The sequence below is a fragment of the Colletes latitarsis genome, chromosome 4 (genome assembly GCF_051014445.1).
Source record: "Colletes latitarsis isolate SP2378_abdomen chromosome 4, iyColLati1, whole genome shotgun sequence".
Taxonomy (NCBI): Eukaryota; Metazoa; Arthropoda; class Insecta; order Hymenoptera; family Colletidae; genus Colletes; species Colletes latitarsis.
This window is the reverse complement of record NC_135137.1, coordinates 29,633,825-29,922,182: the sequence shown is the minus strand read 5'-3', so window position 1 is coordinate 29,922,182 and position 288,358 is coordinate 29,633,825. Positions and strand designations below refer to the sequence as shown.

The window sequence follows — 288,358 nt, the reverse complement described above, 5'->3', positions numbered from 1 at the left end:
ATTAATTCAGTGTAAATGTATAACGCTTATCCGGAGTGGGTTAAAAGGTGTTAATGTTATCGGAGGAATGACAGAACTTCGTGGAACGTTCTAGCTTGAAGTTAATGGAGCGAAGACTCGATCAAACGGATAACAGGAACGATACAATGCGTCATGACGCACGGGTTACCGGAATGTGATCAAAATTCACGAGTGAATACGCGGCCCTGTACGTGCGATCGAAACTCGCATTGTGACGGTAGATTTCACGACGATGTAGTCATACGTGTGTCGCGTGAAAACTGTCCCACACAATGTCTACGCGAATCGACTGAATCGTTTGTCCGTGTGTGACTTTAACGGATCACCGGAAGTCAGAACTATTGGGATTCGCGAGCAAATTTCGCAACAGTGCACGTGATCGCAAAACGATTGTATTTCAAATTACATTTCAAACTGGAAGGGCAATTACCAGAGGTTGATGTGAAATAATACGGTATAAAATTAGAGCGAGTGTATTTCAAACTCTCGTGGAAAATATTTTTATTTTACGTTGCCAATTGTAATAATTCTAACAGTCCTGCAGGCTGGTAAAAGAAATATAATTTAATATTCATAATAATCAGAAGTGACTTAAATCCCATTCGAACAATAACAATGACTTTTGATATTTATTTGTGGGATCATCTCAGTATTGAAACACTTAGAAACCAGACCCATGTTTATACAATTTTATTTCGTCCTTAAAAGTAGAAAACGTTACAAAAGTGGAATCATTTGTTTTAGTGGCACCCTGTTTATTAAATTCATACTGTGAGGTACAAGTAATAATATGTTTATCGCTGTTAAGTTATGCGGATATTTATCCACGAGCAAAAGAGTATTTCCCTCTTCATCAACAAACAGCAGCTTTAAGCGACTCTGAAGGAATGTAGCATTAATATTCATGAGAAGCGTGTCTGGTATGAATCGCTCGAATAATTATGAGCAGTACTGTATGTTCCATCGACTCCATCAATGTATGAAATTTCATCTTCGCAGGACTTTCGTCGAATGAATTTTCAATGAAATTTATTCGAATATAATTCCCAGATATGATTCATCGCTGAGTTATGGAATTATTTGGATTTTTATTGGACTCTGTACAGTAATTTATCAGCTTAACGTAATCTAATATTTACTGTAGAATTATTTAACGATGTTTTACTGAATTTCATTTAAATTTATTTTCCAGACACTTTTCATTGCAAAATTATGAAGCGATTTGGACTGCTGCTAATTCCTATTAACTTAATATACTTTGTTTCATTCAAAGTTTAGTGCAAAGTTATGAGAATAACTTAAATTTTCGGTGACTACCGTTTGGTAATCGTCGACTGGATGTGATTTGATCATAAGTGGATCGATTGGATCAATCTTCAGTGAATTTTTTCACGATTTTCATTTCAAATAGAGCCGATCGAAGAGTAACGAAAGCGGTTTGGATTTTTGACGATTATCACATACCGTAAGCTTCAGCCCCCGTGTGGCCGACACCAATTAGTGTACAATCAAAAGGGAAAGAGACGAATACCGATAGATCTCTACAATTAGCCGCGTCGGCCAATCACCGTCCCTTGTGCTCGCCTCCGAGGACACAAAAGAAAGCGGGACGAAAGAGGTCGGGAGGGGTGAGCACGGCTTGGGTGCCTTTTAAAAAATCTTGGCAACACGGCCGCCTTTCATTAGTTCTGCCGGTACGGCCAGTGTCTCTTGAGAAGCTTAAGAAGAGGGTTGGGCTGCCGTCACTCCCCCGCTTGGGTCAGTGACGGCATTAAGAGTTAGAAAACCCCTGTACTCTGGGAAGATAACCTCCCCAGCAAGAACAAGGAAGCTGCATTTTCCTATACAGAATGAGTATAATTATTGAATATAATTTTTATCGAACAAAGGCTTCGAAAACAATTAATCCTGTGGATAGAATCTGACGTGGTTATCGTTGCAATATTTCTATCGAACGTCTGACGCGTATAATACACTTATGAGCAAAATTAAGGGATGAAAAAATTCTTAAAATTTAAACTGCTGTAACTTTGTAACAAAATATCGTACGGCGATCAGGTTGGGCTCATTTTAAAGCTTGAAGTCTCTACTTTCACATGCGTGGATAGCTATTTACCAAAAATGTTTTTATATCAAAAAATATAGCGAAATACTAAAGTTCAATAAGCTTAAACGATCCTACGGGTCTTAATTAATTTTTTCTGTAATTCATTTTACAGTGTGGTTGTAAAGAGAGATCTTCCCCTTACAATGACTCTCTTGAAGTCGACGTACTATTTGTTGTTACCGTTTTATCGCAGTTTGAATAAAAAATATATTTATAAAGTAGTAATTTTCTAACAATTCGGACGGTGTGATAATTATTTCTGAATCCGTACAATGGACTTTGGCGCTGTTCACGCGATTGTTTCTAAAGAAACGATTTATGTCTGGCATTAATTCATCGCTTCGAACAAGAGAATATTTCGATACATTGGGTTAATAATATAATAAAAACAAAATGGCTATACGACTTCGAATTTTTTACGCAAGCAAAGTGTTTGCAATAACGTTTTCTTCCTATTTTTAAAATAACTTTTAAATCGGTACATTTTTCAACTCTATGATTATATCGATTACCTGAAATGTTAAAAAATCCCTGATTTACTTGGCCGTTATTCGTTTATATTTAAAGAATCAGATAGATTGCAGAATCAAAATGTAAGCTTTAATCCCGCAATATCCGATCCACCTGAATATTCATCCCGTAGCAGGCATCTAATTAAAGTAAAATCGATTCGGTTTCCGTTTCTGTTTCCAATTATCAATCGCCCACACGATTCTTCATTGTGAATAATTAAAACGCGCAATTACCTCGATACTAGCCAGTTTTAACCTCGTCTGTATAAAAAATTGGAATTACCCTTTGCAACAACAATTTCAACCTAAATTTGTCCATTGTACGTTGTAGCTCTATTACGTTATTCGCTCTCTATTAACTTATATCCCTCATCGATTGCCGTACAAAAGGAGCATAATTATCCTTTTAAAGCCCAACAAAACCACGTCGATGAAAAGCAAATTCTAAAAGCGAATTAAACCCGAACCCGTTGTCACAGATTCAATAACTATGATGTAATATCTATTTGTATGAATTTCAAAGTCTAGTAAACTTCAAAACAGTCTTATTAAGCATCGGTAATTTTGTCGTTGCTTACTTTCTAATGTTTATTCTTCGAATAGAACGAGTTTGCGTGTTTTCGCGAAATTCAATGCTTCGATTTCGTTTAGGCAAATTAAATGAAATTAACCACCTGACAACGAACGAAAGAGGGTGTTGCACCATCGCATTGCTACCGTGCTGCGCCCCTGACGTCACACCGGCAACGTCAGCGAAGACGCAGGAACAGAGAAGGAGGAAAAAGGGTAGACGGACCCCGAGAATTCGCTTGTTTCGAACACGTCACTCGTTCGTTCTCCACCCCTTACTCCAAAGGTTTAGCTCTTCCTTCTTTTTTTTTTCTTCCTCGCGGAGTAATCAGCAAATCGCCGAAGCAACCTGGCAAGCGATCACGACGAGCGAAAGCGGGGGCGGGACAAGAGGAAAGACGTCTTCGAGCGTCTTGGTGCACGCGAGAGGCACGTCGCGACAAGAGTGGCGAAGAGAGACGCCTGATAAGACGTCGAATAACTCGATTACTCGCCGAGGGAGTGTCACTTTGCCAGGCCGTGCATCCAAGTGCGAGAGAAATTTCGTTAAGGCGCTTCTCGCGAACTCACGCCATCCTTCGCTTGTCTCTCGCCGCTTATCCGTCTCTTTCTCCGCAGTCCGGAGAGATTCGAAGAATTTTCGATGGAGCGAAGGAACCGTAACTGCCGAGGTTTACCTGCCGTCACATCGTTCCTCGAATCGTACGCTCGATCTCCATTACGAACGAAACAGCGACAGAATTCCCGTATTCGTTCTGTTAAAATTAAACACTTCGAAACAGGGGTTGAAAAATATTTCTTGGGCTTTGCAGGCTAAGTTATACGCACATTTGTACGCAAAGCAGAAAAATAAAATATGTAGCGAGGATATCAGACCACAATTTTTATTTTGAATTCCCAATTAGCCGCAAGTAAATAAATTTCTAGTGTCTATACTTACGAATAAAATTATATAGAATATTGTTTTGTCAAATGACCGACATTTCGGAGGGTAATTTCGTTCTTTAAACTCGAGGTGCAGCGGTTAAGAAGGGTTTAATCAAAGTCTGGAGAACTACGCGTGTGCGGTCGACGATACAATTCTTCGAAGATCGTAATTTTCCATTAAAACAAGTAGTATCGGACCTGTTCCCTCGTCTCTCCAATTTTTTCGCCTCATTCTATCGTTCCCACAATTGAAAGTTGCGCCGCGGAAATTACAACCGCATCCAACGGTAGAATAATATCTCGTGCATACGGGGAACGTTTAATTCGCGGATTTTTCCGATGAAAGAATACAGTCAACGAACCGTACTGTGGACCGACGGATAAACGCTACCAACTTATCGTAAAAGAAACGGATTGCTGGCGGAGAACCGGCGGCAGCATCCCGAACCTGCAAGTTGTAACCTCGTTTTTGGAACGAGAAACAGCAGAAGCAGCAATTTCTCGAGGTAATCGCGGGAATCTGACGAAGAAGCGCAAGAAGAGCGGGAAACGGGGGGAGGGTGACGCAATTCGCGAAAACGGAGAGGTTGAAAACGGGTTGAAACAGCTGCGGGGACCGTCTGGTTCGTTGCATGACAGATTATAACGGGTGACCCAATTAAAAGCCGACGTTCACTCGACGTCCAACATCGGTGCCATTCGTAATTCCATAGAACTGTTTATTCTCTGCCTACGATACCGTCGCGGCAAACTGCAGTTTTTGTTTCAATTACAAGGTATGAATTTAACGAGAAATCATGAAATTTATGATAATACCTCGGATTCCTACCTCAAAACTATAGGATACGCGTCGTACGTTGTTCCAATATAGCTTATATCTAATAAGCTAGCATGAAACACATGATTCAAGCTTCGATACCACCCTAATTTTCTCAAAACCTCTATAAGTGTTGATGTTAGTATTTTAAAAGTATCAGAACCGATAAATTTCATTTGTCTCCTTCCGAATTACAATTTCTAAAAACGTATGACACGAATTTATGGAATGACCTAATATACATATTCTGTTCAAACTATTACAAGATCATCAATCATCTGAAAAGATTATCCTTTTAGTATTTTGAACATTTTTCAATTGTTTTTCTTTAATTCTCTGTACCAATATTCACCGATGAGATCGACTTATTAATATTACATTTAAATTCAAAGATTTATAACAAATCAATGTATGAAGAACATAAGAAGTATAATATGCATCGAGACGAAGTGCAATTGAGGTACAGTTTTTAAATCTAACCCCAAAAATGTGTCTATTTCCAGACTATTTGCTTTTAGAGAAGAATTCGAACGCGCAAAGTTATTTCGATTATCCCAGGAAATACTCCCATGTACATTATACCTATTTGCCTCCCGTATTTCTCGTAACACATTGCTGAAAATCTAAATCTGGCGTGCACTTGCGCAAGAGCGCGTATAGATCGCGGTATTAAACGGATTTCAATGCGGTCGTTTCAGAAATAAAACACACCGTTTGTAGATTGTTGCCTAAATATCAAATCAAATTATCAAATACACAAACGACGTGTTTCTTGACAATTTAATGTAACTTTTAATTTGCCATTCGTTTTCAGCGTTAACGTGTAACGAAATTCTAATGCAACTCCGTAGAGCATAAGATAAATAAACTGGATGTCTAAACTTCTTTACAATCTGTATAAAAAAAATGTACATTCAACGGATAACAAAGCAGAGGAAGTATACAGCAGTTGATTTTCGATGTTGCAATAAAACGAAGATTAATCGTAATCGTCGGAAAGTATATGCGTAATAACTGTATAAAAGTATTGGGTAATTTATTGATGGAGAAATTATACGAGTAGAGTCGAGAAATCCTTTGCAGCCAACATATCGGTTTCCGTAAAAGATTAAATTTCAGCCGTACATTCGACCAAGCGCGTAGAGCACGACCTTTTGCATTAGGTTTCCAGGTAATCGAGAATTTTTTTTACTTCCGCGGGTATCCCGCACTGATCTTAGATGAAAATTGCCTTTCGCGAAAGCTACAACTGAAAACTGAACGATGCACGCCTCGTCAACGGGACGGAGAAGAGTAGAGCGCGGCAGGGAAAACAGCGGGTCTTGATCAGACAATTGGGTTAAGTAAGTCAAATAGCTGCAAACACTCGGTTCGCGGCGCTGTTACGTACAGTTAGCAACAACTTCTCGTATCTCTCACTTGATTTCGAAACTACCTGCAGAAACGTGTATAGTGCTCGATCGGCGCGTTAAAAAACATCGTTGCATATAATTGTATGGAATATTAATGATAATATTATAACATCGCAAAGCTTTATCTATTACAAGAAGGATAATTGTCTGTTACACTGAAGAATCAGTGTATCCTATTGCTAATTTTTATTTACAATCCCTGGAGATTTAAATATAAAAAAAAATAAAAAATTATGTAATATGATCAAAACTATGACTTTGTCGCGGTCAGACACGCGTTTTAAAACACTGTGCGACTGCTAGCCTGGTGTTATCTGCATTTGACGCCCCGTAAATTCATGAGGTACCCATTGATCAAATTTTGCTGTCTTCTCCATTGCAAGTAGGTGGCTCCAAAAGGTATTAAATCAAGCATCAAGATTTGGCTCTTGAGTTAAATCTGCGTGAATATCTCTAACATTAGCTTCCACTAGTTTTTCCCCATAATTTCCAAATTAAAAGTAAAGCGAGAAAAACCGTAATAAAATAGAACTCTTTTCTTTATACAAGCGTCACGAGTAAATGTAATTATTTATTCTATATTTATTGTGAATCACTTATTTCCGATTCAAGTTGTTTTAACTGACTATGAATCAATACTCTGGCATAACAATTATTTGATAAAATATTGAGAAAACAACTCCCCCTCTCAATATTCCAATGCGATGTATATTTTGGACGAATGTTTCGCGGTCCTCCATACCTTGGCTAAAAGCTGAATTCCAACTTCGTAAACGACATTCGTTGGTTTATGTCGTATCCACGATCCCGAAAATATTCGTTGAAACTGCAGATCGAACCCACCCCGGGTTACTCCAATCTGATACCACCTAACTTAGCTGGCATCAGAGACCAATAACATTTACCAAATTGCAGCTGGAGTCGATTGAAGTTTGTCTCGATGTACACGTATACCAATTGATATATCATAAAACGAGGCTTGGAATTTATCATATATCGCAAACAAAATATTTATTTTATGGAATACAAAATTAAAAACATTCTTTGAACGTCTAACGTGTCTTCACTGAACCTTATCTAAACGTTTGTTGCGATCTATGTTAGATGTCATCCCTTAACAAAAAGAATGCTATAACGATAAACTAAAAACGATCATAGATCGTAACTATATTTTTTTTTATTGTTACATCACTGGTTAATCATCATTTATCCTTATCTTTCCGGATTTCACGATTTCAAAAATGTATTTTCTATACGATGTTCTTTCGAAACTCGCGAAAGATCAAGCTTTCCCCATCTGACGAACGAGCTCTGAAACTCTGAATCCCGTTTAACTGTTAACCCGATAATACAGGTCCCTGCTGCACACGAAAGCAAGGAACTCGTACCGCGAGGGTGGAGGCGCGTAAAGGTAAACAACTGTTTCGATGGCAAAAAGACTTACGATCGCGACGGCAGAATGGCACAACGAAAGAGCATTGTATTTTCAACGAGCCGCGCAATACTAATGCATTTCACGGAGAATTGCTTCTCCAGATATCTCGCGGGATTTCGAGCTCCCTTCGCTTTGCTCTTTGCCGTGCAATCGCTCCAGCCAAAGCTCGTTGGAACCGCGCCACGTAGCTTCGTTTACCAACGAAATGCAGCAATATGAAATGCATTATGGTTACCGCGTTAAAAAAACGTTCGATCTATGAAACTGTATTCAGGCAGCGCGTTCGAGTCTCAAACGCGTAAGCAGTTAACGGTGACTTACGAAATTGATTGCGCGACAACGTTGTTTCAAGTTTTCTTGGAGTACGGCTATTTAGAACGATCGAAACTCCAATAAAATTAAATACTTCTTCGTTCTTTCGAATTTTTCCTCGATCTGTACTTCGGATATACGAAGTGCCATGAAGTTTCCAGAATGATTTAGTAAAAACTTTCATTTTGAAAACCGACACGTTCAACGCTGCGAACCGACCGTGTCAAATAATACTTTACAATTCATATAATATTAAAAAATATGCTATGAAATGAATTTAGTAGATCTTGGTGACTACGTAGTATACTAGCAAGATTTAAGAAAAGAACCGCAATAAGTACTTTTCTCGTTGAAACTTCAATGGTGGAAGTGTTATCGTGTGGAGTACTCTCATTTTATATGCAAACTTGAGGTTTACGATGAATAAAATCAAAAGCACCGAATATCAAGGAATATTATCCTAACGTCTAATTCCATTCTGGTTAAAATTTCGTCGCTTGAGTTCAGTGTTCCGACAGGGTAATGCGAATGTCCATCGTAGTGCAAGTATCAGTAAACGGTTCCAGCAAAATCATGTCACAGTAATGGATTGGGCGGTATGTTCACCTGATCTCAACCCCTCCGAGGAATGATCACTTTGGGGAATCATGGTCCGCCATGTTCACCGCAACAATCGCCAGTATTCTACAACGTAGGAACTGCCAATCAGAAACTCAAAACTATTTACTACTATACTGTATGGCAAGAAACTTTTTCAAAAGTTCTCAGTAACGTTGTCAATAGCCTGTCAAAAGCATTTTGCTAGGAGTTTGTAAGTTTAAAAAAAAAATTGGTGAAATCTAATTCAAAACAATCTATCATATATATTATTGCTAAAATAGTATCAATTAATTTGTAACCACATATATTCACTATCAAATTTTAATAACTACAGGAATATATTCTTTTTGTATCATTTTAAATCTATAACCGATCTTGGGGGCAAAAATATTCTTTTTTCATTAAAAGATCATCTTCCAAATAATTCGGAAATCGTCGTTCTATTTTCCTTTCCCAGAATATCAGTAAAAGCGTTGGTACCAGTAATCCATATTTAAGATATAAATAAGTAATGCATGTTTGACTGTTGAACGGCAATTTCCGTGATATGTACTTAATACGTATGTTCGGTTTACCGCCCTCGATTGTCTACATTTTGCCGACTGTTTGCGGCTGATTCTCTATAAACATTAGTTCACATTGACAGTGATTTTCTACTACATAATTTTCAATGACGTAGAAACTATACTACGAATACTGTTACATTTGGTAAATTCCACCAAATTCTTCTGGACACCCTCTTCGTCAAAAAGTGTAAAACATTTCTTTACTTTACGACGAAAAAGAATCGATTAGATTTTACGTCGAGTAATTTGTAACGCTTCGGAGGAAACTCTATCTATGTTTTATTCATAGGAAAAGGTTCGTTTTGATTGGACGTATAATATCGTTACAAAGAAGTTCTTAAAGACACTCGCTGTTGCGTCGCCGTGGAGGCGGTAGAAATCCTTAAAGCGATTCGATTCGACGGCGGACGTAGCGCCTTTGTACGGCACTTTCGACTGGCCGTGAAATAGGAGAACGAGACGACGCGTAAAAAGACGCGTAGTCGATAAAACGCGATAATTAAAATTTAATTCGGCCGGCTGATCGCGCGCCATCAAACGCTCGACGCCGAGCAGACGTAATTGAGGCATTACTTTTCGATTAAACGCAAGGGAATAGGAAGGAATGCCGACAGGTAAACGGCTAAGGGCGCAAGGGGGATGAGAACGCGAGCCGGAGGGAGGTGGCTGTCGACGCTGGAAAGCGATGGTGGCCATGTGATGGGATTTAAATTAGCGGCGTGGCCCCATGCGACAGATGTCGCAGACTTCCATTAAATGTCGCTCGCTCCACGACTCCGATCCCAAAAGGAAAAGCTGTGAGTGGCGCGGGGGTGTCCCGAAGGATCAAGAGAGAGAGAGAGAGAGAGAAACAGAGAGAGGTACCCCAAGACGGAAGAAGGAGAAACATCGCGAACGATGGAAATTAGTAGTACTCGATAAGAAGTCCTTTGCCGGGGCTAATCTATCGCGTTCGCCGTTCCATGGCCGCTCAATGGAAACGACATTAGGAATTAATGATACAGGCTGCTGGATGGCGAATCGAGCGATGAACTTTCCGTTCCGCCGAACGGCCGGTTGGAAGCAATGAAATATACACTTCCCGCGAAACTGAGACGCCCACTTGTCTTCTTGTTTCGCGATGAAACTTCCGGTTTTAATAATTTTCTTGTTATAACCAGTTTCTGTCTCAGAGTGGATGGAATATTATACGAGTTAAGCCTTCTCCATTGTAGCCATGTGGATGTACAAGGTGCCCCATAGCAAGTGCTGTTTGACCTTATTTTCGAGCTACGAGTTCTATGTTGGAATAATTCTTTCGAAAAATGGAAATAATCGAATTAATTCCGCCTATTTGCAAACAGAACCCAGTGTCTGACATTGAGTCTTGATTACTAACAGATTACTAACCCTTTGCAATTTATTATTATATTCCATATTTATTGTATCCAATGAATGATACGTAGCTTGCCAGATTATTGACTGACAAAATTAATAATAATCCAACGCGGATCATCGAAGTCAAACCAAAAAATCGATCAGTCGACTGGTCAGCGTTATCGAGACCCGAGCTACCGACTCGTCGAGAAAATTGAAGTCCAGTATCGATTGCGTTTATACGTGGAAAGAAAACTATTATTAAATTGGATACGACGATTGAGGCACGAGACCCGCTGACGACGCGCCCTTTGTGTTCAAGAAATTGCGCCGTGAAGAACGTAACCGAGCAACAGAAACGTATTTCTCAAACGAGAGCAGCTTGGTTCATTCGTTCCTCTCACACGGCTCTTTATAACATCTATCTTGCGAAGTAATCGCGGATGTCGCTAGCCTGTTTCTCTCGGTTCAAAAGATTTTGGAGGAGCCACCGTTCCGCGAGGAATGAAAAATTGATGCACGAGTCATAAATATTTGGACACTTGGCCGAAACTCTAAAAAAATAAGTCGTCCAATAATTTTCCTGCGGTTATTTTAATTATTTTGAGAAGCTAGTTTTTCTGTAAAAAATGTTTCAAACTCAAAATAAAACATTTTGTATTCGTCTAAAACTACCACAACATTGAAAATTGAAATTTCTTCTTTTACAGTGATTTCTTAAAAAATTGGTACGCAATTTTGTTTCGTTATTGTCTTCCACTTTGAATATGGGGCATGACGTCAACATTGCAATACTTTGTTAACTATTGTGATCGTTTCTCTCTTTAGCTAGACTCGATGAAAGAAAATAGAACTGACCCTACGAGTCCTATCCCTACAAGAGTTGTATTAGACGCGAGCAGTAAAAATGACCCAAGAGGAAACTTCCTTGCGCCGACTAGAATCTGGCAGGCCTCCAGAAACAGTCCCTTTGTGACTCGGATAACGATGAGAGGGCTAAGCTTTAGTTATTCCAAGTAATACTCCCCCACCTTAGCAGAGCTCATGTTGGTGATCTTTGGATCAAGGCGGTATAAGAAAACTTCTAAGCCATACTCAATGACTCTAAATAATTTAATTCCTTCCATCTCCTTAACTTAATAATCCAGATTGCAAAAATGATACGTGTGAAACAAAGGATGGATTTACTCAGAAAAAATGTTTCTCCTATCGCAAAATGTACCTCATCAAACATTGGTATCATATAGCATTGTATTTCTTTTGACATCAGCAATATTATAATATAATCCACTAACAGTAGAATAATTTAAGTTGATCACGTTCCATAGTCCACTCTGTATTCTAATTTTAAAAGGCCTTTGGTTGCGTATCAACGTATTCCCGAGTGAAAATTGTTCTGGCTAGCGCGTGAATCACCATATCCTATACCTCGTCGATGGTTTGCCATTCTAGCCACCGCGTCAGACGAGTCAGAAGTGGTCCACCATTTTATTTTGCCACATGAATGTTTATCGTACGCGTACCGGCGAGTACGGCCGAAACGCGCGTAAAATACGTACGTGCGATTGACAAATTCATTTCGCAGCCGTTTCCCGCGTCAACTCATTCGAATCGTTAAAATTATTCGCTCGACTTGGCACCCTCAAAAGCGCTCGGCATACCACTGGCCGGGCAAGATGACGATTTAAATGTTAAAATGCGTTTGGATTTCGTTACGGACCAGCGGCTCCGGCTCGCTGGCCGTAGAATGCGTGTTATTAATGTCGTTCCGAATATTCGACATACTCCTCCTCGCCGCAGTTTCATTTTTGAATTAAACGCGACGACTTGTTCTGTTTGCCCGCCGGAAAGAAGACAATCCTTTCAGCGAAAAAACACTCACTTTCTCTTTATCAGCTTATTACATTGCAGTGTCGTTATTCAAACATAACTTATCTACAATATATTTTGTAACTCGAAAATAAAATTAAACAGAGCACGAACACAGGCTCACGAAAGTATTCGAACGATTACATATTCCCAATTGAAATTGACACAAACCGTACAGTATAGGAAATATTTTGAAATTGTCGTATACAGGGTGTTCGGCCACTCCTGGGAAAAATTTAAATGGGAGATTCCAGAGGACAAAATAAGACGAAAATCAAGAATATTAATTTGTTGATTAAAGCTTCGTTAAAAAGTTATCGAAATATTTCCGCCCACACAGTATATTTTTGGTAAAGAATTTTTTTCTCGAAAGTACGTAGGATTTTAGGGGTATGTCTATTGACCAAAAATGATTATAATTGACCCCCGCAATCGAAAATAATTTTTTTAGAACGATTTGAAAAAATTGTTTTTTGCCGCAAAATTTAGGCACCTACCCCCCGTCGATTTTTCTTAAAAATTCGTTTTTGATTTTTAGTAATTTTGTTTGATGCCCTACAGAAAAATTGTCTAATACTTTTTTGTAGGTACACATGAGCACTACTTCAAAAAAAAGTTTCATTGAAATATATTCACTATTATAGGAGTTATGGCTGTTTGAAAATTGGACCATTTTTATGGGGTTTTTCTCATTTTGCGGGGTCTAGGACCAACTTTTCGAATATTTTTGCAATTTGTACATATTCTACATCAAAATACGCGTAGTTTGCTTTTTTAAACATTAAAATCGTCCAATCCGTTCAGAAGTTATGGTGTTTTAAAGATTCACATGAAATTTACGGGAAGCATTTCTGGCCAGAAATTATATTTTCGGTAAGGAATTTTTTTCTCGAAAATGGTTAGGATTTCGGGGGTATGTTTATTCACAAAAAATGATTGTAATTAACCTCTGCAATTGAAAATAATTTTTTCAGAATGATTTGAAAGTCTTTTTTTCCCATAACTTTCAGCACTTACTCGAATTTTTTTCTCGAAAGTGGGTAGGATTTCGTGGGTATATGTATTGACCAAAAATGATTATAATTGACCCCCACAACCGAAAATAATTTTTCCAAAACGATTTGAAGTTTTTAAATTTAATTTTTTAATAATTTTTTAACGAAGCGTCAATTAAGAAATTAATATTCTTGATTTTCGTCTTATTTTGGCCTCTAGAATCTCCCGTTAAAATTTTTTCCATGGATGGCCGAACCCCCTGTATAGCGCGTATGGGAAATATGAGAAAATAATATGTAACAATTTCATTGAAATTAAATAACACATATCCGAGTTAGAAAGACTTTATTAGATTTAAATCTAATATAACCTATTATAAATTAACTTGTTGTATATTTATTATACACTTGTTACTTCGTCGATTCTTTAGCATGACAAAAAGTAACAGAATTTTTGGTAAAGACCACCGTAGTGCCTAATCGAGCACTCGATAAAATCAATTCCCATAGCGTTTCCTCAAGAAATTTCTTACAGCGATATTTAATAGCCTTACAATTTCCAGCCACTCGTCGTATTGGAACGGAACACAGCGTTTCGATCTGTTTCTTCGACCGTGTTTCGAAGATTTAGGAACCTCGCGTATCCGCGGAGCCGTTAAATTTCATTTAATTTTTCTTTCTGTGCTCCGGAGAGATTTCTCTGGAAATGATAAATCTTCGCCGTAAAAAGTTTGCTGTGTGTGTCTCGCCGCGGACGAGATGCATCGAGGAAAATAAAAATTACGCGAAGTTTGAGGGACAGTTTCATCCCCTCGGAGTGAACTTTTGCAAGGAAAAAAATAAGTGTTTCTTCGTGCCTCAACGAGCTTTACGTATTTTCCGCAAGATTTATCAAAAGCAGAATCTTTGAAGTGAAACGGTCTTCTTGTCAACGGTAAGGTTCAACCGTGATATCGGCTTTAAGATCTTATAACGCGTGGTTTATTAATTTGTACTTCAATTGCTTTTAATAGATCGCAGAGAAGAGGAAACGGTTCCGACTCGAAGTCGTTAATTTATCACATTGTTTCGTTTCTTCTATTATTCATTTTGCTGAGAATTAAATTGTCAGAGGAGGGTAAAATTCGTATTGAATTTAAAATTTAAATTCCACCGGTGTTCGTTTGCGGAATTGATTGATCTCGGTGCTTCGGATGCAGCCAGTTTGTTATTATTTCGAGTGCACGTTCGTGCGTTTATCGCCTTTAGAAAAATGTCTACCGACGAAGAAAAGAATGGATACGCGTCGAGGGACGCGCGCAGAATGCCGAAGAGAACGGAGAGCAGACCGTAGAAGGAGGAAAGACGAATATTCCAACGCCGGCCAAGAATGCGCAACTTTTCTTATCGCGTGGATATGTGCTCTGAAAAATATTGCAACGCGCATTCGTTAGGAAGAAACTTAATGTTCCGTGCACGCGCCGATATCGCGAGTCGGACGACGCCAGTCGGGCAAAGGAAAGGAAAAACCTGGCTCGATGCTACTTTTGATCCTCGAGATGGAATTCGTTGCAACCCGGGTACGCTTTTGTGTCCCCCTTCCTGAATCAAGAATTAGTTATCCGCGTCTCGGACGCCGTGGAAAAAAAAAAGAAACGCCGCCAACGGAAATCGTTAATCCTTGCGCTCTGATCATCCACGCTTCGACCGTGATCCTTTCGCGAGGGAAACGAGGAACATTGAAACGGAAGTCGATAGGAGGAAACCAACCAAACTGGTTGTTTGCACTGATTGAAAGTGGGCCTAGGCTTCCATCTCTGTTTCGGGATCGATCGGAAAAATATTTGCTACGTGGAAAGGGGATTTTGCGAATCTGTGTAAGAAAATTGTTTCGTGTACAGGCTGTTCCATAGTACGTGGTACTTAGAGGGCACCTAAACTATGAAACAAGCTCGCGTGAATGCATATATTCCTAATTGAAATTGACACAAATCGTACACATATCTGAGTTAGAAAGACTTTGTTAGATTTAAATCACATTTATTACCAAATATCTACTACTGCTATCACTTTGAAATTTTTTACGCATCATTTACTCGTTAAATGTAATAGTTTAAGGGGGAAAGCTGGAATAAAACATGAAAAAAAAAATTTTGTCTTCTATAGGTACCACCCTATTGAGCACAGTGTGCGATAGAGGGTTAAGGTAAGGTCCAGTTCAACGTGGTTCGAGGAAATTTTCATAAAAATCGGAAAACCGAGAAGAAAAGGCAAACGAGACGAGACGGACTCCGTATTCCGGAAGATCGTGATTCTAATGCATCCCCGCGGCCTTTCCATCCGATTCTTCTCGCGGTGTATCGCAAATTTGTTTAAAACCTGCGTCACCGCGCGACGAGGAATAATAGAGACAGAAGGAAAAAAGTTTCCGCGGCGCGATCTCCATAACGAACGTACGACCGCTACATATTTCATGCGATAAGAAAAGTCTCGCGCAGTTGGCCGACGCTGCGAGGCTCCTTTCTCGTTCTTCTCTGTCTCTCCCTCTGTTTACCCTCTGCCGCCTTCCGTCTCCGGTTCTCCTTATTACCCCCCTAGATTCGCATCGGTCCAGTAAGCCGAAAACTCGCCCTCGTATCTCCATTCCAGTTCTTTCGTCTCGGTTCCTCGCCACCCCCACCCTCCGAGCGTCGTCCTCTCGCGCCTCTTTCCACCCAAACGATCGCGACGCGCCGCCTCTTGCTTTTCAACCCCTTTCTATCCTACGTGATCCTTTTTCTACCCCGCTTCTTTTTTCTCCGCTTCTGGATTTCTCGTTATTTGTTATTGCAGTGAAACCGGCCACGTAATGAAATATACACGAAACAGCCGCGTCGAACGTAGGCGAGCGCGAGCCGAGCATCGCCCCGCGCGTCGACAGTGATTCATAACGCGATCCTATCCCGCCTAGGAAATATTGCAATTCCGCGCCACCGCCTTAACAACGCAGCCACGGTCGTCTCTTTTCCAATTCCACCACCACCGGGTTCCTCCACCCTCTCATCCCTCTTACTCTATCTCTACGTCTCCTCGCGGAGCCGTCCGACCGCCCCTGAATCGGATCTCAGCATCGTGTTTACGTGCTTTTTGCGACGCTCCGACTCGGTCTCCAGTCGATGGTTTTTCGAGCTTTCGGGAACAAAGTGAATCCGTACTTCTTCGACCGGGCCAACCACGCCGTCAATCAATGAATCCGCCTTTTTTCCTACATTTTTTGGAAGCCTGTATCGCCGCATTTAGGGTCCCCAAATTATCTTTACGGGATGATGAGGCGGTGGAGAAAAAGGGTGATAATAATATAAATAAGTAAAGTGGACTTAATACTTGTTGGCAGACTAGTAGTGGCTAGTTACCAATGGTCAACTGTAATGTAAGAAAATATTTCTGTTATGGCAACAGCAGTCAGGCAGTTCGTTAAAGCGATATTGGAATCAGATGATAAAGTAAAAGTAGAGAGAGGAATTTTAAACAATTCTCACCGTTCTCCATCACGGTCCGGAACTGGTCAGTGGTCAGCAATGATCTGCAATAGTCAACAGTGGTCAGTAGTGGTCAGTCCTGTCACCAGTGGGCAGCCCGGTTCACTAATGGCTAGAGGTAGGAGCCAGAATTTGTTAGACCCGATCCATTTGAAAGTCCCAGTGGTACTAAACGAGTATGTTATCAGTGACTCTCCATATACCTCTTCCTAAGATAAAAGAGTAGGGAGATGCAAAGACAAAGTTGACAGTCAAAGACAGTCTGGTCTACGGAAGAACTATTTCGGTTGGTCCTACCTCTTGGCCATTCCTGAACCTTTGATCCTGATGTCAGCCTTACTGTTGACCATCGATGACCATTACCTAACCATTGTTGACCAGCGAATAACTAACGACCCATTAAAACCGCCACGACGTGGAAGATTAAAGCCATCTTACAAGGATCCCCTTACAATTTGATGCACGATCTTTTTAACATTTTGTTCCACTTTGAAGGAGTGCATCTCAAGACTAGGAAATGAATTACCTGTTGGTAATGTTGCGTTTGACACAAAAATGGTAATGGAGCGAAAAAATACATTGGATGTAAGGTCTACTCATATACCTCGTCTGTGATATCACCTCCGAATGTTCAGGTTGGTATGATAGTCAAATTGGGCCACGAAAGTCCATAAAGTGTAAGGTCTACTCGTATACTTCGTCTGTGCTGATATTGCACAAGGGCACAGACAAATTTTCAATTTTTGTGAAAGGGTACTTCCCTATTAATCAATAGGAGAATTCTGAGAATGGATTCTTCCTAATACGGTCTTCAATGGCATCGTGCCAAGTGTTTCATCAAGAATGATTCTCAGGTATCTCATTTGATCTATAAAATACAGGTATCGTCTATTTTTAGCGACTACAATAGTCCCTCGCTAATATTAGCCACTCTTTCCCTCAAACATTAAGCGAGGGATTACTGTGTAGGTGATCACGAAACGTAGGATAAAGTTGCCTTATCTAAACTATCATCTAAATTCTATTGCGTTTACTGTTATTAACAATTAATAAAAAAAGAAAATACAAACATCGAGCTAGAAAAACACAAGCAGCGATAGGAGAAACTCCATTGCAAGTATTCGTAACGCAGATCTCGATGCAAGAAGCTATAGGAGTTAATAGTGGATCGAGAAACTCGCGGAACGGGAATAGATTGGTTGGCCGCGTGACGTCGAATGCGAGAGTTACGGCGATAAATCCCTCGATGAGAAAATTCCGATGAGAAAATTATGAATTGAAAGGGTCGCGGGGAGAGTTGGTCAGGCGCGTAACGGGACGAACGGGAGGAATACACCGGAAAACGATAGAGGAAATAGTTGGTGGTCGAGAGGAAGATCGGGGCCAGGTCTGGTCCGAAGACTCGAACGGATCGGCGCGCGGTCGTAAATCAGCGAGAACACAATTTCACGGGAGGCTGCGACGGCGACGTGGTCCGTCGCACGCTCGATCGACCGGTGTCTAATTAATGGAGACGTCGATTCCTCGAACCACGGAAGAATGTTTGCCGTCCGAACTGTTCGCCCGCGCAACCTGTTTCTATCTAGACGTCGATGAGACCGAGATACACGCCGGGGATTTATGAATTACGACCGCCAAAGGTGAACTCCCCGCTTTGGGCTTCCGCTTTGAAACGGTGCACAGCGAAACGAAGAAGATGGAAGGGATCGTGGAATATTAGGTGTCGTCCATTTAACCACCGATTTTGTCGTCGACGTTTCTTTTATCGTTGGTGTTCTCCAAACTGTATCCAGGATCGTGTAGTTAGAATCTTAATTTTACAGGCAGATCAATATAAGCTGAAACAAATACTTGAGAGTTGGATTATTTGAAGATGACCACGTTCGAGTAGGCAGTCGTTTCTTGATTATCTTGTTTTCCGTGACAAGATAAAGCGTGTCCCCTCACTCTTTGGGTAGATTTTTGGGCAGCTCTGTGTGATATTGCAGTTGAGTTTTAAAAGACCCATGGATTTTATATGATTGTGATGCTACTTTTTCTTTCGTCTTGTACGATCACCTTGGGTTCTAACGTCAGTTTCAAGTAGATATGTGGCGTGTTGTGGACTCATCGGTAAGGCTTTCTGATACAGTATACAGTTCTGTTCGTATACAGGATGTTTTCGGCCAGCCCTGGGAAAAATTTTAATGGGAAATTCTAGGGGCCAAAATAAGACGAAAATCGAGAATACCAATTTATTGATTGAGACTTTGTTAGAAAAGTTATTAACGTTTAAAGTTCCATACCGACCGGAAAATTAAAAAATTTCAAATCATTCTGAAAGCCCCAGAAAAATGGATGGAAAAAATAGATTGGGTGTAAGGTCTACTCGTATACCTCGTCTGCGATGATATACTCGACGATATGTATCTGGCGACGTAACCCTAGGGTACTGTGTGGCCGGTATATGTGTTAAAGCTAGAAATGATCAGATACGAGGAGCCGATATCGGAGATCGTGGAAGGCGCAGCCTTTCCAAGAGCCGTGGATCTCGAAGGAAACAAAAAGAAAGAGAGAAAGGGAAGCCGGGATATAACACGGCGGGATAAAGTGAAAGAAAGTCGAGCAAAGGAGATGAAAAGGGTAGAGGACAGGGCGAGGAACGGTGCGGATAAAAAAGGTAGAACGGTTAAAAAGATAAAAAGGTACGTCAGAAGATGCAGTGGATGCTGACTGCTAGGATCCCCGCAGCGGCGTTTCTCGAAGAGCACTCGGGGGACAATCGAATAAAATCGAAGCAAGGTGGAAAGCAAAGAGGGGCCAGATTGCCAGATATTGACAGCAAAAGAATCCGAGGGAAGACCGCGCGATGTTTGCGGATCGAGGTAACCTTTTATCGCAATTTTGCAAAATTATCCGGACTGCTGTTAAGCGACGCCTTTTTATTCGACTCGTCGAACGCGTTGGAGACGGATAACAAATATTTAAATATTAAAGACGCGATACACTTCAAGTCAAAGACGTGCTATTTTTAATTTCTCAATGGTGTACAAGGTGTTGGGATACCATTTGTTAATACTTGAGGAAGTGATTCTATGGGCTAAAATAAGAGGAAAATCAAGAATGATAAAATATTTCGATAGAGGCTTTGTTTAAAAATTATTTTTAAACTTTATTATAAGATAGCACTGTCATCTGCGGCAAAACAATCAAGTTTGTCGAGAAATAGTTCCTTATTGAAGACACTAGATGGCGGGGAAATCATATTCTATGGGGCACCATACAAAAGACTGCCGTGCCACCTGTGGCAGAACGTCCAAGTTTGTCGAGAAATCGTTCGTTATCTAAGACGCTAGATGGCGGGGCAATCATATTCTATGGTGCCCCATATCTCGCCATCTAGCAACGAGGAAAACGAACTATTTCTCGACAAACTTGGACGTTCTGCCATAGATAGCGGAGTAGTCTTCTGTATGGTGCCCCGTAGCATATAATTGTCACGCCATCCAACGTCATGGACAACAAACCATCATATAACGGTGCATCCTTTTTTATTTCAAAAATAAATTTGGAACTAAGTTTATTAAATAGGCCGACGTATATATTCAAAGACCAAAAACCAAAAAAAATTTGCGAAACATTACTTCAAACTCTTGTTACTATTTCGATGTCACATCGAATTATTGATTCAGAATGAAATTAAACTATAATACTATCAACTGTAGGAATTAAAAGAGAGTCACGATCCAAGTACTGATTGCTTCGAATCCGACAAAGAAATTGTCTATACTAAACTATACGAGGAGGATCGCAGCTATTAGCTCATATTATTTACTACGTAATTAATTATTAAATAATTACATTATACAGTTAGGAGTGATAGAATTAATTACGTACTAAATAATAATGATTACCAGGTCTCACCACTTTGAGGTTGCTGCGAATAGAGATCCGTCCCTAACTGATAAAGCTGTTAGAAAGTCGTAGAAAAATCTATTTCAAACTCTTTAATGTTTACAAATTAAACAGTACCGTATTAGCACTTTAAACAATGTCATCATTCCGCAAATAGTTGAAGAAACGCCAACGCGTGAACGATGTCAAACTAATGAAAGACGTTCTCGAAAAAATACACAAGATTCTCTGTACCAAATTTTCCAACACGCCCACACATCCGGAAACTTTCACTTTCATCATGATCGTCAGAATTAGTAACTTTCTCTTCAAGTAACGAATATTCGATGTATCAATATAGGCGGTTCACATCACGTAAATATTACAACTAAATTCATCTGTCTGAGATAGATAACTAAAAAATATGTCGTATTTTACAACAAATATATAATTTTATTATATAGCAAGTAAACGTGTCTTTATCTTGTGCAGTCATCCAGCATTTATAACATTGATATATTCCCAATACCATTGAGGAAGATCCTTCTATATTCATAATTATTGCCCAATTTATATTCTGAATTATTGAAGGGGTGACGTGAACCATTACAATGTTCGTAAATTTTGCATCAGAAGTTTCTCCTCTCTTATATCACTGTTAACTGTTCATAAATCACTCTATCTGATCTAGACATAATATTTATGCGCCTTAGGAAGATTTTAGATATTTTTTTATTCGTGCAAAAGTGACGAAAAATCGTCCTTTTTAAACCTCCAATTGTTTTCTAATTATTTCTGTATCCGAGATATTTTTTAAACAGTTTATACGCGATGATAGTGCTTCTTGGTTTATGAAAAAAGCATTACTAGAACCGTGCTTAATGATGCATACAAACTACTGGTAGTCCCTGGCCTATTCGTTCGATCGTACTATATTTTCACTTGCGATCGTACAGGATTCTCCTGCAACATTGTCCAAACTCGTATTTTACTAATAACGGAGACAAGTTCTTCGTTTATTTAATATTTCATCCCCCCAAATGTATTCCTTATCGCAGACATTTAAAATTTTATATCAACACTCATGAAAACATATTTCGACTCTCAATTCGGACACTTCAAAATTATCCTGCATTGCTTGAATTCAATAGGCAAATACGAATAATCAAAATTAAATACAAGAGAACGATAAAAATTACATTTAACGTTCTATTACTGGCAAATTTTATTATCTAACTAAATTTTATTATCTGCTAGCTATACCTACGATAGTATTTCTTTTTCTGGAACTTTAAAATATTTTAACTTGGAACATATATTTTTAAGGTCTCTTCCTTTATCGATACGATTGGAAAATACGCTGACAAAATTTGGACAATCGCTTTAGGAACACCCTATACACTAAGCAAAAGGATATACGCAATAATTTTTTGTGCAGCGTAAAAAGTCGTAACTGGAATGTGATTTAAAAACGAAGGTACACTTTTCTTGAAACGTTACACATATAACAGATGAAATTTATCCTGAAACAGTAGGAATTTCTTACTGGTACGAGGAACTATTTTAGAAATATACGAAAGCGAAAGCATAGTACGAGAAATTTATATTTTATTGTACCATATCTTTCATCAGTGGGAAGATCAAGTTTCTAAAAAAGTAACGCAAAAATAGATCAAGGATACGTACGTAGCTGCAGAGAGATGACAGAAATTAAAAATTCGACCAAACTAATTTGTTATCGATCTTTTATTTTCCACGCTTTCTGCCGTTGTCCTACTTTACATACCAATGATTCACAAGCAGACCTGCTTTCTAATTTACTCTCAAAATTGAAATCGTTATCTATACTCGAAATACTCCACAGGAAAATAGAATTCACCCTCGAGTTCATCCCTTTGCTATTATAACGAATATCGATGCAAATAAATAATGTCGACAATATAAAGGATAGCATAATAAAATATAAACAAGAAAGTTATACCACCAATTTCAATGCAAACTGCAGTGCCAAATTTTCACTCATTCGAGTTTCTAAAGGCGTCCTGATGCACTTTCGCAACTTTCCCATGGAACTCACTCATTCCTTATTCCAATGACCTTTAAATTAAGTGTACCAAATTTCGACCATGACCTAGTAACCGACACTTTCAATCTTTTTCATTGATATTACTATCAACAGTCTGGTAAAAAACTTTTGTTGCGAACCATGTACTTTAAATTTATAAATATTAACCACCGTCATTATTATAGTCACGACAATGCAATAAAATTACAAATAAATAATGTTTGCTATCGCGACAGAAATTCAAGCAATTTTATTAGAATTTTGATAAGAGTTTAAATTGAAACAAATATTATTCCACGTATAAATCAAGTTTGACTATTTTCACTTTATTTCGTATAAAATCTAAATTTTGTCAATTGAAAAAAATACGAAACTACTGAATTATCTATTTTAAAGAGACGCTCGGTGAACCAACAATTAAGAGAAAATTAAATAAACATTCCCTTCGTTTGTCACAGCAGTTTAAAAACGTTTATTAAACCTGAAACCACTTACCTAGCATCAACATATTTTTTTCCAAACTGGAATTTAATTTTGTTACTCGAGACCGATCCCCCGAAAGAATATTAATTAGAAAAATAAAGTCGAAAACGTTCGGGATCCGTTGCGACAAGTTTCCGTATTTGTTCGAAGGAACAAGCTTTTTATTTCTCGATTTAAAATTCGCGTCCTCGAACACATACATTTCCCCCGACAAATTACCATAATCGATCAAGATGACGCAAATATTTTGCATCGAAAGTGATAATTCTAAGGCGAGGTGGATAATCGACGACCTTGACACTTCGATTTCGCATTTGTCGCGATTCCACGTGGTGTCGACGGCCGTAGGCGAAACGCCTGCCCCTCCCCTCGCGCCCTTCGATCCCCAAATCTTCTAACAGTCATCGACAGGTGAAAAAAGTGGGAGACGAAGGACAAAGCGGCGTACGAAGAATCGGCGTGCACACGATCAGTTGTCGTATCGCGCGGGTCGACAAACGTCTCGTGTCGCGAGATGGTTTCGTCAGTCTCGATGTCCTGGTTGCTCCTGGCGACGTTGCTCCTCGCGATCGAGTCCTCGGCGAAGAAACCGCTCGGACCGATCCAGGAAGCCATCCAAAACGGGCTCGCTGGCCAATACGACTACGAAAAGTGCGTATGGAGACGAGGAAACGATCGTGATTCCTGCCCTGATCCCGAAGTGCGTGTCTACCTTTACGCGAACAATCGTCCAAGACGAGAACTCGACTCTAGGGAGTCCGATTGGCTAAGACAGGATTACGATCCGACCAAGGAAAACGTCCTTCTTATACACGGATACGCAGGTGCATTTAAACAATACATGTTTACTAAAGTTTGACCACTCGATCGATGGAATACAAAAACACTTGGTTCTGTTCTTTAAATTATCCTTTCAATTTTTCTCTCGATTATTCGTTAATATCTTCTAATGAGACTAAGATCGAAGGGACATCTTATTCACCACCTTTTTGTTTGCAAAATTGCAATAATTTACTTTGGTATTCTCTTCGTTAGATTTCTACGATAATAAGATATTTGGTCCCAGTGTTCTAGAATTCTATATTTTTTCTCTAAATAATCCTTCAATTTCAATTTTTCTTTCGATTATTCGTTAATATGTAATCTCAAGAGACTACCATCGAAGAGATATTATTTATTTTCAGAACCTTTTTGCTTGCAAAGCTGCACTAATTTGCTTGGACATACTTTTTATTAAGCTTCTACAATAATAAAATATTTAGTCCCACTGATCTAGAATTCTATATTTTTTCTCTAAATAATCCTCCAATTTCAATTTTTCTTTCGATTATTCGTTAATATGTAATCTAATGAGACTACCATCGAAGAGATATTATTTATTTTCAGAACCTTTTTGCTTGCAAAGCTGCACTAATTTGCTTGGACATACTTTAATAAAAAATATTAGAAGTTTAATAAAAACTTCTACAATAATAAGATATTTGGCCCCACTGTTCTAGAATCCTAATGTATTATAGGATCTTGCATTCTTCTTTTGCGCAAACTCCATAGATATAGGGTTGAAGTTGAAAATGTATGCAAGCTAATCCAAAATACAAAATTTATTAGTACTAATAAGGGGCCTCACAGTCGTGGGCATTGCTTTCGAAACGATAGCAGGTGTAAATTATAGTATATGAGTTTGAAACACCGTCGAGTTACTTTTTTTCTTTTATTATTTTGAAATGGAAAAATATATTTTATTTATTATATATATATGTCGTAAATATTAAAACAAAAAATCCTTCAATTTTTAATACAAAAAATAGTAGTAAACGATTTATTCCTATTTAGCAATTGTTTTGATATTTCTTGACAAATTCTGAAGAAAGTATAACCCTTAAATGCATGATTTTTTAATTTTGATCGAAGAAAAATCTATTATATGTAGATTATTATACGTGTTTATACAAAAATATTCATTCAGAATATAATAAGATCAAGTAAAAAAATAGTTCAATACCAACTGTATTTTAGCAAAAAAACTCTTATCAGCATAAAATACAGTTACCCACCTATAAAATATATTTTTAGCAAGAATAAATCTCCGATCTTTTCATACCTCGTTTAAATGGGCCAATATGATGGCATACAGCCAAAAGTAAAACTTTCACTGCGGTCGATACTTTAATTAGAAGTTAAAGACATTGTTTCATTTTCGAGACACTGTGCATTTAAGGGTTGACATTCTTCTTCGACAACGTTGAAATACTTTTAAAATCATCCTCGACTTATTAACCAAAATTCGCGTTTCCAGGGGGCGACGACACCCTCCCTATCGCTGTCCTCCGCGACGCTTACCTGAGAAACGGCAGTTACAACGTGTTCCTGGTCGACTGGGGTGGTTTGTGCGCGGCACCGTGTTACCCAGCTGCGGTGGCGAATCTTCGTCCCGTGGCCCGTTGCCTGGCCGGCACTTTAACGACCTTGCGAAATCTGGGCCTGCCGATCTCGAGGACAACCTGCGTGGGACACTCGTTGGGCGCCCACGTTTGTGGAATCATGGCGAACTTTCTGCTATTTAGGATGCATCGAATAATCGGTTTGGACCCGGCCAGGCCTCTGCTGCGTCCCGGTTACGTGAATCGACTGGACAGCGGCGACGCAGACTTCGTCGAGGTGATTCACACGAACGCCGGATATTACGGGGAGAGCGGACGCATGGGCCACGTGGATTTCTGCGTGAACGGCGGCAAGGTGCAGCCGTTCTGCGAGAACAAACCGAACGATCAGCTGTGCAGTCACGTCTGGGTCGTTTGTTACATGGCACAGAGCATCGACAACGGCGGCCTCGAATCCATGGCGGAACCGTGCTCCAGAAGGTGTCCTTCCGGGCCCAGGATCGCTGTCAGGGCCGGGGAATACGTGCCCATGGGCCAGCACACGCCGATCGGGACCAGGGGGTCCTTCTGTTTCACTGGAAAGCACCCACCGTATTGTCCCAAGTACGGGAACGGACACGGCGACCCTAGGTGCTGCCTGCCGGACAAGAAACCCGTTTCTTGGTAACCGAGAGGGTGAGTTTCACGGTTGCGGCACGATATGACATTCGTCGCGATGGACTGAATTCTGTACAATGTGCACGAGACGATCTGTGAACCTATGCACAGCTCTGAGCGATGGTAAATTAATCGCGTCGGAGAATTCCGAAATTACTACGGCGGGCTGCGAAGAAGCTTCGCTCGTAAAATGCGGTTTCATGATAGCGACGCTATGTTAGTCAGTTTTGGGCGATACGAGATCCCAAAAAATGGTACGATAACATTTTAATAAAATACTGATTGCTGATTTTTTCCAGCTTTCTATTTTCATTGCGCAGTGAACGAAATTTCTATGAGAAGACTATTTCGTATGAAAATGGTTAGAATTTTGATAGTATTGTTGAAGAAATAATTAAGAAACAATAGAATATATAACATTTTTAAGAACTGTGTTTTAAGTCTTCTAGCGTGAAGCGCGTTTTTTCAGGCTTTCTTGTGGAATTTTTTGTGAACAAACTATAGGACCTTTCGTAGTCTTTACAAGGTTTATTTATACGCATTTCAGTGATATTTTAAAATTTTTTAGACGATAGAAAGTTAAAATTGGTATCACTGTATAATCTCAAACAGTCGTTTTTAAAAAAGGTCGTCTCACAGTATCCATGATTCCAGCCATTCTATTTGTTTGAAATAAAAGAACGTGAAAGATTCTTAATTAGTACGAGTTTAGCTATAGCCAAATTTCGATCACTGTAACATCTAGAAATAATGTATGATCGAGCAACCATTTCAATGCTACGATAATGAAGTATCTACTTGGAGAGAAGGAAAAAGATGAATATGATAGAAGAGATGATTTTACGGAATCTGTTCTCGCGGTAGAAGAGTCAATGACTGTACATGAGTATGTTTCGCAACCAGAACTTTCAGAAACCGAAAACCATTATACATTTAAGGAAGAGACTGTTAATCTTGACTAGTTTCTCTATTAAATCAGCCACAGAACGACACTTTTTCGAACAGAAGTATTTAATTTCCAGGCCTTTTTCCTTTTCTTGGGACAGTTAAATATAGAAAATATTCCGAATTTCGAACTGATTGTTGTTGAATCAATAATTAAAGGATTTACATATGTAACATTGTTATTTTTTCAAATTTACTTACGATATTTTCAAGATAATACAAAAGAAATTGATTTCTTTATTTGAAATTATATTAATTCCACGTAAAAAGATTACAAACAGCTCGCGATAATTATAAAATCAACTATTAAAATTAGTAGGTAACTTTGTCACTCACCTATAGAAGTCAACAAAATATTAAAAAGGCTCTTCCATAGCTCTACAGTACACAGTGTGTCCCATTTAAATTCATTTCCTCTCCAAGCACCATATATGACGCACAAACGTTTCCCAGTGACACACTTCCGTGCGTCACATATGATGCACGAATATATACTTGTATATTTCAGGACAGCTTCCTAAAAGAAACATATAATAAATTAATATATATATTAACTTATTGTAATATTAAACTTATAACATTAACTTACAATATTAATAATTATAACACAGTATTAAACTTCAAATATTGATATTATAATATGAATTGTTAATTGCTACGTTGTTCCAAAAGAAACAAACATTTCCGTTTATCAATTTTACACTGAGCCAACCTAAATTTATACTTACATATATTTTCATTGAAAAAACAGTCGTTAATCGTAAACATTGAATCAGACGTGTGTCAGAAACTGTCGGCGATATCGGTGAATATTTCAGAAGAAAGTTGTGGGATCTCGAAGGGAATAATAGTCCCGATTATTTTCATAGCTGTAACCATTATACTAGTTATGGCACGGTGTTTACTCGAAATTGATTTGGCTGAACTAATCGATGAGCACAGGTGTTCGCGGACAAGTGGACCTTCGTACGGTACCACGAACCGTACAGTTCAAACTCGGAATGCGATTGCGTATTCGGACACGGTACGTGTCGTCCGGAAAAATCTCGTATCCGTGATCTACCGTCCGATCGATCCCGTTACCCGCTCCACTGAGCCACCATAAATGTATTCCAGACAATGTCCATTGACCGGACAACTGTTTTTCAATCCATCTTTGCGAGCGTCATTGTGTAATCGATCAATTGTGATGACACGCGCGTTCAAAGTATAATAAACGACTTCACACACTGAACGAACCGCATACTTGAAATATTTAACAACTTTATTATGCAATTATTTCTAGATTAACTATGTTTCCATGAGAGAAAATAGTGAACGCAATAACCAGAGAAATATTTTTTTAACGCCTAAACAATATTAATACAGAGTATTACTACTAAATAAATATTTTTTGTACGATGTACAAGGTAATTATTGCGAGTAATCTTCTTTCCATTCGTCGCTATCGCGAACAATCTTTTTGTAAACGGATAGCATAAGAAAAGACTTAAATTATAATGTTCGTTTGCGAGTAGCTGTAAAGCCTTTTCAAATTAATTGGAATTTCTATCAACGAAAATTATGTATAGGAACTTGGTACAAAAGAAATAGTAATTAGACGTTGTTATAGTATTGCTTCAAAAGCAGATAAAATAACTCATACTGTATGATATGTAATCTATTATGTACAATAACTAAATATACTATGTTGTATTATTACTTGAGAATGTTTACATTTCTCAGGGAAGCATGCCTCTCCACAAAACTTTCCCAACTTTCTACTTATTTCAAATATATGTTAAATCTTTGTTATTTTAAGAGAATAAAAATAAGCGTTAAAATAACTCAATTTATATTGTATTTATTGCTCTGTTGTTTTTGGACTATTATAATAAATATTGCAGGGCATACGTCGGAAACAAAACTACTGAACGTGGTGCTTGGGGCACATAGAACTCACACAGCCTGAAGGGAAAGTATATAGCCAAAAATCGGTTCGACGCAAAACGTGTTAAGGCTTTCGAGGTTCTCACGAGGCCGGCGGTTCTATAAAAACTAGCTGGAAACATTACTATGAGCAATTTCGCTGAAAGACTTGAAAGGGAACGTATTGAGAGAGCCTATCGTTATACGGAAGCTCGTTGATGGATCCAGACGTCGTTGAGTAGCCGACGAACCGGCGCCCCCGCTGATTCAAAAGTGTTTCGGGAGACATCGATACTGAAAGTTGGAGGGATCCTCGAAAGGGCGACGTATAGACGCGACACGATTCTTAACTACAAAAACTCGTGTCTGCAGATTCTTACCCCCTCTTGAGAACCGTGGTTTCCGAAATTTGCCTAACAACGATACTTTCCTTCCAGGAACATTCTTCTCTTACGAAGGATATCGATGTATCGTCTAAAATATCAATAATATATTAGATCAGTGCTTTTTGAAATCTATCTAGGGGTCGCATCCCCTATTTGTAAATAATATTTATTCACTTGTGTAAGAATTTTGTGAACACTTAATTTAGCCAGAGGCTTCCTTTAAATTATTCTGAATATTCAATGAGTAGTTAATTTAGTCAATGAACACAACTTAATCGTAAATTAATTTAAATCAATCTAAGAAAAATGATTTATTTATGAATCTTAGTCGCAGAGACTGCCTCCTAAAGCGTAGGAAGCTACTTGGCTAGAAGAATTTATTTTAACATCCTTAATTTAATTTTGTAATTGATTAATGAATGATTCCATCATCTTTGGAGTGTGAAAAAAATAAAGAAAGTATGATAGGTTAATATCTTTGTTCGACAATTCAAATTCGAAAATTCAGCGTCACCTTACCTTGTTTAATATTGTTTTATTTCCTAAATAGAAATCGTTTTTAAGTGATTTAAGGTTTCTAAATGCTTCGGAAAAAATTTAAATTACAACGCGAAGCATTCGTATAAAACGTAATTTATTACAACGATAACGCACAGTAAAAAAAAAACACCGATTTCCTTAGACTATGTATTAAAAGTAACGATAATGTACATAAAAATATTTTGACCTTTCAAAAATTCGAATACAAATTTATCGATAAAAATACACATATACATGGTATGCATAAATGCACATGTATACCTATTCACAGAAAAAATAATACAGCGTGTATAATACTGGCAGACTGTATTCTTTTGCATGCTCTGCTCGTTCGAAGCATGTCAAGGAACCTAGCGTACAGCTAATAACAATAATAATTACATTAGTAATAATTACTTATACGTTCAAACATTCGTCCCTTTGGTAAAGGCACTATTATTTGTACTTATTTACATTCGCGCGGAGTAAATCCATAATATAAGGCACTGATTCTCTTTTAATTATTGCTTTCCATTACGTAACTCTTTGATATCTTACTTGCTCATTTTGAAAAATGAGCAAAGCCAATACTAGGTTTCTTCGTTAACTATACAAACTCAGGTAAAATACAATACATCTATTGGAGCATCCGGAGCGAGGAATCCTTCCAAACAGTCGAGAAGTCATTGGAAATATCTTTGGTCGTTTTCCAGCAATCGATACAAGGATAAAAGGTAAAAGTTCGAAAATATTCTATCTCGTACGCTTGCTTAAGGCACAATATTTTTTCGAAACCCCAGAAATGCATTCTTTCAGAAGCAAATTCCTTCAATATGCGAAATATACAAGTTCAGATATTTTCAGGTATTCCGCTTTACAGCCTTAAAGCACCATATCGTGACGGTGTACATCGAACTGATTCTCACTAATACAACAATTCATACACTTAGACAACTTCGTTTTTAACAACTTTCTCCTTCGAATATCTGTCTAATTATACATTTTTATCGACAATAATCGATGATAGGACCGAATCAGAAAAGATCGAGATTAATCTTCCATCGCTGCTAAATATAGGAAATCTTTGGTTCATCGTCCGATGGAATTTATCCCATCTCTTTATTCCTACTAACAGACTTAATCCTAAAACTATTCTACCATGAAATCTTTCAACTTTGTTGCCATGGGTACCCCGAGGACCCTGGCTATCGAATAAGCGTATAAATATATTTAAAATTCTTGTACTTAAAAATTATCTTTCACTTTAAAAACGCAAATTAACGTAGAATTGTCTAGATAGTGATCCAGATCGATTTGGCAACATATTAACAAGATCAAAATTTTTTTAATAAAATATGGGAATGGGTAACCGATTATTGGCACCAAAATGGCAAATATTTAATAATACCTCGAGAACTGTGGCAACGGTTGATACTGCAACCTTATCAAATTAGGTTGCATGGTGACAGAAGGATGTTGCAACAGACGCAGGTAATTCACAGGAAAATTTAAAAGATCGTATCCGGGCGATAGTCTCGAAGATACGGTAGCAGACGAAAACTTTGGCGACGAATCGACCCACGGCCTGTGCAATCGTGGCTGCGTGTCGCGATCGATTTCTCTCGACGGTGAATTCCTGTGTATCGAGGGTAAGGGTGGACTGACACCCCCGCAGCTACTGACACCGCTGTCATCGAGACTTCCGGTTTCGCTGGACGCAGTCTTTGGCCTCTGAGCGACGATGTCCAAGTGACTCGATGCTCTGTTCGATTCAAATTCCGAAGACACGTTGCCCTCCTCGTCGTCGATGCGACTCGATCTCTCCACTTCCGTTTGTTGAAATTTCCTCTTGCACCGCGACTGACCCGTCTCCCGGAAACCTTTCGCGAACGGATTGTAGTTGATTTTTAATTTCGTAATATTCTCGTTCTGAAAAAGAAGAAGACATGTTTAAAACGATACTTAACAATCAGTCGAGTGAACAAATGTCATTTTTTACTTTTAAAGTATCGCTGTTTCGGAGCTTTTAACTTCGAATTGAGTTATTATCGTAGAATAAATAGCAATTAAACGCATCGAGCGTACTGTAAAAATTACTTCATGCGGTGTATGTATTTTATTCGAATTTTAGTAACGGCTTGAACGTATAGAGAAAATCAAGTTTTGTTGATTTATAACGACAGATAAAAATATATTATCGAGTATATCCAGATATCCGTCCGCAAAGTGTTAGGAAACATCATGTATGTACGTAGATATTTACCTGATAAGCGGTCACGGCAATGAACTCCGTTTCACTGAATCTGAACGACGAGGCTGGATGGGAGTATAGATCGCTCAGTCTTGTCGCGTCGTCGCAACGAATGATCCAGATTCGCGGATTATACTTGTGCATGGACGTCAGGACCACCTGCAAAAAATAGCATGCCTTTTTAATGGTATCTTAACAACAAACACACCGATGGAAATAAAATTGTAACGTTTGATTTTAACCTAGACGTATAGTTTATAGAATTTTTACACATTTAACAAATTTTTTTTCTGTTCGTTTGTCTGTCTGCTCCGAGTTAACTTAGTCTACTAAACCGATTTCGATTAAGCCACTTCTATTCTCGTCCATACAAATCAGGAAACAGACAATGTGTTGTTGCTTACAAATTATAAATGCAACGGAAAAACGACTGAAAGGATCGCAATAAAATTTAAAACGTATTTCGAAAGTCGGTCAAATTAAAGTATCAACTATATAACATTGCAAAATTCCTGTTGACGACTGATAATAACCGTAATAATAATTACCGATCGACGTCAGAACGATCGAGAAACGCGAGATTAATTCTTGGTCGGGTATTGGTGGATGCGCCGCGGCCCCAAATCGTAATGAACATCTTCCGTTTTTTACCGGTCGCGAAGAAGAGATTCCCTTCACTCTGGCCGACAGACGCGAGGGAGAATTTTATTAAATTCGTAATTAGTTTGAAGAATCGGGTAAAGGGATGCCGCTTCGTCAAGATAAGTTGGCGCCTCGCTAAAGATGCCGACGACGACGGGGACAGACGCGATTCTCGAAAACCAGACTGGCCCTTCAACCTTCTCGGAATCACACGCTCTCGGGCTAATTCAAAATCTTGACTAAACTGCATGACATACGGCGATGCAGCCTCGATCCAATCGCCAGGGTGCGAAACGAAACGAAGAAACTTCAATAGAGCAGTCTAACGATCGAAATTTTCAGATTTCAGAAAGGTTTTATTGGCTCTATTACACCATATATCAGGTTTCCACATTGTAATATTTGAAATAAATAGCAGAGGTTCGATTCTTTAGGAGGTTTTCGAATTTTTCAGGCGAAGGAGTTGGGGTAAAGAGAATCGGAATTCTTTCGTTTTAATAATTGCTTGCGGAAGCGTGCGCGCTCTTCAGGATGCTCGAGACGGAGCAGATCCGCAGAAGTAATTCCCGAAGTATGAATTCCTGAAAACTGAAAGAACTGGCAAGGGGCGCCGTTGAAGACAGCTGCCAGGACTTGTCCTGCCGAGGCGTAAACAAACCCACTCGCCGAGAGAAAAGGGAGGTATATCGATTACAGGGTGTCGTGGAGCGTGTTAATCTCTGTTCTTCACGGACAACGCCCGAAACCGACGTACCCGGCACCATTTTGAGTAGCTTAAGTCCTCCTGAAGGTACGGAGAGTATATACGCGCAGCGTCGACCTTTTCCCTTTTCCAGATTTTAATCCAGTCCCCGGCTCCCGTGCACGGAAACGCCGAGTTTGGTCACCTCGGCCATTTAACAGGCCCTCCTGTTAGCGGACCCATTAAGGCAGTGGTTCTTAACTCCCCCCCCCCCCCCCCATCGACCTCTTTTGGCAATCTAATGCGACTAATGAACCCTGTCTATGCAATATTACTCAGAATAATATTTTTTAATATATGTTAATTCAATCAGTGTTACAAGTCCTGACTTATATAATACACCAAACAAGATGAGGATATTGAAAACTTTACGTCGCATCGACAACGATGTCATTAGCGATATAGATTAGTATTTTTCGGTGATTAAATAGATTCGTCGAGTGATTCGTTGCTATGGATTAATTTGACGATATTATTTGCATTTTCACTAAAAGAAGCTTTTAATAATCTTCAAATTCATCCATAACGACAAATCACACACATCTATGTCGCTAATGACCTCGTTGCCAATATGACGTTAAGCTTTCAATTAAAAAGAAGAGACGAGGATAAGCTTACAAAGGAACATCAGAATCATCCAAGACTTTTTTTAGTATCAATTCTATCAAATTTATGGTTTTAACATCAACGAGTTTATCCCTGGTTAATTGTAAGGCTGCATTTTCGATTTTATATTAAACAAAAAAGGATTGTGGATCCACGTTCAATTTTATCGTCATCTATAATTGTTAAAGGAATTCTGCAGTGTTTTCGGATGTTTAGAAAATCTGTTCCTCAAAAAGATGTTGGTGGCATTTCTTTTTAAAGTTTTGAATCCAAAGAATTAACTACGAGTGGAAAGTTGAAGTTAATTGGCGCAAAGTGAGGTATCGTTTGAAAGCAGCAGGCGTGTTTTTTTTTAAGTAGGTCCCAATCGGAAGTGAAACGAGTAGCTGAGAGGGTGGATCCGTGTGTGGCGACCTCCCGCATACGGCTCGGGCGAAGAGAAACCAGTAAGTCGAAACCAGAGACACGCAAAGAAAGAGAGAGAAGAAGCATTTAAGGACAAGCTGGCCTGTCTAAACATGGGACATCTAGATAAATGGAACGCCGCTACTGCTCCTAGTGAATCGCCAGCTTCCTTTTCCGTACTTCTCTATACGCTTTTAAGCCTTTTCCCCGAGATATATTTTCTTTTTTTGAATTCTTTTTCTTGTAGCAAACATGCACAAATTCTAATTTCCTTTGCAATCTATTGAAATACACAAAAAAATGTTCAAATCTTTAGAAGCATTGAATAAAAATACTTATAAAAGGTTTTCTAACACCATCTTCATGTTCTCACTGAATTCCTAGTATAAAAGAATCTTTTAATAAATTCAACTTAGAGGTGTGAGAATAGAGGACCTTTAAAACGACCAGAAGAAGATTGTTATACTTCTTTTTACAAAGTTGAAATAGTATAAATATTGATTACGTTTCGCCTTGCACTAAATAAATTAGTTACAGCAAATAGGGAGTACTCACGTTAGTTTTGGGATCAACGGCGTTGTTGGTCAGCTTGAGCTTATTGAAACTGATAGAATGTTGCATCCAGTGGGAACCTGGCGCCGGACTATCCGGATGCAGGTAAATTCTCCGATCGATTCGAGGCTGAGGCTCAGCTGGACCAGCCGACGTCCATCCTCTTGCGTTCCTAGGGCCATCGTCGACGCTTGCACCGCCGCCAACATACTTGTGTCGACGATCGGACGCCGGTTCCACTTCGAGAAGAACGTAGTAGCTAGCACGACACTCCAATCCAGTGACAGACAGCTGAATCGATGGAAACATTCGTCTGGAACAAAACATATTACCTACTTGTTACATAAAATAAAATTGTTAATCTAAAACCGTAAGTGATCTAAACCTCTTTCATCGATACTCATACCCATGCAATAAATCGACAAGCTTCTCGTAATAATAAACATTCTGTTTTTTTAAACGTGTCGTGAAAGTTTATAGATTTGAAGAAAAAAAATAATCTGAATGTTTTTTCGTTCTCTGCATAGATTTGAGAATGAAACGTAACACAGCTCTTAATCGTGATTACTCGTCATTTGTTTCGAGCAGTGGTGCATATTTTTGCAGAAACGATTCAACGTTCACAGAAGTCATCGTGCTTAAAATTATTTTTTGTCGTAATTACGACTCGATAATATGAAGTTTCGAAACACGTAATATTTTCTGGAGTTGTTCGAAATATAGAAACGATCGCGAGATTAAAAGTTTCGACGAATTTGGAAATACCGATGGAATCACGTAAATCGATCGTTTGGATTTTCCGTTGTTAAAATTGTGTTCGAAACAATGCGAACGGAGTTTCAGAGAAGATTACGATTTCAGAAGGTGATTAGCGTACATATTATGCATTAGCGTGGACGTATATGCGTCACTTTACGAAAGTACGACTCCAAGAGCCTAATTCGTGGATACAGGTTGGACTTCCCGCTGCTAATTGCGTCCATTTTTCGAGATGCATATCTTTCGCGGGCTTAACTTTTAAATCCCTAAAAGTCAGGTACCGCTGTGATCAAGCTTAGATATAATTCATTTTACTTCCAGCACGGTTATATACATATAACACAGCACGAATTGCGAAAGAACAAAGAAAGATTCCCCGTTAATTTTCATCGTGTCGTCCGATTAACTCCCATGGGAGCGGATAAAAAGCGGTACAAAGCGACGGTGGAAAATCCGCAATTAGGTATGCAAACGGGCCCGAGCCACCGCAGATTGACTTTTGGAGGTTTACTTATGGGATTGTCCGCAAGTTTGAAATGTTTACACGAGGGGGAGAAGTTGCTGTCGGGATCGAAAGATAGCAGGGCCCGTGATGCTCTCAAAGAGTCGCCGGAAGTAACTGGAGTTCGAGTCGTTCCTTCGGCGACGCCCACTCGCCGCCGGGACGTTAATGACAGGGAATTTTCTGTCCCTTCGTTCTCGTTCAGTTTGCTTATGCTACCTGTGGAAAGCAGTGTGCTTTTAGCCTTGTCTAAGATGACGGCCAAGGTACGATAGTTATGCTACTCTGGTTCACTTGCAACGACGGTGAAACCATTTTCACCAAAAATATTATTATATCCACTTTCGGGCAATTTGTTTATTTCATCAAATATAAGCTACAAGCTAGGCTTCGTATAGAAAAAAATATTTTATTGCATCGATCACATTCGTTCCTAACGCATCAATGTCGAAAATATTCAACTCGTTCGACTCGATCGAAAATGGACAATAGAAACGTGAAAGAATATATGACTTCATTGAAAAAAAGAAAAGAAAACATTATGTCCTTGAAATCATCTTGACACCTGGCATGCGAGAAAATAAATTTATTTGACAAGCATGTGCCTTAAAATACTTGATCTCTGTCTGATAACAATTTTTGGTATCAGTATTTATGGAGACATGATTGTCACTGTTTGTACTTTCTTCCTTGTCACGAGTAGACGTACTAAGCTTGCATTAGATCGTTAGGTAGATCGATTAGATGCACAATTTAATTTCGTGAGGTATATTAAAAATAGTTTATTTAGGCAGAATTCAACATCGCACTTTCGAAACTAGAATAATATAGAAATTTTGTTCTTTTCTGTAGCTACGATTGCTAAAATAAAATAAGTAGGAGTTATATGCATTACGATTTTTTGAAACGACAAATCGTTACGTCCGTGAACCGTTTAAGTCTTCGAATCGAATCGTGGCTTCGTTTGTATATAAACTAAATTCTTCTGCGAACTACGTCGGCGTAAAGCAATGAATGGTTTCGAGAAAAGATTTAGAGGTAACAGATTTACACATGACACCTTTAGGCGATAGCGTTTCGTTTATAAACACGAGTATTAAATAAAGATATACATACTGATAAAGATGTGGACAGAGAGAATGTATCTGGATGGAGTTCAGATTTAGTGATCGGAACGTTTGAGAAAAGTTATTTCATTATTCATTAATGAGTTTGTACCACACAAACCAGTTACTCATTTTATTTTTAACGTATTGAAGTCGTTCTCCGCCTTTGCTTTTAATATTAATAAAATCTTGCTGTTAAAAAATGATATAGAATGTTTCCTCATTTCCACGTGTAAAATTAAACGTTTCTGTTGCAAAACCATATTTATATAGCAAAAAGACTATTCTAGATGCAAATTTTACACTGCCAAGCATATTTGACAGAAGTAACTCAGTATGCAAGGAAGAAATGAAAATATCCTTACATTAATAAACTAACGTTTTAGACAAAATTAAAGGTTGTTGCTACACCTAAATAATTATGAGCTGTTCGTGTCACAATATTATAATAAAATAGATATGATAGGAGTCAGAAACTTCTATGTCGAACTGAATTCGACGTAAGACTTGACTAGAACCTTGACATAGGACCTCAAAGGGTTGAGCTTTGAGCAACCACGAATCGATCAAGTTCGCAACGTTTAACTTACGATTTATTCGACGTTGAGGAAAAAAATTCTCAGGAGACTCGTTCGAGAATGATAGAGAGGATCAACGACCATGCCCTCGTTGTTGGATCCACTAAAAGTGGCGCCCTTATAAGTGGAGGATTACGCCGTCGCGACGGCTGCTGGAAGGCCCGTGCGCCGATGATCCGAGCGTCTGGTCCTTTTAAAAAGCCTCTCGAGATTATCGAATAACCAGATAATGTCGTAATAACGTGATACAACGCGTGCATCGGCAGCACGCGCCCCGCTTCTCTTTCATCTCGCAGATTAGATGAATCAAAAGTCACGTGGCTCGGCGGAACAGTGTAAAAAGGCCTTAGATCCGCGCAACTACGCAGGATTCAATTATAAATACAGTTTTCTATACGTCGTGATTTCACTTTAAAATCGTGGTTATCGAACGCTTTGCTTTAACTCCAATTTGCAATATGAAATATGTACAACTATTGGATAAAAAATTGACAGAAGTCTTAGGTATTTAATTTTGGTGAACTAATATTCAAACTGGAGAAACAATCATCACAATTATACAGGGTGTTCGGTTACCCTTGAGAAAAATTTTAATGGGAGATTCTAGAGGCCAAAATAAGACGAAAATCAAGAATATCAATTTCTTGACTGAAGCTTTATTAAAAAGTTATTACAAAATTAAATTAAAAAATTTCAAATCATTCTGAAAAAATTATTTTTGATTGCGGGAAACAATTACAATCATTTTTGGTGAATATACATACCCCCGAAATTCTACCCACTTTCTGGAAAAAAATTCGGGTAGGTGCTGAAATTTTTCAGGAAGAAAAAGTTTTTCAAATCGCTTTAAAAAAATTATTTTCAGTTGCAGGGGTCAATTACAATCATTTTTGGTGAATAGACATACCCCCGAAATCCTACGCATTTTCGAGAAAAAAATTAATTACTGAAAATATAATTCGAGGCCAGAAATGTTGCCTTGAAATTTCGTGGAAATCTTTAAAACGTCATAACTTCTGAACGGATTGGACGATTTTAATGTTTAAAAAAGCAAACTACGCGTATTTTGCTAGAGAATATGTAGAAATTGCAAAAATATTCGAAAAGTTGATCCTTGACACCGTAAACTGAGAAAAACCCAATAAAAATGGTCCAATTTTCAAACAGCCATAACTCCTATAATAGTGAATATATTTCAATGAAACTTTTTTCTGAAGTAGAGCCCATAGGTACCTACAAAAAAGTATTAAACAACTTTTCTGTAGGGTGTCAAACAAAATTACTACAAATGAAAAAGGAATTTTTAAGAAAAATCGACAGGGGGTAGGTGCTTAAATTTTTCGACGAAAAAAAAAACGTCCAAATCATTCTGAAAAAATTATTTTCGGTTGCGGGGGTCAATTACAATCATTTTTGGTGAATAGACATACCCCCGAAATCCTGCGTATTTTCGAGAAAAAAATTCAGTACGGTCGGAATTTTAAACGTTAATAACTTTTTAATGAAGCCTCCATCAACAAATTGGTATTCTTGATTTTCATCCTATTTTGGCCTCTAGAATCTAATTTTTCCCCGGGGTGGCCGAACACCCTGTATATGAGTAATCTAACAATATGTAAGCATCAAAGATCCTCTTAAAGCTAAGAGATATACTTTACAAGCTTTACAAACTAACAAACTTTTTTAGGGAACTTTCTCCAACTCTAAATGACAACCGTAAACCGAAGTTCGTAATCGGTGACGGACGAATCGCGACGAAACGTGAAATTAATTATCTCTGCTTAGGAACAGGACGTTACAAGGAAAAGGAAGCAGGTATGGTGGGAAAGAGAAAACGAATGCCGAAGAGTTCTGGAATTGCGCTTCTGGGGCGCACGTTTTTCCTATCCACGCCATCGGCGATGGTGCAAGGCCGCCAGGAGCGCGAACGTGGGGGGTAAACGGGGACAGAAGGTGATAAAGGGAACAAAGTGCATGCACCGAAAAAGCGAGACTTTGTCGGTCAGAGAAACACGAATGAGTCGATCGTGTCACGGAATACTGATTGGTATACGCAAGGCCTGGAACAGGGTACACGTGGTTGACACGTGGTGCTTTCGGAAAAACAGAATCCTCGCTGGCCCGGAAGGTCACGGATACACGGATGGACGTACACCTTCGTTGCTATTGTGAAGTTTGGACCGCCCATGAATTTCACCAGTGTTCATCTACTGTCTCTTAAAACCTATTTATTTTCAGTATCCTGCTTCGATCTGCCAGGAGTAACAAGACAAACGTAATCGTAAATCTCACCTCTATCGATAAAACGGAGTAATCGACTGTCACCTGCTGGATCAGTCTATAATGTAACACGCTTTGTACAGTTAATAGTAAACATGTATAATTAAATAAATACATTGTTTAGTGAAACGTCAACACTATCTAGCAGAATTTGTCAAAATAAGAGAAACTGAAAGATGATTAGAAGATTTTCTAACTGTGAACTCGACGAACCCTCCTCCCTTCTTAGTCTTTGGTCGACGTGTTAATAGCGTCTTCGCGTTAATGATAGAAAAGTGTCCACCGGGTTAAATCGCTTCGAATGGACAGATCTTATCGAACATTTTAAGGGGTCTGTTTTTGTCACATCGGAGTTACCCTCTGCCCTTTTGTTCCCCGCGTTCGAAACGTAACCATCTAGCTAATATCAACACGTTATCTAGCGCGTAGGTTACGCGAAATTCTTCGTAATCGTTATCTTAGATAGGTACGTCTCTGTATCTGAAAAGGAGTGACCAGTAGCTCGATCGTTTCCGGTAAAGAATGGCCGGAAGTCGTGATTCATCTACATCCGTCCGGTCGTACGACTTTTCCCGCAAATCTACCTTCGTAAAATGATACCGAGATCGGTGACGTCGATAAATGCAGTCACGTCGTCACGACCTTACTTTTACGACCTTTCTTAACCACCTTCCGTGAAACTAATCGCCCTGTCGTCGCGAGAAGGCATTTCTCGTTAAAGGCGTCCATTTTCCTCCCCAAACTGATACGTAGGTACGTTGTACGAAAACTTTGCGTTAGTGGAACCTGACTCATCTACGATGACGTATATAACATACCAGGTGTTCTACTTTTATAGTAAATAATTTATTGTGCTAGTCAAATTTGAAAGTATTGAAACGCTAAAGATTGAATTGGACAAATGTTTATAGAAGCAATATACATATAACTGCATTTCATGAAACATTGTATATATGAAAGTTAAGAACAATACAGAGAGAATTTTTCAGGTAAAGACACTACGGGTTTTCGACAGCGACAATGGGTGTGGTCGTATGGCGCCTGTCGGACTATGCAACCCTCGATGGAATTTAAGGAAAAAAATTTCTGCAACGGGCTCATCGAAAAAATATGTCCCTCGTAACTCGCAGACGCCGCACAAAACTTCGATAATTAAGCAAAAGTATTACTCAATAGTACGAACAAGTACCAGACGTACGTATTACAATACTCTTTTTACCTTTACTTCGATTGAACAATATTTTCATAGCCTAAAAGTAAACTTTCCCGCGTAACAGAGGTTTGTAAGAGACAAATTCTCGACGATAAATAAATTTTTTTAAAAATTACTACTCATGCACTCACCGACCCGTCTTCGTAATTATCATTTCCGTCGTTTCGGAGTGGAATTGCTGCCAGAGATCCCGATTTTGTAGTTCAACCTTCACCTCGGGAAGAAGCGGTCCTCTTCCAGGAGCAGGTATTCTCCATGTGTTCGAGTTCGGTAGATCTTCTGAAAATTATTAAAACAACGTTACAGTAAATTTACGTGTCAACTAATTTTCCACAACCCAAGGATGCCTCCATCGTTTCTTCAAATTGTAATGCAAGAGTTTTCATTTCATTTCGACTCGAAGTTCTCCGTTATTCCCAATGGCCATAATGTCATTTACAAATATACTATCAGCGTTTATTCTTTGTAAACGTTTAAAAAAAAAAAAATGCAAATTCGAAACGTCATCTATGACTACCACATGCGAGACTCCGTTCAATTTCCCTGTAATCTCTACTATTGGAACGAACTTTCGTGAATTTCTACGAATTTGCAGAATAGTAGTAGGTACGGCTCTACCAAAAACAAAGGTATTTTTAGCAAGAAGAAACGCAAGAGGAAGCACCGTTGGTAGGAAGACGACTCTGTCTGATCCCGATCGTTATCCTTTGCACTGTATCTACCTAGAGATTGGCCGGACAAGCTAAGGGAGGGCAAGAAATTGCGCGGATGAGGTAACTCGAATGCCAGGAGGAACACCTTTTGCAAGTGAATCTATGGAGCGTCGTCGCTTGCCCGCATGAGCGATTCGCTCTGCACTTGTCTCGCGGTTCTGCGGTCGGGGCATTATGTCCTGGCTAGGATAATTGCGGGCATCGGCTCATCTTCTTTCTCTTCCTGCCGAGAGGACGCCGGTACCGAGCCGTTGTATAGGTCAGATAACGATTGTCCGCTCGACCGAAAGTCGGCACCTTTCATCTTAACCGAGAGAAGCTCGCGTGGATCTATGTCGCTTACGCGGGAACTTGTCGCGTTTTAGACGCACCCTCTTCTACCCAGGCTACCTTTCCTCGTGGGAAACCAGAAAAATAGGACACGTACGCGTTATATGCACATACAAATGTACATAGTGTTGGTCGAGATCTATTCGCGACTGTATTCGTACGATTTCGATATACAGCATTCAAAATTATAGAATGTTATATTTTATATTTTTTTAATATAACGAAATGTACAGGATCTCGTGCAACTGAGAAAAGCTATACGTATCTCTAAAGTAGTCAAGCAAAATTAAATTCATTTTTGTGCATTTTTTTAAATGGATCTTTATAACTTTGATTTGAATATTCGATGCAGTTTTTTAATCTCTACGAGAAAGCATTACGTACTTTATGCCAAAAACTTAATAATTCAGGAGTTATGACACTTTGAAGTTTACTAAACTATTGTAATGTATTTTACGTTTCTTTCAAATGGTCTTCAATCGTAGTCTAAACATTTTTCATTCTTTCCCTTATGTTATTTGAAAAATCGAAATTTTTTTTTATCTCTTTTTAATGTTTGGGGAGTTAAGAATGCCCCCTAAATATATTAAAGTAAAATTTGCAAAAATGACATAGTTACAGAAGATTTTGTAGATGAAGAGCATGTAATATGCGTAACGCTTGAGACTAACTACTCTTTACTTCGGGGCATTCATTTGAAACTTATTATTTCTGCTGTGGTAAAGGTTTCATATGAATGGGAAGTGTTTTGGTCGAGATAACTATGTAAATCAAGATTATTTAGTCTAGAGTGATAAGTGATGTGAATAAAATGTACCGATACACAACTAAAGTGGTCCAACTGGCAGCTTATTTAGCCGTAATCCAATTTAACGATGGCTATTCAGGATTATTACAAATAATGGAGGTCGATATCGATACAAACAAGCCACGCTTCGCCTTTCCGCTGCTGAGCACAAAACACAAAACAGCGACGCATGACGTTCAATTAAAGGAAAAAGGAGATATAAATGAAGAAGATGACGATAATCTTTTTACAGAGAATACGTTCTGGGTCCTGAAGTGTTTAATCCTTTAGAGTTTAAAAATTCCAACGTTATTTCATAGATAATTTAGTGCAAAACTTTAAACGCGTTTTTCTGGAAACCACATGTTTCAAACAGGGCAGCTCGATAACTGAGTCAATTTTCATCCGATTTACTTAAAATTTTGTATGGTGGTTCCTAATACTATCCTTTTCAGTCGCACGTACGGAATTTTCGATCGAATAATTAGTTTCGACATGGTGTTAAAAGAAATGTCGATTTTGTGACAATTTTTTGAGATTTTTCCTTTAAAATTCCACCATTTAATAATAAATAATTACTTTTGAAAATTCATACGTACAATTGAAGCTACCATCTTACAGTTTAAGAAAATTGCATGATTTCTTGTTTCACAACTTGCAGTGAAAAATTATACTATTATTGTTAGATTAAAACTATTCGAAATAAATACTTCTACGCAATAATAAATAGAACGTCAAAAAATGTATCGGTTAACTCATCCTTAGAAAATTAATCCCCCCATTGAATAACGTATTTCCAACCCTCTGTTAAAATTTGTTTTCTTGCGAAGATGTCTAATAGTCCTACAAGTTTGGTCACTTATTGTCTAGTTCAAAATTAATTAATTCACGAACGTACAAATATTCAATAAACAATATAAAACATAATTCATGAACCAGAGGGCTAAGAGAACAATACTTAAAATAAATATTAAACACCAACCTGGTCTGTGCCTACGAAGTGTGATTTGCTGTTCGCGGAAGAGCATCTGTTGATGCAATTGCAGTTGCATTTCCATGGGCATGATCGAATTCATCTTCCGAACGATGCACCGTTCAGATATTGTTTCTGTCACTTTGTCACGAGATTTCACCGCGAACGTAAATAGAAAAGTTCAGGAAACAGCCGTGTCATCCGACGTCTACCGCGTTACAGTCCAGTAACGACTGACGATGCGTTTCGGAGTTGCAAGTAGAAGCGGCTCCGTTTCTGTGATCCATCACTGTAACTCGGAGACCGCTTCCGCTATTGGCTGCCGCTTTCTCCCCATCGCGCTACCGCCGCGCCCACGCCGACCCGATTGGTCGATGCAATTCCACGTTGCCTGACAAGAGTTGCCACGAAATGCACCTCAAGATACGTACGATAGCGATCGGGAGAGAAAAAATGAGTAAAGCGAAAAAAGATTAAGCGACCTTAAGCTCTTCTTTCCATAAGACATAATTACTCGTCGTTCGAATTCCAAAGTTGGTATTTTCCATCATTTAAAACGATTTCAAACGTCATTTCGTAGAAACAAGTAATACTTGTTAGAATAATCAATAATACAGCTAACTATATTCCAATTACATACGTAATTTGATACGTCCGCATAGCGAGCCACTGTCTAGTCCCGAAACCGGAGCTTCACATGTTAAATCGTAGTTCCAATTTTTCTGTATTAATACAGATATAAGTAAATATAAAAGTGATCCACGTAAATACATTTAACGATAGCACGTCAAGAAACGTCTTCGTCGCGTATGCATTGGTAGATACGTATTACTATACGAACAATAAAAATTATTTAAAAAATGTTAATCGAATAGAAATTATTATCCAGAAGGAAAGTGACGTTTCAAAGCGTTTCCAAGATAAAGCTATTTGAAAGCTTCCGGACGTATCGCGAATCTGACTTCGTCGGTCGTTTGAGGCTGACCTAATCCTGTCCGCAGAAAAGAAAGCTCCTTTCGAAACGTTCGTTGAACGTTCTCGCGAAGACGTAATCGCGTGTCGGCATCCTACGCTAATCGCAGTCTGCTCGGATTTATTCGTCGGCGTATTTGACGCATGTCTCGGCCACACGATCGCATTAAGAAACGAAGCGCGTAGCGTTAGGTACAAGAGTGGAGAATCGTCACCATAAATTACAAAATCCGGCGAGCAGACGGCCGTTAATAGTTTGTTCTCGAGTCGAGACGAGACGAGGCGAGAAGATAAAATCAAGAATCCTCGTCCGCGGTGCGTCGGCGGTCAAAGAGGAACGACGGACCGGAGCGGAATGGAGCTGAACGGATCGCCGCGAGATACAAATCTACGCTTTTCTCGCTCCCTTATTCCCTTTTTCTCGTACACCACCGCTCCTGTCGTCGCCTCCTCGTCTTCCTCTTCGACCTCTTCTTTTTTCCAACGTAGAAACCGTCCTCCCCGCCCGCCTGCCAACGCCGGTCATCGCACCATTGTAGTCGGTTTCGGATTGCGGATTAACTGTAAGCGATACCCATAACAAAAGGGCGCGCGCTTTACCCGACAGTTCGGGCTACCTGTATTTTTCTGCTTTATGGCGGCATTCTAATGCCTCTCGATCGTGTTATCGTAACTGCTCCTCGACATCATCGGTTGAATTTTTTAACGAACGGGCCATCTTATCGATCGATCGCGGTTTCATCGATGCGTACCCGATAAAACGCATTTTGTCGAATGATTTCCCCTGTTTCCCACATGTGATTTATGCGTTTGTCGCCGCGCGAACACGATGTATAATAGCGCTGCGTAGAAGTTTCCGGGCCAGACGGTTTTCTTCCAAAAGAAAAATCTAAAAAAATTTGCGTTGCTATTATATATTAGGTGCACAAATAAGTAATCCAATTTTTATTAAACTGCTCGTACTTCGTTCCGTATATATTGCATATTCTTCACGGTAGGATAAAAACGCTTGACACCTAATTAGACACTTAGGATTAGAAAGGAAACAAAGAATAGCCTTAATAGTCTGTCTAATCGCCGACGGTCAATGGTCGAATGGCACGGGAGGAAAAATTCTTTGAGACCCTCCACGATGAAATTTGTAACCGATCTGCCAGCAGTCCTAAAGGATTATTATTCAAAAGGAATTATAGTATTTTTCACGATAATAAATACCATCGTTATACCTACCTAATTCCTTGGGAGCTGAGTATTGGTTAAGATCGAATTAATTTTACGAGACCCCTATTCATCGTATATAATAACAATAAAATTATCCTTGTAATGCAGACCATAGCTTATATCATTAATGTTAATTTTCAAGTGTCAATATAAAAACAAAAATGTGGAAAATAAAGTTCATTCATCAGAAATGATATTATAGTTTAATCTCATTAATGGTTCTTTCTTTGTTGCCCTAAAAAGAAGACAACTTCTCTATATCATTATTTCTATATTTTAATTGAAGAAATGGGAAATTCAGGGGCTACAAAAGAATAATTGTCTTATGTAACCCCTAAATTTATTTTCTTTAACCGCGTACTTCACAGTGATGCGATACTCTTCGAGGAAAAAAATTAAGTTTTTGCGTTTATCTTTCCAACGGAAAGGAAATGGAAAAACTTGTGTGCGTTGCTTGGTTTACGAGAAAACACTTCGTCAGTAGGTAAACTGTAGATTTTACCAGATTGAGACTCTGTCCCTTTTTGAAAACAGCTGTGTCTCTTTACGAAAGTGTTCTCTGGCTTTCTTTATTAAGAATCTTTACCATTTAGTACAAATGTACTAAACGTTTCAACGATACATCCTAGAAATTATATTTCATACATTCATTTATTCAATTATATTTATTAATTAGAATGAATTTTAAAACGAATAATTTATACGTGGATCTGTTAGAGATACCACTTACTACATTTTATAAAATAATTCCGTTGCTAAATCTTAGCAGAATAAAAATTCTCTTTTCTTAGGGTTGCGTTTTCTAAAAAATTTGCAAACACTGGTTTAATATCTGCAAATGCTTTTATCAGTAAAAATCATTGTTGGCCGTTTAAAAAAAAGATTTTTAATGCTAAACGACGAAAAACGTGCGTAATCCTTTAGCGGTTTAAACTGGAAGCTTTCGACGAAGGAAAGTGGCACGATTATGGGGGAAACTGGATAAGGAGAAGCCGACAAATAGATTTTACGGCTCGCTTCCTGTCCGTCTCTCGCGACAGTTATGCGTCTCATAATAAAGCAATGGTTACTTTCCAAGGCTGCTTGAATTACGAAATACATAAGTAAAATTATGATTCACATTCACCCCTGACGGCATGGCATTTATTTCTGTGTGTACAATTAATTTTCACTGTTGACAGCGATCCAGAACATTTGTCACGTTAGACTGCTTTTAAAAATACTTGAAAAATTTAAGGTATTTTTACGAAAGAGAATTCACACGAGTCGAAACGTTGAAAAAAGAAAATATAGATGCTCACGTAACCCTCCCTTCTATAACATTGAATTTTACAAGGATCTGAATCGTAATTTTATTAATTGTTGCATTAGAACGAAACGTGAATAACAAAACTGGAATAAAAGGAATCCCAAGCTTTCCGAGAATATCCTACTTTTCTGCATCGAAATAATTGTGATTATTTTCTTAAACGACAGACTTTAGAAGAACTTCTTAACATCGCGTTGAAGTGTCTTCTGTGTAAGATTTCCTACTGCAGAAGCCTTTAGAAGAAGGGATAAACAGAAGGAAGGATAAGTAGACTTTCTCTCTTGCGGTGCTAAAGGACGAAAACGAAGACGTTTACGTTCCAAGTGGCCACTTTACAGCAAATGTTTGTACATTCAAACGGAAGTTCTGTTCGATCATTCAATGACTACTTATTTATTTGTTGGGACCAGAAGTGTAACAAAAAAGATTTGGCTCAATACTACGCGTTTTTACAAACTTCTAAATTTTGGTCGCATTATGTCAATATACCACAACTTTATCTCGAAAGAATCGTAGTCCCGCGAACATGTGTTTCGCAAGAACCTTGAATCACCGAATCTGAAATCGCTACACATTAAATAAACCGTCAGATAAGTTGTGACTGTCAGCACAAGTGGTTAGAGGGTATTGTTATTTCAGGACAGATGAGAATAAACATGTTCGAGACACGAATTTTCTGTTTCTAGACACACGGCGAGATAACATGTCACCCTGCAAACGTTCCACGCGTACGCAACGAAACATCTGTAGTTCTGTCCAAATTGCAATCGACAGTCCTATATCACGATTTTCATACATAAAATTTACCTTCTAAACTTCTACAATATGACTTCTGATGTTGAAACATATTTTAGTGGGCTACGAAAATCGTTGATTGCTACTTTGCTTTTATTTTATTTGTTTACATACATGTATCTCTCAAAGGACGAAAACGAACTGAGGCCAGGATCGCTCGTAACCGTTAAATATACATACAGCGCATAAGTTATAATTTGGTAAATTTTAACAACTTACAACAGATGTTGCGATTACTATCTTCGCAGGTTCCTACATCTTACATAGTGTGACCCTATTTCTTAAAAATGATCCTATTGAAATAATCTTGAAACAGACACTACATAATACGTTACTTGAATGTTGACGTATGTATTTTGTGACTTTGACCATAATATCGAAATCAAATACACGAAGAACACAATTTTATAACCTTATATAAGATTATAAAGTTCTCATATCGTTTGATCATTTTTTACTATTTTTCCAGTGAAATCACATTTAGTACATTGCAAGAAATTTAGAATAACATAAGTTTTATGTATAGTACTTATTTATTTTCTGAGGCCCCATTACCATTTCCGTGTCACTCGCAACGTTACCAACAGATTTAGAAATAAACACAAGAGAAAGTGAGACAGAAAATGAAATTACAGAAATTTTAGTATTTTTTAACGGAATGAAAGCTGTATGATCCAGAAGTGAGCATCAATCGATTAATTTCATTGGAGTAACCAATCGATTAAGATTATTTAAAGATTTCAAGATTATTAAAATACGTAAAGATGTACTTCATTGATAAGTACACCGCAAATCTTCTATTTTTTATTTTAAGTTCTCATACATCATTTATTTAAAAAATAACTCGATATGGCAATCAGATTGGATCATCAAAGTCCATAAGATGAAAGGTCTATTTGTATACCTTGTGTGTGTTTCGCATAGCATCAAAAGAAAAACGGTAGTGATGTTCGCGATGCAAGAGAAATCTATCTTTTTGCCCGTAGAACGCAATTTCGCGATGGTAATGCTATTAATCATTGATTCGAGCGATACGAAATCTTGACAAATGTTGAAATAATTTCTTACGAGAGTACCAATCGCTGCATGTGAACTCCATACAGAGTACTTACTCGACGATGGTGTGAATTAAACAATTATAAATAAAACTTAGCATTATTTAATATTCCAACGCAATAGTTTAAACAATTCGTAACAATATGTGGTATATGAATAATGAAAGGGCCCATCAGTATGCGTAAATAATAATTTTTCGTGAAATAATTTGTCCACCGGACGTGTTAAGATGGCTGGTACACGCTGTGCTCTCCCCACTCCTCCGTCACTACATTAAAGGCTCATGTGGAGACTTGTATGTCTCACTCTCGCGGGGGAGTCCGAGGGTGGCGGACCTCCTGGCTTGGTGGGTATTCCGAGATCATCCTAGGCTGACCAGTGCTGACCACTACTGACCAGCTGACCAATGGTGAGCATACGATGACCAATAGTGACCAGTTGTTGACCAGTGGTGAGTCTTGCTTAAATATCCCCTCTCTCTCTTATTTTTCTGATTTGAAGCTTGTTCGTTCATTTTTCAATACCGTTTGATGAAAAATTGGGTTTGCTGAATTTATCGGTTTTCGTTTCGTTACTGTGAATGTTTCCACCATTTTGACATACAAGGAGATATTCTATTAACTGGTTCTTCTATTATTTCGGCAATTGTTGCGTTACGTTGACCATATAAGACTCTGAAAGAAAATGATTCTCTATGGGGTATTTCCTTCGATGGTTTATTGTTTCTGTTTCCAATTCTTTCCTGAACTCGTATCTGTCTTTGTCGATTAATCTGAATTTTTATCTCGATTTTGTTTGCAAAATTGCTTTGTCGATTTCACTACATGTGGTATTAGTTGAATCTGACTTCGTAAGATATTCCTCATTTCGTAGAATATTTTTACTGGTCAGCTAAGTTCACCACCATCGTCTATCAATTAATCTGAATTTTTATCTCGATTTTGTGTGCGAAATTGCTTTATCGATTTCACTACATGTGGTATTAGTTGAATCTGACTTCATAAGATATTCCTCATTTCGTAGAATATTTTTACTGGTCAGCCAAGTTCACCAGCATCGTCTATCAATTAATCTGAATTTTTATTTTGACTTTATTTGTGAAATTGTTCTGTCGTTTGGACTGAGGGTATTTAATATATTTTGATTGACATTGTTTAATTTATTAATATTTTCACTTCCTTATCACGTGTAAATTTTGTATATTTCTTTAGGTAGATCTACCCATCGAGAAACATTTATTCTGTGTAGGAATATTTCAGGATTTCTTAGCTTGTTCGATACATCAGCTGAACAAATTATTTCTCCACTTGTCGAATCACAGATGGATTGGTTAGGGTTTATTAAATATTCCTTAATATGATACTAATACAAGTATTAGTTTTTGTTTCAGCTCAGATCTATTGCAGATCGATTCCAAGGACATCGAGGAAGGATGCCACAATCGCCGAGGGATTCATCCGCCGAGGAATTCATTCGCTGAGGGAGTCATCCACCGAGGGGCATATAATTCCAAGTACATTAGACTTAAGCTTCGTCGCGAACTTTAAAATTAACGTCGAAGATTTCTTTATTATACGTATCACCGCGCTCTACCAAGCAATTATTAAACAAGTAGCTTCTTCTCTCGTTATCTCGTTTCTTGCTTCGGTCACCACTGCTTCATCGATTGAAACATGTGATCGGCCGTGTGGCTGGTTCGAAAGATTTAATCGCCTTCCTTTGGTAACTCGATCGAGGGAAAATGGTACTTCGCTGGAAGGTGTGGAGTTTCCGTATTCTGCGGAAACGCATAACTTCCAGTGGGAGTCGACCTTGTCTCAGGTACTCTCTCTATGTCAGACAGCCTAAGTCGGGTCCCTCGGGCTCCCGGCGGGTTGCGTTGGGGAAATGGAGACCTCGATTCAGGGTTGCAGCATCCGTTTTCCTATAGAGATCTAGTTAGCAAGAGCAGTAGGTTCGATCCCAAGATCAGCTGCACGGTTCAGCATCGCGTCGCGTCGCGTTTCCCACAATTTAGCTTCATCCCTCTTCTAAACGAAATAATTGCTTGATATAACTGAACTAGAAGATCGCAGGAACTTTGCTTCCTTCTATCTCTCTAGTTTACTAAGAATACAAAAGGGAGATAGATGGAACTTGGATTCCATCCATCTCTCTTCGGGTCTCCACTCGCAGCAACCTCCACGTGGTGAGACCTGGGTAATATTATTTAGCGTTTAATTAATAATCGTATCACTCTTAGCTGGGTAATGTAATTATTAATTAAAAACTAAATAATATTAGCAAATTGGCTGCGATCCGCCTTGCATAGGTCATCATAAATATAGAGCTTCTTCACTAGGTTAATTTCGATTCTCATTGATTCATCAAAGGTTCTAGAGTATTATTACAGACAAGGTATACGAGTAGATCTTTTACCCAATATATTTTTTTAGACCATTTTTATGGGGTCTCGAAATCCCATTACCATTTTCATATCACTCGCAACGTTACCAACAGATTCAGAAATGAATTTTAATCCCCTCCATATACGCAGCACTACAGCTGTTTGCCTATCAATCCTAATTTAATGAATAGTTTCTCAACTGACCGTCATCCAGGAGAAGAAGACGCTAAAGTCACCTCCGAATTTTCAGATCGGTATGGCAGTCAGATTGGGCCACGAAAGTCCATTAGGTGAAAGGTCAACTTGTATACCTCGTCTGTGCTTCCATTTCTTTACAAGATATCTGTGTATGTTACACGAGCAGTCAACGTTTCATTTTATGGAAGCTGGTTTCTTTAAAACTGAAATACCGACCTAGTAAAATCACAGACGAGTTATACAAGTGACATTATATCTACTGTATTATTTAGAACCATTTCTGAGGCTCCAGATTCTAAAATCTAGCCTCTAAAATCTTATACTCTAAAATCTTATACTCTAAATCACATTATCATTTCGATGTCGCACAAAACATTACCAACAGGCTGTAGAAAACGATCATAGCGCTTAATATGGTAGGAAATGAAATTACAGGAATTCTACTATTTACGAATGATACACTTAATTACATAGTAAATAATAATGATTACCAAGTCAAAGTGGTTGGAATTAACTACCTCATAATTGATAGACAATGTTTTAAAAATTTTGTTTTGCATTCATTCAATTATTTCTTTTCGTCTTTGTATACATATAAAACAAAACCATTTGTAAAAATGAACAATTTATAAATTATCTTTTATATATTATTTATATAAAATATACCAATGTAAATGTTCTTAGTTATTCATAGTGGAATAATTATATTTTACTGCATGGAAATTTCAATTATTTTCATACAATTCCACGTTAATATCAAATCTAAAAATATAAAGCATCGAATTGCAGCTTTGTACCCTTTTATTGCAAACTTTTTACTTATTAAATTATAAAGAATAATTTCGAGCAAACTTTAATAATTACAAAGAATTTAAAATATTTATAAGAATAGACACTATTTATTTGCAACAAATTTCTTGCAAAACAAGCACGATTGAAAAAACTAGTACATCCCGTAACAATTTTAATAATAAATAGCCACTTTATAATAATCCCAATATTTAATTGTATTTATCATTATCATTGTCATCGCCATTAACATAACAGTAATGTTTAAATCCATCAAATATACTACAAAATTGTATAATTTATAAAAATTGCATGATTTAACCTCAACATAATGAAAAATAGAACATATCTTTTTCCAGATACGAAACGTTATATAAAATGCATATTTTTATTTCTCGAAATATTTTCAAAATAGTCCTTAAATGCAGAGTATACGAGTATACCTCGTCTGTTACATGAGAATTAATTTCCTACATTTGATAATTTTACCGATTTCGAGGATTATGTTTGATATGGTTCTCTAAATTTCCTTTGATAAATATAGATTGCGCTACAATAGCATTAATTTTTTATTGGCTGGTCGGTATTTCAGTTCTCGTAATACCAAAATCTATAGGATTTATCTATGCCTATATGGATAACTATTATGATGAATAGATAAATCATTAAATATTTTCTTAAATTCAAGGATGACGTGCTTTCGTGTTTTATATTGCATATTATTATACAAAATTATATAATTTTATTACAATATTAATTCTTATACATATAACATAAATGTATTAGTTAATTCTAACTTTTTATATTACTTTTCGTTTCGCAATAACGTATTATTATTATATTTCATGACATTATAAGTAACTTACTTAAACTGAAACAAAATAATATCCATAAAACGCAAATAAAAGGACAAACATAATAATAGAAATTATAGTATTGTTATTGCAATTCTTACAGTAAAAATCATTAAAATATGCTGTTCAAAATTTGTTTAAGTACAATGTCTTCGTTAAAATATATTACAATTCAATGACAAAGAAAATTCAAATATGTTAGTAACGCTCTACTGAAAGCCATATTGTTGAATAAATTTTCAGTAAGATTTTGACAACTTTCATCTTGATCAGTATCATCGATAGTTTGCGTTGTTGTCGATATCTGCGCAGTTGTTGTTTGTGTTTGCGTAGCGATGGACCTCCTTCTACGCGATGTCGCACGTTTGTTCCTCGAATTAGATTTTTTCTCTTTATTCCTTCTACATAAAGAACCGCAGTTATGTTTCTCCGTTAGCATAATTCCACATTTGGAACAGTACTTTCCGTCGTCGTTAATATCGCCAGTTGATTTAGTATTTCTATTGTACTTTGACATTTCTACCACTAAAATAATACAAAAACCATTTCACACTATGTGAAAAAATATACTATGTTTTTTAAAAATTCCAGTATTTTAACTAATTATGCTATCATCCCCCCCCCCCCCTCCCTAAGTTTAATAACGGCAATGCAACAAATGCATGCTGTTTCAATTATGAATGTTATAGTCGTTATAAATTATTTATTATATTAATTATGAATACAATTTAATCGAATTACGAATTACGAATTACACTCTGTAATTTTTAATTGCCACAATTTATAATTGTAATTGATAGTCTATATTTTGCCAAATTCTGATCTAAATATAACATCTGAGAAAGCTACTATCTACATTTCGCAATTTATGCCAATATTTTTCGTAACAAATTAACCTATCACAAATGCCAATTTAGTCACATATTTAGTTGGATAAAGTGCATGTTTCATATCTTTTTGATCAGGAATAAAGAGACTCTACATATCAGTTGTGATGTAAACAAACTAGTACGAGATCCGAACCTACAAGGTGTCTGAAAGAAGCAACTTAGTTATTAAAAAGACACCAAAAAGAAAACAGAGATAACCTTCATATCGAATATATCAATACACATATGAGATAATATTCTCAAAATGTCATACATCTCCTGACGTAATATATTTTACAGTAACCGTCTGTAAAGACGGCTATGTCGCAGTCACGTGACTTTATTTACGCATTTCACATCGAACGGAGAGTAGGAAAAGTTTGGTAACCTTAGTTTAAACTCATAACAGACGTTGCTATGAATGTAAACGATATGCGGATAAAACTTGCAAAAATATTCATACTCGCTTTACCTTTGGTGCACTGAATTGCACTGAACTGTGTCCTGAACCTGAACTCGATTAAAAAATAACAGCATCAAAATGCACCTGGTCTTGAATACACGTCGTGTTAATTAAAATGGCCACATTGCTTGAGATGATATATAGTGAGATTTGCTACAATGCACACCATCTATAATGCAAAAAGTGTACGATCTACTTGCAAGTCTCGGTAGATAAATTGGAATCGTCGCAAAAATTTCCTGTTGAGCAATTTGTTGTAAAAGTCAATTTTCGTTTATAGGTAATTTATATATTGCAGCTTATTTTCTATAAAAGTGCACTCAAACATCATCTGACAAAGAAAAGAAATGGTTAGAACTGGAGGATCACGATAGTTATAAAATGTGTATATCGTCATAGACGAGGTACAAGTAGACCTTACATTTAAAAATTCAGATGTGATTTTAATGTCCTTTTATCATGGTTGGCGGTCAGTTGAAAAACTATTCAATAGATTAGTGTGCAGGCACACAAACTGTAGTTGTGTATAAATATACAAAGTTGAAAATATCAAATCTGTATCTTGACTTTAGAACCATACGACCGTACAATGCGTAATTAATTTTTTATCAATACTTTTATCGATATCGCATGAGAAGTAACATTCGTGAATTTGTTAACGTTACCGACATCGATGAACGGGCTAAAAATGATTCTCAGAGTCATTGTCTTTAAGCACAGAGTGCGCTGTAATGCTATTGATTTTGTACGCGATCAGTGTTTCGATTCGTTAAAACACAACCTCAAATTGAATCGGTGGTGTAAACAACACCTAATTAGTCATTAAACTATTGTTTCTAATAGATCTATTTATTCCAAAACGTGTGATTTAGATACGGTGAGTGCTACGAAACGGGAAGTGTCGATAGATTCTCAATATTCTAACGTTACAATCGATTATCGATTGTAAACAACGAATAAATTTTAATAAAATACGAATTATACTTTGACAATTATTAAATACTCTGCCGGAAGAAGGATCAATTTTAGATCAGATTCTAAATTAAACTGCCCTTGGCAATCATTTTATTTACCCAGAAAGTGAAAGAATAAAATTTATTCGTTTTGTTACAAGAACAGAAATTCTTCGATTGATAATCGAACGGAAATCGAATAGTTTGTCGTGTCACGCACGCACTCTATACGTAAAAAATGCAACTTTGTGAATCGTAATTACGTATAATCGTCAAAGTGAATAATGTGAACGAATTCAAGAATTTTTTCATCCATCAATATGGTTCTACAGTCAAGGTATTTACGTTGTTCTAGTACATAGGCTTATCCTCGTTTTTTTCTTTCCGCGAATAAACGAAGTTTCGAAAACGAGTTTAGCCTTTCTTCTCGAAATTCAAGCGTCGTGAGATGTCGGGCTCCCCTCATCCCCTCCACCTATTTCCCGAGCGTTACCGAGCACAGCGAGAGTTCGTCATTCGTAATCTGAAAATTAGCGTAGCAAGACGTGTCGAGACGTGTCGGCGTCTCGCGGTCGTGGTGTGTATTTCTAACCTGCTATTTCCTCATTATTACTACTCGCGTTTATTTTCTAACGATTCTTTCGTTTAAAATTAATATCTCTACTATAAATTGAGTCGGAATTCTAACAAAATTGAATCGTATTTCACACGTTTTCTTTGATATCCAACCGTCGTCGGTTCTTTATATTTCTCCAAACGAAATTACGAATATTATACATATTATTTCAAGTTCAATTATTCTTTAATTATGTTTCCTGCAATGCATTTGACTTTAATTTGTATTTTATTTCTGTTACAGTCTCTGAAATTCGAAGTCAAGAAATTTCTTTTCAAAATGGAAGTTTCAAGAGACATCGGAGGGTACCGCCACCCACCACATAATTCGCGAGCGCTGCTGGGTAGAACGAGGGGTCGCCATTACTATTGCAAAAATTGACGTGATAAAACGTGTCGAGACCTGCCGGTGTTTCGCTACTAACGAGGTACATATTTCTATTGATATTTCTTCATTATTAATACTCGCGTTTACTTTCTAACGGAGCTTTGGTGTAACATTAATACGTTTTTACTATAAATTGAGTCGGAATTGTGGCAAAAACTGAATCGAGCTTCGCGCGTTTTCTTCAATATCTAACCGGTGTCGATTTATTACATCTCCCTAATCGAAATTACGTATCTTGTACATCAATTATTGTTTAATTATGATTAGACATGTTTCCTACAATGCATTTGACTTTAATTTATATTTTATTTCTGTGGCAGTCTCTGATTGGAATACGACGCCATGGAATATTGGCGCGTAAACGACACCATAGATGGCAGACAACTCGACTTTCGAAGAGAATCTTGGTAATATTTAACCTATTATTGGCGCGCAAACGACACCATGATAGATGGCAGACCACTCGACTTTCGAAGGGAGTATCGGTAACGCTTAACCTATTACAAGAAAAAGTAATATATTAATATTTATGTATTTTTATCTATTTACTAAATTATTCGTTGATATATAATTCTATAATCAGTCCGTGTTAAGATGAATCATGAAAATGATTAATGAACTTTTCACTTTTTTCGATATGTATCAAAGTACTTTCGATAGTGTGTGTCGATATTAAGAGTAAATTGGAATGGTTTATATTTAACTGTATTCTGGCCGCGAGTATTATTTATTAAATTGATTGTTTATAAATCTCTCTTTATGAATTGTTGTAATTGTAATTTGCATACATTTTCGATGCAAGTGTAAGAACATATAGAAACTACGTAGTTGGAATATGCTATTAAAGTATAAATAATTAACTAACTTTAATTTTTGCAAATTTTGGAATATTTATAAAAATTACGTTATATTCAAACATTCGATAAAATAAATATAATCATTCCTACGACTCTAACTGTGAAAGTTGGCGATATAATATTTATAAATTGAATAATTACTGTAAACCAATTATTTTCGTGAATAATATTTTATCGTTGAAAATCATATCGTTTGAGAGTACTTCGCCTTCGAGGCATTAACCTTTTAAGGTTAGTCGTAACAACTTACATAGCTATTCTAAATAAAGCAGTATTTCTGTCGACGAACATTGAAGAAAAAAGAAAACAAGTAGGAGAAGCACAGGTGTGCTCGTTGTATTTCTTATCTCCTGTCCCTTTCTTTTCAACCTTCTTTTTCCAGGAAATTTGTTGGCCGCGCGCAATGCGGCCGGTAGCTTCGGTGATTTGTGCGTAGCAAAAGTTCGTTTTTCTGGGCAAAGTGACCCTGAGTCGTTTACGGTGTTAGGCAAACGCGATGGTAGAATCAGTATTTGCTTACGCAGTTTAAAATTATTTCCAGAGCATCGTGGCTCTCCTTGGTTTCTGAATCGCGAGAATAGAGTCATTTGTTCGCCGATTTGAATCTTCGGTCGCGGCAATCTAATTTAATATCTAATAAATTTGATTATTTTTTCAATTTGAAATTAAAACTTTTCGTTACCGGGGTTAGAGTCAGTGCATCACTGAAGAGGATTATTGGGCGGTGCTCTACGAGCGAACAATGTAAGTATAAATTTATACTTTCAAATTTTTAATTGAAAATCTCTACAATTTTAACAATAAATTCTAATTGCTTTTTTACAGTTTTCTTACAGTATCTGAACCTGAACCTAGAATCCAGCAGCAGTACCCGGGGGTATCGGGCGGTGGACCACAAGCGAACAACGTAAGTATAAATTTATATTTTTAAATTTGTTAATTACAAATCTCTATAATTTTAACAGTAGATTATAATCGTTTTCTTGCAATCTTCTTACAGTTTCTGGGCCTGATACCTACATCATGGACACAAGCAGGACTATGCTGACTAATGGATGATTTCTTTGATGACTTCCAATGAGCAGCACCGTCGTCATGCAGTTATCAAAGAGGTACTACTTCATCATTCGTGAGTCGCATGGTATTTATGTTCCTCTGGTCCCCAACCATGTTGTAGGATGAAAGATCCGAATCAACACGGGTGACCAGTTGTATACTTAATATTTTTGACGAGTCAAGTGACCGCGGGTATGTAAAATACCCGTGAGCAGAAACATCAATTGTTATATTTCTTTAGTGCAGGCTAGGGTCTTCTTGCACTCGCGTTTTTTAAATGTTATCAATAAATATTACACAATATGATTATTACACAAGTTTGATAAAATATATGAAATATTTTTATTAACTTTATATGAATTATATAATTGAGTAGAATATGAATTAATATAATGTGAAAACATTATGATTGAATAAAATGTCTTACAACATTAATATAATTATTAAATATTCGTTTTATTAATTAATTTTTTCACGTGCAAGAAGGCGTTTCGCGACTGGTCGATTTTCAACTCAAAGGAACATGAATATTAATTTCGTCATTTAAAAAATTTACTTTGATGACAGAATCGACCAAGGTTAATTGAATATTTTGAATAATAATTTAATAAATTAATTTCAATTTGCAAAGCAATGTAAGTCTTCCATTTTAAACAATTAGTCAGTCACAAATTTTTCTTGAATAATAATATTTTTCAATATTAACGTACTCTGTTGTTGATATATTACATATAACAAGTCGAGTCATTTTAACTGAGAATAGATACCGTTTAGTTAATTACTAATAACCAGTTTTTCTAGCCAGGATTTTCAGGATACTTTTCTGTGTTCGTTGCCTAAGTTCGTGCACATGCCCAAGTGTTATTTGCATGAGCGAAGGCAACGGGGCACGATGACTTAGTTCGTAACATTTATAATAATAATTTATCTGTGCGACTGACAATGCTAGTGGATCGTGCACGATGTACTGTCCACATGTGTGTGTTTGTGGTTAGGTTGTGGAAGTGCATCGTTTCAAAAGTTTATTACAATTTAGATACAGAATTTTTTAACATTAGATTCATCACAATCATAATAGTATTATTAAACTTATAGTTATTATTCACTTAGCAATTGTTCGTATTGCATACACGTCAATAATATTGTAAAATGCATAATGAATTAGCTTTTCAATCTTATATAATCATATATAGAGTATATTTCAATAAAGACTATATTAGATATATGAAAATGTTTTACATAAATAATAGAAGTACGCAATGGACACTAACTTTGTCAGTCCACTGCAAAAACTGGTACGTACACAATTAGAGTGTGATTGAAGTCAGTTATGTCCGGGTGTCGGGGGAACCCCGGGGAGTCCCCTCTAGTTTAGGTCGCGCCCGGACATTGAGAATGAGAACCGTGGAGTGTTTGTTTGAGAGACTGAGTTTTGCAATTTTTTAAATATAGGGTTAGGTAGGTAGGTAACTTTCTCTCTGGTGTATGTGTGCTTAATCTAAGTAGGTAGGGTCAGGGCAGGACTGTCCACATTAGTCATTCGGGTAGGCACGTGTTTCGCGTGGCAGTCTTGCACCTGTAGTTACGATTTCGAGAGTAGAAATCTTACTGATTCAAACGGTGTATGCTGTTTGTTTCGGCTTTATTTTCGACTCCTCCAAATCGCGCGACTCTTAAAGTCGCTCTCTCGCGCTCGCGGTCGTGATTAGGTCCCTTTCGAAACTCTCGTCCCCCTCGAGATTCACCACGTATGCTCGACCAACAATTCGTATATTGTTGGAAGACTACGTATTGCACAAAATCTCGAGCCCAGTCTTAAGTAAGTTTCAGGCTTTGGCAGGACCGCCGAAGAAAGAAAAGGCTCTATATGAGCTGAAGAGGTCCTAACAAATTGTTTCAAGAGTGGGCTACAACAAATGGCTTTTCATCTTCATCTTTGGATGAGGATGGAAAGTCATTCCTGATACTACTTTGTCACTTAACTCGTCTGTAGTTGTAGTTAGTTTATTTTTCTGGCTGGCTCACGTATGCATGTACTTCTTTGTACATGATTGCACCATACATGCCAGTCATCCCTCCCTTTTTCCTGTTGGCTGGCTCACGTATGCATGTACCTGGTACATGATTGCACCATACATGCCAGTCATCAGGGCAACTCGCGGTTATGATATACATAGAGTTGCGAATATCCAATAATCGCGTTTGCTTTTAGAGTTGCGAACTGTTATTTTTCGCGTTGCCTTTTCAGGGTAGAGTTGCGAATAATTACCATTCGCGATTGTTTTCATGCAAACCTAGGTACCGGGAGTTTGCTTTAAAAGTAGCGTTGCGAATTATTGATAAACGCGATTGCTCGTAGAGTTGCGAATTACCATTTTTCGCGTTTGCTTTTCAGGGTAGCGTAGCGAATTATTACCACTCGCGATTGCTTTTTTACTCTTGTATATATATAATGGACATCAACCGCGTTTGCAATTTTCATATCATAAATTAGCGTTGCGATCTTGATTCATCGTGCGATTTTTTTATTAGCGTTGCGACACTTTAAATGCCAAAATTCGACCCCAATTGTAGTATTAGAAGTAGTTAGTTTGTGGCCAGTACATGTGTATGTACATGTACAATTAGCCCCTAATTAAAGTTAGAGTTGCGAATAATACAATGCTCGCGTTTGCTCGTAGAGTTGCGAGTAAATATTTATCGCGTTGATATATTAGTGTTGCGAATAAATACGATTCGCGATTGTTTTCATGCAAACCTAGGAACCGGGAGTTTGCTTTAAAAGTAGCGTTGCGAATTATTGATAAACGCGATTGTTCGTAGAGTTGCGAATTACCATTTTTCGCGTTTGCTTTTCAGGGTAGTGTTGCGAATAATCACCATTCGCGGTTGCTTTTATTGTTATAAATCGCGTTTGGAATTTTTTTATTATAAGTTAGCGTTGCGATTGTTGATTTATCGCGTTGTTTGCCCCGTAGTGTTGCGATATATAAAATATCTAACTTCATCCCAACATGTGCCATTCTAGTTAATAGTAGTTTGCAGTAGTTAGTTTATTTCTTGCATGTTTATTTGTATCTACAACGGAAGACGCCATCTCCAGCTCCAGCATTTTTGGGCAAAACGCGATTTGCATTAGCGTTGCGAAACATAAATATATTTTCATTAAAGATAGAGTTACGTAATATGCAATAATCGCGTTTGTTTGTAGAGTTGCGAATTTACTATTTTTCGCGTTTCCTTTTCAGGGTAGTGTTGCGAATTTTATACGCGATTGCTTTTATTGTCATTTAAAAATAGCGTTGCGAATGCACTGATCGGTTTTTCTTAGCGTTGCGAATTACTATTTTTCGTGTTTACTTTTCAGGGTAGTGTTGCGAACAATCACCATTCGCGGTTGCTTTTATTGTTATGAATCGCGTTTGTAATTTTTATATTATAAACTAGCGTTGCGTTATTGATTTATCGCGGTTTTTATTAATTAGTGTTGCGATTGAATGCCCAAAATATGACGCTGGCCACTGCTCCAATATCATCACGACGCAGCTGTACTTCGACTAAGCCTCGAATGGCTCAACTTTCTTATTAAAATTAGTGTTGCGTATTATTCAATATGGGTGCACGCAATTTAATTAATAAAGCAATCCTGTGTGGTTAATTTTTCGAATAATAGGCACCCCTCGCGACTTTTGTATTTTGTAAATTAGCGTTGCGACAGAAAGAATGGTCCACTCACGGGTTGTTATTTGAATTTACAAGTGGACAATTTATTCTATGTCAAATATCTCTTTTTTATATATTCGTTGATAGAAATACTGCTTGAAAGTACTGTTGTATGTGTATAGATCAAATGTTTCATCCTTCATAACGTGTAAAAATTTGTAATTTTTATGAACTCATAATTTTCCTGTATTTATACATTTTTATCACAGATTTGTGATGTATTTAAAAATGTTATATTTTTCATTAAACTGATCGTAGATTGAATTCGTGATTTCAATGTGCAATGTATGTCACTAATTATTCATTGTTAGAGTTGTTAATTTTTACGGGATATGGAGACTTTTCCGACTGCAATATTTCTTTATAAATAGTGGATTTTTTTATAAATATTCGGAACTCTTTGCAAAAGTCAACGTTCGTCCGCGATCATTGTTTCAATCCATGAAAAATAAAATACTTGCATCTAAAGGGTATGCAAAATTGCAATTTAATATTTCATATTGACAGTTAATTTCCGCGTAAAATCGATATCTGTGTTCGTTATTGCTTTTTTTGTACAAATCTAACTTAGTATTCGATACAGTAAAGTATCATTATTGCAATTTATAAGTTTTGCAATTTTTTTCAAGTTTCTTCAACATTGTTTTCTTCGTCGTGTAATATTTAAAGTATATATTTTTATAAATATATATTACTATATACCTAGAATGAAATTTAATTCATGTATATAAAAAAAAGAAAATTCTTTGATTGCTCAATTTTGCAATCATTAATTTTATTTGGGAAACAAAACGATAAATAAAGTCTACGGGAACGAATAAATAAAATTTTCAATCAATTCAGTATTCATCTTAACACTGAAACGAATTTAATTTTTCATTCAACTTCGATCACGTAATATTTATGTTTCTAAATTTTATAATATCAATTTTGCAATGATCGATGAACATGAGTCTTGACAGTACATAATTGTTCTTTTTTGTGTCCACTAATACATTTTCATTCCAGCAACTAATCCTTTGAACAAGTTCTTTTTACAGAGTATATAAACATAGAAGAAGGGAATTGAAAAGGGTAAATGAAGAGACTCCATATATTAACATCTACTACAAGATACAAGATTCGAATTTCATTGTTTTTAGGGAAGTACCCATCTCATACAATTTTACTTATTGTCTGAATTTTTGTTTCAGAAAAACATCGTGGAATTAATGAAAATAGCAAGAAGAAAATATCCTCTCATGTTTCTTTGTTTTATGTGAATTATATTTATTGTATATGAGTGTATGTTTTAGGAAAACATCGTGGGATTAATGGAAATAACAAGAAGAAAATATCCCCTCATGTTTCTTTGTTTTTTGTGTGAATTATATTTATTGTATATGAGTGTATGTTTCAGGAAAACATTATAGGATTAAGAAAAACACCAAGAAGAAAATATCACATTTCGTCATGTTTCTACAAATTGCGTTAGAATTAAGTGTAAATGTATATAGATTATAAGATAAATAAGAGAATGCGGTGCGTTAGTAGTAAGTACTATCAAAATCCCCAAGTGCACATTTAAATAAGAATGATTAATATTAAGATACATATAAATATTCCACAAGACAAGGTTCATACGTGCAATTGCACATTACTTCGTTCTACAGTGTCTTATTAGACACTATCAAAATACAACGTCGATTTAAGTGGGAACAATTGATATTAAATCATCATAATACACACATACACATAAAATCACATTTTGGTATTCTAATACCAAGTGGTAGTCGGAGTTCGTGCGTGCAGTTGCACATTCTTCTTTCGTTTTTGGAAAACATGTCATCTCACATGTATCCACATTTTGTTAGATTGTTGGTCTCTTTATCAGAATTTTCTTCTGAGAACTACTAGTTTGTTATTAGTTTCTATCAACGGTCGAATTTCGATCGCTTTTCTCTTAGGAGAAAATTTCCGAAGGTGTTAGGATTCTTCGCCAAAGGAGGGTGGTTGGGGCGAGGCTAGGGTGGGTCTCCATTCGCAGCAACCTCCACGTGGTGAGACCTGGTCAATCATTATTATTTAGTGTGCAATTACTAATTGCATTACTCATATCAGTGTAATGCAACTATTAATTGCATAGCAAATAATATGAGCAAATGGCTGCGTTCTTCTTCCTATAGTTTCACATACGTTCCTCAGAAACTATTCCATTTGTCGTAACAATCGACAAAAATATTTCATTGTATCCTAAATTCCCACAAAAATTTAGATACACTCGTAGAGTACAAATCGATTCAGAATTGGATCACTTTCAAAAAAGTAACTTTCGACATACTTAGTTTTATTTCTCACCGTGAACGGCGTTGAATTATTGTTCCATACTAAATCAATAACATTGAAATGGTAAGGAGGTTCCCTATAGTCCCCAGAGTCTTTGAATAAAAAGTTCTATCGAATATATCCAGTCTGCACTATGCTTCGTTCGCAGTTTTATTAATATTAGTAATATTAATTCTTGCACAGAAGTCTCTAATAATGGGCATGAACGATCTACGAATCATTTTACGGTCGGTAACATGGATCTGTCGCTTTTGCTAAAAATTAGATGTTCTTGTCTAAATTACATTTATCAAATAGTAAATAATTATGTACACACAAAGTGCACGTAATAGTGACTAATACTCATTAAAATGTGATTCTTAAAATCCGATCTAGACTAGATATATCATGTTGCACTGCAATATCAATATGGCGACTTCCATGATGTAATAAATAAAAGTGAACGCTTTTTTTATGAAGATTAAGTTTCACAATCACCCAAAAGTGTAAGCGTCAGATATTTTCATCATTATGCGATAATAGTTAATGACATTTTACGCAAAATGAAATTCTCATCATTACAGTTCGTTTTTTTTTAAGCTTTTGTGTACATTCAATAAAGAACATCTTCTGGTTCTTCTCACGATAGATCCAATCGCGATCATCGTTTCTCGCAAAAATTCTCCATAAACGGAAGGTGGTTAGTATTCGATTAGGGCGGGTCTCTAGTCGCAGCAACCTCCAAGTGGTGAGACCTGGTAATCATTATTATTTAGTATGTAATTAATTGTATCACTCGTAACTGTATAATATAATTATTTAATAATTAATTACATAGCAAATAATATGAGCTAATAGCTGCGATTCTTCTCGTATAGTTTAGTATAGGTAGCTTCTTCATGAGATCCAAAGAGATCAATACTTCGATCGTTCATCAAATCGTAACTCTCATCAGATTTAAAGAAAATAATTCCTGTAGTTGTTTAGGAATACGTGACGTGTGTTATATTTTCTTTCTTTTAAGGTTTCTGACGATGAAAGGAGGACGCGTATAAAATAGAAAAATGCTTCCTTCGGAAACTTTATTCCAAGGATAGCGAGTATAACAGTTTCTCTATGCATTCAAGTTGGATATGCGCAAGGTTCTTTCGTGCTGTATAATGCTTTTCCGTATAAACTCAATTTTCGAGGTTGTTCTTTTCTTCCGTTTGCAATCTGGATTCTTCCGGTTGTGGTTAAGTTTATTTATTTTTGTATTATACATACACTACTGTCTCAAAGTTGAATCGCTGTGGAGAATAAATGAAAGGATAAATGTTAGTAAACTCGACCCTCTTATAACACAGCATTCTGGAAACACGATTTCGATATGGAAAATATTTAAGTTTTTCATATATTAATTATTTTTGTAGATAAAAAATGCAATTTTAATAAGGGCCCACAAAAATAGTTAAAACACTGAAAATGAAAAACGATATTATCTATAGGTACTTATAAAACAACTTTTCGATTGATCCTTTCATTTTTTATTGTAAAATTTTACTGAAGAAATAGAAAAATTGAGCAGAGTGGACAGTAATGTTTCTTAAATCGTTTGATTCAAGTAAACACAATTCAAGAGTTATATCTTTAAAAAATATATTTATTAGTTGTTTGTTATTAAAATGTTCGTTCAATGTTTCTGAGTATACATTTGTATAAATAAATAACACTTGTATAATACAAAAATTAATAATTAAATTAGTGGGTGTTTGTCAAAGGTGATAAGAAATATCTATTCTCTATAAAAAAGAGCTATTTTTTATTTGATGAAACTTTTCATCGAGTTCTAGGAATTACGTGTTGGTTATCCGTGTTATATTGTAAGATAAAATTACATCTATAGGAATTTTATTCGTTAAATGTTTGCAATAAATTTATCAAAATTTCGTTATTATTTTCACCACTATTCGCATTTAGAGTCGTTATTAAAAATTCTTTTGATACTTAGACAAGGAATCGGAAATTCTTCTTCAACCCAAAGGCAAATTAGAAACTGCGGTTCCTTGTGCCTTTGAGTCCACGTTCACTTTTGTATCCAGCGAAACCTTGCAATATAAAATTACCCTTTTTAGTAGGAGTCTATTCTTTGAACTTCGATTATTGAAGTTCTTTGATTATTGAAATTCATTTAAAATATTATAATGACGATCATCGAGGCATTTTGTTACGTTAATTTGTAACATTTTACTGATATAACTAGGTTCCGATTACAATTTCTGTTTCGTATTTGTGTCTCTATAAATTGCAGACGAGTGGACTGCAACAGATTATAGACTTCCTCGAAAGATAAAGAACTTTCAATAAAATGCTAATATCAATGTTGGAAACAGATGGTGACATTGACGTCGTATCAGATTATCGATAAATGCGTAAATTTCACCATCTTTCAATAGCAGACGTCCGTTTTCACTTCTTTCTAGCGTTTTAGCTGCTCCTGTCACATTTATATTTCCGAGACATTTATGTTTTGCTAGTATTAATTATTTAATTTCCGGTACATAGATTACGTTTCATTAGCATTTTTGTGCAATTTAGGTTAGTAACAAATTTGATGTTCCGAAATTTTTGGTATCCTGTATCGTGGCATTTCGGTTTTCTTCAATTCTTCTTTCTGGAAAGTGACCTCACAGTTTGATCAGTTCGACGCGAATAAAAGTAAATAATTTATTCTGATCATTTAACCAAATAAACTTGAATGAGTATGAATACTCTAAGGGGAAAATGGTAGAAGGAAATGAAATTGCTTCAAATGGATCCGTGTTTCGAGAATTCTGGAGACGAGGAAGGATCGTCTTCTTCAATTAATTCCACGCTTCCTTTGGCAATAATTACGAATAATAATAGTAATTTCTCAGTAGTAGTTATTATTATTTTAATTAAAGGATTATTTGATAAAATGACTTTATTATTTACTGAAGTATTCAATACTTTAAAACTTTAACAATTTATAGAAATTTAATATTCAATAAACACTAAAATTTCAATGAATAAGTCTTGTAGTAAATTCAAATATGATCGTTGTAATCGTAACGAGGGACTTTTTAAACTTATTAGGGAATTTAAAATCGAGCAATTTCTGATAAGCCTCTGTCTTTCTCATATTTATTAATATGATATTTTATGTCTGTAATATATAGGGTGTTCGGCCACCCTTGGGAAAAATTTTAATGGGAGATTCTGTAGGCCAAAATAAAACGAAAATCAAGAATATCAATTTGTTGATTGAGGCTTCGTTAAAAAGTTATTAAAAAATTAAATTAAAAAATTTCAATTCATTTAAAAAAAATTATTTTTAGTTTCTGGGGTAAATTACAATCATTTCTGGTGAAAAAACATACCTCCGAAATCCTGCGCACTTTCTAGAAAAAAATTCTTTATCGAAAATATAATTTCTGGTCAGAAATGCTTCCTCGAAATTTCATGCAAATGTTTAAAATATAAAAACTTCTGAACTTTCATCAACGCGTATTTTAGTGAAGAATATGTAGAAATTCTAAAAATATTGGAAAAGTTGCTCCTTGACCCCGTAAAATGCGAAAAACCCCATAAAAGTGGTCCAATTTTCAAATGACCATAACTCCTACAATAGTAAATATATTTCAAAGAAATTTATTTCTCAAATACAGCTCATGGATACCTACAAAAAAGTATTAAACAATATTTCCGTACAATGTCCAACAAATTTATTAAAAATCAAAAACGAATTTTTAAGAAAAATCGACAGGGGTGCCTAAATGTTTCGACGAAAAAAAAAATTTTTAATTAATTCTGAAAAAATTATTTTCGGTTGCGGGGGTCAATTACAATCATTTTTGGTGAATAGACATACCCCCGAAATCCTAACCATTTTCGAGAAAAAAATTCCTTACTGAAAATCTAATGTGAGGCCAAAAATGTCTGCCCGAATTTTCATGCAAATCTTTAAAACATCATAACTTTTGAACTGATTGGACGATTTTAATGTTTAAAAAAGCAAACTACACGTATTTTGGTGGAGAATATGTAGAAATTGCAAAAATATTCGAAAAGTTGGTCCTTGACCTCGCAAAATGAGAAAAACCCCATAAAAATGGTCCAATTTTCAAACAGCCATAACTCCTACAATTGTGAATATATTTCAATGAAACTTTTTTCTGAAGTAGAGCTCATGGGTACCTACAAAAAAGTATTAGACAACTTTTCTGTAGGGCGTCAAACAAAATTTTTAAACATGAAAAACGAGTTTTTAGTACAAATCGACAGGGTAGGTGCCTAAATTTTTTAACGAAAAACAAAAATTTCAAATCGTTCTGAAAAAATTATTTTCGGTTGCGGGAGTCAATTACAATCAATTTTGGTAATTAGACATACCCTCGAAATCCCACCCACTTTCAAGAAAAAATTCGAGAAAGTGGACAAATTTTTCAACGAAATTAAAAAATTTCAAATCATTTGGGCAAAATTATTTTTCGTTGAGGGGGTTAATTACAATCATTTTTGGTTAATAGACACACTCCCAAAATCCTACGTATTCTCGAGAAAAAAATTCTTTATCGATAATATACTGTGTGGTTGGAAATGTTTCTGTAACCTTTTAGCGAAGCCTGAATCATCATATTAGTGTCCTTGATTTTCGTCTTATTTTGATCTCTAAAATCTCCCAATAAATTTTTCCCAGGGGTGGCCGAACATGCTGTATTTGACTGTTACCAGTAAACAGTACTATTAATACTACTTGTATTCGCTTCGACACGCTTGTAAAAAAAACATGCTCGTAGTATTATCGTTTACGATGTATTAAACGACGAACGATCGAGACGTTCTAATATTGCCTACTATTCACGATCGGTTAACAGCGATAATGCCATCCAGAGAGGTGTCAGAGAGAAGGAGTGAACTCTCGATAAAACAGAAACATCAAAATTTTATGCGAAAAATAACCATAATAGTATGGTCATACTAGGCGAACGAATTTCCTGCAGGAATTTTCTGCACGAATATTGTAGATAACAAAATATTTAGAAAATTGCTCGGAAAGTTGTATCTATCGGAGATTTTATAGTAATTATTGCAATAAATAGTGCATTGACATACGTGCGGATTATGGATATTGCAGATATCAGAATCGGTAGGAATTGTGTTTCATACTGGAAGAAAAAGGAATGCATGACTTCGCATAACAGAGGTTCATACGCATAAGGCAACGCGCAAAGAAAGAATACCTCACAGAAAACGAAATACACAATTCTGCGAGGTTTCTTTTGCTGCTGAAGATGCCTTTTACAGTCTCTGAATGGACACTAAAAAGTATAACAAAAAATACCGCATTCAGGTAGAAGAAAACTATATATGTATAAATTTGAACGCCATTTATTTAAAATACGAATTGACATATTGCACATACGAGGTATTTATTAATATTGATTCGATAAAATTCAACGATAATATATCTAAAAGCTGTTTCTTTCAGAGGACAAAATTTCGTATCATCAGCATTTACACCTTTTTTAAAAGCAATTCTTGACTTTGTGTTTTATAGGCTTCTAGGTAGATTAGATGTCTCGATGATCAGACAATCACAATTTTTAGTCAAATTGAACGATTTTGATAAAAAATTTTAATATTTTTAACAGGTTCAGCAACTTGTATCTCTCCATGATTACTTGTAAACCATTACTGAATACAAGTGTCAAAATAAATATGCAATTCTAAAAAGAAATAAATTCTCAATAATAATTTTTAAATTGGCCATAAATCATTCTACTGTTTAAAGCATATACTTTTTGTAAGTTATTCATAAAATTTAACGATCTTCAATAAATTTTACATTAGCAAGACGTTTGAAGGGGGTTTCCTTTTTTATCTTTTTCATAAAGAATTAAAAGTTCTATTATATTAGACTTTTAGGGAGACGGGAAAAGACTCTTAAACTATACGATAAGATTTTTTTAGTCCATTTTTTATTATCATTTATCAAATAGTAATTAATCTGTCGAACGAAAACGCTCAAATAAATCGCCACTTTCACGATAATCGGCACGATTTTCGTTTTTCGAGTGAAAAAGTTCTCACTCTATCGCGAAGGTACGAAGTTCAATCGGCTCGGGACGATAGGGACCAGATAGATAAGCTTTCGCTGATAAAGGTTAAACATCGAACGGGTATCGAGGTCACCTAACGTTCGAATGTCCCTTTCTACGATCCGCGTTCTTTCTTTCGACGCAAACCGCGCGACCCCTACTCTGACCCCGTGTTGTTCCTTTCGCCCTTCAGCACGCAACCCCACTCAACCCCCTAGGAGCGACCTATCGCGAGCCAGCGACGACGAAAGCCGTCCAGTTGTAAGCGCGCCACGACGCGAGCAACCACCACCGTTCGAACGCTCGATAAATTTCTCGCGAATCGAATTATAGAAGCAATTCCTTCGCCGTAAAAATGAAAGCATTCCAACCAAAAGTAAACGTGGTCTGGTGATTTCCGTCATCACACATTGTCGAATCGACTTCGTGAAAAAAGTCTACTTATAGTTTTGTTCGTTCGGGTTTTTTCTTGTGAAAGACTGTGAAAATGTCTCGTCGGTAAGATTGTATAACTGTTAGAGTTTTCGTTTTTCTTCCGTCGAAAGTTTCAGCGGGCGTCGAGCGCCTGAAAACATCCCTCGAGTAGTGAGAGTCGACGCTGGCAGCTGCTTGAGGAAACTCAACTTGTTGGTTGTCCTACATCGCGTGACTCGATGACTGCCCTTTGATTTATCGGCAAACTACGATAATGTGAGTGTTGCTTTTGTTCAATTTTGATTTTTTTATGCCGTCTTTGCTTGAAATAATTAGAGGACTTAAATGAAGCGTCTCAATCAGGAGCACGTATATAGAAAATTTTTATTTATTTGTATTCTGGCAAAATTGCTCATTTTTATAATTACCGAACCTATTACTGTACAAATTTTAGAAAATTAGAGAAGTGTTAAAGTAAAATTGTCTAAATTAGTAACTGGTATAGCTTTTAAATACAAGAAAATAATATTGAATGCAATTTATTTATTTATAATTGAAAAATATAATGTGATTGTATAACTGCAGTTGCATTAACAGGAATAATATAGCGAGCAACGAATGCAACGAGGCAATGTCAATCTCCTAGTGCTTGATATAATCGTGTTCGACCGTATTTTGAGAGTCGGTTCGATATTGTGTAGGAAGTGAGAATTATGTTACGATTTAATAATTTAAAATTTATCTGTAGTTATGTAAACTCATTATATTCTCTGTAAGCTTGATACTTAAATATAACAACGTTTCTAACCATGGTTTTGGACCTCTGCAACAAATTAATAATTAAATGTAATACGTTGTAAGAGGAATGCAAACTCGACGTAAATTCTCTTCGATTTAAATACATGTATAATTTTATTTACTTGTCGGACAAATAAAATAAAAAATTTTATTGCTCAACCATAGTATAAATTATATGTATATGACATGAAATCTTAAACTAAATTGTCATTAGTAGACATAGCTATTAAATATAAAAAAAATAGACATGTATATACGTGTACAGAAAAAGGTATTATATTTAATATACAATATATCAATCTTATAAAGACTGTAACGATTTTCCATAATTTTTTACAAGTACGCATTTACTGGAATTACTATATATTCCATTTATTATAGTATTTATTCCTTCATTTTTGATATCCTATAATTATTTTAAGCAATGTATATGCTTCTAAGATACAGTATTAACAAAACACTGTCTAGAAATGAGTATATCTATAGATAAGTATTTATCGGACCATACAGAGCAGCTTAATTTCAGCTTTTTAATTGTCGTTTAATGGCCAAATAAATATTCATCCTTTGGTTATTAGCGATACTTAAAACGTATTATAAATTTTAAAGTTAATGAAGCTACTAATAACAGTTAATATTGATTGCGTTTTAATTAAAAACGATTATGATATGTTCATTCCATGGACATACTTAAATGAATATGTATTTCCTTTATTTTCAATATTCTTCGTGGAAGAAATATTCCATTTTGAAAACGCTTCGTAATTATCGAATGTTGAATTTACACTCGTTGAACGTGCTTCGTTTATTAGATTGCATAAAACTCTGTCAGAATAAAAATGGTTCATAACGCTGGTAGCCAATTTACGACAGCTCTAAATATACGTGGAATTTTTGTAACTTATATAATAATCCCCAACAGTTTTTTACACAGTATTATGATAGGATAAAAAATTTTGCTTGTTATTCAGGTACGAATTATTCTGAAGTTCCTTAAAGCTGTCTGAAATATGTTTATTCAAAATTAAAGATATTTAAAATAACAGAATGTCGGAATTTCTATCGTGTTTTAATTTGTCGTGTATAATTATAATGCAAAAGAGTCGAATATTTTCTGTATCGTGCACCTTGAAATCTGTTCATTAATGTGTCATCACGTTCGATCATTCCGTTGTCATGGCACGGTAATACTTTGAAATAATGGTATCTAGTATTGGTTCGACGAAAGGGGTTATCCAATTCATGAGGGACAATATTCTGATAACGAATCAATATCACTTATCGAACGTACTATATATGTGCAGTTTCTCGTAGGATAAATTCTGATGTACTTTGCAAAAAGTTGTGAATCTTAGAAACTCGCTTTTCAAATCTGTTCAATTTATTCCGAACAATCTTGATTCTTGCAACTTGCTTGACTTTCAAAGAACTCAACAAAATTTTATCGTAAAGATTAATATTTTTAATCGTGGTTATTAGAATTTTATTTTTGGACGAAACCATTTATGATGAGAAAAAGATGAATTAAGTTTAGATTGTTTTACTAGAAAGAAATTTCGCGTTATTATCAGCATCCTCCTTGCAATTTTATATATGTAATACAGTATACAGAAAAGTATTTCGAAACAACTTGTATAATATACTAGAAGAAGTAATAAAATGAGTACGTTATTACTATAATATGCAAACTATTTCATATAACTTCTAGATGTGGGTGTTTTACTGATATTTCAAGTGAAATATAGTTATTGAGTTCTCAGTAAATAGTTCCTTTGAGCACCAGAATATATATTCATGACTTTTCATTAACCAGTGGATTTATGTAGGCGACGATTTACATGTGAATTTATTACTCGAATGTAACGTGTATCCTCTTTATTTTTGTACTCTGAATTATGTGTTAAGGGTAAACTGAAGAGTTCTTCCGTTATTACTAATAATTGTTTAAAATGCAGAATTAAATTTTATACAAATTTATCAAAAAACAGTTTTGTCTGAATGAAACCAAGGTAACTAGGTTTACTTTCTTCGATGCCCAACTTTGAAAGAAAGATTCGAAATCTCTCGAGGTTGAATTCTATGTATAGACTTCCTTTTCAATTGAAAATCACGTCTTTACCTTATTCTAGCCTTGGAAGTTTGTGAAATTTGGAAAAAGGAGTTTAAGTTCCCGAGATTATTAAGATTTCTTCCACCTTGGATTGTAACTTTAGTAATAAACAAGTTTTATTTCGCTCTTAAAGGTACAAGATGGAAGTACGTACGTAAAAAACTTCGTGAATATTTCCACCGATAATTGTCACAATTACAAATGGTGTCATTTTATGGGCACTGTACTACTTTTCGTGGTTTTAAATTTTACGTTGACTCCTTTCGTGTAAAAATTGGAAAACTTTTCTTGAATATTTTATATAAGTTTTGTGGTTTTAAGAATTCTAGGATGAATAATGTGTAGACTCGGTTATTAATTGTAATATATATTCAAATCTCGTTTAAAATGAAAAAGGAAACGAGACTGGAATCGATGATGCATCAACGATAGTGAGTTTACCAAGTTTTTATTCGTCCATTTCTACGTTTTTATTCGTCTAGTTATAGAATAAATAATGGGAGGTCCAGAATCTTTAAGAGTATGAGTGTTTTCCCAATTTACATTTTAAATTCAAGTTTACAGAGCTGAAAGAAATTGGAATTACTCGCGTTTGTACTTCTTGTGTCGTAGCAAACCATTGTGCAAAACTAACAATAAGTAATATTTGTACAACTCTAATGTTTTATTTCCACTAATTAAGGGTTTCTGATGTTACAATTTTACTTTCGATTATTTTTAACGTAGAAGTGAATTTCAGAATGTCCATTGTTCTTTTTTACTTTTAGCAGATATTGTATATTCAGTAAAACATTAGAGGAAGGAATTCTGTTGTATACTAAGTTCAATCTGATTAGTTTGGTGATTGCTTTTATAGCGACCCTTTATGGCTCGTACTTTATTTTATTAAACGGTTAATCGAAACACCTTCGTGTTTCTGCGGAGAATAATGTTAACATGGAAATCTTCTTATGTAAACTGAATTTTCTAGTATACCAAAATATAACAATATTATCTCTTAATGTGGCAATGAAATTCGCATTAAAGTGAACACTTAATAAAACGTTTTAAGTTCCTTCTTCGGAAAAAGAGTTAGTCTCGTTTAATACGAAACCATTCGTTTTCACATATGTGCATACAAACAAGCTGAAAAACAATAAAATTAACTGCGAAACGACACAGAGATTTTATACAAAATTCTATAAAAATTCATTGAAATACTTTCAGATACGTAGCTTAAGAGTATCATATTCAAATGTTTAAAAATAGTCAAAGAATCATTTTACTTGAAATTGTCGTGCCGTGCAATAAACAAAATCAGTGTCTTAAAAGCAAAATTTTATTTACTATATTTTGGGAAACAATGCCACTTTTAAACAAATTGCTAATAAATTTATTGAGAAAATGAATATCATCAATTTTTATAAAGATATAATAAGAACGGCTCGTATAGAACAGATTCCCTATAAAAGTATGATTTTCCACTTTTTATTTATTTATATAGAAAATTTTGCTAGCCACGAGAAACTCCAGTGTGCTATTTCAGGTTTGACACAAATTAAAAACTAATTTATGTTTTACACTTTATTTTCATCAGTGTTTATTCTATAAAATTAGTTTAGTGTTGATTAGAAATACAACTTTTTTTGCGTTGCAATATACGTTAAAGTAAGAAATGGAACGAATTAACAATAGGAAATATTGCCGTCTTAATAATGTTGGAAATATGAAACTGTCTGTCTGTAGATCTTCACTTTTTTTGAACGTGAGATCGAATTATTTTGTTTGAAGGGAATATTATGAGTGGTTGTTTTATAGCTTGTTATTGCAGCTTTTCCGCAAAATGTGTTCTGTTTGAGAGTATAATAATGAAAATACGATTCTTATCGCTCAAAGCGTAACTCGTAAAGCGTTTCTTTGTATGTAGAGATTTGTCACCGACGATAATCATTTATCGTCGTCACTCTCACACAAATGCGAAGCAATAGTACATGAATGATTTGAGGAAAGGCAATTTCAAAGATTTTAACACGCTTACCAAAATACCATTTTATCGTTGAACATTTTCTTTTGTTGGATAACGTTAAACGAAGAAATATAGAAAAATATATAGCGAGTTACGATAAATATTTGTAAATATTACAAACACTTCTAAACGCGTCTTTCGAATAGTTGGATATATTTTTTTTTAAATAAAAGAACCATGGACAAAAAATATTTTTAATGGACCACTAGTAACAGAAGAAATTAAGCCGATCAAGTTACGTGGTTCACCATGTATATCTGAGCTTGGCTTCCAATTACAGTGTAAATAAAGGATACAATTTCTTTCAGCAAATATAAATAAATCGTGGTTATTATTCTCAAGTAAAGATATTAGCTTCTGCAGATACTTTAGACTTTTAATGTCAATATTAGAACAGATTATTCCTGTGTCATATTTCGCATAAAAACGAAAGCACGATCTTTCGCAGGAAATGAGAGGAAGAGCGGAGGGAAAGAATGCTAATTCCATGGACATCATATTACCCGTGGAAACGATAATGAATATTAATTTCTGCGAAGTTAATAACGTCATTAGCGAAATGAACGAAATTATATCCTCGTGATTTCCATCTTTAAAAGAAATTATTCGTTGAATGTCATGTTATGAATTAATGTTAGGACATTTCATAAGTCTTCGTACTTTCAACAATGCAAATTTTTTATTTCAAGTATTCAACGTTAAGTATACATAATTATAGCCATCGTTCACATTTTACGACGACTATTATTATTTACCATTCAGTTTTTTACCAGTCGTTAAAATAAGTTTTAACAAGATGATTAAGGTAATTATGGTAGAATGTATTTTAAAGCTTAGATGTAGTATATTAAGGTAAATGTATTTTTATTGTGTACATATTTTCCTTACATACAATTTACTTAAGGAATTTAGCCACCTCTGTGGCGAATAAAACAAACCATCACACCTTTTTTTTTATATAAAATAATAAATTGAAACATCAAAATCAATATAGTTCGAAAAAATACTATTAACGAGAAAAATATAACGCGTAAAATAATCTGTGTGCAAGTATTGCATTTTTTTAAAATGAATGTTTTTTATGCTAGCGTTCTGAATAACTAAAATACCATCAATCCGATCTTAATGAAATTTCCTACTAATATTCTTAATTGCATTGTCTATCGCGGTGATTTATAATTTTTTTGCAATTAGTTTTTAATATAATAACGAAAAAATGATTAGTGAAAGCAGTCTATCTTCTTTTAAATGTCATAATTTCTACAATTTTTAAAATTTCCTACAACGATACAATAACGAGTACTTTAAAGATTAATATCAGTATAAAAAATATTTTATGTAAAGTTATTATACGTTTTATTCATTCAAATAAAATTCATTTCAATTAAGTGTATAATACTATTATAGAAAATTCATGCATACACTTCGCATTTTAAACAAAAATGTGCAAAGATTTATGAAACGACTCGAACGCGCAGAATACTAGTTGAATAGGTTAATTTTCGCTCGTTAATGTAAAAGAGAACGTAATTGAATTGGATAATTATCAATTGAAAATCTACAGGTTTGTTTCGTAATAGAACGCGCGAGTTGAAAACGGTATTAACTAATTGCCTTGTCTATCGACTCTGACAATATTCCGAGTTTTTTCGGTCGCTCTTGCATGAGCAGTGATCATTTTATTCAATGCACGTCACACGCATTCCAAATCGGGGGTGAAATTAAAATCGACACGAAATATAGCGAACGGTATGGAAAATTTTCCTTTGTTTCTTTATTTTGTGAATCGCCTTTTGTTTCTGTTTTCGTGCGTAAATTGCCGTAGAAAAACCGATCCACGATTACGTGGCTTTCTGCTGATTGGGTACGTTTGCTGGATTATTGAGAGACAACTATGCGGGTCTACTCGATCTGTTAATACGAACGAATCACACAAGTTGATTAAACACGGATCATTGACAGAAAAAACTACGTTTGTTCGCTATTTATCTTTTCGGATCAATCGCGTTTGCTTTGAATAGCGACTCGCTATTGCAAAAAGGGGAGGAATTGATACAAACTTGAGAATCCCACTCCTAAAATTTGTAAATAAAAATAAAAGTATTAAGTATCTGGTAGCGATTAAAATTGAAATAATAAATATTTTTAGTAAATATTGGGAGGTGTAAACTCCTGTGTAGTCCCCCACTGAAAATTTTGCCCTATTTCATGTTTCTTTATAACAAATGGTCAAGAAAAAAAATCTATTCTTCATTGTTGATTTATTTTTATACAAAAAAATACCTTTATTGCTGATTGTATTATGATTTGTGGGACATCCTTTGCTTAACGAATTGTAACGTTGCTTTAGGGACAGAAGTTCTACCATTTCCACTCCTGTAATTTTATCTGGTGTAAAGGATTCTTCTATTGTAACCTAAACCCGTAGTCATCGGCTAGATCGATGCTGCTGAAAGCTCGAATCGCACGGTATGAGCTTTCTCTTCGCGAATCTTGGCATTTCAGTTAACCTCAGTTCAATTCTCCTGGGAAAAATGGAAAAGCATCTGTGTCTGATTTAGAGCGCGCAAAGAGTAATTTTTAGGATCGAAATGCTCGGTGATTTCCCTTTTTTCTCATCTTTTTTTAAAGAAACTCCATCAACGAAAGTTTTGATATTCCATCGAGGAACAGATCAATTTCAAATGGTTTTAATAAGAACCACTTCAGAGCAGTCGATATTGGATAAATCAGGACAGGCCTACCCTGCGAGGATGTAATATATAAAGGATATAAATCACCTAAAAATCTATTCAGTACTTTGCATTATTACTATTTTATTTTTTCTTTCGCGATTAAAAAAATGAAATAAATAAAAAAAGTCTAGTTTATCGTCTTGATAGGAACACTTGATATTTCTGTAACTCGTTGTGTGGTAGATGTGATAATGAATATGTATTCAAACTAGGAAATGACATGTGTTTAACATACGTATATGACGAATGTAACACCGTCGAAGTAAGACATTTAAAAATATTGTCAGATTGTGGTATACCAGTCAAAATTAGAATTGCTAATCACGAAATAAAGATCCTGAACCACATTGAAGCAAACATAGCATTAGTGTCCGAAAAATAGCAGCAATAGAAAATGCCAGATGCACGACAACGTGGAGCGCTTTGCAAAGTTAGCTTTTATACTTGATTCCTATAGAAATGCAGTGGGTCACAGAAGTTTTCGAATGCTCGCAGATAAACCATTAAAGAATACAAATATATACGTATAAATAGGTATAAGACTAAATAATAGAAATGAATAACAAAACGTTGTTAAAACAAAAGGTTATAGAAATAACGGATACTATGGTCGAGGATATCATACAACAATAAATACAATATAGAACATCGTTCAAACTCCGATGGGGAACCGTTTCTGGCCACAGATTATATTTTCGGTAAAGAATTTATTTCTCGAAAGTATATAGGATTTCGGGGGTATGTCTTTCCACAAAAAATATTTGTAATTGATCCCTGCAACCAGAAATAATTTTTTCAGAATGATTTGAAATTTTGCAATTTCGTCGAAAAAGTCCACCTACCCCTGTCGATTTTTCTTATAAATTCCTTCTTGATTTTTAATAAATTTGTTTGACGCTCTACAGAAATGTTGTTTAATACTTTTTTGTAGGTATTCATGAACTATACTTCATAAATAAATTTCAATGAATTACATTCATTATAGTAAGAGATATGGTCGTTTGAAAATTGCACCGTTTTTATGGGGTTTTTCTCATTTTGCAGGGTTAAGGATCAACTTTTCGAATATTTTTGCAATTTGTACATATTCTTCACCTAAATACGCATTGTTTGCATTTTGAAACATTAAAATCCGTCAAGCCGTTCAGAAGTTACGATGTTTTAAACATTTGCATGAAATTTCAGTGGAACATATCAATGTATGGTCAGACATTTCGATAAAGAATTTTTTTCTCGAAAGTGCGTAGGATTTCAGGGGTATGTCTATTCACCAAAAATGATTGTAATTTACCCCCTCAACCAAAAATAATTTTTTTAGAACGATTTCAAATTTTTTTTTGTCGCCAAAAAATTTCAGTCATTCTAATTTCATACAAATACCAATAATTGGTCTCATTTCATTTGTTGAATAGTGAAGTATTATTTTTATGGCTGGTTTTTAATTTACCATCGAATTTCCATAGTGACGTATTTCCAGTCATTTATTCTATTCCTTACAATTTTGCAATTATTTCATAGGTCATTTATTTTTTAACGTATAATATCTTTCAGAATCGTCTCTTAATTAAACGTAAAGTTGCTAAATGTAACACTTTCGTTATTATTACTGTCGAAATATTTAAATTCGAGCGTTATATTCACAACGAATTTCAGCTACAATTTAACGGAACGTGTCACTATTTAAACACCTATATTTCGTTTGACGTGCAAATTAACTTACGTTTGTACTTGTAACTAGGATCAGCTCTCGCGATCATCGTCTAGGGATTATACGATGGTAACTGAAACATTAAAGACACGCAGAGATACAAAGCAAGTTCTAAAACACTGTTTCTCGGTAATTACGACCATCGTAATCGAGTCTGCGAAGCAAAGTGGAAAAACACGCGCGCGTGTTATGCGTCCGTATTTCGCGGACTTTAATGGAAATTTTGTTGAATCCATTTAACTTGACGTCCAACGATTTGTTAATTTAAATTCAATAAACCGATCGAACGGGTTTGAACAAGAAGAATTTAAAAGTGAATTTTCCGTTCCAAAATTGTCGAACGCGGTTCCCGATGGCTGCGATCCTTTATGAAATTAAACTGCGCGATTTAAATTGAAAAAATTTCCGTATACGATTTAAATTGAAATTATTAGTTTCTTTCTTCGCTTAATATTCGTTTAAAATCGATTCGTTATCTATGTAAAGGTGGATGAACAGAAAATGGTCATATTTCGAATAGTTTTGACACTTAAAATTTTCACAAAAAAACGAAACAATAATTTTTTGCCTTCAATACATAACTTTTTGTTTATTTCGAGCAATTTTAATCTTTCTATATTAGTTTTTTCATTTGTAAGTATATTTCTTCGAATACGTGTATCGTAATCTATTATGTTAATTTATTGATTCCTCTTCATAAAATACTCTCCATATTATTCATGTAATACTCTTCATATAGATCACTAATACGCAAATGCATACCTACATTAATATCCCTAAACTCAGTCAGAACCTTGGATATCAATCGCTGGAGCGAATGCGTATACATTTCCGATGCATTTGCATTTCGTAGTATTCGGCAATGCTAAAAACTGTGAACAGATTATAGATCTATTGGAGTATCCCAGAGAATGTTTTGCAATTTTAGTTTCCTTTTTTTATTTCTAGATTTATCTATTAGATAGATTTTTATAGCAAAAATCAATTTTAGTTTGTATTACTCTTTTAAAAAAATATCGAAAAATTATCAAAATAAACCCAGTGATGGTACTAAACTATTTATTATATACTTATAAAGCATTTTATTTTTTGCCCCTCATTATTTTGTACAATATGATTTCCTCGTAAACTATCAATTCTAATATCAAGAACAGTAAAAAATATCTAAAATAATAATAAAATTGAAACTTAAAGCTATCGTTAGAGGATTTAAGTATTCAATTTAAAATGAGATTATGCATACATTGTGCAGACGAATTTGTTAATAATTCATTGATCTTGCACGTTAATACAGTTCCTATTAACAGTTTAACATCTTTTAAGGCTGCTGTGAAACTCTATTTTCTACAATTGAGAATACACAGATTCAAAAAAGAGTGGTTTCTCGCGCAAGATTAAGTCAAAAGCGTGGAATAAATTCTTACGTCGAAGTGTTATGAGATTATGGAATAAGATAAAAAGTTTCATAATTAGTTCGGTTTTTTGCTCTAGGAAGTATCAAGTAAGCAATTCAGGTGTTATCGATGCACAAGTTATTTACATATTTCCGAGAAATTTCGTGACTCGCATATACATGAGCCCTGAAGTCGCAATTTGTTTTGATAGAGCGCATCTAAAGCAATACCGCGCCATTCGTCGCTGGAATCCGTTCGAATAGCAAATGCTATTGGCGTTTGAAACACACATCGCAGCGGGTGTTATCATTAGCTTGGCAGCTCAAAAGCTTTCGCGTCCTTTGAAATATTTTCGCTGCGCAATTTCTTTCCACTCTACTTCGACTCGTGTATTTCTCAGACAAATGTAAAATATTTTCTACATTATTTTCAACGTTCACAAATATTTTATTCATTACGTACAATTCATTTGGCAGAACTTACTCTCGAAATACCAGATTTCATCGCAGTATTGCGTTTTGTTTTACTAAACGGAATTACCGCAATCGATGCGCGAATAACAACATTTAAAATTGATACGAAGCGAATCGGATAATATTAATCGACAATATTAATTTTCGTTTAAATTGTGTACATTCATCGAAATAATTTCGTAGAATTAATCTTGCTTTACATTTCAGTGATTTATTTAACACGTCGATATACATATTTTCAAATGTTACAGTCATTCTTTGAACCCGAATATATGGTTTAGATACTCTATATAGTAATTATCCGTAAATTTGACGTTTATATTAATTTTTGAAAGTTTTGATGAGGATCAAAATAATAAAATTGACACGTTGGATAGTTAATATTAGTGTAATCTTACTCTGTAAATTTGACATTAAATAAGTATGCATTTCTTTAATTTAATCGATTATTTGTTTCATCTTTTCTTGTTTTATCTATAGGACACTTTTACGACACGGTGACCATAAACGTTTTTTGTATTAATACGAGGTGGGAATGAGTGGTAGAAGACGCTTTCTTATTTTGGGAGTAATCCTCCTAGTTTTTATGGTATCCTTTATTTTTTTTGGCGAGAGACAATCGGGAATCCAATCCAATTTCTCGAAACTTTCCCTCGGGAGAAGTGTGCGGGTCTTATAACTAGTATTGTATCTATTTATTGCTATTTCTATATATACTGTTATATATTGTATTTTCTTGCATTCGCAGTGTCCCGTGACGGTGTCAGGAAATTTAAAAAATTTGTTTCGTGCGTCGACAAAGTATTTTTGTTAATAAGACATCGGATATTTGTTGGAAATAATTATATTAATTATAGAAATGCATAAAGTAATTTTCTCAATGCGCGGAAAAAAGTTGATGTCACTCTTATGTAGAGAAATAAAATTTATTCATTTCTTTACAGTGAAAAGACAATAAATTTACAAGTAAGATTTATTAAAACATCGACTAATTGTATTAAATCTTAAAACAAGTATTGAGAAAGTAAACACATCTTTAAAAGTATATTAAAATGAAATATTGCTTATGGATAACAGTAATATTAATTATTCAGTCGATTCAAGCAATTTCTTTGTTTCAAATATACTAGTTTAAAACGTTTCTTGCTGCCTTTTTCGTGGCTGTAATTAATATTGAAGAAAAGCATTGCACGCTTTAAAATATTCAAATTTATTTTCATTTTCGAACAATCAAATTTCATGTCACTTTTTGTAGTTTCAAAATGATCGCAAAATTAATTTGCAAATGAGTAGCTCTTAGTAGTTGGAAATTTTTGCAAATAATCTTCCATAAATTAATAAACTTTATTGGTTAAGAAATCGTTCTCTTTTATTTTGTGATGTTACAAGTTAGACATTAGTAGTTCTTTTAGATATTTCGTTATTTCAAATTACCAAATGGATTCCAAATATGTTGCAATTTTCCCACTACTCGTATTTTTACAAAAACCCTGAATCGAATCATCCCTTTGATTTCGGGTTATCGCGAACGATACGTATCAAAAATTCTCTACTCGTATACGTATCGATTAATTAGAGATTGCAATGGTTAATTTTGTCCGTACGCTGGAATATCGTAGTGGAAAGTGCATTGGTGGTTTTCTGCACGAGCAATGACATTCTCTGTCGGTTTTCTGTTTTCCCTGGCTGATAGATTTTATCGAGCGCCAGCAGTTGTCATACTCGAGTTTCCGAACGCTACGTTATCACTGTTTTCTTTACAACAGTGTTGATTAATCGGCGGACTTCACAGTTGATTAAAGAAAACTCGCGTACCGTAATTACGGGAGAAATGGTTGAAAAAGTTTGATATTTCGTCGTATTGTAACTTTCTATTGTAAAAGATAGATTTTCGTTCAAAATGTTATTTTTACAACGCGCATCATTGCGAAATGCGTTGTCAAAGAGCTTTAAAGAAATTAAGTACAGCGAAATCGAATATCAGAGGAAACATACAAACTACTCCGTGGAAAGAATTTTATGAACAAATTTCATAGAATCGTGCGTGTTCGAGGATGTATAGATATACAATGCGTGTTCGTGTTTCTGTGCAAACACTCGTTCAAAGATATTGCTTGTAAATCTCAGACTATTTATTGTTAAAGTGAAAAAGAAATGTTTTACAAGAATTTTATAATTTGCGCGTTTCGAGTGTTTTCTTATCAAATTCTTTTCCAAATGGTATTGTTTTCAACTCTATAATGATCTGCAACGCAGATATTTTCATTTGGAATAACGTAAGAATTCATGTATGTATATGTATAATATAACGTGAAAATATACAATAAAAAGTGTAGTATCAAATCAAATGCTTTTTATAAAGAAACGCTGCAATTGCGTGAATAAATCGTAAATCTATAAACACGTATATTTTAATATAAAGATAGAAATCAGCTAAAGTTCTTTCTCCGACGTTTAGCAAGCTTGACAGCGTGGGTCAGACGCGACCCAGCTCCGCAATTCGACCGTTAATATACTATAAACTTGTAAATGTGTCTTTGTACCGTGATAAAATGTTATTCAGAGCGATCAGTAAATGTTTACCTCAAGGAATTAATTCGTTGCAAAATAGGACGTGACTCAGGTTTGATTTCCACGGTCTGAGAATCATGTTCTCTGTATTCGAATTTCTTTACCAAGTCAGTGATCGTTTACTCAGAAGCTCCTTATTGCTATTCAAGAATCGTAGTTTCCTACCTCCCAAGGTTCACCTCGTCGTGGCTGTTGTAGCGTTCTAGCAAATCCATGGAAATGGATGAAGGGAAAGGGCGTTCTTAACGAATACTGTCGTGAATATTAGCATCACTTATTTCATGCTAGGGAACAAAGATTCCGCCATTGCGTGACACTAATTTCACAATTAGTTAGTTACGTTTTTGGAAATCGAATGTATTATAAGATAGACACGAGAATTTCAATTCGATTTTGTTTTTTTTCTTTCACGCGCATGGAGAAGAGATAACAAGTCTATTTCTTTTTTTATTACCACTCATTTTAATATTTAACATTACCCGCTCCTTTTAAAAAATGCAAGTCTATTAAAACACGGAACAATTTTATGCAATATACATAAAAGTGAATGTGAAATATCTCGAATATTAGACGTTTGTATAATCTATATACATTAGAAAAAGAAAAAATAAAGTTCTCAAATTAGTTAGCAATAATGAAACTTTCAAATATCCAAACAAAGGAAAATATTCATAATAAATTTATATTTATAGAAGAAGAGAGGCGTAGTATATTTTAAACATTACAAGAGTCCAGGTGCAATATCTTCGAAATATATTCGTGCAATAATTAACGAAATATCGACCAGAAAAATAGATCTAAAATTTCTTTTGTAATTTCACTAGTGATCGTATTAGTTTAATTACATATATAGGGTGTTCGGCCACCCCTGAGAAAAATTTTAATGGGAGATTCTAGAGGCCAAAATAAGACGAAAATCAAGGATAGTAATTTGTTGATTGAGCCTTCGTTGAAAAGTTATTAAAAAATTAAATAAAAAATTTAAAATCATTCTGGAAAAATTATTTTCTGTTACGGGGGTCAATTACAATCATTTTTGGTGAATATACATACTCTCGAAATCCTACGTAGTTTCGAGAAAAAAATTCGAGTAAGTGCTGAAAGTTTTGGGTGAAAAACAAGATTTTCGAATCGTCTTGGAAAAATTATTTTTAGTTGCAAGAGTCAATTGCAATCATTTTTGGTCAACAGACATACCTCCGAAATCCTACTCAGTTTCGAGAAAAAAATTCCTTACCGAAAATATAATTTCTGGCCAGAAATGTCTGCCCGAATTTTCATGCGAATCTTTAAAACGTCATAACTTCTGAACGGATTGAATGATTTTAATGTTTAAAAAAGCAAACTACGCGTATTTTGCTAGAGAATATGTAAAAATTGCAAAAATATTCGAAAAGTTCGTCCTTGACTCCGCAAAATGAGAAAAACCCCATAAAAATGATCCAATCTTCAAACAGCCATAACTTCTACAATTGTGAATATATTTCAATGAAACTTTTTTCTGAAGTAGAGCTCATGGGTACCTACAAAAAAGTATTAGACAACTTTTCTGTAAGGCGTCAAACAAAATTACTAAAAATGAAAAAGAAATTTTTAAGAGAAATCGACAGGTAGGTGCCTAAATTTTTCGACGAAAAAAAAAATTTTTTATTAATTCTGAAAAAATTATTTTCGGTTACGGGGGTCAATTACAATCATTTTTGGTGGATAGACATACCCCCGAAATCCTACCCACTTTTGAGAAAAAAATTCGAGAATGTGTGAAATTTTTCGACAAAATTAAAAAATTTCAAATCGTTTTGGAAAAATTATTTTCGGATGCAGGGGTCAATTACAATTATTTTTGGTGAATAGACATACCTCCGAAATCTTGCGTATTTTCGAGAAAAAAATTCAGGACGGTCGGAACTTTAAACATTTATAACTGTTTAACAAAGCCTTCATCAACAAATTGGTATTCTTGATTTTCGTCTTATTTTGGCCTCTAGAATCCTCCATTAAAATTTTTCCCAAGGGTGGTCGAACATCCTGTATATATTTAGTTCTAGAAGAAGATAAATCGCCGAAAGGAATTTTGTTATGCCAATAGCCTCCGGTCTAACAAATATTGATCAGCGGGAACAGTTATTGATTGGAAATTTCCAGGTGCCAAGAAGTTAGCGAAGCAACTAGCTTACAACTTTAATTAGTCGATAATAGACCGATCTGCCTGTGATCGATATCTTGTTTCGTACCACTTGGAGGTTTATTCGGTGAATTAGTCGACAAGACAGAAATAACTCGAACCACCCGGGGATGACCGTTGCGTGGCTGTGGTGTGGTAATTGTTCTGTATTGATTGTATTTCCTTTTGGAAGCAACAACGATGGATCACATGCGCTAATAGCGAAGTAATTATGCTAACTGTGGAACAGAGTGAGTTATTGTCATGCGGTAAAGAAACAATTTGTCGAAGATGGTCTTTTAATTGACTTATTCGATCACACATCTGAATTATGGGTGTGGTTGTTTTGAAGGTTGGGTATTATGGTTATGGGGGAAATCAAGATTAATTCTATATGCGGAGAGTCATGTTTCAATCCACTAGTGGACGTGTCTCGAAGAACGTATGAAAGTGAAAACATTGAACGGAGGGTTGAACGACGATAAAGGAATCGTTACATTCTTTATATCCTGAACAGTAATGTTTTGAAACTGGACAGTTCAAGAGTAGAAATTCTAGTTCTCATACTCGAATAATCTATACGTCTTTAACAGATTTAAGCTTCAAAAACAATCTATATTTATCTATGTATGTATCATCATAAGTTTTCTTCGATTATAATTCTGCATATAAAACAATTTTTGTATAACATGCACTTTAGAATTTTATGTGATTCACCATATATATGGTACAAGTTTATTTTAAACGAACCATTCGGTAACCTAATTTACGAATGGTTCGTTTAGTGGTTCGAAATTAATCATTTACGCCTAATTCTCTTATAATCAATAATGTGCTGATAAAATTCAGTGATGTTGTGACTCATAATAACTGTGCAAATTACACATCAGAGTATGTCAAAACTTGTTTACAAGATCAGTATAGATATAGTATTGTACAGTAAAAAGTTCGAAAAATATTTCAATCCATCAAAACTGACAAATGAATCCTATGACCCTATTGTAGAAATGTATCGATTTACAGATTTCATTGCTTTGGAAATACTCGTCATATGATAACAGTACTGGCAAAGCCTCTACATTCTAGGGAAATGTAGTATTATGTCTTGCATGCGCCATTATTCACAGCACGCACGAAGCTGCAATTATTTTGTACATATGTACATATAGTACATGTATTCAATATCAAGTATTAATGAGAATTAAACGCTGCAACGCGATTGTACTCTCGTTTTAATTGATTCCCAGTAAAACGGACACAGATTTTCAATAATTATCCAATATAGTTTATCAAAGCTCTGCAATTTTATATAAATGAGATTATACGTTTGTGCAGCTCATGCAGAGTCGTTAGTATTAAAAATAATACGTACGTTTATGTCTTTATTACTGACGCGTTTTTGTCAGATTAAAAGTGTATTTCAATGAAACTTGCTAATTCGGGAATTATACAATTTAATAAAAAACAAAGAAAATAAAAAGAAAAAAAAAAAGTACTCTATGTTATGGTTCTTTGACTTTTTTTTGAGGAAACAAGAGAAATATATAATACGATTTCTTGCTTTCGTTTAACCTCTTCCATGTATCATACAACTCTTTGTCGTTTCATATTCTTTAGATTATATTTCACTGAGCCAATGTATTCCCATGACATCTGGGCGTCATTATTTAACATCTTGAAGTATTCGATTAAATTGTCCAGTAAAGGACAACACTTTCGTAAAAGTCAAATTAAATTAAAATCATTAAAAAATATTTTTAAAGTTTTAACTTTATATAGTATTAATTAATTCATTCTGTTAAGAAAATCTTAAGTCTTTATATACAATATTAATATAATTTTTAGAAAGCGAGTACATAAACTTCAAAGTAATTTTAGACATTTTTAAATAAATTCTATTATTGTATAAAAGTTATACAATAAAAAGTTATTAACTATTTGACTAACAATAACGTGTTCAAAATTTTTTTAAGTGAAATGAATAGTAGATATGATTTTGGTTTAAGTCTTCTTTTTCGGGGAAATAACGTATGAGTGATAACAGTATTGACCTCAGTTTTGTAATTTTCTGAGAAACGACGACGTTACGTTTTACGTAAATTTTTTGTTGGTATTAAATCCTCTGAAGACAAATTGTAGAGATTGAAGTCTTAAAACTTACCCTATTAAAATGCTTCAACCTCCGGTGAAAATCGTTTCGAAAGCGGTTCGCTAATTTTAAAGTTTTTATCGTACAAATATAATAGATAGGCGAAGTTCTCCTTTATATGTACACACGGTATCTCATTTAATGTGACTATCTATGCAAAGAAATATTAAACGAAATGAATAGTTGACTTCAAGGGACAAACACGAACTTTGCTCGACAAATATTTGAGCCACTGAAATATTTTGATATTCGATAAATAAATAATTCGAGAAGAAATCTCAGTCCTATTTTATTTAAATGATTAACGATCGATTTAAAGTATACAAACAAGAGAAAGAGTTTGTAGAAAAATATGCCCTATTTAATCTTGTTTCCGAGTTATAGTTATTTCTATACCAGACAATTAAATGAGCCAGTATAATTGATTCTATTAAACAGCTTTTATGTAGCGTTCGTTAATTCGTAGCTTCCCTTGATAGCAAAAATTAAGTAATCAATGGCATAAATTATTGAAAGAAGTTCCTCTAGATTTAAATTCGCTAAATTTTTATTTTTGGCACTGCATTAAAAACATTTGTTTACTCAATGTTTGTGATGAAACGTATTCGAGATGATTGTTAATTCTAGAATATCTGAAACATTGACAGGACATATTTGAGTTTCTATTCGAAACAAAGATGACCATTTTAAGCTTTTGTTATAAAGATAACCCAACTGCATATTGTCGAAGTATAAAATTGAATATAACTTGGAAACGTTAAATTTGGCAGATGTTAATACAAACTTCTTTCTTTCTTCTACATCTGATATCGTCGATGCAACGATTAATTATTTTCTCTGTTTGTCCTGGAATTATTTATATCCGAACCGCTTTCATTTCGTCCCTTTTCAAAAATGTAATTACTCGACACGCGTCAATTGCAGGCGCACGAATTTTCGTTATTTCGAATTGAAATGCACCGTGCACACTGACGTCTAATTACGCATCCGTGTGTCTAGCTTTCCCGTGAATCATTTCAGCTTCGTTCGCGTCATACAGTAGCCCGATTAATTGTATTTTGAAAAACGCTCGTGTTCGAGGCACCGTTGTGCGTCAAGTGCACTCGCGTGATACGCGGAAAAAACAATAGATTAAATTTACAGTGTCAAAGAGCGTAAACGGACATCTTTTTTCCATGAGATTTTGAAGTTTCGATTGAAAAGAATTTTCTCTGCATTCTCGTCGCCTTCATTTTATACGTTTTCGTGGAAATGCAATTTCGCTTCGAAACTGTCGCCACTTCGATGCTAATAACATTAAACGACGGGTACAACTTGTAATTCTATCTGTTGGCCAATTACGATCGCAGGATTGACCACCGTTGGTGTTTTCAAAGTACTCCATTATTTGATTACGTATTTTAATATGTTATTCGAGCTCTTCTAACTCTAAAGCGTGTTGCAGATTTTAATTGAATACAACAAACAACAATAAAAAACAAATTATTTGAACGAAGAACAGTGAATTTAATAATGAAACATATACACTGAACATACACTGATTTGTTGTGAATTCTTGTATTCGCATGTGCTGTAAATTTTACAAACGAAGAAAACTAATGGAAAATTTTTAAACACATTGAATCTTTCTTTGTTTATAATAGCACCTGTAATACAAGGAAAACACAATATTTTGAAGATCATTTTTATGATTCAAAGGTCATTAGTATTGCCTGTCTGATTTTATGCATTTAAAAATAAAATGTTAATATTATTGTATTTATTTATGAAATATTTATGTACACACGATTTTCATGTTTGTGTATTCCCTAAAGGCATAAAATCCGCAACCTAGTCGTTAGTATTTTTTTTTTGCAAGTCGAGATTTACCAGCATCGAGCTTTACGATTTGAGATCCGTCAATATCAAATTTCACGTTTCGATCGCCATCTTTACCAAGTTTCGTGATACGAGAACCATCAGTGCTACGACCCAAAGTTGTTAGTATCGAGTTTCACCACTCGAATGTTGTTATTGTTGCATTCCACAAATCTGAGGTCACCGTATTCCGTTCGAATAGTCAGAGGCTATCGGTGTTGAATTTATGAAAGTTCTATTCTACAAATTTTGTCGAACAATAAAATACGCTCGAAGTTTCTTCAGAAGCGATTCACATATTTAGTTCGTAACAAACAAAAATTTAAACCGATGTTGATGAGATATATCATTGATAAATTTAATTGCAAATATTTATTCGTAACTGTAGCGGTTGTTCTTATGTTACGATATTTAAAATAATTTAAAAACTAAATGCATTTTCAATTAAACTCTAACCCCAGCGATTTGTGCATTGACACTAATGGAAATTAGGCCTAACTTTAATTAGTAAAAGTAATCTCTAAGAAGTTATACTCTTCGAATAATAAAGTATATTCCATGGTATTAGAAATAAATCTAATCTTCGTTTATTGTTGGTTGCTTCCACATTTTTCGTGTTGGGGAATGTTGGAATGTGATAATCGATCAATGTAGACTGCGTTGTATTATTGTTTGTGGGTCTCTCGAAAGCAGATTAAACGCACGGTTTAGTGAGTAAACAAATTTAACATGGACCGATGAGCAGACTGAGGTGTGTTTGCAGGACTGCGATGATTATGTACCTTTCATACTAACACTATTTCGGGAGAAATCAGGATGCGTATCCGTTTTGGTCCAATACGGTGATTTGGACAAAATTTGATCCGCTCATGTATCCATTATCATATTAGAATTAAATATTTGTAAACGATTAAAAGTAATTAACTCCTTAGGTGTGCAATAAAATTTAAGAAATCGCCCAAAACATGCGTAATTTTTGTTTTATAAATCAGTCGAGTAGCTCTATGGCAAAAGAAGTAATAGTGATTATTAAAGAATAATCGTTTATTTAAAAATATGACAAGATTGTGTTTGGAACAGAGTTGGGCAAATTTTAATCGTGAACAGCGAATATTAATTTTAGATACATTAATAAATTATTAAGGATATCGCAGATAGGATTTTGTTGCCTTTGAGAAAATTTATGTAACAGAATATTTGTTAAATACTGATTAAAAAATAAATTTTAGTTTGCAAATATTTTATTATGTAACTGACAATTGAGTTTGCATTTTTCATAATATGTAATTATTAAAAAAACTAACATCACAGAACTAAAGAATTACACTATGTGTAACAGGCAATTAACTTACCAAAAATCAAATAAATAAACATCACAATCAAACTCGAACAATAGTGCATAGAAATTTAGAATTTTAAACTTCTACGTAGAAGTAAATTTTCCCTACTGGCGAGAAATTAATCCCGAATTAATTTACGCAAAATTACAACGAGAACCAGCAGCTTTAAATTTTTCTTACTTGCTTAAGTTTGATGCACTTCTCCTGCGGTCGAACACGAAAGGACATTTATTTATTATAAGTTAATCAGCTATACCACAGTATAGTACAGTAGTAAATGTCGTTAAAATGTTATCGGTAGAAGCATCAAAATACTAAATGAACTTCCACACTTTGACAATAAAGTTACGATCGGACACCAGCGGATAACCACTCTCAAGTATGGGTGAATTTTCGAATAGTGAAACTAATTTCAGTACTTTCGTTTAAATTAGATACTAGATATTAGATTTTTTTTCACTACTTACGATTGTTTCGTTCATGTTCTAATTATTGGTATTTAGAAAGAAAATCGTGCCCTCCCTCGCGAAATACAATGCGATTTAATGGCAACGATTAAACGCGCGATAATAGGGCAAAAACGTCGAATTAGCTCTCCTGTTTATTGACTATTCAACCGATTTCGTCGAATTTCGGTGACAAGGCTGTGAGGTATTACGTTGCGGCGTAAAGGTTAAATCAATTAATGCACTTCAGCAACAGACGTGTCAAGTTGTGTAAGCGGTTGTTTGCCCAGGTGTTGTCGATGAAGTTCCAAGAGGAACGACTATGTGAATGGGTACTCGTTCCGGGTAGCCTGATACTTGTGGTTGAAGATAAATCATAGTTCGGGAAATATTAATCTGAGAAACGAGTCTTGTTTCGCGAAAACGGGACGCGACGTTTAGAAAATATTTCTGACAGATGTTGACGATTAAACGATAGATTCTCAATTAGCGAGAGAAATTTAGTTAAAATCACTGGTGCTTTTAAGGATTAAGGCTTTAGGGGGTTATAGTATTCAGCGAGAAGAGTGCAAAATGCTTAATCAATAGAAAGTGTTTAAGAGAAACTGCATAGAAAGTATTTTCTGAATTTTCTGTGGCATCAAATTATTGAGAAGCATGTGGGAAAAATAACTGCGTATTATCGTTTATTCCTGTCTGCTGGATAAGGATCGTAACTGGAACGGATATAAAATTTTATGTGTACAATAAAAGTATCGTAAAATATTTTACTGAATTTTTAAAGATTTTCTAGAAATCCACTGAGGGTCGAAGCGCTTAATCTCTCTACAGTTAGGTTGCTCTTACTTCAGTAAGACAGTATATGTTTTAACTTGTGATTTAACTGAATGTGTATGTTTTTTCCTAAAAACAGTTTATACTATTTACGATTACTAAATAGAATTTTAAAGATTTAAGACTTCTGAATTTTAATCTTTTTTCACTATAACACATTCACTGTTTAATTAAACTAATACAGCATTAAGGCTGCTGTTATATGCGCGTAGCAATAGATTAAACAATAGGATATCGAAAACTGTTTTGATGTTTTAACTTCTTAAATTTAATTCGGTCTTAATTTGGTTGTCGACAGTGAAAGGGTTAATAAATCGTTACGGTTACTCTGTCTTTCTCTCGCCATTTCCACTGTTCGAAAGATAAGAAAGATCTCTTAGTTAGAATTACATCACTGCCCAGTTACGTAATCTTTTTTATTATTACCGCTCCATAGAGATCGACTCAATAACGCCTGTTTTATTTATTTCAATCGATATCCTTTCCAGTGAATGCTTCCGTGATCTCGGTCCATCGAGGATTACAGGCAACTTCAAAGCATCTAGGAATCGCCTGAAGCACTTTTATTCCGTCGATTCGACCGAGGGCCCTGTTCGTTTTATACGCATTTTTCCACCCAAACGGTAATCGATAAGATGTGGCCGCTGGAATCGTTTGTAAAATTTCAAGCTCTCCGAGAAAGATACAAAGTTTACCCGTGACTTTTTTCTTCGAAACTTCGCTCGCAGGTTGTGTAGATATGTCCCACCGCTATCCTGCAGGGAATAGAGCTCACGAAAGAATTGTTCCTCGGTGTGGAGAAAAACTTTTCGTTTTTACCGATTTATCACGGTACAAGGTAGATTAAAGAATTTTTCAACGAATTCTCTACCACGTGCAGACGATTACGGTGTCAGTAGTACGAGCATGAGAAATAAACCTCTGTTTGTGTGATATTGAAAAATATAAAGTGTAATTTAAAGAAAAGAACTGATGAATTTTGAATTAGAATATAATTATCGAAAAGTAACCAGTTTACGGAAGATTGGATTTTGTTGAAATAATATACAGTTTCCCTTTGTTTTCTTTCCTCTTTGGCCTATTCATTGAATGTTGTATTAACTTGGAAACCATTAGCAATCATTAAGAGTTGTATTTTAACGTTCAGTATAAATCTTATACAATTCTTTATTTTGAAATGGATTTGTATTATCGAAATTAGTATGCTACTATTTGCTTTTAGTTATATTTTGTCGAGTATTTTCATCCCCTTATAAAAATAAAATCAATATTAAAGTGCAGGTTGATATATTAAACCGGTTGTATAATCAATAGAAAATTTTTAAACTTCTTTAAGTATATATAGCGTCAAAGTAAATAACAAAATAAATATAGAAGACAGCATAAATATTAATAGTTGATATATTCATCGGGTAGAGGATAGAGAGACCTTTAAAATAAAACTTGTGTCAAGTGGATCGCGTGGTTACTTCCGGAGATATAAGGGTTCGAAGCGTTTGTTTACTCTCCATTGTTTACGTCGTGAGGTCATTGATCGCACGTGCTTGTAGTAAATAGTACATTGACTAGCTTTAACATTGTGTATACAGCTTTATATACGATTGAATAACTTTAAAATATTTGTGATGAATTAGTGGAATGTAAGATAATAAATTCATTAAAATTTTATACTTTTCTTTTGTCAGTTGCCTAGAAGTAGTAAATAATGGAAACAACACTCCTCTTCAAAACCCATTGAAGTTTTACAAAATATTTTATATGGAGTATTTTTTATGGATATAAATATTGAATATCTAGGCTTCACACGCTAACAATAAGTTTATCATAATTTTCAAAAGCGTTATACTAATACGAAATATATCATAATAAATTGTACCTTACGGAAGAATTGTTTTTGCTCGATAAGAAAATTGACGCGATAGAAAAGATGAAACCTTATTAGAAAAAAAAAATCTTCAATAATCGCTTCCCGTTATCTTTCAATCAATCAAACAAGACGTAAAACTCGATCCAATTGCTCGACTCATCTTTTACATTCCATAATTTAAATATTCAGAGTATTAACATTCTGTCGACGTTCCGCGACAGAATTTAATTTCGAAAGTGATGTTGCTACGCATGGCGCAACTTCGCACTCGAGAACTACTTAATAAGAAAGATCGATTCCTTGCATATTCGCGACGTGACTGAATATCAGAATGTGGGATAAGAAAATTCTCAAGAAAGGGATAAAGATCGGAAGATACGAAGATAAAAGGATTTCTTAAGGTGGATGATATTATCTCTGTCGGGAGGAACTCGCTGGCCCGTGGAACTTTAAGACAGTAAAGTCTCATCTCTTCGCACGGAGATGGATAATATTTAATCGGTCACAATCTCGCGGACTTTTCGTGTCTGTTTTTCGTATTGAACTTTTATCTGGTCTAATGATCTTCAGATACCTCGGATTGCATACTAACCTAATTAAAATCAGATTTTACAACAGTAATTAATACTGAACCTTGTTTCTTCGTCAGTATCTGAACAGAATTTTATTCACTTCATGGAACGATTTCTGCAATTTCGAAACGTTCGTGTCAATTCATACAACCGTGCTTTGATAAATTGTATCAAAGAAGATATTTTAACGGAAATTTCGACTCGTATTATTCAAGCTCTTTGTCTATAATGTGTTTTACAATTTCTCGGTCTCTTTTACTTACGTTACATTAGGTTGCTGAAAATTGGAGCACGATTAATCGTTTCGACGAGACGACGTGTTAGAGTTTAGAAGACTCGTTTATAAAGGACTTGGCAAAGGACGATTTTATCCCGATCGCTAATTCGACGATCGATGATGGCTCGAATTGTTTCGGAAATGTGTCCTGGAAACGAACGGAGGGGAATGAGAATTACAGGTGCAAGGGGCGCGATGTTGAACGTTCTCAATTTATCAAAAGTCACATAAATTCCCACTGGACCGTATAATACTATTCGAAGTCACAGACACCCGGAGCAATGAGACACGTTTACGTAACGAGATAAATTTAATTTCCACGCTGGCACCTGTATCTCAATCTCGATAAAACGAAAACGCAGCGAAGGAGATCATCTTCCCTGCGAGCAAAGTCTTGCGCTTCGAGCAAAAATACGTACTCTTTACTTTTAATTGCGATTAATTAAGATTCCCACGGTAGATTTTAAGTGAAATAGTTATAAAAAGATCTTATTCCTAACGTACGTAATAAGGTCAGAAAGTGCTTGGTCTGACTTACAAGATATTTCTTTGTTTAATGAACTCGCTGTTAATTTGTTTGAAAAAAATATTAAGTAAATTGTTTTATCAACCTTCTTGCAATATTCTCTTCGAACAGGTAATTTCGGTGTTTTCGAAATTAAAGATGTGCTCATTTTTTTTGAATATTCATTGTCACGTTTAATTCATATTCTTTTTGTTTGTACTATATTCTGTCATTGTTTTGTCGGTACACAGTTTATGTATCAAATCTATTAAATAATTCAACAAGTTTGATAGAGTTACATGGATTCTTATCGAAATCATACTTTCTTTTGTATTGCATGTGATATCTTCTTTTAATATACTTCTTAATACATTCTTGTGGGCATTCGTTACCATATAGTACATCTTTTATTGATTGGAAGTATTTTAGATGGAAATTTTTATCGGGTAATATGCAATTTAAATATCTTTCAATCCACGTTATCTGTTTATGAAATTCACTTTTGTTAATTTTTAAAGTGCACTTGAAGACCGTATAATGTTGAAAATGTTAATATACCTACGATGCTATTGTTATAAAATAAGTAAAACCAAAAATTTACTAATTTAATTTGATACTAATTTTTGTTGAGTAACGGTCAATAAATACTTATCTTCCTCATGTACTAACATCCTAATACGTACATAAATAGTCAATATCGACTCGAGTCCATCAATTTTCCTTTCGAGCAATTTTTAATTCCTCGAGATGTTTAATCTCGATGTCGGGTCGCGGTAAATGGAAATGGACGAGCCTTTGGAATTGATTACTGAGGATCAAGGGATCGCGCCCAACGGGAGAAGTAATTAACAACGATAGATCAATATATCTTACTTTGCACGCTTGAAGCATCGCCTGGTCAAAAGACTGCGTTGAGAATCTTGAAACGTAATCATTTTGCGCCGATAATTAAATATCCGCCGCAGGTACAACCGGAACGAGGAAACTCACAAATATTTCTACTTCTCTGTGTTAATTTCGGTCAACTCGTTCTATAGGTCTGATGGTTTTCTCGCGAAATCTAATTAGATGAACAGAAACACGAAGTTATAAAAATTTCAATGTTTTCAGTGAAACATTATTTCATATATTTCATAGATAGAAAAATATATCCGGAATGTAATTGCTTAGACTATTAGTCACGTCTCGTTTAATTTCAGCTGAATTTATATCGGAAGGAAACTTAATATTTAAAATTGCAACAATTAAATATTTTCATGCTTCGTATTATCGAAATAATTGGTTACGAACGTATATAACCTTCCACATGATCTGATTCAAAAGTATAATATTTTCACTGATATTATTATTGAAAATACCAGGAATTATAATAAACAAATAGCACATGATAAACGAAGTGTAGAAATGCTAATAATCGAAAGAATAATTTTTAAAAACAGTATAAGAAAATAGAATAGATACAAATTAATCATTTTTGGACATAGCTAAGTTTTGTATTTGTTTTTAAATGACTGTTTGAATGGCTTCTGTTTTTTAGTTTTTGTCCATTTTAATATACTGTTCAACTTTTAGCTTCGCGGTATAGTAATTCATCCATTTTTTCACAATCTTTGTCGACAACTTTGTATCCTGGTTATCTTTGTCTTTTTCAAACCATGACCGAACGATGATGATGTTAATATGTTAGTAATTCGATAAAGCAATTAAAAGTAAAATGTATCATATCTCTCTACTGAGTAAATTATGGATAAACATATCCGATAAACGACGTTCTAGCGAACTTTCAATTATTTCTGTCGCGTTTCTAATTTGCTTACCTACCAATTAATCTTCGTTGGCAATATATAAATTTGCTTATCGTATTATTATCAGGCGTGCCTTTATTTATCTGTTCATTTATTTTTTACGAAGCATCAACGTGTTTGCTCGAAGTTTTAATTAGTTATTTTGTTATACGTAAAACGCAAGTTCGGTTAACCATCGTACCCATAAAAGTAACTTTATAGTTTTACCGTGTAAATACCATGATAGATTGACTTTGACTACTGTCGCGATAAAATTGACTTTGTATTTAAACTTGGTCAACGTAATTTAAAATGACGAAAATAATTCGTCGTCATCCTTGAATGTATTCGAGTACACGTTTAGAGCAATTAATAAACTAATTTTCGAGATGATCGGTGACGACTTTACAGTGAAATACATAGATCGATTCGATTTCAGGCTAATCGATCGCGTAAATGGTAGTTTCCCTTGACGATTCGATTTCCAGGAGAAACGTACTTAACAATAACCAAAACCCGCTTTCTTCTGGGGAAAGATTTGATTTTCAAACTTCAAGAACAATCACAATAGATATCAAGAAATATTTGTTATTTATGCTTAACTGGATTTAATAGAGTTGATATGCTTTAAAGATTTAAATTTCATCGTGACGCAGTATTAAACAAATACACACAACTAAGTTTTATTTATGTTCTTATAATACTTATTTCTGTTGAGTAAAGGTACGATAATAAATAGCTTATTCTGTTTCCCAATATAACACGGAATAGAATAGTCGTGATTCTTTCAGAATCATTTGAATTTTAACAAAAATCACGTAATTCCTTTATGCCAACTGGTTGCATTATGCAGTCACGTAGACAGCGTAGGTCGAACAATGTTGGCTTGCTGTGTGCAATGGAGTTAACTCCCACGCTGGACACAGTCACAAAATACTATAATCTAGGGACTGCAGATGGTGCACCTAGGAAATAAAATACTTCCTGGGTCAAGAATTGAAATTCGATGTATAACCAAACGAGATGCAAAGACACAAAGAACATACAATTTGTTGTCTTGTAACAATAGCCTATTACATACTTTAAATTTTTATATTTTAGTTCTCTTTTAAATATCACAATAAAAATTAACAAAAGCACGATCATTTTATATTTTCTATAGGGAATTGTTTACCTGGCCTAGATTTACCGAATAAAAATATTTTTATTGCGATAACGATGGAAGTTTAAACTTCAAGGCATCAACTACCAAAATATTGGTTTACTTTAATGTTTATTTAAATATCATGTAATTTTTAAAATGTGATTTTGAGAGAAGAATAAAACGCACTATTTTATCGTAACATATTTTATATGTTATTATCTCGTTTATTATAATGTTTTCTCGATTATAGTATATATTTTCCTTTCCTATAGGTAAAAAAATAATTATATTTAGGTATAATTTTCTTTGGTAAAACCAATTTTATATTACATTATGAATTTGCACTAAAAAATATTCTTTCACTCTGATGATTGGTCTATTTATGTCACGTCATACTTTAAATTGAAAAACATCTAATTTAAAAAAGTAATAACTTGATACTTGAAGGGTTATTAGGTATAAATTATTAAACATCGGTTCTTTAAAAGTAACTGGTCCAAGTTTTTGCATATTAATTTTAAAATGTTAAAGTTTATATGACTTAGAGGTACTTTAGAAAGATTAACAACTTTACCATCGTATTCAGTATAGCATCAGGTCCAAACACAATCTTCCCTCATTTCACATTTTAAATATAAAAAGTTCTGTTTTACATTTTATACTCTTCTCATTATGCGACTGTTTATTATCCAATTTGCTAAACGTGGTTTCGCTTGCTCGACAGTTCGTCGAGGCATTCAAAGTAATACCATTTTAAATCACATTCGGTTTAGCTGGCGTAGATTCCGGAGCTTTAATTTATTTAAATATCTTTCGCAGCAACGAAGCTATTCCAGCGAATCTTCCGATTCCTTTAATCGTTATAATTCTTAAATTCCTTCCTAACTGACAAAGGTTTTTCGAGTGAAAAAATGCGTTTGAAAATCTTGTTGGAACGAACAGTTCAGTTTTAAAGGTCGTAAGTTGAAATAGGTGGGCGAGTTTGTTTTTATAATTTTCAACATAATTGTTTTCAATATACGAACCTTGCTGTGCCCTCTGTTCTTTCTATTCAAGTTTTTGCATGTAATATTCGCGGATATTGCATCGTAAACCTCCAACGAGGCCTCGAGCATTTTATTAAGACGAGATGTTGTCGACGTTTCTCGTTTCAACCGGCTGCTTTGACTCGCACTGCTGGAGGTTTATGCTCTTTTCTCCATGAACGTTTACGTGATAGAGCCACGCGTCAAACTTTTACGAAACCTGCCCGATAACAACACGATGATTATTTGCATGACTAAAGTTTGAAGTATGCGAAAGCATGTACAGAGAAGATTTCGTGTCCAGGCACAGCGATCGATAGAATATGAACATGAAACAAACGACTGTTTGTATGCATTATTCAACGTGTTCCGAAACGAGCGACGGAAAAGTTTACCGGAATTTTCATTTTAGACTTGTGAAACAAGATCAAGTAAAGTTAAAAATATTATAAAAGTATTCGAGATAGGTATTCTTCATAAAGATTTATAATCAAATTATCATACGATGCTTCGTATCCAAGATATTTTATATTAAAAATTCTTCGAGTGGGCGAGAAATTCAGTACAACTTAAATGTCTGACTATCACTGACTATTTCTACTTGCAATAGTATTAGTAATCCTTATCGTTGATACTAGCTACTGAAAATGACTAATTAATTGAGAAATAGTCAAATCAATGGGAAGCAGATAATATCGTATGACAACCAATATCGACAAATAACAATATAAGTAGAAATAATGTGAATAGTCAAACAGGCTTTCGAGGCTCTGAACATGCTTTCGACAAATTTTCAAAATTACTTATTTCGTAAGTAAAGCCTTGTAGGACAACATATTTTTTGTTTTATATTGTAGTGAATTTTGGAATGTTAATAGCATTGCATTGTATAATATTTAATCACTCGTTTCTGATTCATTGAGAATGGTTCGTTATATTTATAAAATCGTCATATTTTCCTTGTTTTAAAACACATATTATGCTGACCATAACTATACTCGTGCAAACTACGTTACTTTTTGTTTTGAGTAAACAAAATTTAAAATCAAAGTGGAGTAACGCTTTCAGTATTTTCTAGAAAGACGTATAAATAAGCAGAATTTAGATAAGCTGAATAATAAACTCACAAAGTCAAATCTTTTTTAAATATTCTAAAATAGAAAACCTTTGCAATTTCTACTATCAGCAACGATTTATTATTGAAAAATACTCGTCCCACGTGTGGTTTTCTGCATCGCGTCGTTTCGATTTAAACGCGTTTCAAGGTAGAAAATTCCGAAGCAAAGTATCGATGAAAATTTTTCGAATTGTTGAGTCAACAGAAAGGATGGAAACGTTCTCGATTGCCTGATTCGTGGATGATGTATCGTTTAATCTGCGGGAAAACAACGAAGGATGACGTCGTTATTTCTCCGTACGCGTCGTTTGAAAATTTACGCGTTCGTATTTGTCAATGCCACCGGAGATGAAATTTCTAAATGGGTTGGCCACGCTCTATTTGCCTGCCAAACCAATCATCGAAAATAAATAATTTCTTCCAAGGTGAAGTTCACTTTTCAATGGGTTTCTGTGCAGCGATGTTAATTGAAACGACGAGGTTGAAAACATTTTTAGCAAAAAATAACGCGAACAAAATTGAATTTCTTTTCGTTTTTCGAATCGTGGCTTTCGGTTTAAGGTGATTACACTTTTCGAAAACATCTCGTACAACGCTTATCGAGTCTTGAGAATATTCATCCGAGAAACAGACTCGTTTTCGTTTTTATCGTCGCGCTCATTGCTCCGTGCGGTACTAAAATTGCTTATCGCCATAACAACTGAATAGATTAATCCGTGGTGAACGCGCGATGACGCGAATTACGATGACGCGAATCACGATGTCAGCTTCAGAGTTCAACGAGGTTCCCTGCACCTGCAGCAAGATGCATTTATGCTGAGAGAACCGAGTCTATTCGACGGGGAAATTGCATGATGCGCGTCGAAATTTAATAGGAGGCTAGACGCGCAAACAGCCCCTCGAAATTTAAAGGATAACGAGGACATCGCCTTTTTGTGATCATTATTGGTCACCGACCTGCGCAGGAATTAAATTCGTGCAGCAATTACAAAGCTCTCACGTGCAGAAATTACATTCGCGAGGCGGACAATCGATTCCAAGGAGACGCGAAGCTAACGAAGGCATAATGGGGAAATACTTTTGAAATTATGTAAATTTAATTGACAATGCGGAGAATCAATTTAACCAATACTATTGATTCTTTTTGAATTTTAAATTGACTCTGATCTTTAATTAGCGTTCATTCTTTCCTTTTATATTGGATGGTTCGCTAGCTTTCATTTATTCAATCAATATAAATTTTTATTTTGATCGTTTTTACTTTTAGGAAAGATACATATGTTTTTTTAGGGTAATAAACAAAGCTGTACTTAAAGAATCTTAAATTAAGAAAACATATTCTTTATTTTATTATTGATGTTAGTTTGTATATCCTGTAGCAATCCCATGAATTTACTTTTTCAACATTTGTCTTCAGATGTACAAGTTGTTTCTAATCTTTAACTAGTATTCCTTCTTTTGAGCTATTGTCACTTTATGTTCTGACTTTTAGATTTATCCATGTTATATTATATTTTAGCGACTTACACTATGCAACCTATAGCCTGAAATTATTGAATACCTAGCTTCGTAAATTAATTTTTATTACATTATATTTTAAACTTTTATCCCATTAATAGTACCTAATCCAGAACAGTTTAAAAACTTTATTTAGTTAAGAAAACAGAATGTATCAAGTATCGCAATCTTTCAAACATTTGTTCGAGAATAGTAATCTAAAGTAGTTCAGTAGCTTAATTTAATGAAGGAAAGAAATTATAAATTAATTTTGTCAACTACTCTGGATTATTAATGGAAAAGATGGAAAATAATGCATGTTTAAAATAATGCACTTTTAGATCGTTACTTTCTGTGTAATTACGTATAAAGTACACTTTCCTTTGCACCTGCCCTTGGTTATTTTAAAATTTATTTTTAACTAAAAATGCTCGCATCCATGAAATATGTGCAGGGATATTTATATTAGCCAGAATACATAAAAAGTTCTTAAACTATACGTTACAGTGTTCTTTTCCAATTGTTATAAAAGGCTATTTTATTCTACTAAATTAAAAAATGTCTTCCCGATATGGTAAGACAATCGTTAAAATTTAAAAAAACTTTTTTTCACTTAAAGTACCTAGTTATATTATACTTTTTAATCAAATAAAAAATAAAAGTTGAAAGATACCAATGTCGTTAAAATTAAAAATAATGATAGAGTTTTAAATGGAATACCATCACGAACAATCATAAAACGTGAATGAATTTAAAAGTTGAAACGTAATCAAAGATTTTATCGTTTGTCTTTAAATCGATGTATGTTATACACGGGTACTTGACGTTGTTTTTCTGAATTTTATATTTGTTTGCTTTCTTGGTTGTGTAACGAGTCGAGAATGTCGCAAAACTCGCGTGGCTCGTAAGTTTCACATCGTAGTTGTTGCTCGGTGTCTGAAAGTGCTCGTTCCTTTTCTCGCATTCGTGTTAAGTGGTCCTCCGCGTTCTGGAAACTCGTAAACGCGATCGTAACGCAACAACATCCCTGTGATACATATGGCAGCGATCGTATTAAACCTTCTTCATCGTATTTTTACTTCTCTGTTCTTCGGGGTTGTTGGGCACTAAAGTTTGACCTTTAAGATTGGGTCAGTTTCATCAATTTCACCCAGATACCAGTTTCTTCTCGTGCAACTTCATTAAAATGGTTAACCAGTATTTATAACCAGTATACCGGTGGGAGGGTTAAAGTATGCGTTGGATTTCAGCATTTTGAACAAAATTTCATATTATAAAATTTCTAGAATAGTGGTTTTCTGTTTGGGAAAAAAATTTACGCCTATTTTAATTCATTTATAATTGAGTTTTTTTAATTGATATTTATTGATTACATTTTGTAACTCATTAAATATACAAAATTATTTGAAGGAAGTTCTTAAACAAATTACGTACTTACAAAACTCTTACACCAGTGACGAAATAATGTTTACTGTTCTATATATTACAAATAACGTGATATAAAAGAAAAGATAGTAAAAATCCAAGTAATATGTTTCTTGAATTTCCTTCGTTTAAAATTGAGTAGTTTGGGAATTTATTAAATAAGACTGAACTGCAATTATATATTTTGTTACGCCCTTAAGTTTAATAAATAAATTTAGTTCGGGTTTAAAACATCAGCCTAAAAAGTGTTTTGTACTTTTTCATAGTACGACAGATGAGTGATTTCTCTTTAAAAAATAAAAATTTGTTTGCACGAGACTCCGTTCTCAGGATAATAAATTCTAAAAATAGAGGGAGCACATACTTAATTGACAAAGTTTAAATTTTTACGTCACGTTCGAACAATCTTTCTTCTAATTATAAAATGTTTTCAATATTTAGGTTAGTTTGTATATACAGTACTAAGTTTATACGTCATATACAAACGTGACAAACATCTATAATAAGATTCATCGAACACGTTTTATTTAGATCGACACGTGCGGCACATATTTTGAAAACCGATTGTCTCGAAAAGGGAGCCTCTTATGCAAAAATTTCACTTCATATTTTTGTTTCATTTTTGAATGAGGAATTACCCTATATTCCGATATTCACAGTATGTATCACACTAGTTATTTCGTATATATCTTTAATCACTTATATCATTATATCATATAGTAATAAGAACCTTATCTTCATAATTTAAATTAATTTTAAATCGTTTGATAATGTCCCTCACGCATAAATGAAGGAAATAACGAAAAAGTTAGTCAAAAGTAGGCATAAAAATACGAGAAGAAACGGAAAACACATTTTTTAAAGTAGATAAATGAGCAGGAAAAGAAACATGTAAATGTAAAATGAATATTAGATTCAAACATAAATTTCTTACGATATGAAAATTGGGAATTAACATATTAACTAGAATAATTAAACTAATTTAATGCAATAAATTAAGTTTTTGCAATTCTCCTAGTCTTTTTTTCTGGTTTCGTATTTATTCTTTATTATGTTTATTAAAGAACACCTAAACAATAAAATGTCGAAATGTGTAATATATACATTTTATATAAATTGACGCTTGTTTCAGTTTAACTTTCTTGCTGTATTGAATTTATACTCAAAAACTAATTCATTGCTAAATTGTTGATTGTATAAATGTCCTTGCAATAAAACGTGTCGAGTTCTTAAACTTTTAATCTTTGAAGTTCGAATGATTGCATTTCTCAGCCAGCAGAGCCAAGGAAAGGAAATTTTCTACTCATCAATTATGTAAACTAGTAAACTAAATAACAATCTTGTTATCTCAATGGGCAAAGCGTGAATTGGTAAACGAAAATTTCAATATGGCACAGCTCTCGGTATTTTGCATGAAAATCTGTACATTGCATTCAGAGAAATAAAATTTAAACCATTCGCGTGGGTAGGTAATATTCGATTTATTAGGAAATCTTGTATATTATATTATTGGTAATAAAAGCAACAACAATGCGGTGAATAACACAATTTTGATTAAATGTTTACATTTTAGGTTTGACGTATCGATTATATGTATTTATTTTTAAAATTGATGTCGTGAACATTTAATACACATTCTATTGTCCGTGATATCGCTCGTTAGTTTTCATACCAACAATATTAAACACAAGCTTCACTAACAAATCAAATATCGTATATTCTATAAAAGTAACAAGAGAGCAAACAAAAAAAACTATTTTTAAAAATACCAAAGTATAATGGCGTATCTGAATACATCATACTAGAAAAAACGAATTGACATTTTGAAACGACGTTAACTGCGAAATAAATATATTTATTAATTCTTTGCATTGCATAGTAAATGTAAATCATATTGTACTTTAAGAATTTGATTAAAAATTAACGAAAATTTTGAAATTTCAACGTATACGTCTTGTTTGAAAATGATCATGGCATTCTGTGTTTCAATTCTTTCATATTTTTAGTTTCGTACTTTTAAGGGAGATTTCTTACTTCAAAGTGAATATATAAATTGAATAACCTGTGATATAGTGGCAATGGCTAACGCGGCAAATATGGCTTCACTTTTTTTAAAGAAATATTTCTTTTTTGCGATGTGGAGCAAACGTCTTAATGCTGACCTGGAAAATATCAAGAAAAATACGAGGACATTAGTCTTCGAAGGTGCAACTTGAAACTCCACAGAAAATTAAATATCCGATCTTGAGAAAACTTGTGTCAAAAGAAAAGTTTGATTCCATTGGCCACACAAAGAAAGCAAAAGCTAAGTATTTTTGTGTCAAATGTAAAGTGGATTTATGCTTACTCAAAAACGCATAATAGGTTTTTAAAAATTCTTTTAATCAATCGCAATCAGTGTTTAATATTATAATAGAAATATTAACAGAAGGATAGCCGGGTCGAATCATTCCTGACCCATGCTTACAAATACCAATTTTATATTGAAATTATCAAGTGACTATGTTTATATTTTTACAAATTTTTGGATCTCGTTCTGATTATCAATGCATAAATTTTTCAGATTTTTCGGAACAGTGGAACATAGTTAAAAAAATTAAGATCCGATATTAGATTATTGTCTCAAATATTCGGTTCTTAAATTGTCTTAAATTTCTATAAATTTTTTTAAAAGGTACAGGGTGTCCGGCCACCCCTGGGGAAAATTTTAATGGGGGATTTTAGAGGCCAAAATAAGACGAAAATCAAGAATACCAATTTGTTGATGAAGGCTTCGTTAAACAGTTATTAACGTTTGAAGTTCCCACTGTACTGAATTTTTTTCTCCAAAATGCGCAAGATTTCGGGGGTATGTGTATTCACCAAAAATGATTGTAATTGACCCCCGCAACCGAAAATAATTTTTTTAGAATTAATAAAAAATTTTTTTTTTCGTCGAAAAATTTAGGCACCTACCCCCTGTCGATTTTTCTTAAAAATTCCTTTTTCATTTTTAGTAATCTTGTTTGACGCCCCACTGAAAAGTTGTCTAATACTTTTTTGTAGGTACCCATGAGTTCTACTTTAGAAAAAAGTTTCATGGAGATATATTCACAATTGTAGAAGTTATGGCTTTTTGAAAATTGGACCATTTTTATGAGGTTTTTCTCATTTTGCGGGGTCAAGGACCAACTTTTCGAATATTTTTGCGATTTATACATATTGTCCACCAAAATATGCGTGGTTTGCTTTTTTAAACATTAAAATCGTCCAATCCGTTCAGAAGTTATGACGTTTTAAAGATTCGTATGAAATTTCAGTGAAATATATCAACGCTATGGTCAGAAATGAAATTTTCGGTAATGAATTTTTTTCTCGAAACTGAGTAGGATTTCGGGGGTATGTCTCTTGACCAAAAATGCTTGCAATTGACTTCTGCAACTAAAAATAATTTTTCCAAGACGATTCGAAAGTCTTTTTTTTCACCCAAAACTTTCAACACTTACTTGAATTTTTTTCTCGTAAGTGGGTAGGATTTCGGAAGTATGTGTATTCACCAAAAATGATTGTAATTGACCTCCGCAACCGAAAATAATTTTTCCAGAACGATATGAAATTTTTGAATTTAATTGTTAATAACTTTTTAACGAAGCCTCCGTCGACAAATTGGTATTCTTGATTTTCGTCTTATTTTGGCCTCTAGAATACTCTATTAAAATTTTTCTCAGGGGTGGCCGAACACCCTGTATATCATAGTCAAAAAGATTAAAAAACGATATTTTTTATCTATGATCGATATACTTTGTTCGTCAAATGGGTATTATAGAATTTCAAATACTTTGGCAACAAGGAAAAGAGCAACTAAACAGCGGAGTATGACCTAATCTAGATTCCATTCGGTGGATTCTTTTCTCTCCTAACGAAGGTGACCTTTTCCAGATTTGGTGGCGGAGGGCAGAGCTAACTCATCCTGACAATTTGGGAAAGGAAAAAAGGAGAAGCAGAGACGTAGGAAAGAGGACGGGGGATGATTTCCTCGGCGATTTTCGGGGCAGCTGCCGGCACGGGGTTGGCCCTGGTCGTCGCGATGACGATAGTGGTTTATCGATATTACGCAGTGAAACGCAAGGGAAAGTACTGGAGCAACCTAGATCGTTGGCCAGATCCACCTACTACGAGGAAACCGGAGCCGCGTCCCGAGGATCGTCTTCAGCATTACGAAGACACCGCGTCCTCGCACGTGCTCAATTGTTGGCGTAAACAACAAAAGAACTACTATACTGTGCAGACAGGGGTAAGTAGAACGTTCATTCCTTTTGTACTTTGCACGATTACTTCGAATCCACGATTGTTCATTGACATTCTTGTAATTCCTCATGGATAGCCTTAATCGATATTTTAGGGCATTTGTTACTTGGTTAAATTTACCATGTTCTAGAAAATATTATGCTATTTATCTTACTTTGTTTACTATTCTTATTAATCTAAACCAGCGACTTTGGGTGAAATACGACGTTTGAGTAACTGTAGAATTTGCAAGTTTTTGTAGTAATGAAATTTTATTATTTATATACATTTTTGAAAAAGTCGTAAGTATATTTTCGATGAAATGCCAAGTTCGAGTAACTGCAGGGTTTTCAAGTAAATTTATGCAATAATGGGATTTTACTATTTATGTACATTTTTGAAAAAGTCATAAGTACATTTGTGTAAAATACCGAGTTCGAATAACTGCAGGGTTTGCAAGTAAATTTATGCAGTAATGGGATTTTATTATTTATATACATTTTTGAAAAAGTCGTAAATATATTTGTGTGAAATACCAAGTTTGAGAAACTGCAGGTTTTGCAAGTAAATTCACGTAGAAATGGGATTTTATTTCTTATTTATAACATTTTTGGAAAAAGTCATAAATATATTTAATTTAAATGACTTTTTTCTCTATTACAAAAGTACAACGTTTATTATTAATATTTTATATACGAGAATGTTCGTGATTTTGTAAGAGAAGAAATACAGAATATTTGAGAAACTTCTTAGAAGTAAATTTAAAGGAGAACAAATAAAATTATAATAAGTAACGTCTGGAGAAGTATATCAGTGAATATATTAATGCATTTTTTACTGAATATTCCATGAGAATGTTAGAGAATTTAATTTTATTTGTAATCATATACTAGGGTTGTATATTGTCTTGACGTAATTTTTCCGAACATCCCCTTCGAGGAATTTTAATTTATTGCGATTACGTGTTGCGAACAGCGTCGAAGAATTATCATTACGCAGAAACGTCGACTCTGCACGTTGCATAAGTTTGATATAATCTGGTACCTCCTCGTACTACGCTAAAATAACTTTCATCGAACTTGCCATTAACAGTTCTAATTGCTTTCGATAGTTTAATAGGTGCTGAAGTATGTTTAGGAAGGAGCACTTTGCTGCATGATAAATCTTATCGTAGTAATTACAGGGTACACGGTTCCTTAGTTCTTATGAATAATATACATATACTTACATATCGTACATTCTATATTACTTATTTTATATAAAAACGATTTAAATATTTAAATATGGAGGACTTATTTTTATAAAAATGGTATTAATGTTAATAATGTTAATTAATAAAGGGATAGTTCACACAGATCACAGATATACAGTTTATGTAACGAAATTTATGCGTGTATTTACGTTAATACTAGATTACCTTGCATTGGAATTGAAAACTATAAAGTCTGTGTAATAGATGTACAATAAACAGTTAATTCTTTAAGTAGAGGATTGTCGTAATAGTCAGACATATTACAATATATGAAAAATATACAACATTTTAACATTATTTTGTATGAAGTACATAAATATTACATATAAATGGACATTAATTTTTCATTTTATAACTTTATCAATGGACCATCAAATACCATTAATGTGAGACAAAATTTTAATTGTAAATCTATAACTTATAACAGTGTTATGAAACATTAATCAGAACGCGAACACATAATTAAAAAAGTAAACTAAAATAAATTAATTTTATATATTTGTCGCGTACATCACTTTCGTATAAATATTATTTTTAATATTATTCTCTTCGGTAATTAATTGACGCGGGTTGGTAATTAAATGCATCGAGGAACACTTTACTTTGCATGAACTAAATATATCCTCATAACGGTCACGAAAAAATAACAATCTAGTGTGATTTATTTTTTCTCTTAAAAAAGCAATTATTATATACATACTTCCTTTGTGCAGAACGCAGTTTTAATTTTCAATTGATTTAATAATTTGCATATTTTTATTTCTTTTTTAAAAATAAAGCGAATTGAGGCATTAGTTATATATTTTTCAATTTCAACGCCAAATTGTTACAAAAATGCAAATGTTGTCGTAACAAGCAAATTTTGTATTCCATCGCGAAACTCTTTTTCCTTTTCAATAGGTATTCACCAATTAATCACAGATGAGAATTGTATTAAAATAATAGAAGGCGAATACAATTAAACGCATACCGATTTATTCGATTAAATAATTGCTCTTTTGTTCGTTCAACGTGAAATATAATATTATTCTATAATTTAAATTTAAATTTTTGTTCAACAGGTAACGAACAAAAAGATGTTTATCCTTTATTTGTTTCTTGATGTTTTTTTTATCAATTGCATCCACTTCTGATATCAACCTGCTGATTGATTAACAAATAACCTTTAGCGTGACCGAGCTTGCTCACCCTTAACTAATTCTGATCGTACGTCGGATAAAAGAACAACCGTCAATTAGTGACACACTCGCTGTTAATGTGTCACTGTCAACATACTTGGAACGTTCCAAACCGTCGTGTTATTATCGTGATATTTGTATTAGGCTTAATAGCATCCGTCGACCCTTTCGCTCCGTTAATTGCCACGATTCTTTACCAGGAACATACTGACGTTTGTATATATCATACCATACCATTGTGTAATTCTAACGTGTTGATTCAACACAAGGAACAACACTCTTATAACACGATTCTTTCGTTTCGCGTTGTATCGAAACCGTAGTAAGCAAAGATTAAAAACAATACAATTTGAGGAGTACGTTTCGTGTTATACTGAAATCGTAATATAAGATATAAAGAAATACAAAAGTGAAGATATCATTTAATAATATAAATTTAAATAAATAAGGAAAATTCATTCGAAGTATTTTTAATGATTTCAGGAATCCATAGGTCAAATTTCAAATAACCAACGTTTTAGTGAAGTAACTAAATTTCCACTAATTTTCAAAGGGCTACTGTATTATAATACATAAATGTCAATGCTACCTAAAGGGTAACCTTATTTTTTCTATTTTATTATCGATAAAAAGAAAAAGTTTAAAAATGTTTAAAAACCTTACTGGATTGTATATTATAATAAATGTAGGTTATAGTTCACATTTTTTTCAGCAGCATGCTCTAACAATGTGTATTATTAAAAATTTACTTTCTAATATATTTCCTAAAGCTGTTTATTTTTATATTTAAGTATATACAGGGTGTTCGGCCAACCCTGAGAAAAATTTTAATAGGAGATTCCAGAGGCCAAAATAAGACGAAAATCAAGAATACTAATTTGTTGATTGAGGCTTCGTTAAAAAGTTATAAAAACATTTCCGGCCACACAGTATATTTTCGGTAAAGAATTTTTTTCTCGAAAGTACGTAGGATTTCGGGGGTATGTGCATTCACCAAAAATGATTGTAATTTACCCCTGCAACCAAGAATAATTTTTTTGAACGATTTGAAATTTTTTAATTTTGTCGAAAAATTTAGGCACCTACCCTCTTCGATTTTTCTTAAAAATACGTTTTTCTTTTTTGATAAATTTGGTTGGCGCTGTATGGAAAAGTTGTTTAGTACTTTTTTGTAGGTATCCGTGAGCTCTATTTCAGAAAAAAATTTCAGTGAGATACGTTCACTATTGTAGGAGTTATGGCTGTTTGAAAATTGGACCACTTTTATGGGGTTTTTTTAACTTTACGGGGTCAAGGAGCAACTTTTTCAATATTTTTAGCATTTCTGTATATTCTTCACTAAAATACGCGTTGATTGCTTTTTGAAACATTAAAATCCTCCAATCCGTTCAGAAGTTATGACGTTTTAAAGATACGCACGAAATTTCAGGGAAACATATCAATGTTTGGTCAGACATCATATTTTCGGTAAGGAATTTTTTTCTCGAAAATGCGTAGGATTTCGAGGGTATGTCTATTCACCAAAAATAATTGTAATTGACCCCCTCAACCGAAAATAATTTTCCCAGAACAATTTAAAGTTTTTTAATTTAATTTTTAAATAACTTTTTAACGAAGCCTCAGTCAACAAAATTGATAATGCCTCATAATCACATATTCTTGATTTTCGTCTTAATTTGGCCCCTAGAATCTCTCATTAAAATTTTCCCCAGTGGTGGCCGAACACAATAATGCTATATGGGAATTGCATTATTAGAATATGGTATTATAGGACTGTTGCAATTATTGTGTGTTCTATTTCAACCATTTCTCGAAAATAGGTAATCGTCGGCGATCTATATTTATATCTGCTTTGATAACATTCGAAATCCTATTAGTGTCTGTTATTAATTAAACGACGCATTCAGCTAATCATTTAAAGGCAGTGAATAGTTAATTAGATACAAATGAATTTCTCAAGTAGTTTATAATATTAATACCTTCCCACTATGTAGTCTTTATTTCAGAGAAAACTGTAAATAATTCTTTGCAGTACTATTTCTGATTAACAAACTAAATCGATTTTAAGGAAAGTATATCAGATATCTAATTTGATAATTTTATTTGTATTGCAGATAAGTAATTTTTGGAATTTTCTATGTTTGAAATAAGACTTGAAGACTTCTCTGTCTTCTTGTTTGAAAATAACTATTGCATTAGTACACCTGTTGCGATCAATATTTATTAGATCAATAATTGACGCACTGCAGATTCTCGTGTTTGTCGTAATCGATAGTAGCTAAGTCGATGCGTCGTGGTTGGTTGAAGCCATATAATCGAACTCAGTTTAATGAGAAATTTCATCTAGCAATGCATTTATAATAGACTTCATCGACATAGCGTCGCTAAAGGTACAGCATAAATAGAATCCGCTTTAATAAAGCAGAAGGAACAACAATTACAATTATTTGCAGTCACTGTTTTCCTCTTAATTTGCAGTTCTTCTCCTAGATACAAACATAATTGAAACCGCGCGCTCTGTGTAGAAGACGATCCGTCGTAAATGGTTGCATCTTGGAAAGCTTGTTTAATTGAAATAGCAAGATAGATTATATCAATTCAAAAACTGTATCCTGTATACAAATTTGCAATCTGTGGAAAGGATTTACGTCAAAACGTATGCAAGAGAAAATACATTCCATGAAACGTGATTTTACGTTTAGTACATTCAACCTTCTCATAACACGATATTTTAAGAAGACTTAAAAGAGTTAATAAACGAGAACACTCATTTAGAACGAATTTTGCTATTACACTATTTTGGTTAAAATACAGAGAATAAATATTATATTAGTGTCTTGGAAATTGGCTGAAGTTCGAGATCATTTTACTAAAATGTTGAGTTTTTAAAATTAGTAAAAATACTTGGAATAAAATTTATTTTCTTTTTCTAGATATGTAAATTTATACATATATTTCACTTTTATATTTCTTTGTATTTTATAAAAGAGTTGATTGTATTACTATTCCCCAACTCTGCATTAGGTGCTACAGGATAATGAAAAAGATTATTTAATAATTCGAGGTGCGTTGTATAAATATCGCTTCTTCTTCCAAAGTCCACGAGAAACAGATTTTTACTGCGGATAATACGCCGTGAAACAGATCTGTTGATAATTATTTCTGAATCCATCAGGGTCTAGCATGTGTAGGGAGTACGGTGCTGCAAACACGTCGATTCTCTACATGTCAGCTTGTTAATAAGCAACCTGACTGCGAGTGAATTCCACGTACAGATTAGCTGCAGTCTGTCTATCGATATTCGATGCACGTTCGCTCGATACATCCAAAAGACTTCGAGATTGAACTGTACAAAAAGTGGACATGCGTGATTAGATTTCTAGAATTTTTCGATTTCTTACTAGCGTTTTACGTTGATTCCATGTGATAATTACTTAATTTTTTTATTTTAAATATATTTCTTTATTTTCATTCATCTTCTTTTGGATATTATTAATGTTTGCTGCAACTTTCAATGTATGCTGTTTTTTTTAAAATGAATTTTTAATTTAGAAAACTTGTTTCTACACTACATCTGATGGTTCTATCAACTTTATTCCCCCAAACTACATTCCAATAATAAGTTCCGCCCATTCTCATAGTTTTATATTATAATAGACAAGAACTGGACAATTTCAGCCGAAGAGTAAATGGAACTTGGAATATTTTAGCAAGATGAGGTATACGGAACTAAGAACATTTTCTAAGTTACCACTACTCAGTCACGTTATTAAAATTTTCTAAATCTCATTTACTCTCAAACTTTACTTTATAATATCTTATATGCATACTGGTAGAAGAATAATGAAACAACACTTAAAAGTTTATTACAATCTTCTTTGACTAAGAATTTATATTCAGTAAAGAGAAGGCAGCAAGACAGAACGAAATAAAACAGTTCGTGTTATTGGAAATAACTTAATTTAAATATTTTAGAGTTGCATACATATTCTGGCATCTCGTTAAAATTTTTGAAATTTCGTGCAATAATTCTTAACAAAAACAGAATTTTTAAACGCTAAATAATATTACCCAGGTCTTACCACGTGGAGGTTGCTGCGAATGAAGACCCGCACTAACCGATTCCCAACCACCCTCCATTAATAAAGATCTTCTGTGGCCAACGATCGTTGGTCGAAGAAGAAACAAACGAAAGTGCAACCTTTATAAGATGCACAACCAACGAAGAGAGTTGAAAGGATTTTCAAAAGAATTTGTCTTCAAATAAAAATAATGTACCTAACACAATGGTTAGCCAAACACCTGCCTAACTATAAATCTAAATTCGTTTATTATATCAAGAAACAATTCTAAATTCGCAGCCATTAGCTCGGTGTCACCCACGAAGAATAACTTTTCTATCGTGGGTGACACCGATTACCAGGTCTCACCACGAGGAGGTTGCTACGAGTGGAGACCCGAAGGGAGATAGATGGAATCGAAGTTCCATCGATCTCCCTTTTACATTCTTACAAGCTAGGTTACTAAACTAGAGAGATAGAAAGAAGCAATATTCCTTCGATCTTCTAGTTTAGTTGTACCAAGTAATTACTTCGTTTAAAAAGGGATGAAGCTAAATTGTGGAGACGCGACGCGACGCGATGCTGAACCATGCAGCGGATCTTCGGATCGAATCGACACTGCCCTTGGTAGATTGATTTCTATTTCTAGAAATCGATCTATCATTAGCAGGCGACTAGATCTTTCGGACAAACTGGACGGCCGATCACATGTTTCGTTCGACGAAACAGTGGTGACCGAAGCAAGAAACGAGATAACGAGTCGAGAGAAGCTACTTGTTAAATAATTACTTGGCAACATTGGGAGACGCATACAATAAGGACTTAAAATTAACGTCGAAGCTCAAGTCTAGTCAAGTTGAAGCTAAAATTCGGACGATAGAAGGAAACAAAGTTCCTTGGATGTTAGTTGTACCAAGCAATTATGTGGTTAAAAAGAGGGATGAAGCTAAATCGTGGGATACGCGACGCGACGCGATGCTGTACCGTGCAGCGGATCCGAGGATCGAACCTACTGCCCTTGCTAACTCGATCTCAACAAGAAAACAGAGAACTGCAACCCCGAATCGAGGTCTCCATTTCTCCAACGCAACCCGCCGGGAGCCCGAAGGACCCGACTTAGGCTGTCTGACAAAGAGAGAGTACCTGAGACAGAGTCGACTTCCGCTGGAAGGTATGCGTTTCCGCAGAATACGGAAACTCCACACCTTCCAGCGAAGTGCCGTTTTCCCTCAATCAAGCTTACCAAGGGAAGGCGATTAGATCTTTCGGACCAGATACACGGCCGATCACATGTTTCAATCTATGAAACAGTGGTGACCGAAGCTAGGAACGAGGGAACGAGCGAGAGAGAAGCTACTTATTGAATAATTGCTTGGTAGGACGCGGAGATACATATAATAAAGAAATCTTCGACGTTAATTTTAAGATTCGCGACGAAGCTTAAGACTAATCAACTTGGAATTTGAAGTCCCCCGGCGGTTGTGGCGTACTCCCTCGATGTCCTTGCGATTAATCTAAATTTAAACTGAAATCAAAACTAATATTTATATTAGTGAGATATGGAAGGAAATTTAGCAAAATATTACAAGAATTTAAGCTGAAACATAAAAATAAAAATCTTATATTAATCAGTGTCATCGAAACAAATATGGTATATGCATCGACACAAAGTTATAGATATCAAAACGAACATTCGTAATAATGGAAGAAACTTGGATTGAAACACCAGATTGAATCAACACCAAACAATCAAACGAAATGGAAGAATCAAAGTACCTCCGCAGATTATTACGAGAATTCGAGAACAGAAACAAAGATGGAGCAGAATTGAAAATCCAACGATGAAATCGAAGAGTGAAAATACCCAAGAATTAAACAAAAGATTTTAGCGAAATAGAACAGGAATAAAAATTTTATTCTAATTATTGACATCAAAATTCATAAAATAGTATGCAAACAAAAATTATACATGGGTTAACAAAATTCATACAATAATATGCAAACAAAAATGGTATATAATTCAACACAATCATGCCAATTCAAAAAATAAGGCATCAGAAGAAATAGAGGAGAAAAACATAATAATCAGATAAAACCGGACAGTCAAACAACATTGAATTATGACAAAACAAACAAAATAAACTGGTCAATTTTGTGATAATAATATGAATAAGTAAAGTGGGCTTACTACTTGTTGAGCATTAATTACCATTACCAAGGAAGCACCAAAGGTCCAGCTGAAACATAAGAAACGATTCGTAATTTAGCAAAAGCGATGGATAGTTCCATAACGTTCAATTGGTATCAAACAACAAAATAGAAGTGGGGAGAGCAATTTTAAATAATTCTTACCAGTGGTCATCACGGTCCGGCACTGGTCAGTAGTGGTCAGTAGTGGTCAGTAGTCGGATCTGCACTGGTCAGCACTGGTCAGTAGTGGTCAGTTCTGGTCAGTCCGGGTCAGTCCTGGTCACTCCTGGTCCCCAGTAGTCGGCGCTCCACGAATGGCCTAGCTTCAGCCCGCGAGACCCGGTTCCCCTGGATGCTCCAGGGGTACTGAAGAATTTGTCCAGCGGTAGTCTTCGAGTGGGGAAGTCGAAGAGTGGGGAGACAGTGTCAACGTAAAGAGTTAAGAACCGCTTGGTCTAGAGAACACTATTTCGATTGGTCCCACTTCTTGACCATTTCTGGATCTTCTCTGGACCACTGACCTTGATGTCAACCTCATTGTTGACCATCAGTGACCATAAGTTAGTCATTGTTGATCATCGACCCATTAAAACTATTACGAAGATTAAAGCCTTCTTACGAGGATCCCCTTACAATTTAATGCATGGTCTTTTTAACATTTTGTTCCACTTTGGAAGAGTGTATCTCATGTTGTAAGACACTCGTGGTACAGCGATAGCGTTCATCCCACTAGTGATAGGTCTATTCTTTACCTCGTTTATGTGTAATAGGTATGCGTGGGTTGGAAAATAAAAATGCCTGGGCAGTTGAGACCCAAAATCGTATGCAGGTTGACACAAATCGGATTTCAGCTGTTTCGAAAGCAAGAAAGAAAGACTCACATTCGCCTTTTTTCTCGAATTCCCGAAGCTGTCCAAAGCACCTAAGCTCAAGTATATTTTTAGATTTATGAAGACACACATGTATAACTTCCGCATCTGTAGTATTACTCATTTTCTATTCGTTAATTTTTGTCAATACGTGTCTTTTTGTACATCAGTTCGAACAATTGCCATACCGAGCGAAAAATTCGGAGGCGATTTTAGCGTCCTCGTCAGTTGAGAAACTATTCACTGAATTAGTATTGATGGGCAGACAGTTGTAACGTATGCGTAAATACATGCAAGCTGATTATGGGGAAGGGATTGAAATTTATTTCTAAATCTGTTGGTAATGTTGCGAATAAAACGGAAATAGTAATGGGGTTCTAGAGCCCCAGAGAAACGAGCCGAAAAAATACATTAGGTGAAAGGTCTACTCATATACCTTGTCTGTGATTTTATCTCTTCAGCTGTGATTCTACCGACAGTGAAATGTCGGTAAAACATTTTAAATAATCGATAAACTAGTATGGAGGGAACCTTGTTGCCCGGATGCAGGTAAAGCAGAAATGCACTTCCCTGTTGCTGATAATGCAAGTCCCTCTATGACCTTTTGTTGATAAGAAAGTTCGATAGCAGTCTGATTAATACTTATCGGGCATTGATATTCAACATACCTCTCGTTGTGTTGCATCAAATTTCGATAACAGATAATTTAAGGGGCATATTTCCTACAGTAGATACCTTAGATCACATAAAGTAACTTTGAATATCCTTGATTTGTGCGTCAAATTTGTAATAATCGCTATATTGATTAAAAGTACTTAACATATTTGGAGAAAACTGAAGTGATATCAAGTAGTAAATTATTGTGATTATATCGGTTATTGTTAAAAGCATTGTTAGTGCACGCTGTCAATTTAGAGCTAAATATTGACCTATAACATAAATAAGTTTCATTGAAAATATAAACATGTTCTAATTCTAAGAACTCTGTTCGGTTGGTATTAATCAGTTACTTTTAAAATCGAAGACCGATAAACTCTATAGTTTGTTAATAAATAGAAAACAGTATTGAATATAATCAATCTTATTTATGTTATAACCCCAATATATAGAGACTGAATTACCAATTTACTTTTATAGAGTATACTGTGATTCAACTATTGCACTATTCCTTTATTAATATACTCATACAATTGGATAAAACTTACATTTCAATTGAAATAAAATTAATTACAAATTTGTAAGAAGAAATCTAGCTTCTACAATTAATACTCGTCATTCTAATCGTTAATTTTAAGCAGCGATTATTGACTCTAATCTAGAAACAATTATTACATTTATTCCCTGACTGAAAATTAATATTCTCTTACAAACAATCGAGGAAAAAAGAAATCACTGACGCTTGGATGTCGCCAACAAAGAAATTGATTTTCCAAAGGCTGCGAAAATGGAACAATTCGTCGCGCGTGTCGGTCAATTTACATTAGAACTTCTCGAACATTTATTACATCCCGGCGTTGCGTTTAATCCGTGGAAATTTCGCACAATAAATTGATTAAGACTTTCCTCTCGCGCGACTTATGACCTTCCATTGCGCGCTCTTCGCTTCGACGAAGTCCATTCAACGGCCGGCCGCGTAAAAACGTAAAAATAAAACGACTCTCGCGAAAGAGGTGAAAAGGAAGCAAAGGCACGTATAGTCTATTTTTTTTTTATTTCTCGCGGATTTAAACCTCGCATCGTTCGATGAACGATTTCACGAAATTCGTTATCTCCCTTATCGCCGTTACCTGTACGCGTGTTGATATAGAAGCTCTGCGTTCCGACCGGGGAATATAAAATTTGGAATTTGGATCGATACAGCGCTTCGCTACGCCTGATAGATATCGCGCCTTGAAACGCACCGTGCACAGCGTGAATCCCGAAAAGTCACCTTCGACGTGGAACGAACCGATTTGGACATTTTTTTTCTCTGCGCTATCTTTCGCTCGCACACCCACGCGCAATAGATTTTCCCCCCTAAAATTGTTTGACATTATAAAGAAATTTTAAACGTATAGTTGCGCTCACGGAATTTTAAAACCATAGGCGCGTATAAACTCAATTCATGCACCCAAAGAGTGAAAAAATATTTGTTTAAATTCAGCTTCGGTAACAGCGTATTCGAAGAGCTGAGTTTTTCCTACCCAATTATGTATTTCAATTTCAGTGAAGTTTATATATAACGTATAGTCCAAACAAAATGGATTTTATTGACAAAATCAATGACGTGATAAAATAAATGAAGATATCAGTGAAGTTTATATATAACGTATAGTCCAAACAAAATGGATTTTATTGACAAAATCAATGACGTGATAAAATAAATGAAGATATCCGCTTCATTTTTTTTTTTAATTAAATGGTCCAAAATATTATTCCATGCACAACAATATTTTTGGAACGATCGTTAAGTAGAGAAAATGCTCTAGGTTTTCTAAAATGGAAGGCTGTATTAATTGTTTATTATTTTAACAAACTTGTTTTTTAGTTTGTATAGAGTTCTGACGTAGAATTTGTTGCGAAGGGTTATTATATTAAGTGTATTTTGTTTACCCGCCCCCCAATATTATTTATTTCGAAAATAAAAATAAAGGCTATATCTTCATTGGTATCTGAGAAAAAATAAACAAAAACTTATATATTGTTCTCCTGAAAATTCTTTTTGAAAAATTCATTGAATATACGTACGATCGAGTACAATTTAACTCACGTGTCTGATCATTCCTTGGTATTTCTACCTGAAATTCAGGTCAGACAATTGGGATCTGTATTAGGTTTTTTTGCAAGTCCAACAAATGAAAAATTTTAACGTATTTATACTAAATATGTTTAGTTTTTGATAAATATAATGGGTCACCAGTTAATTTACGGAGAATTTGGCGAGTTAAGATGCTACATAACATACCTCTCCGAATTTTCATCGTGAAGACTGCCGTATTTTCAGACATTAATAAAAAATCACGAGCAGAGTCGTACCTTGAACGTGTCGATGCACGTAGATGGAGCTTTATCGGGCGTAACATTTTTATTGCTGAACCATTCTGATCGTAACCATGCTTCTGTAATAATACATTTACGGTCTCTTGATAGCGCGCGCCTTTTAAGCGTTGCTGGAAATAATTAGAGGATTAAATGACTTTATCGGTAGACAAGGTATTTAATCCTCTTTACAGAAAAGCCATTTGGAAATTTATTAAGACTGTTTGCGAAGCATATAGTAATCTCGATCGAAAGATTGACAGCAAAATGAGATGAGCTTGCTGAAAATTAAATTCAACGATTGAATAAATCACCTAGAATTCTCGAAAAAACATCGAAAGTTCTTAGAGAAAGGAATCGATGTCAATAGCGCTAATAATATAAAACAGAACGCTTATCTTCTACAAATATTCCGAGTTTAAATATTACCCAAATTTAGCTAGAAACTTTGAACCAATGATTCGGTTCAGGGAAGATTAAACGGAAATCTTACGATTGGCGTAATTTCGATAAAATATTCGAGACAAATCCTCGTAACGGAGTTAGCGAAATAGCCCTCGCGAAACGAGTTAAAACTTGTCGAGAACTTTCCTATTACTTATCGGTTTAATAAAATCTTCGGAAGTATGACGTGAGACTTCCTGCTGGCAGGTTTTCGCGTTCGAACGGGCTATTCCTTAAATTGTCGTGGAAACCGACACAATTCGGGTGAAATTCTTTCATCGATTGGTTCGGTAAGGGCGCGCATCCCGCGACAAATCGTTTCATTCTCAGTGCCACGTATTTACGAGCGCATAACGGGGTCGGCTCGCGTCGTTCGAGAACACCTTTGCATTATAGATCACCGTGTTGCGTCGTGCTTGCCGTCGGATAGAATTTCAAACGAGAAACTTCCGGCACCGGGTCTCGCGATCCGCGTCGCCGACTCTCCAAATCGATCGAGGCGACCAACTATGAAAACCGTTTCTGTCCGTCCGTGTCTTCGGAAGAAACTGCTCCTCGAAATTTGTAGATCCTTCAACTCCAACACGTGCCATGCATTTCAACGCCCTAAAACACATCGTTGAAAAATAAAACTCTACGACAAGTCTGTTAAAAATAAATCAGGAATGATTTTATTTATGAAACGCAATAAAAATATTTATTTTGATCTTAAGTGAGCAACGCAAGTGATCGTTTTGAATGTAAAAATTTTGATTCTTTCGTCTAAATGTTGCTGGATTGTGATAATAAAAAAAAGGGTTGTCTTAAACAAAAGTTGCCTGGAAGATCTATGTCAAACAATGTAGAATAGTTTATTTCTATAGACAATCCTTATTAACTTAACACTTTGATCACGTCATCCATTTCTGGATTTATTATATTAATAAAGTTTTATACAGAGTGTTTGACCACCCCTGGAAAAAATTTTAATGGGAGATTCTAGAGGCCAAAATAAGACGAAGATCAAGAATACTAATTTGTTGATTTAGGCTTCGTTAAAAAGTTATAAAAACATTTCCGGCCACACAATATATTTTCGGTAAAGAATTTTTTTCTCGAAAGTACGTAGGATTTCGGAGGTATGTGCATTCATAAAAAATGATTGTAATTTACCCCTGCAACCAAAAATAATTTTTTTTGAACGATTTGAAATTTTTTAATTTTGTCGAAAAATTTAGACACCTACCCCCTGTCGATTTTTCTTAAAAAATCCTTTTTCATTTTTAGTAAGTTTGTTTGATGCCCTACAGAAAAGTTGTCTAATACTTTTTTGTAGGTATCCGTGAGCTCTACTTCAGAAAAAAATTTCAGTGAAATACGTTCACTATTGTAGGAGTTATGGCTGTTTGAAAATTGGACCACTTTTATGGAGTTTTTTAAACTTTAAGGGGTCAAGGAGCAACTTTTCCAATATTTTTAGAATTTCTGTATATTCTTCACTAAAATACGCGTTGATTGCTTTTTGAAACATTAAAATCGTCCAGTCCGTTTAGGAGTTATAACATTTTAAAGATTCGCATTAAATTTCAGGGAAACATATCAGTGTTTAGTCAGACATCATATTTTCTGTAAGGAATTTTTTTCTCGAAAATGCGTAGGATTTCGGGGGTATGCCTACTCACCAAAAATGTTTGTAATTGACCCCTGTAACTGTAAATATTTTTTCCGTGAATGAATTGAAATTTTTTAATTTAATTTTTTAATAACTTTTTAACGAAGCCTCAATCAACAAATTTATATTCTTGTTTTTCGACTTATTTTGGCCTCTAGAATCTCTCATTAAAATTTTTCCCAGAGATGGCCGAACACCCTGTATATGTTCGAGTTATAAAATTCTTAAACTACTATATAGATTTATTTACGGATCCTAAAGTTACTTAAACTTGGTACGCGAGACAAAGTTGCATTCCAAGCACGATTAGGGATAAATTATAAACGTAATCTGTTCTCAAACAATACAAAATATAGGAGAAGTAGCGTAAAAGTATGAGAAGCGTTCTAAAACAGAGTACCTATTAAAGTTTAAATTTCATTACCGACCATACAGAGGAAAACAATAAAGTTGAAGTTTTCGGATCGATCGCTGGTCGCGATCTACGTGGCCAAGTTTTAAAATCGATCGACCTGCTCCAAAACCGTCTCTGCCCGTCGATTCTTCCGAGGAAACTAATTTTCCGTGCACGATCAGTTCGTCGGGTGAATAATTTAGCCGGGTAGCGGTCGTTCGATATCAATAACGAACGTCTCCCGCGATCGACCGTTTTTTGATAGATGATCGAGTTGCACGCGCGTTATGCATCCACCGTTCTTTTACGTAACGCAGAAAATTTGATTAGTTTGGAGAAAATGAACGCTCCTTTGCACGTTAACCGAACGCTTTCTTAATCGATACATCATCCTTGCATGATATCGTGCTGAGTAACCATCGATTCGCTTCCGATACGGATACCGTCGTTTTATACGACGTCTTTTTTCATCGTCGATGAGAAAGTCGATTAATCAGCGACGAGTATAATGCTGAAACAAAGGAATTCAATCTCGAAGGGGAATCATTTGTTCGCGTCGATTTTAATTACATGGATAGTAAATAGAATGTACGTTATTTTAGAAATACACTATTTCTCAAGCTTTCGAGAAATCTTTTGTGGACCAGGCTAGAATTGAATTAAATTATAACGGTAACAATTATAATTTAATTGAAATGTTTTCATATTCTTCAGTTCAAACTTTCTGTGCGTTGTTTACGGAAGAAATTCACGAATATAAGTAGGAAAGAAATTGAGAAACCTTCATGGGTTTCCATGGAATTTATTTAATACAATTTAAGAATAAGTTAAATTGCTTCTTCGATAATGCAACGGACTTCTTATTCCTTGACTTTCAAGTAAAATTATCTCGTAATAAGTTAAACAAACTTAAATTAAATTAAATGGAAAAGGCTGTTTCTCCGAAATCAATTGAATAATATTTCTTTTGTATTGTTTTGATAAATAGAGTCCCTTATAAGGTTAAATTTAAAAGGAGGAATTGACTATATTATTGTCACTCGTCACTGAGGTTTATCTAACAAATCTACGTTTCATAATTTAAAATTCAGCACTATTTAGGAATCTGAATTAATTTCTATATTCGCAAATTTGACAAATTCCATACTTTTATGTATTTACTTCGATTTATTGGTATGTTCGAATATTTTTTAATTCTATAAATTGTAATAGTATTTCAATGCCTGTCTCAGAGTTTTCGATGGGTGTCTTGCCTTTTTTTCCTCTGTTTTGTATGCCACTTAAGCGGAAGTACCGTCTCCAATTAAAATGCAAATTCCAGAGAATGAGGTGTTCTTGGTACTGCGAGGATCAAGTAATTTCTTGTTAATGGCGACGGGCCATGTTACGCGAAACGTTAATCTGATTATGAACCAGAATTTATCGAATACACCGCGCGAGACAAGAACCAACTCCCTATTTCGATTATAAATTTCACGCTTCTTAAAACGCCGAGCTTCTTGCAATTATAGCGCCATATTTCTACACAATGTTTCTTTCCACTTACAGTATTACCCTTCCATCGATGTTCTCTCACGCGTACAGGGCGCCCTAAAAATAAATAACCATACTTTTAGAGTTTATCGTAATAACCTGAAAAAGAATATCTGTTATGTTTTCGTACTCGTTTCAAAACATTGTGTAAGTAATACAGTATCTAAAATTGCTACTTTAAGAAACTCTGAAAAAGAGAAATAAATATCGAATCATCTTTGAAAGCAGATAGTTCATCGAGTTAAATTCACACGAGTTAACTATAAATAAATTTATGATTTGACAATTGTTCGTAATGAAAATTTCTAAGGATAACGAAGATAAATTATACGAATTAATAACATTGATATTTGCATATTTATTTTATAAATAAAATGTTAAACACTTCTTTCGTATCACCAAAAACAAGGAACATTTTTGACGTGATTATACCGAGTAGCTAATCTGTATCTACGTAGTTAAAAGTTTATACATGTGAGTGGTTATAGCTGTAAACTATACAGGTCGAATTCGCAGTACATAACCAGTGTTCCAGATTTATAAATAACAAAGTATAAGCCTTTTGATCCCTTCTTCAAAGCAGCTTGAAACTTTGTAATTTCCAATGATTATTTCAACGATAACTCTAGGGAGGATTCGCATCGATTATCAAATTATAGATGAAACTGGTTTAACTCGGTGTTCGTCGCGACGACAGCAGTTAAGCCGCCGCGGAGTTTAAAAAATCGTTTAAACTCATCATTTACCGCGTCGAGTAGTTCGCGAGATTAGTAATAACTTCGAAGAAATTTGCGAGTCGGCGGTATCCGCGGTTTCCCTCCTCGCACAATCTAATAAATTTATCCTTGTTGTAAACGAGGGCAAAACGAGGCTGGGGCACGACCTTGCCGTGTACTTTATCGTAAATGAAAGACGAATGACGCTCCGCCTTGACCTTGGTTCTTTACTCGGAGGCTGGAAAAATGAAATTTTACAAGATGAAAAATCACGAGAAGATCGAGCTAAACGCGAGACTTATCCGTTTCAGAACGTTCAATATATGGATACTTTGTTGTTGCCCCTCAAAGGCGGTAAAGTAATGACATTCGTTCGAGAAATTGGTTTACGGGAAACGTGCACGTTTTTCGCGTCTTTCGCGAGATTATCCAACGGGGACACGCGATAGATCTTGAAATCGTTTTCCAATTCACTTTCGAGCTGGGGATTCTAACTATCACAACGAAAATAAAGAAATGTTGCGGGATAATAATTATGTTCTCGACTGAAATGTCTTTAGTTACGAATAACGATTATAAGGGATGGGATTTTATTCGTAAACACCGTTTAACCTCTTAACGATCATATTTTTCGGGTTGACCAAGAATGATCAGTTTTCTTTATTGAACTTGTTTCTAATCTATATAAAAATGCGATTTTTGTTATTTACAATGTTGTATGTGACGTATAATTTGAAGGAAAACAAATATTGTCATCCCTTAAGCCGTTAGATTAAACAAATATCGTTTTTTAAAGCAGTTAGACTCGGACATATGCGTTAAGGGGTTAAAGTTATCGCACGAAACTCTAAACTTTTTTTTTAGAAACATCTAAGTGCAAATCCTAAGAAAATATATACAAAATTTATATGTTTTGATGTAACAGTTCAAGAAGTATATTCTAATCGCGAGTACTCTTTTGATTAACTTTTGTACTTCAAAGTGTGTAACTTTTTAATATATTTTTTATCTTAAAATTGCCGCTCTCACTTCAACGTTTCAAGCATATAATAAATTATTGAAGTTACATTTTTTATTTCCGTATACCGGGGCATTTGTATTATTTCCAGAGCAATAGATACGGTTCATCAGAAATTAATTAGCATAAGCATCTAATTAAATATGTATTAGAGTCGTGGGAATGCATGACATGGTCTCTGTTGATACAAGTGCGAGCTAATTGTCGGGAGAGATCGAGACTGTGAACGAGAAGTTTTGCGGATAATTCGTGAATTATTGAAATTATAAATTGAAATGCATAACTTGAGAATAACAATAAACGTAATTTTCGAATCAACGGTTTTCAAACTTTATCAATGACGCCATTAAAACAAAGAAAATTTGTATGAAAAAGCTTTTAATACGATTATTTTAATTAATTTAAAAGTCAGTTATTTTAATTGATATTAATCGATCGAATGCCCACTCATCGGATATAAAAATTCATTTTTAATAATGGATATAATGAATAGATTATACTCAGTACGCAGTATATTCTAAATAGCATCTGTATATCATATTTTTAATTCAATTTTTTCAAACAATTTGTACGTGTTCCGTTAATATGTCAAAGAACATAAAAACGGTTCTCGGTAAAAACTAAAAATTCAATCAGTAATAATAATTAAAGTCTTAAAATTATGGTCAACAAAATGATATCACATATATTGATTTTATTTTAGATTCATATATGTATATAAAGTGTCGTTTTTAATTTATTATTTCACAGGCTCTTCGTTATATCGATGTTTCATTTACGGTTCATACGAGGATTTTACTTGTTATATTTTATTGGACTGGTTTCCTCTGTTGTTTATATTTTTATGCTGAAGTTAGTTTTGCACGTGATCTATAATAAAAATAAGCTACTCAACTACAGATTTCTTCAACTATTTTCACGCTGTGAAATTATGGGTTATGCTATGCTTTAGTCGGGAACTGTAATTATTTAAATTATAGACATTTTTCTAAACGAAAAATTTCGTGCCACGGTTCTCTCAAATTACAAGACCTCCTTTGGTAAACACTATTCTAAATCTGCCATAAAAGATCGACGATAAATTAACTCCATTGTACCAAGTATTGCAAATGGTTCGTAGAATATTTACGACTCGTCTGTTGGACCCAGCCATAGTAAAATATTCGAGTTCACGCGCCCGTTAAAGTTCCCATAATTATAATGCCGAAACGGGATACCGTGCACGAGTTACGAACGCTACACGTTAATGGATTGATCCTTACTCTAATCTCGCCGCGTAACTCGTTCATACTGGATCGTGTAATGGCCAACATTTTGCATTTACATTTCGACTTAAGCAGATTACACGGGTGATAAACATTCGCAGAAGCAGAGCGCCACGCAGGCGACAGAAGTCGAGACGTTCAAGAGAAAATTAAGCGTAATCTTCGCTGTGAACTTGATTGAAAATTACTCCTGAATTTTCTGAAGATATATACGGATATCGACGAGTCTCTAACTTGTTATGATACTGTCAATATCTTACCAATAATTGAAATTGATCGATTTCTTTCGTGAGCTATTTAGAGATGAATTATTTTATTCGAAATAAATAGAAGTGTAAATCCTATTATAGATAGACTGCAGATAGATTTAATATGCAAAAATATGAGAGATACTTCAAGTAAGATATGAATTATTATATTAGGGGTTGAGACAACCCTCCTCCAAACTCCCATTAATTCTATTAATAAAAATATGAATTTTCATAAGGATCTGCAGTCTAATTATGAAATATTCGTTCGACGTACTAGTATCTCTATCTTACAATGTAAAAACGAGACTTTCTTCTCGCAATTTAATGCCATAAAAATGTCAATTTTTACTTTCCACGACGACCAAAGCCATGATTCAGTGTCGAGTGAGAATACACCTAGAGGTTTGATATAAAAAGACGTTGAACCGTCCCCATAGTTGCGTATGAACATTGTCGAGGGACCCATACTTGATTTATAATTCGCAGTCAGCCGTGCAGATACGATCTACGATAGTCGTGGCTGACAAAAGAGGCACCGGCGTTTCTGCTTCCGGAGATCCTTTTTTCCCGGCGAACGGAAATTCAAACAAGATTTCGACGAGCTTTTCACCGCGAACACGACCACCCAGATCCCGGGGTGCATCAACCGTTCTTGTATTTACTTACATCGACCCGAAACGGGTCTTCGACCGCTTCGAAGCTCGTCCATCCACTATCTCGCGGGGGTAAGAGTCAGAAATTGCGTTGTCGAAAGGTCGAACGCAGGGAAAAGGGGATCGCGGAGGAGTGCGCGAACGCGGAGAGGATCCAAAGGATACGCAAATAAATAGACGAAAACGAACGATGATCCTTAGAAATATGCAGGATGCTCCGGGTTCCAATGCCGCGATTCGCGATTCGAAGAATTTTCGCGAGATTCTAAATCTAGTTTACGCTCGATCGCGACGATGCACGATCGCATACCATCGCCCATAACTTTAATATTATTCTCGTGCTTCGTGCGCAACGATAACGCGCTCGATTTATATAAATAGTTACGTAGCAAATCGATTCGAAACCAGTTTCGTTGATCTCTGATTAATTTCGACGAGATTGTGTACATCAGGGGGGTATTCTACTGAAAAATGCGTATTTTTAGATTCTTCGTTGGAAATTTTTACATACATTTATTGAAAGTAAAACATTAATAATTGGTCATTTTGCATATTTTAAAAAATAATAAAAATATGTCATGGTTTCTGTGGTTTCAGTCATTATACACATTTAAAATGAAAAATGAAAATAAATTCTTAATTAAGACGAGTTTGATTATATCAGGTAAAATGGTGTAACAAAATTTATTTCAATTTATTTCTATCAAATTAATTGGAATGTTCAAAAAAATATGAAATATTTCATGGCTTTTTCGCTCGATTTTACTTTACTATTTATCAATTTCCTGTATTTGAAACAATTTACATTATTAATAAAAGAAATTTACGCCGTTGTAATTTAAAAATATCTATTTATGTCAAATCCCCGAACAAATTGATAATTTTAAATCTATATCTACGACATAAGCTTTTGTTTAGCATCATTACATTGTAATTGGCTACAGAATAGAATCCCGTATAAAATACAGGTTAATCAGTTAATTAGGGACAAAGCTTGCATTATTTAACTCAATGACGTTGGATGTAATCATAACAAGCCATTTGCTATGCGTGTTAAACGTTTAACCTAAATAATAAATAGCTCGTTACGACTCTATGTTCGATGTCATATTCTTGATAATACTACGAACTGTTTTTCAAAACATTTGGAAGTCAAATGTTTACTCCTTCAAGTCGACAATCTTCGAAGGCGATTGCGTTTGAGAAAATCCAAGGCAACGGTTGTAATCTAGGCTTTATTTGTAACACTTTAGAGGTCTGGAAGTAATATATTTCCTACTACCGCAAGTTCATTAGTTCCATTCTTGCATAACTTTCGAAATCTCGACCAACAGTACAGTTCTGTACACGTTTTGAATTTACCAGTTACATTCAATAGATAGACTCTAAGCTCTTCGTCGCGACATAGCAATTTTGTAGAGTCACTAATCGTTAGATCTTTCTACCGAAATTATGAATATTCTCAGAAAGCAAACAGCACAGTTTCATATTATAAACTGTTAACAGCAACAAAAATTCGGTTGGTCGTAAGAAAAAATATGTATATATAGATGCAAAAAAATAAAATGGATGCTTTGTCGGTAGAAAGCCAGTATCAGATAATAAAAAGTGATTGAATATTTTTTATCAGATTCTGTGCGCTTCAAATTATAATTAAATACACTTTAACTCTTCGACAACGAATATTAAGTCGTTAATAACGACTTCCTTATGACCGTTTTATTTCAAAGTTAGACAATATGTGTTTATTGTAGGTATAGCTATAGTCTTTCTCTCTTCCTCCATACTCTTTATTTTAGAACGATCGAACTGTGTTACTAGGTCAAAATTATAGATTCTGAATGTATACCAAAGCAGCAATCAGGAACAACACAGTTGTACAATTTCTGCATGAAAGAATCTACAACATCTACATCGTTTCAATGCTACAGAATTTGAAAACGATCATAATTATTATTACGTGGAAGCATATACAAGAAAATATAATAAACTAGTATACGTATGCATCTAAAGAGTAAATATATCTAAATTAATCGATGTCTAATACTATGGGTTAGATTGTATTCGATGTTTATCATATTCTGCATACATTCGTAACCGAGGATTAACACAATCAAATTGCAAGCTTGTTGCTTGAAACCGTTTTATATCCTCGAGTATACTGATAGGATTCAGGCGTGTTTTGATACCATTGATACATTCACGTTTGAAATTAACATTCCTGTATCAAACCACTATGAGAGAATCTCTTCAATCGATTCGAGACTTATTGAAACACGCGACTATCGCGTCGATACCTATTACATCAAGTTTGATATCCGATTAATTACATTCGCAAATCATTATCAGTAACTTTCTAATAAATAATAAGTAATTAAACGTCAATATTTCAAATTTAACGGAGAGAAACAAATGTAATTAGTATACTAACGCCGCCAATTATTGCGCTGAATTAATGATCCATGAACAGGAATAATTGAATGTTTTCAAATTTAACACACGCGGCCCTAAAGAAGCTTGAAATTGATTTTATTAAAACTTTTTAAAGACTTTTTAAACTTTCGAAAACTAATAAGAATTAATTTTTAATTTTATTGTAATATTTGATGCTGATGCTTAGAGTTAATGTATCTTTTTATGTATTAATTTTTAGTTTTGATAAATGCATTGGAGAACGAATAATGTATATACTTTGTGTTAAACTGTACAGAGCTAGTGACTAAGTTTTATATGGGTCGGACGAAAATAATAGGAATTGGTAAAATTTTAATGTAAAGTTTTTCATTTCTTAGGTACATTGAACAGACAATTTCATTAAATCTTAGAGTCGTGCCATAAACTTTGCAAATTATAAGGAAAAAGTTTCGCTAGAAAAGCATCAAGGATATAACAAATCAGGATATCTTTCAGAGGTTGTTACTGTATTCTGTCTCATACAGGGTATTCTGCATTTTTCTGTACACACTTCATCAATGTTTCCTACAAGTAAAAACAAGTAAAAATTCCTACAACTAAAGTGTCATATAACAAAAAATTCATAAATGCTTTGTTAACAAGTCATGACAAAAGTATGAAATGTGACGTTTTTTTATTTACTAAACGAACAAATTTACTAAAATTTCTTTTAAAGTGAGCAACTGCTAGTTGAGGCACGAAAAAATATTTTTAACGTAGAATTATAAGGATAACTTAAACATTTCTTTATCAGAGTTTAGTCTCTATCATTTACCTTGGAAGCTGAAATATTCTTTTTTCGATGATAACTTTTTGTTGTCTTAAAATTTTGAATTATTGTTCAAGTTTATGTTGAGCAAATTGCAAAGAAACTCACGATATCAAATGCTTGCAAAAGAGTGATCTTTTTCGTATTTTAATGTTCTAAATCTCAACCGAGTTTCAGAGCTCATATTTTTGTTATAACTTCTTAACAAAGCATTTATGGTTTTTTTGTTATATAACATTTTAGTCTTAGTTTTACTTGTAGAACACACTGCTAAAGTATGTACGGAAAAATGTCACAGATAAATGTGATAGAAAAAAAACTTAGACGGTACGAATAGTTCATCGAATTCATAACAAAAACATACACAATGAAAATGTAAATTAAATTGCCTAAATGGAGACTCCAATTTATATCTCAAAATTTGACTTGAGATTCGCGATCAGTGACTTCGAAAACCTTCGGTATCGCAATTTTCAAGGTAATCGAATGGTGCCTGGACGCGATTTTGTCCATCTTTTTCGTGATTCCAAGCACTGGTGGTGAGCATAGAGCCTAGACGGAGAAAGAACGCGAGAAAAAAAGCGAAATCGAGGGTCGAGATAAAGTAGCTCGAGCAGAAAGGGGTGGGCAGGATACATCCAGATACGAGGAAGGTCGAGGAAAAGGCGCGAGGTAAGAGGAAGGTGGAAAAGGGTCGAGAAGGATTCCAGGAGCGTATCGAAGGGGAGAGTAACCTGTTGCGGCGCACGCATACTCGTTCTGCGTCCTTCTTCGCCTCCTAGTGGCTGTTGCCCGTCGCACGTACACGCGAGGAACGCGCGCACATCGAAAGCGCACCAAAACACCCCCCTGTGTTGGTGTATGGGGTCGTCTTTGTCTTTCTTGGTCACGTGGAGCTCCGGCTCTCTCTGTCCTTCTCAGCGACGAGCATTCTGCTCACCCTACCACAGTCTGCCTCTCCTGGCTGGCTACGATCCACGAATCGTCGTTTTCTGGTGGCACACGAACCCCAGCGTAGGCAACGCGCACACGGGAGAGTAGTTAGTCGCAGCCAGGCCACCACGCCAGCAGAGTCGACCAACGTAATCGTCGAACGGACGCGTATCGCTTGTGAACACCACGGGGGAAGGCCATGCTCCTCTCTGACCGCTAAAGGATCGCAACGAATACTCTGTGTTAACGATTAACGTCGAACACCGCCCGACGATCACGGTAAATCATTAACCATTCAGATCAGTACAATGATCGACGCCTCGATCGCGCACGAGACGAGTTTCGATTCACGAGTGTTTGATCCGACTCGAACTGGCCGATCGAATGGAACCATCGATAGAAACATCGATCGTTTTATCGTCGTAGGCATCGATGAATATGTTAAGACGTTTTTGGATCGACGGGAATCCTAACGTTTGGACGCAACGGGTCGTAGGTAGTTTGTCCAGCGTGTTTTCCCGGTGGTTTGATTCGAACGAGAAACGCGACGTATTTTAATTACAGAACGTAACGCTTTTGGTCACGCTCGACTCGATGAATTAATTGTAACCATCGCTTCCGGGTAGTCGGGTCAAAGGAACGCGCAGTGGCCATTCATCCGCGAAATACATACGCAAATATACGAAGCTCGGGATCGAAATGTGCTATGCCCGATTGTGCGCGAAACTTGGCTCGTGCGACGAATAACCGATACGAGGTTGCATTCGAAAGGAATTGTTTCGCGTTCTTTTCGACGTTGTTTCTCGGTATCGTCGACTATTTCTCGCGACGAGACGTAAACGCGAGCAGGATTCGAAAAGGATTTTCAATTATACAAGCAGGGAAGAAAAGCAGCATTGTTCCGGGGCGTAATCCATTAATTGTTAATCGCTCACGGTCGCGTACAATGGTTTCACCGAGGTAGACATCGAGTATTCTGTTTCTGTTCCATTGTACCGTGTAATTATTGCCATTCGTTTCTGGGGGGTGGTTTTTCGACCACGAGCATTGATCTCTCGGCACACGATACTAATTGTCAAGGAACGCTCGCAAAGGTGATGAGAGGGCGACTTTGCCAGGGAAGGCACGAGACTACAGGGGCAACAATTAGGGTGAATATCGATTCTGACCAGGTGGGTCCGATCGACCTCGTCGAGTCTCGGCTCTTACACTCACGCAGGAAAACAATCGAGTATTGTTCCAAGTTCCTGTCTTCGGTGTTTCAATTCCGTGGTTGCCTTTGGAATTAATTCTTTTCGCTCGATCTCCGGTAATGCATGATGCATTAAATCGATGATCGATCTTCTCCTCGCACTTTGTATCGATGATTAGTAGTGATATCGAAATGGAGGAAGAACGTAGATGGATGATGTGTATAAGGTGTTTTATAAAACGTGAACATAATTTCCGATTTATAATTCGTACATAAAAGTAATAGTAATGTTGATCTAATCGTTTAACGCGTATTGCCTCTAACAGATTGAAGCGATTCGGTTAAAGTTATAAATTAATAGTGATTTTATTAAAGAATAGATCTTCGTAAAAAATAATTTGAAATATTCGAACAATTATCTAGATCAAAATTGCAGTTGTTCGATTAAACCACATTCTTGTAGTGACGTTTTGTATGTGATGTTTTTATTTGTGACTTACAAGTGTCAACAAGTACGGCTTAGTAATGCCAATAACAAATTATTTTTACGTTTAATTCCTTAATTGTGTTGTCTGACATTGATCAAAGTAGATATCGAAATACAGAAAATATGGACATTTATTTCATCAATTTCAGTCATAATTTTTATACACAATTCAATCATTTATTCTATTTTATTTTGGTCCGTGTTACGAAAAAGAGCTAGTGAAACAATTTATTGAAAATTATGAATAATTGTATCAGCTATAATTGAGACAAAGGATTCATACCAAATTAGAAGTACGGTTTTCAAAAATTGAAAAATTTTTATTTGTTTAATTTTAACGATACTACAAGAAATATCTTAAAACAACTTATTTTTAATCCTGTCCTCCAAATAGGTATACCGTGTGTTTTATAAAATTCGTTTCAGACATGATTTTCACAGACTTAAATAACGTTGTTGACATAACCATCTGCCTTATTTTATTTTTCAATATTTTTATTGAATTGTTCAACAGATATAATACGTACTATGGAGAAGATAATTGGATTGAAACAATTCGATGAAAACAATGAAAATCTTTACAAATATTGGAAATGATCAATGTAACGAATATCAGACAATCGATCAAATTTTCTCATTATACCTACAACGGATTAAATCTACTTTCTATTTGTTTTTAATTCTCAGCAATATTGATAAAGAAAAAAAGAAGTGAGAGACTAGAAATAATATAATTATCTACCTGCACATTATTTATAGTAATATGTTTGTATAAACTGCAATAGATCTAATATTTGACAGAATTAATTTGCCCATAATTTTAAAACAATTCTGACTTCGATTGGAATTTTATTAATGGATCTTAAAATTGTTGTTTGTGTTAAGGATTTCACATATTTTGTATGTTTCCAAAAATTCAAGTAGTATATTTCGTTAAAAACGTGAACAATTGCTAGAGAACAAACATATAGTAAAGTAAAATCTCCATGGCTTGTATCTCACTACAGTCACAATCTCATTATTTCCGGTGCTTTGCATAACCAAATCAAAGTGTTTCAAAAAACGTAGACGTCTAACAATAAAAAAAAATGAGCTACGTTATCCAAATTTGAAAAGAGAAGGATCGAAGCTAAACACGATTATACTTATGAAACAACATCGGATAACACAAATATTTACATTGTTATTGTACTCGTAAGTTAGGTCCATAATTTATGGAGCACTCTATATAATGCATAGAATTTGCTATAACATCAACAAACACTTTTGTCGATGTACGAATTATTTAGTGAACCTTTGATTGCCGATTTTATAAAAATTCCACGAAAGATGTATGCGCGAAATTCTCAAGAAAATAAAAAAGACACGTCTATTTCTGGAAATCTTTTTCCTGAAAATCTCGAGTTTCTCGATACGTTCTCGTCTATCCAACTACTTAGGAGTTTCGGAGTTGGATAAAGTTACGTAAGAAATGTGGGCAGTTGCATATCGTTACGTGTAACGAGGATAGTAAGGAAATCAACAAGTGTGAAGAGTGCAAATATAATGCACTGCAATTACAATTTATAGAGCTAACTATGTTACGTAGTTATGTAAATTCACGCCGTCCCCAAAGGTTCAGTTCTTGTTAATGAGCGAAATTACCGAGTATCGTGAAGTTTCGTAATGGATAGCTGAAATTTTTCTTAACTCTCGCCAGTCGAGGGAGAACGATCTCCGGCAGAAATTCGCTGATATAAAATGCAGGTATGACACAAAGAGCAAAAAGAGGAGAACTTCTTTTTCTCATCCGTTACGTCATCGATTGCAAAAATTTACCAAGAAACAGAGAATTATATAATCTGTTATACAAGGTATTCCATGAGAAACCGAACATTCGATTATCTTATTCGCCGTTACAGACACAGAAATAGTGCTTACAAAGGGTGTTCGGTAAATTGTGGGCGTTGCTTCAAAGGCGAATTCAGTACACAAGAACGGTAAAAGGGAAATTGTAATAGAGAACGGTCCTATCTGTTCTTGCTTCCGAGTAGCAGCCATTTTTGTTTCGTATCAGTCGTTTACCTGCATTCGTAGGAAGTCGTTTGGAAAACTAAATGCATGCTATTTTCAAGACAACGAAGTAAAATGGTCCGTGAAATCGTACAAATAGAAAAACAAATTCGATCAAGTTTTCATTTTCATTTTCATTATATTTATTGGGGAATTCTAAACGCTTTGCATGTTTTTTTTTTATTGATGAACGTATTCTTCCGGGCTACTCTATCGTCATTTATTTTTCAAAATTTTTCGACACAACTGTGCACTCACTCGTCTGTGTTAAAGCATTTTGTAACGAATGCTGCTTACTTTGGACCACTTACTGTTGAATCCTTTTTTATTTTTCCAGCAACTGCTCTTTCTTCTTGAGCAAATAGCTTTCTCAGAACTCACCCAGGTTCATTCACTACGGACTCCATTTGATGTAATATTCTTTGTTACATATTACATTGTCGATTTAATTCTACTTAATAAATTTTTAATTTGTAAGATTTGCCTTCGATTTATATATTAATTTATCTTTTAGGATTATTATTGGATTCGTTTTTATGAATCGTTACTATAATAATGTGTTTATGTTTGTCTTTTAATATATTATTTTGGGATTGTTTCCAAAATCTAAAATACATTATTGGATTTATGTTCGTTCTTTATAATGAATGAAGACACGAGTAAACATGAAATTGACTGAATATCTCGTTTCGATGATCGGTCGCTCCGGATAATCGCCGATCAAGTGTATTTGCAAACTGGTACACGATACTTTGAATTCCCAGTATTAATGTTTACGTCAAATTAAATGGACTGACCCATTTCGGGATGCTAAAGATATCGTTGGAAATTCGAAATTAAAGTTAAATACAGTGAATGATTGCGTAAACTTTTCTTTATTATTCTACCACGCTAAATTAGCCTCTGAGATTGTACTGCTTGTTAAGAAACATCTCCGCGCGAAAAGAAAGTTTCTTAGAAAAGTGGAAAATCCTTCTAAATTTCTGCTCGAACTTCTTTGCATAAAAAGTGCCATTAAAATAGTTTATCGCTCGAATCGATTACGCAGGCTGAGAACAGGGAACAAAACAGGGAAACGCGTACAGTCATCAGCTGTGCCCTTCATAACTTGGCTGCAATACCACGATGGTTCGCTTAGCTAATTAAGAAATTTTGTTTCGAAGTTAGTTTCCGAAGATGCAAGGTTGTGTACAACGTGCATCTCCGAAGATGTCCTCGACGCGTAGAAGTTTAAAATATCAGTGTTTCGTTGCTTATCTCGCGACTACTATTTGTCCATTTTACCAAGGAAAAAGGCGAAGAATATAGTCCTTCGATTATAAAGTTCGAGCAAAAGACTTTCCAGTGAGCCACGTCGGATTAGCGACTCGTTACGTTGCATGTGGAGCAAGGATGGATGATTTTTTAATAACGAGTCATATCGAGACATTAATCTTGCAGTGTACACGTGAGCTTCTGAAGCATACGTACTCACACAGAGTGCTCTCAATCGGTTCTTTTTATAATTGTTACAAATTAATCATTTCCGTGTATTCATTTCAGTGATCGATACAGGGAAAGCAAAGTTGTAATTATTTAATGAAACAATATCGTTCGCTTCGGTTCCAAATCCCAATAGATTCGAATCATCATATTTAATTTCGACATGGATTTTCCAATATTATACATATTTAATGGGTAAATTAAAAACTATTTTTAAATATTCTTTCGCAAATTAAACACAATTTTGCTTTTTTTTATCGCAATAGTACAAAATGAATTTATTCCTAAATAACAATCCATTAATAGATTTGTCAGAATACAAATGAATTTAAAATTTATCAGAACTTTCTTGAAATTATAAACGACAGGAGCATACAAAACAATCGATATTTCTATTACGTAAACCGTACAGTCTCCATGTAATTACAAACTATTCCGTTACTTACCTTAACAAAATACCTAACCGAGTAAGAGAGAACGAAGGAAAGAGAAAGATATGGAAGGTTGGGATCAGAATTTCTTTTTCCTTCGTTAGATTTAAACTCGATCTCACGTAACTTCAAAAGGAAATGGAACACCCTTACAGAAACACGTTCTCCCAAGTAATCCTGTGAGCTTTATATGTTAAAAGCCTCTGTTATAATTTCGTAATACCCAAGGGTTTAAACATCTTTAAGAAAATAGAGATTTCTTCTTTAGGCAGTTCCATAATTTTGATTATTTTGTTTTGAAAGCTTACATTTATTTAAATCATGGACATCACTAACAACTTTTTTTATGACTTTCGAAGCAGTAACGTATAATTCAAGAATGAACAAATATCAGTGCTTGATAAAATGTATACAAGTTGTTGAAGTATATTTAAATATGTGTATAATATTAGAAATCGATAGATTTAATATTTTCTTTTAAATTAATATACAAAGAATGCTAAATTTGCATTATCTAGACCAGACTTTCTTAAAAACACCTGCTCAGCTGATATTGTAATCACTCAAGGACAATTTTTACTATTGAAAAAGACATGTTTATTAAATGTTGAGCATTTCATTTCAAGACATAGTTTGTACAACGTTAATAAGGAAAAAATACAAATGATCTTATTTGGCATGTACAAATCATCTTAGAGTCACCATTAGTAACCGAACACATTGCATAGCCTATCTATACATTATAAAATATTGCCACGTACCGCCAAAATTATTATTTTCATCAAATTCAAGAGTCGCTGCGAATTCACCGGATATTTGCTTTTTCGATAAACATTTACCCTTCGAAATTAATTTTCTCCGTTTTTCCACCATGCTATATAATAATGCGGCGCCTCAAAGCAATATTTATAATTCAACACCAATTCCGGCTGTTGAAATAATTATTGCATACGGTTGAAAAGAGAATCCATGTGAAATGGAAATGTGAGTCGTAAGGAAAGTTTTAGTCTTTTTTACTGAAAATATTCGCTAATATGAAAAGGTATTCAAATAAGATAATCAATGCGCCACTGAATCATTATTAAATTAATTTTAATTAATATCGTAATAATTAAATTTCCGCAATTACATACATACACCCTTTCTCATTCTATAGTACATTGTTCTGCAGGAATAATTAAAATGTAGTCTCTACCCTAGTGGGAAAAAAAGAAATATTTAATTAACAATTATACCTATTATGATTTTATACGTATTAGTATATTCTATTGATTTACATTTTTATAATACCTTTATTTTCTTGATCTATTTTTATCATTACAATTTTATTATTATTATTAACTGATCGAAATTCAAATAAATTATTTTTTGATCCATCTGGGGAGATCCAATTCTATTTCAACACTTATTTGATTTTTTTGTATAATTTTATTCGTTTATCTATTTTAATTATTCAGAAGAATTCTCAAAAACTTAGGAATACATTATTATTCTACTATCCTTTGGTACGACCTTTTCATCAAGTCCATCGACGTACTTGCAAATTGCAATTGCACTTTCTTACAAAATCGAGCTATCTGATATTTGCATAAATCGATTCCTTAGATATTGCCCTAAGAAATTGAGTTTTTATTTACCTTGTACCTTTTCATGCAGAGTAATCCAAGAAGTCGATTTAAGCAAAAAAATCAGATAATACCGTACAAAAGAAGAAATGTAATTCTGCGTGCACCGATGTACGTGGGGAAAAAGTCTCGTCGCAGGATAATAAAGGTCACAGAGTCGTACAAAATTTTTTGCTGAAATTTCTTCTAGTTTCATTTTCGACGAGGCTACCAGGCCCGAGCCAATTACTAAAATCACTTAGCGATTGTGAATTCGCATCATCGCGGAAGAAAGCCTCGCGAGAGTTGTTGCGAAGGTCGATGACAACACGCACCACTGGCTTTGCGAACAACATCGGATCCTTGAGTCCTTCGCGAACTAACCGTGATCCTCGTGTCGTTCATTAAGCTAATTAAGATATTTTGTTTGAAAGTTTTCCCGAACGCACAAAAGCAACCGTCGGAGTTTATTCGCGAACACTTCGACGACCTTCGTACCACTAGCTGACGACGTAGGCTCCAACAGCGTTTCCATTCGAATCCTTTTTCCAGATGTCCTTCAACGACGAAGTCGCAGCTCGTTATACAACTAATAACGCCCGAGCAGACACTCGATGTTGCGAACTCATGGAACGAGTTTCTTTTCGCCTCCACTTTCGCGGAATGGCGGAAGGTTAATTCAAATTAAGGGGTAGAGGGAGAGATTGATATTCGCCTTGCATTAACCACATTTTTAATTGCTCGGAATAACGGGATATATCGTACATTTCTTTTTAATTTCAATAACGAGACGCAATCGTGGATCGTAATTAAATTAAATACCACTTGCGGAGTGAATAGTCTGAACTATTTTTTTAAATCGTTAACTTCTGAATGTATTTATTTAGAACGTTTCCGATCATTTTTAAAAAAGAAACTATAATATTGAATTTTTAAATATTGTAATTTTTAATAATTTTATTCTTCGCGTCTTTGTTATCTCTAAATACGTGTTTATGTGTTATCAGATTTCGTAAGTTGATATTATAATTTATTACTTGTGTATTTATTTCTTTATAACCATTTAATTTTTGTTTAATACGTTTTAGATAATACTGTATCACTGATAGTGGGCTGAATAATGTGATCGAAAATGTTTTAAATTAATATATTTAGAAACTAATGGATTATTTATATTGACTTTAATAAGATATTATCTTTTTTCGTCTCTTACATCAATAGAGACGAGATTAATGATCTTAAATTATATTTTATACAGCTGATGGAAGTTTCATTTTTTACACATTTACATAAATAAGCAAGCACATAATTCGTTCCTCTTGAGCCAGAATCATGAATATGAAATTCGATAAATTCTGAAATTCAAAGTTCTGGCAATGTTTAACTGGATAATTATTGGCATTCATAAATCAAGCTTGCAGTATAATCATCATTGTTACTCAACGCATACATTTATGGTTTTGGTACAAAGTTAGGAATAAAAAGAACAGTACAAAACACATACTTACTGTAAAACGTGAATGGTTTCACTTTCGTGGTTCTCCCACAAGGGGACGACATAAATACCTACTTAGTTTCTACGTTATTAGTTTGATAATTATTTTTCCAATTATGCTTCGTCGAGCATTCTTGTCCTTTCTAAGTAGATTATAATTCTTGATACACAATTTTTATCGTATAAAATATCTTTTAAGGTTATTGACAGATTTTCTTTCTCGCGTATATTTTTTATATAGTGAAGATTTTCCTAACATGACTTTTATTTTTAATATATTATTATCTTGACAATCTTTAGTTTTTTCGTATCGTCGATAATTTTGGGTCAATTCATGACAAAAATTGAACATCCCAAGTGCACGCGAAATTGTATTTTGTCGTTGTGTTTAACAGGAAATACTCAGAAATATGTGTATTAATTTTGTAGAAATTTGATACTAAACTTAGATATTATTTGTATTAAATGTGAGGGTGATTAAAAAATACCTGAACAGTTTCGTTTATGCATTAAATTCATATAAAGTTTATAATTGCTTTTTAGTATACTTCATTTGAATAATTTAATGAGATGTTATTTTCAAATATTTATACATTAGTCCCTTTAAATACACGAATATTTCGTTTCTCAATTCCTTCATTAGTACAAATATTTTTTATTGTATTTATAAAATATATACTTTTGTAGTAATATTGATGGATAGTTCAAAGAATTTATTCTTTAAATATTATTTCTTATATTGTATTTCGAATAATTTTTTCTTAAGCTTGTACTATAGAAATAATTAATTTACTTGATATGTTTACTTCTAATTTAAAATAAATACGTATGTGAAAATAGACCTTCTTCCAAAGGTTTAAAAATCGTTGGTTGCATTTTGTTACGTCGAAAAGATTTACATGATAGTCTGCTAGATCCGCGGGATAAAGACCGTTTCTTGGAAATGAAAATGGAATTTCACAGTTCTCGTACGCTCTACGAAAATCAATTCTTCGGCGTAATCCAATCTCCTTTTGCATCCTCGTGCACAGAATCACGGAAAATAATACATAGTACCCTGCAGCTTATCGTATTAATCGAATACCATTATATCCAGGAGATTTATAGAAACATTCAATAATTCCATTCGAGACTCGCCTTATACATTTTATGCGAATAAATTTAAAAAATTCTGTTCGGTTGCAATCATTATTGAAACGTTTTATCGAATGTTCCATAACACATTAAGTATAAGGTTACCATTCAGAGCAAAAATATGAAATCGTGCTTTTACATTTTAATCTTCTTCTGGTTAAAATATTTAATATCTGTAATTTAATACAATTTCGACATTCGACACGCTTTTCTGGAATTACTGATATGTAATGATGGAATATCACATTAAAAGGAATTTAACCGCAGTTTTTTTTGTCTTTTTTCGATTTAACGTAGTTAATCCTTTAGTTTGAAACGAAAAGTTTAGCTGATCGTAAGCTCTCTTGGTCAAAAAGCATTGTGCAATTGACCCAGAGAACTTCACGTACGAGGAACTTTTAAATATTCGAGGATTTCTACTATTTTTCTGCAGTATGTTCAATAAAAACGAAAACATGATTCTCTCCCAATATCTATACAGAATGCTCGGCCACCCTTGGGAAAAATTTTAATGGGAAATTCTAGAGGTCAAAATAAGACAAAAATCAAGAATACTAATTTGTTAATGAAGGCTTCCTTAAAAAGTTATTCACGTTTAAAGTTCCGCCCGTACTGAATTTTTTTCTACAAAGTGAGTAGGATTTCGAGGATATGTCTAATAACCAAAAATGATTGTAATTGACCCCCGCAATCGAAAATAATTTTTCCAGAAAGATTTGAAATTTTTTTTATTGGTCGAAAAATTTAGGCACCTACCCCCTTGTCGAGATTCTTAAAAATTCGTTTTTTATTTTTGATAAATTTGGTTGGCGCTGTATGAAAAAGTTGTTTAGTACTTTTTTGTAGGTATCTGTGAGCTCTACTTCACAAAAAAATTTCAATGAGATACGTTCACTATTGTAGGAGATATGGCCGTTTGAAAATTGGACCACTTTTATGGGGTTTTTCGCATTTTACAAGGTCAAGGAACAACTTTTCCAATATTTTTAGAATTTCTGCATATTCTTCACTAAAATACGCGTTGATTACTTTTTTAAATATTAAAATCGTTCAATCCGTTCAGAAATTATGACGTTTTAAAGATATACATGAAATTTCAGTGAAACATATCAATGGTATGGTCAGGCATTATATTTTCGGTAAACAATTTTTTGCTCAAAAATGCGTAGGATTTCTGGGGTATGTGTAATGACCAAAAATGATTCTAATTGACCCCTGTAACTAAATATAATTTTTTTAGTATGATTTGAAATTTTTTAATTTCTTCTAAAAATTCAACGTCTATTCGAATTTTTTTCTCGAAAGTGAGTAGGATTTCAAGGGTATGTGTATTCACCAAAAATGATTGTAATTCAGCCCCGCAATCAAAAATAATTTTTTCAGAATGATTTAAATTTTTTAACTTAATTTTTTAATAACTTTTTAATAAAGCTTCAGTCAGGAAATGGATATTCTTGATTTTCGTCTTATTTTGGCCTCTAGAATCTGCCATTAAAATTTTTCCCAGGAGTTGTCGAACATTCTGTATACACGGTATTAATAAGACTAAATGTTAGATGAACATATTAACTTCTGAATTATTGTGTCTTTTTAATTTGTGTTTATTTGCTATAAATATATTCAGAAATCCTTTATTTGAAAGAGGAAATATTTTTTGCACAAACAGATTTTTTTCTTTCGAGTTATACAGTGTCATATAAATATAATATATCATATAATAATATCAAGATAGTGATAAAACAATAAACAACAGTGCTGTAAGATTCTGCAAATACTTTTCTACCAAAAAATCATAACAATGTGAGATAGAATTAATTGCATTAATTACAATCAAATTTGTTAATCAAAATTTACTAAATGTTTGTTGAATATAATATGTTTTTTGAAGACAGTTCCATATTTGTATTACATCTTTTTTATTTGTTGTATACAAGTTTTATTTTAGTTTCTAATCTTTAATACTTTATTCTTTTTAAACTTGTAGACAAAAATGTTGGTTTCTAGTAAGAGTTAGATTATATTAAACTTGGATAATGGTTTTATTTAAATATTGAGCTAATATTTGTTAGAATATACATTTGTTTCGCGAATAATCCGAAACTTGTGGTCATAGTGTCAATATTTGTATTTAAGTTTATTTAAAATATTTTCCTGAATATATTCTAAACAAGACACTGATAGATAACGAGTGAGAAGGGCACAGAACGAATTTGTTAAAAACTAATTTATCTTTCTACACTAAAAATGCTGCAAAACTCATTCCATATAATTCTGACAAAGAAAACACTCCAACAGATTTTCATTCGTTTTAATTATCACCGAAAATATTTAACAAACTTTCAATTCCCAAATGAAAAGCTTACAAAAGTTAGTAAAATCATAATCCTAAAATACTACATTTTTATACAACATCCACGCGATTGTTTCTTCTTGGAAAAAGGCAAGGAATTGCGACGCAAATCAGGAAATCTTTTTAGCTTCAATTAAGTTCGCGATTACCAAAAAATTGCGCGAACTATCCTCATCGTTCTTCGAATTCATCAGCGTTTCGCGACTAGCTGAGCCCTTCAGTTTTAACGAATAACCGTTCGTCAAGGAAAAATCATTGCTAAAGTCGGAACGAGTTCCAGGCTAAACGTATCGAAGAATAGAAACGCGTAAAATTGTTTTGAAGTGAGGGAGTCCAAGAGTTTGCTGCGAAACGTTTCGAAAAGGATACAGAAAAGATACAAGTTTCGTTCGATGGTCCGTTCAAACAGAGTCTTTCTGTAGCTTCGCGTCTTTTCGAGCGTTCCAGTATCGATGTTCCTCGTTCTTGGAAATTGTTTCGGATGCATTCGACAGTTCGATCAATAAATCCTGGTCGACGTTAACTTCGCCAGACGCTCCGTCGACAGTCTCGATGTTGCTTTTCACGAAGACCTTTGTGTCTATCGAAACTCTATCACAGAGTGGGCCATAACCGGTCCATTTAACCCTGCCTTCAAGTTTAGAGACTTAAAATTTGCAGAAAACATAACTAACAAAAATCTTTCCTTTTATAATTAGATCCACTAGTTGGACTCGTCGGTAAGCCTTATTTAGAATTTGCCTTGAACGTAACGCTATTACTTGTTTGAATAATTTATCGAAACTAATTATCTAGTGATTAACTGTTGAATAATTGGAAACTGCTGAAACGATTAACGAGAGTTTAATGCAGTGTCGGTTAGGTGAACTAACTGGTGAATCTAATGGATTTGAGGTGAAAATATTTATTACACAAAAGTGATTATTTTAAATGTTTATATGGAGAACCCAAGTATAATTACATTTTTAATGCTTGAAATACTGAAACTAATGTCACATTTTAGGCACAAATGGTTAATAGGTTTGGAGAGAGTTGATGTTGAAATATTTGGGGACCATGAAATAGGCGGTATAAACATATTCTACGCCAAATCGATCATTTTCTGTGCTTGAGATCAGGGATATCGATAAAAATGAAATATGTTGTGGATCGTGTGAAATAGGGACGAATTTAAGTTATAATTTTACTGGTTTCAAATTTGATAACGAGTTATACAAATAAATTTTGATCTTCGAAACTATCGATTGGATCGAATTTTTTTTTATTTTGGAATCAATTATTTTCTGGAATACATAACCGTTTCTGTAACGTCGAAATTATAATATTTTGCACAATTCGAAGCTGACGATCGTTTTGGAAATATCTAAAGAAATATAGTTCGATTCCTTAATTTTCTCTGTAAAGTACAGGAATTCTAGTATAGGCACAACATAATTAACAATTTAATTAGCTGTTAAAGATCACAGGATGGCTCGTTTCAGGTAAATACACTCAGCTGCTACGTCAATGGACATAGTACATAAGTGCCACACTGACGTTATATTGTTTCAATAATGTTTACCATCGAAATAGTCAGGTCTCTCGTAGCCTCTACTAATTTAAGCAAAATATATACGTAGAATGCCATGTCCATTGTATTGTCCTTTGTCAGAATCACCAAAATCGCTATGAAAATATGTCAAATTTATAAATCCCTTTTTCTTCTAATAGTTAATTACAGACCTATTTTAATATTCTGCAGCTCTTCTGGAAAACTTGTCTGGAAATATATCTGACAGTTTACTAATGATCTTTGAAAAAGATATTCCATAGTCTAAAACTTGTTGAAATTATAATAAAATTATAACGTATTTGACATTTACGTTGAATGATGTATGGTCTGAAATTCCAATTACAGTTTTCTATTTCATCTTGTACAATTTTCAGCAAAATTACAATTCTTACAAGTTTACCGATGTCGATCACTTGTTTCATTTTATCTAAATTGAAAGTTTACATTTTCGTTCGCTCAAACTATTTCAAAAATCAACACTTAAAAGAAAATATATTTTCAAGCTGCAAACAAATACTGTCAAACACACGGGAAGAATTACATTTTCGAAAATAAAAATTGCTCGTTAAAATTGATTGTTAAAATTTTAATAACCAAAATGTTTTATTTCTTCTTGTGCTCAAACGTACTATCGGTCGATAAATATACGTAATATGCACATGATTTATAAACCGAGAGAAAAGGATAGAATGATTTTATAAGAAACTTACAGTCTTTGAGAAAATTTAACGCGAAGATTCGTCTTGCAGGAGTGCACTCGACTATTCAATCCTAAATTAATCCTCTTAATGGATTCGCTACAAACTGTTGCTCCCGTTCACACTTTCGTGCTGATGAACAGTGATAATGTTTACGTTTTGGCTTCGGTCGTGCTATTTGTTCCGTCTACTGTTAGTCTGTTTCTATCAGTCAATCTATCACAATGACTTCAAATAGCAACCACGAATGTACGTAGACACGTTGTTAACGTTGAGAGCTTGTGATGTACATGTTGTGTATAGTAGTAATCGAGTATTACATTGATTTCCAATTCATCGGATGATACAGAAAACGGAGTACTAATTAAGCGAGTCAGATTCCTTTGTCGTTGAAATTTAGATACAGCAATTTTTAAGACAGTTAAAAATAATTTTATAATAAATATAAGAAAATTTAGTTTACGCAATTGATTGGATATTACATAAAAATAAAATATCACGATTCATCTGCAAGTCGCTGCTCCAATAACATGATAATGAGACTCAATTTACATTCACGAGAGATTTTGCTCTGAATACACGCAATATGAACTGGTGGCCATTCCTAAATCGATGTATGGTCCAAGGAAATCGATTTCAAAGAAAATAGTGTTAATATTTAGGCTGGTATAATTAGCTTTACATCATGGAACCAGATTTCCTGTCAGATATCTTATCTACACTTTTTAAGTGATGAACTACCGTCATTAATGGAAGATTTACCTATCGTACAAAGATTAATCTTCTATCACGATGGAATATCGCCATACTTCAGTATCCGAAAATTATTGAATTAACAGCTATTGAATTAATTATTGAATTAACATCGTCAATGTTGAATAGATCGAAGGGACGGAAAACGTTCACCCATAAGATCATCAGATCAAACATTCATTGAGTAATGTAAATATCAATTAGTAAAATTATATATAAATGAACAGTACTTATTAATAGTACAGACTTAGTACAAATATAAAGCTTTAAATTCAATGTTTACGAAAACTAAACGACTTGTGGAGAAAATTTTATTGATTTCTTTACGGAGAAACCAATTATTAAACAAAAATTTTTTAATGCGACATAATTTCAATGAAACTTGATATTTAAATTCTACATTCTCGTCTCAAGATTTGATTTAATTTTAAGTGAAATCGATTTATAGTATTTTTGATATTCTGATATATATTTACTATTTATAGAAATTCTAGAAAATGCTTTAAATAAGTCTTTAAATCTCTAAAATAGTAGCAAGTGGTATGTCGAAAAGTATTTTGACCTATTCGTCTCTGCTAATTCTTTCTTCTCAGTTTATTCTGACATTTAGACTCATCCCTGTCGGATTATATCACTTATCCCACCCACCCAGTATACAGAGTGTAAACATACCTCATAACATGTGACACCTACTTCAATGACATACAAAAATAGAAAGAGATCGTATAAACATTTACTTCATTTAACGTTCTTTTTTAAGCTATAGCCATTTTTTTGCTCCAGTGACATACGTTTCAATGCAAATCTGCATCCATTGTGTTATAGAGTTCATCAATCTTTCCAAAATTCAAAATAACTTCTTAAATTCATTGCCAAAAAAGTTAAACACAAGGATGTTGAGCGAATGAATATTTTCAAACGGCCCCCAGAAATAAAACTCCAGTGAATTGAAATCTAGGGAGCGAAAAAGCCATATAATAGGCCTTGTGCATCCTATATGTTTGTTAGGGAAATCGTTCGTTCAAGAACTGTCTGGCTACTCGACGAAAATGTGTTGGTGCATCCTCGTGCATGCACCACATGCGACAAGAACATCGAGCGAAACTTTTTCCAATAGTTCCTTCGATTGATTGCTCGTGAAATTGACATAAGATTGACCTGTTAGTCTCCCACCAAGGAAAACAGTCAAACTTCGCTGATGCACAAAATTTAAGTTCGGTTTTGACGCTAACGTGAAACCTATCATTCTTTAATACTTATACACCAGCTGTTATATAACTTTCAATTATGCTACGTATAGCCAAGATGGTTAAAACTGAAGTTTGAAACTTGGTCTTTATACAAAAAAAGGAATAGATGCCAAGAAGACTCTAACGAAAAAATTCAGGTTGAGATGTTAGAAATTCGAATTAACTTCAGTCACGAATTAAACAGAAACAAAAGTACTGTACATGTACATGTACCTCAAACATGTACAAATTTTTGTACATGTTTGAGGTACAATTTAGGCAAGTTTATTTCACTTTCGTTTAGTGAAAGAGTATATTCTAGGGCCCATGTTTCTCTCAGAAACAACATTTCAACGTTAAACATTTCCCAAAACTGATAACCATCTGCGTCTCGAAGTATATCATTAGTTTTGGTATCCGACGCGCTATTTCCGAAAGTAACGAAAGATAACTTCACCGTATCTCTTTTATTAGACATCGAGAACCTATCAACCTTTCCTTCGTATCTCGTGGACGTAAATTCGAGGGAGACCCCTTGGAAGCTACGAAACCGACATTTCTCGCCGAAATGTCGGTTCGCGATACGGATTCGACGATAAAGAGAAAGAACGTAGACACGAACCGGGTTTTTATGACCGCGGTGACCTTAACCAACATTAACGTTCATCCAGGTGTGCCGTTGGCTCGTTGTAACGCTTCTGACACGGAAGCGGATCTTTGCACTGCGCGAGTGTCCCGTTGACGGACACGCAAAGATCGGCTAGCCCATCTATCGGTGACCTTTTGCTCGTCCTCGAGGGAGCAACTTAGAAGGAAGCTAGCCACCCAGGGTCCCGAAGGACCCCAGTGTGCCTTGTCTCTTGAGAAGTGGTCTTGGACACCCTCGTCAAAGTGCCGAGCAAATTGTCGGAGGTTCTGGGCGATGTCCTGGAGCTAGCATGCGGCGGAGGAGGAGGTGGCGGTGCCGCCAGCGGGGGTGGAAGTGGCGCGACCAGCGACGGAGGCGGGAAATCTGCGAACTCGTCGATCGGAACGGCAGCTAGCAGAATCGGAGTTGTCGCGGGGGTGGCGACCATAAGAGACAGATGGGCTCAACGCGGTCACAGATCTCCGCTTTCGTCCGTGGCGAACACCGACAGCGCCGACAGCACCACCTCGACCAGCTCCGAGGTCAGTAAGTTTGTTCGAACATTTTTTTTTTCTCCGAGCATTCTTCTCTGGGACAGCGCGCGCCATTGACCTGTAAGTTTGAGACCATCGACCTGGGATGGATTCTCTTAGGAATGAATTTATAGTACACAGGAACTTGGCGATGTTGGGGTTTAGGAGTTGGTAGTAACGCGAGTGAAAAATCTAGTTTAAATACAACATAAAAGATCGTAATTAAAATTCGATATTCGCGACTAAAAGACGTATATACTAGATAAATTAATGAAATATATTGGGGGATCTTGTTAATTTACAGAATATTTCTTTAATTTTTGTTTTTTAATTGTTTGACGTAATATGAGAATTTTGTATTTTAGATACAGATGGCATTAACACTTTATATATGTATCTCCTGACAAAGTAATGATGTTTGGGGTCACTTTGTATCCTTTCCCAGCGTAAATTTAATTAGATTTGAATTTTACATATTTGAAGTATCCATAAGGAAAAAATTAATACTACTTGTAGAAAGTATTGGTTCATTCATCTGTAACCAAATTTTAATTAATTTGTAGTATCAATAAAAGAAAAGCAATGCTAGGTTTGAAAGGAATTGGTCTATGATTTTTCTGAGAGCATTTAACACCTCCCTTTCAGTTTAAATTAAATGAGGTTTGACTTAGATTTTACAGCATCCTATAAAGAACTATAATGCTATTTTTGTGAGTATTGGTAGTATTGTTTTATTAATTTCTGATGTAATTTGAGACATGGAAACAATAAAATTAATGGTATTTGATATATTGTATGAAGATAGTAGACAATATTTGCTTAGTAAGAATAATTGTAAGAATGTGGTCTGAATTGATGGTTTGTCAGAAGAATAAACAGAATTTAAAATTTATTTTTATTGTCATGTCGTCAAGTACAATTCGTCGGGTAATAAATAATAATATAAGACATTTTGATGAGTAATAGCGAACTCAACAAAGACAAACTCAACAATTGTGTAAGGTTTTCGACTGGAAGTCTCGAGAGATTTAGCAAAGCGTAAATGATACCTTATCTTGTCAAAGGGCCAAAAGTACGAAACAGAGAAGTAGCAAAGTTGCAAATACAGGAAGTCCTCGAGTTACGAGGTTCTGTAGATTCGCGGTTTCGTCCCAGCTTATGTCCTTATACGTGTTTTGATGTATTTGTTTATGTTACTGCTCAAAAGTTTTAAGACAGTTGATATATTTCACGTAAGATTGAAAAATACTATGAAACCATTATTAAATTCAGAGGAATATAATTTTCCTTGAATAATAATTGAAAAAATAAGTATTATATAAAATAGTTATTAAATAAATCGCTAAAAAATGGATGTTTTGAGTTCCATAAGGATTAATATTAAAAAAATGTTCATTTAACTTCACGCCATTTATGAATGGTCTTAAACTTACAATTAATAATACAAGCATTTCATAATTTTTAGACAACAATACAAATTATGTTTCATAACTGGTGTTGTTGATTATAAACATTTGTTGGTGCCATTGGGATACTCTGATTTGTTTCATATTTGGTATCTTTCATTTAAATTCTATCGACTTTCTATCGTTGGCGATTACTATTTAACCGAAAAACTACACGAGATATTTTTAACACATTTTATACAAATTATTCGCGTCCATGTCGACGTTCAATTTCCATAGCTTCTCGAATGGGAGATTCATATAGGTTCTCAAATTAAATTTAGTATCATATCGCATATTGGCGAATATTTTGCTTGCAGTTGCGCATAACCTTTTGACAATTTTCAACACTCCTTTCGCCTGGGTTGCTATTCTATGAAATATATTTGCAAACGACGCAAATATTTCGCTAAATCCGTAATGATTAACGGCAGCGCACTTTGTGTGTCGTATAATTCGGAAGAAATTAATGAGAAAGTGATAATGACACGTGTCACGTAAAATGACATGAAAAGTCTCGTTTACGTAGCCGAGGGAAATTTTAAAGCGGTATTCAATATTTAGATAGATTAAAATTTTTTAGAACAATTTAGATAATCCTTTTGAACCATCTTATCAACAATAACACAATCTAATTAATGTTTCACGATTACGATTACACTTTTAGTTACGTTTGCATCAATAAATAGAAAATAAAAAAATTAAGAAAATGTAGGAAAGTTAATCTTTCATCGAGTGATTATAATTTACCGGTTTACAATTACTGTACAATTATACACCCATAACTAGACTCTGCGTACAATTGAATGTTACCAGAGCAGTCATTATTGAAAAACTGGAACGTTCGATTCTTCGAGTGGACATGGAAGAAAGAAATACGTCTCTACGTATCGTTCTAGAAAAAAAAGAGGAACACAAAACTATCCAATTACGTTTCCCAATAACAAGCTTTAAGATCGAATAACGACAAATACTAGCTTCGCCATAATTTGTCATCCAATGTTAAAGCAAACATATATAACTAGGTATACCATGTTCCTGGTATTGCATTTTTCCTCTCAATAAAACGCATTTATTCATTTACTAATATCGACGGAAATTGCATCGAACCAAAGTGTACAGATGTTTCAAACACAGCATTTTATCTTTACGATGTTTCCAAGAAATAAACGCGAGCAGTCAAGAGAAACAGAAATCGCTTTCAAAGTTTTTTGAAAATATAATGCAGCAGAGACAAACTGCTCGTTCGCCTAACATTTCTACTTCACTGTTTCTAGCATATCCTGTAATATTGTCGTTTGCATGAAAATGAAAATTGCAGGTAACTCAATTTACAATGCACGTGTTAAAGTTTACAAATGGTCCTTTTATGCGATGCAAGAGGGTAGAATTTTATTTTAACCATATTTCGTCATGTTTCTAAAAAAAATAACAGTAATTGTCATGTCTCAAATAATTTTAATAAATACTTATAGACTGCGTTTTCGGAACAGCAAATATTACGATTACAATAAGAGACCTGGATGGAATATTTGAAAATGTGCGTCGATCGTAAATATCAATTTTGTATCGAAATGGAAGGAAAACACACGGAACGTCTCTTGCAAATACGAAAACAAACTTGTGATTTATACTGAAAGGATTGACTGTGGAATCCATAAAGATTTATGTGCCATTTATCTCTCTAAACAAAATAAAGGTACGGGTACCTGCGTGTTAGATTTTATATTGATTAAAATGTAAAATTAAAGATGAGTTAAAAAATATATGCTAGATATGGAGAAATAAAAAAATAAAAACTGGTCGGTAAATTATTTAAAAATTCACAGGATCGAAACGAGTAAATAGTTTTAAAATTGAACACGTTTCAGAAAAGGATACGCACGATGCTCGATCGACGACACACGTACGTCGTCGCGAAAGAGATTCTGTGAAATTTCTCCGCCAGATATGCCATTTCCCACGAAAGAGGTACGGCACGGCCGACGTCTGAAATCTAGATTCACTTGTTGCATTGATCTTACCGCAGTTGTTGCATTTGCATATCGTGCACGTGCGCTTTTGACGTTGCGCGTCCGTGTTTGAGATACAAGCGTATCGATGGTCGATAGTACGGTTTAGTACCCGGTTTCATTTAAAGGAAAACTAATATCGTTGTTGTTCCAAATTCAATAGTCGGCGAATTCGATATACTTGATTTTATTGTATACGATCCTGTATCTCTCGCGGGATTCGCTTTGAGCCTTATTTTGCTTTGTACATCACGATGTTGCGGTACCGTGAAATTTAGGTCATTTTACGTGCACGGTTGAAAGTTGCCCCGTTCGAACGACGTTAATAAATAATTTCAATTATTACGATAACGTCGTTTCTCGCGAGCGTTTCAACGTTGCTACGATTTTCACGTTGGGAAACGGAACGGCGGACTCGTTATGCAGTTAAACGCGTGTCGATAACAATTTACGCAGTTAAAATGTAATTTCGAAGAGTTTCGCCTAACGTAATAAATATGTATGAAAACGATGCAGGTTCGAAACGAATCACTTTAGAACGTTATTTGTGTTTTCGATGTGTTTGAAATGTGGTCTTACATTATGTATTTGTTTTACGAGGAAAATGCAAAAGGTACAGAAAATATTTGATTGGTTTAGTGCAATGTACCAAGAATATACAGAGTGTTCGGCCACTCCTGGGAAAAATTTTAATGGAAGATTCTAGAGGCCAAAATAAGACGAAAATCAAGAATACCAATTTGTTAATGGAGGCGTCGTTAAAAAGTTATTGACGTTTAAAGTTCCGCCCGTATTGAATTTTTTCCTCGAAAATACGCAGGATTTCGAGGGTATGTCTGTTCACCAAAAATGATTGTAATTGACCCCCGCAACTGAAAATAATTTTTCCAGAATGATTTGAAACTTTTCAATTTCGCCGAAAAATTTAGGCACCTACCCCCGTCGATTTTTCTTAAAAGTTCGTTTTTCATTTTTAATAAATTTGTTTGGCGCTGTTATGAAATTTTGTTTAATACTTTTTTCTAGGTATCCATGAGCTCTACTTAAGAAAAAAGTTTCATTGAAATATATTCACTATTGTAGGAGTTATGACTGTTTGAAAATTGGACCATTTTTATGGGGTTTTTTTAACTTTACGAGGTCAAGGAGCAACTTTTCCAATATTTTTAGAATGTCTGTATATTCTTCACTAAAATACGCGTTGATTGCTTTTTGAAACATTAAAATCGTCCAGTCCGTTCAAGAGTTATGACATTTTAAAGATTCGCATTAAATTTCAGGGAAACATATCAATGTATAATCAGACATCATATTTTCTGTAATGAATTTTTTTTTCGAAAATGTGTAGGATTTCGGGGGTATGTCTATCGACCAAAAATGATTGTAATTGATCCCAGCAACCGAAAAGAATTTTTTTAGAACGATTTGAAATTTTTTAATTTTGTCGAAAAATTTGTCCACCTTCCTGAATTTTTGTCTCGAAGGTGCCAAGGATTTCGGAGGTATATGTATTGACCAAAAATAATTTTAATCGACCCCTGCAACTAAAAATAATTTTTTCAGAATGATTTCAAATTTTTTAATGTAATTTTTTAAAACTTTTTAAGGAAGCCTCAGTCAAAAAATTGATATTCTTGATTTTCGTCTTATTTTGACCTCTAGAATCTCCCATTAAAATTTCTCCCAGGAGTGGCCAAACACCCTGTATAATAGAAGGAATGATTGAACGTAGTTTTTGTGCCCTGTGGAATCGCGATAAGGGTGCAAGAGTAAGTTGAAGAGCGAAAATTTTTTACTGCAATACATGTATTGATGTCAGAATTAATAGAAATATGCGTTTATTTAGATACGAACTTTAATATTTGACATATTTTTTGTTTTCAATGCATTGGTATTAAAATTTGTTAAGAAAGTGTCATTTTATTGACATCGGGCGTCAAATGTTATTTAATAAATATACATAAATATTTTTGACTCGTCTGTTAGAAATATTGCAATGAAAAGAAATTTCGAAATTAATACAATTTAAATAATTTTCCTATACAGGGCATATGGGCATAAAAATGAATCAAAAACTGTCTTATAAAGTTCGCCATTCTTCGTTACTGTTCACAGAAGCAAAATGAAAAGCGATGAATAATGAATGTGAATAATGAATAATAACTGTTCCAAAGTTTTAAGTTTCTTTTTCGATGTTTTTCCTGCTGACGATAGAGAACTTATTAATTGCTACTTTAATACAAATAAAATACTACAGGGAAAATCTCTATTATTCTCCTGTAAAGTATGCTTCTGGTTTTAGATCTACTGTTCGAAAAACAAAGCATTCGTTTTAAATTCGACAGACAATAACAGAGAATTATTACACTATTTTCCTTGTTTTGGTCCGCAGATTCGTACCGTGAATTACTGACCCGTTATAAAATATCACTCTGTATATTTTCTCCAAACGAGAGTTTGGAACACGTTATCCTCTAGAAACGACTTTATTTTCATGTTTCTCATAGATCACATCACAACAACATTAATTACTTTGATCATCTGTGTGTGTGTTTATTGTCTTAAAAAAAGAATATGATTGTGTGAGAAAATATCGACTTTGTACGACCTATGTAACAGGTTAAAAAAACCAACCTGTAGGATTCTATCCAATATTTTTTAATATCATTTTCTTTGTCATTTTCGTGCCATTTTGTAAATTTATTGGCATATTTAAATACACTCAAATATTGCTTCCTTTTAATTCATACACACCTCGATATAGAATCTCCTTTGTACACATTTTGTAGCACGATTACAAACGTAACTAAATGAAAGTACTATACTCGATTCGAATATAATTTTGGAAAATCGGTCAAACGTGACGATGCTTTACGGAACACTGATTCCTTTCTTCGTCTAAAAATTCGAAATTACATCAGTTGAACGGTTTCTGACTCGGCACAGAACTTTTTGCACGTATGTATAATTTTATTATTGCATATCGACGTTACTTTGAAATAATGTTCCGCGAATCGCACTATGGAGGTCGTAGGATGTATAAGCGATGCACGAACGTGGTCATATTTTTCCAGCGACCCATATACCAAGAGCATAGAATTAGGACGATTTTTTCCAACCGATGCGTCGCGACGCGGTGAAATACGGTTCCCTTCTTCGATTTATTTTCCTCTCTCTTTGTTTGCATGTAAATTCAGGACGATAGTTGTTCGTCGTCGCGGTTACGTTTCGAAGTATTTGCGAATGAAATTTATTTCCCGTTACTTTGGCGCAATAATTTGACCCGGAGACGTAATTGCTGGGAAACTCTATCGACTGAAATTGAAAAGCAATTCGATATTATAAACGAACCAAACGACAAGTCTGTGTCGATAAATATTTGACGCGCGCAATTAGTGGTGTTGTTAAGAATAATTCGAAAATGGGGCAAGATTTAGTCACGCTTCTGAGGAACGTCAACATCTCTCGTGTAGTAAATTTTCATAGAAAAGCAACATTGAATTTCACCGTGGCCCCCTCAGACCTTAGACTTAAACTCCATCAATTATTTATTTATCGACAAACTGATATTAAAGTGGATGTCAAACTTCCTTTTGAAATCGTGTGTGAATCTATTTTCCGCTGATAATGGTTATCTGTCTAATTTTGTTCTACGAATTTAAACATGTTTCAATAATATTTTGTATCAATATGTTCCGTTGAATAAGAGAAATATTTTTAAAATAATATTTGTTACCATTTTTCGTTGCATTAAGTAATATATACAATATATATACATAAATAATTTGACGCTGCTCGATGCAACAAGAAATGGTAACAAATATTATTTTAAATATATATACAGAGTGTTCTCTGGGAAAAATTTTAATGGGAGATTCTAGAGGCCAAAATAACATGAAAATCAAGAATATCAATTTCTTGATTGAGGCTTCGTTAAAAAGTTATTACAAAATTTCAAATCATACTGAAATAATTATTTTTGGTTGCGGGGGTCAATTATAGACATTTTTGGTGAATAGGTATACCCCCGAAATCCTACGCACTTTCGAGAAAAAAATTCATCACCGAAAATATGATGGCTGACCATACATTGATATGTTTCCCTGAAATTTCATGCGTATGTTTAAAACATCATAACTCCTGAACGGATTGGACGATTTTAATGTTTCAAAATGCAAACAACGCGTATTTTGGTGCAGAATATGTGGAAATTCCAAAAATATTCGAAAAGTTATTCCTTGACCCCGCAAAATGAGAAAAACCCAATAAAAATAGACCAATTTTCAAACAGTCGTAACTCCTACAGTAGTGAACATATTTCATTGAAATTTTGGGAGAAAGTAGAGCTCATGAATACCTACAGAAAAGTGTCAAACAACTTTGCTGTACAGTGCCAATCAAATTTATTAAAAATATTTAAGAAAAATCGTCAGGGGGTAGGTGCCTAAATTTTTCGACAAAATTAAAAAATTTCAAATCGTTCTAAAAAAATTATTTTTAGTTATAGGGGTCAATTGTAATCATTTTTGGTGAATAGACATACCCCCGAAATCCTACTCAGTTTCCAGAAAAAAATTCCTTACCGAGAATATAATTTCTGGCCAGAAATGTCTGCCCGAATTTTCATGCGAATCTTTAAAACGTCATAACTTCTGAACAGATTGGACGATTTTAATGTTTAAAAAAGCAAACTACGCGTATTTTGGTGGAGAATATGTACAAATCGCAAAAATATTCGAAAAGTTGGTCCTTGACCCCGCAAAATGAGAAAAACCTCATAAAAATGGTCCAATTTTCAAAAAGCCATAATTTCTACAATTGTGAATATATTTCAATGAAACTTTTTTCTGAAGTAGAGTTCATGGGTACCTACAAAAAAGTATTAGACAACTTTTCTATAGGGCGTCAACCAAAATTACTAAAAATGAAAATCGAATTTTTAAGAAAAATCGACAGGGGGTAGGTGTCTAAATTTTTCGACAAAATTAAAAAATTTCAAATCGTTCTAAAAAAATTATTTTTAGTTATAGGGGTCAATTGTAATCATTTTTGGTGAATAGACATACCCCCGAAATCCTACTCAGTTTCCAGAAAAAAATTCGAGAAGATGTGTAATTTTTCAACGAAAAGAAAAAATTTCAAAGCGTTCTGGAAAAATTATTTTTGGTTGCGGAGTTCAATTACAATCATTTTTGGTGAATAGACACACCCCCAAATCCTACGCACTTTCGAGAAAAAAATTCTTTACCGAAAATATACCACGTGGCCGAAAATGTTTCTATAACATTTTAACGAAGGCTCAATTAACAAATTAGTATCTTTTATTTTCGTCTTATTTTGGCCTCTAGAATCTCCCATGAAAATTTTTCCCAGGGGTGGCTCAACACACTGCATATATTAACAACGAATATTTTCTTTGCATGTAATTACTTATAAAAATATATATTTAGATTTATTACATTTAAACTTGAATTGCTTGTTTAAGCATTAGATATATAATCAAGGAGTGTCAACCTATTTTATTTACATAATGTTCGAACGATTACACGCAAAGAATATGTTATATCGTGAATATTCGCTTGTTATTTTCAATATTTACAGTACAACGATAAAAAATAAGTTTAAGTTGCCAGTAAACGAAAGTAGTCGGTGAATTTTCAATCCCTAATCGCGCGATTCTTACAAAATATCGTTGCGCGTTTGCAGCAGCTGCAAATAAAATTCGAATCACCGAGCCAGTTGCAACTGCACTGAGCCAGATTGATCTCCCCGCGTTGCAATCAACGGCCCTTCTTCCGTGTATAGGATTCCCTTATTACCCCGGCGCAGAAACACGATGCGTCCGATTCAGACGGGACTCACGAAGCAGAATTCGCGTTACCGTCGAATCCACTCCGATCAATGAGATCCCGGTCGAGCGATCGTAAATCATATCTCGATAATGAGAGAGCCTCAAGCTCCGTTGTAGGATGACGATAACGAAGTCGGCAATATGATTTATTTCTCTTCTCCTTTTCGCCTCGACGCGGACGTTTTCTTCGTTGTCTTTCGCGTCATTGGCATAACGAGACGTTTACGTCGACAAATTTAAACGGTGGAGGGAAAAAAACCAAGATGTTTTTCGCTCGAGCGTTCGAGCATTTCCATCGGAAACTACGCCGGTTGGCGGAGTGACGCGATTTCCGATTGTTATTGGGTGCTCGCTTCTCAGGGAACATTCTCTAAACGAGTTATCGTTGTATCGAATCATTAGACCTTAGATTCCTCGGTGAGTCTTTATGCCTGAGATCAAACAGATTTTCATAAGTATTCGTTCACGTAAAAAAATATTAAAATCTTTTTTATCTGAACTTTCATTGATACTGTCTAGTTTTCGAACGTTTTATTACCTAAACATAGCCTGTTCTTTTAGAATACTGGATGAACGATGTATCGTGATCAGTTTAATTTATTCCATTATTGGCGAATAAGAAACTGTTTTGTCCAGGGCAACGTGGCTTCAGGAGAGCTTTAAAATGATTTTTTGCTAATTTTTTTCCGAACTTATTAAGGTGACGTCTAGTTTTAGACCTATCTTTCAACAGATATTAAGACTAAGTTTACAAACACTATAACAAGTACCTTTTATTCCATCTAAATCTAAAAAGAATGTTAGGGAAAATATTTCTTATCTTAAATTAAGCGATATTCGAAATGATGTTCGTTAATAAAATTTAGAACAAAAAAGCAGTTTGCAGAAAATGTAGCATAATCATTTGAAAATCCTCCTCGGACTATGTTATACTTGATAAAAAAAACTTTTTAAGCGGTTCACTAATAATAGAATAAACTAAGCTGATGAAGTTACCTCGTTCATCCTGTGTATGTTATAATATTTACATTAATCTGATTTCCAAACAAAATAAATGATTTGTTGCATGTATAGAAAAAATAATATCACCTTGTTTAAAGAAAACAGTTACATTATGTTATACTTCTTGTTTTCCTTGTTGGTTGGAAATTATATTATAAAATTTTAAAAATTTAAAGTAGTTTATAATTTCAATTAATATATAGTATATGTTTATATTGTAAATGGCAAGTTTCTAAAATTAAAAGAATTTATTGGTAATGTACAAATTCGTTCGTTATAGAAAATCTGGTGAATTTATTTCTTTAGCAGTAGATTAAATATCCGCTTTTATCTGCAATATTCAATGCAACACTTCGCGAATTGCATTTCTTGAATACGGCTCTCGAAGCTAGTCACCTCGACCACCCCTGTTATGTACATTTCAATATTGGCCTAATGTAATTGTAGCACTCGAAAGTATTTTTAAATCTATAGATTTACTGCAAATCTACGAAACATCGTAACATATCTAAGATTTAAAAATCATAAGAATATTACATAAAAAAATTGTAGTTTCAGAACTCTATGTGTGCCAGCATCGTTTGTGATTGTTTCTTTTAAAAATACATAATACCTTTGCTACAAACATATTCGAACTTATCGTTGAAAAGGAAACTCACGACACAATTTTATTTTATTATTTTGCTTGCTTGTTTAATTTCGTCCGACTGTCTCTTCGAGTACAGTTACTCGCTTTGTTCCAATCGTTCCATAAAATTTGATTTCAAGCTGTTGCTGAATATTAGAGTTCTCTATAGCAGGTTCAACAAGTTGAAAAAGTACATCCTCGCAAGACAAGCACGTAATACCAAGACTTCGATTCATATTTCTCAATCACTCGCGAAACTTGCAAGTTTGCGGTTACGTTAGCGTTAAAAATGTTGATTTCATCGGAATCTCATTATCGTCTCGCTGCAATATCTGTTACGTCGCTCTCAGAGTCTCATCCATCGAACAACGTCTAGACCCACGAGGCATCAGGAAGTTCAATCGAGGTCCCGAAACTTGGTGTAACTAAAATTTCGAGTTAGAACAGGGTGATAGCTGCTAGGTACCGAAGAATCTCTTGCTCAATCCTTGGTTAACGCCGTAATCGATAGTAACATAGAGTTAGCGTTACGAACTTTAATAATTAGAAAATTACGATTCGTTGGAAGCGTAAGCCGAGAACACTTTGGAAATTTAAGTTCGAGATTCAAAAATATCTAGGTTGCGCTGCAATGAGTTATACAAGTATCGTTAATATCTAGTTCAACTTCATGGAGGAATAAATTCTTTTCGAGTAGTCCTGTAACTTCATTAACGTGTCAGACTATTTTGCATTATTTCTATGACCATTTTTCTAATAATTAACGACAGTATTATCTGTTTTAACAGGCTATAACTAGTTAGATAATCTACGATGTTCGTGTTTGTATTTCTTTTATAATTTGTATGCAATCATGTTATAGATTGTCCTTTGACTTACCGAAGAGAATCAAAATACCTATTATAAACATCATACCAATAGAGTAACAAATTAGGAATATGTGAAATTCTGAAATATTAATATTGTACCTAATATTAAATATAAATAGCTTATATTTCAATGTAGAGGAACGTAACGACTTATTCATGGAATTAAAAAGTAGCTTCTTAGCTATTGTGTCTCATAAAAACAATTGCAAAATGTGTAATAACACTTGCACGTCCATGATTTCGTTTTCGAAGAAAATTAATTTCGAAAACTCGTTGGAAATGCAAGCGATTTTGTACGACTTTGTTAACGTGTCTGACCATTGTTTGATATTTCTACTTGCCTTGGTATTTCTGATCGTCGATAAACGCACGATACGATCCGTTTATGGCAGAATATTCTAACAAGTTAGGACTAGGTAAAATAGATAACACCGTATCGCCATTTACGTTCACGAACGCCAATGCAAGTGGAAATAGCAAATAATGGTCAGACACGCGTGTCGAGCCGAATTCAATCGCGTACGAATACTTGGAGACGAAAATGGTCGCATTAATACTTGTGCTCGCTTACGAACACCTGAATGGCATTGCTATATCTTCTGAGCTACTTTCTTTAATGAATTTATCTATAAATCGCACAATAATCAATATACACAAGTTTTGCACGCAGACTTCTTCTCATATCTTCTCACCTTTCTGTACAGTTTAGACTCCAGAGTAAGATTATCGCATCTTACATAGTTTTTGTAATTTTTATAGATTATTGCTATTCTGTTTATCGATTGTACGTAATTTTTCGAGAGTAATCTCAAAGCAGACGAGTTTTAAAGATGACTCTTGAACTTCCTTCGATTCTTGGGCGTTCCACTTTTAATCCTCAGCTCGATTCGCGACGTCGAATAGGAGGATACGTCGACCCTGACCGTAACTTTAACAGAGAGCGAATGATTCAAGGTCGATCAATTCAATTAGCAAGGGACGTCGATTTTTGTCATCGTCGACAACAGAAAAGCTTTCCCGCGGTGTCGATAACACTCGTCCAGACGACGCCTTGTCAATTCTTATCTTCGATACCGTTCCCGTTGCGATTGTAATCGTCGGCTTACGGACGTTTGTTCCTAGAGGTGACATCAAAGGTAAAGGGTTGAGTGCGGTCTGAAGTCCGAGAAATGCATGACAAGCGTAGATTCCGGATTTCATACGGCGATTACGCTCGATGCACGCGACGAGCGATCCCCATTATTAAAATTTAACCTGTTCGAAGCACAAAAGGACAATAATTAACAAAAGGCGACGTTTGTCGTTCCGGTTATTCGAGTAATTTTAATTAAAAGCTTGTGCCTGGTTTGATCGTAGAGGAAAACTGTACTAAGAGATTAAATTTGTACAAAGCGTGACAACGTAATTGAATCCACCACCATGACTTGGTAAATAACAAATTTGAATACTTCGATGATGATTCTTTACGATTTTACATAGTGTACCATGCGTGGTTTCATAAAATAATTTTCTTGGGATTTAATAAAATCTGAACTTAAATAGAAGTAATTGTTCGTTGTACCATATTTGATTATTTTAAATCTTACGTTTATTGGAGTTGATAAAAACAATCTGTTATGATTCTTTTACCGTACTTGTTGCAAACTAAATATTATATTATTATGTGCACTTTAATACGTTTCTCCAACATCTTCCAAAGGACCCGAATGTTTTTTTAAGTAAAAATCTTTAAAAAAGTCTTTAGATATACAAAAATCGATCTAAAATTAAGTAAGAATCATCGTGAACATAAATAAATAGCCAAATTCATTATATAATGATTTTAAGCAAAAAAAAAAATGAATTATTACATAACTATTATTTTCTAATTCTCTACAATACACTGGTGCATATTATACAAAAATTGTTTTAAATGGCAACTAGGATTTTGTAAAAACAGTGAAATAGTAATTTTCGAACACTGTTATTTATGAAACAGTAAAATTTGTTCATCGAACTCGGAACGATATTTTCCTGTCACGCCGACGCATTTATTTTCTACCATATTTTCTCTGGATATTTTTATTCGCCGTTTCTTGGTAAGGTTTCTCGAGCACAAAGCTCGGAAAAATATGAATTTTCATTTTACGCGGCGAAAGATAAACCCGATCCACTCACGGGCCAAAATTTCACAAAACTGTAGCAAAAACAAGAAGCGACAGCCTGCCAGACGTAAACGTGCCTGCTATGTTTACAAATTACACACGTCCACAAAATTAAAGAATCGCTACATTTTCATCGAAAAAGTCAATCTTTGAATTCCTGTGGTTTTGGAAAAAGAAGTTCTACAACGGTTCGTTTGACTCGTTCTAAAGACAGAAGTCCTATTTTTATTTTTCACTATTAAACTCTTTTGCAGAATTTCTTTTTTTTGTCTGAAGAATTTTACAATTTATACCATACAAATTTTTATATTTGATATATTTTATTAACTAATTAATAGATAATGAACGGATTGAGCGACTAAATTCCAGAGACACCATGCTGATGATTTTTAGCCTCAATAGATATTTGAACAATTTCTATTTCGATGAAATATTTATTACAGCTCAGAGAGTTGAAAAATCCTGTAAACGAAACTTCTTTTCGTACGTTGACACCGTAACTTGACACTTTTTATTCTTTGTGTTCATTAGTATTCTCGATAAAATCAATTCTTAAATATCAATCTCGAATATATGACACTTTAAAAATATTTTAGTGGGCTCTACAAACGTCCCTCCGTTCTTAGCACTTTTAGTCTTAAATATACTTTCTATTTACATATAATTTTTTCGAAGATATCCTGAGATTCAGAGAATTAGAATCTCCATTGTTTTTTCATCGGCGTTAGAACGGGTGACCCTGGAGTACATGCTCGCGTTTCACGCAACACGGATGCTGAATAACGCGTTCAGTCGTTTCGTTTGAAAGAAATTAAGAGTTTGCTTCGGCCAGACAAAGATATCCGCTTTCATCTTGTCATTGCGATGCAGATCGAGTGTCATCGGAATAAAATGAGACGTTAGGCAGACACACGGGTTGGTGTTTCGCTTTGTTTTCCTGTAAACAGCGCGAAAAGAGCCCCAGCGTCGACGAGTAATTAGCAAACGCGAGTCACAAGGTGTTTTTTCGAAAAATTTCTTTTCCCTCCAAAACGAGTCTCGATCAAAGAGCGACGCGAGCTAGTAGTCATGGATATAATTGAACGTCCGAAACTACGCGTTCCCATATGCATGTAAATTACCTTTGAACGTGACCCAGTATAACTAGAATTATGTCCAAGATAACGAAGCTGAAATTAGTGTGATCCAATATTTTTACGACAATGTCGAAATTGCTTTTTAATTGTCCCTTTTGCCGGCGGCTTCCACTCGGACCGCCGACAATCTATTTTCCCGGATTACAATTAATACTCCGTTAACGGAATCCCTATACAACGTTTATAATTCGCGAAACACACGCGCCATTACTGGCAAATTGACAAAAAAAAAAAATAAACGTCCGAAAGTTTCTGCGAAACCACGTTAACGCGCAGAGTGCATCGATTAACTCGACCTCTTTAAAGTTGCTCGTGAAATGTTTACGTTCTGCAGATAAATTAGAGATTCGGTTTGGGAATAGCATTTAAACCGCATCTCGTCCTTTCGCGCGTTTTATTATTAAACGTGTTCGTTATGCATGCGTGCGAGAGTATCATGTGGTTCGAATAAAGTGTCACAAGTTATTTTCTGAAAAACCAACAAAAGTGTCGAGTTTATTTATTTTGAATAGTCTTTCAATTCGTATATTTATTCAATGAATATTTTTTTGTAGAAAGATACATAGCATCTTGAAATATGTATAAAAAAGTGTATTTTGCGAAAGTTAGTATCAACTGTGGTTAAGAAAATAATTCATAAAACAGCACCGCTCTTTAAAATTTTAAAGTATGAGACTTCTTTCGAGCAAAATGAGATAGTATTAAATTTCTAATCTTTTAATATTTATTTCGTCCTTTGCTTATAGTGAATGGGGAAGAATTAATTATGATAGGAAGTTTAAAGGAAATGGTGGAGCTTTATTATCATGGAAATCTCATCGGAAGCAAGACAATTGTTTTAAATAATAAATCATGAATATAATTGAAATGCATTGTTTTAGCGAAGTGCTATAAACCGAAACGCTTTAAAGCGAGGTACGCCTTCACTGATTAATTTATAAACATTGACAGGGTTATGATATTATCTGTTTTAACTAGCTCTAACTAGTTAGAAGATACAACGCAAAACAGAAAACGGAAATTACCGTACTACCGTCAATGTTTCACCACCACCAACACGAGTAGAAACACTCAATAATAGTTATACGCGTTGGTCCAGTTTTACTCAATTCCACTTGTACTCTTAAAATGTTCGATATCGAGTTTCCCAACAACGAAGTCACGTTTAGAAAGTTGTTAGTTCACATTTTTAATTTAATAGAAAGCTAGCAATATATCGAAACTTAGTTTTTAGATTCACGAAACTCAAATTTGAAATTTTACGAGCTCTTGAAATTCTTACTCTACGTTATCGGAAACTAAACAAATTTTGTCAGAAAGTGAAATTATTCATTCAATGAAAATAGATGAAAACTAAACGTAATTATAATTTAAATAAATGAATAAGCAAATCTAAATTTCGAGTTTCACAACTCAAGTGAAAGCATTTAAACAATTAGCAGCAATAAAGGGACAGCTCTACTTTCAATATAGTTTTTGTCATACATCCAAATTAATTAGCGTTCAATTGAAATATTATTTGATTTTGAATTGTTTTGATTAAATTACTCGAAAGTGGAGCTATTTTCTTATTACTATAATACCTCCCTTCATCAGCATCCCTATTTTTCACCACTGTCCCCTATATTTATGAAACTATATAATGATCCATAATATGTTTCACACCATGAATTAAAATTACAACTTGTTCAAAACTGCTTGAAAATTATTCTGAGCGAAAATTACTCGTAACGAAGCAGCGTAAAATAAGGAAACAGACCAATTTGTTTCAGAGACGACGATATTTCAGGCGTTTTCGTTTGGACGTTCCTGCACGATATCGTGAATATTTTCAAGCACTTTTCCCCGCCAATTACCCGTTAATTGCTCTCATCGATATCGATGGGGGCATACGCATCCAGGCGAAACCAGGCCGTGGTTCGTGCATCGGGGCCCGAGTTACGGCGCGAAACGGTTACGTATGCAAGAGAAATTGCAGGATCGTCCGTCGTCGTGCAAACACGATGCCGCTGCAATTTGCGAGATCGCCTAGAACGATCAGTAATGCTCGTTGCGTGCTAATTAAGAAACGTATCGATCACGACCCGGGCCGAACGACGATTATTTCAGCAGTCGCCCCGTATTATGGTTTGCGTTCGGGAACGCATAAACGAGGTTACGCTACGCTCGAGAATAGCAATGATATTTTTAAGATTGTCGCTAGTAAATTATCTGTTTAAATAAATTATGCAGATCAACATTGGTTTCGAAATTTAACAATTGGGAAATATGTCCCATCGGGATTTAGAAATGGCAACTATTTTTATAGAATTATTACAAAAATAGTAATTATCTCTTTTTATTTTTGTCGATATCTCGTTGCTATCTTTCACATTTTAAATGCATTTTTTTCGATCATTGTACTATGATCTTTATGTAAGGATGGAATTTTTACTAATCGTCCCTTATAAAGACCTTACGATGTCACACAATGATGATACAATTGTGAAAGATTTTTCCTACAAAAGAATATGAAAGCTAATAATATGTATCGTAAAATAGTTACCATTATTTTCGAAACATCTGTAGTGAAATAATATTTGAAACGTACATGCTTTCCTTTGAGTAATATCGATTGTGAAACTGGTATATGCATGACAATTTCAGTAAAAAGGCATTTAGAAAAGAATATTTTATTAGAAACTTTTAAGCCTTTATGAATGCTTGTGATAATGTGTTTTAATATTCGAAAATGTGAGTTTAATTTTATTCACAATTTCCTCAAGTTAAACATTTAGTCCTTTTACTGTTTTTTTTATCGAGTCCTTTGAGTAGTTTGAGAATTACATACCTGGTCAGTCTCTCTTTCCGGTTTATTTCTACCTGAGTTACAAGTATTAAGTTTAGAATTTAAACCAAGTACTATTCACTGGACCTTGAAAAGGGTCTATTTCTACCTGAATTACCCTGTAAGAATTGAGTTTAAAAAATGAACTATTCTTTAAATGAAGTACTATTCACTGGTCCTTGAAAAGGGTCTATCTCTACCTGGATTATCCTGCAAAAAATTGAGTTTAAAAAATGAACTATTCTTTAAATGAAGTACTATTCACTGGTCCTTGGAAAGGGTCTATTTCTACCTGGATTATCCTGTAAAAATTGAGTTTAAAAAATGAACTATTTTTTAAATGAAGTATATTCACCGATCCTGAAAGAGGGTCTATTTCTACCTGGATTACCCTGTAAGTACTGAGTTTAGAAAATTAACTGTTCTTTAAACCAAGTACTATTCACTGATACCTAAAGAGGGTTTATTTCTACCTAAATTACCCTATAAATATTGAGTTTAAAAAACGAACTATTCTTAAAAAGGGTCTATTTCTACCTGAATTTCCCTATAATTATTGAGTTTAGGAAACGAACTATCCTTTAAATCAAATGTTATTGACTAATCTCTAAGTAGAGTGATCCTCTATTGATTCAGTCTCCACGTGTAAATTGCCACAAATTCTGAATGAAGAAATTCGACTGCGGGCACTTGACGCCCAATGAGTCCAGAATTCGTAGCGTAGAGCATCGATGATCGTGCAATTCATACGGATTGAATACGCGACTGAATCACGGAGGGCGGGAACGCGTCGCCGTAGAACCATGGCGGCACGTTTATCGCTTCGGGTAATGAGGCATTCAAATCCGGATTATATTGTTTGGGCCTGGCAGACGGAATCAATTCGCGCGGCACCCTCTAATCGTTGAAGTCTGACCCGCTTTTCGGTCAAGAGTAACAACCACTCGACATTGATCTCGGCCGTGTAAATGAGGTACCTTTAGGGGACGTTCAGACGAGCGAGATTAATGGCGTGAAGATTCAGGCTAAAGATAAACGAAATAACGAGCGCTCGCATTAAGAACCTCGTCATCGTCGATTTTGTACGTTTCGATCGTATAGATTAACAATAAATTGAGAGTGATTTTAAAATTTAGAACGATCCTAAAATCGATGATCAATTTGTTTGAAAAATATATTTTTACTCCTTGTTTTACGAATTGTTTTCAAGGAAATGTACTTACTCAGACTATGTAATTTGTTACAGCACGCACAATTATTTTAAATAAAATTAACTTAGTTTAATTTTTATTAAATTTTCCAAACTGTTCTCAAATATGGTGTGTAATACTTTAAATATTTTAGCTAGTGTAGCATATTAAAGTTGAGTTTGCACAGTTAAGTTGTGCGGGGGAAGCTCGTCATTTTCACTTAGGGGGTTAATATACAGGGTATATCTAATGACTGAACCACAACTCTATTCCAAGAGAAGGTAGACGAAAATGATGGAGGAAAGCTTTGCATTGTTTGATATGCTCTACAGTAATATTTCAAAAAATTATTCTTTTTTCAATGGATTTCTCAATTGTTTAGGAAACGAAGCTACTTCAGAGCTTATAATTTCAGAAACTTTTTTGAACTTTCATAATTTAACTACACAGTCTAACAATTTTAATGAACCGAAAAATAGAAGAAAGAAATTAAAGAATTCGAAATTCAAAACATTAGTTTCTTTTATTTCTTTATTCTTCAATATTTTAAGAGAAAACAAGTAGGCAGTTTTACCTAATAAATTTTATACGTAGAATCCACCAAGGAATCGATGTATGTAAGTAAAATCAGTGAATTAAATTTTCTTAAAAAAAGCAATTGCAGTTTGAAATTTATCACTGCATTTATGAAAAAAGTATAGTATACGGCAAGTTAAACGGTATAAAATTTTGTTCTATCTTCGCTTGGAATAGACTTATGTAATATCTCGACCCAGTTAATAGTATAAAGTAAGATCCACAGTTTAAGGACTTAAAATTTTATAATTTTTACATTAAAATTCATGGGAGAACTTGTACCAACGAGGAAAAATATTACCTTATGAAACAATATTCATCCGAAAATAGCTGATCCAAGGTCAATATCTAAGGTTTTAAGAATCATGATTATGGGTAATTTAAGGTGGTCGAATTAGGAATCTCACCTTGAATGAGTGAATATCATAAACCACGAATGTTCCAATTATGAATACTTCCAACCAAAAGATTGGAATTCAAGTACATGCATTGATATACGATCTTTTTAAGAAAGAAATCTTTAAATTTTTGTACCATTTTATTTTGGTAAAATGATAGATATTTTTGTTAAATTGCCCTTTCGTTTGATGAAAAGCATTTGTGCAAAATATTTCTGGACAAATTAACGGACGAGTGTGTTCAAACGCCGCGGCTCGAGGATTGAATTTTACAGAAGAAGCGTGTTTATTACATATCTTTTTTTAGAAAAACGTTAATCGATTATGGAAGCCAGAGGAGCATAGAAACGCTCGTGGCGCACGATCGAGCACTTGTAACAAGTTTGTTGCGTGTTTCCTTCTGTTCCGTTCTAGCGAGCGAGCAAACACGATACGTCGTAATCACCCGATTGAACGAAACGTATTCATCCAGAATCCGAGTAACGCAACCCTGTTCGCGAAGACATATTCGCCTTCAAACTGGGTGACTGTATCGCATGCATCGAACTCGTAACTTCGAATTTCCGTTATCGTTCGTCGAAATATTCCCATCGATCGGAATGTCTAACTTTTTACCTTGTTGGATAAAAATATCGGTTTTTCTCTACACTTTTTTGAAATTTCAAGACTGCCTTGCGTAACGTTTGATATAAAAATTTGAAAAATTGACACCTGTTGAGCCACTTCAAGAAGTCCCTCGATCCCTATGAAGAGCATTTTTTGAACCAAGATATATCTTGTGGAATGCAAATAGCTCCTTTTATAAACAGAAAGAGGTATTTTGGCTAGAAAAGAATTTTTCTCTTTTCATAAAGTCGTTATTTTAAAACTAATTGAAATGTTTCAGCAACTAATATTTAAAAGAAGATGCTAAATGTGATATAAACCGACTTTAGAAAAGTCTTCGATTCGGTTTACGCATATGGATTCACTGATAATTTTTTATCGTGGTCACATAGCCATTTATTTATCAGAGTATAAATAGTGAAATTTGGTAATCAATATTCTCTGATAAAACAAATGTAAAATCAAATATCCCTCAGGTTCACATTTTGGACCCTCACTTTTTATTCTTTTCATAAATAAAATTTGTACTTTTAAGTATTATTAATATCTACTTTTCTAAAGTGATTTAAAACAATTTTACGCTAATGAGAAGTTTTTCGAGTAGCTAGACTTCTCTTCTCATGCCACATTTTTGTATAATTTTTTCTATTTTCCTTTGTTTAAATAGTTCACATATTTTATATCGTCTCATCTGTATACCTGATGAATCAAACCCCCAAGTAAAACATAATATATTTAAATTTAAATTATTGAAAGTGAGATCAATTTGCAAGTTAACCGATTCGAAAAGACCGACAATAATAATCAATATGACGAATGTATAGGACTTTTTTAATCCTTGCCAGCTTGGTAGGCTTTAATATAATAGTCTTAATATAATAAATATATTAGCTTCGATACTTTGGGCGTCGAAAGTATAACGTTGCTGGAAAGCATACGAAGAAAGGCGCGAATAAATCTGAAAAGACAAGGCTCAACGGATAGACGTCAGGAGAGCGTTCGCGGCTCGATCATAAACGTACAGTCGACAATCGTGTTTCTGTCAGCTACTTCAATGCCAATTAACCGCTCTTCCGTTTCTCGCCGAGTGGAAAGCATCGATCCGCGACGCGAATACCGAGTGCATCGTCGGCTAGGCAGCTACTCGGCGGACTTTAATTAATCGCGCGTGACGATCATTGCCTGTCGTTCTTAAGTTCTCTGGCTGGCAGACACTCTAGGAAGCTCAAACGACAACTTTCAACGTCTTCCGGGTGCCATCGATCGACTCGATTTCGATACAATTAATCGTGCGACGGCGTGCCACTGATCTCTATAAAGATGAATTTAGAGATTCATTTATTTATCTCGAGGAAACGTTTAAGTTTGCAAAACCGTAAAAAATTATATCCTTTTATAACGTATACAAGATACAGATTACGATACAATATTGTTTATTTCTAACGAGCGTTTAAAATTTTGTAAACTTTTTCACGTATATTTTATGACGTAAAAATTATCGAAATTGAAAAGCTAGGAATTTTTATATAATTAATATTCGTTTTGTGTTCTATATATTTTATATAGTAATTAATGTAAATCAATGTGGAATGTCGTAATGAATATAGATATTGATTTAGAAGGTAATCGATCGAGCCGTTTCTTTGATTTTCAATATTTCATAAACGTGTTCTCCAAAGAAAATAGTTGGAAAGTTATTTGTTACTACCGATGAAAGAGTTGTTCATATACTAAATTTATGTAATAACGAATGAGAATTGTTGCCCGCTTTCCAGATACGCAAGAGTAGAGCAATAAGTAGTATAGGCGTGAAATTGATCAGACCTCCGACTATTTCCAGGTTGTACTACTTAAAATTACTTGAAATATTTCTTTCATTTTCAGTATTCCAAAAAATTGTTTCCTACAAATATTATAACTTGCTAAACGAGATACTAAAAAACGATCAAAGTCACCTAGTATTTTGTGCACGAAACGTTATACTTTTATTATAAATATCAACGCTTCATAAAAGAAGTTTTACGAAAAGAAGTCGCCTGGATATCTGATTATTGTCACAATGTTTAAATACGTATATTAAAAGTAATTGGCTTTCAAAGGTTTATTCATTACTTTCCTCAAACATTGAAATTGTCTTTTGATTCGTCGAGGTTCTGAACTTCCTCGAATAAATTTCCGACGATTGCGTTCGACGAATTTAATACAAAACAGAATGTTGTGTAATTGATACACGAGGAAAAAGAACGAGTGAAAAAACAGTGTGCCGCGATACTGCATTCAACGAGCTCGCGTTTGTTTGAAATGTGGTCTGAAGTATGAAAGGATTTTCCGACTGATTGTACGCGCTGCGTTTTAAAACTGACTAATGAAGAATTAATTCGTAAAATGAAATGAACCGTCCGGTTCGTGCGCGCGCGCAACCACGTATTGTGTTCGCGATCAAAGCATCGAATCATGACGCGAGAATACTGGTGTGTCGTGCGCGTGCACGAAAAAATAAAATCGAACTTCCAGTTATTTCCCCTTTTGTCCAGATAAAACATCTGTTGTGTTTGTTACACGACCGGATGGAATATTTCGGATATTATTCCAGAAAATTTGAAACAACACCTGTTTCGTAGTAGCAAGACTTGAAAATATAAGACAGAGAAAAAATAATTTACTAAATTTACTAAAGTCAATATAATTTTTTTATGAAGATTTTTTTAATAATACATACTGTGCGAGACAACAGACAACAGTACTATAAACTTGCACATTTATTTAACAGAAAAATAACGTTGGAATTACTTTCAGTGGCCAATATGTAGAAATGTGCCAAAGTACAAAAATCAAGCAAACTATTCTTGAATATAATATTTTTCTTATTCAGTGTAATATAATAACTGTTATAGAAAATTATTTTTAAATGTCATACTTTAAAAATCTCGTGATGTTTAAGTAAGTGGAAACGTCGGTAAAAAATATTTTTCTGAACGTTTTTTTTTATCAATTTTCTAAATTCTATGCAAGTGTCAGTTTAAATGTATTTGAGATCTCATAAACCCTTGAATTTACGATACGTCAATTACTACAGAGAAACTAGATTCATTTCTAAATTTATTTCACCATACTCGGATAGCGTGATGTACATACTGAGAACCGTATTCGAATTTCCTCGTTGTAATATGGTAAGTCGCATGCAAGACGATACGTGATCATAATGATAACAGCACAGCACGTTGTATATAATACATTAATTTCAATTACGATGTCGAAGAGACAACGACACGATTAACGAATCAGTAATCAAAATGTTGGTCACTGGCCACTTTTTCCAAACTCTAATTCCCGACTATGTAAGTGCGTACAATGCACGGGAGATTAGAAGAAAACTAGACCCGAGAGGTGCACGTCTATTAAAGCAATTTACTTGCCACTTTGTGTATTTATGACACGACGCTAGAGACGCACGTGTCCGACAGAAACGCGATAGTTTCGTGACGATAAAACAACTTGCAAAGTCTTAATTTCTGGTTTAACTAATCCATACATGCACTGGTTCAAACAAATTGCAATCAAATGAATGGGAACTTGGTTGGTATAACAAATAATTCAATTCCCAAACATTGAAATATAATATTAAACTCAACGTTTCTGATAACTCCTCTTTAAGGGTAACCCTATAAATTACAATGATACAGTAATAGTTGACAAAAACACAAATATAGTAATCACATGTGCTAAAAAAGAAACAAATAAATGTGTAAACATTATGTAACGATGATAAGGGTTATGAAAAATGTACCTAATAACCTATACAGTAACAATTTACAGGAATTTTCCGCCAACATCCTATTTTTAATTTCCTAATTTGGTGTTTTTGTTCTTTCAATAACAATCGAATTTCATTTTTTTCAATATCATACTTTTTAACTGTTCTTTATTTTCAAGTGACAAATCAAATAAAGTGCTTCTATTATTTATTGCACTTTAACTTCACTTAGTCTCAAATTATGCTACTATTTGTTCCTTCGTGAGTAATTTTCAATATTTACATTCGGACTTTCCTTTCATTCGACAGTTCCATCGTCAATAATTTGCATATATTATTCTTCCATTACAGATTAATTCGCGTTTGTTGTTCCGAAAACGTTCGATAATCGTCTCGTCGCTGTATCGTAAACTAACGAATTATAACAAATTCATTACGAGAATCCAGTCGAAGCTTCCCTGACCCAGTATATTCTTTTCAAGGATGAAACTTCCGTGACAATCAAGCAGCCTGTATGGTATTAATTCTTCGCTCAGCTAATCGATCGATTCATACATATTCCCACCAAGAGTTCCTAAATAGAAAAAAAAAAAGTAACGTGGTCAAGGTATCTCTGTCGCAAAGCCGTCCTTCGAAATATTCTAATAAACGTCTCTCGCGGATCTCGAAAGTAGCCCGATCGGTGACCAGAGAGGTCAAGGATGAATCGGCTGCGAACGCGAACGATGGTTTTGATAAATGCCATGCCATAATGACATCCGAAGCCAAAAGGGATTAGTCGTAGACGGAACGAGCAATTAATAGTTAAACTAAAGGATCGGTTTCTGTAAAGTGGCGTTTGAGGTGGGACACGGCGACCTCGACCCGGGAACCTCGACAGACGATCGGCGTACACCTCCTGTTCGCCTATTCTTTTGTCCCAACGTTTCTATGGTCACCCCGTTTTCCATATCGATTATACGTATAAGCCTCTCCCCGCTTTTCAGGGGCGCTTTTGTGCATCCCTGCTTTTGAGAGCCGCGTAAGGTGATAAGCAATCACCGGTGACGTCACAAGCGGGTGTACCTATCCGATCGCCTTTGTTGTTGCGCATTGTCGGAGTCACTTCGACGCGATGGCGAAGGTGCATTCGCGTTTTTGTTAGACGTCGCGTCTACGACGGTATCGCGACGGTCCCCGGGTACTTCGGGACGCAGGAAAACTTTGTCGGCGTTTATCTTACGGAAAATAGAGCTCGCGAAGGGACGGGTAATTGATACAGACGCCGTTTTATCGCGGCGTCGAACGAACGTATTTACTTAGGAGGAGACGCGTCGACGCGACGTCCTGCTTCGAGTTTCTAGCCGACGCCACGGTGCAATGAACAGGAAACGGAAGTTTTTTTTATAAATTTTTACATCTTAACCTGTTGACTGTCAGGTCAAACCGCCCAAATTGTCTATGAAAAAAGAAACTTTATTTTTAGACAATTGGATACTAGCATACCCAAAATTTCTCATTAAATTTATAGTTAGAAGCTCGTTAAAATGTAAGAGTCCCATCTAGATTTATTTTCTTCAACATTTAATCTTGACAATTAATTTGTTTAGCTCTTAGATCAAACTCCTCAAATTGTCCACGAAAATAAGAATTTATTTTTAGACAATTGAAAAGTAGCATACCCACAATTTATCATAGAATTTATTTGCATAACCTTGTTAAAATTCACGAGGACAATCTCGATTTATTTTCTTCAACATTTAATCTTGAGAATTTTTTAGCTCCTCAGTGAAAAATCATGTCATCCATATGTAAGTGATGTAACAAATGTGTTAAAATACTAGCAAAAGAATATAAATTTTAATATTATCATATTCACTGAATTTACTAATTTTTTGTAGAAAATGGTACCAGAAATTGATGTCAATTTTCGGTGAATTTTTTAAAATTACCGTTTATCGAACGTTTGAGTTTTTAATTTGATTTTTGTAACTTATGTTTAGTACTGCAGTACTTTTAAAAGTGCAAAATAATTTAGCTACAATATTAATGATTTCTCTCAATTTTTTATGTTTAATGTTCATGAACTTTGAATCGAGTAAAAAAAAAATACCTCAGTGATTTTGTGAATATTAATTTGAGCCACGTTAAACTTTAATATAACGCCAATTTTAAAACGGAGAAAATCAAAATCAAAATTAAGGCGTTGAAATTAATATAATAAACAATGTTTTTTTAATGCATTCAAAAGAAAGAAATTTGTTTTTTTATATATCATTTGTAGAAAATAATGACAAATATGTTACACAGATGCTAATACCCACAACCTGTTGCCTTAGATGCAATTTATGCACGGTTGAAGTCACACCTATATGAGAAACAACTGCTTAACGAACCTGTGGAAACTAATATTAAGAAAATATCCCCCAAAGGCTTTACCTGCCACGTCCGTTAAAATTATATTCTAATATTTCTTGCACAAATGTACGTTGTTAAATTACCATTAATATTAGTATTATACTATTCCACATTTTTACATCGACAGTGAATTTTAAAACAATAACACGATCAGTAGAAAACATTATATAATATCTCACATTAGGATGGGTATAGTTAAAAATTTGTGTTCATCGAAATTTACTTTATAATTAATATTTAGCAATGGACATATCGCGTAATTTTGTTCAAAAGCCAAACGCTCTTCGAGTAGAAAGTTAAGCAGTCTGGATTCAACTTTCTCTATATGTCAATCTCTACGACTGTCGCCTTAATATTTTACCTTTAAACTTTCGAAGTATGAAAAAAGAAAAGAAAACAGACTTGCTCGTACCGTGAAACGGGAATACCCCCTTAAATCATTTTCCAACGGTCGAGTAGGGAAGTTGAAAGCGAACGAAAATACGTCCATGTCTGTCTGATTTCATTTTTACGTAATCGCCTTACTAGTTCGCGTCAGGTGTGGACCCGTGAATGGAAGTTTGTTATCCGCTTAGAGGAAGCGAAATAGAGGGTGGGGGGGAAGAAAAAGTACGTCGGAATCGAAGGTGCTGAAAGTTATAGTGAAAACGACCTTGACTGATGACGAACACATGACCCTGACCCGTACGAGATAATAGGTTTTTCTCCATGGCTTCCAACCTCGATTGTTCAGTTGCCTATACTCGCGGGAGCAGATTTTTTCCTCCTTTTTTTGGGAGGGGGCAACTTTTTTTATGCATTTTTGTCGACGCTGGCGACACGATAGGCGCGTGTTCCCCATTGACGTCAGTCACCGCACCTCCAGTCACGGCATTCGCTCTATTGTTCCATCAAAACATATCAACTCGAATGGAATGATATAAAATCTGTCGACAACGTTGGTTCATAGAGTTTGATACTCGAGAAAGGGATATAACGGACCATGGAGCTCCGAATACGCGGATCGTACATCCCCAATGATCATTTTCTGAAGCTCGAAGCATGAGCTGGACGAAATTTTCTCTTTGTTGTAAAATCGTTATTGTAAAACATTCGAGGATACCGTGCAAAACGTATTAACAAGGATACAGTGTAACAAATAATAATTTGAAAAGGCTCAAGATGTTTAGAAATACAAGGTTTGATCGTAAAGTTTGAGGGACATGGAATCATTTATTATTAATCTCAACAGTGATTTTGTACGATCACGTTAAAAGTACCACCCTTCTGTTTTTATACATCTTCAATCCTCCAGTTCCTGGAGATGGCGTGATAAGCAAACGCGAATTGATAGTTTAAGAGTATTACTCCTGTCTTGAATATCGACTCTTTTATTAGGTATTTTGGAAGTTTAGGATAAAGAAGTTTAAAGAACACAGTGTCCAAACGGTAGCTGGAAACGATCCTTCTAAAACTGAAGACACTGATTCCTTAAGAACGATCAATCCGATCGACTTAAAACTTCACAGCCATACAAAAGAAACTTGCCACTGTCGCTCGTACTAGAACTAGGTCGATGTCTTGAATTGTTCAATTTTCTCAGATCGTGAGAGTGAAAAAGTTTCGACCGAAGATAGAAAATTACACTGTGCAATACGTCCATGTTGTTAGAAATCATTTTTAATGTTCTTAATCTAGCAAGTACAGTACTATATTTGATTTAACTATGTTGTCAACTCGGTATATTATTAATAATAAATAAGAAAAAATTTCGAGAATCGATGTTTAGCTAACGAAGAGAAAAATGAATAAGTTTGTAAAAGATTAGCTTTGCATGTTTTGTAGTTTTATTTTTCAAAAAAACCCGAATATTGAAATACCCTGCCCCAAGATTTTCGAGCAACAGTGTTGTTTACTCAAAATCGTGTCAATACTAATTTTAATCATCGCGAGAACGGAAACCAGACGAATCCTACAATTTGCTGTCGCGCAATTAACAGATTTCGCCTTGTGGAAATGTAATTACACGCATCCAAATCGTGTCCTTTCAGCCAACGGGACACATTAACGCGAGTCGTTTAACATTTGCTGTGTCGAACAATATCGTCGCTTAGAGTCGCGTGGGGAATGTGCAGAGAACTTGAAAGGATTAATTATCACGGCTCGCGAACGGACGGATAAAAGAAAAACGGTGCTCAACAACTTGCGTTGAAGGAACTCTTGCGATCGTAGACCGACAAAGCAAACAAATTATGGTCTTTATCCGTGGCTTTCGATTTTGTTTCTGCGACCTTGCGGTTCCATACGTCGCGTAGCTATAGAACAGTTAACCTAGGCCTCAGAGTTACCGTATCTAATTCTAACTCCAACGTGTTGGCCCGATAATCTGATTATGAAGATCAGGAAGTGACGTGATAATTGAGCAATCTGTCGGTTAAGGTCACTCGAAACAGACACGCTTCCAGGATACTTAACCCGCTTATCGTTTAGTCGAATGTCCAACCGATCAAACAGACATCGTCTGTGACCATGAAAACGTTTTAAACCCATAATTACGATTCACCAAATGACACAAATTTTAAGAAAACGCATTTCACACGCATATTTGGGTATCAGTTTCTTTCTGTTAATGCTGGCTAATAATGATACAAATTTAAACTCATTTACAATTCAGTTTTATCGCACAACAGTCGTATAATCAATAGGAATTTCTCAAACTTCTTTGGATGCATAGTGTCAAAGTAAATATGAGAATAAACATAAAAGACAGCACAAATAGTAATAATTAATTTATTCTTCGAATAGAGAATAAAGAGCCCCTTAAAATGAAACTTGTTTCAAGTCGATAGCGTAATTAGTTCCGGAGATATAAGGGTTCGAAGAGTTTGTTTACTTTTCGCGAGGTCATTGACCGCGCGTGTAAATAGTAAACAGTGCGTAGTAAATTCTACGACTTCTTGGTCACGACTTTCGAGAAAATGAGCTGATTGTCTTCTTCCCTTTACACTTGTAAGTACAAAAGATAAATTTGACAAAGGAATTTCACATGTAACCCACATAATTTGCAAGTATTTAATCGTATCTAATGCGATATTTTTGTAAACAATGTAAATAAAACTGGTGTATTTCCAGGCTGTTTTTTTTTTAACAATCAAATTGTTGTCTCTAATCGAATCATCAAATTATTGTTGATATGCAAAAATTTCAGACAGGATGGACAAGTTAGACGTAAGCAAGATTCTCAGAAAAATTCAGAGGCACATAGAGACGAATAGCTACGCAATTATACACGATTATCGTGGACCAAACATTGTCGATTGTGTCTTGTATTCAAAAATCGAGTTCTTTGGTTTGACATTACGTGGAAATAGATATTCAAAACATCTCGAGCACCTAGGATTCCATTTGTCCCGATGTGTGCAACGATATCCGACCAAGCATGCGGGGAGATTATTCGAAAATTGTTCGACGCTTTAATTATGTATCGACGGTAAATCGTTTCTTACTAATTAATTCAGGACGTCGCGTAAAGGTTGCATAATAATGCACCGCTAATATCGTTAAAGTGAATCCAGGCCAGAGGCAGAGGTAATGAAATTTGAGATCAACGACCGGTGGGGTCGATGCCTCGAACTCGACGCTGCCCTAGGCCTACAATAGCAATGATGCTTTCAGCGCGCCTAATTGAGAGTAGCAATACATTTCCCAGTGCAACAATGGAAATTACATTGCGTCGACACTGTCTAGAGAAAATGGACCCGAAATTCGAAGCGCTCTCGAAGCACGCGGGTCTCGTTGATTTCGATATCCGTTCGACTCTGCAATTTGGAACCGTTATCATACTTTATTTCAAGTTACCGTTTTAATGGACTTATGCTCATTACGTTAATATTACGTAGTTAAATTTTTCCTTTCGGGTATAGCGAGAAATTGCGTTTAATATAGCAATACTTTTCAAACAAGCAATTCAATATCAAGGTCACACATAGGTTACATGATTTTTCAATAAGGAACTAAAAAAAATTAATTCTCGAGATTAGATATTGAAGAAAATAAATCTAAATAGAACTCTTGAATTTTAACGAAATTTTTATAGAGTCTATCTTGTTGTCAAAAATTGAAGTTTTTTCATATTCAAAATTTTTTCTCTCTCACCAGCAGTTCTTGAAATACGTAACTAGATATTTCACCCACAACTTTGAGAATAATTTTTACGCCTTGAACGTGAATATTAAGTAATCACTAAAATACACGTGTAATCTTTTTTAGCGGTTTATCGGTGTACCAAATTGCATAAAACTTGTCGATCGAACAACGTCCCTTGTAAGACGGTGACTTTGAAACTATTAACTATGCAAACTAACGTCAAACTAGTTAAACGCAATGATGAACCACTGACAAGGGAATTTAGGGAACTCGGAAATTCCGGAAACTTTAAAATGTGGTGCGCAAGTTCGTCTATAACACGAGACCATACTTCATCGGTCGTATAATACGGTCTCCAAGAGGAGAAATCACCCCTTATAGATAATAAAGATTTCTCCTTTTCTCCTATAAGAGTATTGTATCCTGAAAATGGTATTAGATATATTTATAACTAAATATTCTTTAAACAAGATTGTACGATTTCAATCACGTTTCTAAACTTTTATATAAACAATTACATTTTGGTCGAATAAAAAGCTTCGAAAGCAAGATTCAAAGGCCACGTGAGAATTAGTCAATTAACCGGTGGCGATTGATAATTAAAATTGCATACTCTCTTTCCAAAGCTGTTGCCCGAGATGCACGAGAATCGGAAGCAAAGCTCGTTTTTGTCACTTAAACGCGAACAATGGAAAAGTTTTGTCGGACAATGACCAGGGCAAGCCTTGTCGGAACGATTTCAACTGTTGATAATCAAACTTAATGCCGTTGTTATGAAAGTTGGTAACAGCTATCAGAGTGCTTTCGGGCGTTTCTTAAACAATCGCAACAGTTCAAGAGATGCTGTACACGGGAACAATTATTCTAGGAAGTTCTACTCGTCCATTGTTAAAGGGACACGAGCTTGGGCGCAACGAGGAATAATAATTCAAGTGTTTTCGAAATGTTTGCGCTATGTTAACGGGTTCCCTGAGGGAATCACATTTTCGAGTAGATCGATTCGAACTTCTCAGTGCTATCGATGGTATCCAGGAAAGTATTATCTTATTTTGCAAGCCAGGTTTAAAACATAACTTTGAGAAATTACTCTTTCGTCGAATTTCTCATTCGCTCCTTCGAACGATAGAATTAATTTATGATTTACCATTTTCTATGCTTGAAAATTCACGTTTCGTAAGCGAAAATTTTCCGTCGCTAAAAGGATTTTGTTACTACGCACGACGGATGAATTATTTCCCAAAGCAAACCATAAAGTATTGTACGAGTCGCAAGTGGTTGTACGTTGGTATTGTGAACAGCAATTTTTCTTCATTAAAGTGTCGGGGCTTTTATTGTTGACAATAGCGATCGAAGTTAATGGTCTCACCTTGTTGCAATGTTTAACAATGAACTAAGCCTCTATGCCTCCTATCATTTTCTTTTAATGCAAAGAGTTTGCCTCGGTATCGATAGTTCGTGGTTTACAGCACACTTTTTCTCTCGATACAACATTGTATCGTATCCATTTGTCACCATTAATACCTAATGCATCCGTAACTTTGCTCCCCTGTGTGCAATAAACGGGTAACCATAGATACTTCAACCTAATGCACCTGGAGCCTTAGTGACTTCCACATAATGCACGTGTAACTTTACCAACTTCTACCTAATTCATCAATACCTTGCTATTCTCCACCAAACGTGTCTATAACTTTATTAACTTCTACTTATTACACAAGCAACCCTACTATCGTAGATCTAGTGCAGCCTACAGATTTACTGTAACTAAAGTAACTTTAGAATGATCGCTCTGAACCTAATGTACCTCTAAATTTCTTTGCACGAATTTATTATTCCTGTTACCTCATAATCCTGTACGTGCAATACCCATATGTTACGTGCTTGTAGCTTTCTAATCTCTTGCAACTTTACTGTCCTATAATTAGAGTGCTTCTAACGTGATCACTCCGAATTTAACGAACCTCTATGTTTACTTATTCGTATCTACTATACTTGCAACTTCATAATCCTATATCTGATATATTCATACGTTATGTGTATATAGCTTTTGAATCATATGCATAAGAGATTCTATTACCCTGTTGGCCTTCAGACATTCTTAATTCCACTATCTGAGAGATAATCTTCAGCAGCATATAACAGTTTCTTCGTATATTCTCCAAATTCAAAAGCAGTCGCGTCGATTATTTTATAGGAATTTCGCTTGTATATTTGTGGCATATTAAAATACTTACATTAATAATGGCTATTTAAAAACACGTATTTATAATTTGTTTTTATTCGTACTCATTTATATTCATTTTGTATTCTACAGGTAAAAATGAGACGAAAATGTCATATAACAAAAATTAAATGCCATAAATGCTTCATTAAGAAACTATATTAAAAATATACAACGTATGTTATGTTATCTGTTGATACAAGGTATGTTCAGTAGAAGTCTTCTTTTATATTTTTATATTAAATATAATTTATATAAAATATTAAAGAAATAAGTTGGGTAGATTTAATTAAATATATTATTAGGTATGTTAAAGGAATAATTCAGGGAAGGAAATTCAGAAAATAAGATTTTACATCTTATATCATTTTCTCGGACCGTGACCTTGAATGACCTTGAATAATTATAGTCACTGAATTCCTAATGAAAGGGACTATCATTGTAGGTGTTTCAAAAAGGATGATCCCATTTAAAAAAATATGAAAATGACCTTGATTTCTTTAAAAAAAATGACAAAAATAAAAATATTTTTGGCATCGTGTGAGGCCCATTGTACCATTCAATTTTGTCCTCAACACATTTCACGTATCTTTAAAAATAACAAAGATATTTCAGGTGCAAACGTTAGGTGACTCACCCTGTATATCTGAGAAATTGTACTTTTATTTAAAAATATTCATTAATACTTCTAAAATAGCACAATACAATTATGTCCTAAATTGACGTGGAATCACCGATAATTTAAAAATTTTAACGCAAATGCAGCACATGTTATTTTCTCTCTAAATGTAACAATTGAAGAGGGCAAGACCGAACAAAATCGTAAGTCGAAAAATAAGGAGCACCCTAGCCTCTGGTCGTCGCGTTTCTCGTTTCGAAAAGACGTTTTCGAACATTTCGGAAGAACGGTGCCATAGTTTCGGCCAATCGAAGCGAAAGACCGGCAACGATCGAGCTTAAAATTAACCCGAAACACTCGGCGGTCGTTGCAGCCGTTAATTGCGCCGAAGCCTACGTCTACAATGGAGCCCAGAGGCTTTCAGTGTACCTAAATGGCGGTACGTTTTGCGATATAATGATGTAAATTGCATTCTCGCGATGCTCCAATACACAAGACATCGCGCACCGTTGGACGTCAGTGCCAAGACTCCGGTGCGCGTTTGATGTACCTACCTATGCTCGTTTATGCAACTACCAGATTTATTTCGCGCTCCGTTGCTCAGAGTCAGGAACATACGGAACCTTTACAAGGGTGCGGTATTTTCTACGAATCAGAAAACGTCTAAAGATCTCATAACTTTGATATCATTACGAAACGTTCGTTAACGATGTCACGCTATTTCTCGTTTCACTTTTACTTCCTTCTTTTTTTCATTCCTTTAAATTAATACAGTCAGTCCCATAAGTATTCGTACCCTCGTTGCTTGTAAGAGAAATTTGTTCAAATCGAAGGATGCATTTAAAGTTTCACAATAAATTTTTTATTATAAATGGACACATGTATAAGGGTTATTTATACCAAATTATAACAAAAATATTTTACATAGTACGTGATAACAGTCTACAAAAGTATTCGTACCATTCTTAGCAAAGTCGATTTTCTTCTATTTCGAATGTCATTTCACATCGAAAATAATTTCCACAGTTTACAGTCGGTTAAGCGAGCACCAACAAAATAGTCTGGTTCGAAATTGTATCAAAATAAGATCAATAATCAGAAATGAGTCGAAAGAAGTCTGAGATTACTCTAGAAGAACGTAAAATAATTTTTAAATTACACCAAGATGGCAAAACTTACGTTGAGATAGGAAAAATAGTGGGCAGAAGTAAATCGACTATCCAATTCATCATTAAATGGATAAAACCAAGTTATATAGTTTGTTAAACAACTCATACTTATTATTGCAAAATTTTATATGCGTCGTTTGATTTCAACAAATTTCTCCCATAAGCAATGAAGGTACGAATACTTATGGTAATAACTGTACGTCGACGATATAAACGAGAAGTCGGTGAATAGAGTAAGAGAAAGCGCTGGTGAAATTATGAATTTCCCCGCAAACAACGTTTACAACGAAGTTACGTCGTGTAATTTCAACCGTAACGTTGCGAACGACGTAGCTGTAAAATACGAATGAACGCGATCGTAATAATGTATCGTGCGTTTCGCGATAACGTGGTATTTTCGTATCGTAATTTATGCACACGTGGTTATCTGTTATCGAACGGCGGTCGTGTTAACTGCAATGTAAACTGATGTATTTCGCCGCGAGGCAGGCTATTATGGGCGAAATAAATTTTTCTTCGAAGCGATTTAAATCACGTACGAAAGCTTCGGTAAATATTATGCTTGGAACTGTTCGTTTCGAATATTATTTAGAATTATATCGCTAAGAACGTGACAGTGAATGTTACGTTTTAGAACGTGTCTTGTACGAGAATCTCTATGCTTAATTCGAGAATTATGCAACGTGTACTAAAGACGTTACACGTGTATCGTAGAAAGTGACCTATTGAAACGGCGCATAATCCTTTTTAAAAACAGAATTGAACGTGTACGTTCGAATTAGCAAACATTCATGTTCGTGCATGCTCGCGTAATCATGTTTCGCCTGGTCAAATCCTGTTACAGATGGAACACCCACATCCACTCTATCAGAGAAGAGCAAAATACCAGCTTGTTACTTTCTTCGCTCGGGCCAAGATATAAAAAGAGTAATCCAATCCGGTTGCTTTATATTTTTGTAGAGTCACAAATTTCTTTCTTGCTTCGTTGAATTTATTAAACTCAGTCTGCGTTCTTATCTTTACGCGTATTCAGGTGTCTTTTGAATAGATGAATACGAAACAAAATAAAACGAACAAGAAAGACGGAAGCATGCTTTTACACCAAAGTGACATATTTTGCTGGTAAAATTGCCGCATCTTTTAAACGTTCTAATACGAAGAAAATGAAAAAAGAAACACAAACGTTCTATTATCAAGAGACAGAATGATAACTTTTAAGATGATCGTCATTCTTCCAGAAAAGTCTGAAGAATGGCATGGATGTTCCATAATCGGTGCAGTTTTGTTAAGAGATTACGTAAAGTGGCACGAAATAATTTCAGAAGATTAATTAACTTTTCTCGACAGCTCGAACGAGATCCATGCGACACCGCGATCGATGCATCGAATTAATCATTTATTGTTATTAATATCAACGTCGAATAAGAATAATTACGTGCATTCTTGTCTTTATGAAAATGTTAACAACTTCGAAAGTGATAACAATACGGTATTAGACAAAGATACAGGTTCTTTTCATTTTTGAATAATTATTTGAATAATATTTCGAAAAATTCCATAATAGGTATGAATATTCCTGCTTTTCCTTAGTCTTCCTTGCAAAACACATTAAACGTTCTAATACGAAGAAAATGAAAAAAGAAACACAAACGTTCTATTATCAAGAGACAGAATGATAACTTTTATTAAAAAGAAAAAAAAAAGAAAAATAAGAGAAATAAGTATACGTTTGGTACGCAAAAGAACTACAACTATACTATAAAATTTTAATGAGAGATTGTGGAAGCCAAAATACGACAAAAATCAAGAATACTAATTTGTTGATTGAGGCTTCGTTGTAAAGTTATTACAAAATTGATGTTAAAAATTATTAATAAAATTCGTCCACCTTTACGAATTTTTTCCTCGAAAGTGCGAAGGAATTCGGAGATATGTTTATTCACAAAAAATAATTGTAATTGACCCCCGCAACTGAAAATAATTTTTCCAGAATGATTTGAAACTTTTCAATTTCACCGAAAAATTTAGACACCTACCCCTGTCGATTTTTCTTAAAAGTTCGTTTTTCATTTTTAATAAATTTGTTTGGCGCTGTACAAAAATTTTGTTTAATACTTTTTTATAGAAGCCCATGAGTTCTAGTTCAGAAAAAAATTTCAATAAGATACGTTCACTATTGTAGGAGTTATAGCCGTTTGAAAATTGGACCACTTTTATGAGGTTTTTCGCATTTTACGGGGTCAAGGTGTAACTTTTCCAATATTTTTAGAATTTCTGCGTATTCTTCACTAAAATATGCGTTGATTGCTTTTTGAAACATTAAAATCGTCCAATCCGTTCAGGAGTTATGACGTTTTAAAGATATGCAAGAAATTTCAGGGAAGCATATCAATGTATGGTCAGACATCATATTTTCAGTAATGAATTTTTTTCTCAAAACCGCGTAGGATTTCGGGACTATGTATATTCACCAAAAATGATTGTAATGGACTCCTGCAACCAAAAATAATTTTTTCAGAATGATTTGAAATTTTTTAATTTCGCCGAAAAATTTTCCAATCGGTATAAAACTTTAAACGTTAATAACTTTTTAACGAAGCCTCGATCAACAAATTGGTATTCTTGATTTCAGTCTTATTTTAGCCTCTAGAATCTTCCATTCAAATTTTTCACAAAGATGGCCGAACACCCTGTATACGCTATTATTAGCCTAACCTCGATCTAAAAGGAAGATGAAAAGAATAAGTTTTTATTAAAATTTTCGAGTGGTACGCCACGTGCTACTTTGCTTTCTGCCAAAAGTCAAGGTTAATATTTGTCTATGAAACTTCCCCGATTCTCCAATAGTTTCCAAGACAACATCGGGTGGATGAAACTTTGGAGGGTAATTTTTTCCCTTAAACTTGAGTTATCCCGGCTAAAAAAAAAATCGAGATACGCATCCCTCACACTGAACCGTTTTAGAAAGTGTGAAATTTCGATGAAATCCGTGTGAAACGGTTGACGATTGTTCTCCGTGAGTATCGTTGTTTAAAGTAGCTGCGAAACTAACCGTACAGTGGACGATAAGAATTTAATTTCGAGAAGCAGCTCCAAGGATGAAACGTTATTACGGAGACAATAAATTCCTTATTACTAAAACGAAACTTCACTTTCTGCAACTTCCGACGAGGACGCAATAGTAAATCGCATTTCACGAAGTTTATTAACTTCGTTTCGACTTTTTCGCACCGGTGCAGATTGCAATAAGAACATAGTTATTTGATCATTGTCCCCTCGTAAGAGGCTCGCGGTGTTTCACGCCACGTGGTCCTTCATTAAAGCGTTCATCTTTCGTACAATAATTTCTCCTGCATTCTTAACTTGACGTTTGTCGAAGTAAATAACATTGTTGACAAAAGAACATATTATTATAGAGACAAAAAGAAGACAATAACCGAGGAACGATTAAGTACTAACTACAAGCGTAGAGACTAATATTTTTTGTAGTTTTGTCATACAAGAAAAGTTTATTTTACTTTCTGACTTAAGATTGTATTATCTTTGATTTATTTGAGAAATTTTTTTTTAAATCACAAGAGCTAATTCAAAATTTAATCAGATCTTTACGAAACTAAAATATGGAATTCTATTAAAATACATTCAACCATTTAAACATTATCGTATTAACTTGCATAGACGTAAATACATACATATAATAAATATTTTCTTTTCTTAATGAAATTTTTTTAATTTCAATATCTTTCTTATAAATAAATACAATTTCATTATTCTTGATTTTCGACTATTATTGACCTGTAGAATCACTCCCTAAAATATTTATGGTTTATAAGTAAATATAATAAATTCTATAGTAGCTAGTGTTACACAATTTCAGTTTCTTCTCCTATTATTGTAACCAATAAGATTGCGATATGTACAATTTATTTGACGTACCATGAGAAACTAAGATCAATAATTCTATAAGTACATGTAACAATTTTATTACGACTTGTCTCTCATTGTAGATAACGACTTGTTATATTTGTCAATAAATTATTTATCCAATTTCCTCCAAAGAAAGTACGAAGAACGTTCTAGAATTTGTTTAATATATCTATATGCCTTAAAGACTGCTGCTGCTACGGAAGTTTATGTATTAAGAACGGATATGAGAAATGATACGCACCTGAGCCGCGCAAACGAGAACCAGAAGAACGTAACACACGAAACGTACTAAAGTATTCCACTAGCAGCGCATAAAAAGATAAGATTGTATGAACAGAAAATAAGACGGAGTTTTTCAAGTTAACTAATTCAACCAAAAGTACACGTAACCGTAGCTGCGCCGTACTTTCTTTGAGCTCGCGGGTCTTTGATGAAAACAAAGGGTGTTGGTAAAAAATCTTACTCGAGGGACCGGTTACTAAAAAGAATTGCACGAAGAAATAAGACGTAAGAAGTTTAACGGAAGATAAAAACGTCGACCCCACCTTCATTTTATTATTATTATTCTTTTCTTTCCTTCGGTTTTCAACTTTCGTAAAATCGTAGCTTTGCGCCGTTCGACACAAGAAATAATTTTTATTCAGTAATGACTGCAACAAAACATAATTTTAATATACGTAACTTTCGGTGTTGAACATTGGAGAATAGCAAAGAAGAATATTGAGATATCTCCATTAATAATATACAGGGTGTTCGGCCATCCCTGGGAAAAATTTTAATGGTAGATTCTAGAGGCCAAAATAAGACGAAAATCAAGGATACTAATTTGTTGATTGAGGCTTCGTTAGACAGTTATAGAAACATTTCCGACCGCACAGTATATTTTCGGTAAAGAATTTTTTTCTCGAAAGTGCGAAGGATTTTGGAGGTATGTGTATTCACAAAAAATGATTGCAATTGACCCCTGCAACTGAAAATAATTTTTTCAGATCGATTTGAAACACATGAAATTTCAAGGGCATCATCATTCATGGTCAGACATTGTACTTTTCGGTAAAGAATTCTTTTCTCGAAACTGGGTAGGATTTCCGGGGTATGTCTATTCACCAAAAATGATTGCAATTAACCCCCACAACCGCAAATAATTTTCCCAGAACGATTTGAAATTTTTTAATGTTATTTTTTAGTAACTTTTTAACAAAGCCTCAATCAACAAATTGATATTCTTGACTTTCGTCTTATTTTGGCCTCTAGAATTTCCCATTAAAATTTTTCCCAGGGTTGGCCGAACACCCTGTATAATGAATTATACAAAAATTAGTTAATTTATGAATTATAAAATCGTAAGTGCTACTTACTACTTACTACTAGCATAAATATGTAAATATATTTAGTAGAATGATTAATATTTACGATTGTATAGTGTCACTTTGAGATTTTTTGACACATTTTCAGTAAAATTGGTAATGATGTTTCTATTTATATTTGACAAGCTTTTGACCTTTTAACTACGGTAGTCGTTAATAAATGGCGGAATGAAGTTCTCCTGAAGCACAGGAGTCGATAATAAAGAATTTTAAGACTTTAATCGAGTTTGAGACGCGAAAGTCACTTTTGAAGTTTTTATTTGAAAGTGACGTATAAATGAAACGTTTTTTTATAGTCATTCAACGTAACGTTTTCCCAAAAGTTTTGTGACTTTTAACGGGTAAGAGATTCAGCTTTTTAGTAAACGTAAAACGTTTTTATGCATTAACTTTGCTAATGCGTGGCCATTGTCTAGCTACCCGACCACGAAATTCTGCTGCTTTTATTCAAATACGAGTTTGAGTTTCCTGAATAGGAAGTTCCAACTTTTATTTTTATTGTTTTAAAGTAACGACACAATTTTTTAAAGCCCGTCTACCTTTATGTAACCTTCCCCTAAAATTTTCATTTTTGTCACCGTTAAGTTTCCGTTTTATCAAACGAGTCTCACCTTTTGTTCTGTTTTCTATTAAACCGTCTTTTATTTCAATTTTTGATACGTTGATGACGTAATTTCGAGGAATTGTATCACCTTTTAAATTATAATAGATTTTCAGCTGTTACATTCCGAAATACATTCACTCATCCTATTTCACGCTCGTGCAGAAATATGTGTTTTCAAACGTACAAAGTAAACATTCATATATTATAAAATCAGTTATCTTCCGCCTCGTTAATATTAATGAGCAGTAGAAAAACAGTGCAGACTAACGTTTATTATTTTTACGAGGTTTCACATTAGAAAAAAGTACGAAGGTTATTATTAATCAGTTTATGGAGAAGTGTGAGAAATATGTACAAACTAATAATAATGCAGTACGAAATTATATTATTTTATTTACAAATGTAAGTTTTTTTTTATACTTTCCAATTTCTAACTTCTTGTTCCAAAATTTGATACTGTATTATTATTGATTTTACAAGTCCTTTTTACAAGTTCTATTCTTTATCTCTATTCTTTATGTTTATATTTATTGGAATGAGAAATAAAAAAGAATATTAAAATCAATAATAATACAGTACCAAATTTTCTCATTTCAATAAAAATAAACATAAAGTACAGAAATGAGAAGAAAAGAATCAAACATGTAAAAAAGAATATTATAATCAATAATGTCTATTATATTATGTATCTATTATTTATCTATAAAATTAAATTGAATATAATAATTAATAATCTGGAAAAACTCTATACTTTTTCGTTTTCTTTGGGAAAAATCTTTAAAATAATAAACTTATCTACAAATATTTGTCTGCAGTATTCTACAATCACTTTTAAATATTAAAAATGAAACTAGGTCCTGATTTTAGAAAGAATGTTATATTTCGTGATACAATCACAATTTCTGACAGTTTTAAACGTGAATGCAAAACAGCGAGACTAATGGCACGTTTCTAGCTCGCGATTAAAACAAACACATTAATCACAACTGAAAAACAAGACACTTTAAACTAATCAGCCATTTCCAGTAATCTCTGTATTTCTTTCTGGTCATATTTTCGTCTTGATACAGGAAATATGATTTCAGATATCTAATAAACATATTAAATGATCCTTGCAATAATTCTTCAAGATCCGTATGAAGTATATTGCTAGTTCAAGAACTCAATATTCAAAACTAACATTTAATAATAACAATTGCATACTTATCGATATCGTGTTCGTATTTACAACATCAGAAAATTTGTTTCCCACATGATAACATAGTTTAACAATATCATATCTTTCCTGAACAAAATAATTTTTGAAATAAATATAAGAAAATTCCAATTATTCTATTTGTTAGTTTCTTTTGAATTTACCATTTACAACTTATAGGTTGTACAAATATAAATTATTTTGTGTTCATTTTAAAATACAATACATTTTTGTGATAATTCTCACTCATAGTCGGATGCTTCGATACGTACACGCATCGACGTTTCCGGTTTTGAAACTGAGAGGAACGAAATGGACATTGCACTGCTCCCTAACATGTTCTACATCATTGCACATATTCACGTCTAGACTCGACCTTCTCGACTCATTGTTAGTGGCAGGAAGCGTTATTTCCTCCTATTTCCTTGCAACCTCGGCTCGTTGCAACACCGCGAGCGCATTTTTAATATTCACGCCTCGCCGTTGGTTGCCTTACCTTAAACAGAAATCAGTCACACCTGAATATAAAGTACAAGGTGCGTAAAAAAACTTTCGTTCTCAGCGGAGCAGAAAATAGGGCAAAGGTTGTAATCTGAAATTGTGACAAAATGTCCCTGGCCGACTTCGAGCCAAAACTATAACAGTAGTTCGAGATAGGAAATGAGTTGCCGCGAAAGTTTTGTATACCGATGAATATAAAGCGGAAATTCAATTTTTAAACACATCTCGAATGCGTTCGAAATTGAAATTGACAGCTTTACGTTCAATAATTTCTCACGTTTCTGTACCCTTGTTAAAAAAAATAACCACTTTTTAAGGTAAGATAAAAAAATTTTCTACAAATCTTTTCAAGAACAAATCTTACTGCAATTAATGCTAAATTTTTATTTGGTTTTACTTAAATATTGTGAGGATAGAATAGCTGAAATGTTATACAGTTTGCTCAATTCTGAGAAAAATTGTAGAGAGATTTTAGAGGCCAAAATAGGACGAAAATCAAGAATACCAATTTGTTGATGGAGGCTTCGTTAAAAAGTTATTAACGTTTAAAGTTCCGCCTGTATTGAATTTTTTTCTCGAAAGTGGGTAGGATTTCGGGAGTATGTCTATTGGTCAAAAATTATTATAATTAACCTCTGCAACCAAAAATAATTTTTTTAGAATGATTTGAAATTTTTTAATTTTGTCGAAAAATTTCACACCTTCTCGAATTTTTTTCTGGAAAATCAGTAGGATTTCAGGGGTATGTCTATTCACCAAAAATGATTGTAATTGGCCCCTGTATTCGAAAATAATTTTTTCAGAACGATTTGAAACACATGAAATTTCAGGGGAATCATTCATTCATGATCAGACATTATATTTTCGGTAAAGAATTTTTTTCTCGAAACTGGGTGGGATTTCGGGGGTTTATGTATTCACCAAAAATGATTGTAATTGACCCCCGCAACCAAAAATAATTTTTTCACAATGATTTGAAATTTTTTAATTCAATTTTTTAATAACTTTTTAACGAAGCCTCAGTCAAGAAATTGATATTCTTGATTTTCGTTTTATTCTAGTCTCTAGAATTTCCCATTAAAATTTTTCCCAGGAGTGGCCGAACACCCTGTATAAAAATTCTCTTGTGTAGATGCTTTCATCGCCCACCTAGTTCGTATAACAGAGGTTCTAGTTCGTTGACGTCCGAATACAAATATTTTGAATTCAACCGCAGCGATCGTTTTCTTCTCAACGATAACGCGATCGAAAGTTCGTTGCAGATACGCGGTGAGCAACGAACGTCGCCGTGATCGTATCGAATTTACGAGCTTCGAGATGAAAAGTAATTAATAAACAACCGGTTCTGGACGTCGGTCTGGAAACGAAAACCGATGCGGTTTGGTTTGTCCCATTTCCGCGATGGCCTACGTATGGAATCTGTTCGACGAGGTATAAAATTCTGGAATCAATCTAATTGGTCCATCGAACGTTCATCCTAAATCGTCGTTGACTTATGAATCTGAAAAACAATGAGGCATTGTTTTCCAGCGAGAAAAACACGCACGAGCGCTGTGCCGTATTTAATTAATTGACTTTAACGGGGACTTGACCGAGCAACGGAACAGGTAAAACTTTAAATGCCTCTGCAGCATGTCCACTCTATTATCAAAACTAATAGGAAGTCATAAACATCCGGATAATAAAACGTTCGCTTGCTGGATGTTAATTGTTCCTTGTTGTAGGAAGGTTCGTACAATAGTCACCGCGCTCACAATGAGGCCAATATAGTTACGCTTTGGATCCAGTGTTTTCCCAATTTTGAAAAATAATTTTGTTTTTACGCAAGACATAATCGAAAACATAACGTATAATAGACTTCACTTTAATTTGGCATTAATTTAGTTGCACATCAAATCATATCAAATAATTGTTCGCAACGTTTCTCTCATGCATTCTTATTATTAGGCATACACCTATACATTCTTGCTAATTGCTAGACCACTTTATGGAAATTCATAGAATTAATGAAATGGGAGCTTTGTAAAGGGTTGCCTCAACCCCTAAATATAATTCATATCTTACTTCAAGTATTTCTTATATTTTTGCATATTAAGTGCATTCTGTAGTTTCTTGAGAATTAAAGTTTCTCATAAATCCACAAAAATCCGCCGTCTACTAATTACACAGAGTGTCGATAATCAAAATTCGCTTGTTCCCTTGTATAATGCGTTCCACACGATTACTTCGACGAGTGATTTTGCAGATTGAATCGTTCCAACGAAGTTAAGCTTCAGCTTTACGAACTCTAAAAGAGTAAGATAAAAATCTAGGAAGTTCTGCAAGTACTTTTCCATGCTACTCGCAACGAGTCTGATCATAAAATACTTGATCTACTGCGCGAAACTGTTTCGTCCTGGCTACTCTCGGTCACAAGCGGTCCCTCGTGAAATCTGCATAATAAAGCTGGTTAATTTCTCTTTATTCGTGCAAAATTAAAATCTCGGGCAAAATTAAAACCGACGGAGTACAGAGTGTCCGTAAAAATCAGAGATACTTCATTATATCGACCGTAGATGTTGGAAATAAAACACGTAAAATTTCGTTTTACCAGCGATATATTTTTCTCTTTATTCTGTCAGGTTTTACGTATATAAAGTGGAAACGATAGTTTCAAATTACTCAAAATGAAATGTTTGGCATGCTTTTGAAATTTTCGTAATAATAGATGTAAGTATTTTAATGTATAAAATGGAAATATACGTTAGATTGAAATAGAAATTATTTTTCTAAATAGATTGTATTCAATTATTATGTGCATAGTTGGTATTCGATTTATCAATGTTACAAAACGACAGAACTATTTCTAACGGTCTTAAATTCAACAAATACAAAGCTGAGAATATTATGTTCTAATACTTATTTGTGATATATGTATACTTCTGATATGAAGAATATTATTATTAAGGGATGTAACACTTTTATGAAGATTAGTGACACAATTTCATGCAATTGTTCGTTATGGTTACTAGGCACTAGTCATTGCTTCCACTTCATTGCACTCTCTCTATAAAATCTATAATTTTCAAAAATGCATAGAGAAATTAGTTCTGCATTTAATCTTGAATTATTACTGCTTTACATTTGTTTTTGATATTTCCTTTTAGCTCAATACAGTTCACGTTAGCAATAAAAGTTCAGTTTTTACCCATTTTTATTGCTCTCATGTACTGTTTTAGTTTTTCATGTTACATTCTGCACTGTAATTAAGAAAAATACGATCCATCTTATTTTTCTGCTCTTTGTAATGTTCCTTGTAGTTAATAATATCAATACTTTTGAAAAAGTATATTATTTCTTTTATGAATCCCATACAACTAGTAATAATATACACATAGGACAAAACTATTCGTCATTTTTCCTACAAAACATGAACGTAAATAGGTCATAAATGACCCAACGATACCAAACACGCGATCCACGTGGCACCAGACCAGTTGGAGGTTAAAATTTCTGACAATTTGAGGCCATACAAATTATGTATGACAAAACTATTCGTCACTTTATTTGCTAAGCACCAGCTGGTCGTAAATGACCCGATAATACAGTACACACAATCGACGCAACACGATACTAGCTGGAGGTTCAAATTTCTGACAATTTGAGGCCATAAAAATTATGTATGACAAAACTATTCGTCACTTTATTTGCTAAGCATCAACAGGTCGTAAATGTCCCGATAATACAGTACACACAATCGATGCGACACGATACTAGCTGGAGGTTCAAATTTCTGGCAATTTGAGACCATAAAAATTATGTATGACAAAACTATTCGTCGCTTTGCTTGCAAAGCACCAACGGGTCGTAAATGACCCGATGATACAGTGCGCACAATCGACGTGGCCCGATACCAGCTGGAGGTTCAAATTTCTGGCAATTTGAGCTCATAAGAATTTCGAATGTTCGAACGCCTTTGGATCTCCATCCAATTTCGAATGTTGTCGTCACGTTCGTGCAATTTGCACGCAACGCGAAACGGCCGACACAGCTGTTCGACGATGGCTCGTAGGGTAGGTGGGTGAATCGACACCGGTGAAAGCGGTGGGGTGAAAAAAGAGGAATTCGCCGAAGATTTGATATTTCGGCTCGATGGGCGGAACCATGGGTTCTGCTCGCGCTGCTCAGAGTATCGACCCGTGAAAGACAGCTTCCAGCGACCTCGCCCCTACCTGCTGCCGACCAGGCCGTCGTCGTTGTGCCAAAACTCGCAATCCGCGTCTTCCTAACTTCCCTTTCGACAGTTTCGCGCCGTCGGAGAGTTTGGCCGTCGAAAAGGTTGCGTCGCGTGATTGCGATCGTTGGAACTTCGTTCTATCTATCCAACGACCAACAGACGAAGTTTTTCTATTCTTTTCAATTCTAATTCAGATAGAACGTACGAATAAGAAATCAGTTGACTTAATTTTTGTTAAAGAAACGTCACGCGACGCGTAGATAAATTATCGAACCAGAACGCGTTGTACACACGTGTGCAACAACGTGGGCTATTTTACGTTCGTATAAAGAAATGAACACGTTACGCGTGACACGCTATTCATGAAACTCAGTTGACCCATTTAATGCATTTTACCTGTACATAGTTAAAAGCATGCGCTACGGTAAATAAAATTACTACGAATTTAGCGTGTGGAAGGTACCATGTATGTCCACGCAGGTTGCCAAATATTCCAGTCTCTGTAATCACGAAATTTCATATTGTATTGCGTGTGGTACGTGTACCTTTTTTGTAAACAATTCTTCTCATTGTTTATTGCTCAGGAAAGTGTTTCGAAGGAAAATTAGACGCGCGGTGTGCGTCAGCTGATTTGCATGATTACGTGACGTCACGTAATATGAAGTTGATGGTAACTAGACTATGAATTTTATGCATTGATGGTGTACATTAATATGGAAAATATGTATGAAATGTATGTAGATTTTTCATCGATTAATATAATAATATCAATATTTTATTTTGTAAAAATACACGTATTTTTCGTATTGGTGTACGTTATGAATGTATAAAATTCACAATCTAACAGTTTGTCTCTGAAGAGTATGAAAACAACTGCAAATTTGCGATCATGCTGTTTTGGAACCTTGTACATTCGCGTATAATCGTCTGTATACTATGTTCACCAGAAAGAATTTTACTTTCGAGAGTAAAACTTCCAAAAGGATACTCTATTTAACATATTAAATATCTTAGAAATTTTCAATCTATTATTATACATATAATAATTCATACTTCATCTGTATATTGCGTCTGATTTATTTATACCATGCATTAAATTGTTTACTTTTATACTGTTTGAAATAGACGAAATACATGCAAAAAATATGAATTCTCGTTTCAGACGTTGTTTATTACAAGAAGATTTACACAAACATCTAGAAATTGCAGTACATATCAAATTTATTTGTCAAGACATTGTGAACACTTTTTTTTTTATAAATTGTATACTGACAAATGGATTTGGTGCAACATAAGCGATACATATGTGCTCTGGATTCCTGGAATTCTCACATAACACCTACGCGTTAAGTACACAAGGCTATAGAATCCAGAAATAATTAAACATAAAGTGTTTATGAAGCAGTAAACTCAGCTACAAATTGAAATTGAAGCATTACCATCTTGGAATGACTCTTTCACTTAATAAACCATTGATAGAGCATCGCAATTTGTCATCGGTCGTTTTGAACGATACATCACCGTCCAGAGGACGTCATTTTAAACGTTTATTATGAAATATCGATGTCCTTCGATTGCAAACTGTGGGGCCATTTTAGGGTCATAGTATCAGAAAGAAATATACAGGGTGTTCCGCCACCCCTGGGAAAAATTTGAATGGGAGATTCTAGAGGTCAAAATAAAACGAAAATCAAGAATACTAATTTGTTGATGGAGATTTCGTTAAAAAGTTATTAACGTTTAAAGTTCCGCCCGTACTGAATTTTTTTCTAGAAAGTGGGTAGGGTTTCGAGGGTAGGTCTATTCACCAAAAATTATTGTAATTGACCTCCGCAACTGAAAATAATTTTTTAGAACGATTTGAAAAATTTTTTTTTGGTCGAAAAATTTAGGCACCTACTCCTGTCGATTTTTCTTAAAAATTAGTTTTTCAATTTTGATAATTTTATTTGACGCCCTACAGAAAAGTTGTCTAATACTTTTTTGTAGGTACCAATGAGCTCTACTTCAGAAAAAAGTTTCATTGAAATATATTCACTATTGTAGGAGTATTGGCTGTTTGAAAATTGGACCATATTTATGTGGTTTTTCTCATTTTACGGGGTCAAAGAACAACTTTTTCATTATTGTTAGAATTTCTACATATTCTACACCAAAATACGCGTTGTTTGCTTTTTTAAACATTAAAATCGTCCAATCCGTTCAGGAGTTATGGTGTTTTAAAAATACGCATGAAATTTCAGGGAAGCATTTCTGGCCTCAAATTAGATTTTCGGTAAGGAATTTTTTTCTCGAAAATGCGTAGGATTTCGGGGGTATGTGTAATGACCAAAAATGATTGTAATCGACTCTTGTAACCGAAAATAATTTTTTCAGAATGATTTGAAAAATTTTTTTTTTGCCAAAAAATTTCAGCACCTATCCGAATTTTTTTCTTGAAAGTGGATAGAATTTCAGGGATATGTCTATTCACCAAAAATGCTTTTAATTGACCTCTGCAACCAAAAATAATTTTTCCAGAACTATTTGAAATTTTTTAATTTAATTTGTTAATAACTTTTTAATGAAGCCTCAATCAAGAAATTGATATTCTTGATTTTCGCTTTATTTTGGTCTCTAGAATCTCCCATTAAAATTTTTTCCAGAGATGGCCGAACCTGTATATATTTTTACGTTTAAAATAAAACTCTAAGCTCTAAAAAATTTTTACAAAAATGTCATTAGAAAGAACATATCCTTTAGTGAGATAAATATATTTGCAATTACTTAATTTATTAATCATCAATATATTTTCCTTCATATAACAGTTCCCTTTCTATAAAAATTGTTCGAATTTGATACGAAGAATTCATTTAAGCAACATTCAACTTCCATTTCTCAGTACTTTTTTAGCGAAATGGTTTTACAAACTCGACGATGTTATGCTCAAAAAAAAAGTAAACAGCATGAATCATTCGTTCCCATCTGAATTAATCAATGTTTGCCAACGTCGATTCACCGCACGTGAACGAACGTTATCTTGATGAAAAAAACACGTTTTCCGTTAAGTAAATTAGGCCATCTTTGTTTTAATACTGGCTACAATCATTCCACTTGCTGATAATATGCCTTCGTATCGATTGATCGATTAGACTCCATGGACTTGAAATGGATTATTCCTTCCGTATTCTACTAGGAAGAGAAATAAATCTTCAGCGGGTGTGGCTTCTGTCTTCACCCTTGACATGAACGATTGTCTAACAGTTAGCCAAAAATTTATGAATTCGATAATAGAAAATGATTCACTCTCGATAATCTTCAAACATAACTCCATGATATTGTTATTTATTCAGAAGTTTGCAAAATTATCTCTCTATTCCTATTAATGAACTTGGAATGTTCTTACTTTAACCGCATTATTGTCTTCATTGTTTTCATTTTTTATATGTTTAGTTAAGGGAATGTTCGCTAATACTAAAATACCGAATCAAAATTAATGAGAATATCTTTAGCTACCGAAATGTAGTTACTACAGGATAATAATTGACTTACTTAAAAGCGTTGAATAATCATTTCTTAGGAAAATGTGTGGTTTCTCAAATAGTGCATTTTATACTAGATAATTGAATATTTGACCTGTATCTACTTTGATGTCTAATTGATGTACGTTTAATAGAAGAGTACAAGTTATATCGTTATTTTTAAAGAGTTAATAATATATATAATTTTACTGTTCATTTACAGCAAATATTTGTAATAAAAATATATGTCTATTCATCTAAATTATAGCAGTGATGCTTGCAGTGTAATAGAATGAAACAGAATTTTGAAAAAACATCTGTCTCCATTAAATAATGTCGTTTAGGCTCGCACTTAAATAAATCGACTGTTAATTAAAACTACTAACTGTTTATTTTGTTTAAATCACCGTCAAAATTCTCACAGATACTTAAAATTATCTCGTCGAGTATGTCATCGCCTGACACGCAACTTTTCGAGGTCACGATACAGGTTAATTCCATTTGCATTCGCGTGATTCATCATCGACGATTCGCTTTTTCCAACCAGTGTGTCCTATCGCGAACATGTAACCAATGGTCCCGTTAATTATCCTCGACGCGTTATCATGCTTTATCGCGACGTATCGCCGTCTACTATCGACCGAACCAAATTTCCCAAATGTGACCTTGTCTTTCCCCAAAAGTTTCTGGAGATATTGGAATAATACTACAGCTACGACTTTTGCAAATAATTTTACGACAGCTCTGTTCCAAGTGAAAATTTTGTACGATTTAATGAATTCTATTATTCTATGACTTTTTTACAAATTACATTTCTATCAATGGAACTATTTAATTTTTTTACTTTATAAATCACCTACCTATACTTTTGCAAATATATAAGGTGATTCTCCGACAGCTCTGTTCCAACTGAAAATAGGAAAATAATCTTGCAGGAAAATTTTGTACGATTCAATGAATTCTATTAGTCTATGACTTTTCTGCAAATTACATTTCTATCAATGGAACTATCTAATTTTTTTTATAAATCGATTCCCTGTAGTCATTCTGCGTACGAAAGTTCAACGAAAACTGAATATTTTCGAATATTACCAGTTTCGAGAAGAAAGTCGCTTGCAAATTTTTTCACAGCCTAACTGTATTGATTCGATTGGAAAAGGGGCCGTAGTATTTTTGCTTTTCACAGCTGGTCGGTTCGTTTCCACATTTTCTCGCAGTCTCATTGTTAAGCTTGCTCCAGTTTCTCGCGAAACGTGTACGGTTAGTTTCAGCCGTCGACGCACGACGAATAGTTCGGTTTGTCGGACGCGTTAATTAGATTGTTTCGCTGGTTTTTTACGGACGAAACGCCGCCACGGGACGGCGCGGATTCCAGCCTAAAGGTCACGGCCTACGAGGGGATGCAACAATTGTCAGCCCGACCGCCTGGGAGCGTCGCGACTTTTTCGGTGCGCGGCATCGAAACTGAATCGAAAACATTGCAACTCAGAGAGACTGGGTTATTGGAACGATATGGAGAGAGATCGATGCGTGTCAAGGACGCTTGCCAAATAGACTTTACTTTTAGAAGTCGTAGACTCGTATTTCTTACCTACTTTCCGATGAATTTAAGTTCGATACTTTATACGCTCGGTAGAAAAAGTGTTCGATCGATGATAAAATCGCAATGATTTTTGCGCGTGGCTCAAAAGACTATATTGCAAGAATCACATATATTAGTTAATCGCTAATTTCGATGAAATTTGGCACTCTAGCAGAGCGACCGAAAATGCTTGACCTTTAGTTTTTGATCCATGAGTCGAGGAATATATACATAAGAGGAATAGTTTGTTGTTCGAGTACTTTTGAGAGAGCATAAACCCTCTGTTAGCGAGTGGGGAAAGTATCGTCACAGTATAAAATAATTATTACGCGTTAAAATTGGAACATTCTGTTAGTGCGTGAACCACAAATGTACACATTGTATAATTAACAATCGATTAATTGGTCCTTTCATTACACAGGGTGTTCGGCCACTCCTGGGAAAAACTTTAATGAGAGATTCTAGAGGCCAAAATATGACGAAAATCAAGAATACCAATTTATTCATTGAGACTTCGTTGAAAAGTTATTAACAAAATTATTGTTAAAAATGATCAATAAAACTTGTCCACCTACACGAATTTTTTTCTCGAAAGTGTGTAGGATTTTGGGGGTATGTCTACTCACCAAAAATAATTGTAATTGACCCCCGCAACTGAAAATAATTTTTCCAGAATGATTTGAAACTTTTCAATTTCGCCGAAAAATTTAGGCACCTACCCCCTGTCGATTTTTCTTAAAAATTCGTTTTTCATTTTTAATAAATTTGTTTGACGCGCTACGGAAATTTTGTCTAATACTTTTTTGCAGATACGAGCCCTAATTCAGAAAAAAATTTCATTGAAATATATTCACTACTATAGGAGTTATGGCCGTTTGAAAATTGAACCACTACTATGGGATTTTTCTAACTTTACGGAGTTAAGGGACAACTTTTCCAATATTCTTAGAATTTCCACATATCCTTGACTAAAGTACGCGTTGTTTGCATTTTGAAACATTGAAATCCTCCAATCCGTTCAGAAGTTATGATGTTTTAAACATACGCATGAAATTTCAGGGAAACATATCAACGTATGGTCAGACGTAATATTTTCGGTGAGGAATTTTTTTCTCGAAAATTTGTAGGATTTCGGGGGTATGTGCATTCACCAAAAATGATTGTAATTGAGCCCTGCAACCAAAAACAATTTTTCCAGAATGATTTGAAATTTTTTAATTTCGCCGAAAAATTTTCCAATCGATATGGAACTTTAAACGTTAATAACTTTTTAATGAAGCGTCAATCAACAAATTGGTATTCTTGATTTTCGTCTTATTTTAGCCTCTAGAATCTCGCATTAAAATTTTTCTAAAATACCAAAATACTTAAGATAAATTTGATCTGACTGAATACAACTAGTTCGTGATATTGTTTAGAGTCGAGACTTATTCTAGAGTCTTCCATAACGAGAAAAAGATGTATTAACACATATTATTTACAAACTTCTTTAGTAACTACTAAATTCCCTAAAACATATAAAAAGACATTTAATAGAATTGTTAGAAATTAAATTATCCAAATAATTTAATACTTGTTTCAATATTTTAATGAAGGGTCTACCAACGTGTATTAAAAATACGAACCATTAAAAGGAGAACCACGAGAACCACAAAGTTTCGTTTGTTTCGACTATACGTTCACAGTGCTGCTAATAAATATCAATAATTTATATAGCATCGTACAGTGAATACCTATTCGTTCTAGATACACAGAAATGTTTTGTTACGCACCAAACGTAACGTGAAATGGTCAGAGCTGAAAATTGTGTCGCGCAGCTTTTCGAGCTGGTTTTAAACTTCCCGTTTGGGCGATAAATAGGATAGACCTTGACTCGTCTAAATTCGTGCAACACTGTGGAAAGACTGTATTCGCGAAATAGTTTTTAATTGTAGAACCGAACTAATCCTCCTCTGTCGCTGAAAGAACAGTTCGCAAACTGTTAAACATAGGATGCGATTAAAATCGTTTATTCTTCGTAAGAAAACAGAATTTTTCTATATTTGAGAACCACAGATTAAAGCATTATTACAAACATTATTATAAACTAATAGTCAGGTACTTGTGCACCCAATGAATTTTTAAAATTCATTTTGTGGAAAGGAGAGACTCGTATAAGAATATTTATTTCAAATTTTTTATTCATTTTTATTCGAAAAATCGCTCCCTTTTCGATTATAATACGATTTCTTTTCGCGTCTTGTATAAAAATGCATCGAAACGTTCAACGTGGAAATAATTCACCAGTTTGGGAAACATTCGAATAACTTCTGACGATATTTATCGACGATTTATTTCGACGAAAAGTTTACGGGCGCTGGGAATTATTCCGCTTTCGCGTCGATACGTTCCATGCAAACGTTCCGTGAACTGTCAAGCCGTGCGCGAAGACCTCGATTCCAACCATCGATATTGCGATAAGAATTTGAGGAGTGATCGGGCTACACGCAATAAAATATATCGGCGGTGGCCAAACGATGGGATAGGAAAATGATCGGAATATAATCTATCAAAAATACTCTAAAACCGTATCCTCTGTAACAGTGTTTCCCGAACAATTTTACATTGCAACAAAGTTTTCCAAATAGCAGAGATTGTTTTTTTAGTATCAAAAAAATTGAACAGTAATTAATAGTGTATTATATTTATAAATAATTAATTCTCTGCAAGATTGAAACGTTCAAATGTGAAAGTGTTTTTAAAAGATAATAAAATTTAAATCTTTATGTGTAATACTTTGTTGTGTTAAATTTTCAATCAATTCAGTTTTGTATAAAAAACAAAAACGTTATACAGGGAATTCGGCCACCCCTGGGAAAAATTTTAATGGAGGATTCTGGGGGCTAAAATAAAACGAAAATAAAGAATATCAATTTCCTGACAAAGGCTTTGTTAAAAAGTTATTAAAAAATTGAATTAAAAAATTTCAAATCATTGAGAAAAAATTATTTTTGGTTGTGAGGGTCAATTATAATCATTTTTGATGAATAGACCTACCTCCGAAATCCTACCCAGTTTCGAGAAAAAAATTCTTTACCGAAAATATAATGTCTGATCATGAATGAATGATTCCCCTGAAATTTCACGTGTTTCAAATCGTTCTGAAAAAATTATTTTCGGTTGCAGGGGTCAATTATAATCATTTTTGGTCAATAGACATACTCTCGAAATCCTACCCACTTTCGAGAAAATAATTCAGTATGGGCGGAACCTTAAACGTTAATAACTTTTTAACAAAGCCTCAATTAAGAAATTGATATTCTTCATTTTCGTCTTATTTTTGCCTCTAAAATCTGCCATTAAAATTTTTCCCAAGGGTGGCCGAACACTCTGTATATACGTCAAAATAGATATTCCAATTTTCTATTTTAAAAAGAAGCAAATCAAAACTTCTAAATACAAATTTCTTTTTATACGTATCACTGTTTATTCCTGATCATTTTTAACGTATTAGACATACCTTTGGACTAATAATTCTCTTCTTTTTTTCTTATTACAAACATATATAGATTAATTTTTATAATTTTTATAACTTCTATAGAAACCACAATATACAAGTCAGGAACGTCAGAAATACACTGCTCGAGAAAATTAAGTAACAAAATTTATTATCATACAAACACTCGTTTATATCGTGAATTTAATGAAAAGTATCACATAAAGAGAATACTATTTATTTACGTAACAGAAATATTATTTAATACCTACAATGATTTAAATTATAACTTGAAATGTAATTAATCTCTTTGGACTCATAACAGTATTTTGCTGTAAAATATTTAATGGATACAAATTAAAATTAAGCCGTTACGAATTTATTTTTTAACATTGAAACGTTAATCTAGATTTTAATGCACTTTTCCCTAAGGCTGTTTATGTTACATTGAAGATTTGCGTCACTCTTTAATCCTGTCAAACGCGAGAAAGATCTTCCCTCGAACGTATTCAAAGGACACGAAGATTTCGCGACCAAGGCGCGTCCGTTTGTTCGATTTTTCCAAAGCTCTCGAATCAATTCGGGTCTGTTGAAATCCGCTATTTCAATTTTTCCGTACGTTTCAAGTTGAATCCGTGGCAAAACACCTAAAACAACTTTCCTCTGGCTACGCTCTGTCAAAGGAAATTAAAAAATAGTAACGAAAAGGTTTGGCGATGAACGAGCAAAACGAGTCTCGCGAGAAAGCATCCCTCTCTAAAGAAACTAAATATCCAAATTCCATCAAAGCTATAACGTGAACCCTGGTATTGCATATTTTGTTCTATTTGTTCAATACACATCTGAAGTTGATTCCAGAAACATACGAAATATACGAAGGCGTTTGTCGCGTCTATACGATTTCATGCATGAGTATTTTTCAGTCATACTTGTTGGTCAACTATCAACACAGTTTACATCAAGTTTTAATCGAACGATGCTTCTCTATGAAACATGGTTTACGCGTTATATTAATATATACTGTTCGGAATTATTAACTCACCGAAGGATGTAAACAAATAAATTTGAAATGTTTAAATATCTCTACATTGTTTCTTTTTTATGATCGGACTATCTGGTGTTTATTTTAAGAGTATTTTCTGTAATTGAGGATAATATGTTTAATTATAATTTTTCTGTTGAGAAATATTTAAAAAATATATTATTATTATTCCTCAGAAATACTGTTAAGGAATTACTAATTCATAAAACGTATTATCAAATAGTCGTCGAATATTTTAATCCCTCTATTTTATATAAATTAAACTACGATGTATTAAATGCATAATGATCTTCTTGACTCTAATATTTGATTTATTTTGTTTATATCTATGCGCTTCCTAACTGATTTGCACTCTTTATCCAAAACACGATTTTGGTTGCTTTTCCCTGTGTACAGAATCACGAGCAACAAATCGAAAAGATCGAACGCCCCAGTAAATACTTCGCACAGAAATTGCAACGTAAAATTGCGTTCAAATATTTACGTATCTGTGGTAATGTTTGCTCTTAGGAACCCTATTGCGTTAGCAATAAATAAAGAACCGTGGTGAACGGTCACATCACTCGGTCAGCGTACTACATAAAATTCGATGTTTGCGATAGAATTTCCTTAGAATTATTTGATTTTATTTTCAAACATTTAGAAAACAGTTTTGGAATTTCGTGCAATGTATAAATTATTACTCGATCGAGTTTTTATAAACAGTATTTAAAAAGAAGTTGGTATTGTCAATATAAAAAACATTTATTATGAAAATGGGTTGAGTTCACACATATGAATATTCTTATATTTCTACGTTTATGACGTCGACCACGATTATTTCAAAAACCTTAATCACGATAGATAACATTCTTAAAGATATTAAAATATTGAATGAATTAAAGATATTAAAGTAATTTTAACTTAAATCTCAAATGTTCGCATCGAGGAATTTATATTTATATTTTAGCGAAAAAAGAATCACGTTGATCATTTTGTCCAAAAATAGTAAAATTATGTATCTTCCCTGAAAAGAACCGTGACAGATGGTCGAAACGTTGTAAAGATAATTTATTGTAATAAACGAATAATATTCGTCGTGTACGCGCTCTGATTGCTGGAAAACGTGTACAAACAGTAGCATACGTATTTGAAATTATATATTTAAAATAATATTTGAATTACAACAGTTAAACAACGAGTAAAATATCGAAATTAAATGAAAATGTATTCGTTGTTATATATAAATTGAAATACAAATATAAGTAAATATGGTGCAATGCTGAAAGAAAGCTTTTTCATTTTATTTTACAAGTTTCATTTTATTAACATATACGTATTTAACATAGTATTAATATTTTTTAATATATGATACAAAACCCATTAAATGTTTTTAACCCCACAATACTACACCTATACAGGCTGTTCGGCCACCCCTGGGAAAAATTTTAATGGGGGATTCTACAGGCCAACATAAGACGAAAATCAAGAATACCAATTTGTTGATGAAGACTTCGTTAAACATTTATTAACGTTTAAAGTTCCGACCGTACTGAATTTTTTTCTAGAAAGTGGGTAGGATTTCAGGGGTATGTCTATTCACCAAAAATGATTGTAATTGATCCCCGCAACCGAAAATAATTTTTTCAGAATTAATTAAAAATTTTTTTTTTAGCCGAAAAATTTAGGCACCTACCCCCTTGTCGATTTTTCTTAAAAATTCGTTTTTCATTTTTAATAAATTTGTTTGACATCCTACGGAAAAGTTGTCTAATACTTTTTTGTAGGTACCCATGAGCTCTACTTCAGAAAAAAGTTTCATTGAAATATATTCACAATTGTAGGAGTTATGGCTGTTTGAAATTTGGACCATTTTTATGGTGTTTTTCTCATTTTGCGAGATCAAGGACTAACTTTTCAATTTGCGATTTATACATATTCTCCATCAAAATACGCGTAGTTTGCTTTTTTAAACATTAAAATCGTCGAATCCGTTCAGAAGTTATGACGTTTTAAAGATTCGCATGAAAATTCGGGCAGACATTTCTGGCCAGAAATTATATTTTCGGTAAGGAATTTTTTTCTCGAAACTGAGTAGGATTTCGGGGGTATGTCTGTTGACCAAAAATGCTTGCAATTGACCCCTGCAACTAAAAATAATTTTTCCAAGACGATTCGAAAGTCTTTTTTTTTCACCCAAAACTTTCAGCACTTACTCGAATTTTTTTCTCGAAAGTGGGTAAGATTTCGGAAGTATGTATATTCACCAAAAATGATTGTAATTAACCCCCGCAACCGAAAATAATTTTTCCAGAACAATTTGAAGTTTTTGAATTTAATTATTAATAACTTTTTAACGAAGCCTCCATCAACAAATTGGTATTCTTGATTTTCGTCTTATTTTGTCCTCTAGAATCCTCTATAAAAATTTTTCCCAGAGGTGGCCGAACTCCCTGTATATAATCTTATTAACAATTTTTATAATAACTATATTCTGTGAGCACCTCAATATATATAATAAATATATATATATAAATATAGATAAATTACTTATCAGTGGAATGCAAATGTGTATTCAAATTTATATTTTTATGAAAAACAAAAGTGGGACTTAGACTGAAATTTAGCTCATCATTAGGAGTGTTTAAAATGTACTTCTTTATTTTACATATTTCAGTTAAACGACATGCTCATGAATATATTGCATATTTCGTGAATATGTAGCATATTTACTTTTAGTAAAATACAGACATCGCGAACAGTTTGAACGGTGGATATGTGAGTAGACGGTTCGTATACAACGTGCAAATTAATATTAACAGATAAACATCAACAACTGGCTGTTTCAAATTTAGAAAAATTGCTGGAATATTAATATTGCAATGTAAATTGTAACGAATCATTCAATTTTTACTGTAGACTGTTAGTTATAAAAATAATATTAAATATAATTACGAATTTAATATATAAGCTTCATACAGTTGATAGTAATTTAAAAAATTTTTTAAATATTGCTCAGAAATTACGCGTTTCCAAACTCTGTTATCAATAAATATTTCTCAATCCATGGAAATACAGAACCTTTTGTTGTTTCATTTTCAAACTCGAATGTATTTATTTGTTTTGTGTGGAACAAACATTAATCGAATAAATTAATACGTTCGTATTTGGTTGTAAGAACGATAAATGGGACTTTATTATTTGCAAATCATATTTTCATATATTGTTATTGTTATTAATTATAACCAAAGGAAAACATATCCCTACAATAAGTCAATTATTTAATACATTATTAATTTATTTAATAAATTAACTTATACTACTTTCATACTGGACATAACTCGCATAAAATGACAACAACGTATTCAGAGTATATGACAGTGTAAAAGTGAAGCATCCCAAAGCGAATTAAATGATACTAGGTTAAAGCAATGACGACTCCCTGGTGGTGACTAAAGGTCAATCAATCTGGGTCAGGACCACTTTTGGTACCTTTCTTTCCACGCTTTTTAAGAATATACCTCAGACGATTCATTGTCCCGATGGTACGAAAAGGTTCTCCGACCATTCGCGTCAACCTTTTTGCTTTCACAGACATCGCTTTATTTCTGCCCCCTTGGTCATTATTCCTTCTTCGCCTCTTCTTCTCTGCTAATTGTTCGTTTCTAAGAGGTAGTAATGAATACGAGCAAGTGATCAGCGATCCAGTTAGAAAATCGTTAATTGAGATATCTATCGCGTTCGAGAAAACTATGGGAAGAGATCCTAAAGTTCTCGTTTACAGCTACCAAACTGGCGAACGAATATTGTTCTGAATCACAGAAAACGAAGGAAGGAAATGAAATTTGATCGTAGAAAAGTGTTTAAAACATTTTATGACTTCGTAATTGCCAAACTGCATACCAACTTTTCGTTAAGAATATTTATTATTATCTAGTATAATATTTTTCGATAACTATGAGTCTAGATAAAATGAACACTACAAAAAATAGTCTCATTTTTTTTATTTTGATGTACATTCGATGACGTTATACGTGAAATACAATATCATATAATTTGGTTATTTTGAAGGCCGAGAATTGGATTTCCATGTTGGCATAAAAGCTTTAAAATATCGAAATTAAAGGAAACGGTGTTGAAAAATAGAAGCAATTTAAAACTCAAAATAGCACGTTTCCCTTTTTTGATCCACGAACTATTCGAACAAACCTATAAATTATTTTTAATTATACGTAGTAAAAATTACTTTTGAATTTTACAAATACGTGCATATTCGAACGAGGTCGAATTAGTTTTCATAGAAAACGTTGCCAATCCATTTTGGATGTTCCCATAAAGATAATGAAAACTATACAAATTTTAATTTTCATTAAGGGATGAAATTTGATCCTGCGCGCGTGCCTTATCGCTCTCGCTGTCGACCGCCGACCATAGAAAGACGAAAACTCGTTCATTGTTGTTCCATCCCTCACGTTCTTGGTGTATCGTGTTCACTTTCATCGTTATAATAAAAAATAAAAATTCTCTGACCAAATCAGACAAACTTACATATTTATGTTACAGTGGTATCCAAATCCCGATGTACCATTTGGTCCAAATAAATTGTTACAAACTGTTTTCTCAGAAACCGATGCAGATATTACCTTTTTCAACTGAATGAAAAATCTTCACGTGCAACAAATTTTTCTGAGGCGACTGTTAGGGGAAAAAGAAAAGGCCACCTAAATTTAAAAAAAATAAAAACGTGTTTGTAGTGTTTATTATTTGATTAGCTTTTACCAAACTGAGTAGTATCGACGTCAACTATTCTTTTTTTTTTATTATATATATTCAGTAAATTAACTATTATTTGGTACGAATGAAAGAAGTTTTATTTACAGTGCAAACTAATCAAAATATTAGTAACTTTTGATCATAAAAATAAAGATACATCGATGTTGATCATTCCTAAGCCTTTAGAAATTACAAAAAGAATTTTTAGATACTTTAATTTTTGCATTTTGTCTCTAATTATGAACAGAATATTTTTCTTGTGTTTGACATATGTCCTTAGACTTCAGAGATAATCGTGTCTCTTATACATCTTAAATAGTACAGGGTGTAAGAAAATTATATCTCGTTACCATTACAACCAAATTCTATATCTTTAGATTGGTAGAGATCTGTTAATGAAAAGTATTATGAACAAAAAAATAAATGGTTCCATTTAAGAAAATTACCTTGACCTTGAAATCTCCACCAACCACACAAGAATTATTTGTACTAAATAATGCTTTAAATAAAATAACTTTTGTAAGAATACTTTTTTGATATCTTCGATGCCTCGTAAGATATTGTATGTGATCAGTCAGAAAATGATTTTTACCGCATTTTGGGGAAACGGTACCACTGTCCAATATCCGATTTCAATATCGGAAATATCTAAAAAATATATGAATCGTAGACCTCCGGTTCAACGACCGCGTCCGAACTCTCACAGCGCGGATATATCCGGCCAGCTAAATACATATTTGCCGACCATTTTTAATTACGAGTCCAGGAATAAACAAGCTCCCTTGGCGCGGCAACGCTCCCTCCTGTCAGAAGCTGGAAAAAGCGTGGCAGAATTTCAGGGAAATTGAACAAATCGTCGGAGAGTTTCGCGACTCAGTCAAACGATATTACGCTATACCGGTACGGCCATTCCCCCTATTTTTTTCTCCGCCTCACTGACCCAGATTGAACGGCACACACGCAACGTACACACCCACACACAGAGGTATCCCTTTGTTTTGCAAAACGGCACGTACGCGTAATGTTAACTTTGAAATCGAAATCCGTTTTTGGATATTGTTGAATGTGTAATCTTCTATCCGACTGGTCGAAAGTAACTGTTTGTTGCCTGGTTCTATCAGAAGGGATCCATTTTCCATTTGCCCGTCGCTGACACTTTTGCAATTTAAAGAAAAATGTTTAACGAACGCGAGAGAATATCGTTCGAGTCAAAGTATAAATTCATCGAACTGTTCGTCGCATATCAATAGCAAAATAACAAAACATCGTAAAATAATGGAATGTGTACCTTTGTTCTCTCGGTATTCCTGGAAAAAAAATTTTCATTTTTCTAAGTGGAAAGAGGGTAATTTTTATATGGAAAGCTCGTGGCTTGATTTCTTTTTGAAGGACTCTCAAATTTTTTCCACCATTTTCTAATACATTTCGTGGGTTTGCTTTGTCTGTAGAATATGGCAAACGTAACGTTACGTCCAATTACTTAATTTATTCGGATATTTTGGCATCATTATTTATAGAACACTTAAAAAAATATCAGATACAATTGTTACGAAACGTTACATTCTGTTATGTTTGAAATTAATTGAATCATCCACTGTAGCACTTGTTGCAAATAAATTAAAGAACGACAATTATGTGTATGACACAAATCCATTCTTAATATTCTAAAAGTATCCAATTATTTTGCCCTTTTACGATTTTTTTAACAAGCGTATCTTGTTTCAGGAATTCAACGTCGCCAAGGAAAAGCACGCTGTGCAACCATGCTCCTCCGTAGTGGTTGAATCAAGTAAGAATTTTCTCTATCAAAATATTCTAGGAATATTCGATCCTCGAAGATTTTACGCAGCATGACTCCCCATTTGCTCCGAAAATCGCGGATCAATAAGCTACACCGCAACAAGTGATCCCGTTTTACCCCTTTCGCCCCATTTGCAAAAACCCTGGTGCGCACAATACAACGTTTGGGTATTATTGGATTACGAAATTTATTTACATAACACGGGTAGTAAACAACGATCAGCCATTCGTGGATTCGTTATTCGTTATTCCGTTTTCTTTTATGATAAATTAAAATTAAAGTGTTCCACGAGCAAACTAGTAATCATTCTTACTCCAATATTAGTAGGAAGACGAAATTTCAGTTTCAATGCAACACTTTGGGATTAAAAGTATTTTTGATTTTGATAAACTATGTTTCTCCACTTACATACAATATTATAAACGCACAAGGAAGATTATACATTTAAAGAAACGTCAACTTTACAAAAAAGGGAATAGAAAAGAATACAATTTTTTAATATCTCGGTTAACATGTAAAATATAGCTTCTTCGTATTATTCGTACTAGATTTATTCGTTTTTGTGTAAAAAAAACAGGTCAACCATTATACGACGTTGCTCGAGAGTAAATAAACGGAGTTGTGACTGTATGAGATCGTAAATATGGCAGTAAGTAGACTTAGGTGTGTTTGGCGTAGTAGAAAACAAGTCTGAAAAATCTGTATCGCACTCTCTCAATCGTAACTTTATGTTCGTAACTTATAACTGTGAACTAATCAAAGAATTATACAAGGAAAAGAAAATAGAAGCTTATAAAAACAGTTTAGGTAAACGATACATTCGACCAGACAATGTTCAATATTTATTGTATACAGGGTGCTTGACTCAGGATTCTACGTCCCAAAATAAATTGCGTTCGAGGCATTTTTTACTCTCATTCCTATAAAGGAGAAGTGTATTGTAATCGTAAAAAATTTCGAAAAACCACGTTGATTTCTTAATTTTCAATAATTAATATCTGATGAAGGGAAAAAAAAACACAGACCTGAAATGCAATTTCTAGATTTCGATCTTTTGCTGATAAGTAGAATCACTCGTGAAAATTTCGTACACCTGTAGCCGAACACCCTGTATATTGACGGATAAATGGATTTCGTTTGTCATTCGTCGATCAGATAAAAATTCGTCCAATCCCGTTGCGCGCCACCTAATCCTCGCTCGCCGACGCGCATCAAAATCACATTGGAACGTGCACAGTGTGCAGAATGGGGTCCTTTCAGCGGTTCGATCGAGATCGTAATCCTAGCAGGGAAACACCTTGGTAAATACAAGGTGCGCCCGGAATTACAATACAACAAAAACCCAAACGATTTTTCGTCTAACGTTTAATTCAAATACTTGCAATTCAATTTTTTAAAATTTCAAATTTAAAAGTGCTGGATAGAAGTATCGGTATGCTATGTAATTTTCTACAAGAATATTTACAAATCCTAGAACGAGTGTTTGCCCTACTTGTTTCTTGCACGTATCTTTATTTAGAATCACTCGTCCATAAACAAAAACAATTTATTGGACCAATGTTTTATCAAAGCAACAAAGAGTTGTTTTTCTATATAATATCTACATAAATTCTTAGTGAAAATTAAGCTCTTGTCAATTGAGTCATTCATACATAATAAATTATAATAATCTTGTGTCTACAAGATAGATTCATCAATGATCCAAATGAATAAAAATTAGGTGGAGCTAGATCTCGATAGAAGACACATATTTCATTCATAAAAATCGAACTAGAGAGCGAATTTCTATGACTGTGTTTTAACTTTTATTATTATCGGAACCACTAATTAAAAATAAAATTACGTACATAGATGTACAGGCAGGAAATGTAAATTTCTCCTAGTATACAACAAATTATTGCAAACCCTATTACAAAGAACACGATTGGTATAATGTTAGGAATACAATACAATCACATAAAAGATCACTAATGTGCAATAACATTTCTTTAAATCGATATTACATTTAACACTAGATTTACGGTTTCAAGTTCCATACTTAAAGTTACAGAACTCGTAAATATTAGTCGTTAGCAATTTATGTTACGAAATTATAAATGTTACAAGCCTATATGTTAATTAAAAAAAGAACCACATTTGAAAATAGCGTAACTTCGATAAATATGTGTGCAATTAACGTCCGTAAATCTATCGTTAAATCGATATTACGTAAAATTGAAACTACATATAAAATTCTTGGCCAAACACATAGCAATAACCGAGCGTGACAAGGGAAACCACGAGCGTCCATTTAAGGGGGTATTGCTGTCTAGACCGTCATTTTTTCGGCCTTCTTTGTGATTTTTTTTTTAATGGTAGACACACTGTTTTGTACTGAGATTTTGCAAATATATTTATTCATATTATAAGCATGTACAGTATTTTTTTTATCAAAAAATATTACAAATTGTAGAAGTTATAACTTCTTGTTTAAGGTGCTCCACTGACTTCCATGATTCCAGCCGATTAGCTAATCTGAATTAGAGGAGGCTAAAATATCTTCAGTAGGAGGAGAGAAGTAAAAATCTCGATAAATAAAGGAATGGCGGCACTTCAAGTTTTAAATTTTTATTTTTTAAAATCTTTAGTCCCAGCGATAAAGGCACGCCGGCTGAATATTCTCTCCAAATTTAGGGTCAATCGGTCTGTTAGGTCTTGAAATACCATAGAAACTAATTTAAATGCATTTTTTTAAACAAGAAATTATAATTCTCACAATTTGTAATATTTTTTGATGAAAAAAATACTGTATATATTTATAAGATAAATAAATATATCTGTAAAATTTCATCATTAAAAAAAAAATCACAAAAAAAGCCGATAAAATGAGTCTAGACAGCAATACCCCCATAACCGATTATCGCGATGGCAATTCTTCGTCTGACACACAATCTTCTAATTGTTTCTCGAAGCAGCGAGCCTACCGCACCAGAGTCGCAGTTATCCGGGTGGAAGCAGCGCGAGTGGTAGTCGTTTGTTGACTAGGAATTCATCCGTCAGCTCGCAGAGCTCTTTAGAGGGGCCGCCCAGCCACCGTGGATCTACGTCGCAAATTCGATCGTTTGGACCTGATGGCCGCTACCATCATCACCATCATCACCGTGACGCTCTGCACGCTGCCTCATCCTACCCACCGAGCAGGAGTTCAAGGTTTGACATACAAAGTGTCCTACAGCATGTGAGAACCATTTCAACGATGGGTTCTACACATGAAAACAATACAAAACATTCCCATAAACGCTATCCTACTTGACCTGGCAAGTTTCATTTTTAACATACCGTATTCAAAATCACCTCTTCACATCTAAACGTATACCTGAAGACGTTTCATTATTGACTGTCTCACCATTTATTAGGTTCATATCTGTCATTTTTTGATTAGGAAAACTTCCCACTTTCACGCGTAACGCGTTTTAACTCGTTCAATACAGTGTATTTGGTCACGAATATGTTACGAATATACATACGAGGAAATTCAAGAAGCGTAACATTTGACACTTTCTTGCATTGCATAAATTTTGTATTCAAGTTACATTGGACTAATAAATAAATACGTCTAAAAATAATCAAATTTTAAAAATTGTTTTCAATTATAAATATCATAAGAAATAAAAAACATTTTAATAATGATGACTACAGCCACCGTTTGTCGACATTATTTTTGATCTTTAGTATCATATTATTAACTTATTTCAAAATTTTAGAGTCTATCAATGCATTTATAGTAATACAGCATCTATCATATAATTAGGACGCGTGTTCCTCTTGCAACGTCAAAGATAAAAAATAATGACAAAGGGAAAAGTTGAACGGTGCAACAAGACCAATTTTCCTGTGACCTTGTTTCTTTAATAATTGCAACAACGCATCTGCAAAGTATGATTACGCGCTTTTTCGAATGAAATCGTACGTAACTTTTTGCATGGATCGATACTTTTGGCCATTTCCCGTATGAAAGTAAACAAATACGCTAACGAAATATTTTTGTTCCGAGAGACTTTTCCATCGTTCGTTGATTAAATCTATTTTAATTATCTTACTTTGCGAAGACCAACGATCTTTTTAGTAAAAATTGTATATAACGTAATCATCTGATGCGGTAATCATGGCGACGCGAGGCGAATAAATTCAAAATCAATGTTTCTTGATCATTTGTCTCAAGACAAATTCCATATCAAGACCTTGCAATAAATAGAAAAAAAACGTCCAAAGACAGAAATACAAGATAACATTACCTACAGCCTTGATGTCACAGAAACATGTAGAAAATACCCTGAATTATCTGAAAGAAACCAACATCTACCACAAAATATACACCAAAAGAAGAGAACCCAGAGTCGTCGCTAATGACCCGAAGGTTGATGCGACGTAAAACACGAATTAAAAAAAAAAAGAATTCCTTCGATTAACTCGACTGACAGCTGACACGTTCTCCGATCGAACATTGAACAGCGAGTCCGGAATCGCAATAAAGCTGGGCGCGATATTAACGCGATATCGCGACTGACGGGAAAGAACAGTCTCGCAGGAGCAGATGGTCTGTTATCGATGTTTATTATCGATATTTCGTACACGGCGCGCATCTGTCGTTTGTCGTCGATGGATTTCGATTCGACACGGGCCAACGTTAATTTCGTGCGTTCCGAAGCAGAACAATTCTCGTTCTGAAGTCTCAATTTTTGCCTCGGACCCGAGAACCAAACTCGTCGCTGTTTATTTTTCTATAAACTAAGCAATCAACATGCACTACCACGCACAGTAAGTCAAAATTCACTCCTAACAGGACACAAATTATTTTCTATGAGAACCATACGTAGGAAACATTTTATAATTAAGAAATAAATAAAATTAGTTAAGAAAATACAACTGCAAGATATTGTTCCATGAATTCTTAACTTTAACAGATAATTTGTTTTTATCTACACTTCAACAAAATTGGCTGTTTCTGAAGCACTCTGTATCTATAATGTAAATTACAATACTCGAAAACAAAGTTGCGTAAGGAGAACTCTGGAACTACCAGTAGTTGATCAGTTTTTTATGAACCGTCAACAGATACAAATGGCTTTCTCCGGAAAATCAATATCGTATATCGCGTATTGTCGATAATTACACTAGAAAACAGTTATTGATTTACTGAAAATCTTCTACTTCGATGACCCCGACAACTTCGCTTATCTTCGATAAAATTAAAAAGACAATTACTCGTTTAATCCCTTCAGAGGATAATTTTACAAACCAAAACAAGACAAAAATCAAAAAAACCAAAAATTTCATTCATTACTTTCTTTATCAAGAAAGATGAAAGAGTAATTGTTTAACTTTTCTATGTGAAATTCAATACTTAAAATACATTTTAATACTATAATGTAATTTTTTTTACAATTGTTTCCACAATTACTTGCATTCAAATGCAAAGGTGTCGAAAAACATCTTGTGGTCGAAATAAGTATGCATAAAATCGCGGTAGTGATAGTGTTGAATGATCAAGGACCGGTACGTTTGTTTGAAGATCGAAACAATCTCTGTTTGCGTGTGATCGAGTTGAATAGTCACAAGTACGGGACGCGCGTTTCGATTCACGCGAAAATGGATTCGTTCGCGTCGACGTCTGCTCGGTTCGGAGGTTCTCTACTTTGCCCCGGAAGTTCGCTGTTTCGCACTTCCACCAGCACGATTTCACCCGTAAATTCGATTCCCCCCTGAAGTTCATATTTCGTTTCCCACGAGGCCTCGCTAAGCACCGCCGCAATCCTCATCGCGTTTACCAAAGCAAGTAGAAAATTGCACGTCACGAATTATTATTGCGATCTAATACGTATCCTGTCTATCTATCAGTTTCAGTCTCGAAATTAAAACTAAACTTTACGCTGTACACGTGTGTACGAGCAACAAATTGCGATGCAAACAATTTATACGAGATATAGTTTTAATTCCAAAGGCAATTTTTAAATAAATAAATAATAAATAATATAATTGCCCTAATCCATGTATATCATATTCGAAACAGATTCGTTTCGATAATTAGTTTTTCATTTTTCACTTTATAAGTATCAAAAATAATTTTTGTCCAAGGATAAAGCTTAACAATATATAAGTCGAATGTCAATTATGTGTGTTTTAATACGTGTTTTAGTGAAATTAATCTCGGTAACAGTAGTAATACCGCTTTGGTAATTAGTTGGAGATAGTTTGTTTCTATAAGTTGTTATCGCTGGTGCTTTAATATCATTACTGTTGCATTTCAGTCTATTTGCATATATACGTCTAATGAGTAAAAGCGGATTGAACCACATACGTATTTCGCATTAGAAACATTAAATAATATCCTACTAACGTTCAAGCTTTTGTCAGATTCCACTTCATGTCGGGTTAATTGCTTCGAATAATATCTGAAGACGATTATTGACGACTAAAACTATGAAAGCGATCCTCGCAACTATTGTCAAACATGTATGTTCTTATTTAATATGTTTTTGCAGATCAAAGGAAACTAACAACTTCTCGATTATATTTTTACTTGATAACATTATTTGAAATTTAAAAAGAGTTTATATGGAAATCTCAGGAATTTCGAAACCAGTTAAAACGAAACTTAAGTGTATCATTATAGAGAGTGTTCGACCAACCCTGTGAAAAATTTTAATACAAGATTCTAGAGGCCAAAATAAGACGAAAATCAAGGATACTAATTTGTTGATTGAGGCTTCGTTAAAAAGTTATAGAAACATTTCCGGCCACACAGTATATTTTCGATAAAGAATTTTTTTCTCGAAAGTATGTAGGATTTCGAGGGCATGTGTATTCACCAAAAATGATTGTAATTGACTCCCGCAAACAAAATTAATTTTTTTAGAATAATTTGAAACTTTTCGATTTTGCCGAAAAATTTAGGCACCTACCCTCTGTCGATTTTTCTTAAAAATTAATTTTTCATTTTTAGTAATTTTGTTTGACGCCCTACAGAAAAGTTATCTAATACTTTTTTGTAGGCACCCATGAGCTCTACTTCAGAAAAAAGTTTCATTGAAATATATTCACTATAGTAGGAGTTATGGCTGTTTGAAAATTGGACCATTTTTATGGGGTTTTTCTCATTTTGCGGAGTCAAGGACCAACTTTTCGAATATTTTTGCGATTTGTACATATTCTCCATCAAAATACACGTAGTTTGCTTTTTTAAACATTAAAATCGTCCAATCCGTTCAGAAGTTATGACGTTTTAAAGATACGCGCGAAATTTCAGGGAAACATATCAACGTTTGGTCAGACATCATATTTTCGGTAAGGAATTTTTTTCTCGAAAATGCGTAGGAATTTGGGGGTATGCGTATTCACCAAAAATGATTATAATTAACCCCCGCAACCAAAAATAATTTTTTCAAAATGATTTGAAATTTTTTAATTTCACCAATAAATTTCAGCACCTACGTACGTCATCTACGTTTAATTCACTAAACTAAATAAATTTACTATCCTTCTATATGAATTATTTAATTAAAAAAGCAAAAAATTTCATTTGAGCAACAAAGCTACATAATAATCATGCATTTTTACGTTTTAATAAAAACAACATTTACGGCCGTATTGTAGATAATCACTCTTTGCTTACGATAACCTGATTCGAACTAATGTATTTATGCTATCAATACCAAAATGTGCTCACATATACAATTAATAATATTCTATTATCTCACAAAACTCATATCTCATACATATCGTCGCATACACCATGATTTCTTCATTGAGAACAAATTTTATCTAGAAATATTACTAGACTGTTTCGACGAATTTTAATTACTCCCGAATTTTTTGTTAAACTTTTTAACACGTATGTATACTTTGCCCAACATTCCATTGGGAAGAACATCAAACTAAACAAGAACGCATCAAAAATTTTGTACAAAGTATACGAATTAAAAAGTTTTACACAAATTTCACTGTTATACCGATCACCCTATTATTTCTAATTATTATACGGTATGGAGAATTCAGTTGCATCGTGCACATGATTCCTAATTACACAGATCACCGTCACCGGGCCGTGCAGCATCGCTAGATGCACGCTGTGGGAGCCCAGCCAGTTGTTCCGGAAGCCTTATCAGCAGCAATGCATCACGCTCTCAGACTTCTCTGTCGTCTCTTGCAACAGGTGTAAGCTCTTCTTGCGGCGGATCCTCGATAAGCGTCGCCCATGGAGCCTCGAGATCAATTGGCCGAAGTCTGTCGCCCCTTCTTATCCCGCCATTGCGTACTTCTGGCAGGTGAGGCAACCCTGATTTATCTTGTGGTCAGATTTTATTCGAAATCTATTGGGCCAAACCGAATCTTCTTCTACATCATTTGTTTCTAGGTATTCTTTTGCTTTCAAAACCTTACTTATTCCTCAACCGCTTCTCGTAACTACAAATATATTTGAAACGTTTCATTTTTATCTTCTCATCGTTAAAAATGGCTACGAATAAGAGTATTAGACGAGTTACAACCACAGAAACAGTAAAGAATAAATTTGTAAAGTGTATGGGGACTTTATGCTTGTAAAGATTCGCCTTTGTAAGAAGTGATTTCAAAAATTTTGATTTAGAAAGCGTACCACATTCTGGGGCAACAATAAGATAAATAATTAAATTACAGTTGAAGAACTTGCGTCAAAGTGTAATGTTTCTTAAACATATGTTATGAAAACGTTATTTAAGATAATGAAATACCGTTATAATATTATAAATTCATTTGCGTCACTAAATTAACGTAACAAATATAATTCATTGGTATTTCACTAATTCATCGCGCGCATCATGCATATTTATAGCTTCAAATATACAGGGTGTTCGGCCACGCCTGGGAAAAATTTTAATAGAGGATTCTAGAGGCCAAAATAAGACGAAAATCAAGAATACCAATTTGTTGATGGAGGCTTCGTTAAAAAGTTATTAACAATTAAATTCAAAAATTTCAAATCGTTCTGGAAAAATTATTTTTGGTTGCGGGGGTCAATTACAAGAATTTTTGGTGAATAGACATACCCCTGAAATCCTACCCACTTTCGAGAAAAAAATTCAAGTAGGTACTGAAATTTTTAGACGAAATTAAAAAATATCAAATCGTACTAAAAAAATTATATTTAGTTACAGGGGTCAATTACAAGCATTTTTGGTGAATAGACCTACCTTCGAAATCCTACGCACTTTCGAGAAAAAAATTCATTACCGAAAATCTAAGGTGAAGCCAGAAATGGTTCCCAGAAATTTCATGCGTATCTTTAAAATGTCATAACTTCTGAATGGATTGGGGGATTTTAATGTTCAAAAAAGCAATCAACGCGTATTTTGGTGGAGAATATGTACAAATTGCAAAAATATTCGAAAAGTTGGTCCTTGACCCCGAAAAATTAGAAAAACCCCATAAAAATGGTCCAATTTTAAAACGACCATAACTCCTACATTTGTGAATATATTTCAATGAAACTTTTTTTTGAAGTAGAGCTCATAGGTACCTACAGAAAAGTATTAGGCAACTTTTCAGTAGGGCGTCAAACAAAATTACTAAAAATGAAAAAGGAATTTTTAAGAAAAATCGACAGGGGGTAGGTGCCTAAACTTTTCGACGAAAAAAAAAATTTTCGAATCGTTGTGGAAAAATTATTTTCGATTGCGGGGGTCAATTACAATCATTTTTGGTGAATAGACATACCCCCGAATTCTTGCGCATTTTCGAGTAAAAAATTCAGTACGCTCGGAACTTTAAACGTTGATAACTGTTTAACGAAGTCTTCATCAACAAATTGGTGTTCTTGATTTTCGTCTTATTTTGGCCTCTAGAATCCCCCATTAAAATTTTTCCCAGGGGTGGCCGAACACCCTGTATATGATTTATATAAATTACAAATCTATAGAATGCCTAAAAGGATTTCGTGCAAAATTTTAGTAGCATATTCTATAAATGAAAACAAGAATAACATGTTATATTCTTTATTTAAAAATCATTATCTTTCTATTTGTAAAATACTAAACAAATTTTTAGGTAATGTATCTATACAGTAACATTATAATTTCAGAGCTCGTTTGGAGTATTTATTATTTCAAGCAGTGAAATAACTTCGTTCCTTAAAATGCTTATTATTTCAAATAAATCGATATTTGGGTTATTTTGCAACAACGTTGAAAGAGATAAAAGACTGAAAATTATTTCAAATACTTATTTGTGACTCTACACTTATTCGTGACTCGGAAATTGTAACAGTATGTTGTTATTTAACGATACATAAATTTGTTTGTACGACAGCGACGGTGGGCCACCTCCGCCAGCATCGCCTTTGGGCTCTATACAGCCTGATCTCTATCAACGAAGAGACGGTCCAATTTTCCTGAAGACTCACGGGTTCGTATATAACTTATTTTCCTATTTATTACGTATTTTTACATGTAATACAGATAATAGGATGTTTCTCTAACTCTACCGCAAAGAACTTTCATGGAATATCTTTTTGAAATTACGAGAGACATTCTCGATTCCAATGTAATACATTCATGTAATAGCTTGTCTTACTTCTTTCATTCCCAAATGATTAAAAAGTCACAGAAGAAAATATTTAACTACATTTTCGTGTATTATATATAATCGAAAACAATTTGATATTTTGAAAATGTTTAAGGATTATTTTCGTATTATTTGTGTTACAAATACCTATGATAATATTGTATTTATAATAACACAGACATTCAACTTCACCCTAAAGCTATTTCTACCACCATCAATATAAGACTAAAAAGAACTAATATTGTAACAACATTCACAGATTGAAAAATATAGGCACATTTTAACTGGACCATACTCAAAACAGTTCAATTAATAATATTTGTTATCAATATTGCACGCATAGTTCCAATAATAAAAGAATGGTTCAAACATGTGACATAGAATCAATTGTTTTTACAGACTTACAGATTATTAAAAATGATTTTTCATGATAATTCTAGAGTGCAGTACATGTTTGATAGTGTTGTGAAATCACTTTTGAATCACTCTGTACAGTAAAATACGATTGATCCATACAATTTAAACGAGAGGGTAAAATACAAGTGGTAGAGCCAAGCGCAAGTGAAAACGATCCATCTATGGTCAGACACGCTTCGTAACCAATATAACAGAAACTAATTCGCTGACACTTTTGATAATCGTTTTAACGATTGTTTCTTACAAAATTGTGTTCAAATAAATGCAAACTTTGAAATCGTTTAGAAAAATTTGATTTTGCACATTTTGATCATTTTCAAATTAGCTTGCAAAGAGATTGTAAAGTAACAAAAACATACTACACAATCTCTGATTAAAGTTTCAAATTATTCATGCTTATAATTATCGTACAAAAAGTTATATAAGGAACACCTAATGATAGTTAATGATAATATCGATATCCTTTTAGACACGATCTACAAATCCTATTCAAATTGTTTCGCGAAGTAATGTCTGTACAACGTTCGTAATAACTTTATGTATACTATTTTTAAGAGTGATTATAAATAATACTGCATCTAGCATTGCCCTGAAGACCAAGAAAATTTGATCTTACGGTGATTTTCATTCGCTTCATTCACTTTGGGCAAGCATTATCCGTTGACCTACATAAATGTCGATCCATTCCTGTCTGAATGCACATAGTATCAAAAAGGATTAAATTACCGGATATACGGCAATCGAATACGAAAGCCAGTGATTTTATGTGATCCGAACGTGAGACACGCTGACGGTTAATCCTTTGATCAATACTAGGAAGCACGTTAAAGCTTCGTGCTGCTGCATCTAGTAATTAGAGTGTAAAATGTCTATGTAATTGGACAGCGGGCGTATGTAAATTCGTGTTTATCGTGAAATATACATTAACTGTTCGAAGATCGTACAAAAATGACCACTAATTGCGTATTTAAAATATAAATGAAAACTATTATTGTTAAATCATCTCTGGCTGAATTTCATAGCATGAGCATTCCAAATTCTTGTCTCTATAATGAGTAAATTATAAACTTAAAGCTTGATTTCCAATGATACAAGCAACAGAACTTATTCTAAAAGAAATAGACATGAGAAACCCAATGTAAAATATCTTTTTGTTCCCCATCGATCCTCAAATATCATCAGTACGTTTTAATTATCCAAATCACTCTAAACGCTATGAAATTTTTCTAGAGGGATAGGGTAGATCAGGACAATTTAACGATAATGAAAGTGTTTTACCTGTTGAAAATCCATGTGACATCGAGTAACGTGTGATTTTATGATGATAATTTTAGGCACGGGAAGAGTTTGGGTCGATTGCATTTGCGGTTCAAATACGATTTCGATCGATCGGATTTGCATGTTCACTTGATCGAGGCGCACGATCTAGCTGGCAGCGAGCAAGGTGGATTCAACGACCCTTACGTGAAACTGACCCTCAACCCCGAGGTGGACTCCAGAAAGCGCCAAACACAGATATACCGCAACGAGGCGAACCCGTTCTTCAATCAACAATTCAAATTTCCCGTCAGCAACGATGAACTCTACGACAAGACCCTTATTCTGCAGGCAATTAACACGAACATTACTTATTTGATAATCATCGTATCGAAACCTTGTTGAACGCGCAACAGAGGAAAACAGAAACAAGTAACGACTATCATAGAAATTCCTCCTTGGAGATAGATTAAATCAATGTTTATCCCGAGATTTTGAATATTTGCTGTTGTTGAAAATAATATGTTTCAATTTTATAATATTTACCCCTTGCCATACAATGACGTGTCTAACCTGTCACAAGTTGTTGATGTCAAGTTTCAAAATTACGAGGTCACTCGTCATCGAGTCTTATAAATTAAAATCAACACATTTTTACATTCATGAGGCATTCGTAAAACAAATCTGTTTTTTTCGCGCCTATTCCTTGTACGAACAAATTTAAATAAAATTGAATAGCATACGTTTGAAAAATTATTTGCAATTAAATCGTAAGTCAAGGGGTTAAATTAAACACACGTTAGCGTATCTATTTCACGCTTTAAAAAATGACCAATTTATGTCGGAGTAAAATGTGTGTTAAGTTTAATAATTTATATCGTTTAAGAGGTTAATTATTTATCGATTCTATCGATAAGGAATGTGATCTATTAGTGTACTAGTTTTTTTTTTAAGATTTCTAACGGATCTCTTTCTCTTGTACAACAGGTGCTGGATTACGATCGGTTCTCTAGGAATGATGTGGTAGGATCCGTGAAAGTACCGCTACATATCTTGAGATTAGACTCCCCTACTTCGTCAGAGGAAGTTTGGGGAGAGATCGAACGGGAACGAAAGCCTCGAGAACAAATTCAAGAAGTTCACCTGTCACTCTCTTACCTGCCAAGCGCTGAGCGATTAAAAGTCGTCATTTTGGAAGCGCGAAATCTATTTCCGCCACAGGTGACATCTTCGCTCTTATACATACGTCATTTATTGTTTTACCAAATCTAATCTACACTAACAATTCTTTACTACCAGTATTTCTTACAACAAAAATTAATACTTGCATTAGCTAGAAACTTTCTTAAAACATTTTAAAGCATTTTATTATGAAACGTATTCAACTTCGTCTTTCTAATCATTCTCGATACAAAGAAATTGGTGCAAGCAAAATAGTTCGACCGTAACACAGAATTATTTTCCCTCGATGTCATAGTACAATCCGAGAGGATGAAATCACAAAGGAAATGTAGATTTTCATTTCTCGTAGAATATTTGTAGAACGATGAAAGATATCGGAAAAAAGTTTAACTCCGAGTTTTCCAAAGTGGGGTGTACGACCCTTGGGGACATCTTGCGATCCAAGGGAAGCGTGAAAGAAAATTTTTAACGTAGAAAGACGCGGATAATATAATAAATATTTCCTTATATCAATACACGTTCATGAAATATTTCTTTTTGTAAGGTATCGTCATCAAAAAAGTAAAGAAATCACTGGTGTAAACAAAAATCACATCTTTTTCTATATCCATGACATTGCAAATAAGAAGATAACAGTTTAAAAAGCTTGGATTTTTTTACAAATATCAGTAACTGTTCTATTATGAGAATATATTGCTACAAAAATTTCTTCTACTATCTATTTATTCCAAACTGTATGTCTATTGAGTTTTCAGTATTATGTTTTAGGTGTCTAAGACAATTTTTTTTGTACCGAGAACAACTCGAAAAACGAAGTCGAAAATATTTTGTAATAAAATGTTTAAACCAACTAGTATTTCAAGAAATTAGTACTGTTCTTTTGTCGTCTTTTCCGACGATCTAAGACAATATACTTCCGGATGAGTAGAATGCGTTTTATGTATCGATGTGTCACGACACACATTTCAATTCGTGTTACGCAGGAAAAGGAAACCCTAGATTCCTTCGTGAAGGTAAATCTTCTTTGCGGAGAAAAACGTATGAAAAAGAAAACTACAGTAAAGAAAGCGACGACCAGTCCTGTCTGGAACGAGCCAATGTCTTTTGACATCCCCGCAAGCTCGCTCGCGTCATCCGCCATCGAGGTAAGCATATTTTAAACTCTGTCATTTAATTTCCCACGTTCCTTTTCAGACACAATGCAGAATAGACGAAAAATAGACAGATGGTTGCGATACAAAGGAAATTCTTACAGTATAAAAGAGTAATATTAATGATAGCATGAGGTCTTCGTACATTTTCATTCGAGTAAAATGTACTTGCGGAACAACACGTGCAGACGATATAAAATATATTAATCATCCACGAGTTGATCGTCTTTCCAAAAAATTTTTCATCTTTATTTTAAATAAATTTTAAAATTAAATCTTTCCAGCCAATTTATCTTGAGAAGTTTAATTTCAGAATATGTTTATACGAAATGGACAATAGTTAGAAATAACTAGACATATACACCATATTTAAACATATTTAAAATTGCTTAAAGTTAAATACAAAGTATCAGTTTGTAACTAAAAGTAGAAACTGAATTTTTCTTTTTTCAAAACTGAACTTGCATCACTTTCGAACAATTTGATTCTATTGATCATTCTCACACGACGCGCGTAAAATTACTCCGTGTATGTGCAATTCGTTTTTCACGCGCGTCGGAATAATGTTCTGAAAATTTAATTAACGCGTAAATAATTAGGAGGAACGAGATTAAAAGAATCATTGTCCCGAGCTTGTTATGTTGTGCGACGCATTTGTAATTTACCTCGCGCCACGACGCGGTTTTAAACTAATTTCTGGCCGCTGTTAAACATTACAATCGCCACGGTCGTTAAGTTTTTTACGTTCGTTAGATCTGACTTTTTTTTTTACACAAATTGCCCTTGGAGGGAATAACCACTTTCCTCCGAGATAATTAACTCGGAAGTGGTTCTTAATACTAGATTCAAGGCGAACGGTTTGTCTCCGTCGAGCGCCCAGACGCCATGGAACTCTTCACGAAATTGTTATTTAAATCGATGGGCAACGATTCGAAATGCATAACACAATTCCATCGACAGACGCGGACGAGCTATTACGTTTCTCTAAAAAGAAGGAAAAAAGGCACGTATTTCTTGGCGCGAGAAAAATTTAATTTTCAAATTTTATGCCGCGGAACGTAATTTCCTTCCCATCTTTTTTTTCGCCCCGGATATTTAATGGTTTTCGTTCGACGAGGATTTTTCGAATATCAGACGGAAAATCACATCGAGAAGGCTCGAACTCGAAATATTAGAATTGTTTGCTGATCAATGAATATTCTATCGCACGTACACGAGAAACGTGTTGCGAGTAAAGGGTGGAAAGAGCTACTTTCAGCGCTGAACGCAGGACGGAACTCAATCAATTTTCCCGGTCTAAATGGTCGTGCCGTTTTTATTTGCCATAAAGGAAATAACTTAGCAAAGAAAGTAAAAAAGGACGTGTATCGATTCTTGCGTTTCGTCAGGATCGAAATGTTTTTTTAATAATATATTAAACTATTAAAGGGATAATATAGTTTATGGAAAAAATTAATATAATCACGTATAGTATGGTGGCCTTCAAACAATCTTGAATAACAAAAATCATATTATTGTAAGTTGAATCGACATTTCATACATGAATTTCTTCTTTTACGATTTATATCACTGTATTAATGGAAATACGATTATCTTAGAGCAGGGTTTCCCAAACTTTTTTTCTTGTGGAACCCTTAAGAAATTTGTCTAATAGTTTAATTTGTTTAATAGTTTAATTTAATAGTTTGTTAATATTTTAATGCGTTTCTATGAAAATATTGCAGCTAATCTTATTTTAATGTTATATTACAACTTGTCTCGAGGAACCCCACAATTATTTCATGGAACAGTGAGCTTTCAAGAAAAGAACCAAAACAACATTGAAATTACAATATTTAATCTGCATATACATATAAAAATGGCTAGCCAAATCACATCGTCTACAGAAAGAAAAATAAAATTTTTTAAGATAGATCAGAATCCCATTTAAAGAAATAATTTTTAACGGAACATTTCTTTAAGTAACCCTTTTAAACTTTCATACTGTTAGTCAGTCAATTTTTTAACGATCAACGACTATAATGTATTGCAGATTACTCGAAATATTAATATTAATGTCACTAGAACTTCCTCTAATATAATAAATAATTACCAACGTTTTTCCCAAAATGTCCAAAATTAAGTCCCCGATTACATATTTCAATATCATGGAAATCAATGAAACCATGCATTTTAATTAGAAAAATAATTTTAACAGATTGCTTCGTGGTCTCACTATTCCTTCAACCCTTTAAAACCCCAAGTCGAGCTGGGCTTTTTAGTGTTGTATTTATCTTCTTATAATATCATGATTCGATCCAAATATCTGACAATTATTTCAATATTTTGAGTATAATACGACTAAGACAAGATCAAACCGATTTTTGTTTATATTACACTGTTCCAGTATGCTTCGAGGGGAAAAGAAAAGAAATAAAACCTGAGCTGCACGCTGAAGAGTGTCAAAACACGACGACTAATTTTAAATTAGGATTAAAACATAATTACATAAAATTTGTTTTCTTGGAAATTTATAGCGTCTGGCGTTCTGCACCCCTTTATTTCGCCATCCCGTATCGAATGCACAATTCTTTGCTTGCAACATTATTCTTGGAAACACGCAACCCGACACGGTAAACGTATTCCATTCGTTACAAGTTATCGATTCGTCTCCTAGAATCCAGCGTAAAACCTCGTAGGAAATTAAACGGGAACGAAATCCATGTGCAGCGAGTTAAATAGTTTATCGCTGGGGTACATTAAGTTACGCTCGAACGATAACGAAAACTATTAGGAAACGCGCGAGGGGTTCGAGAATCAACGAAAATGCAGGAAAACAGGGGTGGTTCTAGTTGAAATTGCGTGTTCGCGGGTTTGCAGAATGTCGACCAACGAGCTTTCTATCTATCGCGTGTGAGAAATTCACCGAGGAAAAAGGGAAAACGAGAAATATAGGTGACCTTCGTGCTCGAAAGGGAATCGAAGCTGAATATCGATGAGCTCAAGATGCTCGAGAAAGTTTTCAGACGAAACACCCTCGCGAAACGCACGTGACCGTTCACGAGCGTCCCTTTTACATTACTCGTCGTAATATTTTCTGTTCGGATATTCCAATAACTCGGAAATTGAAATATTTAAAGAATATAATTCGAATACAGCGATCGATACTGTTGATTATAGGCTGAGGCGTCTGAAGCATTCAGGCATTAGGCGAAGGCATCTGAATAATTTGCTTACTTTTGACAATAGTAAAAATGTGTTAAACCAATAATAAATATTATTTAATATTATATATTATTTATTAGGGTTAATCAGAAATCTGGTTAACTCGGGAAGTCTTTGTTGATATGAACAACCAGCAATACCAAATGCAATTTTGTGACGTGGCTTCTAATACTAGAGAAATATTCTTCTTCCTGCAGAAATGTCTAAATATAACTTCTAAATTCAAAATTAAAGATTAAATGTCTGAATTCAATTTGTGTTTTCATAAATGAAACTTCAATAGTATTGGGTTGTTCGAAAGGTGATTTCGTTTTTCTCCTTCGTGAAAAGGAACAATTTTCTTATAATATATAAATATTTTATTGTATTGTGTACTGGTCATTTTGGTCCAATATCTTTTGCCATCTTCCTGGTAGTAGCATTATAAAATTTCTGACCTTTGTTTATAAAAAACTGATGCAAGTGATTTTTGACATAGTCGCTTTAAGTAAATGTTTTATCGTTTAAGAAATTTTTTAAAGACCGAAACAAGTAATAATCCGATGGTGCAGGATCTGGGGAGTATCGTGGGTGTGGTAGCACATTCCATCCATACTGCAATAGCTTCTGATGAGTTACAAATGTCGAGCTTTGAAACGAAACCAAGTCGTTTCATGTGATCACAAACGATCGAATTCGACAAATTTAACCTCTTAACAATTTCTCGTGTTGTTATTCGTCGATTTGCTTCAACCAATACCTTCATTTCGCTTTCGTCGGCTTTAACTGACCTTCCAGAACGTGAGCCACATTTGATATCAAAATTGCAAGAACGAAATTTTGGAACGAGTTTTGACACTGCTATTCTGTTAAAACATCTTCTCCATATTTTATTCTTGCTTGAACAGCATTCTTACCTTTCCGATAATAAAAAAGCAAAGTATGCCGAAAATGGAGCTTCTGATTTTCCATATTTGGCGGGACACCAAAGGAATACAATTGCACAGAGACAAACAAGCCTTGAAGTGTTAACTGTGAAAATATATAATAAAAATACGGTTTAGAATAAAGTTGGCTGATTAAAAATACAATTAACGTCTCTGTTAATAAGAAAACGAAACTACTTTCCGAACAACCCAATATTATGTTTGCCATAGCCAGTGGAGCGCAAAGGGTTAAAAATTGACTAGAAAAGCTCAGTGAAACGTCCAACTGAGAATATAAATTAGTCGCTATTGATCCGTTTGACGGTAAACCGATATAATAATCGTTTTTGGTAATTCCGTTCGATGTCCAATAATAAACTGATTGTTCGTAAGGTACGCGTAATGGACTCGAGTAACGAATTCATCGGAGGAAGCGTGATCGTTGGATCTTGCATTATCGGTCCTGCCACAGGAGCTGTACCAGGAGCCGAGTACAACGGTAGCCAGGGAAGGGAGCACTGGCTCCACATGACCCAATCGCCGAGGGACACCATCGCCATGTGGCACACTTTGCACTAGATTATCGATCGATACTCGTGTACCCTTTCCAATACAGGGAAACGCGATCGTCCCGTAAAATGATAAACGCGTCGATCCGCGTTTCCCCTCTCTCTCTCTCTGCTCGATGCAGGGTCTGGCACACAATCAGATTCTAGGGTAAATTAATCGGTAAACGGTATATGTAAACAAAGTAGCCATGTTATATATGTGAAACCGCTTCTATGGATGTACTATCGAGACCGCTAAACGAAAACGAAAACCACGAGAGCATCGTGTTGTTGCCCCACTGATCGATGTCTCCCACAATCTCCCCGAACCACCTATTAATATTTTACTGGCCAGGCTTTCCATGAGTTTCGGTTCCCATCTAGGACTACGAAATTTTTGTTTCTAGACGGGCCTGTTTATTTTATTTTTACTTCTTCCCAACTTCGTGGATAATCTTCAGGGACGAGAAGACGAATTTTTTCGTTTACTTCTTTTCTTGCAGGTTCAAATGTTTGTTTCTATCGGCCAGTCGTGTCTTATAAAACCGCGCGAGACAATTGGCGGTAACAATGGCGGATAATCGCGTGTCCCGAACGATCGCGAAGACCTAAACGATGCTTCATTTTACAGGGAACCGTTCCGTGTTTTCCTTGAAACAAATTCCAGACAAGGCGCGTTTCGATGCATCGCGAACTGCACGAATGTTAAAGAAAAAAAAAAAATTGGAGAAGAAAGCACGAATACTTTCTTCCAGTAACGGGTGATTTTTTATTACAGTCTGAACTAACTGCAAAAAATGAGGTATACACGTATACATATGTACTTCCTAAGCCTAAACGTACTATACAACAAAACTGACCTCAAGGAAAGCATACCGCATTCGAGGTGCGGCCTGCATACGGTTCACAGTGAATTGAAAGCCTAAGAAACAATTCTTCACCAATAAGTATAGTCTGGCCACGTTATCGTTATTAAATGTCGAGTACTATTCACAAGTATGTAACCGACACAAAGCAGCAACAGAGAATGCAAAGAAAAAAAAAAATAAGAGAATCGCGTACCGTTAATAATCGAGCAGACCGTTCGTTCAGCCGGAAGTCTTCAGCTATTGCACGCTAGACGATCGTCGCGAGTGATAACGCTTACTTGTTACGAGTGATAACACGAGTTACACGCCTCTCGTTTTTTACGTTCTTCTTTGAGCACTGTACAGCGAGACGCGAGCCCCGCGATCCAAGGAAATGCAAAACGAATTATGTGAAGCCGTAATTAAAGTCTGATTTATACGAAAGAGGAAAAATGAAAATATGAACACTTCCGACCAAAGTTCGTCATATCATATATATACATATATATTGATAATTTTGAAAAATTCTTCAGAGCTTAGATCTATTTATTCTTAATTTAAGAGCTCGATTAAGGAACCTGCCGTATCATAAAATATTTTAGGCTCTCGTACGTGTATTACAGTGATTAAATGTTTCTGGTTAGTTGGCGAGAAAGATGGAAATGAAAAACGATGGAAGAAAAACGAAAAGTATATAAATTAAATGTTGATCATCGTTAAGTATGTTAAATATATATCATGTATATGTATATTATAAATACAAACATAACGATATGTTTACGTGAAACGTAAAAATGATGGAAAACTACAGAGTTTCGTTGGGAAGAAACGCTTAACTATATGAGCGTGGTCCGAATTGTACGCTTGACTGTATGAGCGTGGTCCGAATTGTACGCTTAACTTATACTTAAACAGTATTTCTATTATATTCTACGTACCACAGAAGGTACATGGTATTTATATTAAAAAGACATATATACATATTATTATAAAAATGTTCTTATATGTATATCGTGTCGTATAAACAATCATGTTGGATGTTTAATGCAACCACGTTTTTAACATTCCGATACACACTACCGGCCATACTAATGGAAACGATGCTATTTGACTGATTCTTTTTCTAAATTTCTGACATTACCTATAATAATAAAAAGTCTATAAACGTGCAAACATAAAAACATTTACGACAAGTAAGACTAAATAGCGAAACAAAATTTATTTTAACAAATGCTCAAAATGATATCTTTTAACGTCAATACATTATTACGGACGATGAATGATTAATTCTCTGTTCGTTCAACTTTTCGAACTTATAGCAGCAAATTCAATTCTAATTCGTTCTTTATTGTTCTTCGACGTTATTAATATATCGTTGTGGTCGGTAGTGCACTTGTAATAGCTGTGAAGAAATGGCAATGTGAAGTTTCATGTGTCCCAGTTCACGTAAGTACGAAACGAAAAGTTTCTTCGAACGTCACGTTTATATCGTGCTTCTATCACCGATACTTTATATGCTGATTTTGAGAAGGACCGTTCTATCGATGCGTCGAATAGGTTTTAAAATCAATAGGCAACCTCTGTTATCGGACCTGAATTTGTCTTGTAGTCTATGACGAACGAAAATATCAGAAGCTTTGGCTTGTTGCGTTGTCAACGATCGATAGATCGAAATATGATTCTCGTAGTACAAATAATCGAAGAAAGAAATGCGGTTTACAGCATAACCAGCCTGTCGATGAACGAGGCAGATTTTCCGGACGTTTTCGAGAATGTCTCTTGTCTTATTACGTCGTAAAAAAAAACAAATGTACAATGTATCCTAAATGTGACGTATAACCGATATTTTCTTGTAATGTATCTTCATGATTCGATTGAAAATAAAGAATCACTTATTTCCGTCAAGATCATATGTTTCACTTCGTAAACTATCTTTAACAGCGAGGATGAAGGTAAAAAAAATGGTGTCAACTTCTTAAAATGGAATTGAAGGGAAGAAAAAGTTGGACAAATAATATACATTGTTTTTGTTTTAATTCTACTTAATATTTCATTATGTATGGACATTATATGAACATAATAATAAGAGCATTAAGGAGAGTATTTCTGTTTTACGAAAATAATTTCATATTCAACATACTTATCTTTCTATACATAAATAATACATATATTACTGTGAGTAGTTACATTTCTTTGTACTACAATATCTCTTTTATGTATGTATTATGAGATCAAACTATCTATAATAATACATGTTCTTTGTTTAATGTAGCTGTACGCCCAAAATAATCGTGGGTAATATTAAAACACAGAATTCACATTTTTTATCAAGTTATCTGTGTCTGCAATGTCAACAAAGTTTTTTACGCCTTTGGATCGTACTGATAATATTATACGAGCACCGTTTTCGTGCCACTTAACTTTAAGTAGTACACAACAGTCTTTTTCTAAATGTAACAGAATTATTATAAAGTAGTTGAAATGATTATGAATCATTGTAAGATGGGAATATACGTACCAAGTTGGCCTCGCTCGTGAGCAGCGGCCAATTGATTGACAACACGTCTCTCTACTTCATATTTGATAGAACGAGCACCGTAATGAACATCGTATCCATCTGCTAAAACTGAGAGAACTTCTCTATCCCACTTCAATTCTATTAAATGTCTTTCTTTCGCGCGCACTGCCCAATTGTCTAATTCTTTAGCTACTAATTTTATAAGCTCGGACCGAGAAAATGGTAAAAAATAAACAATTTCATTTATTCTTCCTAAGAACTCATCTCTTCGGAAATGAGTTTTCAATATAGGTTGCACCTATAATATATGCGTGATTTTAAATGAAGTAAACCGCAATACACATATGTATTTCCAAAAAGTACATCGAACAAATTAATACATACCACTTTATCCTTAAAATTACGGGATATTTCGATTTCCTCTGGGGCCTGATCCTCGTCAGAATTTGCATCAAGTCTAAGATTTAAAGCACGTACGGCTTCTTCTCTAAGCTGTATTGCATGTTCGGCAATTACTTCACTCGCTAAATTCGATGTCATTATAAAAATTGCATTTTTACATTCGATCGTTTTTCCTTTACCGTCTGTTAACCTTCCCTAAAAAAAATTAACAGTAACAACTTAGCATGATGAATTTTCGATACAATATAAATATGCAATTACAAAAGTAACGTTACTTCGTCAAAAAGTTGTAATAAAACTGTTAATACATCAGGATGAGCTTTGTCGACCTCATCAAATAATACAACGGCATTTGGACATTTTTTCAGAAGTTTTGTTAATTGTCCGCCATCATCATGACCTACATATCTACACATAACGTTGAAATAAAATAATATTTCTTTACGTAAATAATATACTTTATATAATATAAATAAGATATATACCCTGGTGGTGCTCCAATTAGTTTTGCAACTTCATGTTTCTCCTGATACTCGGACATATCCAATCGAATAAATCCATCTTGTTTATTTTTATGGATGTATGCAGCTAACTGCTTAGCTAATTCAGTTTTTCCAATTCCTGACGAACCTAAGAATAAGAATACTAACGGATGTTCCTCGTCGATCCAGCCATTCTCTTTCCTCCTAATAGCTGCAGTCATACAAAGTTTTATACAATTTTAATTTGTTCATTTTAATTTGTTACATTTATTTATTTAATAATACAAATCTTACTGGATGCAACAATTGATATTGCTCCTTCTTGTCCAACAATATGTTGTTTTAAGCGTTGTTCTATTGGAAATCTACGACGTTCTTCTATTTCCTGTTTACAATATTTAGTAAAAACATGGATAAAAAATAATACTATGTAGAAGTCAAAGCTAAACTTTGAACATATATACTTTTTCCTTCATTATTCCATCATATTTTAAAGTATGTTTCGTTAGCATTTCTTTAAGTTTTCCGTCTCTAGCGTATTCTACTGCGCGGTGACCAGACTCGTTTTCTATTGTTGGATTTGCTCCTCCATCTAACAACGCTTTTACACAGGCCTCTGAATCTGCCAGTACTGCATAGTGTAATGGCGTAAAACCTTTAAATGTAGCTCTATTGTTCAAACGGTCAGAAAATTCTTCTTCCCTTATCATGAGTACTGAAAGTTTTGAAAAGATATACATGTATTACGAACATGTAAACAAAGTGCAATCAATTGATTACATAATAATGTATAATAAATAATATTTCATGCAACTTAAGTTATACCATCTAAAGAATGTATCCCTTTTTCCATAGCAGTTTTATAAACATTGACAAACTCATCTGGTGCATTAACATCTGCACCTTTCTTTATTAACAGTTTCAATACTTCTAGTTTTTCATTAATAGCAGCAACATGTAATGCTGTCCAACCCAATGCATGGCGTGTATTTACATTAACACCATCTTTTAAAAGCTATAACCAAAAATCCTATTAATTATTAGTACATACGTATGACAAAATAGTCTTTGTATTTACCTTTTCTAATTCAGAGATGTTTTCATATTGCACTGCTCGAAAGAATCGTTTTTCTGTTAATGAATAATGAGTTGTTACGGACTATTTACTATTTATTAATATATAATTTGTAATATAAGAGATACATACCTGGCTTAAAATTTGATGCTTCACAAAAAGCTATGGTTAGCCCAAAACCACTCAATATAAATCCTAAATTCTTGTAATATTTCCTTCTATAGTTAACATTATACGTATTAAATACTATTTTTGTCTTCGTTAATGAAGAGTTAACATACTTTGGCGTAAACATAACTAATAATTTATATAATGGATAAATGTGTCTTTTCAATTTCCAATAGAGTTGTACATAACCTTTACCATTTTGATATAGAATATTTTTTGACTCGCTAATTTTCTTTACATTTGAATTATTTAATAAAATGTCTGAATTTTTAACATTTTTTATACTTAAATTAAATCGCAAATTATATAAACGTGCCATTTTATACAAATTTGACAGATGCTTGTGCGTTTAAACCATGTGACTTTTTAAGAATCACAAAGTACCTACATAACGTTGCTTGTTACTAACTTATCGATGCGTAAAATCATTGAATAATTGCCAATTTTTCTTATAACTATACCATTTACATTAAATATATTTTTAATTCTGTTATTTTAAGAAAAGCTATCGTAGTGCCGTCATTCAAACATTTTAGGAAATTTCAATAATATAATCTTAACCATTTAGCTTGAATTTGTGTTGAAAAGTAGTATTTATTCGTGTATTTACATATAATAAATAACAATTTTTTACATAATATAAAGTTTACATAAATGTAAAATACAATATTAACGTAAATGAAAACGTTAACGCCCTCAATGAGAATACAAAATACAATTTGTCGTGTAAATAAATATCGTTTCAACTATTTGTATTCCGATCATCAGACTTAAATCATTGCAAAATGGATATTTCTAAAACCAACGTATCAAAAGTATGAAAATTCGTTTCACGACCGACATATTGGTATATAAACCAATCGTTCCCATCCACAATGTGTACCTAGGCATATATATAAATTTGAAATTTCTAAAAAAATTGGGCAATATACACAAAAAATATAAATAAGAATTCATCGTTACGATCCCATTTTCATTTACGGATCTGGTAATTTCTTTCTGGTGATTTCTGCTTCATATTGATCCGTTACTTTCGACCCTTCGAGAGAGAAAGCTGACGTTATTCACGGAGGAAGATTTCGATGGCGCATAATTCCAGAATGTTCCAGAGCAACCGACTGACCAATAGGAGTTGTGTACTGCAGCGCCATGATTGGTGAATTTACAGCAGAAGTTAGCAGAAGGAAGTAATCACAGTCACCGTGCGGAGGGCATTTCGTTCAGTCTATTGCGTGATTGGAGCTAGAAACAAGGGAGATTGTGAATTTAACGTTCACGTTAATTATAAACGCAAAAGTAGAACGTTTGGTGATCGTTTATATATCTTTTCTCGAGGATAAACATCGAATTCACGGTCTAAGATCGATAACTTATTCAGTGTCGTGAAGAAAACGTCGAACCAGTTTATCAGCCATGGCTGCTATGTCCGTGATCGGAATCGACTTTGGCAACGAGAGCTGTTATGTAGCCGTAGCACGCGCGGGAGGCATTGAAACTATAGCTAACGATTACAGTCTTCGAAGCACACCGTAAGTTACTTTTATTCGAATAATCATTTCCTAATTGTTTGTCTATCACTGTGTGATACCGGTGCGCACCGGTCCTTGAGTATTCTCCTCTTCGCGAATCTTACCATGGAAATTTACGTGAAAAAAACAGAAATGGAATGAAAACAACAAATGATTGAATGTCACGTGAATCGATTAGTAGAATTCGTAGGCGATTATTTTATCAGTGTCATTTATGTCCAAACCGTTTTGTCTATTTGGATATCTCGCTTACTTTCACATGCCTAAGAAGTACAAAAAAGTCCATAGCGTAGTTGTGATCGATGAGCTATTTCTTACCGTCTTATTTAAAATTTAATATATTTGTTCGAGGCAGAATCCACGGCCGATTTAGATGAAAATATAATTTTTTTTTTTTTTTTTTTTAGCGAATGTATTAATGTAAAGTGTTGATTTAGCAATATTTCACTTTTATTCTTTGTACAAAGAACAAAGAAATCACGCGATTTCAATTTAAAAAATGATCTGAAAGTTAGAAACTCATTTTATGTGTTTAAGTGCATTAATTTCATTTTTTAATGGAGTGCAAAGAAACACATTTGTTCTATTTCATTTTCTTCCATGATACCTTTAAAATACTCCAAATGTACAAATAATGATATTAACAAATTTTGTGAGAAATATTAAAACATTTGTATTAATTGTAAGTTGTTGGAATATCAAAGATCTTGATATGTGTTATTACCTTTACCATTATATAGATATATATAACTTAAGCAATCATTTTGGCAAATTAAATGATATTCCAAAATTAATTTTATATTATAGTTTATAGTAATCTCATTTTATATCCTCTAATACCTCATAGAATTTTAAAATAAAAATGTGTATGAATGATAAGCAACTTTTTCTTATCATTCTTTCAATCTAATATAAGTGGAATAGTAGTAGAAATATAGTTTTGGGATGGTCTGATTAGTGTATGCATGCCTGTACATAATAAAATAATCATTGTTTTACATCAGTATATACATATTCAGTTAATATAAAATTTAATTCATTTTAGTAGCTTGTAAGCAAAAAATTGTTTACACATTTTATTAATATTAGAACTAATAGGATTAATTATTGGTTTTAGATCATGCGTAGCATTTAGTTGGAAAAATCGAATTCTTGGTGTAGCAGCCAAGAATCAAATGGTAACCAATATGAAAAACACTATTTTTGGATTCAAAAGATTATTGGGTAGAAAGTTTAATGACCCACAAGTACAGCGAGAGATTCAAATGTTACCTTTTACGGTAACTCAGCAGCCAGATGGAGGTATTGGTATACATGTAAGTTTTTAATACAATTCTAATGTTCTGATAATGTTTGTCAATATTAAAATTTAAATAGAAATTTTGGAAGTAGTATTATCATTTTAATCAATAATTAAAATAATTATAATAATACATATTAAAGAACAACTTTGTAATTATTCTATGCTGTTTTAATATTATTTAAATCCCATTTAAGATATATGCATAATATATTTAATGTACATGCTATTAATGTTCTTTTTAATGTGACTAAATTCAATAGTAATCTGGGCATTTTGCCAGGTTTCTCACGTTTATGGAGTCTCGTATCTTATTTATATCTCTTTAGAGCAGTTAAAACATGATGAATCATATTGCTTGTGATTTGTAGATCAAACATTGTAACAATGATAATAATTAAAAATAAAAATTGTTTACATTTGTTCCAAAATTTCAGGTACAATACTTGGGAGAAAAACACATATTTACACCTGAACAAATAACTGCAATGTTATTTACAAAATTAAAAGATATATCTGAAGTTGCTCTTCAAACTGTCGTTAATGATTGTGTTATTTCTGTTCCTTCCTATTACACACAAGCTGAACGTCAAGCATTGCTTGATGCTGCAAGAATTGCAGATTTAAATGTTCTTAGATTATTTAATGAAACAACTGCTACTGCTTTGTGCTATGGTATTTACAAACAAGATTTACCATTGTCCGATGCAGCTCCAAGAAATGTAGTATTTGTCGATTGTGGATATGCTAGCCTACAAGTAAGCATTTGTGCATTCCACAAAGGAAAACTGAAGGTGAGTAACAAGTTTGAATTAATTCAAATTAAATTTCTGAATTCAAAGTTAATTTCTTATATCTTAGAAATAAACAATTAGAATACAAAAAATATATTTCATAAATATTGTTTGCAGATGTTAGCAAGTTCAGCTGACAGTCAATTAGGTGGTAGAGATATAGACTCTATTTTAGCAGAACACTTTTGTAAAGAGTTTCGATCTCGTTACAATATTGATGCACATACCAATCCACGTGCATACTTAAGGTTATTAGGAGAGGTAGAAAAGTTGAAGAAACAAATGTCAGCCAATTCAACGACGCTTCCTCTTAATATCGAATGTTTCATGGATGAGAAAGATGTACATGGTGACATGAAACGAGCTGATATGGAAGGAATGTGTGCGCATTTATTCAAACGCGTAGAATTAACTTTGCGGCAGTGCCTTGAAGATTCTAGTATGTTTTACTTTTCATAAAATTTTGTTTAAAATATCGTATCAAATATTTTATATAAATTTGAAAAATAGTAAATCTCTCAACTTGTAATATTTTTTGTAGAACTAAAATTGGATGATATCCATTCGATTGAATTGGCGGGTGGTTCTACTCGTGTTCCCGCTATTAAACGAATAGTAGAGGAAGTATTCGGCCGTACTGGGTCTACAACACTGAATCAAGATGAAGCTGTTGCTCGTGGATGCGCGCTTCAGTGTGCAATGTTAAGTCCTGCAGTAAGAGTCCGTGACTTTGCAGTGACTGATATTCAACCATATCCAATTAAATTAACATGGGATGCTAATCAAGGCGAAGAAGGGTACATTTACCTCACATTTTACATGTTGTTTAAAAAAGCTTTCTATCTCGTTGACTGAAAAACTTGATCATATTTAATAATTTTATTATTAAACTATTCAGTAGATATATTATATATTTATTTATTAGGAGTATACGGGGCCCTGAAAATTTCGGGATTTCCGAATACTTTAAACTTCCAGAAAATATTAATACAAAATTGATTTTTTTTACTCAGACAGGCAGAAAAGCCCCTTTAATCATATTTAAGTGATAACATTTTTTTAAATTGTATAATACCTATTATTTCAGTGAAATGGAGATTTTTGATCATAATCATCCCGTACCGTTCTCGAAGATGTTGACATTTTATCGATCAAGTCCATTTTCACTCACTGCTAGTTACAGTACACCGCCACAGTCGTATCCCGAAACACACATTGGTATGTACTTGATTTTGATTTTCTAGTAATTCGTAATATCCTTGTATACCTAATAATATTTTTTATAGGTGTGTTTGTAATTAAAAATGTAAAACCAACACCAGAAGGTGAATCTTCGAAAGTGAAAGTGAAAGTTAGGGTTAATTTAAATGGAATCCTCACTGTTATTTCTGCATCACTTATTGAAAAACATGAACAAACACAACAAGAAAAAGAAGAGGAAGAAAAACAGCAGCAGCAACAACAACAACAAACTCAACAAAATAACATGGATATGGATCAACAACAAGATAAAAAAGATAAGCCTGATCAAGAAGCACAAGCCAATGAACCACCAGCGCCTGAGGTACGTAATCTATGACTTTATTTATTTAAAAAAGAAAAATAATTATATGCATATGAAAAACTGTTTTAAATTAACTTTTATGCAAGAATGGGTATATTCGAATGATATTGCGATTGAAATAGTATGTGTATATATATATACACAGGATGTCTTGCCTAAACTAAGACACCTAACTATCTCCACCGATTTTGATAATATAAAAAATATTTGATGTGTAATTTGAATGATAATGAGAGTTAAGTATGTTGTAGAAAACATCTTTCTTTTTTTTGCCGGAATTTTCAAGGTTATCAATATTTTTTTTACATATGAGTGTATTTTATTTCACTACATCGTGTAATAAATAATACATGTATGTGACAATAACCTTAAATTGACTTTTGACTCTGAAAGTTCAAATGAAACAAAATTTTTGTCTATCTAACTCGCAAACTGTACAGACGAAACAATTTGTACTATCACACTACAAATAGTACTCAATTAGGTATTATCTAGGAAGTTTGATCTTGAAAATAACTAGTTTGAAATGTTCCCATACACAAAATCCATTAGTGTGAAGTCCGGTGATTGCAAAGCGGTCACGCTACAGGTTCATGATTTTTAGTCCAGTAATTTAGAAATTTTGTATTTAAAATTTATTTTGCAAGATGTACAGAATGAGCTGGACAATCGTCGTGCTGATACCCCATTCTTCCATGAATATTATTATATCTAATGGTACATCACGTAGAAGCATTTGTAACTCATTATGTAAGAATGTTGCGTAATTCACTCCATTTAATGTTCCATTTATAAAATAAGGACCAATTGTCTGATCATTTAAGATGCCACACCAAACATTCACAATTCACGGTGTATCCACTTGTCTTAACCACCGTGAGTTTTCTGCTGACCAGTAATTCATATTTCTCAATGTAGTTGGCCGTGATTGATGGGCAATGGCTCGTTAATGAACAACTTTCTTTTAAGAAATGATTTATCATTTTCACATTACTGTAAGCACTGACATAAAATTCATGTGATTTCCAAAATTTTCTCCATGAAAATCCAGATGCTACTTAATTTGCTAATAGAAGTATTCACGCCATTTGTATAGGAAACATGTTTAATCGCATTCACAGAATTCCGGACGTTGTTTGCGTTTCTAAAGTTCGCAATTTAGATAGATACAAATTTCGTTTTATTGTAATTTTCAGAGTCAAAGATCAATTCAAGGTTATTGTTATGTACATATCTGGGCGTGTTTTAACATCAGCTACACGATGTAGCAAGAAAAAATATCAATAATCTTGAAAACTCCGCAGGAAAAAATGATCTTTGAAAAAAAAAATCTTTTTCATACCATTCAATTTACATATCGTATATTTTTATATCATCACAATCGGTGAAGATATTTAGGTGGCTTGGTTTTGGGTAAGATACCCTGTCTATGTATTCCTTTGATAATATTTACCCAATTAAATTGATTTTGCTCAAAACGCGTCTAAGACTTAAGTTAAAACTTAAGTTGCAAAGAAGTGTGAATTAAATAAAATCACCAGATCCATTCTATTTGAAACAAATTTTTATAGAAGTACAAAATTCATATGTTTATGAGTGTCTGGTGCATGACTATGTGAGTTTGTTGTGGTTTAGGTGAGCATGGATAAAACACGACGGAACTCAAATGCTGATGATGGTGGAAGAGGTTCGAGGGGTTGTGCCCCTTCCTACTCCTCCAGGATTCGCTCTTGGTTCAGCTCGGTACGCGACACACTATCATTACTTGGACCCATATGCATATGTTAACTGAAACATATGCAATGATTTCTGACTTTTGCCTTAGATCATTGCATTGTTGTAATTTTTAATGGCTACACGAATACCTTTTTATGCGTAAAGATGACATAAATCTTTTATTTCTTTCATCACGTCAGCATCGTCAGTCATCTGTTTTAAGATCATTGCGGTTGAAGTCAAATTCAAATATCCTGCATGATTGTAATAATTACGTATTACAATTTGACACTAAATCCATGTTTGATATCTGTTCCTTTTTTATTTAAGAAAAAAAAACAAACATTTATGATTAAGTTATGTTAAAATGATAAAAGCATAAAATAGTAAATTAACTTCCGTTATTTCTGTTTTTCAGTTCGTTTAAATGTTTAAGTATTATTATAAAGTGATCAAATGTTAAGGATATAAAAGCATAAAATGTACAATGCAATTTATGCATCACTTATAGAAGCTTGTTATTTATTGTAGTTCTGTTAGTGCATGACATTTAGTTATATTCAGGGTTCTTAAGTCTGTGTCGATTTCTTCTGCAAACTCGGCTAATTATAATAACTATGAAAAAAATTAATTAAATTAAAGTAGTTAATTCTAATCAGATAGAAACTGATATTTCGATATATTCATAGATGCAAGAATATGCATAATTTGATTTCATAATAACGTTTTATGCATATGGGTCCAAGGTACAGCTGTGTCACGCCGTGCTGTCTGTCTTTGCTCTGTTATTCTTTTCACTGGGTCGCAGAAGGAAAAGAGACAGTAATTTTTAGTAATGGAACAATTATCAATACCTTAAAATTGTGAAGGCAGGCAATGCGGTTCGGTTTTCGATTCGTGCAATATATGATAATGATAATTTTAATCACATTCTATGCGTGCATATAGTTTTTTATTTGGAAACTTAAAATTTAGAGCACCTACGAATTGAAAACTGTTCGCATAAAAATATTCCCCACTTTTTCCTCCGCTCATTCCTATCATTACCTACCTTCCAATTTGCATACGTGTTTTGCATCAAATATTTCTTTTATCGATACGTGGCATTGTTATCTTTGTTTTATATGTTATAATTTTAAGTTATACTAATAATGATCAATAATTTCAAGGAAATCCATATTTCAAAATGAATGTACAAAACTGCAAAATCTGGTTTGTTTTGTCTTTTAACATTAACCCCTTACCATATGACATATTCAGGGTGTTAGGCCACCTCTGGGGAAAATTTTAATGGTAGATTCTAGAGGCCAAAATAAGACGAAAATCAAGAATACCAATTTGTTGATGGAGGCTTCGTTAAAAAGTTATTAACAATTAAATTCAAAAATTTCAAATCGTTCAGAAAAAATTATTTTCGGTTGCGGGGGTCAATTGTAATCATTTTTTGTCATTACATATACCCCCGAAATCCTACGCACTTTCTAGAAAAAAATTCGAGAAGGTATGAAATTTTTCGACAAAATTAAAAAATTTCAAATCGTTCTGGAAAAATTATTTTCGGTTGCGGAGTTCAATTACAATAATTTTTGGTGAATAGACCTACCCCCGAAATCCTGCCCACTTTCGAGAAAAAAATTCAGTACGGGCAGAACTTTAAACGTTAATAACTTTTTAATGAAGCCTCCATCAACAAATTGGTATTCTTAATTTTCGTTTTATTTTGGCCTCTAGAATCCCCCATTAAAATTTTTCCCAGGGGTGGCCGAACACCCTATATAATAATTTTTGTTTATTTTATTCTTTCACCTTCATCGTTCAAAAAGAACTTAATGTATATTTGAACAATTATAATGTGATACAATTAATGTGTAATATATATTTATTTAAACAAAGACAGAAATTTTGATTAGACTGTTCGTTTTGTTTTTCAGCATGAATTTATCTTTTTATCTTCATACTTTATCTTATATGTTCCGCTTGTAATTATTAGTATCTACGAATAAAAGAATTTTTTTTCTATTTACAAAAAGAATTCATGTAGCGTAAGGGGTTAAGCATTTTGTATATATGTTTCACAACGTTTACATAAAAAAAGAAAAAAGTATGAGACAGTAAAATTTTTCATAAGCAAGCTTATACTAATTAAAATAAATCATAATTATTAATTTGTGTTATGTATTATATTGTCTTTTTCTCTTCTTTTTTTTTAGGGAGACGACAAGGGTGAAGATGGTAAAGGTAAAAAGAAAATTCCTATTCGTACTATTACTTTACCAGTGGAAGCGTATTCGTGTGGACTTTCTCAACGCGACTTGGATAACGCGATAGAGAAAGAGGTATATTGTAGTAGTAATTGTGGTATACATACACATATTAACTAAGTTTTTATATATTGATGTACATCGTACATTTTAGGGTAAAATGGTAGCTGAAGATAGACAAGAAAAAGAACGTGTCGATGCCCGCAACGCATTAGAAGAATATGTTTACGACTTACGCGCTAAATTATCAGAAGAAGATCAATTTGCTACATTTGTTACCGAAGCAAATAAAGAAGCACTTTGTCGTATGTTAGAAGAGACAGAAATTTGGCTTTACGAAGAAGGCCAAGATTGTCAACGAGAAGTTTATTCAAAACGGTTATCACTCCTTCAGGTGAGTCGCACTTAATTTCTATTCAGTATTTAAATAATGTAAAATCAGGACGTGACCTATAGTTAGTTTTTGTATAACATAAAATATGATAATCCAGCATTGAAGAATAGAATTATGATGTAGCCTTTCCAATCTTTAACATATCGATTAACCCCTTGCACTACGCTGAAATTCGGAAGAAACCGTGCCTAACCCATACACCCGATTGATCGGAACGACCCCTAATATCGGAACTTGAAACACGATATGTCGATCGACGGAATATCGATATTTACGAGTTCGACTCGTGATATTCAAGTTTGGCCTAAAATTTTCATCACGAATCAGACTCGTGAAAATAGTGCAAGGGGTTAAATAAATTATAAATACTAGAAATAATTATCATTGATGAAAAACGCTTCGGATAAAGTAGAAACATACTTATCATACCAAGCATTAACTGTATCAAGGGTTTCGCGAATATTGCTGTTGTCCTGCATGTATTAAACATATTTCATGTTTGTAATTTGAAACGTTGTATTTATTATTATTATTAGTCCCAAGGTGAACCAATCAAAGAAAGGCGAATGGAATTCGAAGGAAGAAATCACGCATTAGAAGAATTGGCGGGGGCATTACAACTAGCTAAAAAAGGACTAGATCTCATTAAAGCGTCTAATGGAAAAGATGATAAATATTCTCACTTAACGGAGGAAGAAGTGAAGAAGGTTGAAAAAACTGTACAAGAAAAATGGGCATGGCTCGAAGAAAAACGCGTACTTCTTGCTAGTACAGACCGTACGGAACAACCACCAATCACCGTAGCACAATTGCGCGCAGAAAAACAGGTATTTAATGCATATAAAATACTGTAATCACCTTTGTTAATTATACTATTCATACCTTTCATTCTTACTTCACAGACATTGGATAATATTGTATTTCAAATTCTAAATAAACCAAAACCTAAAGTCGAGGTTCCAAAGGAAGAAAAACCAAAAGATAATAAACCTAATGAAGATCAGAAGAACAATCAAAACAGCCAAGGTGATGGTCATCCTCAGGCTAATCAACAACAACCCGCGGAAGAAGAGATGGACATTGAGTAACAGTCATCCCATTTTCTATGTTTTAATACTATTAAATCTATCATGATTAAAATAATGAAAATTATTTCATCATATAAGCCATCTTTATCATGCCACAAAAGCACCTGAAACGTTTTCGTTGGCACATGCGATTGATTTTTCTTTTTCTCCTTTCACTGTTATTGATGTGATAAGTTGACATATTTAAGGGCAAAGTGTCACCAATACAAGTATGTTGAAAATTGAAGAAATTTTTGTAGGCCATAAGAGGTCTGTGTATTTGTTCATTTTACATTCAATTACTTTGACGAACATTATTTCATTTGAATAAATAAATATTATAAAATTTGACACGTAATTGAGAATGCAAGCTAAAAAATTTCTCTAAAAGGTGTTATTATTTCTCGATGTTAGTTTAAGTATAAAAGAATGATAATTTTCTTTACTACATTTGTACATTTTCCATTTTGTTTTTTGAGTTTTTTTGTTCAATAAAAAATAAACAGCTCAATCTGTATGCTACTCAATAAAGTAACATACCACTGAACGGTATTTAAAACAAAATACATCGCCCTATTTTTCAAAAAATATATTGCCTCTAATATTTAATTAAAAAATTCTTCAACTTTTAATGTACTATTGAAAAAAGTGTAACAAAATTTTTATCACTGGAATTTTTGAAGAGATCTCTGATTTTATTGCCAGTGGAAAGATTTAATACTTTGCGAGCTATAATATTTAGGACAAATGCTAAGTTAGAACTAATGACTAAATTAAATTGTGAAGTAGTTAATGTCGCTGGCGATCTTATGTATTTAATAATACAATAAGCATTCATTCCAACACTTCCTTAGGCCGACAGCAAAATATTCTGTCACACAAACTTTTGTTGCATTTATAATACTTAAATAAATTAATATTTCATTAATGAAATTTATTAAGCTTGTTCCAGGATTTGCTTTGCAGTACCATCAGTGGCGTATGTAATGGGGCTACAGATTTAAATTATGTACATTTTATAACAGAAATATTATCAAACTTTGATAATATGAAATTTCTAAAAACAAAATTATAGTTAGATATAATGTTGTACATAATTCGTAGCCTTTCATAAAGATAAAATGTTCCCCTGTTTTAATTCAATTCCGTGTCGTACAACAGAAATAATTTAAAGTGCATCAGCCTTTTAAGAAAGTATTTTTTTTTTAAAGTTCTTATACTTTTTCTAAGGTACTGTTTTTCATTGGTATTAAATGAATGGTATTGTTACCTTGTATATTAATCACAATTAATTTGTTGTATTTATTTTACATAGAAAAAAGAAGAAAAATTAAGTATATGCTGCTATACAGTATCATTGGGGGCGAATTTGTATTAAGCGCTTTTGTAATACATTATCACTCTTTTTTTTCCTAAAAGTTATTTCTACAACTTTGTTAAGAAGGTACAAGTACCAACAGCCTAAAGCTCTATATGTTATAAATTCGCCCCTGATTGTCGTAGTACTGTGATTATAAAGTGCACTACAATTAATTTATCCATCTGGTATAATATATAGAGGCACTATAAAACAATCTGTTACAAAATTCTTTAAATATAAAATAGAATGTGATGGAATTCTATTCTACATAGATGTATGTATGTTACAAAGTTTGTGCTGTACAATATGCAAGTTTTGTGTGGGAATGTCTTTGCTTTTTTATTTAGCAGTTATATTGCATTAACTGATACAGTACAGGTTTATGCGCCATCTACATAGTTTACAATATTCAATAAAAAAAAAAAAGAAATATTACCTAATATTGACAAAGAAGTATGTGAATTGCAGACTGTAATGCAAGATAATGTAACATCCTTCTTTCAATAAGTATACGCGAATAAATGTGTTATCAAGAAGGTGTACTTAATTACATACATTTGTGAAACGCAAACAAAGAATTAATCTCGCTTCGTTTGTGTCTTCGACTGATCATCGAAATATGCGCGATATATAAAAGCTCCCAGGGCCAAGTGTAACGCAACAATCGCAACCCCGGCTGAATATACATTGCTTGGGACATGATTCAGCCCCAATAAACCTAAAATGTATAAAAATATGTTTCGGTTTGAAGTACCAAAATAATTAGATTCGTAAATATATGTATAGTTCAGTATAAAGCATGCTAATCAGTGATCAATGAAAGGAATATATAAATGTAATCTATTGGACAATTTATGTATGCTACATTCCAATTCACTAAGTATTACATTGCTAATGTATATAAAAGTCGGGAATTATTAACCTCTAAAGAAAAAAAAAAAAATGAAAAGATGTAACATTCAAGTAATAGAACAAATTAGTTACAATTAATTTTTATGTATATGTGTATATAAATCATTTTTTTTTTAATAATTATTTGTATTTCATAGATATTGAACGCTAGGGTAAAATATGTTTTGCAAATCAAAAATGTAATATGCAGAATTAAATATTCAGATAATATTAGTTGCTTTCGTACCATCAAAAATAAAAATCTTGCTAACAAAGAATAACAAGACAGGTAAGGCTATTATTACTATGCAATAAAATAATACTATTTTGAAGACCTGTAACTCCGGCAATTCCTGAAAGTGAAACAACAAATTGAAATGCACAATACGTATACTGATAATAAAATAAATCGAAAAAACATACCTTTATACTTGACATAGTGTAATTATTATTAATTATGATAGCTTATTAATGTTGTATATATATATATTGCATATTATTGTTAACTGCAGAATATTATTTAACACTCGTTTAGATGAATAAATGTAAACGAATAATATAGCTAATTTAAAAATCAACTTCTAATTTAATACACTGCTGTCTTAAATAAAAGAACATGTGTAATTGTATGTAAATTGTGTGCAATATTATATGACATAAAACTATGTATTAAATAGATTAAATAATCTATGTTACAGTAAAATAGAGTAAACTGTATGCACTGAGAATAAATACGGTTATGTTATTCAAGCCTAGTACGCCAAGAACGCCAGTTTCGTCACATGTCACATGTCACATGTGCTTGATCCTTCTCATTGGAGTTTTCATATCTGGTTTGAAAAGCTTGTCACACTTCGTAGTATGTATATTTTATTTATAGACAGTGGGCGAGAAAGTACTGCCGGTACGTATAGATCTGATTCAACTGATTGTTTACAGGAATAAGATAAAACATAATACGTTGTGGCCACCCTCTAGGGAATCTCCCTAGTTAGTTCCCGAAGTACGGAGTCAGAGTTAGTTTGGCAGTGTGTGTATTCATGGCATATATTGTTCTTAATAAAACTTGTTGTTATATCCTCTGTTCATGATTCTTATACATACGAACGCAACAACGTGTTACTGTTGAAAACAGTTTATCAATCGTCTAAGTATGGGATGTTGTTATAGTTTTTGTAAAGAGGACAGCGGACCGCAGGTAAATGAAATATTTTAATTGCTGTTGTTGTTTTGAAAACTTTGGCTTATCACACGTCATTAGATATGCATTTCAACCGTATAAACTTTTATCGTGATTCCGCCTACTTGACGAATATCAATTTCGAACGACCAGCGGTTAAACGCAATTTCAATTTATAACAATTGGAAAAAAAAAATGTAGTTTTTTAATTTTTTCTGAAATTGTTTTGTCTAGAGCGGAGAAATAAATGAAAGGACACACTTGTTGGTAGACCCTGTCAGTAATAATACAAATATACCCAGAGTACACAGGTATGTTATTATTCTTCCTTAAGTTTACATATTTCTTATTACTTATAATATTAGATAAAATTTGATAAAGCTTCTTTGTTTGCTTTTTCTTCCAGTGATGATTATGTTAATCAATATGCAAGTTCTGCACCCAAGAAGACAGATGAACAAAGTGCACTAAATAGAATTTTACATGAAACTGCAGCGTGAGTGTTTCTTTGTGTTCGTTGGGTTTTATGTTTTTGTTGCATTTTTATATATTTATTTGAGCAATAGCATCATAAAATGAATAAAATAGAAATAAATATTTTTTTTTCAGCAATGTAATAGATGTTGGGGCATTAGATTCGCATAATTTGGAGCAGCATGAATATATAGATAGATCACGTGCATATTCAAAGCGTATAGAAACTGGAGGAGTTAAAGTCCCTGATAGTACATCTTGCCTACTTAAAGATATCCCAGCTCCAGAGAAAATACTAGCAGCTGATCCTATTTCTGCCGGAGATCATGAATTGGTAAATAAAAAGAACAGATATCAATAAGGGTAGTTTTTGGTTCTGAGTTCTTTTGGCAAATATTGTATTCATAAATGCTACATTTGGAAGTATTTCGGATGTTTTAGTACGTGCGATTTTTCGTAATTAAGCGAAGGATTATTGTAATATTTTTGGAAGTATTATAAAAGAATGATGAAGAAACAAAGGATCAAAAATGGCTCTTATCAATTTGGAACAAATTTATTCGTTTAAGCAGTTCAATAAATAATTATTTAAATTATATTTATAGATTACCGAAATGCTCAATAAAGCTGTGACAGCATTAGAAGATGTAAAAGTTGAGCACAAAGAGGACTTAGTAGTTCCTTTCTTATCATGATCTTGCAGTATTTCCTAAGTAGGATTGTAGCTACATCCTGCTTGAGTGAAATCCTTGTAATACATGATATTGAAAAACATACATCTTTTCAAAATCAATTTTCAGTAAGATAATCTATCTGAAATTACTTGAACATAAATATCAGTTAAGAATTACAACACAATGTATCATAGGTTGAAGTTGAGGTACTATTTCTCGATAAGAACACGCTAATGACTGAACAGTTTGTGAGCATACAAGATTATTTCGAAATGTTACAAGTTATGATATTTAAAAAGAAAACAGTCCCTAATGGAAAGAACTGAATTTGCTAATGCTTTTTTTTTATAACTTACACGCGATATTGTAAAATACTAATCCATTGTTATTGCTCTTCGCTGCGTGTGTTGGAAAACGAGTAACATGAAGATTATTTTGTCACGATTTGACAAATACAATTATAACATAGGTCTAAAATTTTTCGTATTTGTTTGTTGGAAAATAATTTTTTTAAAATAGTAAAAATGTTTTCAGTTTTTGATAATTATTGTATAAAAATTTCTATCAGTTTCTAATGAAATATTCAATATTAACCGTTATCAACATTGGTTAGATAACAGTTACAGTAACAGTAAACAATCAGAAATGGATCAAATATTTCTCATTATATATTTAAAATTGTATTTTTTTTTTATTTGAAATTTGTTTTTATTTTGTCTAGAGCAAACATAAACACTTAATTTATTCAGATAAGGATTTGTGACAGTTAGATTCTTATTAATTAACTTTATTATTAATGTTATATTATTTAATAATGGACAACGTTCTCATGCACACTTGGTGTTTATTAAAATTTGTTAAGTTATATTTTTCTAAAGCTGTGTTAGTTGTTATATATTTTTCATCCTTCGTTCATTTATACTCATTGAACTGAAAATGAATGATAAAAATCACGTATTATTTTGTGAATAATGAAAAATCAAATAAAAATGGTTATATAAGCAATAAATGGCGACTAAAAGTAATATAAATCGTATTTGTTATGCTATTAACTAGAAGTAACTGGAACTGTAAAAACGAGCTAACTTGTTACAAGAGTTGTATACAAATCTTTAAAAAATGTCAATGCTTTTAAGCGAATTGTATTCTACAGAAAATAATCATATTAAAGATTTTATTTCTAATGTATATCTTCTCACATTTATACTTTTTATACAGTATAATTGTGCATTACTGTAAATTATTTATAATTTACAGGTAAAATTGATGAGATCGATAAGTTTTAGTTTAAGAAAAAAATAGATTATTTTATTCTCTATTATTCAAAAGTTTCAGCAATCAAGCAGTTGCAGAAATCAGAAACATACAGAAATCCAAATACTCATATTATATTAATATAATTCTGGATATTTCCTGGAACACTTTGTGTAAATAGAGGTATGAAAACATTCTTATAATGTCATACTGACAATTGTTAATTTTACCAGTAATTATTGCGTATCGCTTACTGCATTTTTAATGTGTACATACATAATGCAATATTATATTATTGTTGTTTTCAACTTATTTTCAATTACATTTTCCGGAAAACAAATTTAAGAAAACAGTCTGAGATTCTTATTCTAGAATATCATTGGTTATATTGTACTCTAAAGAGGATAGTATAAATTTCGAAGAAAAATATTTTAGTTGCAGACTATTGAACCAGAAAATCAATTCAAATATATTATTTCTATCGGTATATCAAAATTGTAAAATAACAGAGACAGACACACACGCACGCACGCATGTACGCGTACATATCCATGATATTATATTTAAACATGTATATGGTATGTAAATGGAGAACATAAAAAGTTACATAAAATTGACAATGACTACATGTAAATTGTTGCTGTGCATCAAAAAACATTGGGGTAATATTATACTCAAAATATGTAATATGTGATCATGTCAGAATTCGAAGCATAAAGTGAACAAAATAGAATTCAAACATACTGAATTCGTACACGCGTAACAGATACGTCTTACAGGATGTAGCACGCAATTTGGGCGTATTGTACTTTGAATTTGGTAAGAAACAGAACAAAACAGTTAAGGGAAAAATTGTGTGGTATGGCAGTATTTATTTTTGTACAACACTTTTTCTATAAATACAATGCAAGCAAAAACACAAATGTATTATTTTTAAAGGAATCGTATTTTTTCTCGCATTAATTCTTCAAAATATTGCGCATAAAAAGTATTAAAGCACAATGTTTAAGAAGTCAATATTTCGTGAGATTCTCACTTTGTTGATAAGTCGAATTTTAACTTTGCCATGACGATAAACTATCAGTAATTAATTGAATCTTGTTGATCATTAGTGTATCTGCCTTTGAAAGGTCGAACGTTGTCGATCGTTGATTGGTATGCTTACGTTCGCAAGTATTTACAATAAATATGCGTGTGGAATGTCTTCCACGAAATGTACGACTTATCAAAAAGATGAGATGTGCCACAAAATATTGATTTTATAAACATTGTACCCTAATACCTTTTTACACAAAATACTCCGAAGAATTGATGCGAGTACAAAAACGAATATACGTTTGTAACATTGTCATTAAACTTTTCCATCTACAATCTAGTTATATCTCTTATTAAATGTGAAATATAACGCGTCCCAAATGTATGATACATCCTGTATAGGTACTTAATGTATATAATTGTAATTTTTGTTGTTTGTAAATATACAAATGTCTGTGGCACAACTTTCGAGTTACATATTGACAAAATACTCATACTATTTATTCCGCTCTCACGGAAATAAATTATTTTAATGTTAAAGGATATGTTGTTAGAAAAAATAAAGTGCAATAATAGACAAAATTCAGAAATATATCGGTATCAATTCTCCACCGAATGCATACGTGGATCAGTTTATGGCGGGATAAATTATTTTGTCACGATGGGACTTATCTTGAACCCAGTGACGGATCTAAAAAAAGCTCAAATAGGAGAGGGCTAACAAAAGTCGCAACAAAATTCGAGATTTCGAAGATCCAAGAATCTTAATCCTAAAAATTATAAATGCAAATAAAAAGATTAAAGTTTTGATAATTGTTTAACACTTAATTAATATTCAGATGCATGATTTTATTTGTATTTAGGTATATTTTTGTTTCAATAAATTATTCTTTAGCACATGTGCATTTAAACAATTTACGTAATATTCTTGTTAGTGCATTGTTTAACGTTTGTATAAATATTTTGTGATTGTGAGAGAACCAAATTAAAATGTCATTGTTAATATCTCGAAACGACCAGTTGTGGGATTCCAAGTTCGGTTTTGATATTTCAATTATAGGAATGGTAAAAAATTTTGTTTTTTTAGAATAGGTCGAACTTAATCGTGTCGTTTAAAAAGAATAATGAATAGGCCACAGCATGAAGAATGAGCGAGACAGAACAACAGCAATCAAATAGCCGAACCTTAAATGCGACGTCAAACGTGCATCGATGTATCATCATTAATGCGAATTTAAACTTTTTATACTTCCCATTATATCTTTACAAAGGTAATATCAATTAATTAGCGGAAATGAGTCTAAATATGATCTTATTTGGGCTTTTAATTATATTAGAAACTATATGAATAAAATCGTGTTTGGACTTAGTTCTGTAAGGAAAACCTTAGTAATCAATTGATAATATTCATACTGATAAAATGAGAAATAAAAAGTTTTTATCAAAGTAATATTTTCACTCTTCACCTGATATCTTGACAAGCAAGTGCATGTATTCCTTTAGCGATAAGAGTAATAATCAGAAAATTCTTCATTAAGTATGAACTTTTTATTTTTCCCATTAAACATTTCGATTATATACATATGATTACAAGTATAAAATAACTGACTTAAAAAGAACAAATATATAAATGTTAAAATGGTAATATTGAACATTAAGATTCAAAGGTACAAGAGAAAAAATATTTAGTATTCGCATGGATAAGTCGATAGCAACTAACATTAAATAATAGTCACACGTTAAAAGAAGTTGTAATGAAAGTTATCAGTATTTAAAGTTAGAGAAAATGGTTAAAATTTACCTTAACCAAATATGTTATAGGGAACATCAAAATTGGTAATGGCATATTGTTAACATTTAAATTGTTTAGTTTGCAATAGTAGTTGTCACATTTATACGTATGCGGTATCGCTTTGAAATTAAATTAAATAAGTACTGAGGATGATTCAGTTTCTTTAATACCGTGATAAAATTTTATCTTTAAGCGAGGAATTTGTTGTATTACGTATGGGTGTATTGATTTAAAAAGAAGCGGGAATTAAGCTGTGAGGAACGCGCGAAGTTTAACGAGAGCGCGGGAAGCAGGAGGTGGGGATAGTCAAGCCAGTAGATTGGTTAGGCGCGTTGTGGAGCGGAGGGGCATCGACCGGTCTGGCATCGGGCTGCTATCGGACTGGCAGGTCCCCCCGTTCAGTGCCACCAATACACAAGAGCCGAGGACTCTCTATCGCCGACCATTGGTCCTCAATTTGCCGACCAATCATTGGGAAAGTGCCCACGAAAATATCCAATGTAAGTCCACAAATTATCAAACATCAGCGGGGTACACGTACGGTCGCGCACGGTTGCACGAATAACCGTGTTTTCGTTCTGTGAACCGTTCCAAGTGCAAGCTCGCCTCTTCGTGACGTTCAAAAAGCCTTTCTGCACGGCCATGTTTGTCAAGACGAGAATTTCTCGTCAGAAATCCGCATTGTTCGATAACGAGTACGTCGCGTTCCGTCTACCACACAGTCGGCTTGTCCTTCGTTTCGTATCTCCGCACGTTAAGCATCGTGAGGATACGAGGTTAACCATGTCGCCAAGAACAGGATACAACATCCTTCAGAAGCGGTTTCTGCGCGACAGAAGGTGATGATTACTGTCTGGCCTCGATTCTCTGTCCCACGTATCTAACGTTCCGCACGTGGGCCCTCAGACCCCAATGTGCTTAGCCACGTTGGCGATCTTTATCGATGATCGCCAGCCGCGAATTCCATACTATGGAACTAACGATTCTTCGAAGAATCTAACCTTTTGATTCGGTGTACGGAACTTTACTTCTATTTATCTGCGTTCTACCGAATAAGGACGACAGTGTTTGTACATGATTCATAAGTATTATATAGGATGTAGTCATTTGTGTATATAAATTTTGTCTTTGTCTGCGTGTGCACGTATGTACGTAAAGTCATTACCTTTGTTATGTTGATAAATTTTACTTATCTATTCTATTAGAGAATTTATATTCACGAACTTACTATTTAATGTTCAGTCATAGAGTCATAAGTCATATGTTTACAAGAATTTATACAGAAGTTATAACGTCAATGTATATCGGAAAGTATTAATTCTTGCCATCTAGGAGAAAGTTACTAATTATGGCACTGAGACATCTAATGAAAGAAGAAAAGGTCTGGGTTAATGTTGAAATTAATGACTTTCACTTAGATAACTGGAATTAACATTGTACATCGATCAATGTTATAACTTTGGTATAAATCTGAATCTTGTAAGTTATTGTTACTTTGTTGTAACACAATGTTTTCTACTTAGAGATAGAAAATACTTACGATGGATCAATTGGGAGAAGGACAGGCAGTTGTGGTCGGAAATGCTGGAGGAACCGTCCAAGTTGTTCAAATGGGTCAAGGTGGTCAAGCGATGATGTTGCCACAAGCTATACAAGTAGCTGCACCTAATGGACAAATACAAGTTGTACCAGTGTCTAGTTTAACTAGTACGGGTCAACAGATTGTGATACAGCAACCACAAACGCCGCAAATCATTCAAACACCAGATGGCCAAACATATATTTATCAACCGGTTCAATTAGAAGGCCAAGTTCAACAAGCACAACCTACAGGTATGATAATTAGCAACCTTTTTTCATTGATATTGTTATAAAGATGATATTTTAATTGTACCACTGTTTTTAGTAATTAATATCAATGGAAATCTTATGCAAATTGCTGGAACGACGTCACAGACAACCACCACTGCTGCAACCACAACGCCGGTACAGCCTTTGGCAAGTCCAACAGCAGCAGCATCTCAGGCAGGAAACGTTGTCATGGTACTATTAGAATGTCTCTTTCACTTACATAGTCTGTGTATATATATTATACTGACTTGTAGTGATTATGGAGCAACAGTATTGTCAACAGAATGTCTTCTTATTTCAACGTGTTTACTTTGAAATCAAGAAATATATATAATTTATCGATACTCGATATTATAAATTTATATTTCTATTAAAAAATTTAATAATACATTGTTTCAATCTTTGATAATCAGATGGTCCCTGGAAATAGTGGGCAGACACAATTCCAAAGGGTAGCGTTGCCTAATGCCGAAGTTTTTGAAGAAGAACCACTATATGTAAATGCTAAACAGTATAGGCGCATATTGAAACGTCGTCAGGCTCGTGCTAAATTAGAAGCCGAAGGAAAAATACCGAAAGAGAGACCTGTAAGTTTGTTTTGTTATTTATTATTTAATTAAAATTAAAATTTGATTGAAGAGGATCTCGAAACAAGCCGTAATGTTGTTATGTTAAATAACAAATTTCTTGGATCGCTCTAAAATAAATTTAGTAAATTAATTTTCTGTTGCAGAAATACCTCCACGAATCTCGTCATCGGCATGCAATGAACAGAATTCGCGGCGAAGGTGGCCGTTTCCACTCTGGTCAAGTAAAGAAGCGAAAGTAAGTTGCTATATATGTCTTATTACTCTGATTGTTTTCGCTAGAATGCAAGCACAGTGTCTCATTCATATTTTACGCATATAAGAGTGTAATGGTTCCAGTAGAACGAATGAAAACTCCATGATTACCCAGCACATCACATCTTCGACCAGCACCAACACCGTTCGTACTATAGCAATAGCAGCAGCAAACGTAGGAGTACAGTATCACGACACAGATAATATGGCCTCCACTATCGTCATCGAAGTAAGTGCAAATATTTAATATTTTACGCAGTAAAAGATAGGAATACATAGCTCTTAAGACGATTTAGTTGTACGTGTTTTTTAACAACTCTTACAGAAACCAGGTATACCACTTCAGGATATGATCTCTGAAGATGATATTGTTACCTCGAACAATCGTTTAATGTAGATAGTTAAATTGGACTAGACGGAGTGTTATAATAAGTGAAAAAGGAAAATGTGTCTGTGACGAAATCCTACTTATATTTACGTCACTCTTCGAAAGACATTTTGTAAATAATATTCATCTTAATAGGTGTAGTGCAGGTATAATTTTTATGGACAAGAAGCTGTGAAGAGTTATCAAGGTTTGTATATAATATGTTTGTAAAAGTTGTTTAAGTCGAATATTTTTTTAACTTTTCTTTGCGTGTAGCCTAACACATACTTGATAATATTATTACATAGTATCATGTCGCGATACAACGGAAAATTGAATTAAAATTTGAATATTATAATATAATATTTTGTTAAAAAAAAAGGTATATTGCAATTTAATTATATATAATTAACATAGATATGTTCTGTACATACAAAGCTTGCAGTGTAACATATCGGATATAAGATTTTAATATTTGTAAAATTTCGTATGACGTACGTATCGCTACATTGGATTGAGAGACTGAACTATAATTTATTATTACGTGCTGGGTACCATTTGTAGAATAGATTTTATAAATGAATTAATCTTAACTTCCATTATAATGATGAACTATGAAGATGCTGAGTGTGTGTGCACCAATAAGACTTTTTGTACAATTTTGAGTGCTAGTACAATTAATTTAGTCTAATGGAAAGCTTTATGGAAAATAGATAATTGTTAAGAATATATTGTAAGAAGTTACTTATTTTATGCAGTGGCTTATTGTAAATAACGTGTTTAATCTTGAAATGTTAATATTTTGGTCAATCAGTATGTAACATTTATTACTTTTAAGTAGTTATCGAAATTCTTCAAAATTTATTGCTATAAGTAAATCTTTTTTAATTCTTGTTTCATTTTGAAATGTATAAAAACAAGTGCGTACTAAATTTAAACGTGAATACACGTTACACGTTTCTTATATACGTAAGAGACGTGTAAAATTATAAAAAGGTTAAATTCTTGTAAAATCGAAAATTTGTGAATTTTTCGATATATTCTATGCAATCGAATATAGTACCTTCTTTTACAAATGGTTAGGCAAAGTAAGAAGACGTTTTACATCCGCAAGGAGTTATTTGGTCAAATGGGTCTATATCAAGTCAGGCTTGTAAATAATTGTAAAATTATAAATGTAAGATTCACGCGAAATATATTACAGTGTCCAGTATGGATGCGAAGAATTGTAAAATAATAGTTAAGTCTGGTGAGAATAGGAAATAATATATTTGTAACGGAACTAAGTATGTATAAGCAAAACAACACGAGTTGTGTTTTGTAATAACTTATATTTGGTAGTTTAATTAACGTAATCCTTTCACCTATAATTTAAATCTCATACTCATTTTTCATAGGATCTTTCTGAAAATAATTCTTTTGTGAAAATGGGTACATCGGAGATTTTTTTTTTTATAGTTTCTTATTGTCGTGTTTTCTTTAAAAATAAATTAAAATATGTTAGATGGAAGGGCAATTTTCTTTTCTGCTAAAACTTTGGAGCATTCGGACAGTGGACTGTCTGGTCCTTTAACATATATATTTGGTTCAATTGGTAAAGGTGCACCTAACAGACATTCTTCTATTATTTTATTTCCCGTAGCGTCAATTGTAGCATTGTACTCTGAATCACCAGTTCTAAAAGAGCAAATGATTTTCAAATACATTTATTTATGAATGATTATAACAAACATTGTAAAAGCTGTGGTAAAGATGTTTCTATAATGAAAATTATGTAGATAGTTATCAAAACATTCTATAAAAGGGAAAGGAAAAGGATATTATCTAACGTTATTTACAATACACTGCTCAAAATAATTAGAAGATCGCACAGTTTTGTTATAAAATAAATATTATAAAAGTTTCAACATGCTAATATGAGTGAAACGTTTAGCAAGAATAAACTAATTAAAATAATCGATAGACCAAGTTTATGGACAATTCAGGAGAATGAATTAACTTTCAGGGATCAAGGAAATACTAAATTTTAATGGATGTCCAACTCATTTAGCGTGTTGCAGCTTTTCACTTATTAGTCACCTGCTTAGCAATATAATGATCTATATTGGTAATGATCTTCTAATTATTTTGGATAATGTATTATTGCGTAAAGTGTAAAATACGTGTATAATTCTTGATATGTCATTCATTCTCCTGAATTATCCATAAAAGTGATCTTCTGATTATTTGAGTAATGTACGTCTACTTTCAATAAATTTTCCATCGCTTATTATAAAATGTATTTTATGCTTTTCAAGGTGTAATCTGGTTTTTTACCTTATACGAAGAATTTCTCTTTCTTTATGATTTGGTTTTAAATTATCCGGAGGTTTCTCACTTTTCGCGACACGTAACAAATTCTCGGTTGCAATTTTCCATGGATTTCTATAAGATTTTCTTTGGATCGTTTCCGATATAACCCAGTCTTCCGGTAAACGGATGTCTTTCCTTCTCCCATATATTTTTATACGAGGCGAATAATCGCCTAATTTTTATAAATTTTTCGATCATCGTAAGTTGTGATATTGATTTGAACAGAATAAATCACAATTGCTCGTCAATATTAATAAGTAAAGTGATTAAATAATTAAGAAATAGTCTCAAACAAGCCACTTCGCATAATTTGATAACCGGAACTTGGAGAATATATGACGCTATATTTTTTTTCTAATTTTGAGGATTTTTATTTACTGATCAACTATTGATGTGCAGTTAGGAATTAATAATTATAGTAAAAGAAAATAAAAACCTTTTGAATAATCAGAATGATACACAGTTTGCGTAGTTTCGTTTTCCTTGTCTTCGATCAAATTTTCGTCCGGCACAACTTCCGGGAGACATTTTGTTAAACGCGGGAACTTATCGCGAATCTAAATGTTAAATACGTTTGAAATATATTAATTGTTCTTGCAAAAATGTTGTAATATATCAATGTACGTAACAGAATATTGTGTTTTGGGTTTGTAGTAAACATCATACTGAAGATATTTCGAATCAACGAGTAAGTTAGACAAATTTTCACATACGGTTCGTTAAGAGGTTATGAAAAAGACGTATACTGTTGTAGATAATGTGTACTATGCGATGCACGTACATACTATATTAAGTGATACTATAAACTGTCATTGCATTTTTTCTTACTTTATTTAAAAATTCTTGGGGATCCTCGCTTTGTTTATTTAAAGGTAGTGATAAATTTTTTCGACGAGTATTCAAACATTTCCTGTAAGGCCCATTTAAGATATTTAGGGGTGGATGATACGCGGGTTGTGGCCTGTATTCTCTTCGCTTTTCACTTGCCCTTCCCAAAAAATCCTTACTGTAAATCGTTATAAAATCGCGAGTCTCATCTTCTATTTCCATAAACATTTTCGTTTCCCGCCTTAAAATACGTACATCGCGAAAGTTTCTCGTGTGAAATTAGTCGATCGAGGCTGTACATAAAGGTTAATACAAATTCTGAAGTTAGCGATTTTAAATTTGACGTGTTCGATTAACAATACTTGAGGACTTATTGTCAGTAATTCGGCCAAATACATTTTGAGGTTAGCCAGTAATAGTCCCTGAAACATTCTTTTTAAATTAATGCATTTTATAAATGAAAATAGAGATATTGTTAATTGCGTTGTCTCGTTTCTGAAATTAAAGATATTGAACATTAACAAATAAGAAGAACAACCTATTTCCAATATTCAATAGTTACTTTTCACAACCTTTGTTTTTTTAAATGTATAAAAAAAATAATTGAATATTAAATATTGTAGGTTTTTTCTATAATTTATTGTAAGTTTGGGTTGTATATTCTGTGGAATTACAAGTTGTTAGACCACAGACGAGGTATACGAGTAGACCTTACATCCAATGTATATTTTCGGCCCATTTTTATTATCATTTTCGTGTCACTCGCGACATTACCAACAGATTATACAAATGAACACAAAAGGGAGTGAGACAGAAAATGAAATTACTATTTTTTCTCGAAAATGGTTAGGATTTCGAGGGTATGTCTATTGATAAAAAATGATTGTAATTAACACCTGCAATCGAAAATAATTTTTCCAGAATGATTTAAAACTTTTCAATTTCGCCGAAAAATTTAGACACCTACCCCCTGTCGATTTTTCTTAAAAATTCGTTTTTGATTTTTAGTAATTTTGTTTGACACCCTATAGAAAAGTATTTTCATTCCTATTATTTGCAACAATTATTAATTATCATCAGGCAATAGTTAAAACAATGCTCGATAGCATGTGCTGTGTAAATAATTGTTTTTAATACCATTTTGTGTAGAATATTCATTTTTGATCGAAGAAACTGTTCATTGTTAATTGATTGGCGAAGTCGTCAACGACTACGATTTAGCTTCAGCCTTCTTTTTAAACAAAATAATTGCTTGGTAAAATTGCGAAAGGTAGATCGATGGAACTTTGATTTCATCTATCTCCTTTTGGGTCTCCACTCGCAGCAACCTCCTCGTGGTGAGATCTGGGTAATATTATTTAACGTTTAATTAATAATCGTATCACTCTTAGCTGGGTAATGCAATTATTAATTAAAAACTGAATAATATTAGCAAATTGGCTGCGATCCGCTTTGTATAGGTCATCGTAAATATAGAGCTTCTTCACTAGGTTAGTTTTGATTCTCATTGATTCATCAAAGATTCAAGAGCATTATTACAGACGAGGTATACGGGTAGATCTTTCACCCAATGGATTTTTTGGTCCATTTTTATAGGGTCTCGAAACCCCATTACCATTTTCGTGTCATTCGCAACGTTACCAACAGATTCAAAAATGAATTTTAATCTCTTTCATAGTCAATTCACATGTATTTACGTACACGCTGCAGCTATCTGCCCATCAATACTAATTCAGTGAATAGTTTCTCAACTGACCGCCATCCACGAGAAGAGAACGCTAAAATCACCTCTGAATTTTCAGGTCGGTATGGCAGTCAGATTGGGTCACGAAAGTCCATGAGGTGAAAGGTCTACTCGTATACTTCGTCTGTGGTTAGTCTGTGTATCGATGTATGGTATAAATTCTTCAATTGCAGTTATATTCCTAACAATTTGCCTGTCCTTATTGATTACAGGTATTCTTTTGTACAAATGAGAATTGTATGTTCTACAGAAATGCACTAAGTTTGGATAAAGTAGGTGTGATTTGTCAGGCGCTACTGCAAATGAGATGTATAAAATAGATGTTGCATACAATGCTTTTTTGTTAAGTCCCTTTACCATTTTCGTGTTACGTACGACGTTACCAATCCAGCAAAGAATAAGATCGTAGCGCTAACGGGTTGGCAGGAATTATAATTGAATTTAGCGATGGGAGATCATTTCGAATATGACTATAATCGGAATTCCGTAGAATTTAAATAGCGGTTACATTTTTTAATTAACAATAGTTTTGCATTTATAAAAAATATACATGTCCTTCTAAACAATTGACTTCTTTTAAAATATTCTCGCACTAATAGATGATGAATTATTTCTCTGTTCATTATAAAAAATACACGTTAATGACATCATCGCAACAAAATCGGGAAAAATATGAATAATAATAATTCTTAGCTTCGAACCAGACAATTTTATCGTGACACATTTCTACAGATAAGGTAGAAGAAACATCCTGTAGAATCGAAAGAAACCGTGAAACAATTAGCCTTACGAGGAAAATTATGCGAAAATGATGCAAAGAGGGTGTACGAAAAATTAAGAAAGAGAAGTCTCTATTCGGCACCAAATGATTCTCCAATTTCTCGTGGCTCATTATGGAAGCGATATAATAAGAGGGGTTGAGGCATGGCACCCTTGTGTACTATAAACGCCAATTAGAGCACGACATCGAATTTCCCTGTCATAGGTGCGTCCTTATTGGTCTGCTTCGCTTTCTGTTTCTTCCTTCTCTGTTACATTTTTCTCCTGTTTCTTAAAGGGGCTTAAAAAATAGACATTCGTGGCTGAAATTAGCTTGGCGATTTTTCTATATCGACGCGACGAACCTTCTTGGTGCTTCGAGACGTATTTTTAGAATTATAAGATAACCAGTTTTTCTAGTACAATATATTAGTGTTAAAAGAAATGCTATAACAAGTAGTTTTTGCATTGATATTAAAATATACAGGATACAGTACATATTTTAATATTACATTGGAACTGGTGAAGATAGAAAACTGTATAATATAGAGAGATTATAATTACTGCATTTCTAATTTTTAATATTAAATTTTAAATCAAGTTGTTGCTTATGGTAGGACTGAAGAAAATACTCAAATTTTTTTTTATTGTATTGATATTAAACTAATATTAAACATAGTTTTTCGTCGTATGATTGAGTCGGACAGGTAACAAATACTTTGGTTTCATCGTAATGGAGTACTTTTCTTTTGACAGCTTTCGTTATATACAATACTTGTACATGACATTGAATGCATTATCTGAACAATTATTGTGTCGATTGCGTAAGTACAACAAAATTATTCAGTCGTAAAAGCACGCGAACGTAACGCGTTTGTGCTCAATTGTGGTACGAAGACGCGACCGGAGCTCTTTAATCGAATATCTCTTACTATGTAATCATCGACAATATTTGCAGATAGCATTTCATGAACTTGAAGACGTTGATTGTGTTTCAACCTTCCACGAGCGTTTTTTATTGTTTGCATACATTTAATCCGAGACGAAATTAATTTTCCTCTTATTATCGAAGAAATCTTGCACACCTTTTCCCATCTATCAATTCATTTTTTGATCCACAAAATATTTCAAAATACTTCTATTCAAAATAAATAAAAGTTGAACAGTGTTTGGTCGAACCTCAATCGTAATTTACATTTCCAGTGGATGAATGTGTCTTGAAAATGCATTACTATTTTCACGTTTGAATTAAAATGGAAATGTAACATTCAGAAAGATGCATTTCCGGGGGCGATTCGAGCAGAATCTCAAATGTGAACCATCGTGGAAAAAGCGTGGGTCAGGTGTACATTTTTCCCAACGAATGCTATTGTTTTTTTTTTTTTGAGAATTTACGCAAAGAGCAGAATGTAATTTCATGATCCGCGACACTGGCTTCGTGCAAATATCGCTAGTGGGCGATTAAATGGTCGGAAGAGCACATTTTTTCGGACGATATTCGCGCACAGACGGTGGAAACGATGGTAATATCGAGGGTTTTGTCACCCTCGATCGGATCTCGTAAAATTCACCGATCGAAAAATCGAATTTTGTTCTCGAGGAAGGAAGAAAGATATTAGACGAAAGAAAACGTCGAAGTGTCAATTACTTTTTCTTTGACGCGAAGGAAATTGAAAATAACAATAGCATTCACGGACAGGGATTGAAAATGTTGTTTGAAAAAAGATAAGAATTTTGATACTCTTAAATTTAAACTAATAACGTTATTATCGTTTCGATATTTATTTATTTTCGATTTTAAATCGACCATTTGGTGAAGCAATTTAGTAAGTCGTCTTTTCTGCTTCATAATTAATTATCGTTCCCTACTTTTGGTAGCCAGGTGGTTGTTCTTTTCTCGTTTCAACCATAAACTTCAGTCATCCAAGACATTTTTCCATTTTTTAGGTATGTCTAAGGCAGGATTTACTAAAAGAGATTTTATTCGAGACGTAGTTCAATATAGTTTAGCAAAAGATTTAGAGTTATTTTTATTAGTTGTATGTCTGGTGAGTGAATCTAGTGTGAAGTAGGCTTAGAGTTGGTAGCACTGGCACGCGAGGGGATCTACGCGTCGGTTCCATTGTCTTGTGAGAGTTGCGTACAGCAGAAAATTTATGTTACCTATATGTTAAATATATATTTCATTATTGTCGAAAATAACAACATTAGATTACACATAATTGATCACATTTTTTCCACAGAAAATTGACACTATTCTTTTATGTGTATTTTATAAAAAGTAGTTTAAAGAATTGTTAGTTCATTTATGTGAAATTAATAATTTTGTTTAACGTCTAAGTAAATGAAAATGCTATTTTATTACGTTACAAATAATTGTATCATAATAGTATCATTTGTAATAATTTTATTTACATTTTCTAAGGAAAGACGAGAGTATTAATACATGAAATATTAAAATCGCGTGTTAATTGATTTAAAAAAGTTAGATGAAAAGTCAATAGCGAGGTGCCGATTTAATTAACGTCGATTAAACTTTCGCTATACCAAGCATCAATTTAGTTAGTTTATAATGCAAAGTTTACGATATAAACTTTTTAAATCAGATTGCGGGTCGTTATCTCAATTATTCCGTTAATAGTTTCTCATAGCATTTTCTTCTCAAATAGAATTTTATGAAAAGTGTTTTTGTTCGGACATGGACGGAATGACGTTGCGTTAATTATTTTTAGTATCTTTTCCTAGTAGATTTTTTAATCATTATTATTAAAATGTCGCAAAAAAATTCATGCATTCTATAACAAATGACATATGTCTGATTTATGAAAATAATTTTGCATTCTGAAAATGATATAGGATTTCTTACGCTTTATTTCTATTGCAAGTAAGCAATTAATATTGCAAAGTTGATAAACATTTATTCTTATTTGATACGTAAATACACTGAAATGTTTCAAAAATATAGTTATAGTTTTTTCTAATTAAATTTATTGTGCTGATAAGAATTCACGGATTGGAAAATATCGCATTTAATTAAAATATTCATACAAGGTGTTTGGCCACCCCTGGGAATATTTGAATAGGAGATTCTAGAGGTCAAAATAAGACGAAAATCAAGAATACTAATTTGTTGATGGAGGCTTCGTTAAAAAATTATTAACGTTTAAAGTTTCGCCCGTACTGAATTTTTTTCTAGAAAGTGTGTAGGATTTCGGGGGTAGGTCTATTCACCAAAAATTATTGTAATTGACCCCCGCAACCGAAAATAATTTTTCCAGAACGATTTGAAATTTTTTTTTTTCATCGAAAAATTTCACACCTTCTCGAATTTTTTTCTAGAAAATGTGCAGCATTTTGGGGGTATGTCTATTCACCAAAAATGATTGTAATTGACCCCTACAGCCAAAAATATTTTTTTTAGAACGATTTGAAATTTTTTTTTTCATCGAAAAATTTAGGCATCTGTCGATTTTTCTTAAAAATTAGTTTTTCATTTTTGATAATTTTATTTGACGCCCTACAGAAAAGTTGTCTAATACTTTTTTGTAGGTACCCATGGGCTCTGTGTCAGAAAAAAGTTTCATCGAAATATATTTACAATTGTAGGAGTTATAACTGTTTGAAAATTGGACCATTTTTATGGGGTTTTTCTCATTTTACGGGGTCAAGGACCAACTTTTCGAATATTTTTGCGGTTTGTACATATTCTCCACCAAAATACGCGTAGTTTGCTTTTTTAAACATTAAAATCGTCCAATCCGTTCAGAAGTTATGACGTTTTAAATATTCGCATGAAAATTCGGGCAGACATTTCTGGCCAGAAATTATATTTTCGGTAAGGAATTTTTTTCTCGAAACTGAGTAGGATTTCGGGGGTATGTCTATTGACCAAAAATGCTTGCAACTGAACCCTGCAACTAAAAATAATTTTTCCAAGACAATTCGAAAGTCTTTTTTCACCCAAAACTTTTAGCACTTTCTCGAATTGTTTTTTCGAAAGTGGGTAGGATTTCGGAAGTATGTGTATTCACCAAAAATGATTGTAATTGACTCCCGCAACCGAAAATAATTTTTCCAGAACGATTTGAAATTTTTGAATTTAATTGTTAATAACTTTTTAACGAAGCCTCCATCAACAAATTGGTATTCTTGATTTTCGTCTTATTTTGGCCTCTAGAATCCTCTATTAAAATTTTTCCCAGGGGTGGCCGAACACCCTGTATAGTATCATGAATTTCAACCATAAAATGTACAATATCACGGTTATACTTATTTCTACAGCAATAGGACATCATTTCTAGAAAATTAAAAAAAACTTTATTATTTTATATTTACATACATACATATATCCTCTGAAAATTAACTTTCATCAAGCACATGTTAATGTTACACTTAATGTATATGTTCTCGATCGATTGGAATATATTAACCTTTTCGATAATTTCTTCAACAACTACTTAGTTGCTCATGATCTTCTTGGATCTATTGCATTATCCCTAGTCTTGAATTTTAATCGTAACGAACGAGCAACTTTGGAGTTTCAGATTGCGAAGAAAACGGTACTGTCGATGAATTATTGAAAAGTAGTTTCAGTTATGAATAATCAAAAGCTTCTCTCAAGGTTCGCTTATTATAAAAACGCGACGTCTGACGAGGCCATGAAAATAATTTGTTATTGGATAAATTAATATAAAAAAAAGGATTGATATTTCGTTGTTCGGTTATCAAAGAAAATTTGGCGGCTGCAGACAGATTAGCGATCGTCTGAATCGTACAATAAATTCGAGAAACTAATGAACGAGAAGCGAGAATAATATCAGCGATGCACGTGAAATTTCAGTTGAGCGTGTGTACACATATTGCGTAAATAACTTCGGGGTTAATTAGAAATGACCAGATGTGCAAACTAAACAGGTATGCAAGTTGAACAGACGCGCAACGGGAATGCAAACAGTAGTGTGATACGTGATAGTTTCGTCTGACTAATTTTACCTTTTTGAAACGGAACGAAACGAATGAAATTAAATATTTTCAATTATTTTGTTGTATACGTACACCACGTAAGGGTACAGTAAATTTAAATACAGTTAAAAAGCAATTGTTTGCAAACCCATCAGAAGTTGAATTATTAATTAAATATATTTGTTGCAATAATTTCTTTTTTTCGTCGAATCATAATACGTTTGTTATAGTGACATAGGTAACGTATTTTATTGAGAGATGTTGAAACTGTCATTTGTAAGATTATTCAATATTTTTTGAAACAGAATAATGAAATAGTGTTTTAAGAATGAAATAATAGTGTAAGAAGTAGACTGTGGATGTTTGTGCATTTGTGAGAAATTTTAATTCTCAAAAAATTACAGAATATTCTCATACTTCTCAATTATTATTATTTACGCACTTTCCTAATATTATTTTCTTATTATAATCAAAAACAGTTCTAATTATATTTCCCTAACGGTAATGCTATTGTCAAATTCTTTTGTTTGTTTAAAAATTTTATTACAGTTAAATTGCTTTATTTTTTAGTGAACAAATTTCAAAGTTCCACGAATATAAATTGCAACAAAGTTTGAAAACTATGTTTAATATGATTAGTAAAAGAAACTGTTTAAAATAAGAACATTATAAACAACTGTCCTTTGTTTTTAATTTCTAGTCAAAGGGTTAAATTTAATGTAAAATGATCTCAAGATAGATCGAAGTTGTTTAACCTCTAACGGGATTGTATACTTTTATAACAGAAACGTATAGAAGAGGCAAAAAGACACATCATTTGAAATCATACTAAAACAGTTGAGGATAAAAATTTTAAAATATTTAAAATTTTTGTAATTCATAGTTTATTATTTTCTCAATTCTGCAATAGTAAAAATCATCTTCATATAATTCACTTACATCATCTTCACATAATTCTTTATTTTGTCTGGAAGTCATTGGATTAAAAGAAACTATAATTGTAAAACAAGATGCTTCCTCAAATTCCCTGAAATATTTTATCCTAAAAATGTCATAATACTGTGAAATTATTCTAAAAGACTCTTGCATGCGTATGTGTTATTTTGATACTTTTTCTGAATATTTTTTATTTGAGAAATTATTTAGAAATTTATTTTTAAATACCTTATCGTTGGTCTTCGAAAGCTGCAAAAAGAATAATTCCGCTGAATTATTTCTTCGGTTACTTTTATCGTTATAAAAACAAAAATGAGTCAAAAAGTCTCTACTATACCGTTAAAGGTTAATATATTTTGATTGTATATTCATTAAATGTTAAAAAAAAGCAGTAAAGGTTTAAAAATTGAAAATTGGAAGAATTTGTTCGTAGTAAACGACTGAAATGTTTCTCTCCTATTCTTATATATCATTCGATTAGTTTCCTCACTGAGAAAACAAAATAGTATTCTTATCAAAATGTTCAGTACCGTAATCTTTTGCATTCCTATGTCGAGTGTAACTTGACATCAGTTGTTATCTCAGGAGCTCCTTTATCGAATCCCACTCGACATTTTTTCGAGTCCAAACCAACAGATGTCGAAGAGATATCATACACTTGAAAACTACAAAATACAACAATAGTGTAAATAAAACAGATATTTAATTGAATTTGTTTGTTTCTCTATTTGTTTAAATTGCTCTATTTTTCAGTTAACGTAAATTTCAAAAGTGTTGGAAGCTGCTGGTAACAAAATTGAAATATAACTCGGAGCGCAAAGGGTTAAGTTTGTATTCTACGTAGTTCGTAATAATATTTACGATCTGTAGAAAGTAAATACCATAAAAAGTCTATCGTTAAAGGTTAGAAAGAAAAAGAATTGAAAAAAAAGAAAATACGTATAAAAAAGACGATACGGTGTTGCCTTTCTATGCTCGAGGGTCGTCGATGATTCGAAAGGAATAGTAGCGCGAACGTCGCAGAGACGTGGATCGCATTACGAGCCACATAATCGCGAAAGGAACAGCGGGGGTACCAGTTGCTTCGCAACCAGTTGCTCGTGCCAAGGGTGGCGGCCACCCCTAACCGCGGCTGGCGGACGGTGCGTCGCGTCGTTTTCAGAAAGAATCTCCCTCCCAGCCTCTCCGGATGGCCCCGTAAAACCACCGGAACGGTGTCCAGACACCACGAACGACCGTGGAACATCGCCGAAGTCTTATCCAGAATCGTCTCACCCTACGCAACGAGATCCTTGTGGGGGCGAGTCGCCACGCCACGCCTCCCTCCCGCGTCTATATAAGCTATCGGGCCGATGTGGAAACCTCACTTGCATCCCGGCCACGGTCAGGAAAGGGTACGCGACATCCACGAGGACCGTTCCGTTTTCGTCCATCCCGGAAACCGACAGGCGAAGTCCTTGACTCATTGGTACCCCGGTGAAAGGGAAACAGAGAAAGAAGAATCGAACGACGAGGAGCCATGAAATTCTCCTTACTGTGGTTGCTCTGCTTCCTGGTCTTTCTCGCCGACAGGACCCTCGGTAGCCCTTACTTCGACGACGGTGAGTACTCGTAACATCGTTAGTGGGGTCTCGAAAAGTTTTCGAATTTTTTTTTTTTTTGGTCTATGCACTGGATTATGATTTATTATGAACAAGAAAGAATGGTGGTGTAGAATATAGCGATAGGAAAGCTTGAAGAAGGAAATTTTCAGTCCCAGAATATAGTATTAATTTGTTTATGCGTTTGGATATTTGGATTCGAGTCGTCTTTGGGATTTGTGAATGGTTATTGTATTTGATTTTTTTTTAACACTGGGTGGACCTCCTGGATTATTTCTCCTTCTCTTTAAATATTTTTTTATGTCAATTATTATGATATTTTTTTATCTACATGCATTCTGAAAGTTTGGGAGCTTGAAAATAAAAATAATAGTTACTGTGTGTAAGATAATTAGATACGAATTAAATATTTTGCTGTAAACTGCGATAGTAAATTGTTTTTGCTGAAAATATTTTCCACATTCTGTTCAAATTTATTGTTTCCATAAATAATCCAATTGGTCCTTCTAGGTATATTTAACGTAAAACGTAATTATAAAAAATTTTAGTGTCAAAAGAGCTTTTGGAGTTGAGTGGATATTATCAAAAGCAAAATTATTATTGGAGAACAAAATTCATTTGTATTTTAATATAAAAATTGAGAATTGGAGTGCTTCTTTCTCTATTCAATATTATCCAATTTAGTAGTGTGAGAATAAGTATTATTTGATTTTAAAACAAAAGCAATAGTGCGAGTTTATTTTATAAAATATGTACGACTTCTCGACTTTGATTTCGAGTCTTCGTTAGGGAAACAAGTCACGTTTGAAAGATACATTTTAACCGCATGATTGGTAGGATTCTTTAGTAGAATCACGTAATTTAAAGTTTATTGTTGGAGGGCCAAAAGAATTTCAAGTGCAATATTATTTATATAAATTGAACACTTTAAAGATAATTTGTAGATTAAGGATTTGTAATGTTTATTTAATACTTGCTTACGCGACTGTAAAGTTTCAATTTTTATTTGTTATGCAAAAGTTTTTTTTATAGAAATGGATTTATTTCGCATTACGAACTGGATGATCAATATATTCAATTTATTTCATTACTATGATTATTAACAGTTTGGTGAAGACAGTTTATTTTCTATTTTTAGTAAATGTATACTTTACATTAATAAAATTGCCATTCATGTAGAGTTTGTGACGAAAGTGAAATGTCCAGACGAGGAATCAACATACGAATTCTAGCGAATGAGTTTCCAAAAAGTTGTAAAAAATTTTCTTTCAATTTTACAAACGAGTGTTACAAAAGCAGTTATTATGCTTGTCATTGTATGGTTAGCTTTTTTCTGTTAAAAAGTTTTATGTAAAAAATGAACTTGCAAGAAGATTATTTTAATAGCATGATTTCAATAATCGATGTTAAAATTTCAAAATAGCTTTCAAAACGCGAGTAAATTTCACCACGTTACATTAAAATGTTGATTTTCTTTTCGAGGATGTAGAAAGATATATTTACTACTGGTTTACAAATTGAAATTTCATTTATTTCCTTTTCTCATTCATGGTAGATGACTGCAAAATTAATTTTACTACGATAACAAGAAATGTGTTTGACTTATGGCAGGTTAATTGAATACTTATGTTAAGTTGAGCAAAAAATTCATTAAATTTTCCACATTTATTTGACACCTGAATTAATTACTCTGAAAGTAATATAAAATAGATTTGATAAAAAAGATGGGTGCAAACACATTAACATAAAAATAGGAAAGAAATAAAAGAATACAATAATAAAATAAGTAAGATATTATACAAATTAAAATATATATAACATATATTATATTATCGAAAATTCATTTTAGAAAAATTTCTTCAGAAAAATTTTATATCTAACGTATCTCTGTGTATTTCAAATATTATTAGTTACATCTGACTTTTAGTCGAGTGTTTGTTAGCCAAGAGATAATTAATCGAAGAATTTTAAACGCACCTAGAAATTACAGAAACTCGATTTTAGCGATTTGAAAATTGTTTATTGCAAATTATGCGTGGGTTTGAAACGAACGTCTACGTCATCGGAAGCGAGTCGTGATCAAGTTACACATATGAGGTAAAATTGGAACTAAGAACAATATCGTCTATTTTTAGAACCGAGAACAATATCGTCTATTTTCAGAAACGAGTTCGATTTTCCATTCTTATTTTATACCTTGCCTATCACGACCGGTAAATGGTTTAATCGGTTTATTTTGACGTTATACTATTACGTGGGATAGACGCTCCTTAATCGTATTAATTCGTCAACGACTATTCATGGAGGCTACGCATATTTTATGCCTTTCTATGACAATAACAGTCGAGCATGGATCGAAGAAGATTATGGATACTAAATAATCCAACGCAATTTTATTCTTGGGATATATTTTATAAAGGGGGTATAATCCAATCAAATACTTATTAATTAACGACCATCTTTCACACACACTGCAGATGGAATTATTATAAAAGTGCGCGAGCTTAAATATGCATATAAATTTTCTTTAAAATTAAAAAAGTTAAAAATGATTCATTTTTTTTTCACACAATATCTTCCATTTTAATTTTTATATATTTCTTAAAATATCTTTAAAACAAAAATTAGCTCAAGATTCGTTTATAACTAGTACGAATTTCTATTTCTATTTGCATCGTTGCATTTTATTGATCAACCTTCAAGTATTGCATACCTAAACACGGAATAATAATTGTTTAACATTTCAAACGTGCGTATAATATATTAATTTAATCTGTCCGTTGTCACTCGAGTATAATTCGACACCTGTGGTTTAAATTGTCAGTGCAACAGTAGATATTCCGTGCAGACTGCGGATAGCCGCTAGTAGTATGAACCCGTGTTCGGTCAGACGTACGGTCATCGAAACTGTTGCGTCTGGTGGTTTGCTCAAACGTTGACGACTGTCACTTGCAGTGGTATTTCCCCGTGCGATACGTCGAATTACTTTGGACCGTATCGTTTCGAGCCAGTCCAACGACGAACAAATTTTACATGCATTATTGACAGAAAACAAGCTTCCAGTCGATTAATTTTTAATTGAAATTATTTCTTCGACGATTAGAGAATTCCAAGCACCGTACATTAAAATGATTCTATCTTGACGAATCTTATCCCCGATTAATTAGTTTCTTGAAAATTTGACAAACTACAGGATGTTTGGATTAAAATGAAAAGTCACTTATTAGTTTTTTGAACATTTTACAACTATTTATTTTAAGATGAACATCAAAATGAATTTCTTCGTTTAATAATTATTTAATTGAGGACTCGAGAAGTCGACTGTTTTTTAAGCCGATTCTACCAAAATGAAATTCTTCTTTGATTATTTACTGTATTTTACAAATTCTTCATTAATAAATTCTTCGACAATTAAATAATGCTAAACACTATATTTTAGGATTGTCAATGTAAAATTTTTCTTTGAGTAATTATTTGTTTAAAAATTATACCAACAATATATTCTGCATTTTAGGATAATTTTATTAAGAAGAAATTCTTTCTTCGAAAGTTTAACGTCGTAAACAGTATTTTAGAAAGTTTCGATCGAATTAAAATTCTTCCTTTAATTTCTTTAATAATCAGCGATGATCAAGTGTTACGTTGTGAAATACCAAAAGAATTTCCTTAGAAAGATGGACGTGTCTTGCGATATTCCTATAGTTCCGTGTAATTGACCTTGAATTATTATATAAATATTAATCGTCTAGTCGCAGAATTTCTCCCTACGTGCGATTCATTTTTCGCATAACGTCGTTAACGGTGGAAACAAATCGATTCGAGCGCGTTGGTATTCGATGAATACGTGTTACGCAATGACGATTGCGAAGAAACGAAACCATCGTTGAAGTGGTAATCGACCTTGGGGAATAGTTTAATTGAACGTGCGTTTAATTAACTTGAACAGCTTCTCTGGGTCGTATCGAGCATTTAGAACGCGGAAACGTCTAACAACGTCTGGCGTCAAGCGTGATTATTTAAGTGAATTTGTCGAATTGTAAAGTTCGTTGTTATTCAAATCATAATTAAAAGCCTTCCATGAATTTAAATGAAGATTCGTTGGAAAATATTTTCGTTGCATGGCCTGGGATACGTTCATCGGCCAATCGTGGAGAAAGTAAACTAATCGCGAGGTGAATGTCAAGTTTATAGTATCGATATACACTGCTATAACCGCGTGTACACTATGCTAATTATAGACACGCGATTATTACTCAACTATCACATACGGGAAACAGCTGTTTAATTGGGGATGAAAACAGAGTTAGGTAAAACGTAATCTGATTAATGATTGAAGATTACGATCGATGTAAATTCGTTAAGATTATTAAGTAATCAATAATAATTGATTAATGAATAAAAGAAGTAATTGAAGTTGTAATTAAAAGTCAAAATTAATATAATATCTATTGATTACGATTGAATCAGTAATATATTTGTAATAAAAATATTGTGAATATTTTTTGGAAAGTACATATTTATTATTGACATAGTTTCAGAACATATTCATTATGAATTCAGTTCGCAGTCCAGCAATTTAAATCAAATATTGTTTTGCGGTTCGGGAATGGAATTTACAATTTCAAGTTCAACCTATTATGATTATTATTCCAGAATATTACAGTAACGAAGTGGTTTCGAACCACTGGTGCCGTACATGTGGCTGCGAACGAAATAATGAGATATTGCGACATTCATATTAACGGGTACGCGAAATTTATGCGTCGACGCGTCCTTTAACGCAGATTTACATCGTGAAATAACCAGAAATACCCGTTACGTTAACGAAATAATGCATTTCTCGTTGTTCGTTCCACGATTCCAGGAAATTCCAAGAATTTGAAGCTTCTATTGAAAGCTATTTTTCTGTTTATAATGGAATCCTTCGAGAAAGCTTGTATTCCGCGTTGTTTAAGGGTGGCAATTAGAAGTATCGTTGCTTACAAACAGACCGAAAGTGTTACGTTAATACGTCGACATCTTTTTTATTTACATTCGAATTTTTGTTCTCTTCCGATGGAGAAAATTGTCGCGAAGAATTAAATCAATTTCTTCGCGCGAGAATTTATGGAAATACTTCGTTGTGTCTCGAGACAGAATTTTCTTGGAATATATATATTGGTGCTCTGTTGTGTAACGTTAATCTGTGTGGGTGTAAATAGCAAAAGAAAAGGGGATATTAAAATCACGATGAATTTTAATATGGTAGCTATTTTTAGTTTTAAAATAAATATGCAATAATTTGTGAAATGTTTCTTCGTGTTAATAGTAAATTAATTTGCTATAAAACTTTGAATTATATTTATAAAAAGGGGGCACTACGAATTCATGTAACTCGAAAACTGTAATTATATCATGCTTTGAAACAATTTTTTTCATTTTAATAATTGAAAAGGCGAACGCATTCTTCACATTAATTACAAATTAATTTGCTATGAGATTATAAATTACATTTATAAAAAGGATGCACTACGAATCCATGTAACTCGAGAACTTTAATTATATCATGCTTTAAAACAATTTTTTTCATTTTAATAATTGAATATAAGTGTCGTTTAGAAATATACAACTTACAAACGATCCAGAAATACGTAATTAATAAAATATGCGCGTGAAATATGTAGCAAAGGCTGTGTATTTATGGTATCGAAGGCGAGAAAAATGTAAACAATTTCGCAGTCTTTTATATTGACGCGATAAAGGAAAATTTCCTAATTTTGCGATGAAGATCGGACACGACGATATTGAAACATCGACAGTGTGTCCCTAGGGCAGTCTGCCAACGACGGGAAGCAAGGGCGCGGAAAAATTGTGGCACGTTGGATTACCTTAATCCCAAAGGTCGCTGATGGGAATACCAATGACCAAGAAAATGGAGGAAAGAGGATAAGGAATTGTCATTGCGTGTGCATTTGGCCCCCGTAGAATTAACCCCTGCGGATTCTGTCGGGATTAACTTCGAGAAATTAATGAATTTCTCGTCAGGTTGCTGCTTTATACGTCCTTACAGCTAAGACGAACAATTCAGGGACGATTCGAGCGAACTGATTTTCATTTTTCTTACGTTGACCGTGGTGGAAGATAAGAGGAATTCTCTGGGATATTTACGGAATTTGAATGCGTTATTATAAATTGTGTCGTCTAATATTGGTCATCGAATACAGTAGAACATCAATTATTCAAATGGAGAGGAAGGAAGAGGATTTTTCGCCTTAAAAATAATAATAGAAATGGAAAAATAATAATGTGACTGTTTAAAAATTTAGTTTTTTAGTGCTTGATTTAGTTGATTTTAAAGATTTCTCGACATATTTATTTTTATTTGTTATGTATGGGTTTTATATTTGTTTATGTGACAAACGTAGATGGTATTTTTCTTTTACTTTTATAGTGCATTTCCTATATACTATATAATTGTATAACGAAATAAACAGTACTTTAAGGAAAATGAAGGATAGACTATTTCGTGAATTCAACTGAAAGTAAGAATAGAAAAAAAGAAAGATAATATTATTACAAATTATGATAGTTGTGGGATAATTTACATAAATTTAAAACAATTGTTTCTCAAACATAGAACAACTTTATATTTGCGTTTTATTCAAGTTCTCCTGGTTCGACCAACAAACTTTGTTTTGCATCGAATGTTTAGAATAATTAAATTAAAGTTTTCAATTTTGCTCGCGAAAGCCAATTAATTTCTGTTTTTAATTCATTACCTAAGGAATGGATGCGTAGTGGATCTTCTGATTTTCATATATATTTATGGATTTCGAGTGTACATACATTCATACTGTTAAATCTAAAGTATACCGTGTCCTCCGTAAACCATACAAAATTGATTTTCTCGTCGCCTTTACTGTTTCTCAGGCTTTCCCAGGCCGTGTTAATATTTGTTCGCAACGGTTAATAGGAAACGAAAGTTCACGCTATGGTAATTTATGGTTATTATGAAAACTGATGATATCTAACCTTGATGAAAGAGGCGGGAAATGGATTTTAAGATTCTTTTCAAGGATCTACTGAAAAGTTTATAATTTTTCGCGTTAAGAGTTCCTTTGAAGGCAGTCCCACAAAGTGAGTACTTTTTTCAAAACTAAATTAAGAGATAAAATAAGTAATCGAGTAAATAACTAATAATTGAAATACACTAATATATTTAAAAAATTGTATGAGCTCTTTTTTCATAAATTCAGACAAAGGGGTGATTCAAACATAATTTTGATAGAAATACGCCCTATATTTACAAAATAAATTAATTTAAAAAATAAGTAAAAATTACATACATCAATATTGTAAATTATTTCTGTAAATTTTAACTTTAACAGTTTGAACATTCAATTTTATTATTTCGATTATGTATACTCTATATTGTATATTCTCTATATATTCTGTGATCGAACGCGAGAAACATTCTTGGCAAATTTCTCGTTTTCAAGTTTTACGACTTCGGAAACTTCAGCGGCTGTGAATGTTAACTGACAAATAAACTATTCATTGCTTCGCGCTTCTTTCGTTTTCAATACATACAAATCAGCAAACAATGGGAATCAATTTCTCGAGTTACAGTTCCAATGAATTGGACTCTTTTCATAAGACTGCTCTAATGGCATTGTTGTTTTTGTTTCATTTCATCGGAAAGACTACCAACAATTCTCTTTGTACAATTTAACATTTTCACGCAAAGTCTTCTCAATGTAAATTACTAAATTTCATGAATACTCGATACATCAAATATCAATGATCCAGGAAACACTATTTCGATTAATAATATTTTTATTTAATTTGCCACTCATGTAGTGGCATGGTATAATTCACAAAACAATCAAATAAATAATTCAAATTATAATTCTTTTAAAAGTTAACAAACACTGGAGAATATTTGGTTTCATTCATACGTTCAAGTCAGACTTTTTTCGGCAAATTTGAATGGTTATTACTAATAGCACAAACAACTATACTAGACAATACGTAAAGCATCCACTCCCACTTGTATTTGTACAATATAATGATAATTTATTATAAATGAAGAAAAGCTTGTTTCTTGCGAATTGCTTTTGAAACTGGTATAAGTCCATTTTGTCATACATTGACATACAAGATTAAGAATAAATTAAAAAAAAAACTTGTCAATGGTCATGTCATGTTGAAAACATCGCTTCTCCTCCGATCATCGAAGTTAAGCTGCCTTGGTCGCGGTCAATACTAGGATGGGTGACCGTTTGGAAAACACTATGTATTGTTGATTTGTTGTATACTGTTTGCATTATTTATACCTCTCTATCAGTTCTGTAATTACTCACTATTAAAAATAAAACAAAGAAAGCTACTTCGTAAATAGAAATAACACAGTGTAATAAAAACAACATTTGGTAAAAAGAAATAGAAAAATTCATAAGAAACACAACATTCTGTTCATTTATAGTGAATCACTATTCTAGTGTACAAATATGAAATAACTGTAATATGAAATAATAAAATGTGTGTGATGTAATATGAAGTGTAATATAAAATGTGTGCACGTATGAAATAATGAAATAATAACAAAAATTCGAATACAGATACAACACTTTCCACGCATTGTTTTCACAAAAAAGACACAATCAACACTTGTCATACCGGGTATTCCTCCATTGTTGAACCGTATTGCAAGAATGCCGCGTTATAGCGAGGATTCCCACATTCCTCGAACCGTGTTAAAGCGAAATCGTATTGCAGAAGTACCGTATTATACCGTGAGGATCCGACTGTATTTAAATATCCGCTTACGTCGGACTACATAATTTCTCAATTGGATTTGCAACCCGCTGGAATCGTTAGAACTTGAAAGATATGGTTTTCGTAAACGCGATGGGATCTTTTTACGAGCGAAGCACGAGACTGCTCGGAGACGAAACGAACGAGATACAGTCGTGAATTGTAAAAACAGAGTTCTCTTGGCCTCGAGGAGGGTAATCTACTTATGCGAATCCCAGCCGCGAGTAATCTGCTTTGCATTCTGGTAAACCGTGCAACAGTAATTTCGAGCTGTATATCATTATCCGTGGATTGAGCGAGTCCTCCGAGAAAACGGTACGGAACAAACGAATTTGCTCGAAGAGAATCGGCCTTGAAACGGAAATTAAATATACCTGACGAAAGGGATCTCGGTTCTTCTATTTTTGTTTCGTTACCTTCTGCAGTACTAGCTGCCCTTTCAGACCCCTCATTATGGATCTCTAATTACCCTGTGCTCGATCGATCGTTATACGACGCGTTTCTACAGAGCAATCTTGAAAATAGTTATTACAACCGTTTCCGTTTGTTTCAATGTTTTCCTGGCCCTTTGATCGTGTCAGCTATTGTAAACATTAATTTTCTTTAATGAACATTACTGTAAAACGTTGAAGTATTAGTATTTTTTTCTATTGGTTGATATTCGTTTTTAAGGGATGAAAATTACTTTCGAAGCTGGTAATGATATACCTGTTTAGCTAAGTTTTTAAAAATGAATGAAATTCTATTCTATATTTTCATTTTATTAGACATAATTTCTGACTTAACATTCGCTATCAAATCGATGAGTTACAACTTTCTAAGAACGATTGTATGGCGTTACATATTGCTGTTGTGGGTTTAACCTCTGACATACGATTTAATGTCATTTTTCAAACGTATACTATTTAATTTTGTTTAAATTTGTTCGTACAAGGAATGGTCACGAAAAAGAATAGATTTATTTTACGAATACCCTGTGAATGTAAAATGTGTTGATTTTAATTTATAAGACTTGAGAAGTGAGTAGCCTCATAATTGTGAAACTTGAGATCAAGAACTTGTAACGTATCAGACTCGTCATTGTATGGCAAGGGGTTAAGTAAAATGACAATCTATAATACTAGGAAATATTTCTAATTTATTTTATTTCATACGTTTCACATTAGTACGTATTTCTATATTGCAGAAGACGATGCAGCGCAGATGGCAGATTCCGATTATGCAGACAACGCGTTAGAGAACCTGATGCGAGCAGCTCAACAAAAGTGAGTATTTATTATCATACTAACTTTTCATTATCGTCCTTTCTTCTTGACAAAACGTGTTTCCTTCTTCTCCAATAATTTGTAGTTAACTCTAGTTCTTGAGTTCCCCCATTTAGTAATACATACACATGCATGTTGAAGGTTTGAAATCTTTCGAAAAAAAATAGAAATTAATAAAATTTATTGTAATCACCTTAAAGCTCTCCTCGAATCATAGTCTATTCTAACAACGGATCTTTATTTAAATTTCTATTTCTATTAATAGAGTTAATGAAATGGTAACTTTGCAGAGGACTGTCTCAACCCTTAAATATAATAATTCGTATCTTTAAGTATTTCTTATATTTTTGCATGTTAAGTAGTTTTTTGAGAATTAAAATTTCTCATACATGCATAAACTTTCAGTCTACTCTGTCCATACATTCTTGCGTTCCAAAACTGTAGTTATTCTCACAAACCATAAAAATCTTCTTACAGCAAATAAGTAAGGCGTTTACATTGCTAGAAATCGTTTCACTCGTCTCGAAATCATCACACCTCCTCTCCCTATCCTAAAGTTTTGATGCCTCGATGTCTCTACAAGGCATTGTTTAGATTCCCCTAATCTCGAGTAGACGTACCTCGTTGATCTACCTGTTTAGGCGGGCTTGCGTGAAACGGGGAGGAAACTGCGACCATAGACCGAACGACTGTTGCAATAGCTCCAGCTGCAGATGCAATTTGTGGGGTACCAATTGCCGATGCCAGCGAGTGGGTTTCTTCCAGAAATGGGGCTAAACCGTCTTCCAGGCCGCTCACTCTGATGCACAATTCGTATGATTTTGTTTTTTTTATTCGCTCGTGATTTCTCCCTCGTCCTACGAAACCTTTCGCCGCACCGCTTCAGAATGATCGTCAGGCGCCAGCTCTCGTTTTAGCTTTACTACCGCGACTTTGGACCGCAAACGTCGAGACTAGAATTATAGTTAACTCGCAGGCGTGCTTCGTTTTTCTATTTGCGCGATCCGGAGCTAATCAACCGAGACATTCGTTAGCAGCGAACCTCGAAAGGAGCGTTACAGATGGCGAATTTTTCTACGAATTATTTTTCGAGGTCTACGACGTTTCACTGCACGATTAATTTAATTATCATCAACGACTTTTTGTTCTCCATTTTTGCCTCCGTTTCCACCCAACTCCAGTAAGTCCTCCCTTCTTCGTTTCTCCATTTCCTTTACTCTTTTATTTTGTTTAAATCCACGTTATCGAACAATGAGATTTCCTTCGATCTTGATCCTTCTTATTTTCGATACGTTTGTCTTGAACGATCGTTACCACTTCCAGTTTACTACGAATTAATCTGTACTTCGAGGCCTTGCGCAATCTGTTGTGAATAAAGAAACCCCATCGAAGCGAAACGCAAACGAAAGGAACAATGGTGAACCGCATTTACTGTCTCCTTCGACGTTCACTCGATAATTTTTATTCTGTAGAAACAAACGAGACTACGAATCGAACAGGGAATATGAAGGGATCCGTGTTAAGGGAATCGAATCATGTACGAATTATAGACTCGAGCAAACGATTTAACGATAATGAGCGAATTACTTTAAGTACTTTACGTAGGGATAAGAGAAGTTTAAATTGTGACACGCGTCTCCGTTCTTCTCGGTACAAAGTTATTCGTTTCGATCAGCTACATTGTCGGTTAGCGATCATTTCACACGAACGTTTTAGTAAAAATGATGCGGGAATTGGAGAAGCATACAATTTGTTTCGCGAGAGATTTACACGATTTCGTTCAGATTTTTATTTCAGTTACCGACGAGACATTTTATACGTAATTGGAAATTGTGTCTGTGAAATTGTATAAAATAGGCGTGGAAAAAAGCGTGAAAATCTACGACGAACATTTTCCTGTCAGTCTCGATACTCTGGTGTTTTAGTCCGTGATCTTCTTCGATCCTGCAGAAATTGGACGCTTGACGAAACCTTTGAGAGATGAGCAAAATTTTTGGACACACTGCCCTCTGATTGGTATTTCTTCTAGCCACTTTATCCAATCAGACGACAGCGTGTTCCTTCTACGGTCGCCATCGAAGACGATCATGCCTAATAACGTAGATCAATTGAAATTGCGACGTTAATTTCCGAACTGAGGCCGCGAGGCACACGCGGCCTCGGAAACAAAAAGAAGAAAATATCTCCTATTGAATTTTAAACGTACTTACCTACGTCTATGCATACTAATTATACATTTCAAATACAATAATGGATGTTATCGTATCGTATAGGAAGGTGGATGTACATGTACCGATATATTATGGAAATATAATATATATTATATATTTACTAGCAACAGATTATCTCGCCTGTATTTCCCTCTCTGGTACGAAATCCTCTTCTTTATTTTGTAGTATGTAAAAATAAAAAAGTTTCTGCATATACAGTTACTTTGTTAATTAATTAATACTCGTTTCAGGTATTAAATAGTTGAGTTTGATTTTATAAAATTTAGTGAAATTGTTTTTATTAAGTTTATTTCAGGAAGATTTAGTATACAGCAAATAAAGCTTGTATTAAATTGCACCCTTAAAATCAGTGATTTATTGTTAATGTATTCACATTTGTATTGCAGTTTTTCATGTATATTACAAGTTATGCTGCTTAGTGAATGTGTTATTGGTGCAATGTAGAAGGTAAGTCACACAAAACTTATCACTCGGGGAATATTTATTAAATAATTTGTAGTCTCAATGGGTATATTATTCGTAACAATAGAAATTATTTTTGACGAAATTATATGTAAATTTATGTTTTT

General features: G+C 33.9%; 10 protein-coding genes across 17 annotated transcripts; 6 read left to right on the top strand and 4 right to left on the bottom strand.

The window, feature by feature from the left end:
* The first annotated feature begins 23,931 nt into the window (after nucleotides 1-23,931).
* Nucleotides 23,932-26,465, top strand: LOC143341353 (phospholipase A1). Its single transcript, XM_076764239.1, has 2 exons — nucleotides 23,932-24,241; nucleotides 25,714-26,465. The coding sequence occupies exons 1-2, from the start codon at nucleotides 23,932-23,934 to the stop codon at nucleotides 26,463-26,465; spliced, it is 1,062 nt and encodes a 353-aa protein (XP_076620354.1).
* Nucleotides 26,466-31,611: 5,146 nt separating this feature from the next.
* On the bottom strand, nucleotides 31,612-44,781 carry LOC143341048 (T-box transcription factor TBX6). The gene is made up of 5 exons (XM_076763574.1): nucleotides 44,662-44,781; nucleotides 41,981-42,128; nucleotides 35,415-35,724; nucleotides 32,477-32,623; nucleotides 31,612-32,142 (listed from the first exon to the last, which is right to left on the bottom strand). The coding sequence occupies exons 1-5, from the start codon at nucleotides 44,753-44,755 to the stop codon at nucleotides 31,612-31,614; spliced, it is 1,230 nt and encodes a 409-aa protein (XP_076619689.1). The 5' UTR covers nucleotides 44,756-44,781.
* A 27,059-nt stretch (nucleotides 44,782-71,840) lies between these two features.
* Sytbeta (Synaptotagmin beta) lies at nucleotides 71,841-237,220 on the top strand. Of its 2 annotated transcripts, none has more exons than XM_076763181.1 (10): nucleotides 71,841-72,251; nucleotides 109,691-110,045; nucleotides 215,163-215,226; nucleotides 218,193-218,427; nucleotides 223,305-223,541; nucleotides 225,559-225,654; nucleotides 227,565-227,838; nucleotides 228,475-228,708; nucleotides 229,653-229,814; nucleotides 234,323-237,220. In XM_076763181.1, the coding sequence occupies exons 2-10, from the start codon at nucleotides 109,779-109,781 to the stop codon at nucleotides 234,506-234,508; spliced, it is 1,755 nt and encodes a 584-aa protein (XP_076619296.1). In that variant the 5' UTR covers nucleotides 71,841-72,251; nucleotides 109,691-109,778; the 3' UTR covers nucleotides 234,509-237,220. The 2 variants fall into 2 exon arrangements, with proteins under 2 accessions (XP_076619296.1, XP_076619295.1); XM_076763180.1 differs by having other exon boundaries at nucleotides 218,190-218,427.
* Nucleotides 237,221-237,400: 180 nt separating this feature from the next.
* LOC143340826 (mitochondrial disaggregase) lies at nucleotides 237,401-240,423 on the bottom strand. The gene is made up of 10 exons (XM_076763164.1): nucleotides 239,935-240,423; nucleotides 239,806-239,858; nucleotides 239,553-239,742; nucleotides 239,192-239,442; nucleotides 239,022-239,112; nucleotides 238,731-238,938; nucleotides 238,521-238,653; nucleotides 238,228-238,440; nucleotides 237,844-238,141; nucleotides 237,401-237,772 (listed from the first exon to the last, which is right to left on the bottom strand). The coding sequence occupies exons 1-10, from the start codon at nucleotides 240,287-240,289 to the stop codon at nucleotides 237,627-237,629; spliced, it is 1,938 nt and encodes a 645-aa protein (XP_076619279.1). The 5' UTR covers nucleotides 240,290-240,423; the 3' UTR covers nucleotides 237,401-237,626.
* Nucleotides 240,424-241,142: 719 nt separating this feature from the next.
* On the top strand, nucleotides 241,143-252,491 carry Hsc70cb (heat shock protein 70Cb). Of its 2 annotated transcripts, XM_076763096.1 has the most exons (12): nucleotides 241,143-241,499; nucleotides 242,617-242,815; nucleotides 243,237-243,593; nucleotides 243,711-244,032; nucleotides 244,135-244,390; nucleotides 244,681-244,811; nucleotides 244,880-245,157; nucleotides 246,793-246,900; nucleotides 249,084-249,209; nucleotides 249,289-249,528; nucleotides 250,065-250,355; nucleotides 250,431-252,491. In XM_076763096.1, exons 1-12 carry the CDS (start codon nucleotides 241,384-241,386, stop codon nucleotides 250,614-250,616), a joined length of 2,610 nt encoding a protein of 869 aa, XP_076619211.1. In that variant the 5' UTR covers nucleotides 241,143-241,383; the 3' UTR covers nucleotides 250,617-252,491. The 2 variants fall into 2 exon arrangements, with proteins under 2 accessions (XP_076619211.1, XP_076619212.1); XM_076763097.1 differs by lacking the exon at nucleotides 246,793-246,900 and having other exon boundaries at nucleotides 241,144-241,499.
* Nucleotides 252,478-253,701, bottom strand: LOC143340794 (vacuolar ATPase assembly integral membrane protein VMA21 homolog). Its single transcript, XM_076763099.1, has 3 exons — nucleotides 253,270-253,701; nucleotides 253,094-253,199; nucleotides 252,478-252,673 (listed from the first exon to the last, which is right to left on the bottom strand). The coding sequence occupies exons 1-3, from the start codon at nucleotides 253,282-253,284 to the stop codon at nucleotides 252,534-252,536; spliced, it is 261 nt and encodes an 86-aa protein (XP_076619214.1). The 5' UTR covers nucleotides 253,285-253,701; the 3' UTR covers nucleotides 252,478-252,533.
* A 161-nt stretch (nucleotides 253,702-253,862) lies between these two features.
* On the top strand, nucleotides 253,863-258,908 carry Lamtor1 (Late endosomal/lysosomal adaptor, MAPK and MTOR activator 1). Its single transcript, XM_076763098.1, has 5 exons — nucleotides 253,863-254,044; nucleotides 254,261-254,337; nucleotides 254,433-254,522; nucleotides 254,636-254,834; nucleotides 255,106-258,908. Exons 1-5 carry the CDS (start codon nucleotides 254,000-254,002, stop codon nucleotides 255,193-255,195), a joined length of 501 nt encoding a protein of 166 aa, XP_076619213.1. The 5' UTR covers nucleotides 253,863-253,999; the 3' UTR covers nucleotides 255,196-258,908.
* Nucleotides 258,909-259,576: 668 nt separating this feature from the next.
* On the top strand, nucleotides 259,577-264,566 carry Nf-ya (nuclear factor Y-box A). 5 transcript variants are annotated; one of them, XM_076763917.1, is made up of 7 exons: nucleotides 259,577-259,755; nucleotides 260,779-261,088; nucleotides 261,162-261,298; nucleotides 261,520-261,693; nucleotides 261,840-261,931; nucleotides 262,033-262,177; nucleotides 262,274-264,566. In XM_076763917.1, exons 2-7 carry the CDS (start codon nucleotides 260,797-260,799, stop codon nucleotides 262,343-262,345), a joined length of 912 nt encoding a protein of 303 aa, XP_076620032.1. In that variant the 5' UTR covers nucleotides 259,577-259,755; nucleotides 260,779-260,796; the 3' UTR covers nucleotides 262,346-264,566. The 5 variants fall into 5 exon arrangements, with proteins under 5 accessions (XP_076620032.1, XP_076620036.1, XP_076620035.1 ...); XM_076763921.1 differs by lacking the exon at nucleotides 259,577-259,755 and adding an exon at nucleotides 259,770-260,094 and having other exon boundaries at nucleotides 261,162-261,280; XM_076763920.1 differs by lacking the exon at nucleotides 259,577-259,755 and adding an exon at nucleotides 259,770-260,094 and having other exon boundaries at nucleotides 262,036-262,177.
* LOC143341352 (uncharacterized) lies at nucleotides 263,806-265,723 on the bottom strand. Its single transcript, XM_076764238.1, has 4 exons — nucleotides 265,496-265,723; nucleotides 265,104-265,224; nucleotides 264,632-264,839; nucleotides 263,806-263,992 (listed from the first exon to the last, which is right to left on the bottom strand). The coding sequence occupies exons 1-4, from the start codon at nucleotides 265,721-265,723 to the stop codon at nucleotides 263,806-263,808; spliced, it is 744 nt and encodes a 247-aa protein (XP_076620353.1).
* Nucleotides 265,724-274,276: 8,553 nt separating this feature from the next.
* On the top strand, nucleotides 274,277-287,898 carry LOC143341189 (xibalbin-1). Of its 2 annotated transcripts, none has more exons than XM_076763922.1 (3): nucleotides 274,277-275,497; nucleotides 285,480-285,558; nucleotides 286,173-287,898. In XM_076763922.1, exons 1-3 carry the CDS (start codon nucleotides 275,416-275,418, stop codon nucleotides 286,333-286,335), a joined length of 324 nt encoding a protein of 107 aa, XP_076620037.1. In that variant the 5' UTR covers nucleotides 274,277-275,415; the 3' UTR covers nucleotides 286,336-287,898. The 2 variants fall into 2 exon arrangements, with proteins under 2 accessions (XP_076620037.1, XP_076620038.1); XM_076763923.1 differs by having other exon boundaries at nucleotides 274,282-275,497; nucleotides 286,200-287,898.
* The last annotated feature ends 460 nt before the right edge of the window (nucleotides 287,899-288,358 follow it).

What these genes read in the sequence shown, in the direction of transcription:
- LOC143341353 (XM_076764239.1), top strand. Translation starts at nt 23,932, where the DNA reads ATGGTTTCGTCAGTCTCGATGTCCTGGTTGCTCCTGGCGACGTTGCTC. An exon ending in TCTTATACACGGATACGCAG is followed by an intron (nt 24,242 to 25,713) that starts GTGCATTTAAAC and finishes TCGCGTTTCCAG; the next exon opens with GGGGCGACGACACCCTCCCT.
- Hsc70cb (XM_076763096.1), top strand. Translation starts at nt 241,384, where the DNA reads ATGGCTGCTATGTCCGTGATCGGAATCGACTTTGGCAACGAGAGCTGT. An exon ending in GCTAATCAAGGCGAAGAAGG is followed by an intron (nt 244,391 to 244,680) that starts GTACATTTACCT and finishes CTATTATTTCAG; the next exon opens with TGAAATGGAGATTTTTGATC. An exon ending in AACGGTTATCACTCCTTCAG is followed by an intron (nt 249,529 to 250,064) that starts GTGAGTCGCACT and finishes TATTATTATTAG; the next exon opens with TCCCAAGGTGAACCAATCAA.
- LOC143341189 (XM_076763922.1), top strand. Translation starts at nt 275,416, where the DNA reads ATGAAATTCTCCTTACTGTGGTTGCTCTGCTTCCTGGTCTTTCTCGCC. An exon ending in TAGCCCTTACTTCGACGACG is followed by an intron (nt 275,498 to 285,479) that starts GTGAGTACTCGT and finishes TCTATATTGCAG; the next exon opens with AAGACGATGCAGCGCAGATG. An exon ending in ATGCGAGCAGCTCAACAAAA is followed by an intron (nt 285,559 to 286,172) that starts GTGAGTATTTAT and finishes AATCTCGAGTAG; the next exon opens with ACGTACCTCGTTGATCTACC.
- LOC143340826 (XM_076763164.1), bottom strand. Translation starts at nt 240,289, where the DNA reads ATGGCACGTTTATATAATTTGCGATTTAATTTAAGTATAAAAAATGTT. An exon ending in ATGGAATAATGAAGGAAAAA is followed by an intron (nt 239,113 to 239,191) that starts GTATATATGTTC and finishes TATTGTAAACAG; the next exon opens with GAAATAGAAGAACGTCGTAG. An exon ending in CTAATTGGAGCACCACCAGG is followed by an intron (nt 238,654 to 238,730) that starts GTATATATCTTA and finishes CGTTATGTGTAG; the next exon opens with ATATGTAGGTCATGATGATG.
- Lamtor1 (XM_076763098.1), top strand. Translation starts at nt 254,000, where the DNA reads ATGGGATGTTGTTATAGTTTTTGTAAAGAGGACAGCGGACCGCAG. An exon ending in AATATACCCAGAGTACACAG is followed by an intron (nt 254,338 to 254,432) that starts GTATGTTATTAT and finishes TTTTTCTTCCAG; the next exon opens with TGATGATTATGTTAATCAAT. An exon ending in CTGCCGGAGATCATGAATTG is followed by an intron (nt 254,835 to 255,105) that starts GTAAATAAAAAG and finishes TTATATTTATAG; the next exon opens with ATTACCGAAATGCTCAATAA.
- Nf-ya (XM_076763917.1), top strand. Translation starts at nt 260,797, where the DNA reads ATGGATCAATTGGGAGAAGGACAGGCAGTTGTGGTCGGAAATGCTGGA. An exon ending in TCAACAAGCACAACCTACAG is followed by an intron (nt 261,089 to 261,161) that starts GTATGATAATTA and finishes CACTGTTTTTAG; the next exon opens with TAATTAATATCAATGGAAAT. An exon ending in AGGCAGGAAACGTTGTCATG is followed by an intron (nt 261,299 to 261,519) that starts GTACTATTAGAA and finishes TTTGATAATCAG; the next exon opens with ATGGTCCCTGGAAATAGTGG.
- LOC143341048 (XM_076763574.1), bottom strand. Translation starts at nt 44,755, where the DNA reads ATGAATTCGATCATGCCCATGGAAATGCAACTGCAATTGCATCAACAG. An exon ending in ACTTCGTAGGCACAGACCAG is followed by an intron (nt 42,129 to 44,661) that starts GTTGGTGTTTAA and finishes AATAATTTTCAG; the next exon opens with AAGATCTACCGAACTCGAAC. An exon ending in TTGCCGTGACCGCTTATCAG is followed by an intron (nt 32,143 to 32,476) that starts GTAAATATCTAC and finishes CTTCTTTTTCAG; the next exon opens with AACGAGAATATTACGAAATT.
- Sytbeta (XM_076763180.1), top strand. Translation starts at nt 109,779, where the DNA reads ATGATTTCCTCGGCGATTTTCGGGGCAGCTGCCGGCACGGGGTTGGCC. An exon ending in ACTATACTGTGCAGACAGGG is followed by an intron (nt 110,046 to 215,162) that starts GTAAGTAGAACG and finishes ATCTTGTTTCAG; the next exon opens with GAATTCAACGTCGCCAAGGA. An exon ending in CCACCGAGCAGGAGTTCAAG is followed by an intron (nt 218,428 to 223,304) that starts GTTTGACATACA and finishes CTAATTACACAG; the next exon opens with ATCACCGTCACCGGGCCGTG.
- LOC143340794 (XM_076763099.1), bottom strand. An exon ending in CAAGATTTTTATTTTTGATG is followed by an intron (nt 252,674 to 253,093) that starts GTACGAAAGCAA and finishes TATACATTTTAG; the next exon opens with GTTTATTGGGGCTGAATCAT.
- LOC143341352 (XM_076764238.1), bottom strand. Translation starts at nt 265,723, where the DNA reads ATGTTTATGGAAATAGAAGATGAGACTCGCGATTTTATAACGATTTAC. An exon ending in TCATTCTGATTATTCAAAAG is followed by an intron (nt 264,840 to 265,103) that starts GTTTTTATTTTC and finishes TATAAAAATTAG; the next exon opens with GCGATTATTCGCCTCGTATA. An exon ending in AGAGAAATTCTTCGTATAAG is followed by an intron (nt 263,993 to 264,631) that starts GTAAAAAACCAG and finishes TTGCTCTTTTAG; the next exon opens with AACTGGTGATTCAGAGTACA.